Below are 287,758 nucleotides of genomic sequence, written 5' to 3'. Positions count from 1 at the left end.
TTTGAAATTGAAGGTAGAGAAGTGGGTCACAACACAAACAGTAAGCAGTGACGTTGCCTGTGGATAATCAAAACAGTTTACAGCTGTGGATAGCAATTGCTAACACCACAGTGACACATAATAATAATGTTCTCATCAGTAATGTTCAAGTTTGATATTTACAATGTATTTTTAACTTAAAGAGGGAATGAAGAAGGGTTTTTTGCATTAACTTATGTTTAATTAAATGTGAAACGCACACTGTTATGTGTCTAGAACAGTGTTGGTCTGTTAATGGTTTAGTAATGAAACACATTACTACAGTTGTCACATTACATTTGTTTGTAAGGCAGTGCTGTAATGCATTATTTTTCTTAAACTGAACAATCACAATGTGAACACTAAGCTCCAAGCATCACTTGAGTGATGCTTGAGCTAATGCTCTCCTAATGACAACCGCCATCATGTCAACCAGTGGTTAGTGGAGTCCTTATATTAAGCTGAACATTTTTGTCTCTCACAGTCTAACTAGGCCTAAACAGGGTCGGATCTGACTTAAAAGCCAAAGGATGTTGGATGTTCTAGTAACAAAATTGTTGATCACATGATAGAACCACCCTAAAACCGGCTGTTGTTTATTATGATTCTTGGCTTTAATACGGATTTAGTTTTTCAGTTCTATTTATATAGCTCAAATCACAACTCAAGGCCCCTCAAGATGCTTAATATTGTAATATTTAACATGTAATATTTACTGAGGAGAATGCATATGACTTCTGTACAGTGACTGTTTTTTGCAGCCATATAAATCCCCTGCTGCTGGAGATTAGAAAGAATGCAAGAAGGCACTTCAGGACTGGTTTCATTTTCAAAGTCTGTGTCTGAAATCAGTGACTAAGATGCATGTGAAATGATTCTGAGTATTTTTTCCCTATTTGTTAAATTTCTATTTGTAAGAAATTAATGAAGCCATAACTAGTTAAGATTAAAGGATTTTTGTCAGCCTGGTTACAGAACTGAGGAGAAGCATTTTCTTCAATCAGTGATGAAATGCAATACATGTTTAAGCTTTACAAAAGCTTTTTTTTATAGAGCAACAAGCTATTCTTCAAGGCTTAATGAAGGTCTTCTCTATTAGTGGGATGCCATTTCCTCTCTTACAAGTGTTCTGCGTGAAGATGTACGTTTGACAGTTAAGCCAGGGAGTCAAGTGCTTCTAAATATAGGCTTTCTTTTTCAGAGGAGTCCCAGTATCCAAAGCCAGGGTGAGTTATTTCAGGTAGCTCCTCTGAACTGCCTTGACACATGGAATTGAAGAAGATAACGGTGGAGGATATATCCTGAAACTTAGTTACAGTCCTTTCGAGAGACATCGACTGTAAATGGAAATGAGTGCGATTAAAGTTGTGAGTGGGTTCTTTTACATTTTAAGAGAAACCAATCGGTTCTAATAATTAATTAAATACCATATTGCGTCTGTATTTTCTGGTATCTACATGGATGTTAAAATCACCAACAATAATTGTTGTTGAGCACTAAGTCAGATAAAAAGTCTGAGAATTCAGAAAAAGCTTCTTAAACTAATATAATTATCATGCTGTAACCGGATTTCTGTAAGGCAGAGTAAATCAATGTGTTGATCAATAATGAATTCATGTACTAACAGGGTTTGAGAGGTGAGAGACTTAATGTTTAATAATGCACATGTCACTATTTTACTCTTCGGTGCAGTTGTGGATACCTTAATGTTCTTTCTTTGAGATTTTTTTTATATATTTAAATTATTTTTTGTTGATTTTAGGTTTGGTTTTTGGTGGTCTAAGGGGATGGTGTTTTGGGGGATAACACTGGGAGGGAAGCTGCAGAGAGGCGTGTAAGAGTGCAACTGCATTACCTTGGACTCCAATAACACTGTAAAGAATTTTGACCAGGATATGTCTTTCAAATGTGCATATTTCTAAAATTAGAAACATATTCTTTCAGAGTGATGCTGAAAAACTAGCTCATGCATTTGCATACTTCTGGGTTGGACTACTATAATTCATTGCTGTCAAGATATCTTAAAAACTCCCTGAAAGGCCTTCATTTGATCCAAAATAATGCAACAAGAGTGCTGACAGGTACTAGAAAGAGAGCATATTTCAAAAACTGGCTTCTCTTCATTGGCTCATTGGTAAAGCCGCAATCAAATTTAAAATTCTTCTCATCATATGTACAAGATCTTGAATAATCATGCTCCATCTTATCTTAAAGACCTCATAGTATCATATCACCCCAATAGACCACTTTGCACACTGGTTAGTGGTTAATTTGTGGTTCCTAGGGTAATCAAAAGTACAGGGTGGGCCATTTATATGGATACACTGTAATAAAATGGGAATGGTTGGTGATATTAAAGTCCTGTTTGTGGCACATTAGTATATGTGAGGGGGCAAACTCCTCAAGATGGGTGGTGACCATGGTGGCCATTTAGAAGTCGGCCATCTTGGATACAACTTTTGTTTTTTCAATAGGAAGAGGGCCATGTGACACATCAAACTTATTGGTAATGTCACAAGAAAAACAATAGTGTGCTTGGTTTCAGTGTAACTTTATTCTTTCATGAGTTATTTACAAGTTTCTGGCCACTTATAAAATGTGTTCAATGTGCTGCCCATTGTGTTGGATTGTCAATGCAACCCTCTTCTCCCACTCTTCACACACTGATAGCAACACCGCAGGAGAAATGCCAGCACAGGCATCCAGTATGTGTAGTTTCAGGTGCTGCACATCTCATATCTTCACACCATAGACAATTGCCTTCAGATGACCCCAAAGATAAAAGTCTAAGGGGGTCAGATCGGAAGACCTTGGGGGCCATTCAACTGGCCCACAATGACCAATCCACTTTCCAGGAAACTGTTCATCTAGGAATGTTCGGACCTGGCACCCATAATGTGGTGGTGCACCATCTTGCTGGAAAAACTCTGGGAACGTACCAGCTTCAGTACATAAAGAGGGAAACGCATCATCATGTAGCAATTTCAAATATCCAGTGGCTTTGAGGTTTCCATTGATGAAGAATGGACCCACTATCATTGTACCCCATATACCACACCAAACCATCACTTTTGTTGTTCCAACAGCCTTGGAGGGATCCATCCAATGTGGGTTAGTGTCAGACCAATAGTGGTGGTTTTGTTTGCTAACTTCACCATTCACATAAAAGTTTGCCTCATCACTGAACAAAATCGTCTGAGTGAACTGAGGGTCCTGTTCCAATTTTTGTTTTGCCCATTCTGCAAATTCTGTGCGCCAATCTGGGTCATCCTCGTTGAGATGCTGCAGTAGCTGGAGTTTGTAAGGGTGCCATTTGTGAGTGGCTAATATCCGCCGAAGGGATGTTCGACTAATGCCACTCTCCAGTGACATGCAGCAAGTGCTACACTGTGGGCTCTTTCTGAATGAAGCTAGGACAGCCACTGATGTTTCTTCATTAGTGACAGTTTTCTTGTGTCTACATTTTGGCAAATCCAACACTGAACCAGTTTCATGAAACTTAGCAAGCAGTTTGCTAACTGTAGCATGGGAGATGGGTGGTCTCGTAGGGTGTCTTGCATTGAAATCTGCTGCAATGACCCGGTTACTGCGTTCACCAGATGTCAACACAATTTCGATCCGCTCCTCACGTGTTAGCCTCTTCGACATGTCAATGGCTGTGAACGAAGAGAAACTTGTAAATAACTCATGAAAGAATAAAGTTACGTTGAAACCAAGCACACCATTGTTTTTCTTGTGACATTACCAATAAGTTTGATGTGTCACATGGCCCTCTTCTTATTATTGAAAAAACAAAAGTTGTATCCAAGATGGCCGACTTCTAAATGGCCACCATGGTCACCACCCATCTTGAGGAGTTTGCTCCCTCACATATACGAATGTGCCACAAACAGGACTTTAATATACCAACCGTTCCCATTTTATTATGGTGTATCTATATAAATGGCCCACCCTGTATAATGGGAGGCAGAGTCTTCAGTTTTATGGCGCCTCTTCTGTGGAAACAGCTCCCAGTTTGAATTTGGGAAACAGACCCCCCATAAATCTTTTCCCCAGAAATGAATATATTTTTTTTAATTTTTTTTTAATTAAAAAAACAAACAAAAAAAACCAACAAATCTGGGTCAGAGCAACTCAAAATGCTTTTATTTCAGTGACCAGCTGCAGCCCGTATAGAATTAGAATATTGTTACAAATTCATATGGAGCAGTTTATGCCTTTTACTGGTTATAAATTCTATACAAATGCTGTTTGTCTTATACGGTACAGAAGTGTGTGTAGGGCGCAGACTGCCATGGATTCTTGCACCAGTTATGGTATACCCATTATTTAATATTATGGATCTAGGTTGAGATCACAGGCTGTATAATAAAGATGTACATACCTGCTATCAGTCACTGGTTGTTAGACTACCACTTTAAAGCCTCACATTGGATGGTGAAATGTTGTTCTTTTGATACCAGATATAAATATATTCAGATGCAAATGCTACCTATCTTGGTTTAGTAACTGAGACCATAAACTCATTGAAAAATGCTCTCTAAGGTACTAAATTAGGATTGGGGTCATTGGACTTTGCAAGTGTAAGGCACGTCTCCTTGGGCTTCACCTTTCAGACTTAGAATGTATATAAAAAATGGAGCTAGCTTTTAAGGTTTAGCCCTCAGACATGGAAAGAGAAAATACAACTCTACCCTGCTTACCCTACCCTACCCAGCAATTTCCTAATGTTGTAAACCTGCTCAACATTTGGCAATAAACCCCATTCTGATTCTGATTCTGATTCTGATTCTTACACTGCTTTATTCCTGTCAGCATCTGTGAATGTGACATTTTTGTGTTCTGCTGTCATGGCAGAGGGCATCATATGCATGACATATAATTTAGTCTTTTTTTTTAACACCCAACTGCCTGAAGTTCCCCAACTTCAATATTTGTCTGCGTCGGTGTCAGCAATTACTCATGACATGACTCAAAGCATATGCTGGATGACAGTTATACAGGGTTTTTTTTGAGATGTCCGGAGTGATATGGTTCATTTTGATAGATTTTTTTAAAAATATTTTATTATGATGAAGTATGTTGAAACTTTAAAAAAAAAATAGAAGTGTTCTGTGGAATTTTCCTTCCTTCCTTTGGATGGTTCACAGTGGGTCAATCCATTATTTTCACTCCATCTATCAACCAATGGCCAACAAAAACATAGACACTGACAAACATATTACCTGAGGGATGACCAATACATACCAGCAAGTTTTGTGCCATCAGTATCACCAATCAATCTCCAGGCCTTCAAAAACCCAGCTTGATTGCTTATGTCCAGTCATTGCAATGGTGACAGTGTGCCAACAGCAGTTTGATAAAGAAGGGGAGACACGAGGCAGGGGAAACTAAAAGCACAACCAGCTATTGTGACAAGTCAAACCAAAACCCTGCAAAGACAATACTCATGACTTTTTTTTGGTCTGAATGTACAACATACAACATACCTGTTTAAGAATAAGAAAAAAATATCAAGTTGTTGCACAACTTTTGATTTTTTGCCCCCCAAGGATATGCATGATCAGAAATGTACAAACAAATACTGAAGGTCAATATGACACAAACAAGTGCAGGTGACCTTTTTACTCTTATTACGCTGCCATGCTTAAACTGGTATTGTAATTTATATTTTCTTATTACCTAAAGACATTTTAGTTTATTTCTATTTCTTTGGTTTGGGGGTGTGTTTTTAAAATCTTGTAAGCCATTTCAACTCTGTTGGTATTTTCTTTACTGGCATCTGTACAGCTATTCTCTTCACAGCTAGCTGAACAATCAGAAACTGATTAAATCACTGTTCAGAGTCAGGAGTTATGAGCAGAAAAGTAAAACCACGGTGCATTATTTATCGATATTTGCATAGCAAACCCTCAATGGAACCAGATATGCATTCCAGAACAATTTCCGGCATATCTTGGTGTTAAAAATAATTTTAGTATAATTTTTGGCAAGAAAACACATCAACAGTACAAATGCACCAGAATAGATTTGCTTATATCTTTCTAAATGTATTTTAACCCTCTCGAGGCAGGCGTTGCCGATTTGCAACAGTTAAAAACTAACAGCCTGATTACCCCACATACATACTTTATGAGTTTTTTTTTTAACTCAGAAGTACCACTGCAGGACTTGGTTGTGCATTAGCAACAAAAAGTTTAATTTGAGCCTGAGAGGGTTAACACACTACTAGTCTTGATAATCATAAGGAATTAAGCCTACAATCCAGGAAGACTACATGTCTTCCTTGATTCAACTATATCATATCTGTGAAGATTTTCCTCCTCATATTGATAAATACATGGATTTGTACAGTTAAGCTCATTCATGTCCCTTATGTCCTTTAACACAAGGTACAAGGGTTCATCAAAGGGAACAAAAACATTGCCATGCTGTCCTAGTGAATGTTTGAACAACATGCAGTTCTTTGGAGTGTGGATTCATTCACAGTCCAAGTGACTCAGCACTTGTGCATCAGCTGGCTTTGAGAAACACTGCCACCGATCCCTGGTGTGGAGGCAGAATATTGGACTCCTCCTCCGCCTGGACTTGTTTATTTGTCATCCCACAATGCACTGGGAAACAAGGGAAGGGAGGGGCGGTTGAGTTGTTTAAAAGAACAACAGCAGGGATCTTTCAGCCAAATGGACATGTATTTACTTTGGGATATTTCCTCATCACTCATCAGTCACTGTAATGAGAATGACAAAAAAAACAGTTTTCTTCAGAGGTCTCTGTACAGCAGAGAATCTGACACCATAACCCAGCAGATTTCCCAAATATTGTCTTTCATTCTGGTGAATGTGTGCAGCAGTGAATGTTGACTGGCAACATACTGTTCATTATTGCCTTTGCTCTCATTTATAGGATTTACAACATTACTTTTGGACACGAGTCTATAGCCAGCTGACAATAAATCTTTTTATTTAGCTAAAATGATTTTAGCTGATCAGTCTTCTAAAATAAATAGACTTAGATTTCCCAGTGATGCCACACATGTACCCCCAGCTGTCACTGAACAACCAAGCAACCAACCAGCAACCAAGGTACATGCAGGCAGCTTGTGAAAACCTCCCAGATCATTGCTGACTTCTGTTTTGACTGTGTGAGGCTGAGCCCCCAAAGGAAATGCATATATAATTTCTGTTCCCCAACCTGATAAAAACAAGAGCAGCAATGGCATCCTGAAAATATACCCTTCAGGAGGATTTATTCACACACTAAATTTAAAATGAGTCCAACAAACATGGAGACAAAGAAATGCTTTCTCATGGCTGTTGATTTGTTCAAGTCATACCATGAAAATGAAAAGATTCAGGAGGACTGTATATCAGCACTATACAACAGTCATTTATTATAATGGCCATTATTGTAATGAAACTGCAGGATGTAATATTTGGCAATATTTTTTAAATCAACAGTCAATAAATTGACTATAAAGTGTAAAATGCAAGGGGTCAAATGTGAAATTCTGAGTAAAAAAATTCTACAGGTCCATTAAATTGACTTATTTTTACTTCCAATTTTATTGTTGTACACTCTCATAACAAAAACAGCTTAAAAATTACAAAAAACAACTGTACTAATAGCAAGTGGTTAAGCACCGGGATAACTTAAAGGCGTTAGCCAGTGGTAATGACTGTGCTAAATCATATGCGAAAATGGTTTCTGAAAATCAGCAAATTGTTGATAATGTTGATTTTAAGGGGGAAAAAACAAATTTTAACAACTTTGAGTTTTCTTATTACTTTTATTGTCAGAGTACAGTTTACCTAGTTGTACCCATGACTGTTTACTACATTAGTTAGTGTACTGAAATGTGGTAATTAAAAGCTATACAGAAATATGACAGAAGTGTGCTTATAATTACAGAAATCTGATTGTGATTAAGGTGCTTAAGTTCCCTGGGACTATCAATGTCTGTATAAAGATTTTACAGCAATGCATTTAATAGATATCATCATAAGGATTCCCTCTGGGGTGCATGGCTATATACTATATATACTATACATACTATACATTGTAGTGATATTTCCTTAAACTATGGATAGTCCACTCTGTAAATTCAAATTCAAATTCAAATTTTATTTGTCACGTACACAGTCATACACAGTACGATATGTAGTGAAATGCTTGGACAACTGCTCGTGACCTAAAGAAAACAAAAAAAGGAAAAGGCTATGAATAAGATGGGAAATAAATATGAAAAATTAAAAAGGGTAAATTTAACTAGGAAGGAATAAAATATAAATTAAGGTTAAAAATGAAACAACTGTACAACACAAATTAGAATGAAGGGTAAATTTAACTGGGAAAGAATAAGATAAAATATATAAATTAAAGTTGAAAATAAAATAACTGTACAACAAAATACACAATATAGAACTATATAAGAATGTATGAATAAATATAAATAAATATATACACAATAACAGCAGCTGTACAAGTATTAACTGGAAATAAAGAAATATAATGTCCAGTGTTGTGCAATCCACATTTGTAAGTGTCTTGTGCAGTGCAAATATGCTTAAAGTGATTAAGTGATGAAGTGAAAACAATGTCCAGAAAGTCCAGTGTGTGTGTAAGAACCATATGTGTGGGTCAGTACTGTGTGGTGGTGTGATTGAGAGACCGTATCGCCTGAGGGAAAAAGCTCCTCCTCAGTCTCTCTGTGTTGGTCTTCAGGGAGCGGAATCGCTTTCCTGACCTCAAATGATGTATATTCCCAGAGTTCATTATGTATATGCTGTGTTATTACTCCTCAGGGTTGATTGTGCTCCACAATGAATATTTAACAAGCTGCCTATTTATGTTATGTTGGCCTGGTGAAATTAAATAGGACTTAAATCATTTGATTAGAAATGACATCAGTATCTCTTTTTCTTCACAGCTTGTAAGCATCACACTGCTCTTTTCTTACCTCATTATTGTGTTTAGTATTAAAGAATATACCTAGGGTGACCACATGTCCCACTTTAACTGAGACTTCACTGCATTTTTTCAGTGTTTTTCTGTGTCCTAGATTTTGAGACTATGTCCTGCATTTTGATCGGTTCTACAGTTCTTAAAAATCAGTTTTGAATGACAAACAGTTTTCCAGAGGCTGGCTCTTAGCCAGTGACTGCAAGAAAATGTAAGAGAGGCTGCCTCCCCAGAGGCTCCATTTGATGTCAATCACACCATGAACATCAGGGATTAAGCACATCTTTCCTTTGCCCGACTAAGAAAATTAGGAGTCAATACAAAGGTAAAACATTAAGCAAATTTCATCAAGACATGATGAAAATTCTCCCAAAGTAAATGTGAAAATATTTTTACCCAGATAAAAATGGAAGAAGGTAAGTCTCAATTTTTTTTCATTTTCTTTGACAGTTATTTTTACACTTCACATGAGGAGAATATGAGAGGCAACATATGAGTCTCCAAAAGAGTTAATATGGAAGCATTTCAGCTCCAAACCAAAACTGATAAATGGGCCGATAATGGAACAGCAGGTAAAATAACTACAGATCAAGAGAATTTGAGAATGTGGTCATAATAATGACTTTTAAGTATACTATTGTAGTTCAGTATATAGATCTACAAGAACAAATTGAATAGCTTAAAGATTATTGTCTGGAAGCTTGATTCTGACACTGGTTTCAAGATACTATCACATATATCATGCTATGATCTCAAAATTTTGAATTAAAAGATATTGAAATTTGATATTGAAAGTTTTACGAAATTTTGAGTTACTTCTAAAAGTAACTTGAAATTTTGAGATACAATATTGAAATTGTCACTTACAGTAGGGGAGACAAGCGGAGAAAAGCTTTCATATAATTGCGTCTTGAAGGCGATAGTGCAGCTGAAATTGTTGTCCCTGTATTTTTTTAATGTAGATTAACTGCTTTTAAAGAGAATTGCTGGATGTTTTCTTATTATGATAGAAAGACACAAGGGCAGACTGCCACATGTCACAACAGCAAAACTTAATACTTTGCTATGCTGATATTTTGCTATATCAAAATTTTTAACTACCACACTCTGAGACACAATAATACATCCCACGTTACCCAACACAAATAATCTTTTCATTCCACTTGTGATTTGTTGGAATCTGCTGCTCCTAATAAAACAGCTTGATTTAACCAATTTTGTCAAATGCACACTTGATACATTTCACATTAGTTTGTGCTGAATTCGTGACATTATCAAACCTCATGATGTGTAATAAACAAATTCTGGACAAAGGCCACTCATTCATGTGTTGCATCTGCTGATCAGCTCCAATCTTCTGTTTTTGATTCAGATTTTTTTTCACTTTTGTTTATAATTTTCCCCACAAGGGAACTTGTGGGGATAGGTTAATTGGATAATCCAAATTGCCACTAGGTGTGAATGTGCGAGTGAATGTGAGTGTGAATGGTTGTCTGTCCCTGTGTGTTGGCCCTGCGACAGACTGGCGACCTGTCCAGGGTGTACCCCGCCTCTCGCCCTATGACAGCTGGGATAGGCTCCAGCGCCCCCCGCAACCCTGAAAAGGATAAGCGGAAGCGAATGGATGGATGGATGTTTATAATTTTCAAAAAAGACAAAATGAAATAATGTAAAAGATAATGATTAAATTTTAATTCAATAGTAGTATTATAGTACTATAATACTATAGTAATATAGTTTATTGTAATTGTTTCTTTTTATTTAAAGCAACAATATATTTGTCAAATTGAACAACTGTCTTTTAGATGCATTTGTATATTTCTTTTGTACCATTTTTCTGTGCCAGTTGCAGCAAAGTCAAGTCAACTGAATACTGCAAATTTCCCACAGGTATAGCGAGAGGTATAGGTGAATAGGCAAGGTACTTTCCTACCTGTCACCCAAGGTATGCTGGGATTACCTCCTTGAAACCTAATCCTCTTTCCATTAACTTAAGTAGGAGAAGATGCATTTATTCACATTTAGATTTGAATAACTATCTGATCTAGTAAAAAGAATTTAAAAGCTTTGATAATCCAAGTAGGGGGACACAATAGCAAGGCTTGTATTTGCCACTATGATCTTATGTAAACAACGTGTGATCTCAAACTTGGAAGTGTTTCTCAATATTATAAATATTGATTATAATGTACAACTGTATAACCCATGGTCTCTGATCTTCATTACCAACAATAATAATTAGCAATGATATTAATCTGCTCTGAATATCTAAGGTTAATGAGTTATTTGTCTTCAAAACCAAACAACTTACCACCTCATTATGATTTGAACGCATAGACTGCCATGCTACGTGCCTTAGCTGTTGTGTTTGTGATAAACAGTCACAGCAATAAAAGTCAGTGGATTGAACTGTGAGTCAGGGAGCGTCTCAGGTCGCTTGGCACGTAGCACCATGCTGAAGCATGATCACTAGGGTGGGGGAGGGCAGGCACCACTCAAACTATTTCTGCTCGGCTGAAGCACTCAGTGAAAAAAAAAAAAAAAAAGAGGAAGCCAAGGGAACACAAACAAAGACACAGCCCAACGGCTCTCTCACCACACTGCCAGGAAACTGGGTTGGGTTTATATAGCATGGGGGAGGGGGGCAGAGGGGGAAGGGGAGAGGGAGGGGCGCAAAGAAGGAGTAAAGACGGGACTCGGAGTAGTATATGAAGGGATGAAGGACCAAAACCCAGCAGGTGTGCTCTAGCAGCATGTAATGTGTCAGCGTGGCTCAGTGCCAAACCCACTGTAGCCTCTGCAGCACAGAAGTATACACTGAATTTTCAACAAAGTTGCAGTGATGTTGATTTATCTTTCACCTTGCTGAACAGTGCTGTTAATTCGCTCATCTCTGAGCTTTGGCAGAGTTCCTGCATCTAATATCATTTGATTCCAAAATGTCTGCACCCATTCATATAAACGATCTCCTTTCTTAGGTGTGATAAATTATTAAACTACGATCACATGGCTATTAGTTTAGAAGGAAAATTGATCTAAAATATTTCTCTAATGTAATTTTCAACTGCACCTTGTTGATTATCTGTTAACACAGATGCTATTTGTAACATTAGTTGGTATGGATGTCAGAATTCCCCAAAGGATTGCACTCTTTGTGAAATCTTTGGACCAACCTGCTCCACAACAGACTTATACCAACAGCCTACAACTTGTAACTCAGATGAATACGATGGTTATGAAGCCAACAAACTTGTTGGCTATAACTTTAGCACTGTAAAAGAGGAGTTGTTCTCTTTGCTTTGCCTGGTTAAATAAGTGAAATACATATTAATAAATAATTCCAGTATATGTGTGGAAAAGTATAGACTACTGATAAAGCACTTGAACATTTTTTTTATTTATTTTTTTAATAGAACTGGGCATTTGGGTGTTTTTTGCATTATGTTAATTACAACATCAATAAAGTCTTAGCTGCTTATGCATTTCACATCAACCGTTCCCAAAAATTGGAATGATAAAACACCTTTTTATTACAAGAGATAGTTACTGTATACAAGTAATATGTCTAAAGTCCAAAGTTACTGTGTTGAACACCGCATTATAAAGTCCAGCCCCAGGCTCTCCAATCATAACATATGGCATATCTTATCATTCACCATGACAGTGAAATTATTTACAAACAACTGTGGTGCTGTCACATGGATCCAGCACTGTTGCTGTTACAGAGGTGCCTCTTTTTATCTCGGACAGCCTCCCTCTCTTCCCACATTCAAGTCGTCACTCTACTTCCCCCATCCCCCTCCCCCATCCACGTGTTCTCTCTCTCATCTGGATGGGTATGTGCAGGGCTACTTCAAACACGTGCTCTATGCCACCCTGCCCCCTCCCACAACCACCCCCACCACCTCTCTCCTCTCTCGCTATCAGCCTATTTTCCTTTGTTCAGCCCATCCTGCGCTGTGCTGTGTGATTTACTAAAGCCTGGAAGACATGTGATCACTCTGCTGGATACCAAGAACTCCAGGCAGCCAGTGTTTTCAGAGGAGAAGGAAGAGAACGAACAAGGAAAACAATCTGACACAAGCAGCCGACTACTAGGACATTCTGTATGATCTGAGAACATGTTGAATCTGCTAGAGGACACTCATTATGCCTAACAGGAATGAATGTCAAATGAAATGTTTGAGTACTATATGTGACACTTTTGAACATAATTCACTGCACCAATCCAAAACATTTTTTTTAATATCTGAATATCTAAACGCCTACTCAACCAACAAATTGGGTTGACTTTTATGATGAACACACAACATATATGATTTTAACACAATTTTAGGTTTTGGATTTGTTTTAGGTTTTTAATACCATGGAACAAGAGACGCATCAAAAGTAAGACTAAAAGGGAAGCCTGACCATCCGACTGGATCTGTAACTGACTTGGCTTATAATCAGAATTTCTGAGTATGTAACTGCAACTATCATAGCCATTAACATTGATAGACAACAAATGGCACTTTATTTATTGGTTTACCAATTTACCCATTTTACCTTCATATTAGGACGCTGTAAATACAGGGTTTTTAGAAAGTGCTTTGGAAAAAAACATTACTGGGTTGCTTTTCAGCGTTCCCCTGCTGTCTGTGCACTCCATCCTCTCTCCTTCCTCCCTCTCCAGGCCCCACCATGCTACTGAAAAATGGAGACACCATGGAAATGATGAGGCTCAGCTGGTGGTGACAACTGTAGGAAATGGAAGATATATTAATTTACCATCAGTTACCATTGCTCTGAAATTCCATTCAAGATCCTGCCTCATGGGGTAAGAATGCTCATGGTGGTTAATCCCAAACTACATCTGAGGAACTTGTTAATGTTCTCAAAGCTGTTGGGAACACAGTCACCAAAAACACCACTGGTAACACACCATACCATAATGGACTGAAATCTTGTAGGAGTCCCCTGTTCAAGAAGGCACAGGTACAGGTCTTAAGTTTGCCAACAAACATCTCAAATAATTTAGAGAAGGCTTAGGAGAAATTGTGGTCAAATAAAACCAAAATCAAGTTCTTTGATATCAATTCAACCTGCCATGTTTGGAAGACGAAAAATGCTGAGGGTACAGGACGACTTCACCTTATTGAGGGGCCAATGGACGGGGACATGTATTCTAAAATCTTGGACAAAAAACATCCTTTCCTTAACCACTGACCACTGTCCGAGTTCCTTTTGCTGAAAATAAGTGGCTGAGGGCAACTCCTCAGAAACAGCCACTTAGCCCAATGCAAACACAGACACCACTGCAACCAATGCTTTGCATTGCGCATGGTGATATGAGGCTTTATTCAACCATTAAAATCCCTTTCATAAAGTTTGTATGCACTCTTCTTTTGCTAATCTGAAAGACATTTTTTTCTATTTCTTCTGTCGTTAATGTTTTACGAGAAACAGCACTGTAATAACATTTAGATACTCGGAAAGACTAAGTAGTAGGAACTGTCTTAAATGATGATGCACTGCAAGGTTAAGTGCTGAACCCAAAACCACAGCTAAGGAACTTGTTAATGTTCTGAACGCAGTTGGGAGTCCATGTAAAGAATGTAACTCTCCTCCACACAAACCTTTTCTAAAAGACTGAATATTAAAATACACAATTACCCATTTGTATATTTCACCTTATTGCCTTGTGAACTGCAGAGCATGCTGTTATTGACTTCATATTTATAGTTGTTTACACACGTAAATCACAGACAAACTTTTACATTTGATGGGAAACATCAAATGTAAAAGTTATGGGATTAATACGTTTTAAAGATTATATATAGTATTTCCTTATTCTAGAGATGGCATTGTGCTAAACTCAAAGGAATTTGTTCATTCTTAAAGGAACAGCTTCTTTTGGGAACAAATATTTCAAGCTGAACAGAATTTATTAGTTCTTGTCTTTTTCATGATAGTGAACAGCTTGTTATTCATCTTATCGTCACAGGCCTCAAGGGCTGGTTGTTGTTGAAGAGCAGCCAGGCCAAAAGTTTCCTAACATGACTGAACTGAGAGAGAAAAACAGAGCAGAGATACAGCATTCCAAGAGTGCTAAGAATAGCGAAGTGGACCCTGTGCTCGCAGTGCTAAGTTCACAACTAGTCTTGGGCAACAGGCAGAGTGAGTCTGAGCACATTGCCAAAACTGTAGCAGGTCGATGTGTGCGTGCTCAGCTGAATGTTTGCCTTAAGTTCATTTAGGGTGACGTATAACTTCTGTTATTTACGTCTAAGTGATTTGATGCCATAATTTCCCATTAATGTGTCATTTATGACAGAAAATGGCATTTATTAACCCTTTTGGTAAATGTAACAAGTAGTTATAATAATTCACACAGTTTTCAGTTCTTATACTAGTAATTGTGTCACCATTCTGACATTTGCTTCAGAGATAAAATTGGTATCTTTTGTTAGCTACCCGCAAGGATTTATCTTCCAGATAGATGTTCAATGATGATGGAACGATGTTCAATCTGCAGAGGTTTATGTACTCCTTTTGTATAGCAGTGTTTCCATCAAAATGCAGCACAAACCTTAATTAAATTTTAACAAAATCATTTGTCTTTTGTAGTGATGGGATTTAGGATTGGTTCTTGTAGAGAACCTGTTCCCAGTAGATCAGTTCCTTGGAACTGTTAACTACCATCCATTCTGCTTATCAGTTCCACTTCCACTACAATCAGCTGGTTCAGTTCATGTGTAAAACACTAAGCTAGCCCAGCTACAACCCTGTGTATAGCCATCATTTTCCTGTATAAATCGTTGGTTGTTACAATAAAAAATGTCAGTTAAATATATCATATAGGAGACTCACACAGTGATACTTGAGAAGTGAAAAGAAGTTTACTGGATTTACAAAAAGTGTGCAATAATTATTTAAACAAAATCAAGTAGGTGCATAAATTTGGGCACCACAAAAAAAGAAATGGAATAAATATTTAGTGTATATCAATGTGTGTGTCTCCTATATGATATATGGGGTGCCTTTGTCTGGACGTGCTTCCCATCCAGAGCTGCACAGCAGAGAGGAAAGTTCCAGCGCTCCTGGAATCCCTCTGTGATGGACCGCCAGTCTCCAGGTGAAGGAACAGCCATGAAGTCGTCCACTAGACAGTCCCAGATGGCTGTCGCTGCCTGGGGGGTGATCTGGCACACAGTGGCGTGTCCAGCGGGGTGGCCTGGGGGGGCACAGGCCACCCCCCCAACCAGACTGGCCACCCCAGGTGCCACCCCAAAGGCAAAACAATAAAATTCAATCAAATATCAAATGTCCGATTATGTTTTCACGGTGAAGCTCAGATATCAGAGTGTAAGTGAATGCAGCATCGGCTTCTGCGCTATGTGCATCACGTTAGCAAAGGTAGGAGAGCCAAGCACGAAAGACGGCACTGCAGGAAACAATTTTTCGGTGAAAGAAAATGAGGACAGAATAAATGTCCCGGTAAGTAATATCAAGTTTGTTGAGTTTAGTAAACTTCGGTGAAATTAGAATACCAAGGAAAAAAATAACACTTAAAGAATTATTGCAGCCGTGGAATATTTCAGACAGTATGCTACTGAGGGCAGCTAACATAAGAGTTATGCGTTATAAGATATAATCTAAGTCGTAACATTGCTGTATGGAGCTGCAGATTTGGTTGCAGGTTAACATAGCTGGACTGGCCATCGGGCATACCGGGCATATGCCCAGTGACTTATTTTTTCTTTTTTTTTGTAATGGCATGAACAATGAGAGGTGGTGGATTGGCCAGATGCAGGTCGATGTGTAAAAATAACTCAGTTGTTTGGTGGTGGCTATGGCGGGGCTTCCACAGAGGCCAGCAGATGGATGAGGGAAGGGGAGGCAGGAGGAGAGCCCCGAGGCAGCCACCAGTCCGAGTGTCAGGTGAACTGAACTTCAGGTAAGAAGTTATGACCTGCAGTCTATCTGGGTCAGATATAAACCAAGTTTAGGTGGAGTTTATTTTCGTTGTGCTGACTTTTTACCCTCAGCTGCAATAACTCGTACTGCGTTCCAGCCAGCTTGACAGAGTTTTTATACAGCTGGGTGGGTGCTATGATGTTACTGATAGTGAACTTTATTTTATTCATAAGGTTAGTAGAGTTGCCAACGGCTCCTTAAAAAATGGAATGGTCCTTCATTCAGAGAAAATATTACGCGTTTCGTATTGAGCTGAGAAGAGACGCAGTTTGTCCCGGACTTTCGCTATAATGAAAAAGACACAAAGCTGGAGTTATTCTGTGTTTACGCTGCACAGCTGCCTCTTCTTTTCTCATTCTCCCCCCTCCCTCTCCTGTTGCTACTTCAATCATGAAACTGATCAATGATCAGCTGATCGGCTTTTCTCTCTTGTTTATTTATCGCCCACTTTGCTCCAGAAAGAGGAAACCAGCGGATGTCGCGCTAAACAACAGCAGCACGTTTGATCAGCTGTTGTTAGAATTTATTTAATATTAATTTCTAGTATCAGCTGATGTTTGCTGGAGCAACAGCTGTAAACCTGCTGGTCATGATATCGGTTTGGATGAGAGGGAAACATGAAGATGAAACCAGGAGATGTCCTTACTGAATCATCAGAGCTGAACAGGTGATGGAGAAACAGGTTTACCTTTTAGGTGACATGAGTGAGTTGAAGGGAAGTTATGAACTGTTTCTGAGAGAAAAATAACACCAGGATCCTTTTCTAAGTAGCTGACAGCTGGTAACTGTGCAGGGGTGGATCTAGGAAAGTTTTGCCAGGGGGGCCAGGTAGGACATTAACAGGGAAAGGTGGGGCACAAAGAAATACTTTTCTTTCTTATTCTCATTTCAAATATTTAGCTTTTATTAAATAATTATCTGAATCTTACAACCAAAGTTTTTATCTGACGTAAAATGTATAGAAATCATACATATACCAACAAGACTGTACATCACTGTCACAACAGCATTTGTTTTCATTCAAAGGCTTTATGGCTTTAATACCTGGTGGGCCGGTCTCTAGTCAAAATGCCTGATTTTCTGTCCCAGTCCAGCCCTGCAGGTTAATACTGGCAGTGTCACCATGCCAGCTGACTGTATTTCATCATCAGCCAGTGTTGTTCTTGATCAATATTACCAAAGTTTACCATAAGGCAGCATAGAAAGTATTTACTTGCTTTCAGGTTTTATTCAAATGTTAGTCTTTTCAGTTGTTTCCCCACTTTTTTCCTGTTTCAAAATCAAACACCAGTTTGTGAGAAGATTATCTTCTTTTTTTAACAGGCAGATAAAGTTTTGCATTGGCATTGGCTAATTTGTCAATTGTTTGTTACAAATGTTCGTATTTTAATATTCAAAAATGTTTTTGTCCAAAACATATGTACACTATATGTCAGTAAAAATACTATGCAAATATTGATGTCCTTGACTGCTGAATAAACACTGACTGATTGTATCTCTTGTACTTTATCAACACAGTATCTAAAAACTTTGCACCGTAGTGGTTAAAATCTCATTCTAATAAGAGTTAAAAGCGCATTCGGTTATTAGGTTTATAGGATTATTGAATTATGGTTAACGGTTGGTAGAATGTTTTTTTAAACATTATCTGCCAATTACATCTGCCACCCTTCTCCAAATCTGTGCCCCTACCTGGCCCCCCCAACAAAAATTTTCTAGACACGCCACTGCTGGCACACCATGGACACACTGACTCTGTAACTGAACTCTTGGTCCTGAAGGAGTCCCCGGTGGCAAGGAACCTGGACAGAATTGTTCAATATTAGTAGTATGTGTACTGCAGTTACAAAATACATTATTCAAATTCCAAAACACTTTTGTGATGTCAGATTTAAATTACAAAATCTTACATAAAACATTTTGTAATTATAAGGATAATATCTAAAACAGTTGTGTTTTGTTTTAACTTTAACATATCATAATTTGATTGGTAACAACTTTTACCACTACAGTGAGCCAATCACTCATAATTCCTAAACATGTCAATCAGGTAGGAATGAAGTAAGGAATTAATAGAAATAAAGAGTTGTATGTTGACATGTAGCCCTTTCCTTGCTTAAATCATTGTTAATATTTTTGACAAATTAACCTGTGATAAGACAGCATATCAAGATAGAATATGCTAGATAGAACCATATAACTAAGATGAATCAAACTGTTCAGTTTTATCTAACTCTCAGTTTAAAGAAAGGCTGGTGACCCCTGTTATAGAGTCTGACAGCTGCAGGGATTATATACAAATATTAATCTATACCAGAATTAAACCAGGTCTAAATAAAAAGGAGTTAGAATCACAACAAAGATTAACCCACAGTGGTCCTAATACCAGTTTGATATCAGCAAACACCGAGAGCATACATATGACACCACAGCCGTGCTATCAATGCAAACACTGATAACAGCATAAATCGAATTAAATCGGGACTTGATGAGACCTTTCGAGTATCACTAGAAATATTATAAACAGTCGTCTCCATACCACAGTTTGCGTTCAGTAAACACAGACGGCATTCATTGATAGCATAGCACATCCGTGTTAGCAGTGTATAAACGATAGTTTAGCATACATTAGCACAGGTATCAATAAAGGACTACCATATTAAACACTTTTACTAACCTCAGGCAGACGGACAGGCGCTCTGCAGGTGGGATTGAGCGCCTGTAGTTGGTGTCTAGGCGGGCGATGCTTGGACCAACGCGGAACAGCAGGTCCTCAAACTGGGCGAGGGAAAGACGGCGATATCACTGAAATCGAACGTCATCCAGGCGCAGCTCCTGGAGCAAGTGGTGAAACTCACCAAACTGCTCATGCGTCTGAAGGACCTGATGGACCCAGGTACAGCGAGGACATCCTTAACGCCGCTGCTCTGCTCTCCACAGTAAATAGAGAAGGGAGACTCTCTCTTCAAATAAGTTCTTTTTTTAAAATACTGACATTAGCCTACTGCAACTACCTTGTTTTAGTTGTGGTAGCTACCTGGGTTATGTGCCACTTCAGTATCTTTGATATACTGTTGCTGTGTAATTTATTACTATTACTGAAGGCTACTTGCTACCGAGCTAAGATTGTTAGCTGGCATTAGCTGAGGTTAGTTCATAGACTGCAGACTGTTAATTCAATTCAATTAAATTCAATTTTATTTTTTATAGCGCCAAATCACAACAACAGTTGCTTCAAGGCGCTTTATATTGTACAGTAGATCCTACAATAATACATACAGAGAAAACCCCAACAATCATATAGCCCCCTATGAGCAAGCACTCTGGCAACAGTGGAAAGGAAAAACTCCCTTTTAACAGGAAGAAACCTCCGGCAGAACCAGGCTCAGGGAGGGGCGGGGCCATCTGCTGCGACCGGTTGGGGTGAGATACAGGGAGACAGAATAAAAGACATGCTGTGGAAGAGAGACAGAGGTTAATAACAAGTACGATTCACACATAGTGAGTAAGAAAGGTGACTGGAAAGGAAAAACTCAGTGCATCATGGGAATCCCCGGCAGCCTACGTCTATTGCAGCATAACTAAGGGAGGATTCAGGGTCACCTGGTCCAGCCCTAACTATATGCTTTAGCAAAAAGGAAAGTTTTAGCCTAATCTTGAAAGTAGAGATAGTGTCTGTCTCCCGAATCCAAACTGGAAGCTGGTTCCACAGAAGAGGGGCCTGAAAACTGAAGGCTCTCCCTCCCATTCTACTTTTAAATACTCTAGGAACAACAAGTAGGCCTGCAGTGCGAGAGCGAAGTGCTCTAATAGGGTGATATGGTACTACAAGGTCATTAAGATAAGATGGGGCCTGATTATTTAAGACCTTGTATGTGAGGAGCAGGATTTTGAATTCAATTCTGGATTTAACAGGAAGCCAATGAAGGGAAGCCAAAACAGGAGAAATATGCTCTCTCTTTCTAGTCCCTGTCAGCACTCTTGCTGCAGCATTTTGGATTAGCTGAAGGCTTTTCAGTGAGTTTTTTGGACATCCTGATAATAATGAATTACAGTCGTCCAGCCTGGAAGTAATAAATGCATGAACTAGTTTTTCAGCGTCACTCTGAGACAGGATATTTCTAATTTTAGAGATGTTGCGCAAATGGAAGAAAGTGGTCTTACATATTTGTTTAATATGTGCATCGAAGGACATGTCTTGGTCAAAAATGACTCCAAGGTTCCTTACAGCGTTACTGGAGGCCAAGGTAATGCCATCCAGAGTAAGAATCTGGTTAGATACCATATTTCTAAGATTTTCAGGGCCGAATACAATAGCCTCAGTTTTATCTGAATTAAGAAGCAGTAAGTTAGCGGCCATCCAGGTCTTTATGTCCTTAAGACATTCCTGCAGTTTAACTAATTGGTGTGTGTTATCTGGCTTCATGGACAGATAGAGCTAGGTGTTATCTGCATAGCAGTGAAAATGTATGCTATGTCTTCTAATGATACTGCCTAAGGGAAGCATGTATAATGTAAACAGAATTGGTCCTAGCACTGAACCCTGTGGAACTCCATAATTGACCTTAGTGTGTGAAGAGGACTCTCCATTTACATGAATAAATCGTTAGACTTGATGGATAGCATTAACAACCTGCTAGCTCCAAATAATCATGTGCAGTTCTGAAAGCAGTCTATGGACTAACCTCAGTTACACGCCAGCTAACAATGTTAACTTGGCAGCGAGTAGCCGTCAGTAATAGTAATAAATCACACAGCAATAGTGCATCCAATATAGTTGTAAAAAGCATGGCAATATATTAAGTAATCCAAAGTATTCAGAATACATCAGTCACATTAACCCCTGGAGGGTCTTAGAAAAATGCATACACTATCGGACCTAGAGCCACAAATCGACCACGCCCAAAAAGTGCTATAAAAAATTTATATATTAATATTTTATTCCACTTTAAGTAACTTAACGGAATACGTTACACACTACATTTTGGGGCATGTATTCCGTTATCTGTAGTGGAATACAATTAAAAAGTAACTTCCCAACACTGAAGCCCTCCCATAGGGCTTAAAACCTGGGACTCTCCACCAATTGCTCTTAGAACTGAAGAAGCTGAAGATGAGAGGTGAAACATCTTCAAGGAAACTTGAAGAAGTCCAGACGATTTTCTTTCCAATCTCCGTTGCATTAGCTAGTTACACAGTTAAGATGAACTTATTACAGACTAAGCAACTTTTTCTGTATAAAAATAACTATGGTTTAACTGAACTAAAGGACTATCTAGTCATGTATTAATCGATATTGTTTGACCCTGCGTGACAAGTATTCTCCCATTTTGAAACAGGACTTCTGCTTAGACTTAGACAGCCTTACATTAATGCATATTATCTTTTTTGAGTCTTTGCAGTTGTATTTCCACATTGATACACTTCAGTTAGCTAAGTGTTTAATTTATTAAGTCCTGTTTGTGGTGTCGTTTTAAGCAGATTTCTTCTGAGATATTTGTGTTGGCTATAAATTGGTAAAATAAAATTAATACTCCACCAACTATTTCCCCAGACCTTTTCTATTTCCATTTCCAAGTGTAACCCTGGTAAGATTTACAGCAATCAGAAGTACAGGGTTCTTTGAATGCATCGTAGTCCTTGTCTGATAGTTTAATTTCCGGGCTTGCCCTGAAGGCACCGTCTGCGGCTCCGTGCGCGTGAAGGTGTGGTGTAGAGGAAAAAGGACGGCAAGGAAAAACTCCATGCTGCCGCGGAGCACGGTTTTTTCCAGTTGAAAGAGAGGAAAGAGGTTTAATTAACATTTGTGAGAGAGCTGTCGTTAGCGGTGAACCACAGACGGGTACCTACCTGAAAGGAGTCGGAGTATTTCTTCGAACTTTTTGAACTATTCTGGTGAGTTAGCCTAGCTCACTTAGCACCGCTATTGCAGTTCAATGCACTGGAAAAAATAACTAACCAGTCAGAATAGTAGTAAATGTGTTTAATGATGTTTAAGATGTGTTTTCATAGTATTGCAATGTTGTGACAGTTTTGTTTATTATGAGTGTCTAATGTTTTTACTTTCTTGGGTCTGCTAGTTCAGCCGCGGCCAGCTAAGTGGTTATGCGCAGTTCACGTGCAATAGCTGTGCTGTTACTGTAACTGCGGGTGATGCACAGTAATACCGGTGTATTTACTTTTAATGTGTCACAAGATGCAAATTTATTTTAATATTTCAAAAGAACCAAGGACATTAGGAACAAGGACATTTAAGGAATGTGGACATCTAACATTCTGCATATTTGTGTGCAGACTGGGTTTTTTTTTGAGGTACAGTTCCATGGGTGCCAAGTGAGGAGCTGGTATCGTGGGTCTAAGACACTGTTGCTGCTGTGGAGGCCTTCTCTGTGTCAGGACGCCAACACGTTGATGCCTGCCGTACCAGGAGGGCGGTAGGGAAAAAAACAAAAGGAAGCCCACCTGAGAGATACCTTATCATTTTCTTTGCTACTTTTTCTCCGCCTGAGATTCAGGTCGTTTTCAGTTCTTAACCCAGGTCAGTGGGTAACTGAATAAACTGACACCATAAGGAACTGGACACTCACATGCTATTTTCTTTTCTTTTTCCTTTTCTTTGGGGTGTTGAAATATTGTGTTTCTTGTCTTACATCTATTTTGATTGTTTCAATTATTTTTGTGATGCATTTGAGATGGTTACTGCATTTGAAGGTATCCCTACATTGAGGATGAGCAAAGGGAACTGATCCGAAAGGAAATATATAAAGCAAACTTTGTTTCACAAGCCTGTGGTCGTGCGTGTTATGTGGGTTGGAAGTCTCATTGCTCTTACAGAGTTGCTACCGCCAATCTCCTTCCCAAACCTAGATTCGGATATTGTAGACATTGCACTTGGGCGAGCAGTATAGATCATCTCTTTATAGATAGAGGGACACACGTCCAGGTTACATAAAAAGTGGCGAGCCAGCCAGGAGATTGGTTAATAGTAGCTTTCTGATCTTCCACCCCACACTACGCACGTTTGAGATTTTTGACATTTGTTCCACCGAGTCAGGTATGGATATTTGCAACCGTTTTGAGGTTAATGGTCAGAACTCCCTGTATGTAACAGGTATAGGACCAGAATACACAGATGAGGAAATAACTGCTGTGTTCAAAGTTAATGGAGATATTTCTAAATTAGTGAGGATCCCTGACGAATCAGGACAACCAGAGGGTAGAGCCCTGATCCAGTATGCATCTGACAGGTCTATCTCTAGAATCGACCCCATTACCTTGGGTACCGTACCAAGTCCAAAGGACCCCGCTGTGATGTGGTTTGCGAGGACCATTAGAAATGTTTGTCAGGAAGTGGTGGGGAGGGAGATAGCTTGCAGATACCTGGACCAAAGTCTGTCGCAGGCAGTGGCAGGAAAGGTTTCTTGAATGTGCTTCAGGAGGAACTGCATGGGAACCAGGGCACATCACATGACGTACACAGTAATGCTACACAGCCCTATGCAGCTCAAAATGCTAACACACCTAATAATGATCAAAATGAGCCTGCAGAGCCCACACATGTTTATAGTGCATCTGCTAGTTTACCAACGAGCCCAGTCCACATCAGTGAGGATGTTTTTAACCCCCCCCAGATCCAGAGAGTGATTGTGGAGCATGTCATCCGAAGTGAGTCCACCACTTCACCATCCCCACAAATAAGGTTGCGCACCTTCTCTGGGCGGATGCCAAGGCCAAACGGTGAGGTGGACTACGAAACATGGCACACCCAAGTTGATCTTCTCCTTAACGATCCTTCCTTGAATGATGCTCACAAGGTGAGAAGGATTCTTGAGAGCTTGCTGAGTCCAGCAGCTGATGTTGTGAAGCCTCTTGGCATCTCGTCACCACCAAATGTCTACATCACTCAACTTGACTCTGCTTTTGGTGTTGTGGAGGATGGAGAGGAGTTGTTTGCGGCATTTCTCGGCTCTAACCAAGATAGTGGAGAGAAGCCATCAGCATACTTGAACAGGCTCCATAGCCTCCTCACAAGAGCAATTTCTAGAGGGGGAGCCTCAGCTGGAAATTCCAATGATCATTTGCTCAGACAGTTTTGTAGGGGCTGTTGGGATCAGAGCATCATCATCGGCTTACAGTTAGAGTGCAAAAAGGGAAATCCACCAACATTTCCTGAATTCCTCCTCATGCTGAGAACTGAGGAAGACCGCCGTTCCACAAAGCTAGATAGGATGAAAAAGCATTTAGGTGCTTCGAAAGCTAACATGTATGCCCACCATGTTTTTGATATGCCCTCTTATGACTGTGAGCCTGTCCCACTGCCTAACTCAAAGCCGAATGAGACATCAAAGCTTGAAAAGAAAGTAAATGAGCTAACTAAACAGTTGGAAAAGCTAAACAAAAAGCCACCGAGCCTCACTCATGATAGTAATCCTCCCCTAGTGGTAAAAGCAAAGCGAGATGAAACCTCTGATATTGAGAACAAGATAGCTGAACTGACAAAGCAAGTTGAAAAACTAGCACAAAATCAGAGAGAGAGTACTAAAAAGACCGACTGCTTTGCAATCAGTAGTAGTAACATGAAGAGGGGCCTTAAGGTGCCTGGAATGCCGAGGCCGTGGTTTTGTTTTAAGTGTGGGGAAGACAACCACATTGCTGCTCATTGCTCCAATGAACCCAACCCCGCACTGGTTCGCAAGAAAAATGCAGAACTCCGGGAGAGGCAGGATAAGTTTTTAGCTCAGCAGGCTGCTTCCCCATTCACTTTAAACTAGTAGCAGCTCCTGTTGTGGGACGTCCAGGAGCTGCAGTTGATGATAACCCCTGTCCCAACAGATCAGTTGATGGTGCTGGAACACAAAAGAAAGTCATAACCCACACAATGACTGAAACCTACCATTGCACAGAGCGATCTATACCTGCAGGGCTTGTAGGTCCTCGTTGTGCGGCTTCTGTCTTTCTTGAGGGTGTACAGTGTGAGTCCATAATGGACACCGGCTCACAAGTTACAACAGTGTCCGAGTGTTTCCATAAGAACCATCTGTCTCACTTACCTATACATCCAATTCATGCCCTTCTTGAAATCGAAGGAGCAGGTGGACAGCAGGTCCCCTATCTTGGTTACATAGAAGCGCGTGTCACTTTCCCGCTGTCCGTTCCTGGCAGGAAAGAGGAGCTAGTCGTGTTAGCACTTGTGGTGCCAGAGTGTCAGTTCAACAGCAGGACCCCCCTGTTGATTGGTACCAATGTGTTATTACGACTTTATGAACAAGTACTTGAACAGGATGGTCCAGAGGTTGTTTGCAAACTCTTCTCTAGAGATTTTGCAGTGATCTTCCAGCATATTGCCCAGATCCATGACCTCAACAACCATGCTCATCCTGTCAGGTTACATGGTGGAAACCCCATCACCATCCCTGCAAAACAAAAGTGCTGCATCACAGGTGATGTCAGGTTGAAAAGGAACAGTCAGACCACATTTGTGCTTGAACCCAATGAACATCACAGGTTGCCAGGTGGCGTGCTCCTTGAAGCTGCTCTGATGGACATTCCATTTAAGTCTAGCTGCAAGGTCCCGGTCGTCCTGCGCAATCTTAGTGACCATGATGTTACGCTGCAGCCAAAATGCATCATTGCTCAAATATGTGCAGCTCAGCAGGTCACGTCACTTGGACCAGTGAAAGGTGACTCTCATCACAATAAGCCTGACAGTGACAACCTCGAGTTCAATCTTGATGATTCACCAATATCTGAACAATGGAAAGATCGTATCACCACCAAGCTTAGATCTATTCCAGAAGTCTTTGCTGTGGATGACCTGTCATATGGTCACACCACTGCAGTGAAACATCACATTAGGCTACATGACGAGACTCCTTTTAAGGAGAGGCCAAGGCCTATTCATCCCAGTGACATGGAGGCAGTCAAGGAGCATCTTAAAGAACTGCTTGATGCAGGAATCATTAAAGAGTCACAGAGCCCTTTTGCATCCCCAGTGGTCTTGGTCCGGAAGAAGAATGGTTCTATCAGGTTATGCATCGACTACAGGAAGCTAAATGCTCGAACCATCAGAGATGCATACGCTCTTCCAAACATTGAGGAGACCTTTGCTGCCCTTAGCGGTGCTAAATGGTTCTCCGTCATGGACCTTAAATCTGGTTATTACCAGGTTGAGATGGCCGAAGAAGACAAGCCTAAAACCGCTTTCACGTGTCCCCTCGGCTTCTTTGAATTCAATCGCATGCCTCAGGGTGTCACGAACGCACCAAGCACTTTTCAGCGCCTTATGGAAAGGTGTGTCGGTGACTTGCATCTCAATGAGGTATTGGTGTTTCTGGACGACTTGATTGTCTTTTCAGACACATTGGAAGAACATGAAGCACGACTCATGAAGGTGCTGAACCGTCTTAAAGATTTTGGTCTAAAGCTTTCTCCGGAGAAATGTCACTTCTTTAAGGCGTCAGTGAAGTATCTTGGTCATGTTGTGGATGCACGAGGAGTCCATACTGACCCTGACAAGATATCCGCCTTGAGAGACTGGCCTCGTCCTTCAAATAGGAAAGAGCTTAAATGTTTCTTAGGCTTCGCTGGGTGTTATCGGCGGTTTGTCGAAGGATATTCCCAGATAGCCAAACCTCTTAATAGCCTGACAGCAGGCTACTATCCACCAAAGAAAAGGGGCAAAGTGTACAAGAGGGAACGCTTCACGACTCTTGTGAGCCCTAATGCACCGCTCGGTGAGGAGTGGACTTCGGAGTGTGAGAGTGCATTCAGAACTCTGATTAAGAAATTGACGTCTGCGCCCATCCTTGCTTTTGCGAATCCACAACTACCATATGTTGTACATACTGACGCTTGTCGCGATGGATTGGGGGCAGCGCTCTATCAAGAGCAGGAGGGGAAGCTCAGAGTTGTCGCGTATGCCAGTCGAGGTCTTTCCAAGAGCGAGAGAAACTACCCTACGCACAAACTCGAATTCTTGGCCTTAAAATGGGCCGTTTGTGAAAAGTTCAGTGATTTCCTTTATGGGTCAAGTTTCACTGTGCTTACCGACAACAACCCCCTCACATACGTCTTGAGATCTGCGAAGTTAGATGCTGCTGGTCATCGCTGGTTAGCCGCTCTTTCCACTTACCAGTTTACCATCAAGTACAGAGCAGGGCAGGCCAACCGCGATGCAGATGGGTTATCCCGGCGGCCTCAAGGTCCGCCTCTTGAGGATGAAGCTTTCACTAAAGAAAGAGAGAGAATAGAGGACATGAAAAAACGGTTCATGGAAGCAGGAGATGACATGGATCATGAGGTGTTCTCTGCATTATGTCAACGTCATCTTGTGATGGTTAAAGATGAACGTCAACCTCATTCAGAGCAGCCTGTCATTGCGGAGTCTCTTGTTGTCGACCCTTCTGTAGTGCCTGATGTTTTCGGTGAGGACACTTTACCATCCATGGCTAACTCTGACTGGTGTAATGCTCAAAATAATGATCCGTTTCTCTCACGTGTCATCACCTTTGTGAGGAGAGCTGTAAAACCCAGTTTCAGAGAGACAAACCTTGAACATCCCGATGTCAAACTTCTTCTCAGGGAGTGGAAAAAACTTGAACTCAGGGATGGTGTCCTGTACAGGAAGTGGTCTGAGCGAGGCGAACTGGTGTATCAGTTGGTCTTACCCGAACAGTTCAGAGAGAGGGCACTGCAAGGAGTGCATGATGATGTTGGCCATCTCGGTTCTGAGCGTGCACTTCAGCTTGCTCGTGCCAGGTTCTACTGGCCGAGAATGGCCAGAGACATCGAGGAGAAGTGCAAAAAGTGCGAACGCTGTTTCAGGCGGAAGGCTGTGCCTCAGAGGGCCGCGCCTTTGGAAAACATTTCTGCTACTTATCCACTTGAACTTCTTTGTATGGATTATCTATCCCTTGAGCCGGATGATAGAGACACGAGAAACATTTTAGTCATCACCGACCACTTTACAAAATTTGCTGTGGCGGTGCCGACTAGGGATCAGAAAGCCAGAACTGTTGCGAAGGCTTTATGGGAGAACTTTATTGTTCACTACGGGTTCCCCAGTCGTTTGCTCAGCGACCAGGGCAGGGACTTTGAGTCTAAGACGATCAGAGAACTCTGCACACTGATTGGAGCAGACAAAGTTCGTACCACCCCGTACCATCCCCGGGGAAACCCAGTGGAACGATTTAACCGGACCCTCCTTGGTATGCTAGGGACCCTGGAAGAGAGAGACAAATATCATTGGAGAGATTTTGTCAAACCTCTGGTCCACGCATACAATTGCACGAGAAACAGTACAACAGGCTATTCGCCTTACGAACTAATGTTTGGTAGGCAGCCCAGACTGCCAATTGATCTTGTCCTGGGAATCCAACCTGATATGGCAAGTCACAAGACCCACTCAGAGTATGTCAAGGGCCTTCGCCAACGCCTACAGGAGAGCTACTCAGCTGCTAAAAATGCCAAGAAGATGGGAGAGAAGAACAAGGCTAGGTTTGACAGGGAGGTCAGGGCAGCTGAACTTTTAGAAGGGGATAGGGTCTTAGTGAGAAACGTGAATATCAGGGGGAAACACAAACTGGCAGATCGGTGGGAACAGAAAATCCATGTTGTTGTCAGACGGATTAGCGACAGTCCTGTTTATGTAGTCAAACCTGAGACAGGGGAGGGGCCACACCGTACGTTGCATAGAGACCTTCTTTTGCCGTGCGGGTTCCTACCTGTAACTGAGATCAGAGAGCAAAGTTCTTCCACTGACGCATCGAGAAAAATGAGACTTGAGGGGCAAAACAACAAAAGGCGTGCAAGGGGACACTGATTGTCAGGAGGATGAGTCGTACAGTGATGAAGATGAACTGTATCCTAATACATGGATGCCAGAAATCATCACGAAGGGTCCTTTCCTGCAGAGGGAAGGAGGCTTCAATGAGCCTCAGCCAGTTTCCAGGGTATTAAACCCAGACACCCCTTCTTTTGTGCCCCAAAGTTCCGCACACTTACCTGAAAGACCTACTCACGAGCTTCAACCAGGAACTCCTTATGTTAGCTCTGAGAATAGTGGTTCAGTTACACATCCTACTTCACACTGTAGGACTCCGGACCATATTGTCATTGATATTCCTGAACCTGATGTGACACAAATCTCACCTGATGAAGAGAACACAGATCTCATCACCACAGACCCTGTAGTTGCAGACACTGACAATGTAGTATCTGAGAGTCAAGAGTCCGAGAACGCAAGTGTCCGGCGTTCTACTAGGGAGAGACGTCCGCCTCGGAAACTCACCTACGATGAGCTGGGGGAGCCTTTAACCTTGGCCATTAGTTCATTCTTTCAGGCTTTAGGGGCTGCTATTTCACATGTGTCTGTACCGGTAGGGGCAGGTATGCATGCTGGGACTCATGCAGTCTAGAGGGGGAGAATGTAACCCTGGTAAGATTTACAGCAATCAGAAGTACAGGGTTCTTTGAATGCATCGTAGTCCTTGTCTGATAGTTTAATTTCCGGGCTTCCCCTGAAGGCACCGTCTGCGGCTCCGTGCGCGTGAAGGTGTGGTGTAGAGGAAAAAGGACGGCAAGGAAAAACTCCATGCTGCCGCGGAGCACGGTTTTTTCCAGTTGAAAGAGAGGAAAGAGGTTTAATTAACATTTGTGAGAGAGCTGTCGTTAGCGGTGAACCACAGACGGGTACCTACCTGAAAGGAGTCGGAGTATTTCTTCGAACTTTTTGAACTATTCTGGTGAGTTAGCCTAGCTCACTTAGCACCGCTATTGCAGTTCAATGCACTGGAAAAAATAACTAACCAGTCAGAATAGTAGTAAATGTGTTTAATGATGTTTAAGATGTGTTTTCATAGTATTGCAATGTTGTGACAGTTTTGTTTATTATGAGTGTCTAATGTTTTTACTTTCTTGGGTCTGCTAGTTCAGCCGCGGCCAGCTAAGTGGTTATGCGCAGTTCACGTGCAATAGCTGTGCTGTTACTGTAACTGCGGGTGATGCACAGTAATACCGGTGTATTTACTTTTAATGTGTCACAAGATGCAAATTTATTTTAATATTTCAAAAGAACCAAGGACATTAGGAACAAGGACATTTAAGGAATGTGGACATCTAACATTCTGCATATTTGTGTGCAGACTGGGTTTTTTTTTGAGGTACAGTTCCATGGGTGCCAAGTGAGGAGCTGGTATCGTGGGTCTAAGACACTGTTGCTGCTGTGGAGGCCTTCTCTGTGTCAGGACGCCGACACGTTGATGCCTGCCGTACCAGGAGGGCGGTAGGGAAAAAAACAAAAGGAAGCCCACCTGAGAGATACCTTATCATTTTCTTTGCTACTTTTTCTCCGCCTGAGATTCAGGTCGTTTTCAGTTCTTAACCCAGGACAGTGGGTAACTGAATAAACTGACACCATAATGAACTGGACACTCACATGCTATTTTCTTTTCTTTTTCCTTTTCTTTGGGGTGTTGAAATATTGTGTTTCTTGTCTTACATCTATTTTGATTGTTTCAATTATTTTTGTGATGCATTTGAGATGGTTACTGCATTTGAAGGTATCCCTACATTGAGGATGAGCAAAGGGAACTGATCCGAAAGGAAATATATAAAGCAAACTTTGTTTCACAAGCCTGTGGTCGTGCGTGTTATGTGGGTTGGAAGTCTCATTGCTCTTACAGAGTTGCTACCGCCAATCTCCTTCCCAAACCTAGATTCGGATATTGTAGACATTGCACTTGGGCGAGCAGTATAGATCATCTCTTTATAGATAGAGGGACACACGTCCAGGTTACACAAGTTACAGACACTGTTGGAGAGTCATTCACACTTTTTCCATCACGTGCTGGACAGTCACAGATATACATTTAGCAAAAAGCTCAGTCCACCATGATTTGCCACAGCCCCATTTCTACATTTCTACTTAAGGTCACCAGACTTGATGGATGTACTTTTTATTACATAATGTGGTAATACTGAGGTAATAAGGTGGACATCATCATGCATTGTATATACATTGGTACATGTCTTTTGGAAATGCATATTTCAACAGAGATCATGCAGCAGTGACTCATATGGCAATATCACAAGTCAATATGAAAAGACAGTTTTGATGACTATGTACGAACAGCCACATTATGCCACTATTAGTCATTACACTGTAAAAAATGTCCATCTAAACAAACTATTCAAGCTGTATTTATATGCAAAATTATACAGTTTACAAATTATATACAGTGGGGCAAAAAAGTATTTAGTCAGCCACCGATTGTGCAAGTTCCCCCACTTAAAATGATGACAGAGGTCAGTAATTTGCACCAGAGGTACACTTCAACTGTGAGAGACAGAATGTGAAAAAAAAATCCATGAATCCATGATTTGTAAAGAATTTATTCGTAAATCAGGGTGGAAAATAAGTATTTGGTCAATAACAAAAATACAACTCAATACTTTGTAACATAACCTTTGTTGGCAATAACAGAGGTCAAAGGTTTACTATAGGTCTTTACCAGGTTTGCACACACAGTAGCTGGTATTTTGGCCCATTCCTCCATGCAGATCTTCTCGAGAGCAGTGATGTTTTGGGGCTGTCGCCGAGCAACACGGACTTTCAACTCCCGCCACAGATTTTCTATGGGGTTGAGGTCTGGAGACTGGCTAGGCCACTCCAGGACTTTCAAATGCTTCTTACGGAGCCACTCCTTTGTTGCCCGGGCGGTGTGTTTTGGATCATTGTCATGTTGGAAGACCCAGCCTCGTTTCATCTTCAAAGTTCTCACTGATGGAAGGAGGTTTTGGCTCAAAATCTCACGATACATGGCCCCATTCATTCTGTCCTTAACACGGATCAGTCGTCCTGTCCCCTTGGCAGAAAAACAGCCCCAGGTGTTCTTGGGATGCAACTCAGTATTCTTCTTCCTCCAAACACGACGAGTTGAGTTTATACCAAAAAGTTCTACTTTGGTTTCATCTGACCACATGACATTCTCCCAATCCTCTGCTGTATCATCCATGTGCTCTCTGGCAAACTTCAGACGGGCCTGGACATGCACTGGCTTCAGCAGCGGAACACGTCTGGCACTGCGGGATTTGATTCCCTGCCGTTGTAGTGTGTTACTGATGGTGACCTTTGTTACTTTGGTCCCAGCTCTCTGCAGGTCATTCACCAGGTCCCCCCGTGTGGTTCTGGGATCTTTGCTCACCGTTCTCATGATCATTTTGACCCCACGGGATGAGATCTTGCATGGAGCCCCAGATCGAGGGAGATTATCAGTGGTCTTGTATGTCTTCCATTTTCTGATGATTGCTCCCACAGTTGATTTTTTCACACCAAGCTGCTTGCCTATTGTAGATTCACTCTTCCCAGTCTGGTGCAGGTCTACAATACTTTTCCTGGTGTCCTTCGAAAGCTCTTTGGTCTTGGCCATGGCGGAGTTTGGAGTCTGACTGTTTGCGGCTGTGGACAGGTGTCTTTTATACAGATGATGAGTTCAAACAGGTGCCATTCATACAGGTAACAAGTGGGGGACAGAAAAGTTTCTTACAGAAGACGTTACAGGTCTGTGAGAGCCAGAGATTTTCCTTGTTTGAGGTGACCAAATACTTATTTTCCACCCTGATTTACGAATAAATTCTTTACAAATCCTACCATGTGGATTCATGGATTTTTTTTTCACATTCTGTCTCTCACAGTTGAAGTGTACCTCTGGTGCAAATTACTGACCTCTGTCATCATTTTAAGTGGGGGAACTTGCACAATCGGTGGCTGACTAAATACTTTTTTGCCCCACTGTACTTCCATTCAAATTGTAGTGAAAAATACATCTAAAAAACATAAATTAATAATTGAATAAATAAACAAATAAATATGCTCATTGTTATTTAGCTTCTTTTTCTTTTTAAGATGCCAGGAAGCAAGGCTCTTGTCACACACCTGTTTTCACTTTAATGGAGGAGAAGGGTGCAGCATAAAAGATGAATCTACGATTGCCACATCAGACAATAGAAAAATGTATACATTTGAAATAGAGAAACTTTCATCCTCTGTCAGAGTAAGAGCATTTGTGTGCTGACAGCTCTAAGACTGGTGTACAAATATTTTTTTCAAAAGATCTCCAAGATATACTGTAAACTGTGAAGATATTTATTTAACAAAGTAAAACAAAAGTGGTAAATACTGCTAAATAAAATGCCCATAAATAGAAAATAAATCCCCATGATTGCTATTACCAATGCATAGATAGAAAATACAATGCTTAGTTACAATCAGTTTAAATTCCTATCTCATACAAATGGTTGTATAATTTGAATTTGGAATTTGTCAACACTGCCATGACAAGAAAGAAATCCTTATTCATTTGACAGCTTGGCTGATGCAGCATCAGCGTGGAGCACAACCAAACCCACCGAGCCAAGAATCCAAAGATCCAAAGAAAGTCAAACAACTAAGGCTGGTATGTGGGATGATCTCAAATCATTCAAAACTTGTAGTTTCTTTTAAACAAATGTTTTTTGTTTTGAATGTGTACAGGAGAAGCTTAGTATAGGTACGAAAAAAAAGATGTGACATCTTTTATTCTTACTCTGATGCTACCAGCAAGGTCTGCTCAACCTTGCTGTCAGCTCACATTGGTATCAGATACAGGCTGTGTCCTAGAATAGATATGAATAGTCATCCAAAAGAATCACTAAGCAGTAAAGGTCTGTCTTGTCAAAAATTTATTTTTCTAAATGCAAGTAAAAAAATACTGTCAAGAGAAATGTGATCATTCTCAATAAGTCCTTCAACACCAAAATGACAAAATAGGTCATTTTCCAAAAAGTCCTGCTAGACCATTTGAAAAATAACTCTGTTATAAAGCTGTGTTTATGTGATTAAGCTTAGGCTACATGTGACACTTTCTGTTTGGGGAAACCTTTAAGTAATAATTATACATTTTGGGAAATACCTTATCTGCTTTTGCTTCGTCTGAGTATTGTTGGATTAATTTCTCTTAGATCCAGATGTCTTTCTCTGGTGTTGCAGTCACATCTAATAAAATTCATTCCTGGATTTTGTTGGTGGAATTTCACATTTCCATTTGATGGCTGTCATACATGATAGCAAAAGTAGGCTAATCAGAAAAAGACACAAAAAAGCAAACAAAAAACAGTCTGTACGGAGTTCACGTGTCCTTCCCATGCTCACACAAGTTCTCTCTAAATACTCTGGCTTCCACCCACAAACCCAAGAAATTCATGGGTTAAGTTTACTGCTGCTTCTCAATTGGCTGTGGGTGTAAATGTGAGTGTGATTGGTTGTATGTCTCTGGATTGGACCAGTCTAGACTAGTGACCTGTCCAGGGTGTATCCTACCTTTGAAATGTGGGATAGAGCCCATCACCCCATGATCCTACGTTGGATAAGTGTAAGAAAATGGATGGATGGATGAATGGAAATCCAGGGGTAACCAGGATATGGTTAAAGTGAGAGTACAAGAAAAGGCTGCAGTGGTAGCTAGACACCTCTACAAAACGAAAAGCACATTTTTAGTAGCAAAATGTTTTGTTTTTTTTTACATGGGAGAGCACTAGAGATACACAGTCCATTCCCCATAAAAATTAGAATTACGTAACTCTTTCTGATAAACATAGCTTGAGATTTGTCAGTGTGTTTCACTCTGAAAAGGAAGGTCTTACAAAACACTATAAATAAACAAACAGTATTACACTAGTTCCTGTAGCAGCTTTTGTTATTGCTTTTCATATACAGAGCATATTAGTAACAACCTCGTCATGTTAATCTGCAGGTGAGAGTGTCAGTAGGCAATAAGCAATGACTTAACAGGACCAGATCTGATCCAGGCAATCAAGACTTGCAAGGATTGCCTAATGGGGGCCGGATGGGGTGGTGAGACAGGGTGATGCTGGCCAAATGGAACTGCTGAAGCACAACACAGCTCACATCAAGAGACCTAGGAATTTGAGAGCAAGACCCCCTTCCCCCCATGCTAACACAGACATTAGTAGAGAAACAGCAACTTGAGCACAGATGCATGAAAGGATGTGGTAGCACACGCTCAAACATAGGGTTATAAAACAACATATGCCCTTGTTTCTACTACATGGAGCAGCAGGTGTAGTAGCAGGTCGGTCTAGTATAAGAGAAAGGAAAGACAAAAAAGAGCACTCTGCTATTCACAACAAGGAAGTAAATACTGTGCATACAGTATATATATTTCCTTGTTGTAAATCAAACAGTATAATGTATAAATAATTACATTCAAATTCTCTAAGGATCCTTAAAATTGCAAAAAGTTCAGTTTAAAAAAAACATTCAATGAGTAGAAGCAGTAGCCTATTATACTGTAGTTTTCCTTGCTGTACTGTCGACTGAAACACATTTTACTGTACCTAAGAGGCAATTTATTTCAGTGACCTTTTTACAAATCTGTTTGATGGTGCCTTCTCTCCCTCTCTCCCTGGATGAGGCCAATTGGCAGAGAGGGACAGCAGCTGGAGCAGTGGTCTTTTATACTCTATGTGATTACCCTGTGTGCGGCTCTGTCCTAATGCTGACAAAAGTTGCATTTTTTAAAATGCATTAATTAATTAATTAAAGCATTTTAAAAATGCATTAATCATGTTGTGGCAATACATGAAGACCTTATTGGAATAAACATGCAACAGAGTGATATTCAGTGTGAATGAACCAGGTTGAGTAGCGCTGTGGGTGGTTGGAAAGAAAGGGGTAACAAGAAGCACTCGGTAATATGAAACCTGTACATATACAGCTTGAGGGACTAATAGATAGAAAGAAAGAGTGCTAAACAGTCAGAAATAATTGGTCAAGGGATGGTTTTGTCTTTTATCTGCTCAGATACATATAAACAATTTACATCCAATCCAGAAGTTGCAGAGAAGCTATGGTCATTACATAATGTTGCACAACAGTAATAACATGTAGATACAAAGCTGCAAAAGCATAGTATGGTATAGATGGAATGCAGTCTACACGAGTAAAGATCAATACCAAAGTGCAGCTGTGTCATTGGCTAACTGTCAGAACACATTTCCTGTCTCACTAAGATCAGCAAGTAATTCTCAGACAAGGTCAAATAAGCAGGATAGTCTGAAGAGTGTTCCCATTATTACATGCAGTAAAATGTTGCAGTTTTCCACAGAATTCCATAAACAAATGAGTTACACGTTGTCCTGGAGTATAAAGGCTCATATTCTTATCATGAAACAAGCAAGTTGTCTTTTATCATCACACCTACCTGAACTTAAAACTGATGAAGATGTATTCAGTCGATTTGGTTAAGTCATGTGCACATGTGTTATTTGTCTCCCATGTGTGGAACCTCATACTGGAAGCATGGATTTTTTCAGCCTATGTGTCACTCTGCAGCTCATAATGTCAACCTTTTATATAAGTCTGTAAATACTGAAGCCTGAATTCAGTCCCAAATATACTGTGTATACAGTGTTGGGGAGTAACGGAATACATGTACAGGCATTACGTATTTAAAATACAAAATATGAGTAACTGTATTCCGTTACAGTTACCGTTTAAAAAGGTGGTATTCAGAATACAGTTACTTTGCTGAAATAAATGGATTACACGGCAGTCTTTTCTTTTTTCATATGTTAGGCTGTCCCCTCTCTATTTTTGGTAATTCCACGCCATTAAGAGGCTCTAATGCCTATGTCTCAATCTCGCGGTCCATGTCACCCCCACTTGCGGCCCGCATAATGACGTGAAGAAATATTTTTTTTAATTATTGTTCAAAAAATTATTTAATATGAAGGCAACAGGCAGAGCCCTAAAGAATGTAGTCTCATGGGCAGTGTAGCCCAGTTGTAAGTAAGCTATTAAGACTCAACTCTATACTGTGTTCGTGTTTTCCTCCGAAACAATAAGTTCCGTTATCGCAGCCTTTCAACACCTCTCTCTGTCTCTTGCTGGCAAAGTTGACCCAGACAACAAAATAAAGCTAGTTTTCAGCTACGAGCCCGAAACAGAACCCGGCGTATTAGCCAGAGGTCCCTTTACTACGGTTCAGAGCCGCGGACCTGTTATATATATGCGCGGAATGGTTTTCTATACGAGATCTAATGACCTAATGTCCACCCTACTGTTACTCATTTTATATTACGATTTAAAAATCCAGTTTGTATTGCTATGGCGAGTAACCTTCAGTAATAGTAATAAATCACACAGCAATAGTACATTCATGTAGTTGTAAAAAGCATGATGATATATTAAGTAATCCAGTATTCAGAATACGTTACTCTCATTGAGTAACGTAACGGAATACGAAGTAACCTTCTCAACACTGTGTGTCTACAACCGAGAAGAATGCTTCGGCAAAACTGTTCACTGAATGGACAGATAGCATAGTAATCAGGCATGTTCAAATGTTTGTGTTTAACTCTATTACTGGTAACACAAAATCTGTAGTTTAATATACTACTGAGATGACAGCAGCTGAAACTTGGTCGAACCTGCGTTATTTAAAAGGACAGTGAAGCCACGCACACCAGCAAATCTACAACAGAATAACTAAACAGAAAAGAATCAAGCTGTTACAATGGCCCCAGTCAAAGTCCAAATCTTCAGACTGACTAAAATTATGAGGAATTATTTAATAGAGCTGTCCAAAAATAAATAATTGCAAACCTCAATGAACTGTGCCAAAACAATGATATGTGAGACTGATAAAGTCAGATAACTTCAAGTTAAAGGTGGCTCTCCAAGCTATTGTAGAACGTACTTTTTCACTGGACTACATTGAGTCCTGTGAAAACTTTCCTTTTCACATCAGTATAGTTATGCATTGGCTTGGGAGGCAGAGTAGGTGCTCAGAGGTTGTTTTTTAAGATTCCTTAGGAACCATGAAGTTTGGCTTAGCAACACTAACATGAGGACACGGCTAATCTGCCTCCATACAAATGTAACAAAGCTGCCAGCATTTGTAAATCCCACTCATTCACTTAATTTTCCATTTTTAAAAAATCTTAAAATTAACACTTGCTATTTTGCACAGGTATTGGATAATTTATTGACTAAATAGAGTGATTCTCCCCAGTTTAGTAGCCACATAATGAGCAAGAATTCACTCTTCCTAGCTGAGAAAGTTGTAATAAGTGTGATTTAGAAGTGACTTTGGGTGGATTTATTTTTCTTTATTAAAGGCTGAATAAAAGAGGAAAAAGCCAGCTTGGCTATGTCTAAAGATAAAATAATCTAATCTATATAGCTATCTATTCTATCTCTCTATCAAGATAGATGTGTAAAAGTTACAAAATATAACTTTATATCAGCTGTCTATATATGTGAATTATACAGTCTTGGCTTATATTCTTCTCTCTCTAAAAGTCTGTTCTTATACAGCACACAACATTTAATTTTGAAGAAAATATATTTCGTCTGAGACTATGTTTGTGCTGTTTCAAAAACACTTCGCAATGAACATATCTCTATTATTTAGTTTCTTTCTTTCAGGTTATTATTCGGATAATAATTATATACTGGATGGATTGGGACTGCTGGCCAAATAATATGAAATTAATTTAAAATAATGGTTTGATATAAGTGTTGAAGACTCTTTTCCTTGGCTGAACTCTTGAGAGGTTTCCAGAATGCACTCATCTTTTGAATTCTAGATTATGTGACTACAGTAAAACACGTTTCCTTCAAAATATAACAGAAAAGGAATTTTAGCTATACGGGAACTACATATATCAATCAGTCAATCAATCAATACTTTATTTGTATAGCACATTTAAAAGACCAGAGGTACTCCAAAGTGCTTCTCAATAGTAAAATATGAAATAAAATGAATTACATATGGGTACAGATACATAGAGTGCAAATACATTTCCAGACAAAACATCTATCTATTATTGTAAATTATTAACTCGTTACATTTATGCATTTATGCATAATGCTATTTTAATTAACTTACTTATTTAAAAGTAAGTTATAACAGAATTAAATAAAGGGCAATAATTCAAGTGAGAGAGGCACAAAGTACTGACAAAAGAAAAGTATTCAGTAATTGAATCTCTGGAAGTCTGCACCCTAAAGAACCACAGTTGTAGTTGTATTCATCAAAATAACCAGTTGTACTCACTGAAATCAACATCTCCTAAATAAAGTGAAGAGCCTGTGGCTGCAGACCAAATCATACAGTGTTCTCCCAGACAATAAACACAATGGTCAAGTGAAAAGAGGATTACAAAGAGGCTGGGAGTCTGGATGACTTTAGGGGCCCAAAAATAGGACACATTCCTCTACTGCAAAGGGTGTGTGTGTATGTCAACAGGAATACATACCAAGCTCCTGCTGAGGGGGCCTAACTTTCCCCACACAGGAAGACAGCCCAAAAACAAAAGAACTAGGTGGTGTGAGCTGGCTTTGGAACAGGATGGAGGTGGATTGATTTCAGAACACAAAGGATTTTCTGAATTTTACTTTGAAGTTTTGATATAAGTACCTAGATATTTCACTGTGAAGTTAATGCGTAATTTTTTTGTCTTTGTCTGTTAGTAGTTTAGTGCAACACTGTCTCCTAAAAATAAAATGTATTTATCTTATATTATGTATAAGGCAAATTATATTATAATGTCTGTGAGGGGTATACAGTTTGAACGGTGTACAATTTCCTCATGGATACGGTCCAGTGATTTTATTTCATAGTTATTATTGTACATGTACCCTTACATTATTCTCATACCTATATGCTCAGGACAAAAATGCACTGATTATGACTTTAGGTAATATTATTTCCTGAAGCTAATAAGTCTAGGAACAGCAAAACTGGGAAAATTTGCAGTTGCAGGAACTGGTGCTGTATTTGCAATAACAGTAACAATAATAAAAAGTGCTCCATGTCCCAACTGTTTTAATGATGCCTAAATTCTACTTGCTAACCTTTAATTTTGTAGTGAAAAATCTCTCTATATAGAACATGAGTATAAATGTGTGCGTGAAAGATTTCAGTGTGGTTTTAGAGCTCAACACAGTTCTAAAATTGCCTGTTAAGGTGGCACATTAGGGTCTTTTAACAGCTTATGCTGGTTACCAGTCCATTTCAGCGCTCTGTACAAACCTCTGCACAGCTACCACAAAGACATTTCTTCTGCTGGCTGTGGCAAGTGCAGGTATTATTATTAAAAGGTGCTATGTGGAGGTTCTTGTGGTTGTATGAGTGTTGCCATTTTTACCTTCGCTGTTACCCGACAGCTTCATAGAAAAAAGGATCGTTTCAGGGCATACATCCATACATTCCATTTTTTGTAGATATCTTTAAATAGCGTCAGTAGTCATTTACTTTAAAAAGAATGTAAAAGGTGCTAAAAACAAAAACATATTGCAACTTTTCAAACATCTCTGCACTTTTGATGCTTTATTTATAAAGTCCACAAGGGGGTTGGCCCAAGGCATTAAAACTTTTAACCCTAGGCGTAGTAGCCTGTTCCATGTAGTTCATAAATGTAGCTCTTCTGACTATTCCTAATGCTATGTTTAGACTCCACAATAACAACATGGAAACAGGAAAATGAAATGTAAAATCAAAAAAGAAATCACCAACTGTATCATTGCATTATCAGTGCAATTTGTATCGGTGTAAAGTAACTACATCCTTATTTTAGAACGCTTCTCAACAGCCAGCTAAATAGACTTATGTGGTTGCTTTAGCTTTCTTTAATTTACACACACACGACAGCCAGTATCATCCCAGCCATTGTTTGTTTACATTCCTGTTTTAGGTAGTCTTTAATGACACGTCATTAAAGATGACATCACATAGGTTGCCAATGACAACTGGCAGGCAAGCTACAACTGGTTGGTGACTAAAGTCAAGTCTTCCTTTAAGCTTGGCCAGGTCCATGAAAGAACGTGCCAGGGTGACCTTCTTGTGCAGTGCAGTGTGAACTTGTCATATGCCTACACTTAAAAACAAAGGAAGCAGAACCTTCACAGTCCTAGCTGAAAAGCCTACATGAAGTTTAGACTGACTTAGAGGAGTATTATACTTGGTTGTGCACAGGAAATCAGATAACTGCATAGACACCGCAGATAAGTAGTTAGTCCTTTTTTTGAAGTGTGCCTAAATGGCATACATAGTTAGTGTAGTCACAAGAAACTGGAAAGCATAGAGGACCCTCGCTAGTATGGTGGATCTGTTTTTGTTTTGTTTTTTAAAAACTGTCTAGATTAAGATGTTAGCGGTTTCAGAGCCTGGGTTTGGTTTATGCTACTGTGTCCATTAACGTATATCATATTGGCCATTGTTGTAGACTGGCAGTGTGACCAGGAAGCAGAGGGTTGGTTGCTTATGGAAAATACTACAGAATGTAAAGTGGCCATGGTAATGAAAAAACCAGAAGCATCATCAAAGGTTGCAAGAGAAAGCCACACAATGGGAAAGCAGCCCTAGCACCAGAGAGATGAAATGACTAAAGGTCTGTAAGCTTATCTACAAGCTACAAGTTACACAATGAAATTTAATAGTAATTTGTTGGAATTTACTCTAAATCCCCGTCCCTTTTGTAATAGCCCGTTTTAACATTTCCTTCTAGCATTTTGCTCTTTGTCTGTTTTGTAATTGTAATTTTCAGCAGGTTAGTTTTTTTTCTGTTCTCCTATTCTATGAACAGCGCATTTATTTACTGTTTCTTTCCCCTGTAAACACTTTTTAAAAAGTGCTCTATAATGAAACTTTATAGTGGACTTTACAGTACAGAACTATTCCGGGGTAATGCTGTAAAACACCTTGCTCAAATGATTTCCTCTACAGCTGTGGGGCTTTGCTTTGCCTACAGTTTTTACCGATGCGCTTTGCACAGAACTCTTCCAGTTAAGAGAGTATGGATCATTGCTAATAAAAGTATAAGTGTAATGAAAGCAGGCGGTAGTGAAATCACCCCGGGATCACAGCGGGGCTGAGCGGGTCTCTTCTGCTCTGGTGTATCCGTGGAAGTAGTTAGCGAACGTTTCTTTGCACAGTGATTAAGGGGGCGGACCAATAGCAACAAAGGAGACGGAGAGGAAGGTGGCTCCTCCTCTCCCTATCTCTCTCTCGCTCTCTCTGTGCTTTATAGATGTACATAATCCCTGAGATGACCCAGAAAACAAACTCCTCTGACTGCCGAGACATTGCAGAGTTCGCCGCAGGGCTGCATGTAGCCGGAGCATCAGCTGAAGGAACTACGCCGGCACTGATCCAACTTCTCAGCCGATTCCACAATAAAATATCGGGTAGGTGTCATCTTCGGGTGCTATTTAAAACGGGTTGAAAGGCACCTCTTCGCCTTTGTCCTGTGGAGTATTTTCGTATTTCGCTACATAATTACACATAGAGAGACTGGTTGGATTCGGACGGAATCAATCATATTTCACCTTGCCACTTACTTTAACGGCATTATAGGTTTTCTGTTGCGGTCTTATCGCACCAAATGATAAAAAGAATCCGTAACGATGTGGATAAAAAAGAGGTTTCGTGCTTCTGTAATAATGACTATTACCCTCCCTCAGACTATCAAAGTGCCATTTGAATTACAATAACGATCAGTACATAAGCTCCACAGAGGGGATATAATTAGATATCACAAGAGCAGAATATTATAAGGATGGTTTAGGCTATTGAGGAAAGTCTCTTGTTTTATCAGCACTAAAAGGGTTGAATTGATACAAGCAGCCAGGGGCAAAGGCTGAGTTCATTCTAGGATGGTGGCATTTTAAAAACCTGAAACCTCTTTGTTTTTCCACACTCAAGCATTCTTTTCATGGTTTGCTCTAGACCTGTTTTCACAACCATCCCATTTAGAGGCAGCTCATGGAATAATGTCATCATTTTAACAAGCTAATTATGTTCACTGAGTCGGATCTGTTTGCCATGTAGGAAATCTTAATGTGCGATGTTTAGTAAGGACAGAGGTGTTGTGTGTTGAGGTTGAGGGGGGTGGTCTTGAAAAGCATTTCTCTGTGTCCTTTGGGCTGCAAGGGTATTGCTGCCCTCCCTTGTTAGTGTGAGACTGAGGGGTAATTCACTGATGGTGTAATTTTGGAGGCTTTGACTTTTCTCTTTTTTTTCCACACAGGAAATTAAAGTGTTCAAATAGAGAAGCAGAAATCATAGAAGCTGAGGAAAAATAAGTTTTGAAACAATTATGTTTGGTTTTTTGTTTTGTTGTTTCAAGGGACTTGAATTAAGTGATGCAGTGTCACACCTTTGTTAAATCATAAGCCCATGAAAAGAGGCATGACAGTAAAATGGTCTCACCTGATCAGCTAAGATCAAGATATCCCAACTTGGTCACTGAATCGTAGTTTTTACATCATCTGCAGTCAGTTTTTGTGTGTTTCTGTGCCTCTAACTGGTAACTGAGATTTCAGCTGTCTTAATTTATACATGCTAACATATAGATGTGTTTATAGGTGTTATTTGAAAAAAACTGTAGGGACCTACTTTTTAGGATCACGTTGGATATAGCTGCAGGCTTAAATTGTTATTTTGCTCTAAAAATATTTTTATAAACATGGGAATCATATGTGAATAGCTGGAGCTCCAGGAACATTTCATGTCTCTAAATTATTACATGCAATGGTGATACTACATGAGATAAAATAACATGGAAAATGCAAAAATGGAGGTTTAGATAAGATGCACAATTACTTAGATAAGCTGGTATAATACATACAGCATTCCAGATCTTCCACACAACTTTTGTTTGTAATGCAGGTTTTTAAAGTTTTTATGTCCAGCCCAAAATAAACCTGTTGGCAACACTTTTTGGTGAATTGTACCAAATACAATTGATTTTTTTTTCCTTTGCCAAATATTAGATCATTGGAAGATGTTCAAACTGTTAAATTTAATTGAAAAGTGGCATTGATGAAAGTTAACAACTTTAGCATTAGCTATCTTGGCAATCAAAAAAAACCTGCTTGAGTTCTCCTTGGGTTATTTCTTATTTTGTTATTCTAGAAAGCCCTTAAAAAGCTGGTTTCTGACTTGTCGTTATGAATAAATAGGACTTTTGCAATATGTAAAGTGGGTTCTTGCCAGTTTAAACTGTACATATATTAAACTTGTCTACTTTATGCAATGGGTTCTATTTCAAATCTAATGGTATATTGTGCTGGTTGTTATTGGTTTTGTAGGGCGACATGGCTGAACACATGATGATGCCCATGAACCATGGCTTCAGGATGGGCATGAATGGGCCACCACAGCACAACTGCCAGCGCAGTCTGCCCAATGGCCAGGTAATGCACTATGGCAGGAACCCTCAGAGCAATATGGAAGCTGCCATGAGACAGAGACCGGGTATGGTGGGACCTGGAGGGATGGTCCCTGTGAATGGAGCTCCCATGGCCAACCACCACCACCACCAAATGATGTCTGGTAACATGATGTACAATGGCCAGTGTCCACAGCAACAGCAACAGCACCACCACTTGCACTCTCAGCAGCAGCAGCAGCAGCAGCAGCAGCAGGGAGGACACCCACAGCAGTACCTCCCTGGGAATCTCACTTCGCAGCAGCTCATGGCCAGCATGCACCTGCAAAAACTCAACACTCAGTATCACGGACACCCGCTGAGCTCAACTAATGGTCACCATCTGCCGAATGGTCCACAGTACCGGATGGGCCCGGCCCAGCTTTCCAGCATGCAACACATTAGTGGGCCTTTGGGGCTGAATGGTATGGACATGGATCTGATCGATGAGGAGGTTCTGACTTCACTGGTACTGGAATTTGGTTTAGATCGCATTCAGGAGCTTCCTGAGCTCTTCCTGGGACAGAATGAGTTTGACTTCATATCAGACTTTGTGTGCAAACAGCAGCCGAGCACAGTGAGCTGTTGAGGAATTTAGTTGAAAAGTGTTTGGTTTGTTTAGATTCAACAGCCCAAAGAATGACTGAATGGCCACAGTAGCACAGCGAGAGGAGACAATCCCCCTGTTCTGTTTGGGTATTTCTGTATCTGTGTATATGACAATGTCTGGTACAACTTCACCATGACATGCCTGTGAGTTGTTGAAGAACTGTAATGGGCAAAAACGCAGAAAAAACACCAGGTTTCTCTGCTTTGAGACGGTGCCAGCAAGATCCGCTGCCTTTGGCCAAAATGGGGCATCCTGATGCAGCGGGCTCCGTCTGTACCCATCTGGCCCACAGCACATGTGCCTACAGTGCCAAGGCTTTTGGACAATTGTAAATTTAACAAACACAATGAGAAAAGCTGACCTAAAAGACTGTCATTCTGGGTCCACCAGATTTGGTTTAATCTTTTAAAGTGTTTTATCTCTGATGACAATTTTAACTAGTAGCAGACTATAGATCATACAAATTTATAAAAAAGTAGTTCTCTGAATTTGCTTATATGAGGAAGTAAGGATTTTTGTGTGCATATTGAAGGCTGGCTCTTCAAAACTGACTTTCTTCAAAAGATGACATTTCCTTGAAGAGCAGGGAAATGAAGTTGTGCATCATTCCAGAGTGGCACATTTTAGTTTCTTTTGTGGGTAAAATGTGCTACATTGATTATTTCATTATTTCAGTCATTTAACTGACTGACTAGGTGAAATCTGCATTGCATCTGTTTCCTGCTAAGTAACTATGATTGAAACATTGGCAAAGTAGCACATTTCCTTGAGTCTTGGCTTTAACAAAGCTTTTATTTGTGCATCAAAGTCTCACCACTCCATGTCTGACATTCATATATGTGTTACAAGACAGGTTACTGCTGTATGGAACTGCAAGAACAGATGCACGGTGAATGCCCTCTTAGCATCTCAAAAACTGCATAATTATGGCCTATTTAAAATGTTAAGGAAAGTTAGGCCCACAACAAAATCAGTTACTGGTGGCATAGCTAATGCTTACATTTGTTTTCCAAAACAGGATTTTTAAAAAATGCATTTGATTGCAGTCTTTGTGTGCTTAGTGTGTACGTTTGTGGAATAAGGTATTTAAATCCCACCGAAGGGCATCCTCATCCCAAAAGTCATCGGTTGGTAAACCGATCAGGAGACTGCGCAGAGAGAGGGAATGATAGAGAGAGAGATTTTGGCCTGTGGACACAATGCGTGGACACAGCACTCTGTGCAGCACTTAGTTTAATCATTATTTAAATCTGTCACTACCTGTGGCATTGATTTCATTAGACTGGAAGAGCAAACAAGTAGCAAAGCTGATGTTTTTTGCCATAAATGAGCTTGTTCTGCTGTGTTTCTACTGACAGGATTTGAATTACATGTTCTCACATGCTTGTCTTTACTGAGATCAGCTTGTGCATTCTCTAGTGACTCAGTAATTATAAAATGGACATATATGATGACTTTTTCTAAAAGTAATTAGGTTTTTGGTCAAGGGTGAAGCCTTTCCACAGCAGGTTGGATGCGTGATAACTTTCTGTGCTCTTTGTGGAACTGTCAGAAGAGCCAGGGCGACACTGTGTTAATCTGTTCCAACACACCTGTGCTGCGATTCCTGCGTCTCACTGGAGATCTGCCATCTTGAAGCTCTTGAGTCCAACAATGGGCATTGAAATGCTGTTGTAAAGACAGAATAAGTGCCAGCACTCTGCTTCACTTTCTCCCTGCCAGAATTGCAGACACACTCACAACCTCATAGTTAAGGTGGAAATTCTTCTGGCCTTAGCAAGACAGTGGCCTCTGATTACCGCTGTATCAACAAGCGCAGCCTTTTTGTGTATTGTATCTTTGTACTGTAGACTAGAGCTGAAGCTGATCTAGATACATTTAAGGTACTTTCAAAAAATGTTTAAAAAAGCATTGTCAGAAATAAATGTAAGTCAGTGGTTGATTTTGATGTATTGACAAGAGATTATATCCTACTTTTTTTGTTTATTTGTTTTGTTTAGCGAAAAAGTGTGTAGATGTTTTTGGGTGCAGGGCCTGAAGCTTTAAGACCAAGTGGACTGCATGTGTTGAAGGATGCAAGAGGAATGCCACTGCTTTCTTACAAAGCAGCTGAGAATGTACAGCACAGTACTTTGTGGGAGCTTGTCTTACAATGGTAGATAAACATGTGAGATTGTAATCCTTATTCCAAATTACACACCATTAATTTGGGTGACAACCCACCCGCCTACCCTCCCCCACACATTCTCCTCATCCTCCTCCTTTCCCACTTCCACAAAGCTTTTGTAATGTTATTGATTATATTTGAAGAAAATGTATTTATTTTCAAATAAAATATTTATTTAAAGTGCTGTTTTTAATTGTATGTCAGTGATTTCTTAAACCACTCTTAAAAGGAGCCAAACATGTAACTTGTCATAAAGATACAGCACTGTTGATATATACCGAGAGCCTTGAGAGATGCTCTTTATTTGCCTGATCTTTTTTTATTGGTTCTCAAGACTTCCACACCCACAATAAGCAATGAGCAAACAGAAGAGCAAAGTACAAGTTACATATCCTAAATAGTAGTGAGTCAGCACTCTGTCAACACAGAGAATGTTTTTGTTGATTCGTTGTGTTATATAATTTAAAAAAAAAAGTTTAGCAACCTGCAAAGTAACAGCATACCAGAGTAAAGATTTATAAATACATACATACTAAATGGCTGAAATGGCTCACAGAGACATCCTCCCACACTGACACATTTAAATGACAAGTCTTGTTTTCTCCTAAGGCCTTTATTTCTCTGTTAGATCTGAATAAAGAGCTCACTGCACATTTCCAGCTAGAAGTTTTGCTCTACCATTTTTCTAAAAGAACAGCTCTGTGGGGACTTACGATTAAAAAAAAGTCTAATTGAAATTCTAATTAGCTGTGCAGTAAAGTCATACTACTAGACCTCAAATACACGTGCTGTTTTACATGGTGTTCGTCAAGGCAGGATTTTGTCCTTGAGCTTTTTTTAATAGGTTGCTGAAAACAGTGAGAACTGGTGCAGGCTTGCAGGAACCCAAATCTGTAGAAGGACAGACACTAGTAGCATCTAAGATTTGTGCCACTAGCCATGGGTTGCAGACAGTCAAGTGCTAAGTAACCCAAACCAAAATGTTGTCCATCCTCTAGACATTTAATCCATGATGTTTTATTAAGTAAAATCTAAGAAAGAAGCCTGCATTACATTGCCTACACAATTAAAGTTATTTTAAAATGACTAGAGTAAACGAATTAAAACACATAGGCTTTATACTGGAATATAATGAATTGTAAATAAACACTATGTAGCAGGTTCAGAAATGTGCTGGACTTAGGAAACATTTTTGTCTTCATGACAAACGAGAGAAACCCAAATAAAGATAAATAAGGTGTAAAAACAAAGACTATATAAAAGAATTTAAATAATGAAAAGGTAATGCTATGCAGCAATGTGCAAAAGTTTTAAAGCCCTTGTAAGGATGCTTTCAAAATTGCAGTGGGTCAATCAGCTATTTCATAAAATTGAACTCAAATCACTTCTCATTGACTAATCTGCATATAGTTGTTAACCCTGAGACCAAAGTCATCATAGGTACACTATGATGCAGTCTCCCCCAATAGACTGCTGAGACCACTAAGAGTCAAATCCACTGCCTTTCAGTTTCATCTTGAAATTCTCTCCAGGAAATTTCTAAACAAAATCAGGGACAAAGTCTGAGTCCAAAGCTCACAGGGAACAGTGCTGACCAAGCTGTCAGTAAAGGTGGAAAGGACTACAGACTAAGCAGATTTCAAAGACGTATACCAGGAATGATTACTTGGCCATCATATCTGTCTGTGTATCTATCTATAACTGTCTCAATGTCTGCAACAGAAGGATATAATCAAGGCTTCAAACCTCAGACTGTTAAGGTTGTTCCAATCACGTTGGACAACTTGGAAGGTTCTGCGGTAACAAAAGCATTTCGTGCTGAACATTCCCTCTCTTCTTGTATTTGCAGCTACATCTTCATGACTCTAGCTAAATTCTTTGCTAATCTATTAAAATGTAAGCCTTGCAAGCTGAATTAAAGTACCACTATGGTGCCTTACACCTGTTTCCTGTTCTGAATTAGGTTCACCTTTTTCTACACCAACACTTGCCAGCAAATAGTTGAATAGATATTACACATTTAAGAAAAAATAACAGTCTCTAATTATAACAGACAGAATATCAACCAAATAAAAAAACAGATTATATAACAGTTATAAATTGATTTACAAGTCATTGAGTGAAATTAGTATTTGATCATTAAGCAAAACATGGCTTAGTATTTGGTGGAGAAACCCTTGTTAGCAAGCACATCTGTGAAACATTTCTTGTTACCAGGTTTGCATACATATCAGGATACATAGCAGTAAGATTGAGACTAGCTAGGCCATTCCATGACCTCAGTTTTTCATTAGCCACTCGTTGTATTGAAGGCCGATTTAAGATCCATCGTCAGTGTTCTGGCTAAAGGAAATAGGTTTTCTTAATCTGTTACTACCAAAAGGGCTTTCTGAGCTCCATGCTCGAACATGACATGCCCAAAATGAATGGAGTATTTCTCTGCAAAAACAAACACTGTGTAAACAATCTCGGTATTAAAATAAACTAACACTTGTGAGATTTCATCAGAGGTGTAAATATTGCAGCAGATGTGTGTCAAAGTGAATAAGCTGGAACACAGAAAAAGTAAGTCAATTTTTTCCTCCAATTGTTTTTATTTTTTAGCATATAACCCCTTTAAAAATATGCTTTAGTTCAGATTTTAATTCAGAAAATCAGTAATCAACATATAAACATCCTCCGTGCAAAGATTTATGCTTCTAATGTGAAACAGTGAAAAATGACTGTACAGGGATAGCTCAGTAGGTAAAGTGGTCGCCCCATGATCGGAAGGTCGGCGGTTCGAATCCACTTAACGGCTACCCTGAGGTACCCCTGAGCAAGGTACCGTCCCTACACACTGCTCCCCGGGCGCCTGCTTAGTGGGCTGCCCACTGCTTCACAGAGTGAATGGGTCAAATGCAGAGAAAAACAAGTAATTTCCCCATGGGGATCAATAAAGTATCCATTATTATTATTATTATTATTATTATTATTATTATTACATTTAATAGAATAGAATAGAATGCCTTTATTGTCACTATACAGTTGTACAATGAGATACAGAGCATCTCCTACTCAGTGTAAACATGCTGGGGGGGGGAGGGGGTACAGTTCTGCAGCGCTATATACATATGGACAGTATTAACATAGGGAAAAAGAAATATATATATAAAATGTACAGATATACAAGCCGGTTTAAAAAAAAAGTAATATGTAATAAATAGTGTTGTGTATATACAGTTGAGTTATTGCACATAGATAATAATAATAATAATTAATAAATATTCAGGCGTTGTGCAGTTTGTCCAATTTTGGCACACTCTAGAGACCATGTGTCAGCTGAATTATTAGGAAGTAAACAGAAGAAAATATTTAATTTCGTTTGAATGCCCAAAATAATGAATCAATGAATTGGCTTCTATTGGCCGATTTGCAAGATTGACACCGCTTTTTAATCATTTGAGCCAATAGAATCACGATAATGATGCCGCGTTCACGTCAGTTCCACCAATCACAAGTTGCAAAGCGAAAACCCCACATGGCCCTAAATTTACGACAGGTGGCGTAACTGGGCTGAAAATGGCAATTGTGGCTCAGATGCATGGTGTTAGTGAGGCAATTATCAGAAGCTACATCTACTATCTACTAGAGATGGCACGATACCACTTTTTTATGTCCAATACCGATACCGATATCATAAATTTGGATATCTGCCGATACCGATATGAATCTGATATCCGTAATCCCTGCACCCGGCCAGAGGGGCCGATGGCGCGATATGGCAGCCTCGCTTCTGTCAGTCTGCCCCAGGGCAGCTGTGGCTACAACTGTAGCTGCCTCCACCAGTGTGTGAATGCGAGAGTGAATGAATAGTGGCATTGTAAAGCGCTTTGGGTGCCTTGAAAAGCGCTATATAAATCCAATCCATTATTATTATTATTATTATTGGGCAAGACACTTCACCCATTGCCTACTGGTGGTGGTCAGTGCGCCCCAGGGTGGCTGTGGCTACAATGTAGCTTGCCATCACCAGTGTGTGAATGTGTGTGTGAATGGGTGGATGACTGGCTATGTAAAGCGCTTTGGGGTCCTTAGGGACTAGTAAAGCGCTATATAAATACAGGCCATTTACCATTTTACCATTTTACTTTGTTTAACCAGTTACATGAAGGCGGTAGAGTTCGTAGCTCGGTTGTGTGTGTTTAGCGGACTTTTGCGCAATTACATAACTGCTCTTTTAATCATCACTTGTTTTCACTGTGTTTAGTTGTTATCGAAATGGTTTAGCATTTTAGCTGGGATTCTAAAGTTTCTGTGGATACCACACATGTCGATATTTGTATAAAAAACTTGAAGTCATGGAGGGTTGCATACCTCTTAAGAGGTTAAATGTTTTTTGGTACATGGCCCTTTGTACATTTGCCCTTCAGTGTAATTGTCCTGCAGCCTTAGCAACAACAACAACAACAAAACAGCCAGAAAGCATAATATTTCCACCTCTATGCTTGACTGTGGGGATGGTGTGTTTGGGGTCATACTCAGCGTTCCTCTTCTTCCAAACATGATGAGACAAGTTGATGCCAAAGAGATCAATTTTGGTTTCATCTGACAAGAGCACTACCCCAAGTTGCCTCTGAGTTATTTAAATGTTCATTGGTAAACCTAAGATGGTTCTATACATGTGCCTCCCTGTATAGGGTAACCTTGAGCTGAAAGATTTCAATACATTACGGTGTAGTGTATTACCAATGGTGTTCTTGATGAGGCATGGAGCTCCAGATGAAGGGCAATTGACGGTGAGTTTATATTTTGTCAGTTTTCACCTTCTGAGCAAGTTTGTCAGTCAATGTTCTTGCCCCTGATGTCCTTTGTTGAACAGGTTGGAATGGAAGTAATTCTGACTTTATATTCAGTGAAGTGACTTTAGGAAGTTCAGAACAATTGGACAACGGGACAAGAGAATTCTGCATCTTCAAAAAACCAAAAAAAACTTTTGAAAGGCCAGCTGAATCCCAGACTGCATGAATGGGTCCTGTCCAATCCAAGCCAGAGCCCCTAGGTCCTGAGCTGCCTGACCCTGAACCATAACCCTATCGATCCCGAGCTACTTGAGCTTCCCAAATGTGTGGACCTAGATCCCAACCAGTCCTGTCACCCTTCATTTTGACCCTTGAGAGTCTCTTCATCCACCTTCCACCTCCTTTTCAACCAGATGGCTTCTTTCTCCACCAATGCTGGCCAATGGTTCGGGTTTACTGGCTTCCCATGTTCCCCCTGAACTGTTTTGCCTGCTCTACTGGCTTCTTGCTAAGATTTTAGAAAAGGTATTCGCTAAACACCTTACAGCTTATAGTATTTGACTTGGACAAACTACAGTACACTTGACAAATTTCAATCTGGCTTTAATAGAGCTTATACTACTAAAGCTGCGCTTCTTAGAGTGTCTAGTGACATTTTGATACAAAAACATGTAGGAAAATGTTCTGTTTTGCAGATGTTGGACCTTATCTGTGCTTTTGATACTGTTGACCACCACATTTTGCTTGATAGATTGAAATATTGGATGTATCTGCTTTGAAGTGGCTCACATCATGTCTGTTTGAACTGTGTTTTTCTGTAGTTGTTTCTAAGTACAGGTCCCCAGCCTCTTCTCTTAGCCAAGGTTTTGTATTGGGGCTTCATCGTTTCTATTATATCTCCTCCCTCCTCAGGCCACTATGATGATATTTAAGGACATTTGCTAACACTGCTATGCAGATGACATTCAATTAGGTATGTCTTTTAACCCCTAGGATAATTCTAAGCTGCAGATCTTGAATGGGTGCTTAGACTCTATTAAAGGCTGGATGACTGACAACTTTCTCAAACTTAATGAAGAAAAAAACTGAATTTGTTGTTTGAGCCCCTGATAGATTTGTGCCTGGGGTAATGAAAGCTTCTGGTCCTCTTGCGACATTTGCTAAATTGTCCATCAGGAGCCTTGGGGAAACTGCACTCTCACTTTTGATGCTCATGTCAAATCTCTGGTAGATATTGAAATATTGCCAACTTAAGTTCCATTGTGTTAGGCTCTGAACTGATTGGTTGTTTTTCATACATTTATTTTATCATGTTTGGGTTACTGTAATTCACTGTTAATTTGTCTAAAGGAAAAAACCCCTGGAATGTCTGCAGGTTGTTCAGAATGGAGCTGTGAGGATTCTAATTAAATTACTCTAAGTACTAAATACTAAGTACTCTCATTTAGAAATATCCTGTAGAAATATCCTCTGCAGGCCTACTTGTTGTTCCTAGAGTATTTAAAAGTAGAATATGAGGGAGAGCCTTTGGTTTTCAGGCCCCTCTTCTGTGGAACCAGCTTCCAGTTTGGATTCGGGAGACAGACACTATCTCTACTTTCAAGATTAGGCTTAAAACTTTCCTTTTTGCAAAAGCATATAGTTAGGGCTGGACCAGGTGACCCTGAATCCTCCCTTAGTTATGCTGCAATAGACGTAGGCTGCCGGGGATTCCCATGATGCATTGAGTTTTTCCTTTCCAGTCACCTTTCTCACTCACTATGTATTAATATACCTCTCTGCATTGAATCACATCTGTTATTAACCTCTGTCTCTCTTCCACAGCATGTATTTTATCCTGTCTTCCTTCTCTCACCCCAACCAGTCGCAGCAGATGGCCGCCCCTCCCTGAGCCTGGTTCTGCCGGAGGTTTCTTCCTGTTAAAAGGGAGTTTTTCCTTCCCACTGTTGCCAAAGTGCTTGCTCATAGGTCATATGATTGTTGGATTTTTCTCTGTATCTATGAAGCGCCTTGAGGCGACTTTTGTTGTGATTTGGTGCTATATAAATAAAATTGAATTGAATTGAATGTCACACCATTGGTGTTCCAGCTGCACTGACTCGACATTGAATTTAAAGTCTATTTCAAGATTGTGGTTCTGACGTTTAGAGCTCTACATGGATCAGTGAACTTTTTTTTTCTTGTTAATGCTCTGCTATTTTGTTGTGAAGCACTTTGTGATCTTTCAAGAGGTGTAATAAAAATAAAATTGTACTTATTTACCTCCTTGAACTGTTTTGTCCCTGTGGGCAACCCGGTCAGCCTCCCAAACTCTTTCTTCCCTGCCATGGGCTACTGCCAGTCCCCAGAACTGCTCTGGGACTTGTTTACCTTGTGAAGGTATGGTACAGACGACACAGGAGCTGTATCTTTCCATTCCGACGTTATTCATCTCCAAACTACAACTGGACACATTGCGCCAAAAATCAGCAGAACCCCTCCTCCCGACCTGGGTGTGAGTGTAGCCCTCTGGTGGGCCACCACACATGCCTCCCCCGAACACCCAGTAGAACCGTCCACTAGTCCAAAGCCCGGGGTTTAAGCAAACGGCCAGAACAGCTGAACCGAGGAGGTGGAGAACTGGCTGTGGGCCCACTAGCTCTGGCCGAACCTGCCATAGGTTCCTGGATCACCGGCGGGCGCAGGGCGCTCTCATCCTGCAGAACGTGCACAGGTTTAAGCCAGTCAACTGAAACTACCTCCTGCCGACCACCGAAGTCCAAAACAAAGTGCTTGTGGCCCGGCTTAATAACTCTATATGGGCCATTGTAAAGCGTACGCAAGGGGGGTTGATGAGCATCGTGCCTGACAAAAACAAACTGAGAGGAGTCCAACGATTTTGGAACAAAAGCGTCAGGCAGGCAGTGGTGCACGGGGCCCGGAACAGAATCGCCTCCTCCTCCAGCCACCTGGTTGTGCGATCCACCACAGTCAAAAGGTGTGTGAAACCCTGCGACTGCGGAAGAGGGCCAACCAGATTGACATGCACATGGTCGAAACGCCGACCAAGGACGCGGAAGGGTTCGAGGGGCGCCTGCGTGTGTCTGTGGAATCTTTGAACGTTGGCATGGAACACACAGTCCTTCATCAATTTCCGGAGGCCCGGCCAAACGAACCTGGCGCTGACCAGCTTGACTGAAGTACGTACGCTCGGATGAGAGAGGGAGTGGACAGAGTCGAAAACGCGAAAGGGGAATGACCGGTCGCGGGCAACCCGTAGAAACGTCGCACAGCAAACGCAGACCACCCTCACACACCGGTATGTCCTCCGACACGAGGCCTGTCTGCGCGGAACAAAGTGCGAGGACGTCCAGGTCAACCAACACGTGGGACAGACAGTCAGCAACCCAGTTGGACTTACCAGCCATGTGCTGAATGTCCGTCGTAAACTCCGAAATAGCCGCTAACTGGCACTGCTGGAGCACGCTCCAAGGGTCGGAAATCTTGGACATAGCGAAGGTCAAAGGCTTGTGGTCGACATACGTGGTGAAACCGCGATCCTCAAGAAAAAAAATGAAAATGCGCGAGGTTTAGAGCCAACAACTCTCTATTGAAAACGCTGTACTTGCGTTCGGGGTCACAGAGCGTGCGACTGAAAAAGGCAAGAGGCTGCCAGATGCCGGAGGCAAGCTGTTCCAACACGGCGCCCACCGCGGCATCCGAGTCAGTGTCAATCAGAATCAGAATCAGAATACTTTATTCATCCCGAGGGAAATTAGGGGTTACAGCAGGCAGCACGCTAATGGCGCATGCGCACTCACAAAGGAACAGAGTCCATCAGGCGCTGAAAAGTCTCAGTTCAAGAGCAGTGCCCCCACCCAGGCCCGAGAGGGAGAGAAGCTTCTCTGCTCGCTCTGGGACTTGTTTACCTTGTGGAAGTATGGTACAGACAACACAGGAGCTGTAACTTTCCATTCTGACTTTATTCATCTCCAAAATTACAACTGGAAAAACTGCGCCAAAAACCAGCAGAACCCCTTCTGGGTGTGAGTGGAGCCCTCTGGTGGGCCACCACAACCTCCCTACTTTCGGTTTTGGTTCTGGTTCACAGGTTCACTCATTCATAAAGACCTCATTATACCATAATATGAGAATGATGATGTATGATATTATATTATGTTATTTTGAAGTGTTTAATAAGTATTAAAAAAAAAAGCTTTTCAAACAAAAAAGATCAATGGCACCATCTGTTAGAGGAACCCATATTTTTCCTGATTTCTGATAATTCTATGGCAGTTTGCAGGGTTTTTGTAATAAAACTTTCAAGTTAAGAATGCAAAGCAATCAGAAAAAAATATAAAATCTTTTATTTTGGAAAAAAAATTTCTGCCAGGGGGACTCTAAATTGGCCATAGGTGTGACTGTAACCATGAATGATTGTCTGTGTCTCTGTGTTCTCACAGAGTGTGACTGAAGATGTGTTCAGGGTGTACTTCACCTTTTGACAGCTCCCTGCATGGCCCTAATTGAGTAAGTGATTAATAAAATGCATAGAAAAATTTAGGTACAAACAATTCTCTGTCATCATTCAAAACATATGAAGAAGACATATCTCTGTTAATGTACAGTATTCTGAAAATACAGACATAAAAACAAGACTTTCTGTTTTTTGTTTTAATTAGAGCACACTGGCATATTTACATATTTTGAAGTAAATAAACAAATATAAGAGGAGCACCATTAATTATATTTAAGCATTACAACAAAAAAATAACTGTACAGTATACCTGTGGCTGGCTAACTTAATAACAGCCACTCAACCATGCAGTTGTTGGAGCAGTCACATTAATAGGAATAGGAAAATAAATTGCACCAGGGTTATCTTTAAGTTTCCTGTACTACAAGGTGTCTGCTCTGACAAGAGTTTCATAGAAAATGATGCTGTATCTTGACTGCACAGGGTGACTTGACAAAATAGGTGTATATTTGAATAAAAATAATGTCTTCTGTAGCTCCAAAATTGCACTGCATGTATTATTATAAAAATCTATGACTAAATCAATTTTTACATTAGCAGTTACTAGATCAATCTATTTGAATGATTATACACGGTTTTCTAGCCAGCAGGGTGAAGCGGTAGTGTAATAAGGAAAGAAGAATAGGGTTTTGTTTAACCAGTAGTTTCCGATGTATGGAATTTTAATGCAGCAATTATAAGGTTACCAAGACAAAACTATCCACCAGGTTGACCTAAGCAGAGAAGTCTCACACATAACTCTGTAAACCTCCAATCACATTGGCCAACAGACCAGTCAGCAACTCCCTGGCAGCCCCAAATCCTTTGCTTTCTCCTATCTCCAGCACACTATGTGAGTGGGGTTTTAAATGTACACATGAATATAATAAATGTTGAATTCCATTATTGGTGGTTGTGGCTCTAGATGTAGAGCATGTCATCCACTAATCGTAAGATTGGTGGTTTAATCAATCAATCAATTTTGAGTGCTCAAGCAGAATAGAAAAGCACAATCACTTTCCACAGAAAAGTTCTGGTTTTAAAATTATTCTGTTTTAGAACTGTTGGCCGAGAAAACAGCTCTTGTTATCAACATTGTAGCGTCACTTTAACAGTACTTTTTTCCCTCATTTCAAACAAGCTCTCTGATGTTGAACTTCTACAACTGTGCCATCAGCAGCGTTCTGACGTATGGATTTCTAGTGTGGTTCCCCAGCTGCACCAAGGCCGATCAGCAAGCACTCCAGCGGGTGGTGAAAGAAGCTGGCAGAATTATTGGAACAAGTCTGCCAGAGATCAGTAATATCTTCCCCACTCGCTGTCTGAGGAGGGTGCACAGTATCCTGCGGGACCAACATCACCCTGCGCGCCACCTTTTCCATCTGCTGCCCTCAGGGAGAAGGTACAGGTCTATACAGGCCAGAACATCCAGACTGGCCAACAGCCTGTATCCACAGGCTGTGAGGCTCCTGAACTCTCTGCCCCCCTCTCACGGACAATAACCATATCCAACTTCTTAATAGCAATGAACTGGTCTGCATTGGTGCATCATATCTTTATTCTCTTCCCCCTCCTGCCCCCCCCCCCCCTCTTTCTTAAATAGATAACTATCATATCTGATATCATATCTCACAGTACAATAATATTGAATGGGTTGCATTGTTGTATTTTGTCATGTTTCTCAGGTCTTTGTCTGAATTTCTACGAACATTATTGCTAAGGATTGTCTTATTGCATTGGAGTCACACTGGGTTAAATATGTACACTTGGGTTTTAAGGGGTATTTATTATTTTCTTCTTTTTTTTGGGGTTGTATGGAAGCCCCAAACGCAATTTCATTGTTCTTGACAATGACAATAAATAAATAAATACTAAATACTAAGCTGCAAGCTTTTACTGACTTTTGCAAGTTGTTATATAAGTCCAAACAAAGTGGCAACATCACAGTTTTAAGGTTCTCATTGTGAATGCATTTCTCAGATCCCTCCTTTCTCCTATTCCCTTTCTTTTGTGTCTTTGTGTATGTGCATGTGTAATACTCTGAAACAATCCTGACATCAGGATTTAAAAAGTCATAATACATAAAGTTAATAATGGCCAGGTACAATGTCTGATTTTCTGAATACTTTATTATCTGTGATGTTTGGTGATTCATTCTACAGAAGAAGACAGCAGACAGTCTCGCCTTTGCCCCAGTGAAAAGATACATGCTCAGGCGTGTCCAACATTACCTTAACTTATTTGAATGTGGATTTGAAGTGGTATTAATGCTTAGCATTCATATCTTAAAAGCACTTAAGCACTTAAGGTTTCATTTACCTGGTAGTTTTGGATATCTGAAATGGGGATGATACAAGCTTTTACCATGAAACTGGCAACTTGACCACAAAACAAAAGATAAAAATGCCACACATTTAGCACATGTTCTCATGGAAATGAAAGAAACACACACTTGGGGAAAAAAATTGAAAATAACATTTTTTCCTTTGGTATTTATGTGTGTAAGGTTACAAGTTTTGTATGTTTGGAAAGAGTATGACTAGCTGTTTACCAATGGTTACCATGGACTATAAATAAAAAATGCATTAAGCTTCCAGCTTTGAAAAATTAAGATATTGTGGAATTGCTTTAAATCTGGTATTGATTATGTAGCTGAAAAGAAAGAAAATGATCTTGCTGTACCAAAACACAGAGAAAATTCATTTAATATGTATGATTGATGTTTTGGATATTAATAATAAAATATAATAAAAGGATGAGGCACAAATAGAAAGCACAATGGGTCGCCAACTGCTGCACCCACAAGAAAAAAAACAAACAAACACACCCTCAAAGAGATAAATATGAAACAAACAGATGTGTGTGTGTGTGTGTGTGTGTGTGTGTGTGTGTGTGTGTGTGTGTGTGTGTGTGTGTGTGTCTTTTTTTACAAAACATACTTGATAATAAGGGTGAGAAGCTGCAATAACATCCCCTACAAGCCAGAGGCAGACAAGAGACCTGGGAGATCCGTGCCATCCCAACACACACACACAAACACCTCCTTTCTAAGTAGCAGCAAACTTAGGATGCAGTCAGCCTAGCCCCCAAACCTCCAACAGACTCCTGCCAGGCAGGGTGTATGAAAGAGGGGGCTCGGAAGACCCTCCCCACTTACCACCCATTCAGTATTAAAAGTAGACTTGTAGTCAAGACCACCTAAACCAAGACCAAGACAATACCAAGACCAGAGGGTATCGAGACCAAGACAAGACAAAGACAAAGACAAAGTCGAGACAAGATCGAGGCCGAGACAAAAAAGTCTTTAAACTGCAGCCAGATGCTGCTTCATTTACAGGTGTCAGGCATATTTATGTGTTTTTGCGATGCACTCGCACAGTCCTCCTCACCGCTGTCTACTGTCTCACTCATTTACTGAGAGGACAGCCGCACGCTCCACTGTCGCGTCTCTCGCCCTCTCTGTTTTTCACATAATGATATTATCCTATATCCTCGCATTTGATTGGCCACAATATGGAGGGATTGGAGCATAGCTGAGCCACTGTGTGAGAGCTGAGCTGCTAAAGGAAATTAAGTGAGGAGCCGGCTTTCGCTCAATAGGAGTAGACTCTTCTGATTCACTACAAAGCACTCTCTAAGCACGGCTCATAGAGCTGATGCTTTTGCGCATGACACATTATCGAACATTACGTTGTGTGTCATGGATACTGTTGACTCCAAATCTCCCTCCCGCTATGTCGATCTTAGACAGCAAGACCGAGGGATCCGAGACCAAGACAAGACCAAGACCACATAAAAGTGGTCTTGAGACCGGTCTCGAGACATCCAACTCTAATTAAAAGTAATATGCTGGGGTGCGTGATTATATGACGTGTAAAGCATGTGGAGAATTCTGTTAAAACTGAGGGTACAGACGTGTATGAGTACCTGACTCCTGGTCAACAGTGCTCATCCACACTTGGCCCCCAAGAGCCTCAATTTCTGAGCTTCAGATAAAACTGAGGGGCAGATAGCAATGAAGAGGTAAGCTGGGCCACTTCAGCAGACCCACCAACCAACCTCTGGGCTGGTTGGTGGGACAACACACCTGCCCCTCAAGACCCCAGATGTATATGATATGTTATGAGCCATAATGACTACTATATAATTAAAAATGAGGGCCGGATCAGCACACAGCAGCCAGCAAAACCAAACAAATGGCCCTACCTACTGTGACAAATGTGGCACACATCCAATGCAAGACTCTACATGTGTGAGTGATGTGCTGTTTGAGGGAGTTGGGGGAAATGAAGGATCAGGACATATAAGAACAAGAGGCAGAGAATTACCCTTTATGTGCCATTTTAAAGGAAGAGATCCAGGTCCGACCAAGTTTATTAACTCTTATTCACAGTTTTCTGTGAATTGATGATAGTTCTGCGTTGCCTCTTCCAGTGCTTTGAGCAGTAATAGTAAACTGTTAAAAGTACACATTAAAAGTAAAATCTATGAGTTGAGTGGTTACTAGGGACAATATGATTCAAGAATGCCAAAGAGTGAGCCCTACCCTTTCCCATGCTCTGATGTCATTAGCTCCAAGCTACTCTATGAACAGTTTTGACAGTCAAGTACATTCAGTTAACTCACATTGCCCTGAAGCAACAGTGATAAATATCATGGCTAATTTCAGCAGTTGCTAACATCTGTTGTCTGAGAAAAAGCCAGTCATGGCATCATTACCTCGTGCTCTTGCTTACTACATGACTCATTCCAGTACTCTAATGAAGTAGCTGCTTCAGGGTTAAAGGCAAAGAAAAGTGATGATGCACAAGTATTCAAGGCATGTTCAACAAAAAAACAGAATTTATTGTTAAACTACATGAGGTGGAGTAATTTTGATTTCCGTAACTCGTTATTACTGCTTTTATCACATCAAGATTTTATTATTCACTCAGTTACTCGGTTAGTTAATTTATCAACTAAAGAAAAAGAGTTCTAAAACAACCACTGGTTGGATTATTGACATCATTTTGGATATTTGGATTTTCTGCTTTAATTCACATAATCTTAAGAAATGGAAGTAACATTTGTTTTCATTTTCATGTGGATGTGCCCACATTAGTTCAATCAAACTCTTGAGACTTTGGAGACTATTCTAGAAGTAACTATGTAAGATTGTATGCATGCATGTAAACATATTCACAATGCAAACACACACGGTTTTGCAAACGTGAGCATAAACAGAATGCAGTAATTTTCTTTTTCTTTTTTTAAAGCCAGCACAGATGCATGTGTATCACCTTCTGGTTACTACTTCTTTTAACAACACCATATCGATTAGGAATGTAAAAACCCTGCTGCAATTTTGAATGCTTAATGGTATATTTGAATTATATCTGCTAAAAGGGTTCAAAGTTTTATAATACAATGAATGGTTTGATTTTAACAAGTGCCTTCTTGTGTCTTCTTTTTAGTCATTACTTCAGCACACAGACAATTTCACTACAGAGCCACATTGGTAAAGTGCATGTAGAATGTAGTTTGTTGGTGAAAGTAAAGGGTTTGTATGTTGCTCCATTGATATTAACAGTACTTTAACAGGTGTGTAGGTTACCTGATTAGTGCAATAGTTCCTCTCATCGTAGGCTCAGAGGAAGAAGGTTACAAATGATCTTCTTATGGCCTCTGACAGTGGACTCATCTCTGTGCTTGTCCTGCTAGACCTCAGTGCAGCATTCGATACTGTTGACCATAATATCCTATTAGAGCGATTAGAACATGCTGTAGGTATTACAGGTACTGCGCTGCAGTGGTTTGTATCATATCTATCTAATAGACTCCAATTTGTGCATGTAAATGGAGAGTCCTCTTCCACAAGGTTCAGTGCTAGGACCAATTCTGTTTACATTATACATGCTTCCTCTAGGCAGTATCATTAGAAGACAAAGTATACATTTTCACTGCTATGCAGATGACACCCAGCTCTATCTGTCCATGAAGCCAGATAACACACACCAATTAGTTAAACTGCAGGAATGTCTTAAAGATATAAAGACCTGGATGGCCGCTAACTTTCTGCTTCTTAATTCAGATAAAACTGAGGTTATTGTATTCGGCCCTGAAAATCTTAGAAATATGGTATCTAACCAGATTCTTACCCTATATATATATATAAAAATAAATCCCAGCACGCCCCTGCGGGCGGTTTATCCTTCAAGCTCGGGTCCTCTACCAGAGGCCTGGGAGCTTGAGGGTCCTGCGCAGTATCTTAGCTGTTCCCAGGACTGCGCTCTTCTGGACAGAGATCTCCGATGTTATTCCCGGGATCTGCTGGAGCCACTCGCCTAGCTTGGGAGTCACCGCACCTAGTGCTCCGATTACCACGGGGACCACCGTTACCTTCACCCTCCACATCCTCTCGAGCTCTTCTCTGAGCCCTTAGTATTTCTCCAGCTTCTCGTGTTCCTTCTTCCTGATATTGCTGTCATTCGGAACCGCTACATCGATCACTACGGCCGTCTTCTTCTGTTTGTCTACCACCACTATGTCCGGTTGGTTAGCCACCACCATTTTGTCCGTCTGTATTTGTGCTATATGTGCTGTCTTTCAGTCCAGCTTTGTCCAGTCACTGGTAGGATTTCTGGATATCAGCCACCTCCTCTATCTGCCGATGGTACATACCGTGCAGGGGCCTGTCCTTCCATGATGGTTCCTCGTCTCCCTCCTCTTTCTTGGGTTTCTGCTGCCTGAGGTATTCACTGAGCACTCGGTCAGTTGGGGCCATCTTCCCAATGTATTCTTGGATGTTCCTTGTCTCATCCTGGACTGTGGTGCTGACACTCACCAGTCCCCGGCCCCCTTCCTTCCGCTTAGCATACAGCCTCAGGGTGCTGGACTTGGGGTGAAACCCTCCATGCATGGTAAGGAGCTTTCTTGTCTTTATGTCAGTGGCTTCTATCTCCTCCTTTGGCCAGCCTATTACCCCAGCAGGGTACCTGATCACGGGCAGGGCGTACGTGTTGATGGCCCGGATCTTGTTCTTACCATTCAGCTGACTCCTCAGGACTTGCCTGACCCTCTGCAGGTACTTGGTGGTTGCAGCCTTTCTAGCGGCCTCTTCATGGTTCCCATTTGCCTGCGGGATCCCCAGGTACTTGTAACTGTCTCTATGTCTGCAATGTTGCCTTCTGGTAGTTCAATCCCCTCAGTTCTGACCAGTGTTGGGTAAGTTACTTTAAAATAGTAACTTAGTTACATTACTAGTTACTTCTCTCAAAAGTAACTCAGTTACTTCAAGTTACTCGTTACTTTCAAAGTAACTAGTTACTAGGGAAAGTAACTTTGGTTTTACTCAGAATTCTCTTGTTAATGTGTTTCTTCCATAACTTTGCCAGTCTTCTAGCTTGCTTACTTGCCACAAGTGCACTGTGCCACCTACCAATAGAAAGGATATGATAACGTGCATATTTCCACGAGAGAAATCCCACGCCTGGACCGTCATTGACTGCTGCCATGATTCTAGCCTACGTCACAGAGTCATGTGCGCCTTTTACATCCAACACAAAAACTGCAGTCGTGGTGCTTTCGATTGTACTCAGAACTCAGAAATTCTGCCTTCTGAATAGGAAGATGTAGGTAACACCAGACTGCAGATGAGCTGCATACAGGGCTGGACTGGGACAGAAAATTGTCCCGGGCATTTTGACTAGAAACTGGCCCACCATTATAGGAAAAATCATAAAGCCTTTGAATGAAAACAAACACTGTTGTGACAGTGATGTTCACTGTTTTGATGGTATATATGCATCAATCTATCAATCGTTTGTTGTAAGATTCAGATAATTATTTTTTAAAAGCTAGACATTTTAAATGAGAATAAGAAAGTAAAGTATTTCTTTGTGCCCCCCATTCCCTGTTAATGCCCTACATGCCCCCTTGGCCACACTTTGCTAGATCCGCACCTGCACAGTTACCAGCTGTCAGCTACCTAAAAAAGGATCCTGGGGTTATTTGTCTCTCAGAAACAGTTCATAACTTCCCTTCAACTCATTCATGTCATCTAAAAGGTAAACCTGTTTCTCCATCACCTGCTCAGCTCTGATGATCCAGTAAGGACATCTCCTGGTTTCATCTTCATGTTTCCCTCTCACCAGATAACCAAACCATATCATGACCAGCAGCTTTTTTTTTTACAGCTGTGGCTCCAGCAAACATCAGCTGATACTAGAAATTAATATTAAATAAATTCTAACAACAGCTGATCAAGCTTAAACGTGCTGCTGTTGTTTAGCGCGACATCCGCTGGTTTCCTCTTTCGGCGCAAAGTGGGCGATAAACAAACAAGAGAGAAAAGCCGATCAGCTGATCATTGATCAGTTTTCATGATTGAAGTAGAAACGGGAGAGGGAGGGGGGAGAATGAGAGAAGAAGAGGCAGCTGTGCAGCGTAAAGACACAGAATAACTCCAGCTTTGTGCCTTTTTCATTGTAGCTGAATTACGGGACAAACTGTTCCTTTTCACCTCAATAAGAAACGCGTAATATTTTCTCTGAATACCAGACGGGACGGCTGGCAACTCTAATAACTTATGAACAAAATAAGGTTCAACATCATTAACTTCATAGCACCACCCAGCTGTGTAGAAACTCCGTCATGCTAGCTAGCACGCAGTACGGAAAAAGTCAGAATAACGAAAATAAACTCCACCTAAACTTGGTTTATATCTGACCCAGAGAGACTGCAGGTCATAACTTCTTACCTGAAGTTCAGTTCACACTTGGACCGGCGGCCGCCTCGGGTCTCTTTTCCTTCTGCGTCCCTTTTCCTTCATCCACCTGCTGCCTCCACCACTTGCTAATGTTACTGAATCTGTGGAAACTCCGCGATGCCACCACACGAAGTAACGAGTAACGACCCTATCTAAATCCCAGTAACGAGTAACGCGTTCCTGATTTTGGCATAATAACTAGTTACCGTGCTCGTTACCACAATAATAACGTAGTTACTGTAACGCGTTACTTAATAACGCGTTAGTCCCAACACTGGTTCTGACTACCTTCCCTCTCTTTGATACCATCCAACTACACTTCTCCAGTCCGAACGACATTCCAATGTCATTGCTGTATAGCCTGGTAGTGTGGATCAGTGAATCGATGTCTCGTTCCCTCTTGGCATACAGCTTGATGTCATCCATGTACAGGAGGTGGCTGACAACTGCTCCGTTCCGTAGTCGGTATCCGTAGCCGGTATCCGTAGCCAGTCTTGTTAATGATCTCACTGAGGGGGTTCAGGCCTATGCAGAACAGCAGTGGGGACAGAGCATCTCCTTGGTAGATCCCGCACTTGATGGTGACTTGTGCTATGGAATATATATGGAATATATATATATATATATATACATATATATATATATATATATATTAGGGGTGCAACGATATTCGTATCGATATTGAACCGTTCGATACAGTGCTTTCGGTTCGGTACGCATATGTATCGAACAATACAACATTTGTAATTTATTTTATCAATTTTCCTTCTGACGATGCTGTCTGTGTTGAGCGCTCAGTGAATCTGTGTTCGACTACTCCGCCTAGGCTGCACTGTCCAGCGCAGATCCACTGAGCGCTCAACACAGACAGCATAGTCAGAAGGAAGAGCGCAGGGCAAGCTAGCTAGACAGAAGTTAAGCTCTCCTTTTAACATGGACCTCCCCCACTCTCATTCAGATCTGGCGTTTGGAATTATTTTGGTTTTCATGTGACGTATGACCCTGAAGGTAAGCGAGTCATGGACTAAAGTAAAACAGTATGTTGGATGTGCCATGCAATGCTCAATTACATTGGTGTGAACTAGTGTGTTAGCGCAGTTAGCTCGTTAACGTGTTGGCCGTCTAGCCCCATGCACGGAGCGATCGGCGGTAGCTCGTTAACGGAGATTTGCCGTGTTGTGGCGCTAAGGTCATTTCAACGAGATTAACCTGAAAGCACTAGTGGGAACACAACGAATATGACTGCACATTTACGCCGACATCATCCTAGTGCAAAGACAAGTGGAAGCAGACAAAAAACAACAAGCATGCTACTAACTTTAGCCGAGTCATTTAGACAGCTGTTAGCACATGATTCTCCTTATGCTGCTGAGAATATAGCCCAGAAGAAGCGGATAGTATAGCTTTTATTTTGGAAAGAGCCATTTCTCTGTAATAAACTCTCTTTTCCAAAGATGAGTGATTCCTCAATCAGATACAGGGCTTGCAATATCGCTAGCCCGACGTCCCGGAGCTAGCGATTTTTTTCAGTCGGGCTACCAAAATTCTATCTCTTCCCTGCCCGTCGGGCTATTGTAGGAAAAATATATGTCAATGCTTTTGCATTCTTTCAGAAATGTAGCTGGGTAATTATGTCATTGGCATCGGTGAGCCACTGTCAATATGTGACATATTGAAGTCGCGTTTGAATTTGCGCTTGTTTTTTTGCTTTCACTTTGCAATCACGTGAACTGTGTATAGAGAGCGACAGCACTGATCTGTGAGTGATGATAATTTGTGCACCAATTCCTCTGACATCGTCTTATTAATCGTTAGCTTACTATGCAAACATGACAAGTGAAATCTCCCGCAGCAAGCTTAAACATGTGAGAGGTTGATCGCGCAGAGAATAGCTGAAATAATGTGAGTGCATGTGTAAAAGCATTTCAGTTCTGCTGAGCCAAATAAGACAGGTCAGGGTGAAGAAGTGACAGCCAAAGAAAAGCTTACCACAAAACGGAGAAGTTATGACAAATCAGACTATAAGGCAAAAAGAAAGTGCAGCTTTATGGTTTCATGGACAAAAGAATTTCTGTGGCTGCAATATGACGAGCTAAATAACCAGGGCTGCACATAAGTGGTCCGCAGGTGCGCATTCGCTGTCAAAATAAAAAACACGCACAAGGGTTAGGGTTAAATTTAAAAACTGTACTTTTGAGTTAAAATATATATTTATAATTTTAATAAATGACAAATTAAAAATGCTTGAACATTTTTTTGTATCGAAAAAATATCGAACCGTGACACCAAAGTATCGAACCGAACCGAACCGTGAATTTTGTGTATCGTTGCACCCCTAATATATATATATATATATATATATATATATATATATGCACTTCTAATTTACTATTTGTCTCATTTAGTAAATTTGCCCCAGTGTTGCTCACCAGTCACACCTTTCTACATGCTGGTATTTGACCAATGAATACACAGCAGAGTTACATCAGCACTAACTTTGGTTTTGCATTTGTAAGCTGCTGTGTTGGCAAAATCTGTTACAACAGAAAAGCTCTATTTGTGCTATGAACCTTGACCTTGTGAAGCACTTTCACACACATAGTTGAACAAGTGAACATCTGACATGGCACAGCTTCTTTGAAATTTAAACTTAAAATTTGAGTTGTGTGGAGCTGTAGCGGTTACTCAGCAGATAATTCTATCTATATCGAGTCTTATGGATGTTGCTTCATTAGGACATCACAACCTGGAGTATTACCACTTTAAGATGACAATCAAATCTGCTGCATATGAGTCAGGGTGAAAAGCTTAATTTGTCTGACTATTTGACCATTTTCCAGGATGCTCTCCACTTCTAAAGAAATGATTCTCTCTTAACCCTAAACAAAGATGAAAGTAGAGACTTGTGCACATGTGTGCACATATGCAAAGAGCAAATGTGCATTTGTGCAATGTGTGCACTATATTTAAGCCAGGTGCAGGGACAAGACAATGTTTGCAAGCTGAATTACACCTTCCAAACCTGTATTTACTTGTTGAAAAGTAAAACGACCTCAATACTTTTTCATAAGCTCCCACATTTTGCTATTTTTCTTGCCAGTTTATACATTAAGGAATGAAAAAGATGACGAAACTCTACAATAGTACAAGACACATGGAGAGTTCTACACCTTTTTGCTCCTCAAAAACACCTGGTTGCTGCAACTAAACTGCTGAATTAAAAGTCATTTTACCACTTCAGAAAAAAAGAAAAGAAAAAAAAAGAAAGACACCCAACAATGGGTGTCTTTCTTTTTTTTTCTTTTTTGGTCCAAAGAGTTGTCCTTCTTTTAAAGATCTCCTTTAGTAGTTTCTTTGTGACAGAATCAATATGACTTGAACATTTTTTATGTTGAGATGAATCTACTACTTGAAATACAGGAAAAAAAACTTTTTACATTTATTTCTTTGGTGTTTTTGTAGTTATTGCTACAATAAATGAATAGAGCCATTTCCTATATATGAGCACTACCTCAGCATAATACATCTGATGGCATTAAACACGTTTAGATGGCAACAAATTCCACCAGTTAACCCTTGATATAGCTCAACTGTCATTTGAAACGCATTCTAGTTGACAATCTTAGTGTAACCTAGAATTGGTGACACTAAAGAAAGGATCAGTTGGAGACTACAGCACAAGATTATTGCCAGTGTTTGCAATATACTTTAGATCTTTTTGCCTTTGTTGTTTCAAAGGTTGTTTCAAAGACTGGAACCAGGTTGCAGTCAGAAAAAGTGACTTTGTTTACCAAGACGAGTGCGTGTGTTATCAGCATGCTCTCAGTTTGGACCTGAATGCAGTCAAGTTGCAACTGTGATAAATCTGTAAAAACTGCAAATCTGGTGGTGTCTGTTACAAATCTCCAGCCGTCTACATATCTGTAACTGTGTTTAATTCACGTTGAACAGAAATTCACGCTTCTCAAGAGGTTTTAAGATAGAACCTAATATTAAACTGCAGTTTTTAATGAAAAATGAAAAAGAACTGACAATGGTCAGGTACGCGACTGGCTCGTTTTTGATGAGAGCAGCCAGTCAATGCCTTGTTCCAACTGTTGGTTGCACATGCCTTCTAGCAGCAAGACGAATAGCTTCAATGACCACAAATTGTCTAAAGGCCTTACGGAGGTGAAATGCATCATTCGATGAATTGCAGCTCTGGAGAAAATAGTCTGTGTTGTATTACATCAGTCTATATAAGTACACATGTATGATAAATTGTTACATTTATTTGCACTAATTTTTTTCTTACAGAGTTTGATTGTTCTGGTGGCAGCGGTAAAATAGTGGCTGGTTAAATGTTTGAGTAGCTAAAAATTTCCACCCCTGGACACAAACCAAAGAAAAACTGTTTAAGCTCATTTGCAATCCATCATGACAAACAATATCATGTTTTTCATAAATCTTTTTTGAAAAGAGAATGCAAACTGTACAACCCATTTTTCATACCACGAGACATGCTCTGCTATCTGTCTCCAAAACTCCCTTGGTAAGAAGGTGCTCTTCACTTAAGTGGATCACTCTGTAAAACAGAGGCAAGTGCTACCAAACAGCCAAACAAAGAAATCCAAACTTGCCGTTTGAGCCTCCCTGGTGCTTCATTTCATCTTTTGTCTGGAATCACCATGGTTCACTGGGCACACTTTGGAGTAGGGCCATCTCCTTGGTTTCCAAGATTTGCATGGCTGTCCACACGTCAGCAGCCCCCCTTTCCTCACCCCTCCACCAGCTCCTAAATGCGTCAGCACTCCTTCCTCCCACCCCTCCTCTTATCCGCACTTGCTTCCCTGCAACACCTCAGCCAGGCTCCCACATCACACTGTGTCCTTGAGTATTCACTATAGGCTCCCCTCCACCAACTCATGTTCTCTCTTTCATTTTATCCATTGTTTTTACATCTGTGCTACTAATAAATACTAATTATTGTTATTTAAATACAACTGACATGAGAATTAATTAACCTACAACAACTATATGAAATTTCTGTCATTCATGTCATTTCTACAATTTTACAGAGATCTAGCTTAGGTTAATCTACCTGCATAACACAGTAATGCATAATGTAAACAGTAATGTACAGTCATGAGTTTTATCTTTTGTATTTGCCACCATTATCGCAACACCAGATCATCACCGTTATCCTAGAAAACTGGACAATTACAGGAAAGGTAACTACAGGAATGGTTCTTAACAGATTTTTAAATACTTTTAACATATATAATCAATTTGTCTAGTCATTGCAGTTGCATAAAAATGTTTTTTTGTATTGCTTCCAACCTTTATTGATTCTGAAAGTGAGGTGTTAAAACAGATGTTAAAATGCACCAGGAGATTGTGAAAAAGGTGTTATAGTGTCTGCATCTGCAAGTCCACTTCGGTCTGCTTTTGTCTAAGAAGATGAGTGTACGGATTTGCATAGATGCCTGCATGACTGCCAATATTTTTTTCTTGGGACTGACTAAAATTACATGAAAAACTACTGTATAAAGCATGTTCGCCCTATGTATTACACTGCTTTTTGCTAGATCACACTCATGCAAGCACAAGATACATGGAAATGCATTAAGGACTAAACTTAATTTCATGACAATGGCAATGATGTCATCAGTGGACAAACAATGGTTTTCTAAGGTTTCATGTAGTTTTTTAAACAATACAGTGTGTGTAGTGTTTGTGGCAGTTCAGACATTGCACTGTCAGCACGCCTGATACCTATTGCAATTTTGCCAATAGGCAACATAGCTATTGGCAAAATGTTTGAACCTTCACATTGAGCTTAAGATCTCATTTATAGTTTCTACACTATAACCCCAAATGCAACTACAGCATAACCTCACACGTTGCTACCTAGAAATGTTTTATATATATATATATATATATATATATATATATATATATATATATATATATATATACTTTTTTACACCCAGCACGCCCCTGCGGGCGGTTTATCCTACAAGCCAAGCTCGGGTCCTCTACCAGAGGCCTGGGAGCTTGAGGGTCCTGCGCAGTATCTTAGCTGTTCCCAGGACTGCGCTCTTCTGGACAGAGATCTCCGATGTTATTCCCGGGATCTGCTGGAGCCACTCGCCTAGCTTGGGAGTCACCGCACCTAGTGCTCCGATTACCACGGGGACCACCGTTACCTTCACCCTCCACATCCTCTCGAGCTCTTCTCTGAGCCCTTGGTATTTCTCCAGCTTCTCGTGTTCCTTCTTCCTGATATTGCTGTCATTCGGAACCGCTACATCGATCACTACGGCCGTCTTCTTCTGTTTGTCTACCACCACTATGTCCGGTTGGTTAGCCACCACCATTTTGTCCGTCTGTATCTGGAAGTCCCACAGGATCTTAGCTCGGTCATTCTCCACCACCCTTGGGGGCATCTCCCATTTTGACCTCGGGACTTCCAGGTTATACTCGGCACAGATGTTCCTGTACACTATGCCGGCCACTTGGTTATGGCGTTCCATGTATGCCTTGCCTGCTAGCATCTTGCACCCTGCTGTTATGTGCTGGATTGTCTCTGGGGCATCTTGACACAGCCTGCACCTGGGGTCTTGCCTGGTGTGATAGACCCCAGCCTCTATGGATCTTGTACTCAGAGCTTGTTCTTGTGCTGCCATGATTAGTGCCTCTGTGCTGTCTTTCAGTCCAGCTTTGTCCAGCCACTGGTAGGATTTCTGGATATCAGCCACCTCCTCTATCTGCCGGTGGTACATACCGTGCAGGGGCCTGTCCTTCCATGATGGTTCCTCGTTTCCCTCCTCTTTCTTGGGTTTCTGCTGCCTGAGGTATTCACTGAGCACTCGGTCAGTTGGGGCCATCTTCCCAATGTATTCTTGGATGTTCGTTGTCTCATCCTGGACTGTGGTGCTGACACTCACCAGTCCCCGGCCCCCTTCCTTCCGCTTAGCGTACAGCCTCAGGGTGCTGGACTTGGGGTGAAACCCTCCATGCATGGTAAGGAGCTTTCTTGTCTTTATGTCAGTGGCTTCTATCTCCTCCTTTGGCCAGCCTATTACCCCAGCAGGGTACCTGATCACGAGCAGGGCGTACGTGTTGATGGCCCAGATCTTGTTCTTACCATTCAGCTGACTCCTCAAGACTTGCCTGACCCTCTGCAGGTACTTGGTGGTTGCAGCCTTTCTAGCGGCCTCTTCATGGTTCCCAGGTACTTGTAACTGTCCTCTATGTCTGCAATGTTGCCTTCTGGTAGTTCAATCCCCTCAGTTCTGACTACCTTCCCTCTCTTTGATACCATCCGACTACACTTCTCCAGTCCGAACGACATTCCAATGTCATTGCTGTATAGCCTGGTAGTGTGGATCAGTGAATCGATGTCTCGTTCACTCTTGGCATACAGCTTGATGTCATCCATGTACAGGAGGTGGCTGACAACTGCTCCGTTCCGTAGTCGGTATCCATAGCCGGTATCCGTAGCCAGTCTTGTTAATGATCTCACTGAGGGGGTTCAGGCCTATGCAGAACAGCAGTGGGGACAGAGCATCTCCTTGGTAGATCCCGCACTTGATGGTGACTTGTGCTATGGGCTTGGAGTTGGCCTCTAGTGTTGTACGCCACATCCCCATTGAGTTCCTGATGAAGGCTCTTAGGGTCCCATTGATCTTGTACAATTCTAGGCATTCCAGTATCCAGCTGTGGGGCATTGAGTCATAGGCCTTCTTGTAATCAATCCAGGCAGTGCACAGGTTGGTCAGTCTGGTCTTGCAGTCTCGGCTGATTGTTCTGTCTACCAGTAGCTGGTGTTTTGCGCCTCTGGTATTCTTGCCAATTCCTTTCTGTGTCCCGCTCATGTATTGACCCATGTGCCTGTTCATCTTAGCCGATATGATGCCTGACAGGAGCTTCCATGTAGTACTGAGGCAGGTTATTGGTCGGTAGTTGGAGGGGACCGGTCCCTTCTTGGGGTCCTTGGGGATCAGGACCATCCGGCCTTCAGTTAGCCATTCCGGGTGTCTCTCGTTAACTAGCAGCTGGTTCATTTGTGCTGCCAGACGCTCGTGGAGTGCAGTCAGCTTCTTCAGCCAGTAGGCATGAACCATGTCGGGCCCTGGTGCTGTCCAACTCTTCATACTGGAGACCCTTTCTTGGATATCTGCCACTGTGATGGTTACTGGACCCTGTTCAGGGAGGTCGCTGTGGTCTGCCCTCAGATCCTCTAGCCACTGAGCATTGCCGTTATGGGTTGCATCCTTCTCCCATATGCTCTTCCAGTATTGCTCCGTCTCCAGCCTTGGTGGTGCTGTTCTCTTATTGTTCCCTTGCCACTGAGAGTACACCTTTGCTGGTTCTGTGGAGAACAGCTGGTTTATTCTCCTGCCTTCTATCTCTCTGGTGTACCTCCTCAAGCGGCTGGCCAAGGCTGTGAGTCTTTGCTTGGCAGTTTCCAAGGCCTCAGGTATGGACAGCTTGCTGTATTTCTTAGGCACCTTATTTGGCGCACCTTTCTGCAACTCCGTTAGTTGGCTAACCTCCCTCTGTGCTACTTTGATCTTGCCCTCTAGCCTCCTTCTCCATGGAGGGTACTGCCCCTTGTCGCTGTTCAACTTGTAGCCAAGCATCTCACTGATCACTGCTGCCGTATTGTAGATCAGCTTGTTAGTGTTGGTAATCGTGGTTGTAGGTATTGCCCGTAGTGCTGCATTAACATCATCTAGCAGACCTTCTGAGGGTACTTCACGTAATCTTGGTAACCGGCTACGGGGGATCCAGGTTTCAAGCTTGGCCATGATCCTATTTTTCAGGTCAGTTCCTCTCGCACTCAACGATCCTTCTCCTATCTCACTTGGGGCTATGTACCCAATCTCGGGTGGGGGTGATGATGTCGCCCCCCTGACCTGGCGTCCTGACTCCTCCTTGCCGTAGCATTTGTGTTGTATCTCGTCAATCTCTAGCTGTGAGAGCAGTCCCTTCTTTCGAATGTTGGAACACTGAGCTACTAGTTGTTTCGCCGTCATTGTGGATGTTGGGTATCGAAGAATCCATAGGTCCCTCATCCTATTCATGTAGCCCCTTCCGCCGGGGTTACTTGCGTAGTAGCATTCCAACAACGCCCTGTTTTTGTCTCTTGCCCACCGATGCCTTCTTGTTCCAGTAGCCCACTTTTCGTCAGGGTGCCCTGGTTCCTCAAGACCTGACGCGGACCTTGTTGATCCGGGCGACGTCCGAGCCGGCATGCCTTCATATTTATTTGTCTCGCTCATGTCTGCGGTAGGCTCACTATATATATATATATATATATATATATATATATATATATATATATATATATATATATATATATATATATATATATATATATATATATCTCATACCAGCTGGATAGCGTAGTGGTTAGACTACACGCCTTTGGAATATACCTATATATATATATATATATATATATATATATATATATATATATATATATATATATATATATATCATAGCAGCTGGATAGCGTAGTGGTTAGACTACACGCCTTTGGAACAGAGTTCGATTCCTGCCTTGGGGCGTCTGTATCCAGTAAGGGTCTTAAGGCTAGACCCCCTATGCTAAGCAAGCCTACCGCAGACATGAGCGAGAAGTGGGCTACTGGAACAAGACGGCATCGGTGGGCAAGAGACGAAAAACAGGGCGTTGTTGGAATGCTACAACGCAAGTAACCCCGGCGGAAGGGGCTACATGAATAGGATGAGGGACCTATGGATTCTTCGATACCCAACATCCACAATGACGGCGAAACAACTAGTAGCTCAGTGTTCCAACATTCGAAAGAAGGGACTGCTCTCACAGCTAGAGATTGACGAGGTACAACACAAATGCTACGGCAAGGAGGAGTCAGGACGCCAGGTCAGGGGGGAGATATCATCACCCCCACCCGAGATTGGGTACATAGCCCCAAGTGCGATAGGAGAAGGATCGTTGAGTGCGAGAGGAACTGACCTGAAAAATAGGATCATGGCCAAGCTTGAAACCTGGATCCCCCGTAGCCGGTTACCAAGATTACGTGAAGTACCCTCAGAAGGTCTGCTAGATGATGTTAATGCAGCACTACGGACGATACCTACAACCACGATTACCGACACTAACAAGCTGATCTACAATACGGCAGCAGTGATCAGTGAGATGCTTGGCTACAAGTTGAACAGCCACAAGGGGCAGTACCCTCCATGGAGAAGGAGGCTAGATGGCAAGATCAAAGTAGCACGGAGGGAGGTTAGCCAACTAACGGAGTGGCAGAAAGGTGCGACAAAGAAGGTGCATAAGAAATACAGCAAGCTGTCCATACCTGAGGCCTTGGAAACTGCCAAGCAAAGACTCATAGCCTTGGCCAGCCGCTTGAGGAGGTACACCAGAGAGATAGAAGGCAGGAGAATAAACCAGCTGTTCTCCACAGAACCAGCAAAGGTGTACTCTCAGTGGCAAGGGAACAATAATAATAAGAGAACAGCACCACCAAGGCTGGAGACGGAGCAATACTGGAAGAGCATATGGGAGAAGGACACAACCCATAACGGCAATGCTTAGTGGCTAGTGGATCTGAGGGCAGACCACAGCGACCTCCCTGAACAGGGTCCAGTAACCATCACAGTGGCAGATATCCAAGAAAGGGTCTCCAGTATGAAGAGTTGGACAGCACCAGGGCCCGACATGGTTCACGCCTACTGGCTAAAGAAGCTGACTGCACTCCACGAGCGTCTGGCAGCACAAATGAACCAGCTGCTAGTTAACGAGAGACACCCGGAATGGCTAACTGAAGGCCGGACGGTCCTGATCCCCAAGGACCCCAAGAAGGGACCGGTCCCCTCCAACTACCGACCAATAACCTGCCTCAGTACTACATGGAAGCTCCTGTCAGGCATCATATGGGTCAATACATGAGCGGGACACAGAAAGGGATTGGCAAGAATACCAGAGGCGCAAAACACCAGCTACTGGTAGACAGAACAGTCAGCCGAGACTGCAAGACCAGACTGACCAACCTGTGCACTGCCTGGATTGATTACAAGAAGGCCTATGACTCAATGCCCCACAGCTGGATACTGGAATGCTTAGAATTGTACAAGATCAATGGGACCCTAAGAGCCTTCATCAGGAACTCAATGGGGATGTGGCGTACAACACTAGAGGCCAACTCCAAGCCCATAGCACAAGTCACCATCAAGTGCGGGATCTACCAAGGAGATGCTCTGTCCCCACTGCTGTTCTGCATAGGCCTGAACCCCCTCAGTGAGATCATTAACAAGACTGGCTACGGATACCGACTACGGAACGGAGCAGTTGTCAGCCACCTCCTGTACATGGATGACATCAAGCTGTATGCCAAGAGTGAATGAGACATCGATTCACTGATCCACACTACCAGGCTATACAGCAATGACATTGGAATGTCATTCGGACTGGAGAAGTGTAGTCGGATGGTAACAAAGAGAGGGAAGGTAGTCAGAACTGAGGGGATTGAACCACCAGAAGGCAACATTGCAGACATAGAGGACAGTTACAAGTACCTGGGGATCCCGCAGGCAAATGGGAACCATGAAGAGGCCGCTAGAAAGGCTGCAACCACCAAGTACCTGCAGAGGGTCAGGCAAGTCTTGAGGAGTCAGCTGAATGGTAAGAACAAGATCCGGGCCATCAACACGTACGCCCTGCCCGTGATCAGGTACCCTGCTGGGGTAATAGGCTGGCCAAAGGAGGAGATAGAAGCCACTGACATAAAGACAAGAAAGCTCCTTACCATGCATGGAGGGTTTCACCCCAAGTCCAGCACCCTGAGGCTGTACGCTAAGCGGAAGGAAGGGGGCCGGGGACTGGTGAGTGTCAGCACCACAGTCCAGGATGAGACAACGAACATCCAAGAATACATTGGGAAGATGGCCCCAACTGACCGAGTGCTCAGTGAATACCTCAGGCAGCAGAAACCCAAGAAAGAGGAGGGAGACGAGGAACCATCATGGAAGGACAGGCCCCTGCACGGTATGTACCACCGGCAGATAGAGAAGGTGGCTGATATCCAGAAATCCTACCAGTGGCTGGACAAAGCTGGACTGAAAGACAGCACAGAGGCACTAATCATGGCAGCACAAGAACAAGCTCTGAGCACAAGATCCATAGAGGCTGGGGTCTATCACGCCAGGCAAGACCCCAGGTGCAGGCTGTGTAAAGATGCCCCAGAGACAACCCAGCACATAACAGCAGGGTGCAAGATGCTAGCAGGCAAGGCATACATGGAACGCCATAACCAAGTGGCCGGCATAGTGTACAGGAACATCTGTGCCGAGTATAATCTGGAAGTCCCGAGGTCAAAATGGGAGATGCCCCCAAGGGTGGTGGAGAATGACCGAGCTAAGATCCTGTGGGACTTCCAGATACAGACGGACAAAATGGTGGTGGCTAACCAACCGGACATAGTGGTGGTAGACAAACAGAAGAAGACGGCCGTAGTGATCGATGTAGCGGTTCCGAATGACAGCAACATCAGGAAGAAGGAACACGAGAAGCTGGAGAAATACCAAGGGCTCAGAGAAGAGCTCGAGAGGATGTGGAGGGTGAAGGTAACGGTGGTCCCCGTGGTAATCGGAGCACTAGGTGCGGTGACTCCCAAGCTAGGCGAGTGGCTCCAGCAGATCCCGGGAATAACATCGGAGATCTCTGTCCAGAAGAGCGCAGTCCTGGGAACAGCTAAGATACTTCGCAGGACCCTCAAGCTCCCAGGCCTCTGGTAGAGGACCCGAGCTTGAAGGATAAACCGCCCGCAGGGGCGTGCTGGGTGTTGTGTATATATATATATATATATATATATATATATATATATATAAAGCACAATGGGTCGCCAACTGCTGCACCCACAAGAAAAAAAAAAAACAAACACACCCTCAAAGAGATAAATATGAAACAAACAGATGTGTGTGTGTGTGTGTGTGTGTGTGTGTGTATACTGTTAGATATATAGTATATAATCTGCATCTCGGTTTAAGGAACATCCGTAAAAAAATATAAGAAATTAGAAATACTTTCTGTTGAGCTTGAAGAGTTTTCTTCTTCTTCGGCCATGTTCTCTTAATAATACACTCACTTGGTTGATTACTTTGCCCGTTTCTTTTATTGTTAGCAACACAGGAAGGGAATGAGATACAGCATTGCTGCAGTTCGCGCCAACTGAACACACACACGGAACAGGAAGAGGAAATGAAAAAACAATCACCAAAGTAAAATCTCTTTCAAAATAAAATGATAATCAGAAAACGACAATCAGAAAAAACGTCTCTCCCAACATAAAATAAATCAATATATTTACTCATGAGAACACAAATCTAACACTTTCCAAAGCAACTTCCTGGCGGGAGATTGCTGAAAGTATTGGAATGGATGTGAGGGACTGTACAAAAAGTGGAAAATGTGTTTGAACCAAAAAATAAACAGTGTGCAGCCAGGGGAAACAAAGCATTTTATTTCCCAGCATTTTATTTTAAAACAAATAAAATGCTTCCAAATCAATTGGAACCACAACACTAAGAGCTGACTACAAGGTAATTAACATGTAGTGGGCAAGAATATGCATAAATGCTGAACTTATGTGTAATTTAAGATATTACAAATGTGCCAGCTTGTGTATGAATTTCCATACAGACAGAGACAGGTTTTCACACACTACAAACTCCAACCAGGGTTTAAATACCTAGGACTTGCCACCATTTGGTTTTAGAACTGAAGGCACTTCTTTGATGAGAGGTGAAATGTCTTAGAGACTCCAGTCGCATTCCTTCCAAGCTCCTTAGACTACCAGGATCTGGATGACTGAGAACCTACACAGACATATGACATCTCATCACTGGCCTGTGGGTGTAAATAGACTGCAGTGTCCTGACAGACGAGGTAGCTCTTCTGTTTTGTGCAATCTGCTTAGGCAGAAGTTGTTTGGTTTCCTTGATGCATAATTCAATCTTCTTAGCACTCAACCTCATATGCTATATTATCCTGTGTATGCAGGCAGACCTGATCCTTGGTATGGACCACACTTTGGCAGAACTTATATTAAGGTTCAAAAGCCTTGAAAACACAGTATTTCGCCAAAATGAGTCTCAGCTGTTCTGAAATTCCCATATCACCAAATCATCTGTTTCCCTAGCGACTATGTCTGGGGGGTTAGTGTTTGTTCTGTGTTGACACCCAGTTTGTGTTGGAGTGGATAATAAGAGTCAAACCTTAAATGCTGATCTATATGCATTGGTTTATGGTACACATTCAAATCTCCTACATTACTGATGGCAATTTTATAGTCTAAGAAAGGGAGAAACGCTAAAAAAACAAAACAACATATGACATAATAATAAATTCAATTCAATTTTATTTATATAGTGCTAAATAACAACAATATTTGCCTCAAGGCACTTTATATTGTAAGGTAGAGCCTACAATAATACATACAGAGAAAAACCCAACAATCATATGACCCCATATGAGCAAGCACTTTGGTGACAGTGGGAAGGAAAAACTCCCTTTTAACAGGAAGAAACCTCCGGCAGAACCAGGCTCAGGGAGGGGCGGGGCCATCTGCAGCGACCAGTTGGGGTGAGAGAAGGAAGACAGGACAAAAGACATGCTGTGGAAGAGAGTCAAAGATTTATAGCAAGTATGCTTCAATGCAGAGAGGTCTATTAACACATGATTATTTAGACCTTACATGTGAGGAGCTGGATTTTGAATTCATTTCTGGATTTAACAGGGAGCCAATGAAGGGAAGCCAATATAGGAGAAATATCCCCGTCAGTACTCTTGCTGCAGCATTTTGGATTAACTGAAGGCTTTTCAGGGAGTTTTTAGGACATCCTGATAATAATGAATTACAGTAGCCGAGCATGGAAGTAATAAATGCATGAATTAGTTTTTCAGCATCACTTTGAGCGAGCAGGATATTTCTAATTTTAGAGATGTTGCGCAAATGGAAGAAAGCAGTCCTACATATTTGTTTAATATGTGCATTGAAGGACAAATCCTGGTCAAAATGACTCCAAGGTTCCTCACAGTGTTACTGGAGGCCGAGGTAATACCATCCAGAGCAAGAATCTGGTTAGAGATAGATATACTATATGAAAAGTACTGACAGTGGCTGCAGTGGACAGATGTTTTTAACACCTCTTGGTTTCGCTTCAGCTCTTTGTATGTTATAAACTTTGCTCCTCCCCAAGCTGGTTGGTGGAACAACAACAGCACAAGCGAGAGTGCCCCACAGACCAGTTGTACCACATATTTGATACACTGCCTCTATCAGCAATGGGCACTGATTCAGTGGGGGCTAGCATGAGGGCATTCCTTGACTGCCCATAGACTGCCTTTACACTTCCCCTGCTGAAGCATAACTTTACTTCGTTTATGGTTCCTAGAGTTTCTAAAAAAGATTGGAGGTATAGTCCTTAGCTGTAATGCTTTATTCATGTGGAACCAGTTTGGGTTCAGAAGACAAAAAACGTTAGTTGCTTTAAGATTAAATTTAACACTTTTGTTTTTGATCAAGCTCATATTTAGGCTTACAGCAGGTCAGGCTTATTTATATAGCACATTTCCAAACAGTCCATGTTGCACAAAGTGCTTAACAATGTAAAATGCCACTAAAATAAATAAAATGTACAACAATGATGAAGTAAAATATAAAAAAACAAACAAATAAATAAATAAAATAAGTCAATAAAAACAGCAAAAACAACAACTAAGGCTGTTAAAACCAAAATGTTTTGATCAATTTGTGTTAAAAGCCAGACCATAAAAATGTGTCTTTAGTAACAATTTAAAATGTTTAAGCGTTTGTGCAGATCAAATATTAAGAGGAAGGATTTTCCAGAGTCTGGGACCTGCCACAGAGAAGGCTCTGTCACCATGAGATTTAAGTTTAGTCTGTGGAATAGTCAAGGTTAGTTTTGATCTGGACCTGGACAGGTAAGAAGGGCCTCGGCCGTTAAGCGATTTAAAAAAAAAAGGGAAGATTTGAAATTGGATCCTGTACGGAACAGGGAGCCAGTGTAGAGAGGCCAAAAACTGGTAATATGCTCCTTCCATTTAGTGCAGTTAGCAGGCGAGCAGCTGCATTTTGGACCAACTGGAGACGATGAAGAGAGGTCTGGTCCAAATCAAAGTACAGAGAATTGCACTTGTCCAGTCTGCAAGTAATGAACAGATGAATAACACGTTCAAAGACACCAGCTGCAAGATATAGCTTTACCTTGGCTAGCTGTCGTAAATGAAAAGGTGACCCTGCATATCCCTTAATTATGTTCCTCTAGGCTCAGACTGCTGGGGTACTGACCATGTTACGCTCACATTTTTTCTTCTCTCTTTCAAGTCATTAAACTCATTTATTAAATGTATTCTCTTAGTTGGTGTTGTGTCCTCGTCTCTCTCTGCTCCTCTTTTCTATCTTCTCTTCCTCTTCATGACCAGCCAGTTGCAGTTGTCCGTCTCTGCTGCTTATATTGAAGAATGTTGCAGGGGTTGACCTTCCTATAAAAAGTGCATTGAAATTGTCTTTGTGAACTGTGAGTTGGCATTATGTAAATAAAATTGAAGTGATGAAATCAATCAAACATTACCAAAGTGTGAGACCACAGAAAGCAAAGTTTCTGCTGAGCTAAATTGTGACATTGTGACACATCTATCTGGGGACAGTACTATATCGGGTAGAAGGAGTTTCTATTTAAAAAGAAAAGAGGGTAGCAACTTATTTAGAAAAAAACGGACAAATAAACATAAAATAGTTTGTTTGTCTAAAAATGTTTACCCCAAAAAAGATATGCTGTTCTTGATTAGAGCTGTGGTTAGCAGGGAGATTGCAGAATGATACCAAACTTGCCTACATATCAAATGTGCCCACATAACAAGCTCTTAGCATATTGAGCTGCGTCTCCCAGGGTAGCATCAGTTACAGCGTCTTTGGGGAAATTACCCTACCCTACTTCCTTGAGGCCATATATGACACTATTCAGAGTGTGTAATATCAAAGTCTATTTTAATAAATAAATAAACAACCCCCCCCCCAAAAAAAAAAAAAAAAACATTTTAGAGAAACTCAAAGTTGAAATTTAACTGAGCAAATTCTTTTATATAAAGTAGGTCACAACATGAACACGTCTTTGTTATCAGCATTAATTTTATTTATTTTTTTTCAATGCACTCAATGCCACCATTATGGAAGGATATGAATAAAAATTAATATATACAACATTTGAAACACGATGTTTGACTGACCAAGCCTACTTCATGATCCTCTTGATATCTGTAAAAATGTGTACATTAAACTTGTTTGTATATATAATAATCAAACCAATTAGGTATTTATTCAGGAGTGTAGATACATTCCTGCAGCATGGAAAATAGCTAGCTGAGATTGTTTGGGAATCAGATAAAAGCTTATCGGGACTCCTCTGGAGGAGCTGGAAAAAGTTACTGTCACAGTCTGGCGAGGGCAGACTGTATGAATTGAAAAAGGACCCAAAATGCAGACTCCAAGGAACAGGGAACAAAACTTGAATGTTAACAAAAAGCGAGCCGTTTAATATGGCTGGTAAAAAAGGTACAAACAAAGGGCAAGGCAAACTGAAGCAAAATTAACACAAACCTAAACTGGGAAATCTAAACAAACAATAAGAAAAACCTAGACAAGAAACTTGGAAGCATGGCATAGGAAACATGGCGTGGACAACAGACGACCTGACAATCACACACTGAAAACAGAGGACTTAAATACACAGGAGGTGATTAGGGGAAGTGGAGACACATGAGGAAACAGCTGGCACACATGAACATAATGACGTCACAGTGGGAGAGTAAAACTGAACATGATGAACACAGAACACCAGACCTCTTCACAATAAAACAGGAAACATAATGAGACATAGACATGACAACCCGAACTTGACAACGTAAGACACAGACATGAAACGCATGAAGAGCAGGGGAGATTTAACATGGTTGGAAACACGAGGGGAAAATAATAACTAGAAACACTTAGGCATAATAATACAAACTTGATAACATAAGACACGCAGCATGAAACACGAAGGGTGAGGGGAAGCTTAAATACAGGGGAAGAAAACACAAGGAGTCTAATAACCAAATGAACTTAGATAACCTAATGAACAAAATAAACTCAAACTTAAAACGCTGGGTCAAAAGACCCAGGACCATGACAGTTACTGGGCAAAGATGTCTGGACTAACCCTTTTAGCATGTGAATGAGCTCTGGATAAGAGTTAAGTGTTGATGGGTGAATGATTGGTTGGTGAACTAACTAAATAAAATTGGACTAATTTCAACAATTTCACTTGAATGAGAGTGCCATCTATGTTCACGATTGCCTGTTGCTGTTGTTTTAAAGACAACTAGCATTACCTGTTTAGCAAGCAACAGAACTATTTCTTCTTCACCTGGTGGTGTGTAACAGACAGTACCTTGGGGACTTAATTTCAATATACAAGTCGAGCTCTCTTCCTGACACCCAGCGTGTAAACAACAGCCTTTTATTGACAGAGCATGAAAAACAACTAGTCAAAAAGACGAGTGATGTGATGCAGTCCCCTCTCTACTCCCTCAGCTGAGAGGCAGCGGGGGGGTTGTAAGAATGACTGGCTAAAAATACAACCTCCCTGTGCCTTTCCAAGGTCACTCTGTCATTTTGATTTGATTGGACCACAGCAGTCACAGCTATCCTCCTTTTGAGCTCCACTAACAAGCATGACATTCTCTGCCAGTGATTGCTCAAGCATCTCCCATATCTGAAGCATGTATTATGTTCTTAGATTAATTTTGCTTCCTTTTCAGAACCATGATAAATATCATTTGTTTACCAGTTAAATTAGACAATCAAGGTCTTAGATTATCAGCGGAGCACTGTAGACTCTATTCCACATTTTAGTATTATGTCAACTCATTCAGAGATTTTTTTTCTCTCTGTTTAGATTTTCTACAGTTTGAAACAAAACACAGAACATAAAACATAGGATGAAATAAACATTAAGGACTTTTCATTAGGGGACAGCATCTTCATGGGTGTCAAATATTCATTGGTGGATTTTGTTCCCTTTTTAGGAGTTTGATTCTGGACGCGTTTTCTTATCATACACATGAAATATTAAAAAATGGAATATATACACATTAAGGCATGGACTCCACTAGACCCCTGAAGGTGTGTTGTAAAATCTGGTACCAAGAGGTTAGTGTTACGTTCCCCTAAAAGGGTCCAGGCGATGAGGGAAAGTAACAAAAAGTGTCCGGGTCGGGAAAAGGAGACAGAGAAGCAAAATGGTTAAATTAAAGAGTTAAAGGTCAACTGAAAGAGACGGACAAGCCGTGATCACCATTTAAAGAAACAAAACAAAACTCAAGCGTCGGTCAGTAAACTGAAAAGTAAGTCAGAAAAGGGTTAGTAACCGAGCACACTCCTCTCCACCAAGCAGGAGCAAACAATCACAAAATACAGCTCACTAGCTACTAGCTACTAGCTGCAACCACCAAACACTCACACAGCTCACTAGCTACAAACACACAGCTCACTAGCTGCATGGCACTCTGGCACCAGAGGTCACCTTTCTCTGCCCTTAAATACTTTTAATTGCTGATCGGAGTCAGCTGTACAAAAGAAAAAGGTGGCACCTAAGGTAAGACAGATGGTAGGGCATGCCCACACAAGCAACTTCAGGAAGAGGCCCTGCTGGGGCCGTAACAACAGATCCTTTAAGTTGAGAGGTGAAGACTCCATGGATCAAAGTAAGGCTCGCTTGAACTGAGATCTGAGGAGTTGGGAGGCCTAGTCAAACACGTCAAGCTCATGGTTGTGTTCCTTAAACCATTCCTGAACCGTTTTTGATTTGTGGTAGGGTGTATTATCCGGCTGAAAGAGGCCACAGCCATCATGGAATACCTTTTCCATGAAAGGATGGACGTGGTGCGCAACAATGCTTACGTTAGGTGCTATGTGTCAAAGTAACATCCACATGGATGGCAGGGCCCAAAGTTTCCCTACAGAAAGAACAATAACACTGCCTCCACTGACTTGCTTTCTTCCCATAGTGTATCTAGGTGTTCCCCAGGTAAACAACGAACATGCACCCAACCATCCACATGTGCACATTGTGGGTTCTTTTGGCAATGGATAGGGCTCAGTTTGGCACCCTGACTGTGTCTATGCAGTCCCATACAGACAACAAATTATGATGCACTGTATATTCTGACACCTTTTTATATTCTGACACCAGCACAACATTTTTGGGCAATTTTGAGCTCATCTATCGGATGGGACCACATGGGCCAGCCTTCACTCCCCACATGCATCAGTTAGCTTTGCCGCTCATAACCCTGCTGCTAGTTTAGTGATGTTGCCTTGCTTGTGCCACTTTTGATAGATACTGACCACTGAAGTTTACCCCACAAGATCTGTAGTTTTAGAGCTGCTCTGACCCAGCCGTCTAGCCGTCACAATTTAGCCCTTGTCAAATTCCCTCAAAACCTTATGTTTGCCCATTTTTCCTGCTTCTAACACATCAACTGTGATGACAAAATGTTCACTTGTTCCCTAATATATTGAAACCACTAACAGGTGCCATGATGAAGAGATAATCAGTGTTATTCAGTTAACCAGTTTCATGCACTAAAAGCTAAAAACAGACTAAGCTTGAATCTGTTCTTTCTTATCCTTCTCTCATTGTTCGGAACCTCTTATATGATGGCTTTTTCCCTGTGCCTCTGAGATTATTACTTGATTGTTGGAATCAATAGCAACAAGAATTTAGAGTTGTACTGTGATATCCATATTGCAGTTGTGTCTGATTACTGGCAACCATGGTTACTGCTATGTACCATGAATGTAGACAGGATGTTTTAGTGAGTGAAAATGTGAAAATGTGTTTAGAGTTCTGGAGAATGCAGAAAGGTTTACATTTTGCCTGAATAGGTGCATGTTATTATTAGGAAATATATTAGTGTCCATGCTTAGTTACACAAAGATATAACGTTTTGTGACTTCGACAACTCTGGCTTTAGTCTCAAGATGCCCCACTATTCCATTGATCTTGCGTTGTGTTACATCCGTTAGTTTTATTGTGCTGAAGTAATGCTGGCAACCAGACATAAGGCGTTTTCATCTACTTTTTTAGTCCATATTATGACGACAGCCACTCTGCACTAAAGTCAAATTATGGTCTATCACCACTTTCGAATATTAGATCAGTCCAGATCAGTCAAACTGGAAAATTTAAAGAACGTTGAAAGTTTTGCAAAGATAGCTGTAATTTTTTTTAATGTTGTTTGAGTAAAGTGCTGTTTGGCATGATGGGAAAAAATTTGCGTCTAGACAGTTGCAATATTTTAGAGGCCTTAGGGGGCTTAGGATTGCCTATGTCCGTGCCTGATAATAAGCTTGTGTAAAAGTCTTTCCCAATTTAATTGTACTATGTTCTAAAGAAAGTACAAGCTGCTGAACACCAGATTGTTAAAACATGTCAGTAATATCACTATAATATAGACTTGCAGAGGCCTTGGGCAACATGTTGATGCAGTGTTCAGCAAACAAACAAGGTTCTTCATTAAAACCTCATCTGAACCATTGAAGCTGTGTGACATGAGGACAGATTTCTTTTAAGGAGCCTAATAAATGCTCTTCTAGAGATATCCTGGATGTTTGTGCACACTGGTAGTTGTTTACCTTCCAGTGCTCACTAGCTTGAGGTCATAGTCTGCCTTTTTGAACACATCATCCTTTAAATATATGACAGGTTTACTTCCCTGACTCACCGTTGCCATAAGAAGATGACTCTATTATCTCAAAGCTGTAACATTTGTAAGTTGATACAGTGGGATGAAAAAAGAAAAAAAAACTAACAGGGAATTGAAATACAGCTTCTGCTGAGGGCTCTCACTGTGAGTCAGAAGCTTCGACTTATGGAAGATGGGGGTTGCTCAGATAGTCCTCAGGGGCATGATGCACATGTTCATTCAGGCATGTAAATTTACACCATTGGTGCAAGGGGACAAATTTGCAGGTTTCAAGAAAAAGCTGCTGTTTATGCTTTCTTTTTAAAGACTGGCCAAAGATGACAAAACCAGATATGATTTGAAAGGGTATAAACTAAAGACAAGAGGAATATATATTGCTGTTTTATGCACGTGGCATAACTCATACTTGTGTACATACACATAAACTGTCACTGCTGGCACAAAGAAACTGTTTCTCATCTCATAAAATGAGGATAAACAGCTCTAGGCACATCTTTTACAACTGCAGCATTTACAAAGACAAAACAGAAAGTAGTAATTTACTTTTGTCTTCTATGTTTCAATTTAAAAAGCTCCATTCACTGTGTCCACAGACTGTACACGTGCATTTACGATTGCTCCTCTGTGATGACACCTGAGCCACGAGAACAAAACACAACGTGACACTTCATATGTGGGTGGGCTGGGAGGAGGGAGGCAAAGTTTCTGCATGGTAAGAAGACTTAGTCAGCCACCCCCATGCAGCTTAGCTGGCTCATAGACACTAACTCACAGCTGCTGTTGGTACTGCGTGTGGTTATGCTTGAGCTAAGTCAACCGCACAAATAAAACGTGTGAGATAACAAGAAGAAAAACAACATCCACAGATGTTTGTTGTAGGGCTAAAAGAAGAATAGAACCGGAAATGTGACATGAAACTCAAAGGGGAAGCATGCTGTGAAATATGTTAAATAGGTTGAAAAAATGAAACTTCATCTAAAATAATTGCAAAAGAAGTCCTGGATGAATTTGAATAGTACCAAGCAGGTGCCTAAATGTCTAATTCTGTTACCCCAAATATAGAAAAATAAAGCCGGAGAATTTGTGTTTTGATTGAGGCAAAGACTATTAAATTGCCACATAATATTCATTGCAGGATGTTTGTTGATTTGACCTTTGACCTGAATGGAGATTAAGATTTGAGACTGTGCCTGTTCTGAATGAACATGTGCTGCAGATAAATGGATAAGTGGGACCCTGGCAGAAGAGCACAGAGTAGGCAGATTCATGGTCAGACGACAGAAATATGTCAGCCTCCTGGCAATGTGAGGGGACACCTGGAAGTAATGTAAGCAGGCCTCCCCAGCCCACCTTCCTAACTCTGCTCTCCAATTTCTCTTTATCTCTGTGTCTCATCCTATCTCCCACCCTCTCCTTGTGACTCATCACTAGAACCTTAATCACCAATGAGTGGGCACTGCCTCCACCTTCCATGAAGCAGGAGGCTAAAATCAGGGCCAGTATTCTGTTGCCCCCTGCTGTTTATTTTGTGGCATTGCATCAACAAACACTATGCTATGAGATTTCATGTGTTCCAGTTTTCAGAGGAACAAACGAAATAATCTGAGCTTCCTGTGTGCAGTTATGTACTTAAAAGGGGCATTCAGTGGTGTACCATTGCCCAAGAATATAGTTTTATAATCGATGTGCCCTAAATCCGGCTTGGTGGTTTCTCAGTCTTCAACAGTAAACCATCTCAGTAACTGAAGATGGTTTGTCCCCTGACGCTCTTGAGTTATGCAGAAGGACAATAATCAATACACAACAGCAAAAAAAAGAAAAGTCTGATGGCAGAGCAATATTTGGGTATTACAGTTGGATCCAGAAGTATATGGACAATATAAAAAATTTTGTTATTTTGCCAATGAACGTCATCACAGTAAATTTTAAATTAATTTTAAATAAAATAATCAAGATGTGATTGACGTGCAGATTTCATCTCTAATTCAAGGGACAAAATACCACAAAAAATATATAACTGTCTAGAAATTACACCATTTATTATATATAGTTCCTCATTTTCAGAGGCTAAAATGTTATTGGACAAACTAATAAAGCTATACTTGGAACATGGCAAGAGTTTTAACGCCCCAAATCCCACCAATCTGACTTTGTCTGGGGTATTAGGCTCCTGGGAAGTTCTAACAAGCCTATCTCTAATATTTTTTCCTCTCCTATAGGTTATCATTGGTGGCTCTTTAAAGGTCCCCAATAAGTTTGAGTCATTTTGAAGGATATATCAATGTTTTCAAATTATTTCTTTAATGTTCCTGGTTTTTGGTGTGAAGGTTGTACAAAAGACAAGGTTAGGTTTAAGTTTTGGAGATTTCTTAGTTTCTAAATAGAAACCTGTTACTGAATTCACCTTCTGTTCAGCAGATTTTAAGCAGTCCTCTTTGTAATCTCTTTCTTTAAATTTGTTCATCTCTTCTTTGCTCTCATTGTATTTCTCAGAAGTTTCACAGATATGTTTGACTCTATTCAATTGGCTTACAGGTAGGCTTTTTTTGAGGTGGCTCGGACGGAAACTTGCAGCATGAAGTAATGTATTCCGATCAGTGGGTTTAGAATACAAGGAGGTGGACAGAGATTTGTCTTTTTCTGTTACTTTTATGTCCAGAAAGTTCATTTCTTCAGTGTTGTAATTGAGGGTGAAACGTAAGCCTACAAAATGTCCATTTAGGAATTCTACAAACTAGTAATATAGAGACTTGTCCTTTCCAGAGTAAAAACACATCATCTATATACCGTTTCCAAGACATAATAAATGGTAAATAAGGGTTATTTTAGTGATTATATAGAATTTGTTCTTCCAGGCGACCAACAAAAAGGCAAGTAAAAAGTGGGAGCTATATTTTATGTAATAATTTAAGGATGGTAAAAAGTTCTTAATGTGGAAGTCTACAAAGCTTGATATTGATATTCTCTGTTAGACTACCAATTCCAGAAACAACAGGTCTGCCAGGTGGTTCCTCTAGGTTTTTATGAATATGGGGTAATATGTATAAGAAAGCCCTTAAGAGATGTTCATTAAGTAAAAATGTTTTCTCCTTCAGAGAAATCTCCCCTCTTCAAGTAACAGTTATAGTTCTTTAAAGTATTCTTTTGTAGGGTGAGATTTAAGTTTTTTTATAGAAAGTTTGATTTGTTAATTGTCCATCCATCCACTCGCTTATCCTTTTCAGGGTCGCAGGAGCCTAGCTGTCATAGGGCGAGAGGCGGGGTACACCCTGGACAGGTCGCCAGTCTGTTGCAGGGCTAACACACAAAGACAGATAACCATTCGCACACACATTCACACCTATGGGCAATTTGGATTGATCAATTAACCTATCCCCACTAACTGCATGTCTTTGGACTGTGGGAGGAAGCCGGAGAGCCCGGGGAGAACATGCAAACTCACACAGAAAGACCCCGGCCTGATGGTGGAATTGAACGCAGGACCTTCTCGCTGTGCAGCAACAGCGCTAACCACCATGCCACCATGCTGCCCTCTATGAAAAATGCCATTATATATAAGGTAAGATGAAGAGTTGTGGTGAATTGACTGACTGCATTCCCAAGACTTGTTACTCCACAGTAATATCACATTAATCTGCAATAATGTTTTTTTATACAAACATTGGGTTGAATTGAAACCATCCTAAATAGAGTCAAATATTAAGGTTGAAAGTATTAGAGTAAAAATAGTAGCATTGTACCACCGTGCTGCCTTTGTTAAACGTCTTAAATTTTAATTTTCATATTGAATTTTGTCCATTATGACTATGGCACCTCCTTTGTCGGCAGGTTTGATGACAATGATGACAATGGATTTATTCTGTTCAAGTTCTGTCAGTGCTTGTTGTTAGTCATCTGTTAGATTGTGTGAAGTAAAGGTTTTCTGTTAAATATATTTTTCAAGTTCTATGAGTCTACAGTGTGTATCTATCAAGTGGTTTATGTTCTTAGGACAAAAGCTGTTTTTAATGTAAAAGGTACTTTTGTGTACATTATTGTGGGAAGGTTCATTGTTCATAAAAAAAATTGCATCTAACATTTCTAAAAACATTATGTAAATCTCAAAAGAGTTCAAATTGACCTACAGAAGGAGTTGGTACAAAAGAAAGACCAAGTTCAAGCACTGACAGCTGAGCAGGGGTCAAAGCAGTGTTACTCAAGTTAACAACAGCTAACTTCTTCCCAGGAATCGGGATCGGGTCCATGGACGGTTCTGTGAGTCTTTTCATTTTTCCCCACCGTGTGCATTTGGATTTGGGCCTCTTCTGGACAGTGGTTCCAGGTGGGGAAACTCCGTTTGGTCCAAGAAAGGATATATGAAGTGGTTGGGTAATTTGTGCTGTGACCTTTTCTTATTTGTGGTAGTTAAAGGAAGCCTTGGATGTGTTTTCTTAAAACAAACTTTCTGTTGCGTTTGGTGTGGTTCAGTGATCGTGGCAGCATTCATAGTTGAATTGAGTATCTTTGGACCATGGGTGTGTGAATCCCTTTTTGCATAATCTCATCTCTTAGGAATTTGGCTCTTTTGAGGTCCTTTGTTTTATTTTCATATTCCATTAGTCTTAAATCAATTTAAGAAAGAAGGTGAAGTTGTGCCAGAAATTTTTGTTGCTATCTGGAGTTATGGAAAGACTGCACTTACCTCAAACAGTGCCTGAATACAGGATAACGCACTTTGAATTGCCGATTTATTTATTTTTATTACATTTAACATCCATGATTTTGAAAGGGGAAAAAACTCTTTCAAACAACCTGGAACTTCAAAATGAAGGAATGAAGCATAGCTTTGTTAAGCATTCCATATTTGTTAAAGTGCTTGTGGTTTTGTACACTTTCATGAAAACTTCAATGCAAGGATTTACAGAATTCACAAGGTGATGTCATAATTTTGATTAAAATTGCTTTAACAAGTGGAGAAAAGCTTGTTTAATAGCCTCTAGCCTCTATGGTAGGGCTGGGCAATATGAGGAAAATCTAATATTGCAATATTTTTTGGCTACATCAAAATACACAATATATATTTTCACAATATGTCTTGACCCCAGCTCCCCCGGTACCAGGAGCTGCAGTTTAACCCTCCATGAATTCAAGTTTTATATGTAAATACCAGCATATACTGGAAACACTCTCCAAAGTGCAGCTAAACCCATTTTCGGTTAGTATGTTATTTTATTTTAGTTATTTTAAAATATATATTAAAACCATTGTTGGTTTTAATCTAGTTTAAACCAAACCACTCCACTGGATTTAGCTACACTTTGGACAGTGTTTCTGGAATGCAGAAGCTAGCGAGCTGATTGGAGACCAAAAGTCAATCAGAATTTTTGCATCAAAGTCTGTGATTGATTGGTTTTGTGGCACATTTATAACGGTGTACAGAAAGAGCTGAGTGCAGGGTGCAGAGATGTTGAGGACAGGAGCGACACACTGAGAGCAGGTCCGCAGATGTCTGTGAGCACACAGAGCACAGATCTGACCACAGAATCTTTTAACGGACTTGACATGGCGGACATTTAAGACACTCCTCCTTTTCTTCCTCTTTTTTTTATCTTTAAATGGTTTGGAATATTATGCTTTTTTCGTTTTCTGTGAATTGGAATGGCACTTTGAGAATACATGATTTGAGAAGCTTGAAAAATCTGTTGTTTGTAAGTTAAGTGTGTCTGATACAGCATAAGATACAGTGTGCGATGATAATAAGGGGGTGTTAGGATACTAAAATGAACATGAGGCTTGATAAATCATAAAGTCAAGACTGATCAAAACAATGAAGCTATAAAGAGGAGCAGTGCACATACAGTGGTGAAGAGAGCATATATTTTATTCTGCTACCCTCATAAAAGTCAGCCTGTGTGTATCTGTCTAAATGTATTTACTGCGTACTTTCACACTAAGGAACTCTCATTATGACATCATTGCAAATTATGATGCATTGCAATGTTGAAACTGTATTTCCTGCTTGTCTCCAAGTGTTCAGTCAATACTGGCTAGACAAACCAGATCAGGTGTAATAAATCACTCCAATCGAAATGATGCAAGACTGAGCTCGATATATAATTCGATTATAAACAACTTTGTGTAACTAATACATTTGCTCTTAATAATAAAGTACTATAGAGTAAAATAGTGTTTTTATTTAAAATTAAATTATTCAATAATAAATTACTTTAGTAATGTTATAAATAAATCAATGAATAAATAAATATAAATGAATAAATAAAATGATATTTTTTTTAAAATGCAGAATTTATTCTACAACATTATTTAAGCACAGAATTCTTTATTTCAATGTATGTGGCTCTTGTGGTCCTCCATTGACCTTTGACTGAGCTCTGACCAGAAATCTCCCACTGATTTGATTCTCAGCTCAGTCCACAGCTCAGTCAGTGATACAGTAAAGGAAAACTCAGCAGGAATTATCATTTAACTATTTTTAATTTTCTGTTAAAGGTTTTCACATACGATTTTTTATGGTGGCACATCATATTAAATTAATATATATATGAATTTAACTGTAAAAAAAACAAATGAAAACTGCTGCAAATCTTTGTCTGGCAAAGTAATTTAAGAAAACCAGGTTAGTGTTTCTTAGAGACACATGGGTGTTTTATCATTTTTACAAAGTGCGCAGCTCCTCGCAGGTTCATTGAAAATAAACAGGTAGTTATTCTGTAAGAGATCACTGATGGGATAATAAAGCTGAATCCATTTGTTTCTCAGTGAAATCAGCTCTAAACATTGATTTATACAGCTGTGGATATAAAAATGAGCTGGAGACCTGATTCTTCCAGAATCCTTTTCAAACCCAGACTCATGTTTCCATAAATCTGACAGAAAGTCAGTCTGAGTCTCAGAGACAGTAAATACGATTATCGTTAGATCTTCATCTTATAATATAAAGCACCTTGAGGCGACTGCTGTTGTGTTTTGGTGTTGTGGGTCCACAGAGGTTGAAACACATATATTTAATTTTTCCGATTTTAATGGATAAAAAAAGTTGGATATCATCTGCATAGCAGTGAACATATGTGCTATCACAGGGGCAGTATCATAATTAATGAGGAACTCCTATTTACAGTCTATTAGATAGATATGATTCAAACCGCTGCAGCGCCGTACCTACCTACAGCATGCTCTGACTATAATATTCTAATAATAATAGAATATTATAGTCAACAGTATCAAACGCTGCACTGAGGTCTACCAGGACAAGCACAGAGATGAGTCCACTGTCAGAGGACATGAGAAGATAATGTATAACCTTCACTAAAGCGGTTTCTGTAGCAGGACAGCAGAGTGAAGACTTTTTTAAAGTACATGATATGTCATTTATATCACCAAGTAGAACTTGAGTCATGACTCGACTGATGATTCCTACCAAACTCTTCATTAAGTGGTTTGCAGGACGTTCTTCAGTACAAACTCAACTGATAATTTTGCGACTAAATGTTAAAACCACGAATTTTCTCTTTGGACTTCAGCCTCAATTTCAAACAATATCGCAACATTCATTTGGACAGCAGCAGATTTGTTGAGTTTAATTTTAATTAAATAATCGCAATTTCACAACAACAGTCAACCAAAGGCGCTTTGACCCGACAATAATAAATCTGATTGTTGCACACACTACAAGTCCTGCAGTAACACTTGTGCATGCAGACATTTTTCTTGAACATTTAAAGCTGAATGTGAGAGTTTGCCGGTGAATACATTTATATGATCCACATAAATGTCCTTCCTGGTGGTTTATTAAAAGGAGCACTGCATCTGGAAAAAAGTGGATATGAGGATGTACTTTTTTGTTCACACCTGTCAGATTCATGTGAAACATATTTCCACCTGCACTTTTTAATAAATAGGACATCAAGCTTTGTAGGAGATGCATTCACAGCTCCTGGTAAAAAGACAAACTGTTACGCTCCTATCAAAACTCGCCACTTTTTATAAGCCTGTTTTGATTTGGTTGTAGAACAAAGAAACATTCTTGCTCATTGTATCCTCTTCATTGTAAATGATTGTATGTTTTATCAGTTCCATCTCCAGCAACAGCTGATCAGTCTGAGAAGGCCATTGTGCGTCACAATGTGTTTGCTGACTCATCATTTTCTACTTTTGCCTGAATGTGACTCTGCAGACCCAGGCGGATGACTCTCTGCTGTGTGCAGCTTCATGTGTCTCTTTAGATGTCCCGTAACAGTGAAACGTTTCTCACAAACAGAGCAGCTGAATGGTTTTTCTCCTGTGTGAATCCTCATGTGGATCTTCAGGCTCCCCTTTTGGGCACAGCTTTTCCCACAAATATTACAGCTGAATGGTTTCTCTCCTGTGTGGACTCTCATGTGTTTGGTTAGGTCTCCTTTTTCTGCGCAGCACTTTCCACAGAAAGGACAGCTGAAGGGTTTCTCTCCTGTGTGAACTCTCATGTGCTTCTTTAGGTCTGTTTTCTGAGCACAGCCTTTCCCACAGACAGAGCAGCTGAAAGGTTTCTCCCCTGTATGGTACTTCATGTGTCTGTTGAGATGTTCTTTAACATGAAAACTTTTATTGCACACTGAGCAGGTGAACGGTTTCTCTCCTGTGTGGATCCTCATGTGTCTGGTCATGTTTCCCCTCCCACTGAAATTTTTCCCACAGAACAAGCAGCTGTATGGTTGCTCCCCAGTGTGACATCGCATGTGTGCCGTTAAGGAGCCACTGTCTTTAAATGACTTATCACAGTCTGTGCAGGGAAATGGTCTCTCTCCTGTGTGGTCTCTTATGTGTCTGTTCAAATTTCCCTTAAGGCTAAATCTTTTCCCACAATATGAGCAGGGAAATGGTCTCTCCTTGACTACAGTGCCAACATCAATGTCAGGATTTTTAACATCTCTACCTGACTGGGCTTCCTTTGTTTGTGTCCAGTCACAGTCACTGTCATCAGTTTCAGTCGAGTCCAGAGAGTTGTCTTCACTAACAGGCTGTAACAGTGGATCTGGATCTGAGTTCCTGTCTGCTTCTGGTCCTCCCTCCGAGCCTCTGCTCTCCTCAGTCCAGCAGTGATGAAGTTGTGAGGACTCAGGCTTCTCCTCATCATCTTCACTCTTCACGTGCACAGGGCTGAATGTGAACGTGGTGATTTCAGCTACCTGCAGGTCCTGAAGCTGTTCTCCTGTCTGACTGGCCCAGGCTTCTTCCTCTTCCTCTTTAATCTGTGGGGGCACTGGGTCTTCCCCCGGGTCCAGGCTGGAGCTCTTCTCCTGGTGTTCACGGGAAACTTCATCTTTGCTCCCCAACGGCTGCTGAACATCTGAAGGAAACACTGAAACAGACACAAAATGTGATCTCAGTTCTCTTTCAATCCTAGCAGAAATATGTTGTACCATCATATATGTTATAATGTCCACTACAGATTACAGATTGTTATGCAGAAGAAGCAGCTCGGGGTCAATTTGTGACACCATCATAGGCACATGACTAATTGGGATGCCAAGAGCCAGAAGCACACTTTCTTAACCCTGTACACTTAAACCTATCTCTGTTTTGGAGAAAGTAAGAGAGCAGAGGGAACAGAATGAGAATATATTTGATCTGTGTGATTATTTAACTTTACAATGTGGTGCCAAATCACATAAAGTTGACTCAGAGTGCTTTATTTTACAAAAGGTAAAGATCCTACACTGTTAAAGAGGAAATCAGGGGCTCAGGGAGGGGCGGACATCTACCATGAACAGCTGGGTGTGAGGAGAAATCAGAATCAGAAAGACTTTATTTATCCCCAGGAGGCAATTACGATACAACAGAGCAGCATGACGTTGAAGATAAAACAAGAAAGAGAAAAGATGTGAGCACAGCCAGTGAGGACCTCGACCTTTCTGGGGCAAATAACTAAATATGTAATTTGTGGCATATGTGAAATTGGATTAATAATCAGCTGCCTTTCTCAGAGTCTTTCCTTCGTGTTGTTCTGGTCAGTGCTCAGTGCAGCAGCTTATGAACCAGGTCCTCGCCTGCTGCAGACTGGTCTAATGGAACTATCACCAGATGTGGTCCATCACAGAGAAGATTATCTAACTAGCTGATAGCAGGACCACAAACACTCTGTGGAAGTGCCTAGTTTATGCTCATGAACAGAGGTGTGCACCAAAAGTCAGCACTGCTTCTGAAGAAAAAATTTTAATATATTTTTTTGGCTTTATTAGATAGGTGCACAGTGAAAACTGACATAAAAGCGAAGGGAAAGACATGCGGCAAAGTGCCGCAGGTCGGACTCAAACCCGGGCCGGCCACACTCAGCCATGCGGCATAAGGTCGCCTGCTCATCCAACTGAGCTAAACTGGCACCACCTTCTGAAGGAAGTTGAAGAAAAAAATTGCAAAGAGCCAGTATAAACATAGGGCTTTGCAGATGTCACAGTTGGAGTGTAACAAAATAAGTGTTGACTGTACACACGACTGGACCAGAATTATAGATAATTAAATGTTGCTGGGTTTAACATTTGGTGCATCTATTTATCCCTGTTCTGTCTACTCTGTATGTTAATTTTCCAACTCTGGGAATAATAAAGGCTCTCTGATCTTATCTCATTTTATCTTGCCTCCTTTTTTTTCTCCTGAAATGAAAACATTATGAACTAAAAACTTTCCATGCTCGATCAGTTTATTGCTAATAACAGCTCAGAAAGACAAGAGACGCTGTCTGTTGCAGTTTGAGTGATGTACAGTCAGGTCTGTGATTTGTGGCACTCTGACACAGTTTCACCTCTGTGTACGACCAAAGTGGATGTTAAATTAGTGAAGATGTGAATAAAAGTGTAAACCTTCTGCTTGAGTTCAGGATTTTACCTGACCTGGTGCATTATCTGTGGACTAACCGAATTACAGCCATTGTCAGAAGCTCAAAATTAAATGGACAAGCATTTTCATGGCAAAGTTAGGTATGTTCTTGGGCCAGTAACAATAAGAAGTCTCACAATTTATCTTTATCGTTCATGTGGTTGGATGTGGAGTTGGAGTCACATTAGGTGGCTCTAGAGGATTTACAACAAGGTGCAAACCATTGGTTACACTCGAGACCAGGAAGGTCAGATTAGACTTTACCAGAAAACATCAATCAAAGACGGCAGTTCATATAAGACAGTAGTGAATGTTTTATATTTCATATCTTGTCAGAGTCGGATTCACAGTGACTTTCCTGTTAATGCACTACAGTGTTTACTCTCTGAAAACTGGAAAATCTCACATTTGCTGATTGTCATTAGAGCACAACACTAAAGTGTGACAAAATACTCATCATAGAGTACCAAAATTTTGCAGAACATGAGAAAAAAAATAAGATCGAGAGAAAAAGTGATCATTTCTTTTTCTCATCAATAATTTTACTTTGTATCTGCTGGGATGCACGCAATCTCAACTCTTGCGCGCGGACATCAGCTGACAACGCGAGCTCGGTTCGGCTGCTCTCGGCTGTTTCCGGACACTGACCTGCCGCGCGCAGCCGGACTTCGGGCTTGAGCACGGCATCGAGCAGCCTCCTCTGGCGGCAGATCTCCCGCTCTGAGCGCTCCACTCTGTCCTGGTACTCCGCCACGGTCTCCTCCAACAGTGCGACGATCTCCTCCGCGGCCGCCGTCAGCCGCTCGGTCAGCAGCGCTCTCAGCGCCGGGAGCTCGGCTGCTTCTTCTCCCTTCTCCAGCCGCAGCAGGAAGTCTTCGGCGGCGGCGCTGATCCGCTCGTGGACCGACACCCGCAGCAGCTGCACGGCGCACATTCTGCGGCTTCTCCCCACCGGGAGCCTCCGGGACAAAGAGAGCCAGTGGAAAGGTAAACACGCTGCGAGTTCCGCGTCGAGGAGCGCGGTGCGGAGAGAGCGAACAGCGCCCCTGCTGAAGCGGAGGCTGTCGGAGTCAGAGGAGAGTTGTGAGCGTGCGCCGGCGTCTCCTTGCTACTTTCTGGTTGTGCGGGACATTTTTAGCCAGAAGTAAACCGCCTGTGAGTCAGCAGATCAACTGATCAGAAAGCCATGAGAAAAAGGTTGCGCATTCAATGATGAGCAGGTGAGGCTGAGGAGCATCACATGTGGTAGAATTTATTTATTTTTAAACTACCTCATAATTTTGATCACATGTTTAGGTATTGTAGAATAGAGCATTGAAAGTAGACTGGTACACTCTGATACTAACAGACACAAACAAACAGAAGACACCGCCCCACGGATTGTGTACGGGTTGTGATAGGATGCTGTTCTATATGGCACAGCAAAGCACAGAAACTATAAGATATAAATTCTGGCAGAGCTCTCCCTCTCCTCATCTTTCTTGCTCTCTACAGGCCTGGCCAGAGAACAAGAGACAGTTGCCATGGTGAAGTGGGGAGAGTTTTCTTCCTATCACAGGGAGAAGCTCGCTGCATAAAGTGCAAGATGACCTAAGGGATGGACCCACACCAGGGGGACCAAGTTTAAACTGCAGTCTTCACCCAAACTCTCAACCAGTGATATGAATATTCTCTTTCTGTGTCTCCTAACAAAAGTGTGTTCTGCTTGGGTTCGGAGCGCTTTGTCTGTTTTGGCATATGGACCAGAGGAAGAGGCATGGCACAGTTAGTTACCTGAAATTTAAACTGCTTAATAATAAATTTTAAAAAATTATACTTGGATTATATACTTTGACTTTATACTGATTGTCATTTTTGTTTGTTGAATAATTGCAACTTTATTAATAAAGTTTAAAGAAATAGGAATCTGGTTCAGATTGAGTCCACAGTAATCCATAGTCCTCATGTGGTCCAGCAGCTGCCTTGTTGGCTCCGTTATGAGCAGCAGCCAGATGGAGCAAGATTCTGTCCTCCTAGTTTACTGTCAGAGGACTAGGTCATCACTGAGCTGCTGTTTGTCACTCACCTTGGACTTACCTGACACAGGTGCCGCTGTTAGCTAGAGCTCATTGGATGCAGTCAGGTTGTTAATAAAGTTTGTCAGTAATATAAATTCTTGTTATTTTTAGTTTTCTTTTCTCCTTTTTCTAGTTCTGCAGCAAGTCTTTTGATGAATCACCTGTTTTCTTCTCTGGTGAGACATGACAATCCCTATAAATAAGACAAGTACCCCATTAAAAAAAAAAGCAAGATCTTAATCAAATGAAAGGATAATTATTCATAAAGACACTGGTGACACACACAGTAGCTCCAAATTTCCTGAACATCTCTACACGACAAGCAGCAGGTGAAGTGAGGACCCGGTCATGGACTAGCAGTTTCTAATAACTTACTGTGCGTTTATGGTGACTGAGCATGGGAACGTATCTTTATCCTGTATAAAACTGCTGATCTTGTCAGTTGCTTGCTGTATAAGCTTCCATTTGGCCTTAAAGTGACCAAGCTATTTAAATTACAGACAGAAATTTCATTTTATTTCATTCCTGCTGCTGGTATCCTCAACCCACGTAGTCATATCTGAGGATAAAACTCACTTCTGTCTACACCACATCCCTGCAGACCTTTCTCCAATCCACCTGTCAGATTCCCACTCCACTCTCTCCAAGGTGGGGCTTCAGGGGGTACATCCATGGGCTGATATGACTCTTTCAAGCTCATTATGATGCTAATGCATCCTTGTATGAAACTGCAAAATAGCACAAAAAAAAAAAAAAATCACAAGACTCAGTGCCTCCCACTGGCTTCATCCTAGGGAGAAGCAGTTTGTCAGCTTGTGTTGTTGGTTCAGTTTCTTCTTTCTTTTGGGTAGTTTCCATCATATTCATACCAATTCTTTGTAGCGACTTACAAGACATTCTAGCCTCTAAGTTAGCATGAGGAAAGCATTGCCATGTCCAAACCTGTGAGATACAAAAAAAATGAAAATGCAGGAAAATCAAAATGTGGAACACTGGCTGAATGTGTGGGATGTAGAAAGGGACACCTGGCCAGGTATGAATCCAGTCACTGGGCTACAAACATTTTATAAATAGCAGCGAGTTTGCCCAATGCCTGCCTGCCTGTTCAAACCTCTGGACTTCACAACACACTCTGAAGCTGCTCAGCTCAGCTAGCTACAGTTCACTGCAAAATAACACAATCTGCTGATTATGTTCACGAACATGCACATATTTCCCACAACCTTCGATTATATTCACTCCACCAATGGAATAATTCCTGTAAAAATCTAAAAATAAATAGTTACAGAAGCAGATTCAAATTAATGGTAGGAAATATTTGTATGAAAAGGTCACAACAGTACATGAATACATACTTGTAATAATCGTGTTAGGGCTGCCACAACGATTATTTTGATAGTCGACTAGTCACCGATTATTTTTGCGATTAGTCGACTAATCAGATCATGCATCCATTGGACGTAAAACGTACAGCTGATTGCACCAGCAGCATCTGCTCTTATATAACTATCATTAGCTTACAGCTTTAAGTGTTTAAGGTATGTGCTAACTAAAAATAAAGACAAGATGATAGTTTATTAAATTTTAATGACATTTGCTGATTGTTTCGGTGGAGTTTGATAAACTCAGCCGTGTGCTCCTTGCTATCTAAAATATAACAGCACACCGGAGTATATTCTCGAGCGTCACACTTCTGATAATCAGTTGTCTGCTTGACGTTTATTCAGCTGTGTAAAAATTATAACTTTAATCTCAGCCAAACCGATTTACTCAGGAACAAATAAAACACTGAAAAAAGCCAAACAATAACATTTTTAAGTTATCTAAATGACTATGTATCATGTTTAACCTGAGTAGCGAAAGACAGCAGTGGGTTTGAAAACGATTTCCCCACCGGCTCTAGTGAGCCTTGAACCCCAGCTAGCTATCGAGCTGGTGGGTAACAGACGTCTCCGAAAACCTCGGAGCTCTTTTGAAAATATGTGGTGTCTTGATAAACTGAGCAGATATTTGAGGTTTACACAGCTACATTCTCGCCTGAAAATATGTTAAACGTTTATTTTGTGACCCAGAAAGAATAATAAGAGTAATATTAAAACTAACTAGCTGCCGCCATTGTTGGAAACTGAGCAGGGCCACGCTAAGAATTCTGGGATAGGTAGGGCCACGAAGTATACACCCGACCCATCCTTCAAATCTGGGGAAACGAAGGGCGCATTTGTCGGCCGCATTTGTCGGAGTCTTCAAACTTGGACAGTCTTCGTCATGTCGCTGTAACGTAATCGGCCTACAAATGCAGGCACAGGAGGATGCGGTTCCTGAATTTGGACACAGCTACGATACCGGACACTGCTTCTTCTTCTTCGGGGTTTAACGGCAGCTGGCATCCTTGTACATGCAGTGCTGCCATCTTCTGTTTCAGTCCGTTATTACACGCTTAAATCCTACTACTTATTCCTGTGTCTTTTGGGATCTTACAAAGCTTCAAACGACGTGTCGACTATTAAATTAGTCGTCGACAATTTTGATAGTCGACGTAATCGTGACTAGTCAACTAATCGTGGCAGCCCTAATTTATGTACTGTATTCACTTGAAACTTAAACACAACCTAAAATCCAAAATAGACTTTTTTTATTTCATTTTTAAGATTTGTAGCTGTGGACGATCAACCTGTTTACCAGCATCCTTATATGTTTAATATGTTGCTCCATAAACACCAAGAAATAATATGAGAAAAACTCAGTTGTTAAAAACACTGAAAACTAGAAACTATTTCTATCTGTGGAGCTCCCAGAATACGTCATTTGTAAAAATTACCGATTGTTAACTAATTTCTTAATGCATGTTTCAAAGTTTTAGCTCGAAGGTTTTGAGCCTCCACCCTTGCTGTTCCTAGACTATCAGAAAGTGCCGCCCCCTGAAGGATACTTCTTTTAGGCGGGCTGTCTCTTGTGAAGCTTCCTTGTCCTGAGTTTTACACATTTCATTCAGCTGATTTAAAAGTGATAGACTGGAATCTTGACTGTTGTAGTTTTAATTTAAAAAAAACTCAAATATTTCTGCATAAAAGCAGCCACACTGTCTGGCAGGAAGCTCAGATCTTTATGGTAATTTCAATTCTGTCCAGCTGACACTCTGTCTATATCATCTCTGAAGATATGGGAACATAAATATACTTCAACATGTTCATGAAGCAACAGCTTCTCAAACTGAGGACTTAACAGGAGCTGTGTCTGCAGCTCACAGCTGGATGAAGTCAGGCTGAACTTCCTGTCTTTGACAGTCTTTGACAGGCTGCTCTCCCCTGTGGACCTTCATGTGTGACTCCACTGAGCGTTTCTCCTGGTACCTCTTCCCACACTCCTGGCAGCTGTAGGGTTTTTCCCCTGTGTGAGTTAGCATGTGTCTCTTCAGGTCGATCTTCTGTACGAAGCCCTTATTGCAGAGCTGGCAGCTGTAGGGTTTCTCCTTCTTGTGGAACCTCTCGTGTGTCTCGAGTGAGATTTTCTGGCGAAACCTCTTCCCACAGAGGCTACAGATAAATGGCTTCTCACCCGTGTGGATCCTCATGTGAGAGTCCAGGTTTCCGATCTGCCTGAAGTTCTTCCCGCACACCCTACAGGTGTATGGCTTCTCCCCAGTGTGGATCCTCTTGTGAACATCCAGGTGTTGGCTCATGGTGAACTTCTTGCCGCAGACCTCACAGGAGTATATTCGTGGTTTCCCTCCCATGTGGCTCTTGATGTGCCTCTTTAGGACTGTGTTTTCTATGAAAGTCTTCCCACAGAACTCGCAGATGAACGGCCGCTCACCAGCATGCAGCTTCATGTGCCTCTCCAGCGATCCCTTTCTGGGGAAGTCCTTCCCACAGTCTTTGCACCTGAATGGTTTCTGGCCCGTGTGTGTCCTCATGTGGATCTCCATGTCTCTGAAGCTTATGCCACAAATGTCGCAGATCCGGCTTGTTTCTCTGTGACTCTGGATGTGCAGCTGCAAACTCTCAGAGGACTCTGCACGCTCTCCACAGATGCCACAGAGACAATCAGGGTGGTTTAGATGTGTCTCTGCATGCCTCACAAAGTTTCCTTTGTTGTGAAACGCATTGCTGCAGACCTTGCAGCAGTGAGAAGGGGTCAGGCTGGGTTTTCTGTGCCGGCTACTGATGGTCGTTTGCTCATCTGATCCATGGCACCGGATATGTCGCCTCAGCTCAGCACTCTTTGCAAATTCTTTTCCGCAAAAGCTGCAGCTGAGCGGTGTCTGTCCGTCGTGAGCTTTCATGTGTCGTTCAAGCGAGCTGCCTTGACTGAACTCTTTGTGGCAGATGTTGCAGGTGAATGGCTTCTCTGCCGTGTGGATTCTCATGTGGGTTACCATGTTGCCCTTCTGATTGAAGCCTTTCCCGCAGACAACGCAGCTAAAAGGTTTCTCTCCAGTGTGCATCCTCATGTGCATCTCCTGAGCTCGGATTGAGGGAAACTTCTTGCCGCAGACATCACATGTCTTGGTGCTGTCACGGTGCATCTGGAGATGCAGCATTAGGCCATCACTGGACTCAAAACGCTCACCACACAGACCACACAGACAGTCGGCCTCTTTCAAGTGCTTCTCCACGTGCTTCATCAGAAAGCCTTTCCTGTCAAAGGACTTCCCACACACTCTGCAAAGGTGAGACACCAACTGCTTGTCGTTCTCACATTGTTCTTCGTCTCCTGTTGGATCATCTGGAGAGGCCAGCTGGCGATCCAGTTCAGAGATGGTCTGTGGTCTGGAGGATGTGCCAGGCAGAGTCTCCTTCAGTTGGTTGTCTATCGAGTTGCTTGGCTTCAGACGTTTCTTGTCAGAGAGACTCGTGACGCCAACTGACAAACACAACTCTGGAGAGAAAATACATGACATGTGATTATTTAAATCATGTGACTCTATCACTTTTTTTTAAAGGTTTATGTGTTACCTAAACACTAGCCCCGCCCATACTTTCCCTCTGATGCCCTTTCTGCATGGTCCACGCCAGAAGCCTGATTTGTTTTGCACACACTTTTGCTTCTTTTGTTTCCTGTCATTGCTGTAGTTTAAAATTAATCATTTTCTTGCTGTCGTGGGATTAAATTTACTGAACTACTGATACCTGAACTTTGTATATTACATTAATGTTTATACCAGAGTTTGCTTCAGTAATGTTGAGGCGCGGGATTTGGAGAGACCAGTTACTGATAGTGTTCCAGTACATGTTTTTCCATCCAAGTATGTTTTTACTGCATTGGTGGTGTTTTTTGAGATCACTGTCATGCTGAAAATAAAACTCTGCAGTAATGCTTAAACTTCCATCTGTTAATACATTCAGTTGCTTTTTTACCAAAGGAACAATAGTGCAGGAACCACAAGTAAAGCCACACATTAATTTGATCATTTCTATCCTGCAGACAAAGCTTTTACCACCACTCACATTTAATTATTAGTTATTATTAATCTGTGGCTCTCTTCCAGTGGGTCTTTGTCCTGTCTTCCTCACCTCACCCCCCACCAGTCGTAGCAGGTGGCTACCCCTCGATGAGCCTGATCCTGCCACAGGTTTCTTTCTGTTAAAAGGGTGTTTTTCCTTTTCACTGTGGCCAAGTGCTTACTCATGGGGGGGGGGGGCATCTGATTGAGTCAAAGTCAGCTTTATTGTCAAACACCATATGTACAGTCATACACAGGAATTTAAAACTGAAATGCTCCCATGGCCCTCATTGTGCACTAAAACAATATAGAGATAAAAATAAAATAACAGTCTTATATACAACACAATACAATACAATCTTTTATAAACAACAGTGTCCAACACAATCCAAGTGTTCGTGGGCAAGAGTTTGTGTGCAAGTGGGGTGGAGGAATCAGTGAAAAGGTGGCGATGCTACATGACAGGTTTGCCCTTGCTGTTCTTAGGCTCACCTCATCCCCGGCTCTGAAGGCCACATTACATGTTTCCCCGTATAGGAATTTTCACGTGTTTCTCCAGTTTGGGCAGTCTTTTGGTCTGCATGATTCAAATCGCCCACCAGGATGAGAAAAGCATCTGGGTGGGCCTTCTGCTGCTCACTGACATGCTGATACATTTCATTCAGTGCCTCACTCCAATTGTTGTTAATGGAGCAGGGAGGGATATAAACAGCAACAAACAGTATGGCTGAAAATTCTCTCAGTAGGTAGAATGGTCTGCAATTGATGATCATAGTAGCAGAGGTGAACAGTGTTTGCAAGCCACAACAGGGTCGCAGCACCAGGCATCATCGATGTAAACACAGAGTTCCCCTCCATGAGCCTTACCCCCTACCCCATTCCAAAAGTGCATGAATGGCGCTTTTGGGAATGTTAACATGTGGAAACATGTTAAGCCATGTTTCCACAAACACGAAGACCCAACACTCCCTCATTGACTTCGAAGTGGACCAAAGTAAGCGAGCCTGATCCAGCTTGCTGTCCAGGGGAGTGCACATTGGGACAGTTCAATGGTGGGAATAGCGGGTTTGTGTGGATTAGCCGCTAACCTACTCCGGATGCCTCCGCGCTTACCCCTCTTCTGTTTCCTCTCACACCGCCTGAGACATTTCCACTGTGGGCGAGATCTAGTAGCAAGGGTCGGTGATAAATGCCTCCGAAGCAGTCCGCAGTGCTCTAGTGTAATTTGTAGTTCTTCCGTGTATCGTGAATTTGCTTCTGTTGATTTTGAGCACCGGGAGGAGGCCCCGGGGCAGACCCAGGACACGCTGGAGAGATTATATCTCTCGGCTGGCCTGGGAACGCCTTGGTATTCCCCCGGATAAGCTGGAGGAGGTGGCTGGGGAGAGGGAGGTCTGGGCCTCTTTGCTTAGGCTGCTGCCCCCGCGACCCGGCCCCGGACAAAGCGGATGAAAATGGATGGATGGATGGATGATTTTGAGCATGCACTCACGACTGTACCTTACAACAATATAAAGCACCCTGAGGTGACTGCTGTTGTGATTCAGTTCTTTATAAATACAACTGAATTGAATTGAACTGAATTAAATGTTTTTTAAAGCCCTTACGAATAAGAACTATTTTGCTCTAGAAGTACAGAAAGGACCACATAACATCTCTTTGTCTCGGACCATCTCCAGCATCTTTTTCCATCTTCATGCATCTGGTCTCCTTCTGTCATTGCACAGTTTCTTATGTCTGCTCCTTTATTCCAGCATCATCACATCAACACTGTTTCAGCTCGGTCTGTATTTTAATCCTAAATTTGAAACGAAGTCTCAAGCATTCTTGAGCCTCGTGTTAGTTTAGTACTTACTTATGTGAAACTAATAAACGTGATGTGTTTACTGGCTAAACTCCCACACTGACAGGTAATGTTTCCTGATAGCACTGTGTGCAAATACTTCAATAAATCCATGTAGTATTCGGAGTATTTAAATGCAGAAAGGAGATAAAGTTATCATTGAAAATCAGTTTATACATATACATTCAGATCTGTCGTATATAAACAGAAGAATGAGCACTAAAAGATCTGGGGGAGGACCGTGAGCGCGCCAGTAAATGGGACTAATTGAGGCTGCAGTGTGGTGCTGAATGTGGACACTGACCTTTGCGCTCCCCACCGGGATCTTCCGCGCCTCTCTCGGCCGCTCTGCTCGCTTCGAACGCGTTGAGGATGAGCTCGATGGCCGCCGACAGCCGCTCCACCAGCAGCTCCCGTAGCTCCGGCAGCTCGGCTCGGCTGCGTTCATGCAGCAGCCGGAAGATCTCCTGAGCGGCCGCCGCCATCCGCTGCTCGATGGTGGCCTTCAGCCTGCGGCTCTCGGACCGCTTTTTCGACATTTTGCAGCGAACAAAGAGCAGAATGTAAACAGGACGAGACACTTCCGGGATCGCCGGGCAAGCGTCACTGGAGGCGGACGCTCATTTCCTGCGTGAACCGGAATGTGACTCTACAGCTGCTGTTATGCTACCAGCTAAAATCCGACAGAAACGTCCGACAGAGAAATAAGGTGTAAAATTATTCAGGTTTCACTTTAAAGTGTCCAGCTTTCACTTTTCTTCCAGTGTCGTGTAAACGCCTCAAATGTCAATGCATCACGTGACACGAAATTTGTCAAAAACACCTCAATTTAAAATGTCTTCACTAATTCACAGAGATCTACAGCTTCAATAATAAAGCTTTAGGTAAATTGTCAATTAACAACGTCTCCTGTTAATTTCTGCATGTACCAGAACCATTAACAAGCAGATACTGAGTTTAAATATAGAGGTTAGTGAAGACACCATCCAACTTGTCACATAGTGTTAACGTCTGTCGAACTGACCGTTACTCTTTAATACAATAAAATAAAATAAATCTTTAAAAAAGATTATTAAAGAATCTTTAATAAAATAATTCTGACGTTTCACAGGCACATCATGACCAGATTTCAAAAATCAGAAGAGTCTGGAGCTGGATTTCTAATAATAAAAACTGCAATATCGTATTGGTAGGAAGTATATGGGAACAGAAACCTCTGGACTCGTTTTTTATGCTTGGAGAGCTGACCATTATTTGCGAAGGACATTATGGGCTGGTGGAGTGGATATTATGCTACTGTCCTTAGCACTGCTTTTTCGGGTTTACCTCTGACATGAGACAGAAAGCAAGTGATCTGAGAGGTCTGGATTTCTTATAATGTTCCCAATGATGCTGCATGATTCTCACACTATATGAATGTTAAAACTGCACCTTCATTCAAAGCAGTGTTGAGGGGGGGGGGGTATTTAATTTTATTTAGGGCAGCTAATGAGACAGATTTCAGGTCTAAAAGCTTCAGATGGGAGTATAAACGTCATAGCTGTGCAGATGTCCCATCTGAAAAAGAAGAAGGATGTGCCAGACCAGTGGCTGGTCAGAGGATCCCTGGGACTTGATTCAATGCCTTCAAAGTGCCTTTTAAACAGTCTGTGACCTGGAGAGTCAGGACCTTCATGACTAGGTACTACAAACTGATCGACATCCTGCAGTCCTACTTTTACATCAAGATCTTCATCAAAGACCACCATGTTCCCTCTGATGCCTCCATCCTGAGCTTCAAATGGGAAGCGAGGCACTTCCTGAATGAGAGCCAGGACAATGACAAGCTGATTTAAGTCCACTGCACCTATGGCGTGAACCACATTGGGTACCTGGTCTGTAGGTACCTAATTGACGTGGATGGGCTGGATCCACCAGCAGAGCTGGAGCTCTTTAACTCCTCCGGCAGAGGTCATTGCTTCAAGAGGCAGAACTGCCTGAATGACCTGCAGAGCTCCACCAAGAGGAGCAAATAAGGCATGGAGGACCCTAAAGAGTTCAAAAGCAGTGGGCTCCAACAGGTGTCTGCTCACCTTTCAGTTATTTATGATGATGAGTGAATGAACAGCGTTCCTCCGAGGTCCTGCTGAAAATCTCCAGTCGCGAATCTTATCCAATTCTTTCTCTTTTCCCAGCCTGCCTCAAGCAGCAAAATAATTCATGCTCTCGAGTTAGAAAGCCACAGTCTGCAGTAGTTTGCTGTAACCAACTTTTGGAAGAGAGATGTCTTTTAATTTTTGGACTCTCTAGAGGAGCTTTAAAAGGAGGCTCTCATCTGAAACAAGAATTTTCTTCTTTGCTGCCCCTCTCAAAGGCTTGTGTTTATTATCCATTTTACATCCTCTGATCCAAGAGTAGGAGAAACTGTGGTAAACTAAACTGTTCAGGGCAGACTGAAAATTTGGCTCACACACTGACCTCGTTATTGGGACTGTGCTCATGTTTGATATCAACATCCCTTATTTGCCCTCACCCAGAGGTGGGTAATGGCAAATAAGGAGAACCAGAACTGGTCCACTTTAATACGTCTATCATCAAGGTCATGTGATGTGACCAAAAGCTCCAGAACAGCAGCAGTTTTTTGACTACTGAAAACAAACCCTTGCTGACTTTCTGACACCTACAGGAGAAACTAATGCACAATGATCAAAAGCAGCATGAATAAAATAGAGTTCAGCTTAACAAAATGGAAAACATCAAAAAAATCCCTACCCCTTACTGGAGTTAAAGCCATCACAGCCATTTTTAATCTATCTGGTTAAAATAATGATATAGTATTCCTCCAACACTGTTTTTTCTAGTCACAGAATTTACGATTACCTTTGACAGTAAATGTTTTGTAACTGGTAGTCTGGGATTTTATTACTCTTCCTGTTAAAAGAAAAATTGTACTTTGAGAAAAGAGAAGGTGTGGAAACTATCAAAGTTCAAACCAGATCTGTCCCTTCCTTTATTACCTCCAAATGAAAGAAGTTTAAATTTAAGCCAACAATATTTATCTGTGTGCTGATTTTTTGACGTTGAAGCTGAACAGTTAAGTCTGCACTTTTAACGAAGGGCTTCTTTACATACTTCAGGGCTTGTTAGAGGCTTAGAGAGCCTTATTGTCATTTATTGTCATTGTGCAGTTTCTTGCACAGCGAAATTGGGTAGCTGAACCACAAAGGTGCTAAAGTAAGAAGAAGAGAAACCAATATACAACGAAGGCGGAAAATAAATAAATAATTAAATAAATAGAATAAAATAAAAAACAGTGTATATGCATACATATGTGAGTGGAACTATATACATGGTGTATGTGTAGGAAACATTGAAACAGACTGGGACCAAAATAATTGCACATGAGCCAAAAATATTGCACAGAACATAGAAAGACTGAGATATTGCACATAGATGATCAGCAGCAGTGTCAGGGTGGATGTGTTGGGGAAGTCTTTACACACTCTTAGTTTGCATTAAGAGTTCTGACAGCCCACAGGAAGAAGCTGTTCTTTAGTCTGTTGGTTTTGCACCTGATGGCAGGATGTTGAAGAGGTGGTGGTTAGGATGGAGGTGGTCCTTTATAATTGCCCTGGCTCTGGAGAGACATCTTGAGCTGGCAATTAAGTCCAGGGAGGGGAGCGGACAGCTGATCACCTTCTCTGCAGTTCTGATGACCCTCTGTAGTCTCTTCTTGTCAGCTGTTGTGCAACCAGCGTACCACACAGGGATGGCGTGCACCAGCACACTCTCGGTAGTGGCACGGTAGAAGGACTTTAGGAGTTCAGTCTGCAGCCTGTTCAATCTCAGAACCCTCAAGAAATGGAGGCGCTGCTGGGCTTTCTTTACTAGGGCTGATGTGTTTGTGGACCAGGATAGGTCCTCGGATATGTGGGTGCCGAGGAACTTAGAGGACACCCTCTCCACATTGTTCAGGGCCCTATTTCAGGAAGCCGGTTTAGTGCAAACTCTGAGTAAGTATACCCTGAGTTAACGAAAACTCTGGGTTTTCGGTTTCACAAAGCGAGTTCTGATGAAGCCTGAGTGAGTTACTATGACGACACACTCCGTGAAGCTAACCTGCCCCCTAGCAGGTTTACTACAACTAACCCTGACTGTCTCCGCCTCTTTGTCGGAAACCTGACAGTAGGAAGTGTCGGACATGGCGTGCCCCTACCTCGAAGAGCCAGTAGATCTTGAAGCCCAAATTCTCCGCAGAGCTCTCCGCCGGGAGAGAGTGATCAGAGCGCGTTTGGACATTTTATCATTCCCTGATGATTTTCTGTGCGAACGTTACCGTTTCTCAGCACAATCTATAATTTATTTGAATAACATCCTCAGGCCTAATATTGCGCATGTGACACATCGCGGACATGCTCTCAGTCCATTACATATTCTTTGTACTGCACTCCGTTTCTTTGCAAACGGGAGCTTTCTGTACAATATTGGTGACGCTGAGCACGTTTCCAAGGCTACCGTCTGTCGGGCAGTCAGGAATGTTACAGTTGCACTGAAACGTCTCCTGCACTCGTTTGTGGTGTTCCCCGGTCATAGACCCACAAGATTTATCAAAGAGGGATGCCACAAAATTGCAGGTATCAGGATGAACAAAACCCAATGCATGATGTGGTGATACTTGAACTACTACTTAAATGGTACATTAATTTCCAGGGTTCCCAGGCGTGATTGGCTGTATAGATGGCACTCACATTCCAATCATTGCTCCTTCAGTAAATGAAGGAGACTATGTGAACAGGAAGTCTTTCCACAGCATCAATGTACAGGTACATAGTTCCCTGTAGCATTTCACACTAACAAGTGATGGCATCATAGTAATGGATGCTAATTTGTGTTCTCTGCACTGTGTAGATCATATGTGATGCTGCCAACATCATCACAAATGTGGAAGCCAAGTGGCCAGGCTCTGTACATGACTCACGAATCTTCCGGGAATGTACACTGAGCACCAAATTTGGACATGGTGGGTCGAAGTTACTGTGAAATATACAGAGACCAATTGCCACAGGGACGTTTGCACTGACATGTATTCTTCTGTCCTAGGAGAGTTCACTGGCCACTTGCTTGGTGATAGGGGTTACCCATGTTTACCCTATTTGCTCACCCCTTACCCTGACCCTGAACCGGGCCCACAGCAGCGTTATAATCTGGCCCATTGCAGGACACGGGCCAGAGTTGAAATGACTATCGGAATGCTCAAGGCCCGGTTCCAGTGCCTGCAAAGACTCCGGGTCGCCCCAGAAAGGGCATGTGACATTATTGTGGCATGTGTGATTCTTCACAACATTGCCACGATTAGAGGTGAACACTGTCCAGCTGAACCAGACATCAGCAGTGATCCACACGATGAACATCCTGACCCTCCCACGAACGTACAGGATGGAAGAGCAGTCAGAGACACCATATGCCACAACCATTTCCTGTGACCCGTCACCTCAACATGTTACAAGACAAATACACAGATTCTGTGGTCAACTGGCTTTATTGGTCGCCCTGTATGTCCTGTACACAAAGTATAAATGCGTATATTAGTATGTTGTACAAACACTGACATGATCCGTCCATCTCTGATCACTCCACCCACCCTTAACTGTTGTTCCAGCAGTACAATCTCCAACTTGGACTTCTGGATCTGCAGCTTGAGGTGCACCATTTCCATGTCGCACTTCTATATTTTCCTGACCAGATATGTCTTGTACAGCTGCTTCACAGGGAGCTATTGCAACACAGGACATAGCATTGGCATCCATAGTACATGCCTACTTAGGTTGGTTGTAAATCAGTGCTGAACATCCTACTGTGGACAGGTTTGTTGTAGGAGTGGCTGGACCCTCTTCCTCTTCATTTCCAGCATCACTCTGCCAGGGACATAGTAAGTCCATGGTGTCATCATAGTACCACATTGTAGTCAGTTGTTATATTTTCCACTGTACGCTGTAAACCTCATGGTGTGTCTCTGTTGCGTCCTCCTCTGTAACAGCTGTCACTGTTTCGTCATCATATGCCTGTGGTGGAGACATTTAACAACATTGCTGTTCTACTGTTGACACATGTAGTCTGTGGAGTATTACGAGTACTCACAACTGCATGTTGGTCTGGCTCAACAGGGGGCTGCACCAGATGCAGTACACCATCACCATCAACTGGAAGAATATGGGGTTCATACAGGTCACTCATGACTTATGTGGGCGCAACTGGCAATTACCAGACATACCAATCACCATACACCTCATTGTCAGTATGCTCTCAGAGACAACCGACACTGAGGGAAGGCAAAATCAGTAGGTGTTAAGGTGGAAACGCTTTTATGAGTTTTATGTTGCATTACAGTATATGTTCATATGTTACTCTTAATAGGAAAAGAACAAAATGTACTACTCGCTCAGGAAGTTCACCCTGTGAGAGATTAACACACACACACACACACGCAAAATTAAAGGACACTGCTATGCTATAAATAAAGACGAACTACTGCAGCTCGGTGTGAGTGAGTGTCTCCCTGAGCCCTCACCCGTGCAGCACGTTAACAGTCTCCAAGTGTCTCAGTGTTGTTTATTCACCTGACTGTTTGATAACTGTAAATCTCTGACAGTAGGACAATGACTTCACTACGACATAGTTCATTTTGGTCAAGGTGACTGTGAAGAATGGATGTATACACATCATGTATTGTTTTGGATTTACCTCTTATGTAGGCACTTGTGTCTTGCGGGGTTATTGCCACAGAGGATGTCCCCGCAGAGATGCCTTCAGCCACAGGGCGCCCACTGTTTTGGCTGAGGGCCAACTGCTCAGCCTCTGTGAGTGGTGGTGGTGGAGGACCCCCACCTGTTTTTCGGGCCTCCGCTTTTTTTCTGTTGGCTATAATGGGCCACATTTGAGCATACAGAGTAAGCAAATGTGTACTTGTAATGTGCTCAGATAATTTCAATGAGTGCTTACAGGCAGTAAGTTAATGTAGCCTCTAACTGCAATTGATTTACATCGGACAAACAGACCAAGCACTATGGCTCATAATACAATTACACCTTACCTGTTTGGACTATGTTTTTATATTTCATTTTTACTTGCTGCCAGGAACGTTTGGGGCCTGTTGGGTTGCACCTGCGCTCAAATCACATCACAAAATAACATGTATGACATAAAAAATGGAATAACATATACTAAGATAACGTGTTAAATGGGTGGAGATCCCTAGATCAATGTTTAAATTAACACTCACGCATTGACTCTGTCGGCTATGTTTTGCCATGCATGCTCCCTTTCTTTTGCAGCTGCGGCTGTGTTACTTTTTTTCTGCAAGATGTGCATGCTGTCGGCATATGCTGCCATCAGGGTTTCGGCCTCAAGCGCTGTGAAATACGTCGACCGCACCTTCTTTCCCTCTGTCTCCATGGTGACTCGCGTAATCTGTGCTCCACTAATCAGGGCTTTATGTATCCTCGTGCGCGCGTTTAACTTGGGGTTAAAGCAACTCCGCATTGACTGAACTAATTGTTATCAGCCTTTCTGAAACCGAATATTCCGAGTTGGACAGTTCGGGGTTACTCAACCCCGTGTATCATTTTTAACTCTGAGTTTTCTAAACCGGCTTCCTGAAATAGGGCCCAGGTGTTTGTTCTATGTTTGCAGAAATATCAAAGAGACCACCTATAACAACATTTTGGAAGGAAAGCACCATGTCGGTCTTTAAGCCTAGATCTTTGCAGACTCTGGTTCTAACCAGATTTAAAGGAATTTGTTAGAATATGATGATATGGATGTTTGGGTTTTCATACTGAACAAATTAGGAGTGTTTGTAGAAACATTTTGATTATTGTTCAATTCTGGTTGTTGAATTAGAGGAAAAGGAAATGTTTATTTTTTTTCATAAGTACCAGCAGTCCATTTGGAATGAGCCCCAGTAATGTCATTTAGATTCAATTTAGACACTTTTTGGTGGGTTTTTGTAATTTATCATTATCCTTTGCTGCTTGGATCATTTCATGTACACATTCGCCAAATAAGGCTTGTGTACTCCAAGACTATTAAATTCCTCCACAGGAAGGGGAAATATTTCTCCCTGCTGAGAATTGTCACAATAAAAGCATAGAACAGTCTTTAGTAATCTTGTTCAGACACACAGGAAACTAAAGTGTAATTCAAACATTTTATTAAAACAGCTTAAAACCAGCAGCAGTTTCAGATCTGCTCCACCTATCAGATGAGTGTGGTTGTATGTGACATCACTTGGGGGTAGTCCTTTGGATTGCAGGACTTAGAGCTTTTAGAGTAGCTGCAGGTCTCTGGAGTGCCTTAATGACCTGCAGACCCAGAGTCCTCATTGGATGCAGGGATGCAGTCCTAGCACGCCTGCTAGGACTGGGACCAGGACCAAGGTCTGCTGGGTCAGATACAGTGTGGGGGTCTCCTCTGTTCCGATGAAACAGGGACTCCCGTCGCCGTGTGCAGGGGCTCACAGCCAACACATTGCGGAAACCGTAGGGCGTGGTCACCTTCGGCACGTGACACAGCGACATAGCTGCACGTGTGGTCAGGTCCATGTCTACGTCCGCAGATACTGCAGCGGCATTGTGAGGGTGAATGACTGGTAGGGGTGTGTGGAATCTGGGAGAGGATGCAGGGCTAGGTGGGTTCTCAGGGGGGCGCTCACTATCACCACCATGATGAGAAAGTAGTCTGGTCCGCTCCGGGGACACCGGATAAGGCCGCGGCGTGCAGGGTAGGAGAAAGAAACTCGGGATCTTCTCCGGGGTTAGAACCAGAGTCTGCAAAGATCTAGGCTTAAAGGCCGACATGGTGCTTTCCTTCCAAAATGTTGTTTATAGGTGGTCTCTTTGATATTTCTGCAAACATAACAAACACCTGAACATGATTGTGATTATCACATGTCCTTCCTGAGGCTGTGGGACAGGAAACATTAAACTGGATGCATGCATACATTAAAGTTTCAGCTCTAATGTGCAGCCATCACCTTAGAAACAAATGGCAGCCCTGAACATGCTTAGATAAAATCATTCACAGCAATTCAGGTATTCCATTTTACCACTCTGGGGCATTTCCACTAAAATACATATATACACACACACACACACACACACACACACACACACACACTATTTTGAAGTACAATTTAATCTCTATTTTGCATAACAGTGGTGACATCACATATTAAATGACTGGCTTTTAACACTTCATGGTTTGGGAAAATAACCATTTAATAATTTTCTCCCTTCAAGCTCATCCCATCATCCATTCACACCATTTGAGAAAATTCTAATCCTGTGAGAGGTTTAAAAGTTTCAACCCTATTAAATAAAATCACTATCAATTTTAGAAAAATGCATACTCAGAGCTGCAAACATTAATTTCTTGCAGCAATTTTTAAGTGTTCATTCACATGGACGTCTTGCTGACCTTACATGTTTGGTGTACAAAATATTGATTTATGCATGCAGTGGAAAAAAGATTCACGCTTCATGCGATTCACATGAAGACCAGAAAATAATTTAACATGTTTATCAGCCATATGATCAATTTTATGATACAAAGCAGAAAAGTAGAGCCCAGCTTAACAGAGTTGATAACTGCTTTCACAATACTGTTATTTTCACCTGTGGTTTGGGTTTGTTTAAGCTGCCAGCGCAAAGCAAAGCTGGCTGTGTTAAACTTTGTAGTCACAACCTTCTGATGAACATGTTACTGGGAAAAATCTTAATTCTTGGTCAGAACCATTTCATCTACAGCAGTTGTGTCCAACTCGAGTCCTTGAGAGCTACTGTTCTGCAGCTTTTAGATGCATCCCTACTCTAACACAGCTGAATCAAATGGTTGGATTACCTCCTCAGCATGTCATCAAGTTTGGCAAAGGCCTGATGCCATTCATTTGATTCAGGTGTGTCAGAACAGGGATTGTCTAAAAGTTGCAGGACAGTAGTTCTCGAGGACTTGAGTTGGACACCCCGATCTACAGCAATTCTGAAGCTGCAGGGACGCTGAGAGAAAAAAAAAAAAAAAAAAAAAAAAAAGGGCAGATGTCTTGGCAAGCATCTCTCAATCTTTGGAACCACTGAACTGGACCTGACTGGGTTCACTCACCAAGGACTAAGCACACAAAGTTCATGAAAGCAATTAAACTTTGATTACAAATCATGTACATTTCCTAGAGTGACTGAGAAGGTTTTAGAGGCACTGAAGGACTAGAATTTAGTTAGCTTTGTGCACCAAGTGTCTCAAACCGTTTATTTGTGTGATAAGTTAAACCTGTGTGATAAGTTGAGCGTGTGCTCAACTTATCAGGAACAGGAACTATTTAGAGGCTGTACTTCACAAAACGTGGGTGTGGAAGTCCTGCAGTCAAACATTTGAAAGCCTTGTAAACACTAAAGAGGTTTGAAGACTCTATATACACATAATGTAGCTGAAGTCAAAGTTGTCACTTAGCAGAAACAGTCACATCAGAAGATCTCTGTATTACTCTGCCTGTTGCTGCTCACCTCATGGACAATATAACATTCAGGTGGGGGCAGCACGTCCTCACATCCACACCTTCAGGCTTCCAGAACAACCTGATAGTTTGTCTGCACACGCTCAACTTATCACACAGGGTTCACTCTCAGGTGTATTTGAGCAGCAGCCAATGACACCACACACCTGTTAAAGGTGTAGTCCACCTTAATTACAGTGGAATCATCTGATTTACGTGGCTCTCAATTTATTTTATTTCTACTTTGTTTTCTTTTGGATGTCTGATGCTTTTAAAAAGACATTTTATTTTGTATCTTTTCTTTCTCACATTTTAGGAACCTTTACATGTTCATAATCTGTTTTCTCCTTCACTGATCTAAGAATTTGATTTTAGGAACAATCTTTTTCACTTTTTTTGTATCAATGAATCTGTTAATATATCACAGACCGTTCTAACCCTGTGACTTTTTGTTGGATTAAGGAGCTTTTTCCAACATTGATCCCATGCTTATGTTTCATTATTTAGGTTTCTTTCTGATAACACAGGATTTATGTTACATGGTAAACAACTGCTTAGTTATCACAAAGAGGGTGGGGCCATGCTGACTTAACCACACTACATTCATATTCTTCAGGTTTCCAGATGAAGACCACCTCCATATTCCTCCTGCTTCATTTCATGTTTTTAAAGACATCTGGACATTTTCACTGACTTTTTTTTTTAATACAGGGTATATCAGAGATTTACAATGTTCATAAGTGCTAAATGTGTCCCCTCCAGACACACAGCGTATGTCAATATGACAGTCAAACTCAGCCCATATGGTGAGCAGGGCCCTATTTCAGGAAGCCGGTTTAGTGGAAAATCTGAGTAAGTATACCCTGAGTTAACGAAAACTCTGGGTTTTCGGTTTCACAAAGCGAGTTCAGCTGCAGCCTGAGTGAGTCACTATGACGACACACGCCGTGAAGCTAACCTGCCCCCTAGCAGGTTTACCACAACTAACCCTGACTGTCTCCGCCCCTTTGTCGGAAACCTGACAGTAGGAAGTCTCAGACATGGCGTGTCCCTTCCTTGAAGAGCCGGTAGATATCGAAGCCCAAATTCTCCGCAGAGCTCTCCGCCGGGAGAGAGTGATTCGAGCGCGTCTGGACATCTTATCATTACCTGATGATTTCCTGTGTGAACGTTACCGTTTCTCAGCACAATCTATAATTTATTTGGATAACATCCTCAGGCCATATATTACGCATGTGACACATCGCGGACATGCTCTCAGTTCTGTACATATTATTTGTATTGCACTTCGGTTTTTTGCAAACGGGAGCTTTCTGTATAATATTGGTGACGCTGAGCACGTTTCCAAGGCTACCGTCTGTCGGGCAGTCAGGAATGTTACAGTTGCACTGAAACGTCTCCTGTACTCGTTTGTGGTGTTCCCCGGTCATAGACCCACAAGATTCATCAAAGAGGGATGCCACAAAATTGCAGGTATCAGGATGAACAAAACTTAATTTATGATGTGGTGATACTTGGACTACTACTTAAATTTTACATTTATTTTCACGGTTCCCAGGCGTGATTGGCTGTACAGATGGCACTCACATTCCAATCATTGCTCCTTCAGTAAATGAAGGAGACTATGTGAACAGGAAGTCTTTCCACAGCATTAATGTACAGGTACATAGTTCCCTGTAGCATTTCAAACTAACAAATTATTTCATTATAGTAATGGATGCTAATTTGTGTTCTCTGCACTGTGAAGATCATATGTGATGCTGCCAACATTATCACAAATGTGGAAGCCAAGTGGCCAGGCTCTGTCCATGACTCACAAATATTCCGTGAATGTACACTGAGCACAAAATTTGGACATGGTGAGTTGAGAATACTTTAAAATATATAAAGACCAATTGCTTCAGGGACATTTGAACTGAAGTGTATCCTTCTGTCTCAGGAGAGTTCACTGGCTACTTGCTTGGTGATAGGGGGTATCCATGTTTACCCTATTTGCTTACCCCTTACCCTGACCCTGAACCGGGCCCACAGCAGCGATATAATCTGGCTAATTGCAGGACAAGAGCCAGAGTTGAAATGACTATCGGAATGCTTAAGGCCCGGTTCCAGTGCCTGCAAAGACTCAGGGTCACCCCAGAAAGGGCATGTGACATTATTGTGGCATGTGTGATTCTTCACAACATTGCCACAATTAGAGGAGAACACTGTCCTTCTGAACCAAACATCAGCAGTGATCCAAACCATGAACATCCTGACCCTCCCACGGACATACAAGATGGAAGCGCAGTCAGAGACACCATATGTCACAATCATTTCTTTTGACCCATCACCTCAACATGTTGAAAGAAGAATAAACAGATTTTTTGTTCAACTGGCTTTATTGGTCGCCTGTGTTTCCTGTACACAAAGTATTAAAAGATGTAAACCTCATAGAGTGTCTCTGTTGCTTCCTCCTCTGTAACAGCTGTCAATGTTTCTTCATTATTTTCCTGTAGTAAAGAAATAAACAACATTGCTGTTCTACTGTAAACTCATATAATCTGTGGAGTATTACTCACAACTGCATGTTGGTCTGGCTCAACAGGAGGCTGCACCAGATGCAGTACACCATCACCATCAACTGATAGAATATGAGGTTTATACAGGTCACTTATAACTTACAAGGGACCAAATGGCAATTAACAAACATACCAAGCACCTTACACTTCATTGTCATTATGCTCTCAAAGACAACCAAGACTGAGGGAAGGCAAAATCAGTAGGAAAATAACTTCACTACAAAATAATTCATTATGGTAAAGAGTTTATCAAATGAATGTGTCGCACTGCAAAGGTGACTGTGAAGAAAGGATGTATGCACATCATGTATTATTTTGAATTTACCCCTTATGTAGGCACTTGTGCCCTGTGGGGTTATTGACTCAGAGGATGTCCCCGCAGAGATGCCTTCGGCCACAGGGCGCCCACTGTTTTGGCTGAGGGCCAACTGCTCAGCCTCTGTGAGTGGTGGTGGTGGAGGACCCCCACCTGTTTTTCGGGCCTCCGCTTTTTTTCTGTTGGCTATAACGGGCCACATTTGAGCATACAGAGTAAGCAAATATGTACTTGTAATGTGCTCAGATAATTTCAATAAGTGCTTACAGAGGGGAAATTAATGTAGCCTCTAACTGCAATTGATTTACATCGGACAAACAGACCAAGCACTATGGCTCATAATACAATTACACCTCACCTGTTTGGACTATATTTTTATATTTCATTTTTACTTGCTGCCAGGCACGTTTGGGGCCTGTTGGGTTGCACCTGCGCTCACATCACATCACAAAATAAAATGTATAAAATAACAAATAAAATAACATATGATAAAATAACGTGTTAAATGGGTGGAAATCCCTAGATCAATGTTTATATTAACACTCACGCATTGACTCTGTCGGCTATGTTTTGCCATGCATGCTTTTGCAGCTGAGGCTGTGTTACTTTTTTCCGCGGAATTTGCATGTTATCGGCATATACTGCCATCAGAATTTCGGCCTCAAGCGCTGTAAGATGCATTGACCGCGCCTTCTTTCCCTCCGTCTCCATGGTGACTCGCTTAATCTGTGCTCCGCTTATCAGGGCTTTATGTATCCTCGTCCGCGCGCTTCACTTGGGGTTAAAGCAACTCCGCGTTGACTGAACTAATTGTTATCAGCCTTTCTGAAACGGAATATTCCGAGTTGGACAGTTCGGGGTTACTCAACCGTGAGTGTCGTTTTTCACTCTGAGTTTTCTAAACCGGCTTCCTGAAATAGGGCCCAGGTCTGCAGGTTTTTTGGTAAATAAGAAATCACTTTTTAGCGCAACACCAGGAACCATGTGAAACTCCATAATATGTTCTTTCAAGCTGTATGTGTTTTAATGGTTACCGTGAACAGTTGCAGAATTCAAGTACTTTGAAATCTGATGATTCTTTCTGATACACCCTGTATTTTTTCTTTATTTCAGAGGTCACATAACTTAAAAACTTTGAACACTGGAGAATTCATGAAATGTAATGATCAGCCGACCACACCAGGCTTCATATTAAACCTACTCAGGGCAGTTTGTGATATGATGTTTAATCGTCATAATGTCCTCTCGATTTCCATGTACCTGTGGTCCTCAGGGGAAAAAAGGTCCCCATTTCATTTGAGTGTTTTTTAAAGTATAAAGTATAAATTTTCAATCAATTCAGTGTTACACTTTAGTTTTACTTAAGACCAACACATTAACACAAAATTTACCCTACATTTTACATTTTAGGGCCACCCGACCTTGTTTACATGAAGTATACTCTGTTTTTGAGCGAAAACAAAATGAGACAATAAAGTATTTAAATGTTTATATTATTATGACTATCTGAATAACCACAGAGTGTTGTATGTTGATTTTTAGTGAGAATGTTTTTTTTAATCATTTACAAATTTTAAATGGCAGCACATAATCACACCTGTGGTCCTCAGGGGTCAAAAATGTCCCCATCTGGTTTGATTGATACTTAATTAATATAAAGTGGATTTTCCCCCACTTTTAATTAAAACTTAATTCAAACACTTTGACACTATTTCTTTATTCCATATGTCTGATAAAACCTCATTTATACGAAATGTTTCAGGTGTTTTCAGGTAACAAAATAAATAAAATCATCAGTTATTGTGATTATCCTTTCACAACCAAAATTGGTTGCTTTAACAGATGATCACAGACGGGTATATGTCGAAGTTAATTTGGGAAGCTGTTTTTAAACTACTTCAAGTTTTTTACTGGCAGCAAATAATCACATCTGTTGTCCTTTGGGCTCAAAAATGACCTCAACTGGTTTGACTATTTATAAAGCAGTAAGTATAAAATATCATTCATCTCTGTGTTTCAAGGTCTTATTCAACTTTATTCTGACTCATTACATGATATTTTTCTGTTTTGGCATGGTAGGAACACCAGGGCATGGGTCTGAGTGAAGGCAAACTTTCATGAGAACAAAGGCGTGTCCATATTTGACACAAGTGCAGGAGGAAGCTCAGGTTTATTCCTCTGTACTGGTCCCATCATGGACAGCTCTTTTTCTGCAGTTGCAGGCCAAGGGCATATGAAGTAAACAAGGTGTTACTGGTGATTGTTTTCTTTTGGAAACCTTCTGCAATGTTAGGGACAACTCGCGGCCAGACGGTTTGCCATCATACACTCCATGTACAGCTGTACCTGGCATCACATACTGCCCATGTTTTTATCTTATTCAATCTCTGTGTGCTCTAGTCTGGAGTTATTACCTAGGTGTCCTTGGGCAAGTTACTGAACCCCAACTTGGTCTCTGATGCATCCATTGGCATTTGAAAATTAAAAAGCATAATACAAGCAGAATACATTGTATATAATGCTTTCAGTACTCGAGTAGAAAAGCCACTGAAGGAGTATGGGACCTGGCATATGTGCTTGGACTGTGGTAGATTGTCTTTCTCTTTGACGCACGAGAGAGTCATGCATCGTCTGTCACTGGGAAGGATAGAAGACCAGATCAGTGTTTCCTCACATTACTGCAAATATTCCTCTGTCTCAGCTGACTTCTCTTTCTTGCTTGATCTTCATCATAATTGAAATGGATGATGTGTAGTCCTCTGACACATCTTCTATTTCAGTTTCACATTCTGAAAATTCAAGAAACTTCAAGAAGCCCAGTCACTTTCTTTCCAAGCTCCTCAGACTACCATGTCCTGGATTGATGAGAACCTACTTGAACATAGTTCAGATTCTTCATCACTTCCTTCACTTCATAGCCTTCTTCCACTTCTGCAGGAGGGTGATGTGCTTTTTCAGAGAAAGGGTAGCATGTAATCTAAATATTGGCAATATTTTCTTTATCTTCTAACCCTGGATCTTCCTGAAAGTTGATTCGTCCTTCTCATTATACTAGAGGACAATATATGCTTTGCTCTACTGGTCATTCCTTTCCTCAACATGGTAAAAAAAAAAAAAAAAGTATGCTCACAAGCCTCCAGTGCAATGGAGGCTTGTGAGCATACTTTGTGTATGTATTATTGTAGGGTCTACCTTACAATATGAAGCACCTTGATGCATCTGTTGTTGTGATTTGGCGCTGTAAAAATACAATTGAATTGAATGTAGAGCACCTGCCTCCTCATTGGGCTGCCTGTTGTTGTTGTTGTGGTTGTTATGACCTTTAAGCAAGACCATTGACCCCACACATCAGTGATTCAAGATCAAAGATGTTTGAAAGCAGTATGGTGTGAAAATACGGCTCTTTGCAACACTTTGTACTTTGGGCACATTTTCATCCCCGAGGACAATAAAAACCCCATAAATAAAACAAATTACTTAAAACTTATTCCAATCATGCATAGCATAGTACTGAATAACTGTTATTTTCAGACCATTTGATGAATAAAAAACACATTTTTGATAGCAAAAGATTTCTGCAGAGGACAAAAATGTCCCAAGGACAACACATGGGTTAATTCTGAAACTGTCCTGCTATTGGCTCAGTCCAGCTATAACAGAAATGCAATGACATCACTGCTCCTCACTGGCTGCTCCGTGCTCTCACCGTTTTATTACCCAGTCAGTTCACTTCTGAGCTGCTTCGTCTGTTCTGTTTTTTACCCTCCTGCATCTGATGAACGCCACGAAAAGGTGTTAAAAGGACCTTTGCGGCACACCCCATTCCCCTCCACCCTCTCCACCCCCATCAAACTCCCAATAACAGACAGCTGAGTCTGAAACCAACCATCAGTTTTTATACAAAGAACTCATTGACATGACGGAGCTTTTACTGCAGGGAGCCAAACAGGAAGGAGGCGCTAAAAACAGCAAGAAGTGAGGATTTTCCAAAAAAAAAGTACAACCCATCCCCCCAAAAAAGGAACAAAAATCATCATCATCATGTCTGCTGTTAAAATCAGTCTGAGTTCCTCCTTCCCCCAGTGCATTGTGGGAGATCAGCCACACACAGTGACCTTCGACTGCTGGTCTCCATGGAAACAGCACATTAAAAGTCAGTTCATCACATGGAGTTAAAGTTGGCAGCATCTCAGAGCTCCACCTCCCAGCAGCAGTCAGTGCATGTCATCAGGAAGAGACATGGTCTCTCCCAGTACATGGAGCAGCTGGCATGTGATCTTGTTTGGAGGTTCCTTCAGTCACTGTCAGAGCCAACAGCTGATGATCCTTTCCGTTTCCTCTTTGGAGCTTTGGGCTTTGAGTCCTCCTCCTCCTGCAACAACATAACAAGATCAGAAACAGACCTGAACCAAAACAAGACTTGAACGTGTATAGAGGGGGTACATACAGAGCCGCTGCTGGATGCACTTTCTTCCTCATTGTTGGTGGGTGGAGCGACTCCCTTCCTGGAACGAGGTGACGAGGCTGGAGCTTTACGGCGCGACTTTGGCGGCTTCGTCTGAGAGTCCTCGTATTCCTCCGCCAGGGCGAACAGATCGCTGAACCTGACAGGGAAGATGAGACGTAAACAGCAGTGTTGTGATGTAATCGTTTGTGTGTGTCTGTGGGAGTAAATGTACCTCATCTTGTGGGCCTCATCACAGCTTGCTTGGACGTGCTGCAGAGCCTGAAGTATCGGAGTCTGAGTGAAGACTGACAGAGACATACAGACATTAGCACATTCAGGTCATCAGTAATTGGTTGACAATCGAGAACTGTGTGTGAGGGTACTGACAGTTGTTCTTGGTGTTGCTCAGACTCAGTCTGAGGTTGTCCATGTGCTCCAAGATCTGTTCCAGGGTCAGCTGAGCCAGTTTACTGCTCGAACTGCGCAGACTGAAGACAGAATAACGTTAACAGAACTGACACTACAGACAAAGAAATGAACCTGAGAAGTACAGATGAACAGAGGAGGGGCATGTCCCAGTTCAGGAGCTACATCCTTTAAAGGCTGCATCTGAAGGCGTACAAGGCTGCCCCAATTCAAAGGTTTCAACAAATGTGTTCTCCTTTTACCTGAATTTGAAAACAAGTGGGGGGGGAGGTGCGCGGTATGAAAAGGGAAGAAAAACCAACAAGAACATTTTTCAAAGGGGGGCCTAGCAAAAACAGTTTGGGAACCACTGACTTAATGCAGCTCAGGTTCCAATTGCTTACAGATATAAAGTATGTACATTTTTTATTTTAATTTGTGTTTTAATCCTGCGACTTACCGCACATTTGATTTCCTTTGTCTGAAAACGTTTTATATATTTTGGGGTAAGTTCATCAACAGCTGGTTTGTCCAACTACAGGGCTCAAGGCCCGGTGTCCTGCAGGTTTTAGATATCACCCTGGGTCAACACACCTGAATCAAATGATCAGTTCATTACCAGGCCTCTGGAGAACTTCAAGACATGTTGAGGAGGTAATTCAGCCATTTAAATCAGCTGTGTTGGATCAAGGACACATCTGAAACCTGCAGGACACCGGCCTTCGAGGCCTGGAATTGGACACCCCTGATCTACAGCGTTACATCATATTTTATAAGGATGTTGTGTTTTTGTATCATATAGCCACTTACTTGTGGCCTTGTGGTCTTTGAAGAACCCACTCTGCATGGGCCGAGTCCTGCAAGTGTGAAGCCCCTGATATGGGACACAGCTGAGGAGAGCCCCAAGAAGTACAGATGCAAAGAGGGGAGAGCCCCAGGCAGAACTCACAGTCCTCACCTGTTTTTTTTTTACATCCTTATGTCATCGCCTTCAAATTGTCCTTTTTATTGTAATTTCTGTTTTTACGTTATCCTAACCTCTTCTGTCTTTTTTCTCTTTCATCTATTTGTGCCCTCATCTGTTTTTCTTTTCTTACCTGTCTTTTTAGAGTTTTTCCCTCAACTCAGTCTCCTTCTACGTTAGTCACTTTTTGTGGTTAACTCTCTGTGCTTACCTCTGTCTCTTGCGGGGTTGGTTGTTGTTCTTGATCAGCTGGGCCTTTATGTTTTCTGCCAGTGTGTCGTCGTATTTGGTAGCCCAGTGTCTCAGGATGCTAGTGGCGAACTGGTCTTCTGGGTGACAGGGACGACTCAGGACCATTTTCACCATCTCTTCGCTGGGCCTGTCACAAAAACATGAAGGGATGTTAACAGGGACACAGAAACACAGCTCAAATGCGGAACAGAAACACATGTGAAATGGGGTGTCTGCTATGTGTCATACTTTTCTCTGCGAAGCTGCAGCAGCAGGCAGGACAAGGCCTCAGGGTGCTCTGAACCATAAACAGAAAGGAGGGTTACAATCTTTCCTTTGCTTTGTGTCCCTGTCTATTGAGGATTTATTCACCTTTGTATTTGAGGTGCTGCAAGATGGGGATGATGGTTTCCAGGGGAATGCTGTGGGCCAGAAACAGCTGCCAGGTGCTATATTGCTCGAAGGTCTCCCACTCGAGTGACTGAACTGTGGAGATCGAGGATAAACAAGCAAATGAAGATGGACCATGGCCCGAAAAACTGAAGAGTCAAACTTTTAATCCGAGTTTCTCACTGAGGATGTTGAGCACAGAATCTTTCCGGAACATCACCAGGTTCCCCATCATCACGTGACACATCAGCTCCTGTAACTGCACACACACACAAACACACACAGATGAGACATGGTTTCCCAGCCAGAGCAGCGGGGACGCACCGATCAGGTTTATTACCTGTGTGGAGTCGATAACGGCGACGATCATGTTGAGAAGCTCGCCACTCCGCAGCGTCTCATCTGGAAACTGAACAAGAGCAGGGACCTTAATCAGAGTACTACATTTTCAGTGCTCACACACACAAACTACACCCTTTTTGGCTCCTACCTCAAAGCACACTGTGCGCTGTCGATCTTACGTGCTGCACAATAATGTTTAACATTTAGTATTTACTGTTATATTCCCATCGATCATCATGATGTTGTTTATTCTATTGCTCTCAACAGGTGATCCAGGTGATTGATATATGTATTTTTTGTCTGCTTATTTTGTTGGTTTTTGTTTTTTGCCCTTTATCCCCGTCCCTCTTCTCCGCTGTTTTTTCCCCCCCTCTTTCTTTCTCCCTTTTCTTTTCCTCATTCAAGTCTGTCCCGTATCTAACAAGTGAAAATAAAAAAATAAAATAAACAATAAAAGGTGAATCAAATAGACCATTACGGCAAGGCTGGGATGGTTTATTTGGTAAAGTAAATCCGTTGGGCATCTTTCTTCGCCTTTAGACAATAATTCTGATGGCAAAAGAGCCAAACGGGACAGGCAAAAAAAAAGAGTACTACATTTTCACGTCACATAAAAATGTCATATTGTGATACCATTTCTATAGCGATGCCATACTTTTATGTTCCCTTGTCCCGAGACAAGCCCGGGCATGTCTGAGAACGAGTGACCCAAGACATGATGTTCCAGTTTGATGATGTTTAAGAGTTCAGTTAGTTTAATTATTGTTAAGCTGTTATGTTGTACTTTTACTGGTTAGGCTACTCTTGTACTTGTGTTTGTCTTATGCTGGGTCACTACTACCGCACTCCTCTGTTTCAGTACAGTCAAACATTAAATCATACAGTGTGTCCCCAACAGTGATGGTCAAGTTACTTGAAAAAAGTAATCAGTAACTAATTACTGATTACTTCCCCAAAAAAGTAATCCAGTTACTTTACTGATTACTTATTTTCAAAAGTAATTAATTACTTAGTTACTTTTTAAAAACACGATTTACAACCTGAATAGGTAATAAAGCGATAGATCTTTCAGCCCAATTCTACTTTTTCTGCATAATCCATCATACAAAATGTAATCAAATGGAAAAGTCTCTTTTTAAAACTTGTTTTATTAGTTTTAATCTTAACTTTATGCATCAAGCAAAAATGTAATTATATGCACCATTCTCTGACTTGAATTAGTTTAACATTTAAACCTATTTTCTGCACATTCCAGCACATAAAATAAAATATTTTTTGTGTTTACACTCAGTCTTTCAAATAGATGCAAGTAAAACACAGCAGAAAATAAATAAAGTCAAAGACTCAGCGGTCCTGTTGCTCTATTTTCACCTGTAAAGCAGGCGGAGGTTTACCCTGGTGCAGGTGTGCCGCGGTCAGTTGAAGAATCCGCGAGTTTCTCTGTGAGTTTCCCATTACGTCGTTGCGCACTCGGTGCTTGTTTGGAAGTTTAGGGGTTTTTTTCGCTGTAAAAAGAAGTTTTCTTCCCACGCACGATGGACGCTAATGTTTTTGTCACTTTTTATGGAATCAAACTCAAAGTAAGGTCAGTACTTCCACGCTTTAAACGCTGCACGCTCATACTCTCTCCCACAATCGATATGTGATCCACTGTTGATCTGCACACAGCTGTTGTCACGAATGTCGTGCTTGCTTACGTCACTGTCATGAGACATTCTTGCAAAAAATCACGGTTTTAGTAACGCAGTAACGCAGCGTTCCTACGGGAAAGTAACGGTAATCTAATTACTGTTTTTGCAATAGTAATCCCTTACTTTACTCGTTACTTGAAAAAAGTAATCAGATTACAGTAACGCGTTACTGCCCATCTCTGGTCCCCAATGACAGCAGCTCATTGGAAAAGAAGGATGGAAGTTTCAGGAGCATTTTAAAGGACATGAAGGGAAAAAATAAGTTCCTGGAAGGATGCTCTTAAATCAGTACTTCTACTGTGTGAAGATTTTCTGGCTGGTCTCTTTTTTAGAGACTTTTTGTGGTGCATGTAAGACTTGGGTAAGCCTACCTCAGAGTAAATTGAGGGTGTGAGGTAGCAGAGTAGCCGGACGTCGTCCTCCTGACAAGCCTTCATGTCCATCATCAGACAAGTGTGGAGGTCACCAAGGGCCGTCGCCTGAGCAAATGACTCGTACAACATCATCTTCCCATTTGCTGCTTTACTGTTGACAGACACAGACATGGAGTTTAACCACGTTTCTCCTATCAACATCTGTGACAGCAGCTTTTTTGTCACACCTGCTCACCTAGCCTTCAGGTAGTACAGCAGGTGATAACCGATCTTTGGCTGCTTCTGGTAAAGTTCAGCAAGCATGTCTAGCAGAACTGAGAAACCGCTGTTGTCCTCTTGCATGGTGACAAGGTTCCTGAAGATCAGACAAACGGGTTTACAAACCGACTCCTCCAGGGACCTACAGAGAAATATAGACGGGTCATCAGAGAGAGCCAGACATGAGTCAATAAGGAGAGAGAGAAGGGGACAGAGTCAGTCTGATCTTACTCCTCCGTGATCTCCTCCGGCAAGACTTCTCCTCTGAAATGATCTTTGAACAGTTCGGCCAAACAGGAAGCCAGAGCTGACATCTGCTCTGTGTCAAAGTCCTCCTGTAGGACAGAACACAACATTGTACCAACATCTCTTAACACTGAAGCCCTGCAGCTGGACGCACTCTTTTCTGATAAGCCACGAATTACTCATTTAACTCAACAAGATAGCTCACCTCCAGGATGAGATCCACAATCTCCTGCATCACCTCACACTGAGTCTCTGTGTCACTGCAGAGGAAGTGTTGCTGTCAGTTAACAGGAAATGACCTTGATGTAACATCTAACCTGAGGACCTGAAAAAAGACTGGACTTTCACCTGGTCTTCTGAATCTGCTGCACCTTCTCCTTCATTGTGTCATCTAATTGGTCAAGCCAGGGTGTGATATCAGCAGGCTCCTCAATCACAGCCTCTTTGATTGGATGAAATCTGAACTCCCTCTTTTTTCCTGAACAGTGATGGGAGGACAGGTGGTCAAATACTCTACTTCCTGTTTGGGGTGAATTGTTAGAAATTTATAGTAAAACTTCCAAATTATGAATTGGAAATTGAATTTATATTTATAAACTCACAGCTCATATTTCTTCCCCAAACTGGAATACCACACCAGTTAAATCCAGGATAAAACAGGTTATTCTGGTTTAAAGTAGTTTCTAAACCATTTTAAACTGTTTTATTCCAGGATACAATTTATTTCAATTAAACTTGTTTCATTGGTCCAACTTGTATTGTTTTGTTTACTCCACTTTAAAATAAATTCATTCAGTTTTGTTCAGTCATTTTGACTTATTTGCATAGAAAAATATAACTGTTAAATTTAAACCCCATCATCTCTATTTCATGACTTAGTGTAGTTAGGTGGGGCTGCAATGGTAGTCCCAATCACCCCTTCACTGCAAACCGCCTCTCAATTTTACATACATCTTAGACACTGAGGGTTTTGCATGGTGCAAACATTGATGGAAACTGCTGACAGTCTCTTGTTTGTGTTGCATTTCTCTTATTGCTTCACTTTAATAGTGACAAACATCTTCATCAGAATTCTAGGGCACGTTTTGAAACACTCCCATCCAAACATGTATGTGCAGTTACACATTCGCTGTAGACTGAGCAACTTCTTGTTGGCAGTTTTCAATGTCTGTATTTTGGCCAAAGTTATAATTACCAGATTCGGATCCACATTTACTTTCCTGATTCTCGTTATGAGTTTTTTAAATTACTTAAATCATAGAAGGTATGCAATACTGTACAACAGATTAATGGGACAGCAGTGGAGAGCCTTCAGGACTTGCCTTAGAATCCTCTGGTTTAAAATATGTCTTCAACATTAAAGTAATCCAGTGACAGTTGTCAGTATTTCTGCTGCACAACAAACAATAACTTAATAATTAATTCAGCAAATGTTATTTTTCAAATTGTAAACAAACACAGTTTAAAACAGCATTTCTGTCATTGCCAGTGTAACTCAGTTTAACGCAATAACCTGAACAACAAAGTGACCAATCCCATTAGGACCCCGTCCTCATTTGAGCTCCGCCTACAAACTGTCAAAAGTAAATTTACTCGCATGAGAAGGATTTCTCCCTGAACGCAGGGAGCTACCAGCGAGAGCGTGGAACTGTAACAGCGCATGCAATCAAGTCATCTGAAGTTGTTTCTCCAGGTGTTACCTTTGTTGTTGACTTCCTCCTCATCGTCACTGAAAGTTGCTTCTGTGTTGTCGTAGCAACTCTCCTCCTTGTCCAACACATGATTGTCCATCTCCATGGAAACAGACTCCTCCATCTTCACTGCATAATTGAAAAAAATAAAGTGAAAGAGAGGGAAGAGGTTAATGTTTGTGTCTACTCACCTGTGTGTGTGTGTGTGTGTGTGTGTGTGTGTGTGTTACCTTCAGTAGGAGGTGATGGTGGGCTGCAGAACTCGGGGAATCTTTCTCTGAGCATTGACCGGAGCTCTCGGTCCAGCTTTGGGTTATCAAACAGTGGAGCGAGGTGACTGAAAGAGAGATCAATAACCAATAATCAAAAATGATCCCTGTGATAGAGTGGTCAATGATCAATAAATATTGATGCTTCTTACGCCAGGACCCTCTTTTCCATAATGAAGTTTAGCGAGTTGAAGACACCCTGACGGACCTGAGACTCCAAAGGAGGGAAGAAATGAGGGATGATCTGAAGAGGGGAGAAAGCAGACCAACAATAAGAGGAGAGAAATTAAAACCTGGTAAAGTGTGTGTGTGTGTGTGTGTGTGTGTGTGTGTGTGTGTGTGTGTTACCCTGCACATGAAGTCCAACAGCGTTGCAGTGATGGCAGGATGAGGTTTCATGGAGTGATGCATCACCAGAATGGCTGGCTCTGAAACACATCATCACAGGTGAGTGCTGTTTTACCTGTCTACCTAATAACATGATGACATCATCTCTGACCAACACCACTCTGGTGTAGCCTAAATTGTGTTACCTATGTTCATGATGCTGTCCTTCTCAGGGTTGAAGAACAGCCAATCATAAAAGAGAGCCAGCTTAGCATTGGAGGCCGCCACGTTTGACTGCAGTCACACAAATCAATTGATTATTAGTTATTGACCTATAACAATTCCTGCAGATTGACAGCCTGAAACCAGATCCCCTTACCGTGCAAGTGGTTAGCAGCCAGCCAATAATAGCCCAGCGTGGCAGGATATCAGAGCTCAGGACCTCATTGGATGGATGTACTACCCCGCAGATGTAGCGAATCAGATCACAGCGTAGTGATTGGCTCTCTGCTGTGGACAGGTACTGTCTCTGAAACCAGTCCTGGTACCGTTTCTGCTGCCCAAAACGCACCTGAGCAGAGATGGAGAAAGAGTCAAAATCAACTGAGTCACAGGTGGAGAAACACCCAAATCACAGCATTTAATAACGTGGTTGAGGTGAGAGTGCGAATGGCACCTTTGTCTGACCTGTTTACCTGCTGTATTTGTTTTGTTGGAGGCTTTTGCACTGGTGAGTATGACTGTCAGGCTCTACTACACATCTGAGCTTTTAAGAAATATCACAGCTCTTCTTTTGTGTAACCTGGTGAGCCACTCTCTCAGGGCCCTATATATACCCTTTAGCTGACCTCCTGTGAACGCAGAAGAAGGAAGGGGGAAAAAGGCTGGAGTCCAGGCGATATTGGTGATGATGATTTGTTGCAATTGCCAGTGCTATTTGATCAGCATGGTGTTCCCTGATTCATCAGGATACTACATGTTTTCCTCCCTGGATGCTTTTGCAGGACCTGCTGTCTCTGTCAGGTGCTGACAGCCACCGTGCTGGAGGTGAAACGATCCTCCAGCTCCTCGCAGGACAGCACTGATAAATGCATGGTCCATCTCATCTTAAATGATCCTAATCAGACCAGAAACTTGGTTTTCTTGTCTCTGACAGAAACAGATGCTACAGATAAACCTGCAGCTAAACGGACTGTAATGGACTCTTAACTTAACTCGGCATGTGTTCAGGTCCCACTCACAGCAAGGGGCTAACACTGTTGGATCTTTCAGCTGCCTTTGACACAGTAGATTGTGGTATCCTGAGTGACAGCCTGCAATTGTGGGTGGACATCTCTGAGTCAGTTCTGGGCTTGTTCTCTTTCTGTCTCTCTCACAGGAGTTTATTTTCCCACTTTACCTTGTGATGTGTCCCAAAGTTTGATCTTAGGGCCCATGTTGCTTTTCCTGTATATGCTTACACAGGGACACATCTGAATGATTTTGAAGGCATCTTAAAGCATTGTTACGCAGATGACATCCAGATGACATGCGGTTCCAGAACCCAGAATTTAGCCAAGGTCTGTCTCCTTAAAAGCTCTCTTGTGTCTGTGAACTACTACATCATTACATAACTATTACACCTCTGAGGTCACCTGATCAGTGCTTGTCCAGTTTAAAGCCAAAACGAGACTGAGCTTTTCAGATTTTGAATTCCATATTGTGGTACTAAAAGATCTGGTGGTGATAGTTTCAGTCATTATGTACTACTTATAAGGTTGGGGAATCCTGCAGTCAGGTGAGACTTGAGAATGAGTGAAGAAGCAGATGAACAGAATCAACTTCTGGAAATTAGTTATGTGGAGAACCACTCTAACATAATTAAATACAGAGTGGTACCCTCTTCTTAAAGATCATTACATTTATGAGGTAAAAGAGGCTTTACCCTGGAGGTCATGAACAGTAGTTTGGTCTCCATGTCTGGTGTGAGTCGACAGGCCAGAAACTTCCTGGAGGTCCGAGCCGTCAGTAGTTGGAGGACACCCGTGAACTGAGGGCTCAGGACTTGAGGATTGTGCAGCAGGTCTCTCCACAGCAGCTCCATCTCTGGGATCCGAGCAACATTTTGCAGCAGACGAACCAGATCTCTGCCGATGATTAGACAATCCATGAACTACAGACAGAGAGAGGTCATCAGTGTAAAGAGAAGGCGTTAAATACATAACAGACCACACCATACTTCCTTCCTCTCCTTATTACCTTCTCCCTCAGCATGCTGATGCAGAAGTCCACTTCTTTCTGGCGCAGAGGCAGCAAGTTCGGAGCTCCGTGGTCCACAATCAGGCGAAGGTAAGTGTAGACTGACATCGCTATGAGCATCCCACTCTTCAATACCCACTCTCTGGAGAGACACAAATAATCAGCTGCTGCACTATAAAAACCCACTCTGGGCTCTAACAGAGACAGAAAAAAGCAGCTGATACTACAGTCTGAAAAAAACAGTGAATCATACTTCTGCTCGAGCAGGATATCCAGGACACTCTCAGCCAGCCACAGGTTTTTGGTGGAGATGTCTCCGCCTGTGCAGAGAGAACAGTGACATTACAGTCAGAGCGAGTGGTGACAGGATTCGTGGTTTCAGCTCAGGTAAAAATCCAAGTGTCTCACCTGCAATCTGTTTCAGCAGTGTCATGATGACGCCATCAGCTCCCATCACGCCACTCTTCACCAGCTCTCTGACCAGCCACACTAGCTGCACACACACCAGCACTTCATTAGTAACCACCACAGTCAGGTTCAGGTGAGATCCCACATTTAAGACCAGGACCTGAGGAGGGACGCTGCTGTCCTGTCCTCTCAGGACCTAACCTGGTCTGCCTCTGTTCCTTCACAATGGTAAACACGGGTCCCTGCTACCCAAAACACTTGTATATAACTGTGTGCAGTTATCTTTGTGTGTGTGTGTGTGTGTGTGTGTGTGTGTGTGTGTGTGTGTGTGTGTGTGTGTGTGTGTGTGTGTGTCTCCACCTGTATTGGTTTACCTGTGTTCGGGGGACGTCTTGCAGTTTCAGGAACTTCTCCATCAAGATCTGGTTGATTTTAACCAGGACAACGTTCATCCCATCTCTGTTGACCAGTGCCAGGTCTCTGTAACACTATCACCACACATAGTGATGTTATTGTAATGTCAGAGTCGCATCAGACATTACCCACAATGCTGCAGAAACTCACCCTCTGGGCCTGAGCCGGCTCTGTGAGGACCAGTGTGAAGAGACCCAAACACACCTCCTCATGCTGTTGCTGACCTTTACATGCCTACAGAACAGGTAAAACAGGAAGTTAGACACAAATTACAAAAATATAGTCTTTTCATTTTCAGGTCTCAGAAAATCAGGAAGGTGTCTGGTTCCAGCTGTTAAACACAGAGTAGACTGAATGAAGTGATTCAGAATTGGAGCACATTAGAGAGACTAGAGATTAGATGTTTCCAGCTCTGACATCCAGAAGTATTTGGACAAGGACACATTTTTGTCGTTTAGTCTCTGCACACTACCACACTGAATTTCAAATCAAACTCTCTGCTTTAGTTAAAGGAGTATAATAAAAATATTGCAATAAGGAATTCCAGGAATTTTTTATTCACAGTTCCCTATTTTCAATTTCATGGAGAGACCTGTTCTTTTGTTATTTCATTAAGTTAATATAGATCTGGAGTCGATTCCAAGGATTGTATTTGTATTTTATAGTCACTGAAATTTTCTATATGAGGGTCAAAGAGATGTCAGTGTAAGTGAAGGAGGTCATTGTTAGGCTGAAATACCCAAATGAACCAGTCAGAGAGTAGGGCTGTGCGATATGACCAAAATCTCATATCCTGATATTAAGACATCTATCGTCCGATAACGATATAAATCACAAAAATGTAACATTTTCTGTAAATTCTGTGAATCTCGGGCAGCTCAACTTGCGTGAAGTGTTTCCAGCTGCGCGTCATGTACCTGGAGTCGAGTGTTTTAACCGATGCATGAAACGATACATTTTCAGACATAAGTTGTAACAGCCGCCGTTTTCTTTGTGAGTATTTATTACACAGCCGTAAATATTGCCGTAAACAGTTTATTTTGCGACACCACGAAACAAACGATAGCGTAAAATGAAACGATAGACGTTTTTATATAGTCATCCGATATATATCGTTATATCGAACAGCCCTATCAGAGAGAGCTAAATCTTTAGACGTATCCAACAATCTGGTTCATTCTTGAAAAGACTGAATGCACCAAGCAGCAACAACAAACCAAGACCACAGATACATTAAAGAGCATGGTGACAGAATTATTTCCACAGTTCAGAAAAACCACCATCTAACTAAGTCAGGAATAGTGTTAAGAAGGCAGGAGCATCATCAAGCATCACATTCAAGAGACAATCAAGAAACACTTTAATAACAGGAAACAAGGTTTGCACCTTGTTGAAAACCAAGAAGGTGTAAACCACTGGTGGTCATCTGATTAGACTTTGCCAGATAGCATCAAACACAGCCAGCACAGTTCTGGAAAAAAAAAATGAAACCAAGATGAACCTGTACCAAAACAATGGAAGAGAAAAGTTTGAAGAAGGAGAGGAACAGTTGATCTGAAGCATCCACACAATCTTTGTGGACTGCTGATAGAAGCAGCAGGATAATGTGTGGAGTGTGCAGCGTTGTACTCCCTCACATTCTCACTGATGCTGCAGAACTGATCACACTTAGCTTCACAGAGGAGCTACAACTTACAATACAACTTTATTTATATAGCAAATTTTAAAAACCTGCGGACACCAAAGTGCTTTACAATAGAAATAGGGAAATTAAGACATGATTAAATAAAAGACCATTAACAAATTACCACATATGTCAGCAGGTTGAAGGCACTAATTATACAGGAATAAAAGGGAATATAAGAACAAACTTACTAAGAACAGATAACTAAAAGATAAAGTACATAGATAAAAATGGAGCCAAATGTAAAATAGGGACACTAACTAGATGGAAAAGCTAGGTTAAATAAGTGAGTTTTTAAATGAGATTTAAAAGATAGAATGGAGTCTGACGCACGGATAGCGATGGGAAGGTTGTTCCACAGGTTAGGTGCAACAAGGGCAAAAGCACGGTCACCCCTAGATTTAAGTCTAGATCTAGGCTGAACCAAGAGTAAGTGGGCTGAAGACCTGAGGGCTCGCCCAGGGACATATGGACTAAGGAGATCGACAAGATAGCTAGGGGCTAAATTATTTATAATTTTAAAAGGTGAGCAACAATATTTTAAATTTGATACGATATGATGATGAGCCAAAGAAAACTCGAAAAACAAGCCATGAATCGGTTTCAAAAATGACACTTTCGATTATTGAGAAATCTCTCTCTTGACGAGGGATGGTAAAAATGGTAAAAGGCCTTCATTTGTATAGCGCTTTTCTAGTCCCTAAGGACCCCAAAGCGCTTCACACTACATTCAGTCATCCACCCATTCACACACACAGTCACACACTGGCAATGGCAAGCTACATTGTAGCCACAGCTGTCCTGGGGCGCACTGACAGAGGCAAGGCTGCCGGACACTGGCGCCACCGGGCCCTCTGACCTCCACCAGTAGGCAAACATGGGGTTAGTATCTTGCCCAAGGATATTTGGCAGCCAGGAGGGAGCCTGGGATCGAACCACCGACCTTCTGATTAGTGGCTGACCTGCTCTGCCACCTGAGCTACAGCCACCCAAAACTTAAATGGGTATCGTTTAAGTTTTATCTGATACCGGTGCCAACCCGGTACTTTTGAAACAGTGCCGGTGCCGGTAACTACAACGGTGTTTGCTAGTTTACCTTACATGCATTAATTTAATAACGTGGTTAGCCTACTCAAGGTGCAGAGAAGAACGGCTGCTGTTGCCATCATCATTCATCATCATTTATGCTACATTGGCAGGGCTAGGGGCCAGGACTCTCCTCTTTGGGTTCTTGGGGGATGTTGATAACTCCGGGTCGATAACAGGCACCACACACGCAGTAGATGCGCTCGGTGTGAGGTCTTGCAGCAAGCTATCAAATACGGTGCATTTCTCGGCTTTTAAAAAACGCTATGCGTCGCCAGGTGTTTCATCAAATTCGAGGTGTTACCTCCTTTGCACAGTATCACCTTAAAGCTCTTGTTGCAGGCTGCTGAGTTTGCATCTTTTGATGTGAAGCACAGCCAGACTTTTGACCGCTTCGCCTTGGGCATTTTTAATCTGTAGCTCTGCTCTAAAAGAACGTACCTACCTGGGCCCGCCTACTATCCTTGCAAAGGTAAAATGATTGGCTAGAATCCAAAGTGTATGACATCTCAGGGAAAAAAAGCACCGAAATGTGCGCTGCTTTTCGGTCTGGTTACTACCGTTTATGTCAGAACCGGTGCCATTATGGCACCAGATACCGGTACCCATCCCTACTCTTGACTCACTGATTGACACCACTGACTGGCCAGTTGTTGACATGCAATCTGTAGACGTCATATTTTCGGATCACAGCCCACATCAGCGGCACATCATAACAAACTAATCCACAGATTACATATCCTGCACATAACCCTAATAAGAGTCTTCAGTCGTTCTTTAGTACAAACTCTGGGTTTTCAGATACTGCAGTATTGTTAGGTTTCGCCTACAAGCACATCATGCCTAAATACAAGCATAGTCGTTTAATTTGGTGATTGCAGTACTATGTGTGAGTATTAAATGTAATAGTACTGAGAGGTGTGCTACGAATTGTGAAGATAAAGGCATTAGTGAGCTGTGAGGCTAAAGTCAGAGTTTTCTGTGTCATGAAGGACTAAATCACCATGGTAACTGATGCTCAACACATCACCTGCTGGAGATCAGGTTATGTTCAGAGTCTGAGTTAAAAATGAGGTGGATGTGCCATGTTTTCACTGATTCTTTTATTTAGCTCTCGTTTATTTGGCTTTAAAGCGTGATTTAGATTCTTTCCTGGAAAGTAAGTTTATAAATGAGTTGCTGCTGAGTTGTACCTTACAAACCCGCCAAATGCAGCCTGCATGTAAAGCTCCTGCAGCTCAGACTGTGCCCCAGGAAGGCTGAATGCACAAAATGTGTTTATGTTAGCTCCAAATGCTACTCCGTTTCTTCACATGGGTGGAAGTCATTAGTAGTATCAGCAGTAGTAGTACTGATGTTTCTTACGTTGGCCGTGAGTGCGTCATTGGCCTCCCTCTCTGACAGTCCATTGGTCAGTGCCTGGACGATTCCAACACAGCGCTCCAATCTCTGCAAGCAAACACAGCAATCAGTGTAAACAAGACAACAAACACTAAACACACCGACAACACAAGCACAACAAGAATCAATGCAAATACGAGAAACACAAACAGAAAATAGTAAAGATTAAAAAAAATAGCATCAACTAGTCGATCAGCTGACGGCGCCCCACAGAAAAACTGAACTTTATCAAACAGCACTCACAGTTAGCGTCTGACAAGTGAGACACTGCGCATGTCACTTTTCTTATGTTCGTATGTTTACGTAGAGTTAGCATGCTAAGCTAACTGATTTGGTTTTAATGAGCCCCGCGGTTCGGTCCGCAGTCCCTCACACCGTGAACGACCACGACAGCAGAGACACAAATTCCACACCTCCGGTAGCAGTTCCGAGTCCCGCAACGTACCCTTCTGCTGAGCTAACGCTATGAGCCTGCTGCTAGCCGTGCTAACCGTCTAATAAAATGGTACCGCGGAGTCTTTATACCAAGGCTGCGCTGTCTGCCCATAAGCCCGCTCTGTCCTGGTTTAGTCCGGGTTTAGTCTGCCTTGAGATCAGCTAAACAGCGTCAACCTACCTCCTCCAGCTCGTCTTTGGCGTCCAGTGGGGTGGATACCAGGAGCCGGCCCTGCGGCTTCGCTTTCGCCGGTGCAGGCTCCATCTGCTCCCACTGCGCCTCGCCGGGCCCCGCGGAGTTGAGACGGACTGGGACTACCTGTGCTGGGGGACGTGATGGGTGTCTGTGTCAGTATAACGGAGGATTTAGGGTCGGTGCCTTGCGGTGAGCCGCTTCGGACCTTTAATGTGTGTTTTCAGAACTTTTTCGGGGTCAGTTCGGACCGTGAGTCCCACTCTGTCCGACACTGTAACATAACGGACGTCCGCACTGAGCCAGCAGGGGGAAGAGGCGGGACCGCACACGCCGCCGACCAATCATTTCACTTACACCACAGACTGAAGTGAGCGTGGACCAATAACAGGAGCGAGAACCTGGAGCCAATCCTCGATCGCCTATACTGAAGGCCAACAGCATGGAAAGGGCTTCAGCGTGTTTATAGTGTTGTAGAGCAAATATTGAAGAACTGTAAAGTACGCAGTACTTGTCTGCTTACTGCACTTAGACTGCTGTTATACCACCTTTTGAGATACTTTTGAAGTATGTACAAAATAATAATTTAAAAAAACTGGTTTTCTTCATCCCAAATGTCAACATCTAACAAGTAAAAACCAGTAACAACATAAACTCAAAAAGAGGAATGTGAAATGGAATGTTTAAAAGATGGTAGTGAGACCTCCTGTGATGGAAGGTTTGGAGACATTGGCACTGACAAAAAGACAGCCAAACAAATGAGCTGCATGGATGACATTAATTCCTAAATGTCTCAAAACCTTTTAGAACCAGGCAGAGAAAAGATAGAAATAGTTGTTGTTGGTCCAAAAAGTCAGAGACAGAAAATTTGTTCATATTTATCATGCATTGTTGTCTGTTGGTACAACTGAGGAGGATAGTGGTATAGGAGGAAATGGAGATGATGATTCACTGTGGAGACCAGCAAAGAGAACAGTGGGAAGAAGAATAATCCAGATTTTTAACCACATTTGACTACTCTGCAGTGGGCTATTTTGGAACTAACATAACGGACGTCCGCACTGCTGGCTCAGTGCGGACGTCCATTTCCTCATATCTATTAGTTTTATTATGGACAAAACAGGACAATATAAAGTAAAGTAAAAACAAAAATCAATCTGCACACTCTAGGAGAAAGAACTGGACCACCTGCACATTCCACTTCCAGGGTCTACTTAGCTATGAAGCTCCTGGTGCCTTTTTTGAGCAGATGTTAATAACAGAGGAGATTTGGAGCACTGCAGAGTCGGCAGAGTGTTGGTGACTTAAACTTGGTCACTTAAACCTCACCACCCAGTGACCAACTATGTAACTTTACATGGTCTGACACTTCATGGCTGAGTTGCTGTGGTTCCTAAATGCTTCCATTTTGTAATAACAGCACTTACAGCTGATCCCAGAACATCTAGGAAGGAAGAAAGTGTATAAACTGATTTGTTACAACAGTGGTCGATTTCAAAATACTTTAGGTTTAGAAAAACTGCTGGATTGTCTAAAGTGGACTGTATTGTTTTCATAGACAAATTCATGTTAATTGATGTGGACTTGAATACATGTTACTGACATGAAAAATGATAGAACTATCTGTGTTAATAGGTATACTCTAAAACACTTCTTCAGTAGGGAATCAGAGAAGAGAAACACACAGAACTTCTTGCTAGCAAGGGCAGCCTCCCGAACTGAGACTCGCGCTGAGAAACTGCCCCGGTCTTTATTTATACTTCAGTGGGTGCTTGTGTGTGTGTGTGTGTGTGTGTGTGTGTGGTGTCAGAGTGTGACCCCATAAATGACTTCCCGAAACCTGCTGGCCTCGAAGTCCAGCAGTTCATCAAACCAAAAGGCACTTAGACTAAGACAGATATAGCTACGTTAATCCTACCGTAAAACAATAAGACAAGGTACGACCTCTCCCATACTCCTAGGATGTGGGGGTGAACGCCAGAACACCCTGGAATGTTACAGACCTCCTAGGATGAGACATTCTTTCAATATGCCACCAATTATATACTTCTAAACACAAATGATTACATGCAGTATTCTACCATATGCAAACTTATATCATTAAAAGATTAGAATAGAATAGAATAGAATTCAACTTTATTGTCATTGCACATGCACAGGTATAGGGCAACGAAATGCAGTTTGCAGCCATCCAGAAGTGCTTTAGTGATATAGATATATTACAATATGTATTAGCAATAATATAGATATGTAAGTATATTACAGAAATGGGTCTATTATGATATGTTATAATGTACACGGTATGAAGTATGTTGTGAATATTCTATAACTATAAGTATGTACAGGCTGTAGTGAGTACAAGCTATGTACAGGATATGAACAGGATATAAATATGAAAAACTATACAGAATATGTTTCTCATTTTACCTCTAGTGATGCACAGTGGTGGGTGGATCCGTATGTGTTTGCCAACTCCTGCATTTATTTATTGTCTTGCATATTTATCACACTTATATGTTTAGATCATTAAACACATTATTATATTAGACAAAGATAACCTAAGTAAATACAAAATAAAGTTAATAACTGATGATTTCATTTAGAAAGGGAAAAAATATTTCACTGTCTGACAAAGTGAAAGGCTAAAAGATCTCAAAAAACAAGTCATCATGCCACAATCAGGCACATGCCACAAACAGCTGAGAAACAAAGTCACTGACATCTATGAATCTGGAAAGGTTTACAGAGCCATATCTAAGGCTTTATAACTCGAGTGAAAAACGGTGAGAGCCATTATCCAGCTTGGAACAGTGGAAACCTTCACAGGAGTGCCTGGCTTACCAAATTTACTCCAAGAGTGGATTGACAACTCATCCAAGAGGTCACAGAAGAACCCCTAACAACACCTAAAGAACTGCAGTCTTCAGTTGTCTTGTTAAGGTCAGAGTTCATGATTCAACAATCTGTCACATCTGACATCAAACTAGCATCATAGTAACTTTAACATATGGTGATGTGATGGTCTGGGACTGCTTTGCTGCTTCAGGATGTGGACTACATGCTGTAATTGATAAAATCATGAATTCTGTAAATACAGAAAGAAAAAAAGTGCTTGCATGTATGTGTGTGAGATGTAGTATAAAGAACTTTGAGTGCTCAATTTGAGTAGAAAAGAGCTATATTAAAAACCAGTCCTTCTACCAAGTATCGAGCAAAACACCATCTTTCACAACAGCAGCTTAAAGTTACAATTCACCCTTATGGCTTGTTATATTTCACACGAGTGACCATTCATAACCACTGGCAATGGCAGCAAACCTAGAAGCTGTAGTACTGAGAAATATTTTTGTGCTGAAATCACAGTGAACATAAAGTTTTGACACGGTACAATTAAATCCTGAAAAACTGAAATAAATCACACATTTTTAGGGATTTTGCAACCTGAGTAACCCTCATCATTCAGGCCACTCACACATGGACTCTATTCTCAGACCAAGTCCTTTGCACTCTGTCCAAGCACTCGATCCTCTAATGTGTGCCTTTGTTTTGTTTTGTATATATCCCTCTCGATAATATATATTTCTCCTGTTTGTTATTTATTCCTGCTGTCTACTATTTATATTTAATCTGGCACAGTTGGTGTGGAGAACCCATAATTTCATTGTACATGTGCAATGACAATAAAAGACTATTCTATGAACTTAAAACATGCAAAAAAAAAAATCACCTGATGTGGCAAATATGACAATGGATTTATTGACAATAAAGGCACACAGGTAGCAAACACAGTTTATTGTTGTATTTACACATTTTCTTCCTCGTGATTAATTTATCTTACAGTAAAACATTTGCCTATCTTTGTTTTTCTCTACAGTCTTTGGTGAAAGTTCACTTAGTCTTTTATCTGTCATCTTAAACAATGTTCTGTCCAATTAGATGGGAAGATGAGGAGGCGGGTTCTTGATGTCCTCCTGATCTTTTAGTTAGTGGCGTTCTCTCCCACCAACCAGTACGTCCTCATGCGTCCTTTCCCTTTCACTTCAATCTCTCCTCTGAGCTGCAGCTGGAAACAGCTGAACTCCTGCAGAACCTGACGAGTCGCCTCCGACACGTGAATCTTCAGAGCTGCAAAGACACAACAACGCATTACGTCACACCTGGCCGAGCAGGGGATAAAGTGCTCACGTACAACCACAGCATGACAAATATGTAAGGTCCCAAAACCTGCAGTTCCTCTAATGTTCACCAAAGGCTCCAACAGCAAATCAGTCAGCATAGACACCCATGTTAAAACTTTAGCAGAAATAAACATGTTTACAGCCTGACACACAAACTGGTTTGGCCTGTGTAAATAATTTCTCCCTTCATAACAACTGTAAGAGGGGAGGCTGAAAGTCACCTCTGGCTTTATAAAAATAAAATAGGCAGCAGGTGCAACAAACCAGTATGTGGCTACATCCATCTTTTAGATTCACTTTATTCCTAGAACATACACTAAATGATGTTTTTGTCTTTCGCCATCAGAGTTGATTAGACTAAAGAACCAATCAAGTTAGACCTGTCCTGGTGGACACAGACATGTGATTACTTAGCAGGAAGCAGGCCCTACCCTCCCCAGTTGACTCCATGCGTGACGCTGTATTGACCGTGTCTCCGAACAGACAGTACCTCGGCATCTTCAACCCAACCACGCCAGCACATACCGGACCTGGTGACACACACACCAACACTAAGTCTGCACTGTTCTTTTACTGTAGTGTAATGATAGTAGTGATAGTAATGCCGTGTATTGTAGTATTTCTGGCTGCAGTGTATGTAGTACCGCTATGGATGCCAATGCGGAGCCGTAGCTGCTGATTGGGTCGGTGTCGGATCTGGAAGCTCTTGACAGCTTCCAGCAGGGCGAGGGACATGCGGGCGACCTCTCGACCGTGAAGTTTACCGTTCCTGGCAGGTAGTCCTGAGACCACCATGTAGGCATCACCGATTGTTTCTACCTGAAAGGTGAAGATGTACACGGTAAACTGATCTGACTCACAGGTGGGATGTAGCTTAGATTAGCTCAGTTTAGCAAATTGTACCTTGTATACATCAAAGTTGTCTATAATGGCATCAAAACAGGTGTACAAGTCGTTTAATAACGTCACAACCTGCAGGAGGAAAACGCAGACACAGAAGGTGAGTGAGATTTCACACCAAAACAATCAGAAATGTACTGCAATAATAGCTCAAACCAGCAGATGGCAGCCTTATGTTTGCACGTTGTGATCTGAATGTATAGATCAGGCGTCTCCAACTCCAGTCCTCACGAGCTACTGTCCTGCAGCTTCTTCAGCATGCCATCAATTTTGGCAAAGGCCTGGTCACAAGCCACTCATTTGATTTAGGTGTGTTGGAACAAGGATGCATCTAAAAGCTGCAGGACAGTACCTCTCTCCAGGACCTGAGTTGGAGAACCCTCATGTGGATGGTTTCCCTGTAGCTTCCTCCGGGTTAACAACCTGCAGTGGCGTGCTCTCTGCAGACAGAGTGGTGAAGCCAACGATGTCGCTGAAGTAGATGGTGACAGAGTCAAACGCTTCAGCCTGAACTGTCTCTCCTCGTTTTAACTGCTCTGCTACAGAACTGACACATAAATAGGATGTTATAGTACTGCAGTATCCAGTATTTAGTGTAGTATTCAGGGCAGTAGTACTGAAGTATAGTTACTGTGGGAGTATCTGGTACAGCAGGGCCTCCGCCTTCCTCTTTTCCTCATGATAGGCCTGCGTTCGCTCCTCCACCAGCTCCTCCAGGTTATTAGCATACTGCTCCATCCGGGAGAGCAGATTGTCCAGGATGTTAGAGCCATATCCTCTGAAGAGACACATGATTGGACAGAGACAGACAGGGTGACAGGTGTTTGGCTTTCTGTTTTGTGAGTGACCGTTTTTCTACATATTTCTCTCATTTCTCAGCCTCTATTTTAGTGAAAGAACAACATGAATATTTATATTTCAATATTTCTTTACTGGCTGATTTTACAGAGTTACCGGGGACGCTCTCTGCCAGCTCTGTTTAGTGTCCAAACAGAGAGCTGAATAAAAGCTTTGTACAGCTGAGAGCATACTCTGAGATGTTTTGCATGTCTCCTGCTTCAGCATTAATCAGAGCATCATAAAAACCTGTCTCAGAATAAATGTGGGTCCGTCGCCTCTCCCTCACCTGTGCTGCTTCCTGAGCAGGATCTTGATGGTGTTGAAGTCGGGACGCTCGCTCGGCTCTTCACTCCAGCAGCGCTGCATCAGGACACCGAGCTCCTCACTGTGACTGTGGAAGCAGAGGGAGGGGCGGAGGGGTGGGGTGCCACCATGAATCACTGCCTGCACAATCTCTGTTGGAGGGAGGGATGGGGGGGGGGGGCATTGGTTGCAAAAGCACACACGTTCAGCAGTAAGAGGTAAGTAGAAACACAAACACTTAAAAACGCTGATGCTCTAATTCTAGAAGACTCAATCCTGTGAATCCTCCTTTGTCTGATCATTTCTTAACATATACATTTACAATAATGGATTACACAGCATTAATACATTATTGGATGTATTATTGGGAATACATTTAATTACAGCAGATGTCTTTCTAAAAGGGTTGTAACTAAGTTTAAGGATATAATTCCTCCACTGTTATCTTCTTCAATACCATGTGCCAACAGAGTGCAGAGTAGCTACGTGAACTCTACCCCCACAATGGTCGATTATCTTTGAACTTGAAGATGTAAAATTATTACATTTGACAGCTGTGGCTGTCAAATGTGAGGGGGACATCCATCCATCACCATACACAAACCTCATGTCATTGAAGTCTGAAAGAAATCAGCTGATAAACAATTCTACAGAAGCTCCAAACACAGGCTCAGATCTCTTTCATCCTCACGAGGCTGGTTCAGGGTGCTCAGAAAGTCCTGGATGGATTTCCATGAAACAGGATGAACTTTTGGAGTCAATCCTAATGTGGATCCAGGACATTTTGGAGTGATAATTTACCATTGTGAGATAGGTAGGCCTGAGTGCACAAGCAGTGTTCACCTGGAAGTGCTGAAGTATCAAAACAAAGAAATGGTCTGTCTGCTAATTAGACTGGTTCTTATACTTGAGTATGCAAAGCACTTTATACAATATACCCTATTCCCACCTGCTTTCAAACATTCACACTCCGATAAAAACATCACAGAGCAACTCGGGGGGTTGTATCTTGCTCAAGGGCAAGTTGTCACGCAGATCAAGCAGTTAGGGATCAAATCACCAATGTTCCAATTAGCAGATGACCTGCTCTACAGCCACTCCAAAAGTGAGCACAAGTAAGAAACTGATGTTTTTAGAAGTTCAGCTGTCAGAACAGAGCTCAGGTGAAGCTGAAAAACGGGGGGGGATCAGAAGTGTATTTCATTAGCAGCAACAGGAGGGAATATAGCAGTTAAAATGATTATGACCACCTGACTCCAGACAAAAACTTTAATTTTTGTTTCCACACGTTGAAGTGAAATAACACAACTCTTCTGTCCTTCAGTTGTTCTTACAGTGAAAAAACTGCTAATTGGTTTGGGACTTGAGAGAGGTCATTGCCGATGGCACCAATTTAGAGATGATAACTCCATTAGGATTGTAGTTGAACTCGAGCAGAAATATCCATGTGAGTAAAGAAACTGGCTGTGGTGCCTGAAGCTGATGCTATTATGAGGTTGCTGCTCGATTCATGCCTCAAATTAAAGTGGAAGATGCTGTAAAACGGTTTTTGGTGCTGTGACATCGCTACAAAAGAAAGCTGCCAAGCATCTAAAAATGGAGCTTTGTCTATCACCTTCTCCCTTATATATTAGAAGCTCAGCATGCGGACAATTGGTGTGAATGTCAAGTCTCGTTTATTTGTCCTACAGCAGCGACTCAGGTCAGACACACATTAATCTATTGACCTATTATTGTAGGGTCTTTATCTTACAATATAAAGCACCTTGAGGTGACTGCTGTATAAATAAGGTTGAACTGAATTAATTTAACCCTGAGAAACACACATTCACCTTTAGGGGAGAGAGAGTGTGAGTCGAGGTAGAAAACTCCTCTGAGCAGAGCCACTTCCTGCAGGATCACTCCAAAACTGTACACATCCCCCTTTTGTGTCCCACAGTTCGGAGGACAATCTATCCTCACCAGCTCTGGAGCTGTCCACAGCTTCCCTGCCAAGTGATCAATAACTGATATCAGTGAAAACAACATCCTCATAGACAGTCTTTAATGTAGAGCGTCAGCTTCAATACATACGTGCATAGTAAGCATGTGTGTCCTCGGGGCAGTTTCTGGTCCTAAGACTCTGCAGGCCATAGTCAGTGATTTTCAGGACAAAGCGGCTGTCCACCACACAGTTGGACGATTTAAGGTTACCATGGGAGATGATGACGCTGTTGTGGAGAAATGCCATTCCCTGGAGGCAAACAGACAGACAGCTGATTCAGGTGAAAAGTCTGAAGCTCTCTAGAATCGAAACATGAGTCCAACATTGATGTCAGAGACCTCGTTCATACTTTTTCATTTACATGTGTTTTCTGTAACCCCACCCCCCAAGCCAAAGAGACAAGTTTTTACCTTGACAATGTCATTAATGAGAGAGTATCTGAACATCCAGTCCAGTGTGATGCTGTCACTCTCCATCAGGTCCTGAGGGACAGACACACACGCATGTTGGCCATTCAGTCCAAGTGAGGTCCTCAGCAGAGATGGGCAGTAACGCGTTACTGTAATCCGATTACTTTTTTCAAGTAACGAGTAAAGTAAGGGATTACTATTGCAAAAACGGTAATGAGATTACCGAGCACCGAGTGCGCAACGACGTAATGGGAAACTCACAGAGAAACTCGCGGATTCTTCAACTGACCACGGCACACCTGCACCAGGGTAAACCTCCGCCTGCCCTACTCCTGCTTTACAGGTGAAAATAGAGCAACAGGACCGCTTAGTCTTTGACTTTATTTATTTTCTGCTCTGCTTTACTTGCATCTATTTGAAAGAGTGAGTGTAAACACACACAAAAAAATTATTTTATGTGCTGGAATGTGCAGAAAATAGGTTTAAATATTAAACAAATTTCTTCCAGTCAGAGAATGTTGCATATAATTAAATTTTTGCTTGATGCATAAAGTTAAAAGATTAAAACTAATAAAACAAGTTTTAAAAAGAAACTTTTCCATTTGATTACATTTTGTATGATGGATTATGCAGAAAAAGAAGAATTGGGCTGAAAGATCTATCACTTTATCACCTATTCAGGTTGTAAATCGTGTTTTTAAAAAGTAACTAAGTAACTAAGTAATTAATTACTTTTGAAAATAAGTAATCAGTAAAGTAACTGGATTACTTTTTTGGGGAAGTAATCAGTAATTAGTTACTGATTACTCTTTTCAAGTAACTTGACCAACACTGGTCCTCAGTGACAGACACTGAGGACACTTCTGCTCTGTGAGGACATTTCTGTGCATGGTTAAAATTGTGTACTGAATACTGAATCACTCAGCAGAGTAATGGTGTCTTTGCTTGTGACTATCTGTAAGCAGCAGCTTCAGCTGATATTTGATATTCATTCTTCCTCCCCACACTAAAAGCATCATCCTCATCTCAGAGCACAAACTCAAAATAACTCAAACCGCCTGAGTTGCTCTGTGTTAGGATGACAGCCCTGACATCCAGCGGTCATCTGACAACAACCCAAACCCCCACACGGCCCACATCAACCTTTGCATGTTGCTAGGTTACTGTGCTGGGAGGTTGCTATGCTACAGTGCTGACAGATAACTGTAGCTGAGAGGAGAGAGAACATCTGAAACACAAAAAACATCTCATATGAAAAAATGTAAGGAATGAACGAGCAGAGGATGGCTGCAGTGCTACCTCCTGACTGTAGAAACCACTGCATCATTTAGGTATCTTAATGCCTAACCAGCTTTCAACTGCTCCCGTATTAACACGAGCTCCACACAGCAGCCATCTCCATGTTTGATGTCAGAGTTTGCATCCAAAGAGCTGTCGCGATCTAACCAAAGTAAACTGAGGATGTGGACAAGGTGTGCAGTTATATTATTTGGAAATATTGTTCTGACTTTTTGCAATATTTCTAATCTGTATAAAGTAAAACTGGACCAGGGTTTTGACATGCAAGCTGAAAGTGTCGATGAAAAATAATGCACAGATTTCTAGCAAAACATTAGCTGGGTGTGACGTACCTGAAGGCTGCCTCTTGGACAGTACTCTGTGATGATGCACATGTTCGGCGGGTCAATACAGGCGCCAATGAAGCGGGTCAGGTGTTCATTTTGGACATCTCGCATCTACAAAAACACAGAGGCTGCTACTTTAAATCCTATCATGCTCTACAAACAAAATGGGTAGATTGGTAGGTTGAGATCATTTAGGAGGTTAGATCGGATAGGTGTATACACACACACACACACACACACACACATATATATATATATATGCATGCAGGTAGGTAAGGTTTTCAGTCTATAGCAAGTCGCTAGGCTATTATTTCATTTGCTACAAATACAAAAGCTCAACATCCTGCAAGAAGACCTATAAGCTAGGTCAGTCAGGTACAGTGTTAGCTGGTAGGTTAGTGGGCAGATAGTTCTTACATGCTTCAGTTCAAACAGAACCTTCCGGGTCAGTTCGATGCGTTTCTTGTTGATGTATTTGATAGCTGCCAAGTTTCCCTGCAGGAGACACAGTGAACCAGATTACCACTTGACACCATCTTGTTAGAGGAACATGTGATGGGACTGTCAGCGTCTGTCAGACCTTGTAGTATCCGGTTTTAGTGTAGATCTGAAAGTTTCCCTCCATGGTCATCAGAGAACCATAGTTGGATCCTTTCTGCAGACACAAGCACAAACAATCGAGACACTCGGCTTTTTTTCAATGAAGAGTGTAGGTCCTGGATAACATGCAGCACTACCATACGGAGGAAACTTTTTTCCTCATGTTTTGCATGGGTGGTCCAGCCCAGTAGTTACTAATTAATAGAGTAATCAGCATCACAGTGAATAATTATATAATATATAACATAATATATATTATATAAAGAAAAGAAAACCAGGTTTATGGTTTGAAGGAGACTTCAATTATCTTTTTTTTGCACAACTCTACTATACAATGAAGAATTTAGGAAAATGATTTAATTCAATGTGAACAAATCAGTCAGTCAGCTGATCCAGGCCCAGAGAGCTTCCGGTGTAGCCGGGAATTCCAGAAAGGGAAAAATAGAAATCCAGTTGAAGGCTTCCTGTTCCATCTGTTAGTCATTGTTTACAAATGCAAACACATTTCAGACTATAAACTGAAACTGGAAAATTTCAGGAAGTAAAGACAGGCACTGTATTAGGTATAATATGTTTCCAGTGAGTACGGATGATTTATTTATAGTATAATAACAGCTGTGTTACCAGAGACATGGTGAGCCTGCTGCACGCTCTCCTCAGGACTTTATCCAGGTTGCTCATCTGGACGTCATCCCAGGAAACTCTCCACAGCTGAGCTGCAAGCTCGCTCTCCAGCTTCAGCTTCCTGTTCAGCAGACAGGAAGAGAGTGTGTATATGTGCATATGTGCGAGTGTGTGTGTTGAAATTTGAGGGGAAGGAAAATGGAGAGAAAGCTGATGGAAAGGATAAACAGGCTGAATGAGTTACACAGAGATCTGGTGGGGCGGCTGTGGCTCTGGTGTTAGAACCACTGGAGCACTGGCGTGTGAGCGTGTGTGAAAGTATTAGGTATGGATAAAAGCATTGGATGAATGTCTGCGATTGGGCGGATGAAATTTGTAGTAGAAAGTGCTTTGAGTGTGCTTTGAGGATCTCAGTCAGAGATGCTTGGCTTTACACTAGCGTTTGTTCCAGTTAGGATTATGCTCTATAAGTGGAAAAGCAGCCAGACCAGAGCAAGGGAATGACTTCAGCTTATGAACTGATGATAACAAACCTCCGTAACAGTAGAGTCTCACCTGCCTGTATGGAGTCAGTTTTTGAATTTGAGTGCATGAGTGAGCTTCTTGTCAGTTTTATGCTTTGTTCATTTTCACTTTCAATGACTCAAAATCAAATCAGGGTTTTCTTTGTTGAAGTCAGATGAGGATTTCTCCTTCGAGCCTTCCTTTCTTTCTGGGCCTGATGTGCAGCATGAGTGTAATGATTTAAACTGAGATCTGCCGGGGTCGCAATGGGGTCATACGTCCAGTTTTCATACTCAGTACAGAGATACAAACATGTTTGGCTCACCTGTAGATGAAGATGGTGACAGTAACGATGATGACAAAGACAAAGCAGATCACCATTGCAACCATCTGATGCATAGCAACTGTACCTAAAAGATGAGACAGGAAGAAAATCCATTACTGTTTGCAGGAGTGAGGACCAGTTTGAGCTCATTTGCTCTGGGTGAAGCGGTTTTCAGTCCATGGGGCTTAACATGTGTTATAAGCAAAGATGGGCAGTAAGGCATACTTTTTTAAAGTAACAAGTAAAGTAAGGGATTACTATTGCAAAAAAGTAATTAGATTACTCTTACTTCTTTCCCATAAGCATGCTGCATTACTAAACAGTGATTTTGTTTGTGAGAGTGTCTCATGACAATGACGTACAAGTGTGTGACGTCTGTGGCAGCCACAGACGTGTGTAGATCAACAATGGATAATATGGAGTGTGGGAGAGAGTATGTGCAGCGTTTAAAGCTTGGAAGTACTGACATTACTTTGAGTTTGATTCCATAAAAAGTGACCAAAACATTAGTGTCTGCGTGGGAATAAAACTTCCTTCTACAGTGAAAAATTACATTTCAAAATTTCAGCAAGCACCTAGCACGCTGCCATGGGAACGTAAAATTCACAGAGAAACCCCCCGGATCCCCCCACTGACATGACCGCTGTGGCACCAGGCAAACCTCCACCGGCCCTGCTTCTGCTAATCAGCTGAAAATAGAATTAGTGCTGCTGAATCTTAGATTTCATTTATTTTTTGCTGTGTTTTACTTGCATCTATTTGAAAGAGCAAGTGTAATATGCTGGAATACGCAGAAAACAGGTTTAACTGTTAAACAAATTTCTTCAAGTCAAAGACTGTTCCATATAATTTCATTTTAAACTTTATGCACATTGCATCAAGCAAAAGATAAATACTAATAAAAACAAGTTTCAAAAAGAGACTTTTTCATTTGATTCAATTGTATATGATGGATTATGCAGAAAAAAATGCTGATGTTTAGGCTTCAAAATGTGACGTTTTTGTGACGTAGCCTGTGATCTGCAGTTTAGCAATGTCACAATACCAGAAATGTAGGTACGAATCATTAAAATTATATGATTATCAATAGGAAAAAAAATTATCATCCCATGTACTTAAAGATAAACTACTTTAATAAATCAATGGCATCCTGGCAGCAAGCTGTTTCTTTAAAGTGTTAACTATATTTTTTGACAGCACAGAGGCTGAAATGACTGAGTATACTGTTAGTGTTACTTTAAAGTTAGTTCCATTAAGTTACCTTAAGGATGTATAACGTTAGCCATTGCAAAGACCCTTTTGAACATATCAAACTTCACTATAAGCACTATATACAAATGCACTATATAAGAACCAGTCCATGCATTGGTTCTCGTGACATCCTTTGTGCAGTTTGGTCTGTAGTCTGTAGTTGTGCGTTCGTACTTGTGAGACATGCTGGGTTGTTGTTCTTGAAGCCACACTTGGGGATGTCTGGTGGCGGAGAACCTTTGGGCCAGTGGAAGTTTAGACCATTTTGCAGGATGAGCTGCTTTATGCTGCTGTTATACACGCACACCACCTGGGAACATACACACACCACAACTGGTTTCTTCACTTTGTTCAAAGCCTGCAATCTCACTTACTCCCTAACAGTATCGAATAGGGCAGGAGTGGCCAACTCCAGGCCTCGAGGGCTGGTGTCTTGCAGGTTTCAGATGTGTCCTTGATCCATCACAGCTGATTTAAATGGCTAAATTACCTCCTCAACATTTCTTGAAGTTCTCCAGAGGCCTGGTAATGAACTAATCATTTGATTCAGTTGTGATGACCCAGAGTGATATCTAAAACCTGCAGGACACTGGCTCTCGAGGCCTGGAGTTGGCCACCCCTGGAATAGGGTTTATTGGTGTGTCAGGGCCCTGGGTTGGGGACGCAGGGTTTAGAATTTGAACTCTGGTTTGGGGTTAAAGGATGTTCTAAGTTTAATTCTCTGGTGCTGCTACACCAGGCTTGGAGAGTTTTCCTGCCTTGGAGCCAGTGACATCTGGAGTAATTACACTCACCTGCTGCTGATCAGCCTCGTCAAGTGAGTACTACTAACTGGGCGACAGTCAGCACAGGATCGTTGTACAATCAGTTCTCCTGCTAGTGAGGTGAAAGTGTTTCTGTTGGCCAGTTGTTTGGAATATACTTACAGCAGTGTCTCTTGTTTCCAGGTGGATTGAGGAAATGGGTGGAGGGTGCTGGGCACAAGTGTACATAGACACCGAAGAGGGAGCTGGGAACTGACACACGAAGAGAACACGCACTGGGGATTATTGGCACTTTTATTTTTACTTTATTTTTTGTAGGGCTGTCCTGGTTGACACGCCTCTACAATGTTGCGTGGAGATCAGGGGCAGTACCCCTGGACTGGCAGACTGGGGTGGTGGTCCCCATCTTTAAGAAGGGGGACCGGAGGGTGTGTTCCAACTACAGGGGGATCACACTCCTCAGCCTCCCTGGGAAAGTCTACGCCAGGGTGCTGGAAAAGAGAGTCCGCTAGTCGAACCTCGGATACAGGAGGAACAATGCGGTTTTCGTCCTGGTCGCGGAACACTGGACCAGCTCTTTATCCTCTCAAGGATACTTGAGGGTGCATGGGAGTTTGCCCAACCAGTCTACATGTGTTTTGTGGACTTGGAGAAGGCATTCGACCGTGTTCCTCGGGGTGTCCTGTGGGAGCTGTTGGGGGAGTATGGGGTGTCTGGCCCGTTACTACGGGCCATTCGATCCTTATACAACCATTGCAAGAGCTTGGTTCGCTCGTCGGGGTCTCCCCTGACACACTGAACTTTACTCCAGTCGGTTTTACGGTAGCTCTGCAGCCTTTATCGTACCTCTAAGGTGTTACATGACAATGATGACATCAATAGTCTTACCTGGAATTCTCCAGACTCAACATCGGTCATGTCCCACACAGCGAAGTCCATCTCTCTGTCCCCGAACTCGTCCATCTCCACAGGGCCCATCACGCCTGCAGAGACGCCACAGAGCAGATGTTATCTGTTTGTGATCTTGGAGAACACTAACTCTTTTCTCTGTTATTTCTGAGTGTTTGCTTTGCAGCGATGGGGAAATATTTTCACTCAGCTCGGGCACAGTTTGAACTGACGTGAGGTCACGTTAATATTTTTTTACCATGTTCTGAGAAATGTTTACTTTCACAATCAAATTTATTTATTTGACATATTTTATTGGCACCCTGAATGATGGAAGTCTTTATCTCGCATACCCAAAAGGTCAAAGATCTAGCTTAGACAAACACAAATGTGAACTGAAGCCTGACAGGTTGGTGATGTAATTCTCACATTTCTGCTCCAACATGGAAAAATACTGCAACCACTCTGCAGTCTTCTCAGATCCCTTGACAAACACCAACAACAATAAAAAAAAAAAGGTGGAATGATCACTGACAGAGCGGCTTGTTTACAGGAATAATTCTCCACACTGATTTTGGCTCCTCAGTCAGTCAAACATCTGTCGCTTTTTATTATGCCTGTAGTAATATGTATAAATGCACACAATTGTGTGGAAATCAATCTGCACATTGAAGCATGGCCTCCTCGGGCTCGTGGCTAGTGAAGCAGCTTGTGGCTAGTGAAGTCTCTGAGCCAATTAAACTGCATACAGCTCAACAGCCTGCAGGATTTAAACTCGGGTTCACCTTCAATTTAAGGAATCAGTGAAACAGGAGCTTGTTTTCTTCCTGACCATTATCAGGAATGGAGACACTGTGTCACAGCAAACAACAGCAATATACAAGCTCGAGGGGGGAGGGACCTCAAAGAATCAGCCGACCGACCAACCTTTATCAAATAAAAGCTGTCAGATTTTCTGGTTTTACAGTGGTATGGTCATGGTTACTGCAGCCTGCCCCACCCCACTGTTCTGTATGGACATGGAGGGACAAATGAGGGTTTTTAAGCTGAAATGGTTCCTCATTTAAAGCCCTGTGGTTCTCCACCCTGTTTGTAATACCACCAAGCAGAGAGAAGAGATTATTGTAAATAAAATGTCATTGTCAACTTTTTTTTTTCTTTTACTCAACAGTTTTGTAATAACTGAATATTTTCTGATTAGCTAGAAACAACAATGCTTCTAGTGAAGCACAACAAAGTTAAACACAGTGAAGCTAGACTCCAGCACAGCCTCATTTAATGAGTAACTGAGACACAACAAATGTCCATCAGAATTCCCTCATACTCGCTGCATTTTGGCAAAGCTCAGTTACCTGAGACTGTCCTTTAGTGGGCGCGTTATGGTGAAATGCTCTGAAATTTAAAGAAATGTGAATAAACTCACTGAGATGTAATCGTGAGCACCTTTGAGTGCTTTTATGTCTTTCTGTCTGCAAACATGATGAAGGTTAATTTAATGTTTTCTTGGTTCACAATTAACAAAAAGCCTTAGAACATAAACTGCACAATGGAAACTCCAAACAGAAAATCCAACTAAATACAACACATGAGACAAGAGACTAACAAAATAAAACAGGAAGTAACTAAAAGGGGCTATCTCATGCAGCAAAGAGGACTTAACAAGATGCAAGGGACACAGCAGGCAGGATAGAATAGCCCTTTGTTGTCATTGAAAATGTACAATGAAATTGTGGGTGCTCCACATCAACCATGCTGGAGTAAAATATGAATAGTAGACAGCAGGAATAAATAGCAAACAGCTTAAATACATACAATCATGAGGGGTATACACAAAAGGCACACATTACAGAAGAAATTGCAAAAGGCAGTGCAAGGATGCAAATTACTCGGTCTGAAAAGAGTCCACGTGCGAGTGGTCTGAGTGGTGATGGTTACTCAGATGAAGGCTCCGATTGGTGAGGTGAGTGGGCAGGGGTGTGATGTGGGGGATAGTGTTTGTTGACAGTCCGAACAGCCCAGGGGAATATGCTGTTTTTAAGTCTGGAGGTGTGGGACCTGATTGACCTGAAGCACCAACCATAGGGCAGCAGGTCAAACATGTGGTGGGTGGGATGCAAGGCAAGTCATCATGGCCCTGGTTTTTCTGAGACAGGAGGATCTGGCAATGACCTCCAGGGGTGGCAGAAGGCAGCCAATGATTTTTTTGAGCGGTGTTCATTACCTTCTGTGCAACCTTACTGTTCTCAGTAGTGGCCCAAGCATACCAAACACCCAGGCATCAGGCGAGCACGCTCTCCAGTGAGGCATGCTAGGCTAGCAGCAGTTTCTGGTCCAGCTTTTTCTTCCTCAGGACACAGATGAAGTGCAGTTGCTGTTAGGCCTTCTTTACCAGGGTGTTGGTGTTGTGAGTCCAGGTGAAATTGACGGAGATGTGGGTGCCCAGAAACCTGAAGGTGGAGAAAGATTCCACCCGTTCTTCATTTATAATGGGAGGGGAGTAGACCTGTCTGAGCCTCCTGGAGTCCATTATGACTTCTTTGGGATATTCAGCTCAAGGTATTTTCTGAGCACCAGCGCAAAAGAAGGACAGGGGGATATTGAGGTGGTCCAGTTTGTTGGTAAGGATGTCTGGGTTCATGGTGAGCTGTAGTCCATGAAAAGTCCTCATGTAGTCCTCGGGTAGTTCTTACTATTCCTAGATGTTTCAGTGCTCTTTGAAAAGTGATGGTTAACGATAACTGATAACTATTAGGGTTGTGCGCAACTAGTCAACTAATAGTTGTTCCTGTTACTAGTCGGTACCAGACATACTAGTCGTTTAATCTAATTGTTTACATTTTCTTTGATGCTTAATGCCAGTAAATTGTTGTATCTTAATGTTATGCAGCCATCTGCCACCAGATGGAAATTTGTTGGTGAGAAACACCAAAACTCCGTTAATCTCGGCCTGATGTTTTCTTAACATTATCATTAGAATGAGATCACGGATCAAAACGGCAGAAATTAGCTTTCTTGCCCAAGGAGTCAACGACTGAGACTGTCCGAGCTGGGGCTCGAACCGGCAACCTTCCGATTACAAGGCGAACGCCCAACACTTTGAGCCATGATCGCCCCTATATAGTACATGTAACATTCATTTTATCATTTAATAAAATTCATCCAAACGTTTAGTAAAAAATATCAAGTTGAAAAGAGGTTTTTGATCTCAAATTTGTTTTCCAGAAACTGATACTTTTAATAATAATGGATTGGATTTATATAGCGCTTTTCAAGGCACCCAAAGCGCTTTACAATGCCATTATTCACTCACACACACTGGTGGACGGAGTAGGGTAAAGTGTCTTGCCCAAGGACACAACGACCAGAACAGAGAGCCCAGGGATCGAACCGGCGACCTTCCGGTTACAGATGCGCTTCCCAAACCCCTGAGCCACGGTCACCCCTTTTGTACAGTGTACCTTGAGTTTAGCCTTTACGTTAGGGCAGCAGGGAAGCCCAGACCTCTTCATCACCACCCCTTCTTCCTGGGAAACATTGAGCCTTTCTCAGGCCAGCCTAGGTGTAATCTCTCCAGCGTGTCCCAGTTCTATGCTGGTATGCTATCCTTATGGCAGGACATTTCTGCCTATAACACCTTGTCCTGGAGATGCCTGCCTCAGCTGGCTCCTTTCAATGTGGATGATCAGCACCTGTAGTCCCTCCTTAATGACTGAATTCTTCACTCTATACCGAGAGAGAACCCTTCCACCCCACAGACACTTCACCTACTGCCTACTGGTGTTGGCCAGAAGGGCCGATGACGCGATATGGCAGCCTCGCCTCTGTCAGTCTGCCGCAGGGCAGCTGTGGCTACAACTGTAGCTTGCCTCCACCAGTGTGTGAATGGGTGGATGACTGGGTGTGTAAAGCGCTTTGGGGTCCCTAGGTGGGACTAGCAAAAGCGCTATACAAATACAGGCCATTTACCACTTGTATGCGCATAAATAAAAAATAATAAAATTATATCTGTAGTCAAAATGATGTCAGTTAAATTAAAATGAATTTCAGCCAGGCAAGTATCAAAAGACTGCACTTAGCACTTTGTTTTTACTGCACTACAAACCTCTTAACGTGTGTTTCAAGAGAAATAAAATTAATAGAATATATAGAGAATACAATATTATTCTTTAATGGCAAATACTACATAGGCTTGGTGAAGGTTTGCTTGTTGTTAAAGGTTTATATTCATTTCTACTGTTGTCCTCCTTTCATCTATTAGGATTGTTTACTACCACCCCCTCATTTCCCCTCCCCTTCTCCTGTACCCCCATCCACCATCTCACACACCTCTGACGCAAATGCCCACTGATTGATGGCCGCTGACGGTGTTTCGGTGTATGTTGTGGATAAAAGCTGTTCAATCTAATAAAGAGCACACAGAGCAGCCTGTTTATCAGCACCATCAACACACTCGCATACACACTGAAGAAACACACACCGAAATCACAGTGGGACCTGGGCGTCCCGCTCCTGAGTCTGACTCTGGTTTTGATTATATTAGTGCTGGTTGACATATACGTGATAAATATAAGGACATATCTGTTTCTAAGGTACAGCCCTGTTTCCAAAAAATGCTCATTCCAAATATTAATAAAGTAGATGGTGATCCTTACACATTATTTATAGTCCACACAAAGCACGAGATTAACAGGCCCAGAAAAATAAAACACTGCACAGATTTGGCTGCTTAGTTCCTTAAAAATGTTTTATTGTGGTTACAGATGCATGTGTTGGATTCCATTGGGGTTTTTTTTTGTTTGTTTGTTTGTTTGTTTGTTTTTTGGGGGGGGATAAGTGTTTTTATTTTGATTTATTTATTTACTTACTCTGAACAATCTTTTTAATGTTTTTATTATTCTATGTATATATGTATCATTTTTGTGATTGTGTGGAGGGGTCTGTGTGGTGTAACTGAAAAAAATATCTCCCAAGGGAGACAAATAGTACGGAGCCCCTCTGATGACGTGGTCCAAAAAATAAATAAATTGTGGCCACAAAATACTAATTCGTGCCGTCGAAATAGTATAACGTGCCCACGAAATACTTAATTGTGGCCACGAAATACTATTTCGAGGGCACGAAATAGGTATAACGTGCGCACGAAATGCTAATTTGTGGGCACGAATTGGGTATAACGTGGCAATGAATTACGCATTTGTGGCAACAAAATAGATAACGTGCGCACATCATATTGATACAATTCCTGGACAGCTGCGTAGAGACATAAGCATAAGAGTAGGCTAAACCTATACACCATGGACAGAGACAGTATGATTGAGGTTTTTTTTAGGCTGGGAATGAGCTACAAATGCATTTTGAAAAGCCTGGCAATGCAAGGAACCATTATTACGGAGAGACATTTAAACGGGATATTATGAGCCCAGCTGCTTTACAGACGTAAGTACGACCTGGATGCCGGGATAGATTTTATTGTCAACCAACTGCAAGGGCCTGGGAAGGATCACGGTTATCGGTCAAGTGTTTCGTGCCCACAAATGAGCATTTCTTGCGCACGTTATACCTATTTCGTGCCCTCGAAATAGTATTTTGTGGCCACAATTTATTTATTTTTTGGACCATGTCATCAGAGGGGCTCCGTAAAATAGAGAGACTTTGACTTGTAACAGAAAACAGCACATGGCCGAAGTTTAGCTTGTTTTCCTCTGAGCTGTATCACCTCATCTTTACCTCTCTGAAGAGACAGACTGTTGCAGAGTAAAGCAAGGGGTTTTTATTGTCTTTTCTTTTTGATAAAGCATATTGTTATGATTGGATCACGGGACCCATTAGTTATGCAGCTGGTGCCTTCCTCTGTGTTTCTACGTCAGTCACCTTTTTCACTCACTGTGTTTTTATACACCTCTCTGCATTTAATCATTAGTTATTAATCAGTCTCTGGCTGTCTTCCACAGCATGTCTTGTCCTGTCTTCTGGTTTATGCCTGTTAAAAGGGAATTTTAAAACTTTCTGTCTTTCATTGAAATTCAACATGATAAGTCTTTGGACTTGTTTCAATTAAATTTGAGACCTGACAGAGTGTAAATGATTACATTGTTTTTAGCAGTCGGCCAAGTCTTTTGGAAACAGGGTTACAAAAATACTACAACAGAAATAGCACTGCGAGGAAACCAGGCTCGAGCTGTTCCAGTTTGAGAATGCAGTTGTAATTTATCCCAGTTTAGACTAGTTTTCAGGACTGACCTAACTGGTTCTTCATGGCAATTAGGAAATGCATAGAAAAACATTTAATTCCACTCCCTCCAACAGACGCTCTGACAGCCGAGTCATTATGGGACATGAAAGCTTGATCCTAAACTGACTGGACCATCGATGGACGTCCTTCCCTGATCCACACCAATCGGCAGCACAGGATGGTAACCCAGTCCCCTCTGGAGAGTTTACGCTGCACGTGGACCAACGTGTGTGTGTGTGGTTGTGGGTCAGAGTGTACCAGTGACATGGAAAGAGAACACTGGAGATCAGTGTGTTCACACGGTATATTAAAATAGGATCTAACCATGTTAGCTGATGAAGTGCTAATCTGCTGTGTTCTGTTCCTTTAAGCAGTTTTATTGTTTTTATGTAATTAAAAAAAAATCAATGTCATGTTCAGTGTGTGCTGTAAATGAATGATAAACCAGGAGGAGATTTTTCCTGCCACCATGTTTGCTTGCTTAAAAAAGTCACCCTGAGAGATTCACGTGTAGCGTTGTCTGCACCAGTCAGCAGGCTCACACTGTGCTTCACATCTGACTCACAGCTGCAGACAGTGTTGGGGAGTAACGGAATACATGTACCGCCGTTACGTATTTAAAATACAAAATATGAGTAACTGTATTCCATTGCAGTTACCATTTAAAAAGGTGGTATTCAGAATAGTTACTTTGCTGAAATAAATGGATTACACTGCGGTACTTTCCTGTTTCATATGTTAGGCTGTCCCCTCTCTATTTTTGGTAATTCCACGCCGGTGGAAACCTAAACAAAACACAGAGGCTCTAATGTCTGTGTCTCAATCTAGCGTCTCATAATGACGTGAGGAAATATTTTAAAAAATGATTTAATATGTAGGCAATAAGAGAGTGTTACAGGCATCGCCCTAAAGAATGTAGCCTCTCATGAGCAGTGTAGTCTGGGCTGCAGGGAGAATGGACTGCCATACCCGTTATGTTTCTGTGAGCGCGAGGGAGGGAGAAAAAGGAAAAGTACGAGCTGTCACCGAGCAGAAACGGGAGCTGGAAGCATGTAAATATAATAATAACCACTGCAGCCAAAAAGAGTCCCTGACGAGCCCAGTTGTAAGTAAGCTATTAAGACTCGACTGTACGCTATGTTCGTGTTTTCTCTGAAACAGCAAGTTCTGTTGGAGCAGCCTTTCAATGCCTCTCTCTGTCTCTCGCAAGCACTCGACCCAGACAACAAAGTAAAGCTAGTTTTCAGCTACGAGCCCGACACGAACCCGACGTATTAGCCAGAGGCCCCTTTACTACGGTTCGGAGCCGCGGACCTGTTTTATATACGTACGGAATAGTTTTCTATACGAGATCGCTGCAAAAAGTGCAGCCTCACCTAATGTCCACCCTACTATTACTCATTTTATATTAAGACTTAAAAATCTAGTTGTATTCGTATGGCGAGTAACCTTCAGTAATAGTAATAAATCACACAGCAATAGTACATTCATGTAGTTGTAAAAAAGCATGATAATATATGAAGTAATCCAAAGTATTCAGAATACGTTACTCTCATTGAGTAACGTAACGGAATACGTTACAAAATACATTTTGGGGCATGTATTCTGTAATCTGTAGTGGGATACATTTTAAAAGTAACCTTCACAACACTGACTGCAGATGAACAGGTTGGCCAGGTCTGTGAAGCCTTTCGTCCTCATTTCTTATGCATTATGAAACTTTATTATACATGACCAAATACACTCTCTCTTATACACACAAATATACACACACAGATCGGATTAGCGCTCATCTCCAGCTGAGTCCTGCTGTTATATCCTGTGGTGGACATTCGTTTTCTACACCTGGACCCCCCCCCCCCAATCATGTTTGTAATCTTCTCCTCTCCTTCCTGTCTGCCCTGCTATCTTTTGCCCAGTCTGTTCTTCTGTTTGAATAGAATAGAATAGAATAGAATAGAAAAGCCCTTTATTGTCACTGTACATGGTACAACGAAATTGTAAGTGCTTCAAATCAACTATGCCGGAATAAAATATAAATCGAAGACAGCAGGAATGAACAGCGAATAGGCGAAATATATACAATCAAGAGCAAAATATACAAAAATAAGAAAGACATTGCAGACTGTTAAAAACACTGGTGGCTTCCTCCCAGTAGGTGCATCTGTGGTATCACTTTAAAAATCCTAAAATCTTCAGGAAAGTTGATCTTTGGCCTTCAGGTGACCAGAATTTGACCTCCTCTGAGATTTTTAATAGATGCACCTATGGTACCAATTTCAAAATTATTTTGTCACTTTGTTCTCGAGTCATTGCATTCACAAAATCTTTAGTGTCCTCGCCGCCTGTCCTGCATGATGTCAATAATACCCCCATCAAAATGCTGCATTTCTTAAAATGAGCTCTCAACTAAGATCTTTCAGATGTTAGAGAATAATATGAAAATCTTTTTTTTTTTTATTGTTTTTGCGCACAAAAGAACAACAGGACATTAACATGCTTTACCCCCTGCAAATTCTTAGATTAATCATAAGCTGGAAAGCTGTTCATTTTCCAGCTTATGATTAATGTCATATTATGGTTCAGGATGACACTGAAGAGACCCTGTCCCTGACCTGTGCACTCAAAGGCCCCGCTTTCTCTATACCTAAATCTGCGAGCACCAAGTTACATCTGGAGCATGATAACTGTGTTATCTGTGTGTATTATGAACTGCCAGTGAACACTTTTTAACTAAAAACTTTTACAAACTTTAGACTTTAGATCAATGAATACCATACAGCTTGTTAGAACAAGAGGTGATTCTAGATCAACTGCAGGTGTGAATGTCTCTGTGTGTCAGCCCTGTGACGGACCGGTTATCTGTCCAGGTGCAACCTGTCTCTCGCATTGTGACAGCAGTGTTTTAACTTGAACTACCACTGGAGCCTCAGGCTGGACTTCAGTGACCTGAATCAACTTCTGTTGTCATTGTCGACATTAGCAACATGCATCCACCAACCACAGCTCATAAGGCATTGACAGGGTGATGAGGTGTGTGAAAGTTGTGCAGTTGCGTTTAGCCAGTGGGTGAGCAGGTGACCATATAGCAAGGAGAGCAGCCGACCAGGTTTGAGTCCAATCCTCTCTGTGTCTCCCCACTTTCCTGCCTATCTCCACTGCCACTATCCAATAAAGGCAAATCTAAAACCCAAAGCTTTAGTGTCGGTGTTTCTTTTCACTTGCATTTGATCTGATGTGTTCCTATGTTTCTTCGGCTTTTTCATACAGGATTGATTGGATTCCTATTCATGTCCAATCTTCAGTCTAAATGAATCCTAATTAAAACTCCAAAATGAGATTTTACTGGGACCCAGTACTGGGTGTCCATGACCTCTACTCTGAGTCCAACAGCATCACACACAGGCAGCCAATCAGAGAGCCACGTGTGGTTTTCCAGTTAGTTAGAGAAGTCTACACCTGTGCTACTTTACTCAGTTACTTGTAGTGCACATGCGATTTTCAGCCCAGTGCTGTGCTCTGATTAGTCACCCGCTGACAAATATCTGTGCTCACCTTTGATTGTCCTGTTCCACATCCTCCGGGTCACCTCATCTCCTCTGGGCCTCTGGACTGGTCCCAGTATTGGTCCCAGTCCTGGTCCTTGCAAATTCAGGGTCTCGTTCAGAGCATGAGCGTACAGTATCACCCCGTCGTAGAACCCTCCGGCAATCAGGTTGTACTGAGGGGACAAAGCATGTGATTGTTATAGATGAATATCAGTCTCTCACATATTTGAATAAAAATTTGAAATATCAGATTCAGTTAATCAATAAGGATTGTTATTTGTACCATAGAGTCTCTGATGGTGAAGTTGAACATCGCCTTTGCATCTTTTTTCAGAGTTTTAACAAACTGAAGATATTCGGGATTCTGGGGCTGCAGATACGTCAGCACTTTCACACTCTGACGAAATCAATAACAAGCTAATCAATTGACCAGATCACTTTACATCAGTGAGCATCCTTTAAAATTTAACAATGAAAGAGCATCTTGTCTCACCCTGAAAGCATTGCGAGCCGCATAGTCCTCCTGGTCTCCTCTGAACCAGGGCCTGATGGGAGCGCTCCCGTCCAGACCCTCAGCAAAAAGATCAATGAAGAAGAAGACATAGTCCTCCAGCTCCACCCCTTCCTTCCAGAATTGGACCATCAACGTCCTGAAGATGTCCCAGGAGCAGCACATGTACACAACTGAAGACAAAGAAGCAGCAATGTTATTCCATAAAGGAAAGGAACAGAGACAGCTGCCAACGCTTGATGGTAAATCTTTATTACACACACCATGTGTGCTTCATGGTGTGACCTGCGTGGAAGCCTGGATAACAAAAGCCCCATTCCAGCTCATCAACAAGACTTCTCAATTTCCATGACCAATACTTTTCATCAATGACCATTTTTCTGATGAAAAAAAATAAATGTAATGGCAACCACCAGTGCTACCCCTCAGTCTCATAGTACACACACCTGTGCTGTAAGTTTGATACTCCAGAAGAGTCCTTCTCGAGGGTTGGGAATCAAGAACTGGTTCTTGTAGGAAACTGGTTCCCAGTAGTCCAATTCTTTGGAACTGTTAGTTTGCCTGCCTATCGATCCTACGTATCTGTTCTTGCACTCACACTACAATCAGCTGATTTCAGTTAAGGTGTCAGAGAGGGAAAATAATGACGTAGTCACATTTATTTTTTTTTGCACTAAAGGATGGAATAAATGGTAAAGTGGATCTCTGCATGCATGACAGAAACAACCGCATTATGCTGCTAACATAACATTGGTTATTTGTAAGCATCTGCCCAGACAGCATGCTAATGCTAAGCCCGCCAACAACCCAGGGTGAATGCCAACCCCAGCAGCCAGACCCTTAACTTCAACATGTAAAAAAAAAAAAAAAAGATGAGCTGCAGCCTCCCTTTCTACCTGTTCACATTTCATGTTTTTGTGCTGGTTCGGTGTGAGATTGTAGCCTCTCAAGTTTATATTGTTAAATTGTGATTATGAGTGTTTCAGCTATTTTACAGAGTAATATGAAAGTAATGTAACGAGCAGTATAACAAATTACTTTCTCCTGGGAGTAATTAGCGTTCGATACTGTAGACCATAATATCCTATTAGAGCGATTAGAACATGCTGTAGGTATTACAGGTACTGCACTGCAGTGGTTTGTATCATATCTATCTAATAGACTCCAATTTGTTCATGTAAATGGAGAGTCCTCTTCACACACTGAGGTTAATTATGGAGTTCCACAGGGTTCAGTGCTAGGACCAATTCTGTTTACATTATACATGCTTCCCTTAGGCAGTATCATTAGAAGACATAGCATACATTTTCACTGCTATGCAGATGACACCCAGCTCTATCTGTCCATGAAGCCAGATAACACACACCAATTAGTTAAACTGCAGGAATGTCTTAAAGACATAAAGACCTGGATGGCCACTAACTTTCTGCTTCTTAATTCAGATAAAACTGAGGTTATTGTACTCGGCCCTGAAAATCTTAGAATTATGGTATCTAACCAGATTCTTACTCTGGATGGCATTACCTTGGCCACCAGTAACGCTGTGAGGAACCTTGGAGTCATTTTTGACCAGGACATGTCCTTCAATGCACATATTAAACAAATATGTAAGAATGCGTTCTTCCATTTGCGCAACATCTGTAAAATTAGAAATATCCTGTCTCAGAGTGACGCTGAAAAACTAGTTCATGCATTTATTACTTCCAGGCTGGACTACTGTAATTCATTATTATCAGGATGTCCAAAAAACTCACTGAAAAGCCTTCAGCTAATCCAAAATGCTGCAGCAAGAGTACTGACAGGGACTAGAAAGAGAGAGCATATTTCTCCTGCTTTGGCTTCCCTTCATTGGCTTCCTGTTAAATCCAGAATTGAATTCAAAATCCTGCTCCTCACATACAAGGTCTTAAATAATCAGGCCCCATCTTATCTTAATGACCTTGTAGTACCATATCACCCTATTAGAGCACTTCGCTCTCGCTCTGCAGGCCTACTTGTTGTTCCTAGAGTATTTAAAAGTAGAATGGGAGGGAGAGCCTTCAGTTTTCAGGCCCCTCTTCTGTGGAACCAGCTTCCAGTTTGGATTCAGGAGACAGACACTATCTCTACTTTCAAGATTAGGCTTAAAACTTTCCTTTTTGCTAAAGCATATAGTTAGGGCTGGACCAGGTGACCCTGAATCCTCTCTTAGTTATGCTGCAATAGATGTAGGCTGCCGGGGATTCCCATGATTAGGGATGGGTACCGGTGTCCGGTGCCATGATGGCACCGGTTCTGACATAAACGGTAGTAACCAGACCGAAAAGCAGCGCACATTTCGGTGCTTTATTTCGGTGCTTTTTTTTCCTGAGCTGTGATACACTTTAGATTCTAGCCAATCATTTTACGTTTCCGAGGATAGTAGGCGGGGCCAGGTACGTAGTTCTGTTAGAGCAGAGCTACAGATTAAAAATGTCCAAGGCGAAGCGGTCAGAAGTCTGGCTGTACTTCACAGCAAAAGATGCAAACTCAGCAGCCTGCAACAAGTGCTTGAAGCTGATACTGTGATACTGTCAAAGGAGGTAACACCTCAAATCCGATGAAACACCTGGCGACGCATAGCATTTTTTTTTAAAAGCCCAGAAATGCGCCGTATTTGATAGCTTGCTGCGAGACCTCACACCGAGCACATCTACTGCGGGTGGGTTGCCTGTTATGCAACATCCCCCAAAAACACGAAGAGGAGAGTCCTGGCCCCTAGTCCTGCCAGTGTAGCAGAAATGATGACGGATGATGGTGGCAGCAGCCGTTCTTCTCTGCGTGAGTAGCTAATTTACGTTGAGTAGGCTAACCACGTTATTACATTAATGCATGTAAGGTGAACTAGCAAACATCATCATAGCTACATGCGGCTGTCCTCTTGTTTGATGGCAGATACTCCCTTCACCCTGGCTAAAAAGGCTAAAATGACCAAAGAAAACAGTTAAACATGAGAGGTTTTTGGACAAAGTTTGTGTTTTTTCCATTGTTTAAGCACTGCTTCCAGCCAAGAGTGATACCATATATGCCCCATAGCTGCAGAAAAGGCTAACATTGTTATATTTTTACAAAAAACAGCTGAACATGAGAGGTTTTTGGACCAATTTTGTGTTCTCCATTCTTTAAGCACCGGTTTGAGCACCGTTTGAGCACCGGCACCGTTTCAAAAGTACCGATTTGGCACCGGTATCGGATAAAACCTAAACGATACCCATCCCTACCCATGATGCATTGAGTTTTTCCTTTCCAATCACCTTTCTCACTCACTATGTGTTAATAGACCTCTCTGCATTGAATAATATCTGTTATTAACCTCTGTCTCTCTTCCACAGCATGTCTTTTATCCTGTCTTCCTTCTCTCACCCCAACCGGTCGCAGCAGATGGCCCCGCCCCTCCCTGAGTCTGGTTCTGCCGGAGGTTTCTTCCTGTTAAAAGGGAGTTTTTCCTTCCCACTGTCGCCAAAGTGCTTGCTCATAGGGGGTCATATGATTGTTGGGTTTTTCTCTGTATCTATGAAGCGCCTTGAGGCGACTTATGTTGTGATTTGGCGCTATATAAATAAAATTGAATTGAATTGAATTAAGTAACATACTGCATTAGTTTTAAGAAAGGTGTTCTGTGTAATATGAGTAATAATGGCCTTTTTAAGTAACAACACTGCTCATATCAAAGAGGGGAAAAACCTCAACAAACATGCACAAACATTTGATCGACAGCATGCTATTAATTTGCATGAGCCTAATTTCTTTATTGCTGGTGGTGACTCTCAAAATGGAGCCAATGAGATAAGATGAGATAAGATGATTGATAAAAGAATCGATAATGGAATCTGAATCGATAAATTCTTATCAATTCCCATCCCAATTCTCGAGTTATCACATTCACAAGATTTTCAGAAAACTTGACCTCTGACCCTTGACCTTTAGGTTGAGGTCACTGAGATGTGAACTCATCCGAGATTTAATTCTCAAGGTATCGCATTCACAAACTTAGTCCACACCTCCTGCGCACCCTGTGGGGTGATTCTAGAGATGGAAGATCCAATCAGAGCTAATTAAGTTGCGTAGAAAGGCGGGACGAGTTTGAATGCAATCCAATCAGAAAAAGAATCTCCTTGTACAGTAAGGTTAGGTGCAGTCATTTGATGAAAATCTCAATTCTTGAGAGGAAGAGAAGAGCAGACATATGGACAAATTTCAAATATTATATCAATTTGTAAACCATGTGGAGCAACTCTCACTGCTAAAAACAACTCCTCAAACTTTAGATTTTAGTCACTGAATCAGATTTAGATATAGTCTGCTATAATCTTATGATATATAGTCAACCAGAATTACCTTAAATCTAAGAAAAAACTGAGATGCCTAAATTAAGACTAAAATTAAATTGAAGTTTGGAGCCAAAGTCCAAGACTACAGCACCTGTCATGTCTCAAATCCTGCTGCTCATGTGCGAAATCTGACCTGTGGTGACTGATTTAAGCATGCAGATGTTAGGGACAGCCCAGAGCTGGTAACGTCCTCCTCTTCTTAGCAGACCCACATGTGTCCTTTCATGGGACAGATTTGGGCAGGAATAGAAATAAAGACAGATTCAATAAACTCTTCAAAGTTCATTTTCCTCAGAAAGGCTTTGCGCAACCTTTTTGTTGCAAACGTCTCAAAAAACCTAATTTGTTATAAAAAAAATTAAATTAAAAAATAACACCCACACAACTTTCTGTAGCTCTTTCACCTTTCATAACCAGTCTTGGATTCATCTTCTAAAATCTGAAATCACATCTCATCATACCAAAGCAGCAGTCCATGACCCAGGCAGCACCTTTGAGAAGCAGAAAGGACAGAGCAAGCACCTCTCTGAAGTCAAAAAACTGAGATGTGTAAACATTACCCCATTATTTTGGGGTAATATTATTTGGGTGCGTGGCCTCTTTGACTGACAGGTGGATAGTGACACAGGCAGCTGGAGCTGCTAGCTGTCTGTTAGGATTCACCAGAACTGGACCTCTGGACCATTTTTGTGCTTAAGAGACATTTTAACTTTCAACTTACTTTAACTTTAACTTACTTACTAACTTACTTAATTTTGTATTTGCTGTTTGGTCAAGTGTGTAAGACGGATAAACACTGGAACAGCCTGTCAACACGTAGAAAAAAGAAGCCAGTTTCCTTTTGTTTCCCTCCCCACCATTGTTGGGTTTGAATCGCTACATTTGGGCGCACACTGAGGAGGGTTCATTTGCTCGCAGCTGGAAGACGCTGCCGTTAAAACAGCCCTATTATTTTTTCCGTTGGCTGCTTCTTTTAGCTTCAACCAACATTAGTAGCTAACTTACTCATGGGCAAATAAATAAATAAATAAATAAATAAATAGCTCTAGTAAAAACGATCAGTGAAAAACTCAGCCTATTGTTGATGGTCGATATTCGTCCAATCGCCCAACCTTACCATCCATCCATACATTTTCTTCCGCAATTGCGCAGTGACAGGGCTAACACACAGACAGCCAATCATTCACACTCACATTCACGCCTATGTGCAATTTAGAATCACCAATTAACCTGACCTCACTGAATCCCACTGAACTGAAAGTTTTTTTAATGAAAAAATATTGTGATGTCAATTCTTTATAGCCCATACCACATTTAAACAACAGAAGCTGACCCAAAGTCCTTTAAAGACAGGCATATTTACATTCCAGGTCTCTAAAAAAATCCCAAATCAACATATAAAAAACTGTGTTAACTAATTATTGTGGATAGCTAAAATCATGGTGTTCATTAAAATGTGTTCAGAATTTGGCAAATGTACAATGATTCAGTTCATAAATGACTATCAGCTAGCACTGGCTGATAACTTAGCATGCCACTCTCTCCTGGTCATTTCCTGAAATAATAAACCAACATGGATGGTGCTTAGTGAAATCTTGGTTGGCTATCCGTCGTTTATATACTTCTTTCTCACCACTCCCACACTGTTGTGGGGTATTGTTGGGGTTCCTGATAAAAAACTGATGAGAACTTCATGGTCTGAATTTATTTTTTTCTCCAGAGAAATCAAGAATAAATGTGGGATGAGAAAAACAAAAACACCCCCCATCCCCCACCTTGCTATAACAGAGCCTGAAAATAATCAACTGTTAGAGAAAAAAGACAAATACCACCACCACCCAACCCCCTTCTGTCCACACAGTCCCCAAGGTGGACAAAAAAATGTGAATACTGAGAATTTCACATGCGAAAGGCAGAAAGTCACATGTTGGTTTGTCTGCAGCCAAAAGTGCTTTTAATGGAAGCAGAAAAGAAAACAGGACTGACTGATTAATGCTCACACACACACACACACACACACACACACACACACACACACACACACACAAACATTATGAACACAAGCGTGCTCATAATGTTTCTCCATGTAGTGTCCAATGGTGGGTGTGGGTTCAGAGGTAATTACTAGGACGTCCATGTTGCTGGGTGCAGCAGCTGGCGTTGGTTAAAGGACGATAGTGTGTCTGTGATGATGTCATCATGTCACACAGCTCTGATCTCGTGATCTAATTCACACTGTGACATCAGCGGGCGATGCAGGTCACTGCAAACATTTTCACGCCATCAGAGCAGCGTTTCAGTGATGCTTACAATAAAAACGTGCTGACGGCGAGGAGCAGAAACACAGCAAACAGGCTCACTTCTGCTTCTTCTTCTGTACTAAATTACAGACTGATTGTTTACATGTGTGTTCAGCAAACACACACACAGACACACATTTGTTTTCTGTACTTGTAGACCCTCACTCACATCATTACCCACAAACTGAACCTGATATCATGCAAAGCATTTCCAGCTCCAGCTGTGTTTCAGTCACCTTCAGCAGCCAATGCTGCCCAAACACCATGAACACGCTTGTCATTGATTGAAGACTAAGCTAAATGACTGACACTTCCAGTCTGACCACCGCTGACTGCAAATCAAAGTCCAAAGCAGCGATCTGCATGTATCGCTCATGAACTAATTTCCATTAATAAGTTAGAGACTGAAAATATAATTTTCCTCTAAAATGACGTTTGAACTGTCACGCGGAGGTCCCCACAGGACTGTCCCCACTCCAAGGTCTTAAAATGAAATTACTCCTCACAAACATGTAGGAGCACCCAAACACACAGAGGTGAAGTCAGTCATTAACCAGTGAGGATAAAAATCTCAGAATAATTAACCATCATTTAACAAGGAGAACAACAATAAGGCAGGGAGGAAAGGAAAGGAGGAAGGAGGAGTGTCATGAAGGAAAAACAATCAGTGACACGAGAGCAAATGAAGCATCTGACCACAGCTTTTCATCTGATGAAAGAATGAAAGAACAAAGAATGAAAAGAAAAAAACTCAGTTAAGGAAGGAAGCAAAAAGGAAAACTGGAAAATAAAAGAACAAAATGAATGAAGAAAATAATGCTAAATCAGTTGAAGTGTCTGAAGAAGAAATGAAAAAGAAGCAAGGCTGGAGGAGTTGAAACTGGGCAACAAAAGCAGCTGAAAAGCCATCTTCCCCAAGATCATGGATCACCTCGGCTAAAAGGAATGGCATGAAGGAGAGAACGTAAAAGAATAAGTAACCTTGAGATGTCTGCTCTTAAAGAGTGAGCAGAAACAGCGTAGCTTTTACGCAGTTAATTTTAGAGAAAAGGACGAACAGAAAGCAGTGGGATGAGGACAACAACAACTGTTAAAACATGAGGAATGAAAGCAGCAGAAGAAGAATATGACCTCGGCCATTGTCACGGATATCCTGGACCATCGACTTGTAGTTGACGTCGCCCTGGATGACGTGGTCGTGGACAGTGATGTTACGTTTGCCCAGCAGCTCATACAGCCCCTCCACAGCGAAGTAGCACAGCGGATCATCATTGGCGTCCCTGTTGTCACTGAAGATGACCGTGGCGTGCCGCTGCCAGCCAAACATCTCCTGGATCCTGACACCAAACTCACCCAGCTTTTTGTGAGTGGGGCCCGTGTTGGTGACCGCAGCGTACAAATTGAAGCCGATTGCTCGGGCACCAGCTGTCACCATGGGAACATCCCAGTGGGTGGTAAAGCGGGCAACAGGTGAGGATGAGTAGTCGCAGCCGGGTCCAATGAAGGCCCAGGGGTCGTGGGACAGCTTGAGGTCGACGGCTACAAGCGGCGCTATGGAGTCTGAGCAAAAGCCGTCGCGGCTCTCTGAGCTGCCATAAACTAGCCGCAGCTTCAGACCTGGTAGCAACCAGGGGTCAGAGTTCACCTGCTGTAATGCCTGGTAGATGGCGGGCGCAACCCGAGGCCATGCCCATGCATAGTTAGTGTTAGTCAGAGGCAAGATGGCTGCCAGGGTGACCTCCTGAAGGTCCTCCGTTCTGTTGTCAGCAGTTAGAGAGGTTGCAGCTGATTGGGCAGGAAGAAGGACCAGGAAGAGCAAGGGACAGGCCCAGGGCAGCATGATGAAGAGGCGTTAATAGCCTGTCAGACGAGCTGTGGGGAAAATATAACACAGTGTTAATCAGCGTGTCCTGTAGAGAAAATTCAAAACAAACCTTTATTCATCAGAACAGCTACTGAAACTTGAAGCTGCTGGGAATTCTGGAAAGTCTGTGCGAGTTTCCGTGTGGGATCATTGAGTGGGATCTATCCATCCTTCACGTGGCCATGTGTTTGCAGACATGAAGCTGAAGTCCTCCACTGGGCCGGTCCAAGATAATTGCTTGTTAAACAGCAGCCTGACCATGTTTACCGTTTGATTAATGAGTAATGTGAGTGACAATTAGATCTAATCTGCTGCTGTGAGAGTCAGTGAAGCAGTCACACTCTTACAGTCCATCTGTTCCTGGTAACACAGAGCCGTAAAACCGAACAGAGGTGAATGATAAGAGTAAGGTGTGAGGGAAAGGCCAACTAAAGAGTGAAGAGAGAACACATCAGAGTTCAGGGTCCTCTGAATAAAATGAGTTGTTCTCTTTAAAAGCTAAACGAACGCATGGGAGAAGTCTGACTGCATGTTAGGGTTAAGGTTTCATCAAACTCCAAATCCTCCCCAGCTTCCTAGTCCCTTTTGATCAGAGCTGCAGAGCTATGTGACTCCTTTCAACAGACCACAGAGTTAATCTGAACATCTTCATCAGCTTCTTCCTCACATTTTTCTGCTCTACCTGGGTTTCCTTTGTCATCTTTCTCTGTACCTCATTTATACAGTCCTGTGATAGGGTAACACCTGCGTGAGGAAGCAGATGTGCACGGTTTATCCATTAGTTTCCATAATAAAAGCCTCACTGACATATGGACATACAGTTTCTGTACTGCAAAGCTAACAGGGCTTTTAATTTGAAATAAATGCAGAAAATGTTGAGTTGAGTCACTTTAACAAGGTAGGAGAGAATTAAAAATACTAAAACAGGTCTAATTCATCCCATAAAATACAAGGAATGAGGTAAGCAGAGGTCAAAGACAACACAATGTTAATGGTGACAGCATTAGTTCATCAGCTGTTCCAAACAACGAAGGATCCTTTTCTCGTCTTCTCATCTTTAACAGTTAGCGAACAAAGAAGAGAGAAACAAAACTGAGGTCACGGTGAAGTTTGAAGCCAGGTGGTGTGGCTCCATGACTGGAATCAGTCCACTCGCATTATAGCAACTTGACAGCTCGGATCATTTCATTTGACTTAATTGGCTCTCTTTCATCAAATGCACTCCAGGGATGACTGAATTTCAAGGAGAATGAATAAATAAGCTCCAAAATATGTACCTGATGTTTTATTCAGTAAGAATTGAAACCAGGTCTGCCAGTCCAGGGTGAAAGAAAATGGATGGATGGACGGATGGATTTAAAACTAGGGACTGAGATCATGAACTCATCAGGAAAGTGTGTACTGAGCTCGGCGATCAAGTGAGGAGTGGGCTCATTTTCCCCTAGACTTCTGTATAATCAGACCAAAGCAGTTGCACCCTGCTGGACATTAGAGTGCTTCTGCATTGGCGTCAAGCTTCAGATGCAGTACCAGTATCTGCACCAGGGATGTCAAACCCTTCATTCCTGAGCCACTTACCATTCAAATTCATCAGCTGTGCTGGTTGAGTAAAACCACTCCCTAATAACTCTTGATGCATGCTCAATCATCTGGACATAGTTTTATTAGTGGGAGAAACGTTTCATCACTCATCCAAGTGACTTCTTCAGTCTCAGCTGTAGGTTTCCCCAATCTTTTAAACAGTACATTTGCATAATGACTCAAACTAACTCCACTGGTGAACAATGGGCTGTAAGGTCAGTTTCTTGACGAGCTGAACAAGAGTGACAAAATGTTTCTCCCACTGAAAATGCTACGCCCAGATCAACAGAATTGGGCTCTCCCTAATAACTTTGAAATCTCCTTTATTTCATTTTCTTTAAGTAAAGGGTTATGGTTGTTATGGTGATGTTAATTTGCCTATGATTCCACACATTTAGAGTACAGATGATCTGGTCTCTTCGGCTTTCAGCCTACATGACTCACACCTGTTGTTGAGCTGTTGACCAAAATGTAGGTCCCACTTTAAACTCAAGAATCCATCAAAACGCCCTCACATCCCAGTTTTGAAATGCAGCGTGTGTTTCTGGGTCTGTCCAAATGGTGGGAGGTAGCGCAAAGTAATATGATGTGTGGTCTTGAAATGCGTGCATAGCTTCTCTGTATGTGGAAACAAAATCAGACTTTAATCACCACATTTCTCCACACATATGAGCGCATGAATAAATCTCTGACAGCAGGCTGCTGTGAAAAAAGGCAGCAGGAAATCTGACAGGAAGAAGAAGTATAGGCCAACTTCAGTCAGGCTGAAGTGTCTTTAACACATCAGGATTTTTGATGCTGATTAAAACTTTACTGTCCAGAGATGGAGGTAAAACACACTCAGCCACCCGGTCTGTGTGTGTGTGCCATTGTTGTATATAAGTGTTGTTGCAACATCAGTGAGACTCAAACACATCACTCACGGAACAAAAAGCTGTCAGCACTCAGGTCTGTTTCTAAACTTTCAGCTTCTTTAGGATCAGGATCTGTGCACACATCAAACCTCATACAAAAAAATACACTTTCTCACTTTCATTCTGAGGTGACTGTCCATCTGACCATTGAGTGTCTGTGTGTCCGTCTGTGTGCTTCACATATCATTTTTATTATTATTAATAATACTATTGTTATGTAAAACAGTCAATGATATCGTGGATGTCAAATGCATCATTCTCGCGATCGATTATGAATATTTTGTCCCCTCATGCCCATCCAGTCTCTCAGATGATCGCCCTTCCCTCAGCCTGGTTCTACCGGGGGTTTCTTTCTGTTCAAAGGGAGTTTTTCCTTTCCAGTGTCGCCAAGTGCTTAATGGTTGCTAGCTTTCACTGTTTTGTTGCTGTTGTGATTTGGCGATGTATAAATCAAGTTGAACTGAATGTATTCTTAATGTGGGCTGTTTTGTCTGAAGGCAGATAGACTTCGGTTAAAATGAAGAAGGAAAATCAGAGTCTTCGTTCATTTGAAAGCGTAACCAGGACAGAGACTAAGAAAAGAACTAAAAATAACTTTCTGCTAACTGCTTATTAACTCGCGGCGCCTTTCTCCTGTGTAAGTTCATCAATAGAGGAGCGGCTGACGTTGTTTTACCTGTTCGGCGCTCAGCGCATCTCCGTGTGTCCGCAGAACGACATCCAGCTGTTTTCAGCGGCAGCTCGTGCGGAGGAGGAAGCCTCGTGAACACTCGGTGGGAACTCTGTCTCACCGGAGGCTCACCGGAGGCTCGCGCCCCGCTGCTGCCGGCGCGTTTCCGCTTCTCCGCGCTCACAAACCATCCCGGTGATAATCCAGCCTCCCGCCGTGCGCGCACACTGAGGGGGTGTGGAGGGTAAGAGGGCAGTCCTGAAAACGCGAACTGAAGCGCGTGCTTGAACCTACGTGTATTCAGTTACCAAAGTGACACAGGCTATATATGTGTGCTCGCAGTACTCCCTCCTCGCCGTGCTCTGCGCATAGGTAGGCCTGATAGGCTGAAATATTACTTTTAATCAAAAACTTTATATAAATAAGCTGCTCTGCGACGTGAGCATGTGGATATGGAGCCCCCTGGTGGCTGTCTGCAGCTATGACAAAACGTCCGTCAGTTGGTTTTATTGATTGGATACCGGCACTAGTCAGTTGATTAGTTAGATTGAACCCCGAGTAAAATGACTGAGGTTGAGGGTGATTATGGATTATAGACAGATGATTGTGATTCTGCCTTCCGCTCAGTAAAAGTTCAACTTTCATAGAATTATCTAACATCAGTTAAGTTAAATGATTGATCAGTTTCTCATCAAACTTCCAGCATCTCTGAACTCACTGCTGACCTTTGACCTCTTTGCAAGGAGAGATTTTAGATTAAAGTTCATTAACAGCCACACATGACGTCACACTGCAAGTCTGTTATTGTCCATAAAGTTCACGCACAACACATATATAGAGAACCAAAGAATGTGTGTGTGTGTGTGTGTGTGTGTGTGTGTGTGTGTGTGTGTGTGTGTGTGTGTGTGTTTTAACAGGATACACCCGGTATACCAGGAAGTCACTTGGAAACACACAAACTCTCCCTCTCTGTACCTCTTCCTGGAAATGATCACCACCCACCCTCATACTCAGACTCTCTTGCTCTCTTTCTCACATGTGTCCTGCCTTCCTCCCACTCTCTCCTGTTAATGAAAACACACATTAATGTTTCTCTTATTTGACTGTAAAGGTCACACTTGAATACAGCAAGTCGACTCCAAAGGAAGTCAGTAAATACAGTTAAGGTGAGCTGTTTCCTCCTTTTATTCTTCTGATTCTGTTAGAGAAGCTTTGCATGATTCCGTATTCAGAATAATCCTTCTGTGTCTGATTCTGGGTTATAGTGCGGCCTCTTCCTCTCTTTTGATTGGTTGTTCTCTGCCAACAGAACCTTGTAAGTATTATATTGTGCTGTGTCTACTGGAGAAAAAAAGACAACATGAAGCTACTGAAAACATGACTTGTGGTTGTTGGTTTGGACTGAACTGGTACAGCTGAAGGCTCAGCTTCATACTGGGATCTTGTGATTCCTGTATGAAGTGAACGCTGATCTGAAAATAGAAACTTTATCTTTTTTTTTCTTCCTTCATACAGGTAAACAAACTATGATGAGATGACTGTGAGGATATCCTCTCTGTGTGATATCATACAGCCAGGGTCGCCACAAGGAGGGGCCGGGGAGGGGGGGGGCACTGGTCCACCCTAGCAAGGCTGTTATATGTTGGTATTATTTTAATAAACATGAGGTTAGAGAGAGAGGAAGACACCCTACAGTGAGTTGAAACATTAACCGTTATTTATTCCTGCATACTATTTTGCCATTCGTATTGTGTCACTTTGTACAGGGAGTGCAGAATTATTAGGCAAGTTGTATTTTTGAGGAATAATTTTATTATTGAACAACAACCATGTTCTCAATGAACCCAAAAAACTCATTAATATCAAAGCTGAATGTTTTTGGAAGTAGTTTTTAGTTTGTTTTTAGTTTGAGCTATTTTAGGGGGATATCTGTGTGTGCAGGTGACTATTACTGTGCATGATTATTAGGCAACTTAACAAAAAACAAATATATACCCATTTCATTTATTTATTTTTACCAGTGAAACCAATATAACATCTCCACATTCACAAATATACATTTCTGACATTCAAAAACAAAACAAAAACAAATCAGCGACCAATATAGCCACCTTTCTTTGCAAGGACACTCAAAAGCCTGCCATCCATGGATTCTGTCAGTGTTTTGATCTGTTCACCATCAACATTGCGTGCAGCAGCAACCACAGCCTCCCAGACACTGTTCAGAGAGGTGTACTGTTTTCCCTCCTTGTAAATCTCACATTTGATGATGGACCACAGGTTCTCAATGGGGTTCAGATCAGGTGAACAAGGTGGCCATGTCATTAGTTTTTCTTCGTTTATACCCTTTCTTGCCAGCCACGCTGTGGAGTACTTGGACGCGTGTGATGGAGCATTGTCCTGCATGAAAATCATGTTTTTCTTGAAGGATGCAGACTTCTTCCTGTACCAGTGCTTGAAGAAGGTGTCTTCCAGAAACTGGCAGTAGGACTGGGAGTTGAGCTTGACTCCATCCTCAACCCGAAAAGGCCCCACAAGCTCATCTTTGATGATACCAGCCCAAACCAGTACTCCACCTCCACCTTGCTGGCGTCTGAGTCGGCCTGGAGCTCTCTGCCCTTTACCAATCCAGCCACGGGCCCATCCATCTGGCCCATCAAGACTCACTCTCATTTCATCAGTCCATAAAACCTTAGAAAAACCAGTATTGAGATATTTCTTGGCCCAGTCTTGACGTTTGTGCTTGTGTGTCTTGTTCAGTGGTGGTCGTCTTTCAGCCTTTCTTACCTTGGCCATGTCTCTGAGTATTGCACACCTTGTGCTTTTGGGCACTCCAGTCATGTTGCAGCTCTGAAATATGGCCAAACTGGTGGCAAGTGGCATCTTGGCAGCTGCACGCTTGACTTTTCTCAGTTCATGGGCAGTTATTTGGCGCCTTGGTTTTTCCACATGCTTCTTGCGACCCTGTTGACTATTTTGAATGAAACGCTTGATTGTTCGATGATCACGCTTCAGAAGCTTTGCAATTTTGAGACTGCTGCATCCCTCTGCAAGATATCTCACTATTTTTGACTTTTCTGAGCCTGTCAAGTCCTTCTTTTGACCCATTTTGCCAAAGGAAAGGACGTTGCCTAATAATTATGCACACCTGATATAGGGTGTTGATGTCATTAGACCACACCCCTTCTCATTACAGAGATGCACATCACCTAATATGCTATATTGGTAGTAGGCTTTCGAGCCTATACATCTTGGAGTAAGACAACATGCATGAAGAGGATGATGTGGACAAAATACTCATTTGCCTAATAATTCTGCACTCCCTGTATGACCCTCACGGTTTCCTGCTACACCCCTGTGCTGTTTCGAATTGGTGTGCTACCCCAATATTTTTAGTGGCGCCATATGGCCATACATTGAAAAAATTCAGGAGGTGGCCCTGCACAGAGCTTGCTGAATGTAAGATGCTGGCAGTGGTTGGAGGAGCATGAAGTAGAAACATGTTTAATATGAACATCCAAACTTGGAACAGGAGACAGCAGACAGCAAGTCGAGAGGAGCACTCAATCACCGTTAACGGTTCTTTAGTGTCATAAACGAGTCAGAGTGGCTGGTAAAACTTGAGGGTAAATTTGATATGAGCAGCCATGTCTTGTGAAGCCATCTGCGGGAGGATCCAGTCGGTACACAAAGTTGTGCCAAGGCTCAGGTCTGACTCTGCTGTGAGGATGAACGAGGAGATCTGAAAACCAAACTGAGCATAAACAGATGAATGAATTCGAACAACTAACTCTTTTTCCAGGCTAAATGAAGATCTTCTAAATTAGTGACACACCATTTCCTCTCCAGCTTATGGGCTATCTGATTTGTTCAGCAGGTGATGGTTTTGTACCTCTGCAGACTATTTTATCATTTGTTTATTTTTAAGGGATTAGTGTTTTTTTAAACCCTGTAAATAGTGCCTGAAATAAAAGCCATTATTATTTATAGAAATTGTGGAAATTCTTTGTCTGCTGAGATATAATCACACAGAATTAATCTCACAGGGAACACTTGTCACAGGAAACTGATTACACCTCCACAACAACAAAGCCCACAATGCGGGAACAGTGTGACGTCTGGACGTTCGCATACTGTGTGCAGTCATTTCACTGCTTCTGTGCAAAACCAATCCTAAGCACATCAAGCACTCAAACGATAGCAGAAAATGCAAAAGGCACTAAAGCAAAAACTGCTTTAAAAGGTGAGACACTACAAAGAAAAATATGAGTGGCATCTGAAGAGCTTCTTTGACAGCCAGAGGAGTCCACATCTTTTTCACACAGAGCTGCTACCAGCCCAATGTTGTTTGTTAATGAAGTTTTTCAGCTGAAAGGTTTTGTGGAATCTTTTGTTCGTGGAGTCCAGAAAAAATGAAGTCAGATGCTGACCGTGGCTTGGAGCCGAAGAAGGACACAGTTGAGTTATATAACGGCACAAAGCTTCTGGAATTATTGAAGAAGAGTCAGTTTGTGACTGAACGGTGTGGACAAGAGGATTTTTGCAGCCTTATGTCATATGGATTTGGAAAATATTTGTAATTCACAATTGCGTGATCTAAAGTCTGTGGTACACAATTTACTGGAAACTGCATGAAATCTAACGCAGAAAAAAATCTTCTTCTGCCTGTTGTGGTTGTGATAGCTGCTACTAGAAAGGTTTATGAGGGGGACATGTCTTGAGAACAAGTGCATAATTGGCTCAAAGCTGTGAGCTCGTTACCAAAACTCTGTCACAAACGTCTTCACTCAGTTTTCATGCTGTGTTAGAGGCAAATACACTTATTTCTGCTCCCCAGTAATACTGTATTTTACTGAAACAGGCAGAAATGAACTGAACTCTGAGGGGCACTTTTCTCTACTGAATCTGTAACAGATAAATGCAGAAAATCCATCTTTTAATGAATTGTGTCAATGTGTTAGATTATTGTCTGAATGTTGCAGTGTGCTATAAAAAAAAAAAACAAACTAAAAACGTGGTGTGGCAAAGTAACATTAACTGTGACAGCTCGTGAGCTGACAGTAAATAATTTTTTTTTTTATACATTGTGGAGGCCAGCTGTTCACACAGATTTCAGGTTTATGGTGAAACAGTTTACAACATTTAATTTTTTTTACAGTTTTTCTCGATTGCTAAAACACATTTCTTGAAACTACGCCTCATATCCTCACAACAGTAAACACAAATCCATAACATCTCACTCAATTTCCCAAACATCCTATTTCCAGGTCAAAATGAAGCTCTACACCCAAAACTATTCACTCCTGCTGAAAAACCAAACTTTGCCCTCAGACATCAAACACAAGCCCTCAAAAACACACACACGCTACAACAGAGTTTTGCACACTGGTACAATTAATTCAAAACAATAGTTCCAAAACAAATAGGTTGCTTATGGTTCTCCCCTTCAAAACCCTTGTCACATGATAAACACAAAAGACGCAACCAATGTATGTACAGTAGCACATTGTCATTCATGTACTATACAGTACAACACACACCAGAAACATTATCCCACCTCAGCATCTTGTCTTTGGTCTGGGTCAGGCCAGAGAATCTCATCCACATCACAGGCTATATTGGCCCCAGCCAGGCAGCGGGGGTAAAATCCTGTTGCATGCCTGATCCACCCCTGGCATGCATCTACTGATATGTCTAGGCAGGCCTCTTCCATGGCCTGAAGGAGGTGAACACGGACATAAGGTTCTCGGTCATACACTTGCTGAAAATAACTCCTCTATCGGGTTTAGAAAGGGAGAGTATGCAGGCAGAAAGATATTAGAAAACCTTGGGTTATTGGTAAACCAGTCACGAACCAGAGCAGCGCAATGGAAGCTGACATTATCCCACACAACAACGTAGTGAGGCTGCTCTGGCTGTGCTGGGTTCCCTGTAGTCCAGCTGGAACATATGTTGTCTTAAACCATCAAGAAAAGCAAGGAGAAGCATAGTGTTATAGGGTCCTAGTACGGCATGGCGGTGGAGTACCCCTCGTTGGCTGATGGCTGCGCACATAGTGACATTCCCCCCACGCTGACCAGGGACATTTACAATAGCCCGATGGCCAATTATGTTCCTCCCCCTTTTCCTTCTTTTGGTCAGGTTAAAACCTGCCTCATCCACAAAGATTATTTCATGGGGAACAGGCCGTCCTTCAATCTCAAAGATTCTCTGCAAAACACATAACACAGTAGAGTCAATCGGTACCCTGAACCACAGTTCAAGAGTGCTGAAATGGCAGCATAAACTGCCATGCTGTGATGGTACACAATACTTTATACAGTATGAAAACTCATACCTGAACATATTCCACACGTTGGTTTTTCACTCTGTCAGAGTTTCGTTCGAAAGGGACTCGGTATGCCTGTTTCATCCGGAATTGATTCTTTCGGAGGATGCGGTCAATTGTGGAGAGGCTGATGGCATTTATGCCTCGAAAAAGATGATCATCCTCAATCACTCTCCTTTGAATCTCTTGCAGGCGGATTACATTATTTGCAATTACCATGTTTACAAGTTCCCTCTCTTGCTCCTCCGACAAAAGCCTTAACCTGCCTCCACCAGGTGGTCGTCTCTGTGTCCTACAAAAATAGAAGCACTCATTACTGTAACTGTCACACATTCATTTTACAGGCAAATAATGGAAACATACTGAAACTCAAGACACATAAGTTCAGTAACTTAAATGTTACTGTACAAAGCAGTCTTACTGCAAGTACACCTACCTGTTTTCCTCCCTGAAGGTTCTGATGATGGAGGCAACAGTGAAGCGACTCAAATTTGGTTGTACTCGTTGCCCAGCCTCCCTCATAGTCATCCCATGGACAAGGACATGGTCAACTAAAGTGGCTCGAATTTCATCCGAGACTGACTGTCTTCTTGCCCTTGCTCTTCCCCTTCCTTGTCGCCGTCGTTCTCCACCTCCACCTCCTTCACCACGTCCTCCTCCTCCTCCACCTCTCCCTCCTCCTCCACCACCTTCCTGTTGTCCTAGACCACCTCCTCCTCCTCTTCCACCACATCCTCCTCTTTCACCATGTCCTCTTCCTCCACCATGTCCTCCTCCTTCACCACGTCCTCCTCCTCCTCCACCTCCTCCTCCTCTTCCACCACGTCCTCCTCTTCCACCACGTCCTCCTCTTTCACCAAGTCCTCTTCCTCCACCACGTCCTCCTCCTCCTCCACCTCCTCCTCCTCTTCCACCACGTCCTCCTCTTCCACCACGTCCTCCTCTTTCACCAAGTCCTCTTCCTCCACCACGTCCTCCTCCTTCACCACGTCCTCCTCCTCCTCCACCTCTCCCTCCTCCTCCACCACCTTCCTGTTGTCCTAGACCACCTCCTCCTCCACCACGTCCTCCTCTTTCACCATGTCCTCTTCCTTCACCACGTCCTCCTCCTCCTCCACCTCTCCCTCCTCCTCCACCACCTTCCTGTTGTCCTAGACCACCTCCTCCTCCTCTTCCACCACGTCCTCCTCTTTCACCATGTCCTCTTCCTCCACCACGTCCTCCTCCTTCACCACGTCCTCTTCCTTTGCATCTCTTTGGATCCATTGTTTCAAACCTGAATGAGCTGGCTTTGGCCCTTTTATCTATCCATCGCAGGTTCTGATTGGTGTGTGCTAAATTTTGACTCCTAGTGTTTCCACCTGGTTAATTGTGTGCTAATTGAGCTCAAGCTATGCTGACTTAAGTTAACATTATTGCATGCTAGTGCTTTCTAAATGACTACAAGCACTGTAAAATGTAGGGATTTGTGTGTAGAGTTTTGCAGTAACAGTTCACCAAATTTGAGTCATGTGTCAAAGCAGGGAATAGTGTTTATAGTTCAGGGAAATGGGTGAGCTTTTTGAACAATAGCGTTACGGTTTTGAAATTTTAGTTTAGAGGCCTGGTTATAGTGTTTAAGCAATCGAGAAAAACTGTAACAACTAATATAGAGACTAGTGTTCTGCTCTTGGTAGATTGCAGTTATTATTACTGAAGTGAATTGGCTCTGTCTTTGTAAATAAATTACAGCACATTATAAGTACATCATGCTGTGACTGAACACATCACAGTAATTTGTCTCACTTAGTTATTCTGTCTGTTAGCCTATAAAATTTAATCCATCTTATTTTCTTATATTCACCTGCTGTGTTCTGCTCTGCTTGGAATTTCTATGACTGCAGTAAAATTGCATCACCCATCTCAGCTCCTCCCTCTTCACAAAGGATGCTCCAGTGTGGCCTTTGCTAAAGGAAACAATAAAGGAACTCCTTTCCTTAGTGTTTGGAAACTGGAACTGCTCTGATTATGGCTCCCACACAGATACACAGACAGGGTCATGTCTCTCAGTGAGGAAACTTCATCAGAAACATGGACTACTCAAACGCACTTTCACACAATGAACAGTAGCAGCCAGACTGGAGTCCACAGCTATATAAGAGCAGAAAGCTCTAAAGGTGAGCAGAAGCAAAGAAATGTAAGTAAGCACCCTCCTCACCCTCCTTCATTTTGAAGGTCACCACCAGGTTTCTCATTGCTGATGTTCTACAGATACTATGATCAGACCGAAGGCAGGGTATCTGATATGGGTCCGTGTTTCTACAGTCATTGGTCCGTACCTGTGTTTCTCTGAGCTAAACTCAAATCACCAGCAGATTCTGGTCCAAGTCCCTGAGGAGCTCTGGAGACCCAGGATGAACCTGATATTTGGTGATGGTGGCAGTCATCCCCAAAAAACAGTAACTCCAGTGCAGTAAAAGTCGAGGTCAGGGGTACTTTTACAGCAGTAACTGAGTGAGTATTAACAGAAAAGCACTGGACAAGTTTTAATGATGTTGTTTTACTTCCTTTTGTTGGTCTTCAAATTTCCAATTTAAAAAAAAAACAGACACGAGAAAGCGTTTCTGGTTTACTCGTGTTTGCAGTTTTTAACGGACAGTAAAACCATTTGTCATGTACACACTCATTCTGCTGCTCTTCTCTGAGGTCACTACATTACATCAATCAAAGTAGTCAGACTGAGCCATGAAAACAACAAAACATGGCAGCAGTTTGATATAAAAGTTTTAAATTCACCCCACTGCTACAATAATGAACAGCACTGGCTACTGTTAATGTAATAACTGAAGAACTTTGTACTCAGTAGCTTCATTAGGAGGAAAACTGGAAAATGAAATTAAAAAATATAATTTTGTTTTATGAACTAAATTTTTATTTTTCATTTAAATTGTGCACCTTTAAATTTCTGTAGTTTTTAATTTTCTTATGAGAACATTTTATCAAACCAAATTATTTATTTCTGAATGTTTAAATGTTTTGGGAAGAGTAAAATGCTGGAAAAAAACAGAAATGTGTCCTGTGGTCTCAAACATGTTTTGAGCTCATTAGCTAAAAACTCTTAATGAAAGTAGTTGACTCATTCACCCCAGGATTATTTTTAGCACATTACCAGGAACCCAGGATTCAGTGGAACTCAGAATAAACAATCCTGGGTTAAAGAACTGGATCCTTTCAGGGCCCTCTGTTTTTGAAGCCCTGCAGGAGCTTTTTTTTTTTTATTGCAAACACCAAAAAACATACATATTCAGGAAGATTTTATTTGGTCTTGTGAAAATATTTTCTGTCTCCGATCAGTTAGTAAAACCAGTACAAACTGGTCTGGACTGGTCTCTACAGCTGCAGCAGCTGTGGCTGCAAAGTGTCCTGCTCCGTGATTGGGTCGTCACTGGCGTCTGCGTGGACCTTCATGTGCACGTCCCGGGAGCGCTTTTCCTGGTAGCTCTTGCCGCAGAGCCGGCAGCTGTATGGCTTCTCCCCACTGTGCGTCAGCAGGTGCTTTTTCAGGTCATTCTTGGTGACGAAGGCCTTCCAGCACAGGTGGCAGCTAAACGCGCATTCCTTCCTGTGGAAGCGGAGGTGTGTCTCCAGGTAACCTTTGGTGCTGAAGCTCTTAGTGCACAGGCTGCAGCTGAATGGCTTCTCACCTGTGTGTGTCAGCTTGTGGGCATTCAGCCCTCCCACCTGCCTGAAGGCTTTCCCGCAGATGCAGCACTGGAAGGGTTTCTCGCCTGTGTGGATCCTCCTGTGAACCTCGAGGACGTGGATGGAGGCGAGGCTCTTCCCACATGTCTCGCAAGAGATGCGGTTGGATGGTTTGTCTCTGGTGTGGTTCCTGATGTGCAAGGTGAGAGCGCCGTTATCGATGAACGTCTTGCCACAGAACTCGCAGATATATGGTCGCTCCCCACTGTGGATTCTCTTGTGGCGCCGCAGAGCACCAGACCGCGGAAAGGACTTCCCGCAGACACTGCAGTGGTACGGTTTGATGCCGGTGTGACTCCTCATGTGAGTCTCAATGTTCTGGTAGGTTTTCCCGCATACATGACAGATTTTGCCGGTGTCTCTGTGACTCTGCAGATGCTCTGTGAGCGTTTTTGATGGCGGCATACTTTCACCGCAGACCCCACAGACAGACTCTGCCGAGTGATTTTTGGCATGTTTTCTCAAACTTACTTTACTGTGAAAAGACTCACCGCAAACTTTACAGCGTGGCGGCATTCTGGCATTCTCTATGTCAGATGTCCTGGTGTGAGAGTGCGCCGGTGACTCGCCATCTTGACCCTCTAATGAGTGACTCTTTCTGTGAGTTTTCAAAGCGCTGCTCTCTATGAAGGTCTTGCCACAGCAGTTGCAAACATGCGGGCGCTCACCACTGTGGATCTTATTGTGGCGCCTAAGCGCACCTGGCCGGGGGAAGTGTTTGCCACAGACCAAGCAGTGGTACGGTTTGAGGCCTGTGTGGCTCCTCATGTGCGTCTCCATGTTCTGGAAAGTCTTTCCGCAGACACCACAGGTCCCACCAGTCTCTCTGTGTGACTGCAAATGTGTTAGAAGAACATCTGGCGAGTCGAGCTGCTGTCCGCAGATGCCACACATGCTCTTTGACTCCCTGCAGTGCATTTGGGCATGTTTCCTAAGGAAGCCTTGACTGTGGAACGAATCACCACAGACTCTGCAGTAGAGCACTGCTGACTTCAGATCTGGCATTGGTCCCTCACGCTTTGGCTTCAGTGAGTCCGGCTGACTGTCCTCACTCCCGCTGTCTTTCTCATTTTGGTCTCCACCGTGCTCGTGGATCTTCAGGTGCTCTTGGAGAAGTTCACTCTGAGCAAAGCTGAGTCCACAGATGGGGCAAGGGTCAGTGCTTCTTCTGCTGTGAATCTTTTTGTGGCGCCTCAATGCTCCGGATCGGGGAAAGCTCTTCTGGCAGAGGACGCAGCTGAAAGGTTTAACTCCAGTGTGGCTCCTCATGTGTGTCTCCATGTTCTGAAACATTTTCCCGCAGACCCTGCAGGTCCCGCCTCCACCACTCACGGTTTCCATGTGAGATCTCAGATGGTCTGACAAACTGTCTGATGACTCAAAGCGCTGCTTGCAGACCCCGCAGAGATGCTCGGGGGAGTCTGAGTGCAATTTCACATGTTTCAACAGATTCCCTCGATGGCGGAAAATCTTTCCACAGAGGACACAAGGCTGATTTGTCGGGCGCGCCAACAATGCTGTCCGCTGTCTCTGCCCACTGGACTTCCTGTCTGTGGTTCTCCTATCTGTCCCTTTAATGCAGAGTGAGTTTTGGCTGCCTCTCCAGTGGTCATCACTTTTAGCTGCACAGGTGATGTCTGAGGAGGCAGGGCTGGGCAGAGGTGAAGGCATGTGGATGGAGTTTGCCTGTGGGCAGAGACTTTCATTAGCAGCAACCTTACAAAGAGCAGATGTGTCTGAAAGAAAAAAAAAGAAAAAACCGTCAACAGTTCATAAAAGCAATTGCGGCATGAAAGACACAGAAAGTAACAGTGAAACAACATGAAATACAGATGTTCAGTGTTTCCACTAGCACCTGAATGCAGCACACATCTGTAGCTCCATTCATAATTTATTTATATAGCACTTTAAAAACAACACATAGCCGATCAAAGTGCTGCACAGCAGAAATATTTTTAGATTTTTATTTTTAGATGCATTTTTTGGAGCCATCCATGACTTCAAATCGCTAAGACAAACAAGCAGGAGTCCAATTGAGGAGATATCAGAGTGATTGAAAGGTAGATAAAGCTGGCAAACGTCAGCATATAGATGAAATTAAATATCGTGTTTTCTGAAAAATCATACCCAGTGGCAGGAGAAACAATGAAAACAGTACTGCCCTGCGGTACCCCCCATTGTAAAGGGGCCACAGATGATGAAGCAGAACCCAACTTAAAACAAAAGTTCCTGTTAGAAAGATATGATTTTATCCACAAAAGTGCCAAGCCGGAAATTCCCACACAGTGTTGTAGTCCAGAGAATAAGGTTGGGCGATATGTAAAAATTTTCCAACCGACAATCGTCAGTCCAATAACCGACGATAGACGATATATTCATGGATGCACAGACTTTTCGATGGGCAGAGTGATGTAACAATGCACGGACTGATTTGCCCGTTTACAACACAGAAGAAGTCCAAACATGGACGAACTAATTGCCAACTTGCACACTGCAGGAGAAGGCGCAGATAGAAATGGACTGTTACCTCACCGAGGAGGTCGTAGACAGAGAAGACGATCCACTGGTTTGGTGGAAAATTCATGAAAAACATTTCCTATTGATGTCACACATGGCACGGAAATATCTGTGTATACCAGCCACAAGCACACCTTCAGAACGCATCATAATATTGTTAACCACCTGCGCACACTACTAAAACCGGATAAAGTAAAAATGCTTGTTTTCCTGTCAAAGAATTTATAAGTTTTGTTTGGAGGGAATATTTTACCTTCTTTTCTTCTTTGTTTCAGCATTAATATAGCTACTTTGTTGGATTATTCATTCATTTATTTATTTATTTGAGATGCGCCGAATCGCACAAAAGACTAAACTTTACATTGGGGATTTTTTTTTATGTTCGCTGGAAGAGACATTTTGATTTTTAACTTATCTGTTGTTTGGTCGAGTGTGTAAGACAGATAAACACTGGAACGGCCTGTAAACACAGTTATAATGGAAAAAAAGAGGCCAGTTTCTCTTTGTTTCCTTCCCGACCATTGTGTTTTTTTAATTAAATAAAATGCTTTTCTTTCCTGAACATAGGCTACTGCGGTTCTTTCTTTCTGTTATGAGTTTGAATAAATGAATCGCTGCTGCATTTGGGTGCACTCTGAGGAGGGTGCATTTGTTCGCAGTTAAAGGAGGGTGCTGTTAAAACAACGCTATTATTTATTTCTGTTGACTGCCTGTTAGCTTTAACAGACACTATTAGCAAACTTACTCTTGTCATAGACTACTGTTGTCAGTAGTCTATATATTTGTCCAATCGCCCAACCTTACCAGAGATCAGCACAATCATGATCCATCGTGTCAAATGCAGCAGTCAGATTCAACTAAACAAGCAATGCATATTTACCACAGTCGATCGCCAACAAAATGTCATCACAGAAAGCAGATATTAGTTTTTTTGTCTCATATTAAACACATCTGTTTAAACTGCAGCACGTGTTAACAGGCCAATCACAGCTCTCACTGGCTCTCTCTAATTTTCATGTTGCTGTTGCTGAACAAAGCGAAATTCATACTAGTACTACAGTGTGCCAGGACCACAGAAGTTAAAGACAGTAACGAAAAAGGTGGATGAGGTGAAGTGAAAGCCTTAAATTTATGAGAAAAGAAAAATTATTATTATTATTATTTAGCAGATAGACTTATGGTATCAGTTTGAAAGTTCTAGGTGACCTTGTTCTCAGGTTATCACATTTACAAACTTGGGTGTTCATGCTGCCCGCCACCTGAATGATTTTCACATCATGTTATGCACATGTGCTAAAGACTTGTCCACCATATAGGACACATAGCAACCAACAGTTGCTGTGCAATTGACAGTGTTTACACGCAAATCCATCACTTCCATTCAAACTATGAAGCAGCAATGTTTTAGCAAACAAAGAAATCACAGGGAAGTAACCAGCAACCTTTCACATCCTGTGGTTGCTAGACGGTCTCAGACCAGTCTGTAGATCTGTGAGATTGAGACGTTTTTATCCTGATCCTAACCACGTGTCAGGTTAACCTGACGTGGTTATTGACTACCTGTCTATAAGACCTCAGAAGAAGCCTTTGTAAAACAACGTGGTTTTTGTACATTTGCGCCATGGCATTTCTAAGACTTGGTTATTAGCCAATGAGAAAATAGTTTCAGTCAGACTTGCCTCTCCATTTCACATATGGTTTCTTGAGTACAGAGACCTGATCTGAAGGCTTGAGAGCAGGTTGTGCCAAACCAGCAGCCGCCATCATGGTACCTACTGTCTCTGCTCTGCAGTGTGCCTGTATAAAGCTATGATGTTCCTCTGAGTATGTGCAGTAGGAGAATAGCCAGCAAGGAAAAAAAGCTTTCAAACTTTCTGTTTTGTTTTGTTTTAATAAAGTTGGTGTTTTAAAGTAGCTGCCCAGTGGCATTACAAGGATTGGTTCCTGAGCAGTCAGACTTTGAGGTTTTCTACGAGATAATGACTCTTTCAAACAGTGTCTTTGTTTGTCTCTCTGCCATGTGTGAGGCTGATAAGCCGCCCTTTTCCTTTTACTCTCCGGTGCTGTTCCTGAACTACAGTAATGCTCTTGTGATGTCACCTCTTCCCGATCAATATCGATTTCTGATTGAACAGCTCCGGTCCTGTTTGCCCGGAGAGCCACGGCAGCAGACACGGAGCTCACCTGTCCGGTTCAGCAGGACCACCGGGCTCAGCAGCGCCTCCAGCCGCCGCAGCTGTCGTCGGGACTCCTCCACCTCCCGCTCCAGCAGCCCGACGATCTGCTGCGCTGCCGCTTCGAGCCGCTCGGCGAGCAGCGGCCGCAGCAGACGGCCGGGTCCTCTGGAGGACCCAGAACCGCCGCTCTGCGTCTCCAACGCGCCCAGAACCTCCTCCGCAACCCGTGCCAGCAGCTCTGACACAGACTCCGCCAAAGCCCGGTGTCTGCAGCAGCTTGGCGGGGATTCTGTCAGAGACATCCCGGTTCAGAGCTCTGCGGCCACAGGAAGGTAAACAGCCCGAAAACCCGCTATGCTCAGTATCGACGAGCCAGAGCACGACCCTGCTGGAGTGGAGGACGCATCGCTTCCCGAGAGAGACCGTAGCGCAGGAACTATTTTTTGTGGAAAAAGTGTGCTAGTGTTTTTATATTAAGGCGGATAAATGTACCAGCTGAGCTGCTTTAAGTGTGAACCCTGTGTTTAACTGTCTAGACCTCTGCTGCCAATCAGAATTTGGGTAAAAGTACCAAAGCAAGAAACAAACGCACAGGAAATGAGAAGTTAGATCCGAAATATCAGCCTGTATTTGGTTTCTTATACTTGTTTTTCTACTATATCTGTTGTATTTATTTTTCTGTTTTCTTTCCGATTTGTTTAAAAATAAAATTTTATACACACACACACACACACACACACACACACACACACACACACACACACACACACACACACACACACACACACACCAGTTTAGAGGTATAGAAAAATGAATTTTCAGCTGTGGTGACTTGTTTCCTCTTCTGGTTATAAAATCTGCAGCTCATCATCAAAGCCACTTCTTTACGTGAAGGTCCGTTTTGTGTGTTAAACGTGAACAGAAAGCATAATCAAGTCTTCCTTTCCTGTCACAATGATGGATTTAAAGCCAAACCAAAGAGGAAAACTTTATCCCTGCGGGGGGATAACTCGGGTTATGAGGTCAGAGTAATAGTAACAGTAATGTGATTACTCTGAGACACTCACAGTTATGTTCTCGCATTAATATGTTCCTCAGAACAGAAGATGAAGGTCGTCTGAGTGAAGGAAGCAACTGTACAGACAGGAAGTACTCTGAGCTAGTATTTTGGAAACTCCAATATTTAAACCACACTAAAGAACAGAGATCAGGATGTCACGTGCTATCATCATTGTGTGGTGGACCACTGGAGGGCTCCACTCACACCCAGTTCTCAGGAAGTGTTGTTGCTGTGTTTTGGAGGGAAAAGTATTGAGTTGTGTGGTGATGAGTTATAAACGAGGAGTGTTAATCAAGAGCTCTCGTGTCGTCTGTGTTTACCTCCACAATTGGAATAATTTCATCTTTAAATACTCTGAGGCCATCACCTTGGTTGAAACATTAACACACCACACATCAGCTCACTCTCAGTCTCAGACACACACACATACACACAGAGCTTGATGTGAAACAGCATCTGTGTTTAAACAGATGCACACAGACTCAGTGTGACACTTAGTTTCAGCTTTGAGCTGCATGTTTTTCAGTCTCTCTCCTTTTTATCAGACTGAAGAGTCAAGCGTCACCTGCTCACAGAGAGAAGCTGCACATGCTCTCTCTCAGTGGCCTGTAAACAGTTTGCTGACCGAGGCCAGGCCTCCTCTTTGCGAACCTCAACCAGAACCAATCCACAGAAGAAAGGTCAGCACTGTACACTGACTCTTCACACACATTTATTTGACAATAAAAGTCTTGAAACTTATTAAATCCTTCTGATTACTCATCACTCCAACATAAAAAAAAAAAAAAAATTTAAATCAGCTAAAAAAAAAAACTTGAAGCCACAAAGACTGTGGATCAGTTTGAACAAACTCAGGCCACCTGTGGTGTTCTTCAAACATCATGTTTTTCCTTCTTCAAATGACTTCAGAGCGACAGCACTGGGTTCCCTTCAGACTCTCCTGACCTGCTGGAGGCATGAACGTGCTGCAAAGATTTTACTGATGCAACAGAGTCAATGTCAAATGTCAAATCAATGTTACCACATCAGTGCTCTGCTCAGCTCCACAGGTAACTGAAAGGAAACGGCACTGTTTACATACTCCCTGTTCTCTTTTTTAAATCACAACCTTTAAAAATAGAAACCATCAATATCATACGCATAAATGGATCTTTTCAGCTTTCAGTTTCACATATCCCTAAATTTCATTTACAGGACTTTTTGGAAATAAGGTTGTATAAAAACATACAAAATTTAAAATGCTCAGTTCTCTCCAAAGTTAAAGCAGATTGTCGCGAGTTTAGGGCAATGGTTAAATATTGAAGGTTAAACCAAAAATCATAACTAGAATTGATCCCACTCCGGGCTGTGGGGCTGGAGCCTATCCCAGCTGCCACAGGGTGAGAAGAAGGGCACACCTGAACAGGTAACCAGGCTGACGCAAGGCTAACGCAGAGAGACAGACAACCTTCACACTCATGTCAGCGGACTCTCCACCAGCTGCTGAAGCAAAAACCAATTGTGGCACCTTGAGGGAAAATACATGTCACTTAAAGGAGGAGGAGTGCTCAGAGCTGAGAAGATTCAAATGGAAGATATCTGACATTTTATTTGAATCAACTAATCTTTAAACTGACTGTTACAGATTTCATGGAGGAAAAAAAGCGGGGGGAAAAGAAGGTGAAAACACAAATTGGGAAAAATATAGCTACAACATTTGTGTATACGGAATTCCTGAAGACACTGTAAGAGACAAACTATGGGAGTTTTTTTAGAAACGTTTATTAAATTGGAGTTGTCCCTAAGTGATACGGAGCTGTGAATGCAAAGAAGTCACAGAGAGAGACCCAAACCACAGAATCCAGAGAAATTCAGTTTCTCTGTCGATTTGACTTTCCCTGGGTAAGGCTTGACACTTTAGTTTAACAACACTAAATATAATTTAGTGTAACCATTTCAGTTTAATTTTACACTGGAAGTTACAAATGTCTGCCTTAGAGAACTTGGAGAATAAGCCACTGTTCTGGAAGCTTGTTTTCCTGTTTATTTTGACTACTAACTACTTTGTAATACTTTGATTATTCATAACCTTACCGAGGAGAGGCCCCTCGTAATGCAAGAGCTTTCCTCTCCAAAAGGTTTTTGGGAAATTCTGATTTTGAGTAGAAACCACCATTCTCTCATTTGTTCTGTTTCAGTTAAAGTTCCAAGTTTTGTCAGATGTGTGTTGTGTTTTTTGTCACCCAAGGTTTACAATGTAAATGCTGTTTCTTATACAAGGCATGTCCTTTCAGCAGTATAGTTTACTAACACTTAATGTCAATGAGTTACAAAACCCAGTTAAAAGATGTAAACTTATTGCTGGAATGAAAGAGGAAAACCATCATATAATTCTTTGGCAGGAGACCCGCTTTACCAAAAAAGGGCACAAAAACCTAAACACCCCAGATTGAAATACATATTTTATTTATCAAACACAAAGGGACCCAATAGGGGAGTTGCAATTCTAATTTTAAAACAAATTCCTTCCAGCTGAGGAAGGACTATATATTTTGGTAAAAGGAATTCTAGACTCTAAAGTAGTGATGCTACTTAACATCTACAGACCTCCTGGACAACACAAATCATTATTAAGGACCATGTTTGATTTAGTTGCTACAGAGACATCAGGTGTTCTGATATGTGGTGGAGACTGAAATGTACAATTACACCCTACCTTGGACTCCTCAAACTTATCAAAAAATCAAAATCCTGAATCTCTTAGTACTAAAACAATTTGAATTCAAAGAACAGATCATACGTTGTTTGAAATTGCTGTACAGTCGTCCAACTGCCCAGATAAAAAATAATGGAAATCTGTCTAGGATTATTACGCTTGAGAGAGGATGTCTTCAGGGGAGTCCCCTAAACTTTACTTTGTCTGTACTCTTTATAGAGCCCTGGTTCAATAGATTAGAGAAGACAAGGAAATCGAGGAGTGGAGTATAAAATATGCTTATATGCAGATGATGTACTTTTGACCTTGTCCAATCCGGACTCTAGCCTCCCTAAATTGATGACTCGTCTTAAACAATTTAGCCAATACTCAGGTTGCAAATTAAATATACAAAAAACCCAAACTCTAACTTGCATCTATGTACCAAAAGAAAACATACGTAAAATGCATAATTTCAAATGGAATACTAACAAACTGACGTATCTTGGAGTCACCATAACAAAGGATTTGACAGAAATTTATAACTTAAATTATAACGCTATCACACAAAATATAAAAGTGGACTCAGGAAGATGGGCACCTTTGACAGTTTGTCTGTATGGCAGAATAGAAATTGTGACCATTTTTTTCTTCACAATTTTACCCCGTGTGTTGTTTCTTTTTCAGTCCCTGCCAATTGAAATTCCCCCGAAACAACTTAATGAGTGGAAAAGAATGATCTCACAACTTATTTGGCGAGATAAAAACCAGGGTACAACTTGAGACTCTACAGTTACCAAAAGACCAAGGTAGATTGTCTTTACCTAACCTGGAGGACAATTACGATTACAGCTTGAGTACTTGGTTAGACTTTGTGATACTAGATACGAAGCAAAATGAAAAGATTTTGAACTTACCCAATTAGACAGGTTTTACAGTCTTTATTGGGTGATATAAGCCTACAGGAAAAACACGTGTACACTAAAGTAGCTTTAAACATAGGGATTAAAGAAGGTAAAAACTAATAATTTAGAAAGGAAAGTGTGAATACTAAGATGGGCAGGATATGATACAGACTTTACACTACCACAAAGGACTTGGAAGGGTATTACAGCATACTGTAAAATCTCAGCCAAAACAGATATGGGCAGATTCTTACCACTCAGTGAAACTTACAGGTTAAATAAAACTGCTTTTTATAGACAATTGAGACACCACTTTAATAAAAATAATAAAGTTGTAAGGGAGTGGGTGCCTCATTGACATATTTGTGAACACCTAGAAAGGTAAAGTACATAAAAGGCTGATCTCTAAACTATTCATATTTACAATCATTCAGGAAGCACTACACCCAATATGTTAAGACCAAATGGGAGAAAGAAGACAAACAATAGCACGTCAAGGTCCCCTCTTTGGAGGGAATATTCCTGGAAGAATAACATTAGATTTTTCATTAACCCTAAAAATAAACCACTTCAGAATAGCAAACCTGAATCTAGTAACTGCTGGAGACAATGTGGCAACACCATGGCTGATCACTATCACATATTCTGGACCTGTCCTGCTATTAAATCTTATTGGAGAGAGAAAACAACGATTAAAAAGGTAAAAGATATTTTTGAAATGGAAAACATTTACCTTTTCTCTAAGACTCTGTAAAGAAAAATTTCAAAGATATGGTCATACAAAATGATTTTCCCATCTCAATCTCTTTTCATTTAACTTTATTTCCGGGACCTTGTTTAGTGCTCAACTGGACTTTTCTCCATTTTGTGCTGAATGGGCACTTGTGTAGACACATACAACAATATGCAAAGTTTGTATGTATGTAGGTATTTGAAGGTGTGTGTATATGTATGTAGGTGTGGGTGTATGTGTACAGTATGTGTGTATATATGCGCATGTATAAAGGAGCAAGATGCACTGTGTATTTCTAAAGAAAAAAAATAAAGTTTGAAAAAAAAAGCAGTGGAATTGAGCAAAGGTAGAGGCAAAGATTAAATGGTGGAAGTTGTAGAAAAATAAATGTTGTACAGAGTTCATGGAGGAGGTGAAACAAGCTTTCGGTGGCAGGTAGAGTTAACAGAGGACTGAGTAGTGAGAGGAAAGAGGACAAGGAGACTTAGTGGAGGAATGAGGAACTACAGGAGAGGTTAGCAAAGAAAAAGTGGGTTGATTGAAAAAAGTAGACAGAAGTACACAGGGTCAGTGGACAGCAATGGTAGAAAAAGCTTATTGTGACCTGTATGTGAGACTGGACACCAAGGAAGGAGACTGGTTAGACATAGAGACCAAGCTGTTTCAAGGACTGAAATGTAATAACAAGTGAAGAGGGTGTGATGTGATGTAAGCAGTACATGGAGGAGATGATGAATGAAGAAAATGAGAAAGGATGACAGTTAGTGAATGTGATGTTTGCCTTGAGAGTGTTGATGAGGAAGTTTAAAGAAGGTCAAAAGGAGCTTCACTGTGTCTTTGTGGGTCAGAGGGATCAGATGATTAGCAGTTCAGAGAGGAACTGCGGTAAGTAAGGAGTGGCAGAGAAGTCTGTGATGGTGGTGCAGGACATGTATGAGGACAGAGACAGTGGTGAATTGAGTGGTAGGAGTGACAGGGCGGTTAAAGGTGGAGGTGGGATTACATCAGGTATGCTCTGAGCCCCTCTTGTTTACTGTGGTGAAGGACCGACTGAGAGATAAGGTCTGTGGACTGCGATGTTTACAGATGACGCCGTGATCTGTAGTGAGTAGGTGGAGGAGAGCATGGAGAGGTGGAGGTATGCTCTGGAGAAAAGAGGAGCCAGTAAGAGGAAAACAAAATGCATGTGTGTGAATGAGAGGGAGACAGATGGACACGACAGGAGTACAGTCAGTGAAGGTGGTACCACTACCATTATGAAAACATGACCAACTTTATAGAGATTCCATTTTGTCAGAAACTTCCTGTCAACTGTAGTGTTCTGTGCTATTATGAATAATGGGGAGGTGCTGTGGTACTACAACTGCGTGAATCCTGAGTAGAAGCTGTCCTCTGCTGTCCTCTGCGGCTCTGGCCTCGAGTCCTCCTGGCCAGCTAAATGCACTTTAAGGTGCCCATTAAGCGAGCGTTTGGCCTGGAAACTTTTCCCACAGACCCTACAGGCGTATGGTTTCTCCCCGGTATGGATCAGCATATGTCTCTTAAGGTCCACATCCTGCATGAAGCCCTTCCCGCATACCTGGCACAGGAAGCGGCGCTCCTTGTTGTGAAAGCGGACATGTGTGTCCAGGGTCTGTTTTTGGGTGAAGCCTTTCCCACACAGGCTGCAGGAGAACGCCCGCTCACCCGTGTGGATTTTCAGGTGTGTCTTCAGGTTGCCACTCTGGTTGAAAGCCTTCCCACAGAAGCTGCAGCTGTAGGGTTTCTCCCCAGTGTGGATCCTCAGGTGCATCTGCAGCGCCGATTGGCCCGGGAAGCACTTCCCGCAGATGCTGCAGGTGCCGCCAGCCTCGCGGTGAGAGCGCAGGTGGGCAGCAAGGCTGTCAGAGGACTCATAATGGTGTCCGCAGAGTCCACAGCGGCAGTCCGTGTCTTGCAGGTGAGTCGCCACGTGTTTCACTAACAGGGTCTTCCTATCAAAGGTGTCACTGCAAACTTTGCAGCGGAAGGACGGTATTGAAGTGCGGTTCGTCTTAATTCTGAGGCTGTCGTTCTTCTGATGAGTTGCCATGTGTTGCCGCAGACTGTTCCGTTTACTGAACTCCTCACCGCAGACACTGCAGGTGTGCACTGCTGAGCTCCTGTGCTCCTCCATGTGGCGCTCCAAAGAGCTCATGTGACAGAAGGCACGGCTGCACTCTTTACATTTGAAGGCTTTCTCTTCTGCGTGGACACGCAGGTGTGATGTCAGGTTGCCCTTCTGACTGAACTTCTTGCCGCAGAAGTTGCAGCTGTACGGTTTCTCTCCTGTGTGCAACCGCACATGCATTTCCTGGGCCAGGATGGAATGGAAGGTTTTCCCGCAGAAGGAGCATGTTTTGCTTTTGTCCTGGTGCATCTGCAGATGAGCCTTCAGGCCATCGGCAGAGTCCAGGCATTCCCCACAGTAACCGCAGCGAAAGTCTGGGTTGCTGGCACAGGTGTGCAGGACGTGTTTGAGTAGGAAGCCTTTCCCTTGCAGTGCCCGGTCACACACGTGGCAGCTGAAGCTCTGAGCCAGACTCGAGCGCCTCCGGTTGCTTGTGACACTGAGCGCCGGACGGCTACGCTTCTTCCTCCTCAGAGGTCTGAGAGTCCGCCTATGTTCAATCCAGTCACTGTCCGGGTCTCCATCGCTGCTCTCAGAGAGGGGTGGGTGGTAGGATGGCGAGGGCGAAGGAGGTGATGATGGACAGGAAACGTTGCTGCCATCGTGCTCCTCTGGATCGGAGGGATCCTGGTCTGTGGGGTCGTTTGGGTCATACAGCGTCACTGACTGCAGAGGATCTGAGGAGGAAAACAACAGTTGTCAGCATCAATCAGATCAGAACACCTGAGATGCACCTAGTGATGGCTGAGTTATTGCAGCTAGGGCTGGGCAATATGAGGAAAATCTGATATCACGTTTTTCGGGGGGGGGGGGCTACATCACGATACACAATATATATCATGATATGTTAAATAACCTCCAAAAACAAATGCTATTTTCATATAGTGCCCAAAATTGCACTGGTATACTCATTCAAATCGACAATTAAATTTTTTTATTTTTTTTATTTTTTTTACTTAAACACAAAAAAAATGTGAATAAATTGAAATATTTTATTTTAACCAGTCAAAGGTTTTTCACAAGTGACTATACATTACAGTATAGGTATGTCCCAATTCATAGGCCGCATAGGACCTGGCCTTCGCGGTCTATGTGGGCCAGGTCCTTTGAAAGCCAAGTAAGCCAGAAGTGCGAGGCTGTTGAATGGGACGGTCTAGCTTTCAGATTTGCGTCACCAGCTGTCGCGGTGGAGTTTAATAAACTCAGCCGTCTGCTCCTTGCTCGCTAATATATAACATGACATTGGAGTAAATTCTCGACCATCTCACATTTCTGTTTAACCATTTCCTGTTTGACGTTTATTCAGCTGTGTGAAAACTATAACTTTAATCTCAGCTAAACCGATTTACTCAGAAACAAATAAAACACTGAAAAAAGGACCCGACCCATCCTTAAAATCTGGGGAAATGAAGAACACAGTTGTTGGCCGCATTTGGAGCAGCCTTCAAATTATGACAGCCTTCGTCGCCTGGCCGTGAGGTAATTGGCCTTCAAATGCGGCCTCTGAAGGATGCGGCCTACGAATTGGGACATACCTTATGTCTCTTTCTGTGGTCAACAATAGACCTTTAACAAGCAAAAGATCATAGAAACAAAAAGTACATCAAGCAATAAATTCACGAGACAATAAAACAATTGAGATGAAAAAGGTGCTCTTTTGTGCTTATAACATATAAAAACTGTAAAATAAAAAATGTGATGACCTCAAATTACAGAAATAAAAGTCTAGAGAGCGACCAAGAACCTTTATAGGTAATTGCAGCTGGTTTATTTAACATTTTCTTTAGTGTGTGGGGAGACGCTGATATGTGGAGTTTAAAACATTCTTAATTTTGTAGTGGAAGACGTTTCAGCTGGTAGAATAAATTTGTGGTACTGCTACCTTTTGCGGCAATATTTCACTCTAATATTTCCATGGCAATTTATACCCGATGATTGCGATGAAGTCATTTTTAACCATCATACGTGGAAAAACTTGCGATACATTGAGTATATTTGATATATCACCCACCCCTCATTACAGCATGGAGCATTTTGAGATATGTTTTGATCCATTTCCTCAGAGGCCGCTTTCGAAAATCAAAACATGTACTGAATGAGTGAGCTTGTTAGATGAAAGTTAGACTGACTCAATGCTCCACCCTGTGGTGGAAACCGGTATTACAGTAACTACAGTAACTGACCCCAATGGTTCTTTCTTCATATTCTGTTTTAGTACATTTACACGGTTTTCAACTCCTTTTAAAAACTGGAATTTTAATTCCTTTACTCTGATTTTATTTATGATAGGTCCTGACATCAGCTGGATGAATGCTTTCAGATGTAATGCAGATCGAAGCACCTTTATTTCCAGGTGTTACTCAGTCCAATCCAACAGGTATGATAATGCCGAAATGCCAAGTGTTTGGTCTACAGAGGGTCTTTGATTTTGAAAAAAATAAACGGGATTTTCTGTGCTCTTCCTGCCCTCCTCATCTACTTGGTGCAGATCAATGCAATTTACATTAACATATGGACCATTTTCACCCCAGAGCACCGAGAATCACCAGCTTTGGTCTGAGCATATGTGATCAGATTCCTTTATTTGGAAAAAATGAACACAGAATCAGGCTGTGTGGTTTGTGTTAACCTGATGCGGAAGCATCTTTAATTTCTGACTTAACCTGCTAAGATTTCTGGGCTGCTTGGAGCATCAAACATACATCATACCATAGCAGTGAACAGTTTAATGTATATTTAATGTATATTTTTAAGATTAATATTGTCATGGTGATGATTCTGAAATACTTTAATGCACATACCTGCACACTGCACAGTCACCTTAATCTCAGCTGTCCTCTGACTGGCTGTTTGCACAATGGAGGTATTTCCTGTGTGTAGAAGAACCTTGGAGTTAAACCAGAGGAGAAACAACACACAACAATACACTGGATAATAATATAACAATATGTACATGCAAATCCTAAAATCTGTCCCACCAGCAAAACAAACACATTTTAATTCCCATCTATAAGATGACTGACTCATGAGTGACCATAAAAATCCACATAGGAAAGCTTAAAATAATCTATAGAATGTTTTTCCATGAAAAGCAAAGACATGAAAACATGTTTTAACCTGATGGAGACCTCCTGTTCTTTAAGGTGGGCCCCTTTTAAAGAATTTCAAACTCCCCACGCAGCTCAAAGCTGCTCTGCTCACAACAAAGCTGTTGGACCTTTTTAAAAGTGACGCAGCAGCATTGAAAAAATCCAAGTATGCAAATATCGCTGAATCGTCATTGTCACGCTCACGATTTCCACATAGATTTGTGCGTGTGCACTGTTGGTAAATGAGGACCACAGCCTGTGAACACACCTCACCGTGCTATCAGCTCTGTTACACAAAGCGGAAGAAGCATGAACATGCTCCAGAAACAGCGCCGTCTCTTCAGAACCAAAAAAGCGTTTAAAGTGGACTGAAAAGTGGAGGGAACAGCTGATGACCCTCAAAGCCTTTTTTTTTCAAACACATGTGCAGGTGGTTACATATGGTTAAAATAATTCAAATGCAGTAAGTATACACATTTTTCATATAAATACAGTCTATAACTTGATTATTGTCTGTAGCCCACATAATTACACACTTTAGTTACATAAAACATGTGAGTTTCTGTATAGCCTGTATAATAAATAAATATGTAGCCCAATAAGTATAAAACCCAGAAAGCTACACAACATGGGGCGGTTCATTTACAAACACAAGTCTAACTTACATTTCACACTGTTTTTTGTTAGAAAACAATCACATTGTTACAGCTTAAATTACACAAAATGTCAGAAATCTGCACTGTTATGAACAAAAATTTAAATCTAATTTTTCACGATTTGTTGGATGAACCCTCTGAGGTCTGAAATACAACCGGCCATTTTTGACTCCTTTTGAGTTTACGTTTGTATTTCACCCTCAAATTGTTTCATTTTATTTTTTCCCCTTGCCTCGTTTGGTATCTTTCTTTTCAGCTCAACTGAATTGAACTGTTTTTTTTCACTGACATACTGCATTAGTATTACTGATCTGAAATCACACAAAGAACTTAAAATCCTAGTAGTATTTCTTTACTGTAAAAAAAACCACAGACATGTGGAGTAAATTTTTATAACTTGAAATGCAAATATAAAATGTACATTTTGGAAACATAAACAACAATTTATCTAAAAATGCGGCCAATAGACCTGCCGTTTTTTTATTTTGTACAACCATTTAAAAATATTACTAAAACTAAAATGAGAGAACAATCAGGTGTTGCAACAAGATGCCCCACAAATGTTGTGTGCCAGTAAAAACAGGAGAACAGCACAGGGATAAACCTGCAGGCCTGACAACAGGAGGTGTATCACTCCGCTGGTTTTCTACTTAGTGACAGTGTTTACGTTGCAAATGTGCCTTAATGACATTCATTAGTGCCCTCACTGACACACAAAACAAAACGACTACACAACAGAACAACTACACAAGACAACACAACACACTTATACACTCCACACTAAACGTCACAAATCTCCCACATCTAAAAACTCTCTCGCTCGCTCTCTCTCTCACTCGCTCGCTCTGTCTTGCTGCCGTTGCCGTCACTCCCAAAACTCTCCCCTCTTCCTAAACAACCAAATCCCACGTGTTGACTTTTTTTTTTAATTGGTCGACATGGTACATTTTTCCACCGATAGGAAACATGTGGCTTTATTTCTTTCTTTACCGTTTTTGCGCTGTCCTTAGAAAACGCTTAAAACACACACACACAAACGTGACGACAGTATTTAGAAAAAAGCATGGCTTATATATATATTATCATAACTCTGGATTTACTGGCCTGTAATTAAAATGTAAAAACTTTGAAGTCCGAACTTTCAATGTGGGCTGAAATAGAGACTCAGCGTGGCTGCAGCTTGTTGCTATGTCAGCTTACATCAGTCATGTGATTTGGAGGTGCAGCGTGTCCGTGGACCACAGAGGGTTAATAACACTCACCTTCCTTCCATTTCCACAGTGTAACATCCAACCATCTGTGTAAAAAGCGAAATTCCCATGGTGTTGTTCAAAATGTGCTCTGGCACAATCATAACCATCACTTGCTACCAAAAAAAAGCCGGTCCTGCTATGGACTGAACCATTTGTTAATGGTGGAGGGGGGAACACTATGCAATATATTCAGTTTTAGCATTTATATTCACTGTTGACTGTAACTACGCTCAAACTGTTAATGCTATCTTATTTTAATAAACAACACTGTCATATGCAAAACTGGGGTGGCAAGGGATCATTTTAGGGTGGCACTTGCCACCCCATGCCACCCTTCTAGATCCGCCCCTGGTGTTACACGTGCTGGAAAGCAGTGTGAGTAAAAGCATCGGCCCCAACAGACTGAAATAGTGCCAACCGCCAGTAAACCCTATGCAGAAGAAGAAGACTGAAACAGTATTTCTGCGGTGGCGCTTACACTGAACCTTTATGACCGATGAGACTGCAAAAGCTTATTAATTCGAAGATCAAATATTTCAGATTTCTGCTGACTGGAAAAAGAGAACGATCAGCTATGTCTCCGTGGAGCCAGTAACTCATTAATCGGTGACAATAACCAGCTGGTTAGCCCATACCGAGGGTCCTGTTTGTGTTCTGCGTGGGTCCTGCTTGCGTTTAGCGCGACACTGACCTGCCGCTTGCAGCCGGACTTCGGGCTTGAGCACGGCATCGAGCAGCCTCCTCTGACGGCAGATCTCCCGCTCCGAGCGCTCTACTCTGTCCTGGTACTCCGCCACGGTCTCCTCCAACAGAGCGACGATCTCCTCCGCGGCCACCGTCAGCCGCTCGGTCAGCAGCGCTCTCATCGTCGGGAGCTCGGCTGCTTCTTCTCCCTTCTCCAGCCGCAGCAACAAGTCTTCGGCGGCGGCGCTGATCCGCTCGTGGACCGACACTCGCAGCAGCTGCACGGTGCACATTCTGCGGCTTCTCCCTGCCGGGAGCCTCCGGGACAAAGAGAGCCAGCAGGAATGTAAACACGCTGCGAGTTCCGAGTCGAGGAGCGCGGTGCGGAGAGAGCGAACAGCGCCCCTGCTGAAGCGGAGGCTGTCGGAGTCAGAGGAGAGTTCCGGAGTCTCCTTGCTACTTTCTGGTTGTGCGGGACATTTTTAGCCAGAAGTTAACGGCATGTGAGTCAGCAGCTGAAGCTGGAACAGATCAGAAAGCCCTGAGAAAAAGGTTTCACATTCAGTGATAGCATGGTTTACTCCAAATCTCAGCAGGGTCATTCTGGTGATCCACTGACAGGTGCCCCTTCACCTGTCAGTGGATCACCAGCTTCCTGACTGACAGGCAGCAGCTGCTGAGGCTGAGGAGCATCACAATGCCACACACAGACCATCAGCACCAGCCTGCCCCAGGGGTGTGTTCTCTCCCCACTGCACTTCTTCCTCTACTCTGATGACTGCACCTCAGGAGAACCATCTGTGAAACTCCTGATACAGAACAATGACAAGTACACATGCAGACAGGAGGTGATGCAGTCAGAACCTGGAGCTGAAGCCTGTGAAGATGACAGTAGACCTTTTGGAGAGAGTCTATAAACTACAAACTATTTTTAGTTTTCTTTGCTCTTTTTTTTCCATTTTCTGTGTCCTCCTGCAAGTCTTTTGATCTTTTTTTCAATCAGCCATTTCCTCCTCTCGTCAGACTCCAGCTCTGTCTCTGTGGGGCTGCCTTCTTCCTACAGCCTTGTGAAGAACAGGTTCAAAGTATTTGAACTTCGGACTGATGTACTGCAGTTGAATGGCCTGCATTTGTATAGCGCTTTTCTAGTCCATAGGACCCCAAAGCGCTTTACACTACATTCAGTCATTCACCCATTCACACACACATTCACACACTGGCGATAGCAAGCTACATTGTAGCCACAGCTGCCCTGGGGCGCACTGCAGTTGAGTAGAACTACTTACTTACATTTCTCCGCTGTTAGAGACTCTCAGCAAATCCACCAGAACAATGGATTAAAATGTTCTTATACACAATAGAAAATTCAAGCAAAATATTAATGGAATAATGCAACATGATACCAGCTTTAGAGTTAAAAAAACAAACAAAAAACACACACACACACTGGGCTGAACATAAGACCCTCCACAGAATGTCACATCACCCTCAACTCTTTGTTTCTAGTATATTTTTGTTTGTTTTTCAAAGAGAAACTTCATTTATAAACTTTAGCTAATGGATCATGGTTTTTAAGTTAATGAATAATAATGACTGAAGGCAGCTCAGGTCTGAAACCAGTACATCAGCTGCCCTTCTGTGGGTCCACCAGCTTTAGGAGTTTGGTGCTCTGTGGATAGATACTATGGAATCAGAACGATGCCACCTTGAAACGAAACCGAAAAAAAATATTGTAACTGAAATAAATGTACTGAAAAATCTTGTATTGAAACCGAAAAAAAAATTGATAGTGAAAAACAATTAATTGAAACTGTAATTTTTTTGTTTTCGCTTACAATTTTTTTTTTTCGGTTTCAATCCATTTTTCGGTTTCAATCCACTTTTCGGTTTCAAACCATTTTTCAGTTTCACTCTGCTGGCACTGTTTTGGCGTACGGGGGCGCGCTGGGGGGCGGGGATTCCGACCCGCATGTATTTGCATATATTATAATGATGACCAATGACTGGAGAAAACACTGACGACGCGGCTGCGGTCACGGACAAACTCGCACGTGTCTGTTCGGGAATGGCAGATGCCGAGAGGTCCAGCGTTTACATTACCGACTATTTCAAAGTGACAGCCTGAGGTGTTCTTCAGTAAATTGGACTACCGGACAGGAGGATCTGAGGCCCCACCGCATTATTTTTGGTAAGTTAAATGTGTTTGTAAGCTAATCCGTAATTTAGGTCCTTAGCTAGCTACCTGAGGACCTAGCTAGCTAAGATGAGCACTCGGCTGTCGGGGAAACATGTTTTGTAAAGTTCGTTTAGCTACCCCGTGCAGGTGAATGGATTTACCCTGACTAAAGAAATCAAGAGAAACGCACCGGGCTGCTCAGTGACTAACCACGGTTACTGTACTTTTATTATGAGTATTATACTGTAAGAGCAACGGGCTGGACTCTGCTTCTGCTCCTGTGCAGAGCTGATTATTAAATATGTGCAAACAGCAGCATGTTTTCTGTCGCTTTCCACATGTGGAAGGACATTAAAGCCAACTTTTAAATTCCCCTCATTAGTCAATAGCTACGGATTAAATAGCAAAGCCCGATACTTATGTACTGAAACCAACTACTTCCGCTTGTCAGCTTAACTTAAAATGTTACATTTTTCCCCTGATGATTTTTTTTAGCTTTTTTTTTTTTTTTTTTTTACTGAGTTTGTTACAAATATTCAGGTTAAAAAACTGTCCAAATTATTTTTAATGAATTATGTTCACAAAGTCACATGTGCAGTACTCTGTACAGCTTGCATCCTTTAGGACAAATAATTTGAAACGTTAATATTTCTTGTTCAATACTGAGCTGATAACACCTCTGTATGTTGTGACCAGGATGCAGCAGCAGACTGAACCTCGACTGAAACCTGCTCCATCATCTCATCTTTGCAGATGTCCATTTATAAAGCATCAACAACTCAAAGGTAAACATGATATTAGAAAAAGTGTTAGTAAGGCCTTTAAAACAAATAAAAAAATAAACAGCTGTCGGCAGAACTGTAGGACTGAACAACTTCAGATCCCGAGTGTGTGAGGCCAGAGAAGGATCAGCTGTATTTCAGATTTGAGAGATAAACTTTATATTTCAGTTTGTGATGATTCTGTTCTGTTTGTGATTACAGGAGCCGTCCTCAGATTCAGACCTCAGCACCACCCAGTGACAGCAGACAGATCATCCTATATCTTCAATCTTTGTAGTAACTCCAAAATTAACTGAAGAAAACAGTACAAAGGTTAAAGTACCACATGTGCTGTCAGTGAAAGCTGCAGCTGTTTTATTGATAAATTTAAAGACAAAAAGTCAAAAGGATTAATCACCCCTGTAACTGTGTCACTATACATCAGCATTAACAGTACCTCAGTTTGGTGTTTCAGAAAACTGCTGATCTCAGACCTGCACAACTTCTGTTTTAAACACTGAATGTACTCAGCTACATGAAGAGCACGTGATGTTTTCTCTGACACAATTAAATAAAACCTGATTAAAAGTCAAAGGTTGTTACTTGTATTTGAACTAAAAACTTGTGATCTGGAATTCTTTCACTGTTTTTTGACAATAGTGTGTTATTTATCATAAAGTAATTCAGAGTCATTCATACCAGAGTAACCAGTGAGCACAACATATATTTAACTTTCTACAGGACTTAAAGCTATTACTATAGCTATAGCTATTACTTAACTGCACTACTGTATAGTTCTGTGTAAATAATCATTCTGTACATATGATGATTTTTAATCCTACAACTGTTTATAACCTGCATAGTTCACATTTCTGTATAACTGTATATCTCAGATTTCTGTAGTTTTTCATATTTATATCCTGTTCATAGCCTGTACATAGTTTGTACTCACTACAGCCTGTACATACTTATAGTTATAGAATATTCACAACATACTTCATACCGTGTACATTATAACATACCATAATAGACCCATTTCTGTAATATACTTACATATCTATATTATTGCTAATATATATTGTAATATATCTATATCATGGCTAAAGCACTTCTGAATGGCTGCAAACTGCATTTCGTTGCCCTGTACCTGTGCATGTGCAATGACAACAAAGTTGAATTCTATTCTATTAAAAGTCCAGACCCTCTGAGGATTATCTGAGTACTTCTAACATTACACAAAGCAAAGGTCTCCATCAGTGTTCATGAAATGCTGGGTTTATCCTTCTTGTGAGGGAGCTGCTGGTGAAGATCACGAGCCCTGCTTGATCCCGGCGATGAGTTTCAGTCTTCCTGGTGTTTCTGAAATGATTCCTCTCACTGTGGGTCAACAGAACTTCTGGCACAGGACAGCTGTAATGAAAGAAATTGAAGTTTTGGAAATGCCCTATATGTGAGAAGCAGATTTTGTATTTACTTTTCTTTTGCCAATCAAGATAAAGTATAATTTTCACCATACAATTACTAACCTTGTCATCTCCTGCACTGTCTGTTTTGGGCTCTGGGCTCCTCCTTCCCAGCGCTCATGAGACTGCTTTGATGCACTGTGGTATGAGGTGCTAACCTGTTGACAGTGTTGGGAAGGTTAATTTTAAAATGTATTCCACCAAAGATTATAGAAGTAATGTATTCTGAATACTTTACAACTACATGAATGTACTATTGCTGTGTGATTTATTACTATTACTGAAGGCTACTCGCCATACCAACACCAACTAGATGTTAAAATCTTAATATAAATGAGTAACAGTAGGTGGACATTAGGTAAGGCTGCAGCGATCTCGTGTAGAAAACTATTCAGCGCGTATATAAAACAGGTCAGCGGCTCCGAACCGTAGTAAAGGGACCTCTGGCTAATACGTCCGGTTCGTGTCGGGCTCATAGCTGAAAACTAGCTTTACTTTGTTGTCTGGGTCAAGTTTGCTAGCGAGAGACAGAGAGAGGCGTTGAAAGGCTGCTTATTGTTTCGGAGGAAAACAAGAACACGGTGTACAGTCGAGTCTTAACAGCTTACTTGCAGCTGGGCTCGTCAGGCACTCTTTTTGGCTTTAGTGGTTATTATTATATTTACATGCTTCCAGCTCCCGTTTCTGCTCCGTGACAGCTGTACTTCTCCTTTCTCTCCCTCCCTCGCTCACAGACACATAACGGGTATGGCAGTCCATTCTCCCTGCAGCACGGACTACACTGCCCATGAGGCTACATTGTTTAGGGCGATGCCTGTAACACTCTGCTATTGCCTTCATATTAAATAATTTTTGTATAATAATTTTTAGAGGCTCTTATTGCGTGTTTTGTTTGGGTTTCCACCAGCGTGGAATTACCAAAAAGTAGAGAGACCATAGCCTAACATATGAAACAGGTAAATACCGCCATGTAATCCATTTATTTCAACAAACTAACTGTATTCTCAATATCACCTATTGAACAGTAATTGTAACGGATACATTTACTCATATTTTGTATTTTAAATACGTAACGCCGGTGCATGTATTATGTTACTGCCCAACACTGCCTGTTGAGATCCTGAGATCCGCTCCTAGAACACCGGCCTCCAACTCCTGAAGAGACACGGGTGTCCCTAAATTTAGCAAATATTAGCTTCAGGCTAGCTTGCTACGACGAATAGGCTAATACCAGCATTTTACCACAACTTCACCAGATGTAGCTAAAAAAACTAAACTAATGTCCAGCCCAGTGGGACAGCAAGAAAAGATGACAAAAAATGATTACTTACTTGCGGTTTGGAGGTTCAAGCTGAAATTGAAGCAGCCATTGAAAGACGGGAAGAGAGAAAGATGGCAGCTTGGTCAGCACTAGTGGCCTCTATAATATATGCAAATACATACATACCATCACTGACTAGCTTTACTCTGTCTGCCTGTACTTTACAAAGCCATCTAACCACGACTAACCCTGACTTTGGCAGAAGTCGCCTCTCTTTATGCAGCACCCCCGGTGATGAATAAACAAAGAGGATTGGCTTTCATGCGTTGCTTTTTAGGCTCAAATCCGTTTGATGCTTGGAGGCTCACAGTGACATGAATTAATAACTCCTCCGAAATGCATTAGACCAGGGGTGTGCAACTCGGATGATCTGATATCGTCACAACAATGTGGTTGATCCTGTTGTTCCAGGATCAACCACATTGTTGTGACGTTATTCTTTGGCACGCCAAGCCATTCGTGCATTTATGAAATTCCAATGTTGCAAGGACAATATCAATTCTGCTTAGCGTTTTTTGTTTTACGGTAGTTTTTCCCGAAGTCGCAAAAGTATGACGTTGCAACATTCTGATTGGTCACTTGCAATGTTGATCAACATTTGGAACAACATTTACTATTTTGATCTGGGAACAACACCAACACGACGATATCAGATCGTGCGTCCAACTCCAGGCCTCAAGGGCCGGTTTCGTGCAGGTTTTAGACGTGTCCTGGATCCAACACAGCTGAATTACTGGCTACATTGCCTCCTCAACATGTCTTGAAGTTCTCCAGAGGCCTGTAATGAACTAATCATTTGATTCAGGTGTGTTGACCTACAGGACACTGGCCTGGAGTTGGACACCCCTGCGTTAGAACAAAAGAGGCTTTATTGAAAACGTAAGGAGCAGAAAGTACAGATATTTGCTTAAAAATATATGGAGTAAAAGTATTCAGAAAAAAACCCTCAATACTCAATTAAATTACAGATATTTTTAAAATTCTACTTAAGTACAGTAACGAATTATTTGCACTTCTGTATACTGTATATTTCCCACCCCTGTCCTTGTTGCTAGGATGCTGTCTTTTTCACAGCGTTGCTAGGAAACAACAAACTGAACCGAGTTTGTTTCCGGTTTACAGACCCAAGTTGAGGTTACTGTAACGGACGATTGGAGCTGGCTCTTCGGTGAGTTCTCGGTGTTTTAGCGGCAGTATGGAGATCGTTCATGTTTACTCGAAGCTCCGCAGCGAGTTCGGCCGTCAGTGTCTGTTTTCTGATCGGCCTGCTGAGCTGCTGCTGGATCTCCCCCCGGACCCGAGCCTGACCCTCAGCTTCATCCAGAAGAGCCCCCGGGACCAGGCGGTGCAGGCATGTTGGGAGACGTCAGAGCACCAGGTGAGCCTCATCCCAGCGACACATGACCTGCAGCCACACGCGTGCAAACCAGCTTTAGCTCATTTTTACCTACTGTCTCAAGTGTGCGTTTGATTTCCAAGCGAAGCCGTAACACTTAAAGTTTAATACATATAGTTTAATAATAAAAAGTTGATTTCAGAGGGAGCTGTGCTTTTGACTACTGGTGCTGTACAGCAGGTGAGAGCTTTGAACTCCTCCAGTACTTTATTATCCATGTTAAGTGGACTGGCATTCCTTCTACTCAGTTTGAACATTCAGAGCGCTTCCTGCTACAAGTGTCTGCCTCGCAGTCACGCATTCATGCAGCATGTTCATCTAAGCCTAAGCACTACTTTATAGCTATTCATGCACATTAAATAAAGGGCATGATCAATTCACTTACACACTCACTCTCGAGCGATGCATCGACTCAGGGTTCAGAATCTTGCCCAAGGGTACTTTGACAGGAGTAGGACTGGAGGAGTGACATAGAAAAATCACTATAATATTAGTGAAGATATGTTTTTCTTCACTTTTATCAAGTGCATTTGAGGGGGGGTTGGAGCTATTTGTTAAAATGTTGCTTAATTTTTTGTTTTGTTTTTGTTGTTTGTCTTTGTAAGACAGCCAGGACGAACTGTAGGGTTGTTTTCTATAAGCAACAAGCATGCACTGAGGTGGGCCTTTGGGTTGTTTTGGGGGTTTTTTTTTTTTTACCAGCGCACGAGCAGCAGCAGGAGACAAAACTTTAAAGAAGTCACTTATTACTTCATTCCAAAAAGTTTGAATAGAGGTACAAGACCACAATATGTTACCGTGATCTGCCAGAACTTCCCAGTCCCAGTTTGTTATGTGGCCCCTTGGGAGAATTAATTTCCTGCCCCATCATAGACTGTGAGCACAATGCTGATGGTTTTCTCTCATTTTCTACTGCAGTGTTTCTTTGTAGGTTGTAAAAATGGAGATGTTCTATTTTTCTGAAAACATCTCAGGCTATTGATGAGTTTTAGAAATTATTTATTAATTGTGGACACTGTCAGATTATCCTTCTTTACACAGAGAAATGTGAATAGTCTAGAGTTATCTTGTTAGTATTGGGCTATTATGGAACAGTTGGAGTGCTCCAACCACTCTTGAGAATAACTAAAATGAGTGTTACGAGTGTGAGTCTGCAGTAACTGATCACATACACACATCTTGAACTGGATTGCCAGATGGGTTGAAATTATATACACAGTAAATGGACTGGTTCTTATATATGCAATATGTCTCATTCACAGATTCATAAAAGCACCTTTTATTTTATTTTTTTTAATCTAACATCTAAAGATGTTCACATGCAATGAACACATCAGAAAGCAATTCAGGGTTAAGTATCTTGCCCAAGAGATGCAGCCTGGAGTAGCCTGGGATTGAACAACCAATCTTCTGATTAGTGACCTGCTTTACCTACTGGGCAACAGTACACCATGTGAATTACCTGTCTGTGTGAAGCTCAGGTGTTACTTGTTGTTTTCAGGTGAACACAGAGCGCTTTGAGACCACAAGCTGTGGAATAAACCACATGGAGGGGGGATGGCCCAAAGACATCAATCCTGCTGAGATGGAACAAACGATCCGTGTAAGAAAGAAGGTGGAAAAGGACGAGAGCTTCATCAACAGTGTTCTGCAGCTGGGCAGCGTAAGTTTCAAATGAATCACAGCAGTCTACCGCAGTCTTACTATTATGCACGTTGGTTGGATGGATGTTTGGGTTGATGCATGTTGGTTGGGTAAATGAATGTTAGCGGGCCAGTTGCTGGCTTTATGGATGTTTAGGTTAATGCATGTTGGTTGGCTGGATCGATATTGAATGGATGCATGTTGTTTATGGATGTTGTGTAGCCCACTGTAACAAACAGATAAAAGTAGAAACCTTTTGTTGGAATTATTACTCAAGTGGTAAATGCATTTCGATGAAAAACCTTTAAACTCTAAAGCAAAACTCAAATTAAATAATTGTATAAAATTAAGTTATTGTTGTGTTTAAAACACTTTATTGTTGTTTATTCATTTTTGTTTAACAATTTTTATATTCTAATAATGTAATAGTGCCTAATAATGTAATTTAATTTTTAATCAATGAGACTTGTTGTCCCGCCTTTAACTTTTTCCTGTTCAGTTACACAGGTTGGGCGATATGTAGAAATTTTCCAACTATCATCAGTCCAGTAACTGATGATAGGCGATATATTCGCATAGGCACAGACTTTTTGTTAGGCAGAGCAAAGAAATCATGCACGGACTGATCTGCGCTTACCAACAAACTCCTCAACATACACTCAAATCAGTTGTCGGTTGAAAAACTTTTCCCACCGGATTGTTCAAATTTTCTTCTCCTTCTAAACATTGCTGGAAATTCCTATTTGGCTTATGAGCGCCACTGGTGTTTGGACTTGGATTTATATCCACCTGTAATGTGATTGTCGTTTTTGTCCAAAGGACAGATTAGTGACAGGAAAGGGGCACTTCAGGGGACCAATCACATTTCAGCTTGGGCCAGTGCCTCTGTGGCCCTACCCCTAGAACCGTCCCTGGGTCTAGAACATATTGAATTTAATTTTTTCCTGGGCATGGACCTTCTTCCCAGTTTTCTTTAATTGGGTCCAACACTTCCTGAGACTTCCTGTCAAACAGCAACTCAAAGGGAGAAAATCCTGTGGAGCCCTGGGGCAGTCTGTACAATCTGAACAACAGATGGTCTAACCTGGGATCCCAATTGCTTTCATCCTTGTGATTAAGCTTTCAAATAAGTCTTTTTCGTAAACTAATTCGTACAGGAATTTTTTTTTTTTTTTATTGTGCGAGACATGGACAAAGTGCCCTTGTATGTCTTTCGGGATGCTGTCTCAGGAGATGAGTCTGAAACAGCGCTTGCGCCACACTCTGGCAGAAATGGTCAGTGCTTTGGGATATTGCATTGCATAATCCACCAGAACTAGTACAAAGCAATACCCACATGAACTCTACTGAAATGGTTTGACGGGGTCCATGCCAATGTGCTCAAATGAAACCTTCATTAATAGTAAGGTGCAAAGATGCTCTCAGAATGGCTGGCTGGTTTACCAGCAGATATTCCGGGCAGGAAGTTTTTTTTTCATATCCCATGTAACCAGTCATTGGTTTGTAATGAGTAGAGTTGGATGTCTAGAGACCACTTTTACGTGGTCTTGGTCTTGTCTTGGTCTCGGATCCCTCGGTCTTGTCTTGGTCTCGCTGTCTCGGTCTTGCTGTCTCAGATCGACATAGTGGTCGGGAGACTTGGAGTCAACAGTATCCATGACACACAACGTAACGTTCGATAATGTGTCATGCGCAAAAGCATCAGCTCTAAGAGCTGTGCTTAGAGAGTGCTTTGCAGAGAGGGTGAGAGACGCGACAGTCAAGTGGAGCGTGCGTCTGTCCTCTCAGTAAGTGAGTGAGACAGTAGACAGCGGTGAGGAGGACTGTGCGAGTGCATCGCAAAAACACATAAATATGCCTGACACCCGTAAACGAAGCAGCATCTATTATGGTATGTTATAATGTACATGGTATGAAGTATGTTATGAATATTCTATAACTATAAGTATGTACAGGCTGTAGTGAGTACAAGCTATGTACAGGATATGAACAGGATATAAATATGAAAAAAACTATACAGAATATGAAATAAAAAAAACTCTACAGAAATCTGAGATATACAGCTATACAGAAATGTGAACTATGCAGGTTATAAACAGTTGTAGGATTAAAAATTATTGTATATACAGAATGATTATTTACACAGAACTATACAGTAGTGGGAAAATAATTTCCCACCAGCTTTTTGGCACCATCAACTGGGAGTGTGCTTGCTCTGTGCAAGCCTTACAATTCAGTTGGTATAATCTATCCCTGATAATCACAAAATGTTAGTGCTTTGTCAGGACGCACCATTAATTTTTATCACTTGGTCAAAATCTGAGCGTAGAGTATCGTCATGGGACTTCTCTGGTGAAAATTCTTCTATGGAGCAAATTACAGGAACCGGCAAAATCAGTAAAGGCCCAGTTGTTTCCTCCTTCCAATGGTCAGTGTTGGATGACCTCATGTCACCACTGAGCGCAGCACAGACATCATGCACCAATCTGTTCCCAAAATCAAGGTGTGCCTTACGCAGAAACCTTTCGCAGCCTTTAGTGTATATATTTTGCCCCTTTTTTTTAATTTCCACTGGTCTTTGGCCAGTGTTATAGAAAGTTTGAGGCCCACGTACCGATATCAGTGGACCCACTCCGCTGTTCCTGCCGGGAGCCCCTTCACAAATTGTTGCAGTACAAGGAGGTTCGCAGCTCTCGTCTCCTGGCCCCAGCTTGCTACTGAAGTAGGTGGGGCATGATTAGAAAATGACTACCAGCCATGCTGGCCAGTCTTCCCCAGAACTGTCCCTTGAACCCACAGCCTCACCCCTGGATTTTGCCTTGCACAGCAGAAGAGTACATAACAGACTGTGACATTTGGGATTTGATTAGTTGAATGTCTGTGTATGATGATAGTGACAAACCAATAAACCGATCAGTGAGTGTTTCTGGCTCATTCTATGATCTCATTCTAATGGTATGATGTTGTCCAGGTCATGGAGCACTGCATCAGACAGAACAATGCTGTGGACATCTATCAAGAGTGTTTCGAGGATGAGGAGGTGGTGGAGGAAATTCAGGAGCCACCATCAGCCAAGACCGTCAATATCTTCAGGTATGGCTGACACAAGGGTTACATTTTCACTCTAGTGACTGATTCCAATAAGAGAAGTAATAAAAATGAATGACAGTCATATTTTTTTATGAAAATCATAAAATTATAATATTTCATAACTCAGTAACAAGCAATAATCACATGCCCAAAACTCGTGAAAATATGGTGATGGAATAGGCTGGTGTATAGGATGTTTGAAATAGAAATTAAAATGATGGAATAATAATCCATAATGGTGGGCCACCTGTTCAGGTGTGTGTGTGTGTGTGTGTGTGTGTGTGTGTGTGTGTGTGTGTGTGTGTGTGTGTGTGTGTGTGTGTCCTTATTTTCAACGTCATGCTGCTCTGTTGTATGTTAATTGCCCCTTGGGGATAAATAAAGTCTCACTGATTCTGATTTATTTGTGTTTGTTTAATTCAAAAAAGGAAAATCATAATCAAAGTCATTGGTAAAGGGTTGGGCCACCTCTATTTTAAATGGCTTTATTGGTGGAGCAGGGAAGAGCCCCAGCTCGGGGTTGGCACCGTGAGTCAGAGAGAATTTAATCTTTGCCCACACTGGCTGATGTGTGAAGACACACCTGACTCTCTTGGGGGGTCCTTGATCCGATACAATCACCTCGTGTTGTGGTGGAGCGTGTGTAAGTCTGACTTTGATTCTGATTTTCCAAACACAAATAAAACAATGCTTTCAGCGGTGCATGCAGCCTCCAGCTCCCCCCTTCCTCAGAGCTCTCTATTGTTCCAAAAATGCCCTTTTTATTGTGATATAACACACACACACACACACACACACACACACACACACACACACACACACACACACAGCCCCCCAATAAACTGTTGTCTAAATAGGTGGCCCTGTTTTGTCAAAAGCTAAACCTTTTTGTTTAAAATGACAACAGCCCACCATTATGAAATATTATTCCGTAACTTTAATTTCTATCTCAAACATCCTATTCATCAGCCTTTTCCATCGCCATATTTTCATGATCAGATTTTTGGGCATATCATAATTGATTATTCCTGAGTGATCAGATGTCATAATTATGATTTTCATAAAAATTATGACTGTCATTAACTTTGCTACTTCTCTTATTATGTCCTCAGTTATAAATCACTGGGTTGACATAAGGTACATAATATCCCTCCTGATGTGCCATCTTGCAGTGTCCGGGGTATCTGGGGAAGTAGCTGAAAACTAAATGAATCTTAACTAAAAGAGAAAAAAGACAAAACCTAGAAGATAATTGCTAAACAAATGTCAAAAATGTGAAAGGAAATACACTCCTCTCCACAGAGCATGAGTAAATCATCAAAACATATACAGCCACCACACTGCAAAGGGACGCTAACACTGGAGCTTTCGTAAACACAAAGTTTCATTTCATCTATATGCTGATGATTGCCAGCTTTATTTTCCTTTCAGTCATTCTGATAGCTCCCCAATTAGACTCCTGCTTGATTGCCTTCGTGATGTTAAGTTATGGATGGCTCAAAACTTTTTAAATTTTAATGAACGTAAAACGAAAGCAATTCTGTTTGGCCCGAATCGTTCCTCTGATATCCCTGATGTTGACCTTGCTGCTCTGACCCCTCACCTGAAAAGCTCAATTACCAATCTTGGGTTAAAAATCGACTCTTCACTTACCTTTGATGGTCACGTGAATGGGGTGGTAAAATCGTCATTCTATCAACTCAGGCGTCTGTCGAAGGTTAAACCTTTTCTTTCAAGGCGTGACTTGGAGACTGTTATCCATGCTTTTATAACCTCACACTTGGATTATTGCAACTCCCTTTTAATAGGGGCTGGACTGGGCACTCTGACACATCTGCAACTAGTACAGAATGCTGCGGCACGGTTTTTATCTGGTAAAAGGAAATTTGAGCACATTACTCTGGTTCTGGCCTCCCTGCACTGGCTTCCAATTGAATTTAGGATTCATTTTAAAGTTCTTTTATTGGTTTTTAAATCTTTAAATGGTCTGGCACCTGCATATATGTCTGATTTGCTGAAGCCCTATGTCCCCACTCGTTCGCTCCGGTCAGCTGAGCAGCTGTTGCTCTCAGTCCCCAAATCACGGCTGAAACTGTGAGGAGACCGAGCGTTCTCTGTCGTGGCTGCTAAGCTTTGGAATAATCTTCCTCTTCACATTAGACAATCGACATCAGTGCTGGTTTTTAAATCCAGATTGAAAATGCATTTTTATTCACTGGCTTTTGACTCAGTGGTTGACTGACTTGTATTTACTTATATTTTATTGTTTTCGCTATGTTTATTATTTTATCGTATTTATTATTCTTATGGTATCTATTATGTTTCTATTGTTCAGCCTTGGGTGTTTTTAAAGTGCTATATAAATAAACGATGATGATGATGAGCTCTGCTGTCGCAGCCTGTCACAGCATGTCATGCTAGGCCTATAACCCACACACATCTTGTCTGATCCTTGGCCAATCAGCAGTCTGGTTGGTAATTGTTGTACTTTCTGTGTCCTCAGAGATCCTAATGAGATCAAACGTACTGTCACCAGCCTGTCCTGGCAACCTGATGGGGGCAGGAAGCTGGCGGTCGCCTACTCATGCCTTGAGTTCCAGAAATCATCCAAAGACATAAGCCTAGACTCCTACATCTGGGACATTGGTGGGTCAGAGAGGCCACAGATTGACTTAACACCACATCAGGATCAATATGTTCACTGCACAATGTTTTCTGTTTCAGAAAACCCGAACAGACCAGAGATGATGCTGAAGCCAACGTCTCCACTTGTCTGTCTGGACTACAACCCCAAAGACTCCCACACGCTGGTGGGGGGAAGCTATAACGGACAGATTGGTGGGTTCAGGTCTACACATAGTCAGAGAGGTGAGCTTCTCTCTGTTACCAGGTTTATTTACCTACACGTGTGTTTTGTTTAGCGTTCTGGGATACCCGGAAAGGGAATCAGCCAGTGGAGTTTTCTTCTTTGGAGCACAGCCACAGAGACCCAGTGTACAAGATCATATGGCTGCAGTCCAAGACTGGAACCGATGCCTTCTCTGCCTCCACCGATGGACAGGTAGACTGATAGATGGTTTGGCAAACCCTTTGAAACCCTTTAAAATAACCCTTTATCTGTCTGTCTGTCAGGTTTTGTGGTGGGATGTCCGCAAGCTAGCTGAGCCCACAGAGTGTCTAGTCCTGGACCCAAGCCGGGAGGGGAACCTGGACCAAGCTTTAGGGGCTACATCTCTGGAGTTTGAGCCCACCATGGTGAGAGCTGTTTCCGTTTTAAGTATTTAACAGTTCTCTACTAATGTGGCTAAACTTCATCATTCTTACTGAATGCATTTGGTTCTGTTTGGTAAGCTCCAACAGTGGACTTGTGAGTATCCCCACTGCTGCCTGCTGCCTTTCACACTGGATATCTTCATTCTGGTAGTTTGGTTTCAGTGATGGAGCTATGTGTAGGGTGATCCTAGTTACATCCAGTCCAGATCACTCCACTTCCTGCACCATGATAACATTTAAAATGATGTGAGGAATCCTATTATCATTTAAACAAAGCGGAAGATCTGTTCGCTGATTATAGAAAATGTTCTGATACATAGATAGTTGCATCCATTCAGGGTTGGACAGTGGGATGTGTTCACTCTGTAGATAGTTACCAATTCAAAGTTGAACTTCGAAGCAGACTAAAGTCATGAGTAAAAACAGCTGAAGCCAGAATGGCTGTACAGCAGACAGTTTACAGCAGTGAGGTGGATCAAGTTTACCTGAACACTCACTCCTTTTGTATAGTCAGTTTCACTTTCTTATTCTGGACAAAATCCCAGAGTACAGAAGAACAGGCAGTAGAAACAGCTTGGGTTCAGCAGCATCACTCTGTAGAACAAACCACAACTTTGATAGCCTACATGATGCTGTGTGGAGCTTCAGTGTGGTGTGTTATGTTCATCTGCTGTCTGTGTTTGTTTGGAAACTATACATGTGAGGATTGGTACCTAATCTACTACAGACCAAATCTACAGGTCTGCAGTAGATGGGTTTCTTTCAGGATTTTCTTTGTTCAGTCATGAACTGCCAATATAGATAAACTTGCAATTCAGTTTCAATTATATAGAGCCGAATCACAACAACTGTTGCCTTAAGGCGCTTTCCTTGAAGATTGTGGGCCAACGTGGTTTAATTTTTCTTCAACTCAGACTCAGAGATATTCCAAATCATTCTTTTTAATTGCTCAGTTAAGAAATCTTTAGTAGAATCTGCTACTGTAGGAAAATGTTTTGTAGCACTGTGCTGTCATACTTTTATTAGCTCAGTTCAATTCAGCTTTATTTCTATGGAGCTAATTCACAACATTTGATTTTAACCAACCTGCTGTATAGTGTTGGATACATTATGGCACAGAGACACTCCAGGAAATCTACGTGGCATTTCTGCTGCAGGAAACATGGTGGTGGAAGTATAACTCCCGATACTAAAACCTCTTTAAATAATTACTTTGAGAAAGTAGATGATAAGCTCCTGAAAGAGGAACTGTGATGGACAGCTCAGCGTCAGATAGGCTGGTTTGAACATGTGCAGAGGAGGGAGAGTGAAAAATCTGGACAAAGGATGAAGAAGATGGAGCTGCCAGGCAGGAGGAAAATAGAAAGACCTCAGAGGAGGTTCATGGATGTAGTGATTGAGAACATGCACAGGGTTGGTGTGACAGACAAGGACGCTGGGATAGGAGGAGATGGAGGCAGGTGACCTGCCGTGGAGACCCCTAAAGGGTGTAGCTGGAAGAAGAATAGTAGGCAAACTTTTCAGAATTTTTAAAACCATATTTGCCTGGTGACTTCAAACATGCAGGATTTATGTCCTGGTGACCATTTAAATAAAAGTTCATTTCAATAATGCCCAAATAGTTGCCCAGAGCAATAAAGAGTTGTCTGTGGAGTTGCGAGAGCTGCTTCTTTAAGACAGTGTATAGCATGAGGCTCATTGTTGTCTCACAATGTTTTGTCCTAAAGTGAGCCTCCCAGGATCATGACTTCACCAGCTTTAGGTGTTTCAGTCTCTGTCATTGATGTCTCTGCAGCCAACTAAGTTCATGGTGGGGACGGAGCAGGGCCTGGTCATCTCCTGTAACAGGAAGGCGAAGACCCCAGCTGAGAAGATTGTCTGTACATACGACAGCCACCACGGACCCATCTACGCCCTGCAGAGAAACCCTTTCTTCCCCAAAAACTTCCTCACTGTCGGGGACTGGACTGCTCGCATTTGGTCTGAGGACATCAAAGAGTCATCCATCATGTGTACCAAGTAGGAATCAGTGATTGCAAACCTCTGATAATAATTCAAAACAAACTTCCCCAAAAGTTGATTCTGTTCATCTGGACGTAGAGTTTTCAGTGGGAGAAATGTTTCGTCACTTGGCTGTCACAATGATGCCGTAAAGTTTCACAAAATAATATGCAACAAAGCATTAATGCAACATTGATGCATTGTTGCTCTTTGATCTTTTCTTATGACCTCCAGGTCTTCCTTCCAGATGGTCATCCTGCTCAGACTCAGCTATATCTTTCTCTTTGTCTCTTTGATACACAGGTATCAGATGTCGTACCTGACAGATGCCTGCTGGAGTCCAGTCAGACCCTCTGTCTTCTTCACAGTGAAGATGGATGGCGTGCTGGATGTGTGGGACATCCTGTTCAAACAGAGCGACCCCACGCTGAGTCTGAAGGTGCTCCGACGTGTCCTACAGCTGGCTGATGTTGCCGTTTCTTGCTGTTTCTGATGTTAATGTGTGTTTTGGGCTCCAGGTGTGTGACAACTCTCTGTACAGCCTCAGTGTTCAGGACAACGGGCGCTTGGTGGCCTGTGGCTCTCAGCTGGGTGAGGCTACGCTGCTGGAGATCTGCTCTGGGCTGTCGAACCTGCAGAAGAATGAAAAGAGTCTGCTGGCTGCTGTAAGGAGACACAATGACAAACTGAGCTGAGGTCTTCTGACTGCATGATGAGCAGCTGTGTTTCTCAACACTTCTGCAGATGTTTGAGCGGGAGTCTAAACGCGAGAAGATCCTGGAGGCACGGCAGAGGGAGGTGCGTCTAAAGGAGAGGAGTCGCTCGGAGCAGAGCAGAGAAGAGGAGGCGGGCCGTGAGGAGGGAGAGGAGGACCCCAAGCAACTGATTGTCAGAGCTGAAAGTGATTTCTACAGCCTGGTGGAGGCAGAGGTGAAGAGGAGGGAGAAGAAGGACGAGGTGATGAAGGTTAGGAGGAAGAAGAAGAGTTTTTCATTTGGTTCCTTTAACTCTGTTCTGACTGCTTTTTGGTCATTTATTTTCCAGGAAAAAGATATATGTGAAGAGAAAGATGTGAAAGATGAAGAACAAAAAGGAACATCAGAATGAAGGAAAACGGGAGACCACTAGGGGGACGTAAGGAAGATGGCAGCATAAGCTTGCAGCTCCCGGTCAAAAGTCGAAAGAGAACCAGAATTCGAATATTTCCACCGCTAAACCGTGTAATAAATGCCATGGAAGGTGGAAGAAGGTCAAAAAGACAAAGAATGAAGGAAAACACGTTTCTTTTTTAAAGTTAGCAGCTGTTTTCAAGCAGATTCTGTCACCGTTTTACATTTAGTTCAGTAAATGGTGATCTGTTTAATGAGCACTTTGTGTGTGTTGGACTGTTTTATACCAGTATTGATAATATTTTGTCTGTCTTCTGTGTTAATGGGTTGTCTAAATTTCCATGAAATGAAGTCTCAGATTTTAAATAATTAACTTAGTGGTGCTGTTGAAGCTTATCAGAGTGAGAACAGTCCACATGTAGTCATGAAAACCATCTCATACCCAGTGCTGTGGACACCCTGAGACTTGGATATGTCTCAGCTTTGGCAGGTGGAGAATCATCTTGTTATGTTTACAAGTTCTGATCCTATACGCAACTTCCTGCAGATCATTATCACATTCAGTCTTTTTATATCTGACTGCACTTCGTTTCTTTTTTTTTTTTCAACTTTTATTTAACTCCCCCCCCCAACAAATACAAGACTGGTTCACATCCAAAATAATAACACTACACAGCACTAGAATATTACAACATTATGTCCATAATTGTTGTCCACTAGGATCCAGTTTACAGGTTACTCCCAGTGCTTCCAGTGGTTTCTTCCATTTGTCCACAAAAATTCGGGAGCTCCCATCAATATAGTGTCCCAGCCTGATCAGAGTCATAACTTCAATGATGAGCGACCTCCATAGAGAAATGGAGGGAGGCTCAGCCCCCACCCATCTCAACATAATGCTTTTCCTGGCCAACATTGACAGTGACTGAATTACATGCTCATGTTGTACCAGTGAGACAGGATGGGGTATTTTCATCATCCTGCAGGGCAGCCGGCTGGCCGGCAAGGTCACCATGTTTGTGAATATGATAACCTGAGACTGAAGTGGTTTCCATCCCTCCACCCATCCATCCATCAGTTGTCTTCTGCTTTTCCTGGACCAGCTATCACAGGGCAAGGAAGGGTTAACCCTGGGTAGATCGCCAATCTGACACAGAACCAAGTGGCGTAGGAGCTTCAAATTGATACCGTAGGTGTATGGTATCAAATGGCATGGTCTGGTGTCCTCTTGGACAAGTTCAAATCTCAATGACCACGACCTCAAGGTCAAGTTTTCTGACAGTCTTGTGACTGTGATAACTTGGGAACGAGGTGACATGTGCTCTGATAAATAATAGGGCAGTAAGCCAGAAATGGATTTATAGATAAAGTGATACCAATGAACCATCATTCGTAAGGCCAGTGAGGACCAGCCAGAGAATATAAAGTACAGTGGTGATTAGAGCCAGTTATAAATCTTAATGCCCCTTGATAGACAGACTCCAACAGATGAAGAGACTGAGCAGAGGCATTCATTTAATTATGTCACCGTAATCCAGGAGAGGCAAAAAAACAAAAAAACAAAAAAACAAAACAGTGGCAGCAACGGTAAAAGAGAAACATGATCTGTTTCTGAAAAAGAGCACGAACTTCGGCCTCAGTTTCTTTAATATATGGTCAATGTGTGACTTAAAGAAAAGATTGGAATCAAAAGTCAAAAGCTTTTTATAGATCAATAAAAAGAGCTGGCTTCATAGACGTCATTGAAAAGTTTTAGGGAAGCAGTTACAGTACTGTGGAGGAGATAAAATACTATTTTCATCCAGATAACTTTTAAGTTAATTATTTACCAGCCTGTCAAGAACCTTAGCTAAGATAGGGAGTTTGAAATTTTACCTGTAATTATTAACTATGTTCTGATACAAAACAGCTGAAGCCAGAATGGCTGTACAGCAGACAGTTTACAGCAGTGAGGTGGATCAAGTTTACCTGAACACTCACTCCTTTTGTATAGTCAGTTTCACTTTCTTATTCTTCACAAAATCCCAGAGTACCGGGAGGAGCCCCCCGAGTAGACCTGGGACACGCTGGAGAAATGAAACCTATTGGCTGGCGTAGGAACAACTCAACATTTCCGTAGATAAGTTGGAGGAGGCAGTGACAAAGAGGTCACGTCCTTCCTGCTGCTGCCCCTGTGACCCGAATTCAGATAAGCAGAAGAAAATAGCCCGATGTTTTATTGTTTTGTTATTTTAAATTTGAACTTTTATTGACCTTGTTGTCATGAATTTTACAAACAGCATGCATCATTCACAATGCATGGCACAATAATGGATTGCATTTATACAGCGCTTTTCTAGGCACCCAAAGCGCTTTACAATGCCACTATTCATTCACTCTCACATTCACACACTGGTGGAGGCAGCTACAGTTGTAGCCACAGCTGCCCTGGGGCAGACTGACAGAAGCGAGGCTGCCATATCGCACCATCGGCCCCTCTGGCCAACACCAGGAGGCGGTAGGTGAAGTGTCTTGCTCATCTGTAATGAGCATCCCAACTCCCTGAACCACGGTCGCCCTAGCACCACACCTTTCAGCCACAGTTTATTTGTTTTTCGGTTATTAATTTGGCTTATTTTAATAATATGCCCACATCTTGTGTAGTAACATGTTTTCGTATTATATTGGTTTATTTTCAGTATATTTCTTTGTTGTTGACTATTTGGAATATAACCTGTAATGTTGACAATGGATCATGTGAGGTAATGCACAGCATCATGATTCATTATTGAAGAATGTGATAAATAAATGCTTTGGTTTAGCGTTTTTGAGATTAAACAGTTCTCAGATTTAATTTATCTGAGTGTTTCTTAATTTTAGACTAGTCAGCTAGCATGTTTCCTGTTTATTTTTTATTTCTTTATTTTTAAACTAAAATTCTAATAAGCACGGTTATATAAGATAAAATCGACACACCTATGCATTTCCATGAAGTGGAGTTAACAACCTTTTCCTGTGAGGTCTTTAATCTGTCAGACCTATGATGAACTCACAGAAATGGACAACTCTCCAAATGGAGGATCTGGAACATGGAGAGTGGAATACGGAAACAAAAAAATGTACCATGTCGACCAATTTAAAAAAAAAAGTCAACACGTGGGATTTGGTTGTTTAGGAAGAGGGGAGAGTTTCGGGAGTGACGGTAACGGCAGCGAGACTGAGAGCGAGCGAGCTTTTAGATGTGGGAGATTTGTGACGTTTAGTGTGGAGTGTATACTTAGTGTGTTGTGTTGTCTTGTGTAGTTGTTCTGTTGTGTAGTCGTTGTTTTGTTTTGTGTGTCAGTGAGGGCACTAATGAATGTCACAGAGGCACATTTGCAACGTAAACACTGTCACTAAGTAGAAAACCAGCGGAATGATACACCTCCTGTTGTCAGGCCTGCAGGTTTATCCCTGTGCTGTTCTCCTCTGTCTTTTTTTTTTTTAACACTGGCACACAACATTTGTGGGGCATCTTATTGCAACACCTGATTGTTCTCTCATTTGAGTTTTAGTAACATTTTTAAATGGTTGTACAAAATAAAAAAAGGTCTATTGGCTGCATTTTTAGATAAATTGTTGTTTATGTTTCCAAAATGTGCATTTTATATTTGCATTTCAAGTTATAAAAATTTACTCAAGGTGGCTGTGGTTTTTTTGGGGGTTTTTTTTTTGTTTTTTTAACAGTAAAGAAATACTACTAGGATTTTAAGTTCTTTATGTGATTTCAGATCAGTAATACTAATGCAGTATGTCAGTGAAAAAAACAACTAAATTCAGTTGAGCTGAAAAGAAAGATACCAAACAAGGCAAGGGGAAAAAATAAAATGAAACAATTTGAGGGTGAAATACAAACGTAAACTCAAAAGGAGTCAAAAATGGCCGGTTGTATTTCAGACCTCAGAGGGTTAATCCAACAAATCGTGAAAAATTAGGTTTAAATTTTTGTTCATGACAGTGCAGATTTCTGACATTTTGTGTAATTTAAGCTGTAACAATGTGATTGTTTTCTAACAAAAAACTGTGTGAAATGTAAGTTAGACTTGTGTTTGTAAATGAACCGCCCCATGTTGTGTAGCTTTCTGGATTTTATACTTATTGGGCTACATATTTATTTATTATACAGGCTATACAGTACATAAGATCCAAACTCACATGTTTTATGTAACTAAAGTGTGTAATTATGTGGGCTACAGACAATAATCAAGTTATAGACTGTATTTATATGAAAAATGTGTATACTTACTGCATTTGAATTATTTTAACCATATGTAACCACCTGCACATGTGTTTGAAAAAAAAAAAAAAAAAGGCTTTGATTTTGCCACCCCATTTGATTTCTTTGCCACCCTCATGCCACCCTAAGAAAATTTCTCTAGATCCGCCCCTGCTGCTACCGTCACACCCCGTTTACAGACACTGCAGTTAATCTACCCGTGGGCACGCACTGCACATAATTCGGGTCTCAGCACAGCTGGGAATCAGCGCTATGCATGACCTGCAATCTGGGACATAAAGGGAAGTGGCACAAACAAAAAAAACTAAAACAAGAAAGGTTATTCCGCCCTTACACAACTCACTCTCAGTCATTAACCGCCTTTACGGCTGGACGTACTAACCAAAACAAAATTACAAATCAATCAAGAGAATAAAAAAAATAAAAAATAAAAAAAAGGACAGCAGAGACAGCACAACAACAGCTGAAAAACACAAACAACATTATCGATTAAAATGTTACCCAATAAAATATGAGTTTTATTAAACCATTCAAAAATCACAAAACTTAAAACAAACACTCAACATACCTACAATATTGATCGGTTTCCCTGCGCGCAGTCGATCTAGACCTTGATCAATTCCTCCATTAAAACTCGAAACTAAAAAAAGTCCAACAACACGCATTAAAAATGGGCACCTACAATAATAATTGATCCAAACAAAATGGTAAAAGTTTCTTACCGAACTATATACCCACTCGCACCCGAGTGAGTTAATCACCTCTGGAATTTCCCACAGAAGAGCGCTAACCTCACCCCTCACACCCACTACCTTTTCAAAGCTCCTCTGCTAATCACCTGGCAGAGAGCAGCAAACTGCCAGGTGACACTTGTTACATTCATAAGAACAAGAATAATTTAAGGAGAAGGGAATTATTTCAAAGAGACTCGGGGAGCATAGTTTTTTGCTGATATTTTTACATTTTTGAAAGAGACAGGAATTTTAATAAGAAAATAACGGTGGTACTGTAGGTTTTGATAAAAATTACAATCTAGTACGTGGCGCTAATGCACCTAGAATTTGTTTGCCAACCGCCATGAAACTGAAGAAGAAGAAGGAAAATTACGCCGCTCCATACGTCACAGTGAGGGCGCCGGAAATGTAGTTTTTGGAGGCAGACTCGTCTGACGTTGTGGCGGTAAGTTAGTCTGTGCTGCACCAGACCATGCCCGTTATCGTGTGGGTACCGAGAACGGACAAGAAGGCCTGCTGCCCCGTGCACTCTTGAGCTGGATCACCCTCGCGGCCCACGGACCTCTGGGGCTAACGTTAGCAGCTAGCCGGCGGGAGGCGGGACGAAGAGCCGAAGCGGCTAAAACAGGTAAACGCAGGTGAATTCAGGTAGTTTACCACGGTGGCTACTGGTTCCTTGTCTGCCCATTCCTCTGCTGGTTCAGGTCTCATGTCTCTCGGTCTTTAACAGCATGTTCACACCGACAGGAGCTGCGAACAGAAGCAGCTAACCTTTTAGATTTGCTAAAGGAGGTCCACCCTGCTTGCCTGCACCAGGGTCTCCTTCTGAGGCTCAGTTCAAAAAGAACTGTTATTAATCTTCTGATCTTGTTTGCTGTGATTGGTCAACTCTTGGAAGCCTGCTGAGGGGCGGGAGTTACAGCTTGGGTGTCCCTTCAATACTTTTTATTCTCATCTGTATAAGTTGTTTGAGTCTGATGTCACTGTTTCAGAGGTCATGTTTCTGCACGATGAACTCGGGCCGAAAGTGTCTTAAACTCAGCCTGTCCGGCCCAGCTCCTGCCGTCACTGCTACTACACTGCTGCAGTTCGCCTCCCATGATGCTTTGCTACAGGAGAAGGAGGAGGAGCAGCGTTACCAGCTGGCGGAGGAAGACACCACTGACTCCAGACTCGTCATCACCATGGGTAATGCACACACATGCACATACGCTGGTGGCTTTGTGAGGACCCGTGTCTCTGATGGACCGATCTCTCCATCAGAGGACAGCCAGGAGGAGATGAAGGCTGCCAAGAAGAAGGCCGCCAGAAGGAGGAAGAGGAAACTGGCTGAGGAGGAGGAGCCAAGGGATGGGGCCTCAGAGAGTGAGGAGGAGGCAGGAGTGGAGGTGGAGATTGACAGACAGCTGGATCAGTCACTGGAGACAAAGTCCAAACAGCACAACCTGACCACAGTGAACGTGAAAAACATCATCCACGTGAGTGCCTCCACCCACATGCCTGGAGAGGGTGTGATCACGATTTTTGATTGAATTCAGGTTTTTAAGCCTACTGTCTTTGAAGCAGTTTAATTTGAAGTATTTGTCCATGAAGTGTCATGTGACTTACCCTTTAATGACTTGGAGTAGGATGCCTGTTAGATGGTAACGGCTTATTAAAGAATACTGTCAGTCTTTGACAGTCTTTAGTACATTCAGTTCTCTGAGGTTACTCTGAGCTCTTTTAAAGATATGAAGTGTAACAAACTCAAAGGCTTTCAACAAGAATATGGGAAACTTACAGTTTAAACGTTGGCCTTTGACCCACAGGAAGTGATCACCAATGAGCATGTGGTGGCCATGATGAAAGCTGCCATTAATGAGACTGAGGCTGTCCCTCCATTTGTGAGTCTATCATCCAATCAAAATCAATCATTCACTGCCATCACGTGAGTCCTGACCCTGCTTACAGACTTTCTTTCTTTTCTGCAGGAGCCCAAAATGACTCGATCTAAGCTGAAGGAGGTGGTGGAGAAAGGCGTAGTGAGTCCACTTACAGCAGCCCACACACACACACACACACACACACACACACACACACACACACACACAGAGCACTCTGAACTTTTTGTTTTCTGTCAGGTGATTCCAACCTGGACCATCTCGCCCATCAAGAAAACCAGTGACATCGTCAAGGTAAAGGTCAAAGGTCAAACCTGAAATCCTGACTGCAATCTTTATAAAGTCTTCAGTTAAGTGTAACTTTTTAAAATCATCTGAAAAACATTTGAATCCCTGCATTTTTTCGAAATGTTTTAAAATGACGTAAAAGCTTTTAATGGCATTTTGTCAGCATTTGACTTGAATTCAATTTTTAACACCGTAAAGTGTTTTTTAATCATTTTAAAATTTTCATTGGCATTTTTCATTTATTTAATTTGGAGAAATAGCCATCAAATTAATTCAATTACACATTAATTCAGTTCTTAAATGTTAAACAATTCAGATTTAAAATTCTTATTTTATTTTAGTTACATCTCTAGATATTAAAAACATTTGAAACTAACATAAAATTTAAAAAATGAGTTTGTAATTTTTTCTTTTTTTTAAGTAGATTATGTAATTGTTTTAATTTTTAATGTTAGTATTTTTAAAAATATATATTTTTAACTGTGTTCTTGACGATTTGTAAAAATATACAAACTGCTTTTATACCTTTCTTCATTTTCTCTTGATGAGCCTCATGAGGTAGTCATCTGAAATGGTTTTCCAACAGTCTTGAAGGAGTTCCCAGAGATATTGAGCACTTATTGGCCGTTTTGCCTTCACTCTGTGATCTATCTTGTCCCAAACTATCTCGATTGGGCTTAAGTCGGGTGACTGCGGAGGTCAGGCCATGGCGCAGCAGTCCATCACTCTCCATCTTGGTCAAATAGCCCCAACACAGCCTGGAGGTGTGTTTGGTGTCATTGTCCTGTTGAAAAATAAATGGTAGTCCAACTAAACATAAACTGGATCGGGTGGCATGTCGCTGCAGGATGCCGTGGTAGCCATGTGTGCCTTCAATTTTGAATAAATCTCCAACAGTGTCACCAGCAAAGCACCCCCACCTCACACACATCACTCCTCTTCCTCCATGTTTTACGATTGGAACAATGCATGTAGAGACCATTCGTTCACCTTTTCTGTGTCGGATGAGAAAGACACGGCGGGTGGAACCAAAGATCTCAAATTTAGACTCATCAGACCAAAGCACAGATTTCCACTGGTCTGATGTCCATTCCTTGTATTTCTTGGCCCAAACAAATCTCTTCTGCTTGTTGCTTTTTCTTAGTAGTAGTTTCTTAGCAGCTATTTGACCATAAAGGCCTGATTCACGTAGTCTCCTCTGACCAGCTGATGTACAGATGTGTCTGCTACTGGAACTCTATGTGGCATTTATCCTGGACTCTAATCTGAGGTGCTGTTAACTTGCGATTTCTAAGGCTGGTGACTCGGATGAATTTATCCTCAGCAGCGGTCGTTGTGTGTGCCAGTTTCATCGTAGGGTTTCGTGGTTTTTGCCACTGCACTTGGGGACACATTCAAAATGTTAGCAATTTTCCAGAGTGACTGACCTTCAACTCTTAAAGTAATGATGGACTGTCGTTTCTCTTTACTTAGCTGATCGGTTCTTGCCCTTATATGAATTCTAATAGTTGTCAAATAGTTATGTCCGCTGAGTACCAACCTGACTTGTGCACAATAACACAGTTGGGGACCATCGGTTGTAAGAAGACAATAAATGTCACAAATGAACCCTGAAAAGGCTCACCTGTGGTGAAAACTATTTCAGGTGACTACTCGTGAAGCTCATTGAGAGAATGCCAAGGGTTTGCAGCTCTGTCAACAAAGTTTGTGTCTAACTTTCTGGAATCTAAACTATAAGGCATATTTAGAGTTATTTATTTTGTTTTGCTACATTTCTATATATCCTGCTTTATATATTTGATATCTTCAGTTTGCAGTTATAATGTAGAAAGTAGTTCAAATAAGCAAAACCATTAAATGACAAGGTGTGTCCAAACTTTTAACTGGTAGTGTATATCTGACCTGACTTTTAGTCAGAGTATGAACAGTTTTAAAGCAGGTTAGCAATTTAAAAATAATTAAAAGTAAAAAGAGGCATTTTTAAAGTCCTTTTTTCTCCAACTCTAGTGTTTTTGTAGTAGTCATAAAATGTGATTCTTATTTCTCTGCTGAACGCTGAGACTAACGCTGTAGGATGTGTGTGACCTCCTTTGTTTTCTGTGTGGAATTACAGTGTCAATGAAGTTTCAGCTACATGTGTCTGTCTTCAGGCTCCGCAGTTTGTCGACATCCCTCTGGCTGAGGAAGACTCCTCTGATGACGAGTACCATCCCGAGGAGGAGGAGGAGGACGAGACGGCTGAAGACGTGAGGCTCCAAGCGTCTGCAGCGTGCTGTGATGTTGATGATGACTGGCTACTGATTTTTCATTGGTTGTGTGTCTGTGTAGACGTTCCAGGAGAGTGACATGGAGAGCACAGCTTCGTCTCCTCGAGGGACTCGGCTGCCCCGAGCTGAGGAGGACAGCTCCAGCCCATGGCAGGTCCTCAGAGTGTGATCATCGCTGTCAGTCTGCTGATCAGTCAGAGCTTTAGAAGTGAAAATGTGTGAAACAATCAGTGTTGTCTGGTCCCTCAAACGTCAGATTGTTAGAAATGAACAAATTCAAAAACTTTATTGATGACCAAATGGCAAAACTACTGATCAAATTATTTCTGTTGATCTAATGGTAAAACATGGAGATTTGAGTGAAAACAGGAATATTCCGCAGTTTTAAACACACCGGTTTATGAAACCTGAGTATAAAACATTGTTTTTATTTGCTGATTTCCCTAAAAGCTCTGAGTTTACTTTTTTCTGAACCTGTGAATGGGACACTGTCTACCTCAGGGGTCTCAAACTCCAGTCCTTGAGAGCTTCTGTCCTGCAAATGTTAGATGCATTCTTGGTCCAACACACCTGAATCAAATTAAGGGCTTTGCCAAACTTGATGGCATGCTGAAGAAGTAGCTCAACCATTTGATTCAACTGTGTTGGAGTAGGGATGCATCTAAAAGCTGCAGCACAGTAGCTCTCGAGGACTGGAGCTGGAGAGCCCTGGCCTACCTAAACTTTAAAGCCTGCTTCCTGTCTTCCATCCTATCAGAAGTCGCGGAGTCGGTCCAGACTTGTGAGGGCAAGGTCTGTTTCCATGGGGCCGCCCCCTCCCCCCAAAGCTCCACTTCCTAAACCTGTGACTGACAGGACCTTCCTGGAGAAGCTTCATGCTGTGGAGGAGGAGCTGGCTGTTTGTATGGAGCCCTATCAGGTAACCATGGAGACAATCTGGTCATGTGATGCATCAATATACGATAACGATATAGATCAAAGCGACAGATCATTATGGATCATCTGTGTCGTCAGCCTCTGTCTGAGTCGGAGGATGAGGCCGGTCTCATGGCGTCTCGGACTCGGTCCAAACGTCCTCTCAGGGATGTCCCGCTGGGCCGGCTGGAGGCAGAACTCCAAGCTCCTGACATCACACCTGATATGTACGACTCTAGCTCCACCCACGAGGACAGGGAGTGGACCGATTGGCTGAGAGGGCTGATGAGCTCAGACATGGACAATGAAGGTGAGGGTTCATAACAGAGCAGGGATTAGAGTTCTGACTGGACTCAAACTGATCAAGAATCTTTTTCTGACAGAGGAGTGTGATGACGAGGATGATCCAGAGTACAACTTCCTGGCTGACATTGACGAGCCCGATGTAGAGGATTACCGTGATGACAAGGCTGTCCGCATCACCAGTAAGTACACAAACACACATGTGTTCAGATTTTCCCTGCATTTACAAAGGAGCTGCTCAGTCATCTGTTTAAACTCAGTGCACACGTTCGGGAGGGTGCCTCAGGTGATCAGCCGTAATATCTGAGAAATCAGTAATCAGTGGGCGGCTAACAATCAAAGGTCCATGGATTTTAAATTTTTTTTATTGTATTTTTTTTCCTCTCCTCTCCTCCGGTCTACCCTCACACACACACACACACACACACACACACACACACACTCTGATGGATGCATCAAGGGTGCATCCATAACATGGCCAATATTAAATGTATCATAAGCGAGCAATAAATGTGATTAATACCTGCTGAAGATGATAATTTGTGTTTATGTCCTCAGAAAAGGAGGTGAACGAGCTGATGGAGGAGCTGTTTGAGACGGTATAAAACACCTTCAGGTTACCTGTCTCTTCACCTGTCTCCTCAGTGTCTCTTCACCTGTCTCCTCAGTGTCTCTTCAACTGTCTCTTCACCTGTCTCCTCAGTGTCTCCTCACCTGTCTCCTCACCTTTCTGTGTGTCTCAGCTGAAAGAGGACCTGGCTGGACAGGAAGTGGATGATGAAGGCCATGAGGAAGAGGAAGAGCCACAGGAGGAAGCACAAACATTTCAGATCCACACACCTGAGGAGCAGCAGGACAGGTGCGTAACTAACACACGCACACAGTCGGGTATTCATATATTGTGGGGACATCTAATTGACATGCTTTCACTAGCAACGAACCCTGACCATCAAAAATGAATGCCTAAACCTAACCTAACCTAACCATAACACAGTTGTAACCGTGACATTCCCTAAAAGGCCTTCAAACTTGTGGGTACTGGGATTTTGGTCCGCATGAGGGCTGTTGGTCCCCACAAGTATAGTAAACTTCCAATTTTTTGGTCCCCACAAAGACATGAATACATGCTCACACACACAGATACATCACTGTCTGTGTGTTTTCACATCAGAGAGTGTCCTGATGATGAGGCTGAGGATGGACCAATCGCAGAGCTGCGCACGGTGAAGCAGCAGCTGGCATTGATAAGAAGGAAACAGCTGACTGGAGTGCCACATGACACGCACACAGAGCTGATCGTGTACAAGTTGAACGCTGAGCAGAGGAAATGCCTGCAGCAGCAGCTCCAACAGGTAAACTCTACTCTTTCAGCATGGCGGCTGAGAGCTCTTACCATGCTTTTACCATGATAACAGCAACTGAACTCACCTGTCGTCTTTCTTTCAGCATGTCCAGCTACTTACTCAGGTTTACCTGCTGACCTCACTTGTGCCCAGACTGCACAGCGAAGCGGAGACCTGCCGGCAGTTCCTGGTAACTCACCTGGATGTGTTGTGATGTACTTCCTGTTGTTAATGCACCCATTGAAGCTCACTTCCTGTCTTTCAGTGTGAGGTAGACCTGCTGGCGCAGCGGGCCGAGCTGATTGGTTTGTTGGCTCTTCCTGGTTTCTGTAGTGTCTTCAGAGCATCCAACCTGCAGATGGCGCTGCAGCTGCTGGATGAGCTGCGTCAGGCTCCCATCAGCTACCGGCCACAGCTTCGCCCCCGTGATGCCCGGGGACGGAGTGAGTACAAGTGGGGGCGGGGCTTCCTGATTGATTGACTTGAAACTTTGATTGAAACTTGTTTTTACATGCTAACAGTGCGCTGCTTCCCCGTCATGCCGGCTGAGCTTGCCTGGCTCTTTGCCACACGGCCCGTCTTCATGTACCCGGAGCTGCTGCCTTGTGCTAGCCTAGATCCCGCGCTGTACTGCCCCCGGAGGACAGCAGCCTTCACTCCGGCTGAGGACTGGTGAGCACACACTCACTGTAACACAAAGAGGCCTGAGAAAAACCTTCACCATGCCCTTAGTGTGTGTGTGTGCGTGTGTGTGTGTGTTTCAGTCTGTTGGTGCTCGGCCTCAGGAATATGGAAGGGTCATGTGACCCACCCAAACTGGTGTCCCAGTTCCTGCTGAGGAAATCTCTGGTTCAGGTTCGACGAAGGATCCTGCAGTGCTGCCGGCCAGGTTTTCCTGACAACGTTGTCAAGGTAACGCAGACATACATACACATACATGGTGCGTCCCAATTCATGGGTTGCATCCTTCCAAGCACCTGGCCTTTTGAAAGCGAAAATTATGTATGTTTTTTAATTAGATTTTTTTGGTTTGTGAAGTATCTGAGGCTAAGACCACAGGACTGTAAATACAATATTGTTGGGCTTAATTTCTGTACCCAACAGTAATTTTAACATTAACTAGTTAGCTAATGTTGTTAATGAGACTAGTGTCATTTCAGTTTGGTCATGTAAATATAACATGGCCAATATTAAATGTATTGCATTTAATTAAAAATGTACAGCAGTGAACTTTAACTCTGTTTCAAATAAGAGAGACAAATATTGTTCTTTTAATATATTGGCAATACCAAATTTGTCTGAAAGCTTATTTATATGGGTAAAAAGACAATTTACGAGTTGTGATAACTATGTGTTTGTTAGATAAAATGAAGAGTAGATTGATTTATCGATTTGTCAATTTTGTGAAAAATTTATTTTGATTTTGAGAAAATCATCCCATAACTGTTTTAAGTCATATTGAATAGATATCAGAGCCTTAAACAGACTGACCTGGCAAAAATGATTAAAAAAAACATAACATCCTTATAAATTATAGCACTATACATCAACTTATCCCAAAATACATAAAGCATATAAACATCTACAGCAATATAATTCAACAAACAGCAGTACTACTAATCCAAAACACTCCATGTTTCATATTACTGAAAGAAACACAGACTTTTATTTTCAGGTGCATTCTGCTGCTGATATTTGCGTACTTTAAGTTTCTGAATATAGAACTTTTTACTGCCTTTCATAGTTTTTACTTGAGCGCCCTGAGTATTTTCTTCCACACTGAAAACACTTTGATAGATTTAATGATGACTTTATCTAATAAGAGTGATTTAGGACAGATAATTAGTTATTTTAAGCTTTTTTTTTTTTAAGTAGTCCCTCTCATAGAGAGAACAGTCTGTCTGTTCTCTTCATCTCTCAGCTGGTGCTGGCCCTTCCTCACACACTGCTGAATTTGTCCTGTATCATCAAGGGTGGAAAGCCTCGGTCTCAATCAGCTGTCCCTCAGAGATGATCGCAGATGATCTGAACACTTGCAGTTCTCAAACATGGAAATCAAATGTGTGCAAAGCTACAGGATTAAAACACAAATTTAACATAGCAGCTCATTTAAAAAAAACACAGACACCACCAAACGGAGCCAGCAAAATAACCAAACTAACATTAACAGTGCTGTGAATCCTGCTAGTACTGTGATATTCAGGTTTGAATATCACAATTTCTGTAAAATTAAAGTCAATTTTTGAACAATATGCCTTTTAGAGTAAAGGCTTTAAAAGCAAGTGGAACCTCACTAGTACTAACATCAATTCAATTCAATTCAATTTTATTTATATAGCGCCAAATCACAACAAAAGTCGCCTCAAGGCGCTTCATAGATAAAGACATGCTGTGGAAGAGAGACAGAGGTTAATAACAGATATGATTCAATGCAGAGAGGTCTATTAATACATAGTGAGTGAGAAAGGTGACTGGAAAGGAAAAACTCAATGCATCATGGGAATCCCCCGGCAGCCTACATCTATTGCAGCATAACAAAGGGAGGATTCAGGGTCACCTGGTCCAGCCCTAACTATATGCTTTAGAAAAAAGGAAAGTTTTAAGCCTAATCTTAAAAGTAGAGATAGTGTCTGTCTCCCGAATCCAAACTGGAAGCTGGTTCCACAGAAGAGGGGCCTGAAAACTGAAGGCTCTCCCTCCCATTCTACTTTTAAATACTCTAGGAACAACAAGTAGGCCTGCAGAGCGAGAGAGAGGTGCTCTAATAGGGTGATATGGTACTACAAGGTCATTAAGATAAGATGGGGCCTGATTATTTAAGACCTTGTATGTGAGGAGCAGGATTTTGAATTCAATTCTGGATTTAACAGGAAGCCAATGAAGGGAAGCCAAAACAGGAGAAATATGCTCTCTCTTTCTAGTCCCTGTCAGGACTCTTGCTGCAGCATTTTGGATTAGCTGAAGGCTTTTCAGTGAGTTTTTTGGACATCCTGATAATAATGAATTACAGTAGTCCAGCCTGGAAGTAATAAATGCATGAACTAGTTTTTCAGCGTCACTCTGAGACAGGATATTTCTAATTTTAGAGATGTTGCGCAAATGGAAGAAAGCAGTCTTACATATTTGTTTAATATGTGCGTTGAAGGACATGTCCTGGTCAAAAATGACTCCAAGGTTCCTCACAGCATTACTGGAGGCCAAGGTAATGCCATCCAGAGTAAGAATCTGGTTAGATACCATATTTCTAAGATTTTCAGGGCCGAGTACAATAACCTCAGTTTTATCTGAATTAAGAAGCAGAAAGTTAGCGGCCATCCAGGTCTTTATGTCTTTAAGACATTCCTGCAGTTTAACTAATTGGTGTGTGTTATCTGGCTTCATGGACAGATAGAGCTGGGTGTCATCTGCATAGCAGTGAAAATGTATGCTATGTCTTCTAATGATACTGCCTAAGGGAAGCATGTATAATGTAAACAGAATTGGTCCTAGCACTGAACCCTGTGGAACTCCATAATTAACCTCAGTGTGTGAAGAGGACTCTCCATTTACATGCACGAATTGGAGTCTATTAGATAGATATGATCACTAATGTCACATAACTTTGCCGACATGTAGCTAAAAGTAATGTTTTCATGTTCTTCAGTATTAGAACATTTGTGTCGCTGCATAAATGAGTACTTATTTAAAAAGTTTATTCTTCGACCGCTCCACTTGAGCTGTCCATTATTTTTTCGAAAAATGATCTGCTTTATCACACCTCTGTACATAAAAACACACAGTCCATCTGTCTGTCTTCTGCAGACCTTCAGGTACCAGCGGCGGGTTCTCCCAATGCCAGTGGCATGTCGTCCCGTGAATTTAGCAGACTGGCGACCTCCTGTGGAGAGAGAGGAGAGCGTCATGCCTCTGTGGCTGCTGGTAGGAAGGCTGCTTGTGTTTCCTTTGTTCCTCTCTGCATTTTTCCTGCCCGTCTTCTCTTCATGGAAAACTAGTTCCAGAATAAGCACTGATGACATGGTGTCAAACAGTTGACCGAGGAGACCCAGGTGACACTGGAGAGATGAAGCAGGTGCCCAGGGGAGGTCTGGGAGTCTCTGCTTAGACTGCTGCTCCATGGAATGGATTATAAGAGAAGAGGGAAATAGCAAACGTAGTTAACTGGTCAGTAATCAGCCTTGTGGTCCTCCCACTGTCTCCTCGGTGTTATCGTGCAGCTCAGGAACCAGTTCCCCATCAGCTGCAGGTTTTCCCGCTGTTGCAGTGTCTCCCTCTGTGTAATCTGAGAAGCACTAGTTCTGATAGGTATGAGGTTCACTTAGAGGTCATAAAAACGAACGGTATTTTAGATTCTGAAGAAAGGATGTGATGAGGATTAGCTGATGCTGCTGACACAGACCGTTTGTGATGGAAACAAAACCAACTGTGACCTTTGAACTTTTAGCAAACCAAACAGAGAAGTTCCACACTTTATTTCACACTAGATCCTCCTGCAAAAATAGAATATTTTCTTTGAACTACCAAAAAATCTGTTTTGTAATTGGAGCGTTTCTGTGACTTATTGCAGCAACTTTTCCTTTTCTAATGTGGAATCTTGACACACTTTGTTGAAACTGCAATTGTGTTTGTTGGGATGCCTCAGCGATTAAGAATGTGCTTAGGCTGATTTTACAGTGAATCAGAAGAGAACACTGCTTTCATGTGTGTAGTTTGAAGTCTGAGTATGTATGTGTGTATGTGCATATATAAAACCATCTCTTTTCTGTCTTCAGCGCTCTCTCCCCGTCATCTACCCAATCATTAGGCACTATAATAGCTCCGCCTCAAACATCCCAACCCCCTCCAGCTCCTACAGCGTCCCCCCTGGGACCCGATACCCACCCCGCCTCCCTCAGAACCTGGACTTCAGACGGATCGGCTTTGTATTGCTGAATCAAAACCACAACCCCCCTCATCCCCCTGACTCTGCCCCCTCCGCTCCCACTCCTCCTCGAGTCCTCCTTCACCGCCTGCTCCTGACCAGGACCGATTCCCCCACTGACATTTGCACTGCCACTGTGTCCATGGCAACCAGAGATCAAATTAGACGATACAGTCAGAAACTTGCAGCCCTGAGGAGGGGGAGGGAACACAAATTCTTTACACCTCCTTCCTGCGATGACCCCACCTCCCATCAGGTGACAGGGGATGATGTCATCAGAACTGATGAAGAGGAGGAGGAAGAGGGCGACATCATCCTGGTTCTGTCTGAATCTTCACCCAGTGCTGCAGGAAGTGTTGCTGTCAGTGACGATGTGCAGGAGGTGGGGTCAGAGAGTAAACAGGACGGAATCTTGACACCACCTAGAGGAGCAGAAGAAGACAGTGGTGATCCTGATGAAGATGGAGACAGAAAAACTCAGCAGGTGAAACCTTTAGTGGCCAAAGTCAGCTCTCAGTCAATCAACCAATTAATATCTGCAGATATCTGACTTCCTGTTTGGTTTCAGCCACTGTCAGAAGAAAGTGATGAAGATGATCAGAGAGAGTCAGAAGACGTGCTGTTCGCTCATGATTATCTCTACAGGGTGAGGCTTTAATTCTGGAATTGAATTGTATTTAGCAAGATTGTGTAACCGCAGTTGTTTGTATTTCCTGTTACCTGGTCAGGTTTATGAGGCGGTGCAGATGTATCCGGGCTTGTGGGAGGAACTGATGTGTGTGTTGGACGAGTTCTCAACTGCTGCAGTTGATGTCCTGTATGACAGAATAAGCAGCGTTCTGCGGCCGTGGCCTCAGCTGCTCAGAGACTTTGCCGCCTTCCTGAACCGCAGACAAGCTCGCCGCTGTGGCCTGGTGGGTGACATCACTGTGACCTCGCAGAGGTGTGCTGTGACTTAGGTGCAACTCATCAGCTCTCTTCATCTCCGCAGCTTCTGGAGCAGCAGCTATTTGAACGCAGTCGAGTGTTTCTATGGAAACTGAGATGGAGCCTGGGAGAAAGCTCCTCACTCTACCAACAGGTGGTGTCAGTACTGCAAGGAAGCTCTGCCCCTTTACCTGAGGACATAAACAAGGTAAGGTAGATGACATTTGACCCCTCAGCTGATCTGACCTGAGGAAATCTGTCAATTAAATCTGTCTTCTACTGATAAAATAATTAAACACTGATTATTTTCCTCCGGAATGATGGGTTTATCAAGTTATTGATAAAAAATGGAACAGAGAGAGACCGAAGTCTGATCCTCTCTTTGTTTTGTCAGCTCTCTTCTTTGCTCTGCCATCATCCTGACCTGCAGCAGGAACTCCGCCAGTTCTACCAAGAGTTCCACACCACAAACTCTGCTGCCCAGAGTTCCCCTGACGGGAACCAAGGCACCGACAGAGAGGAACAGGATGAGGGGCAGCGGCAAGCGGTTTGTGCCAAAAACATCACTTTGACAGCCACTGGGGAGAAAGTCGTCATGTGGACACGGTCAGAGAAAACACTAAAGAAACATTATAACGATGAAACATCATTTCAAGGTTCTGAAACTACTAGAGACAAAAAACTCCAGTGTCCTGAAAAAGTGTTGGCAGGCATTATTCAGATGTTGTAGAAAATATCAGAAAGTCATCAATAGGTGTTGCACCAGCCACAATCACACATTCAAAATCTGTGTTGCATAAAACATTACACACCCTGCAAATGTTCACGTGCTCTGGAAACGTGTTCTAAAAACAATATTCATTAAATGCTCCATAAAAAATCCTTAAGGAATAAAAATGAGACGGAACATCTGTAAACCCAAAAAATAAAACTTCTGTAGCATACATCTTCTAGTAGCAAAGACATTTGTATTGTATAAAACTGTAAATGTTGTAGAAATGTTTCATTTGAAATGTTCTACAAACATAAACGCTGATCTTGAAACATTATGAAAATAAAATGAATTTAAGCATCGAAGCTTTCAGAGCCAGATGTTTTAAGATGATTCTAAAAGTAGCATAAGAAAAGAGGAAAAACTAACTCTGATTGTTCCTGTTCCAGCGAGGTGGACCGAGCTATCCTGACTGCCTGTCAGGAGAGGGGAGCCACCTGGAAAACGTTTAGACAGGTGTCTACCCACCTGGGAAACAAGACTGCCCAACAGGTGAGATGAGGCAACGCCTCAGCATGCAAGTGTAGAGCTCTGAGCTCTGTGTTTTTCTTCTAAGTATTAAATCCGATGTTTTCTACAGGTACGCCTTCGGTTCCTCGACCTGATGAAGCTTTTCCACTCTGCAAAGTCCACTTCCTGTTCCTTTGAGGCACAGCCAATGAGCAGGCAAGATGCTCCAGACTGAGTCCTTGACCAGTTAGAGACCTGCAAATAGACTACAGAGTCCAAAATGATGCGAATCCACCGCTGTCCGACTTTGAGAATCCAGAGGAGTTTATTTAGATGAAAGAATGGAGTCTTGCAGGAGGCGCTCTGCTCACCTCTGCCAGACTGTTTAGAGAACGTGTCTAGAATGTGTTGAGACGAGAGGATCAAAGAGTTCCATTCTAGATCAGAGATGATGAATGATTCAGGATACATGTGAACCTCCTTGGCCGGCCTTTGGTTCTGGACTTTAGGTTTAGAGACTTAGCTGTGGATTTAAAATCTAGAACCAGTTAAAAGTTCTACAGCCTCAGGATAACACCCCCCTTCTACAATCTGGGTGATGATGGATTCTTCAGACCTTTTTTCTCTGGAGCAGATTTGAGGCTGATCAAAGAGTTCATTTACAGGACTGTAGCTTACTGTGAAAGAGTTCAGAGACACTTGCTGTTTATACTTCAACTCCGATTTGTTGACCAATCAGAGCAGAGCTTTATTTAAAAAATATTTATCATTAATTTATCTCCTCTAGAGAGGGAGGGGCCTCTGTGGTCACATAATACAAAGAAGGAAAGTAGAAACCAGCTCCTGTTGGCTTAAACTGGGTCATGTGACCTTGGTGAGGGGCCCGTCTTCTGGTTTCCCATTATGCTCTGCGTTGAGGACACCTCATCACTCCCATGATTCCATGCTCTCATGTTGGTGAAGGAGACATTGTGTGAAGGTTTTGTACAAATGTTTATTCACATTGAATGAAAATAACTCATTAAAATTTTTTTACTCCTTAAAAGTGTTTGTAAACAAAGTGTTTGTTTGTGAAGGCTAAAGAAAGAAATCTTTAAGCTTTAGGGAGGAAAGAGAGTACTGATATAATGAATTGCCCCCTCTATTGGAGAAATGAAAAGAGCTCTGGGTAGCACCAGGATAGTGCTCCAGGGAACGATGAGGTATGTTATATTATATTGAAACATTTAAGTAATGTAGCGTTAAATAAATTGTTAATGTTATTTAATAAGATATGACAAGTAGGGCTCTTGCCATATAGATGCAAAAAGGCAATAATTATGCCAATAAAGAAACCTGGAAAAGGCCATAGTAATCCTGGGAAATATAGAACCATTGCTTTGACTTTCAATATGTGTAAATTGATGCAAAGGATGGTGAATGAGTGGTCGGCGCAATTTTTAATCAAGAAATATAACAGCGCCTTATCAGAGTAGTTTTCGTAGCAATGGATCCTCTTTTATGTCTGGAAGATGATATTAAGAAAGCTCAGAATAATAAAGAAATTGTAGTTGCTATGTTTGTGGATGTAGAAAAAGCATATGATATGCCTTGGAGAAAGGGTTTACTGATTAAATTACATCAGTTAGGAATAGGAGAAAATATGTTTAGTTGGTTAAGGGATTTTTTTATGTGACAGAACTATTCAAGTTAAAATAGGATCACGTTTCAGAGCCAAGAAAAATAGAAAATGGAACTCCTCAAGGAAGTGTAGTAAGCCCAATGTTATTTTCAGTTATGATCAATGGTATTTTTAAAGATATGTCTGTAAATTACTTTTTGCTCATGATAGAGCATTATAGGTAAGGGCGGGAAATGTAGACCATCTCATTAAGAAATTCCAGGAGGGGATAAGTAAAGTGGAAAAGTGAGGTGTAGAATGGGATTTTTACATTTTCAGTTGAGAAAACTAAAGTCATGTTTTTCACAAATAAAAAAAAAAATAGGAGAAAATAAACAGTTTTACTAGTATGGGAAGGGGCTAGAAAGGTTTGATTGGTTTTGGTTTTTGGGTCTAGTTTTTGATAAGAAATTAACTTGGAAAAATCACAGAGCACATTATGGGTAAAAGTAAAAAGGTACTTAATATTATAAGGGGTTTAGCAGGGTTGACATGGGGTGCAAATTTTGATGCCACATTAATTCACTCAAGAATAGATTATAGGTGTATGGTATATTGGTCAGTGGCTAAAACTTGGATATTATCCAAGCTCAACCACTGAGACTTTAAGCAACACCGGTATGTGTCCTACAAGTAGAATCGGGTGGAGTGCCACTATATTTTAGAAGACAAAAGTCAATGGTAAATTATTGGATACATTTGAAAGGTCATAATAAAAGTCATCGTGTTAAGAAAGTGTTACAAACTGTTGGAAAGAGGAAAAGATTTTAAAAATAGTTTTGGGTGGATTGGGGATAATATGACAAAGAATTTAATCAGACAGTATTGTGGCCTTTAAGGTCTGCATGGAAATACATTAATGTAGATAGATCATTATCAGATATTAAGAAGACATGAATTACAACAGATATTTGTCAAGAATTGTATAATAGTGTGGAGAATAAGTACAGTGACTATTTGCAGATTTATAAAGATCCCAAAACTGAAACAGCTAGTGTGGCAGTTGTCATTCCTGAATAAAATATATAAACTTCAAGAAGAACATAATTTTTTTTAGTATGAATGCGGAGTAGAGTTATATGCCATATTATTTTCCTTGTTTCTTATTTTTCTTGTATTTTAGCACACCACTGTTGCTTGTGAAGCTTGCACACAAGAATCTCGGTCACATGTGCTGTACCAATGTACCAGTAATGTGACGTGACAATAAAAGTGATTTGATTTCATTAAAAAGGTGCTCACAAGGAGATGGCTCAAGCCTGAGCCACCAACAACTGAAGACTGGATATCTTCTGTACAAGAGATGTATACAATGGAAAAACTGTCCTTCTCAGAACAGTTGCAGAGGGATACCTACTGCAGAATATGGTCTAAGTGGACAGAGTGAGGTGTGATTTTCTATGAACTTTGGCGCTTTTTATGCTGTTGCACTGATTTAAATACTCACACTGATATGGTGATGGTAACTCAGTTTTAAAAAATACCTGTGGATGTAACCCTAGGCATTTTCTTAATAGCAGTTAACCAGGTGTAATAACTCCACGGCAGAACGGTCCACATTTTAAATGCTTTTCAGCATACTCTTAATTTACCACTTTCAAACACACTTTTATTCCGGTTGCTGTACACTCACAGGTGGCTGCAGGTCTGCAGCTGCCAGCCACACACACTAACAACAAATGGTAAATGGCCTGTATTTATATAGCGCTTTACTAGTCCCTAAGGACCCCAAAGCGCTTTACATATCCAGTCATCCACCCATTCACACACTGGTGATGGCAAGCTACATTGTAGCCACAGCCACCCTGGGGCGCACTGACAGAGGCGAGGCTGCCGGACACTGGCGCCACCGGGCCCTCTGACCACCACCAGCAGGCAACGGGTGAAGTGTCTTGCCCATGGACACAACGACCGAGACTGTCCAAGCCGGGGCTCGAACCAGCAACCTTCCAATTACAAGGCGAACTCCCAACTCTTGAGCCACAATCGCCCCTTACAACAACGACAGTCAGGAACAACTTTTAATGCAGGCGAGGCGTGATTGCCAATGTTGTGCAGGTGTGTCCATCGTCCCTGCAGCGGCACCGCAGCCCCGCCGCACCAGCATTTCCTGATCCAAGTCTGGGTGTGTTCACATTGGAAGAATCTAACCAAACACAGTGTACTGTAATAGTGTACTGGCAGCTGTGCAGCTAATTTTTTTTTTTTTTTTTTTTTTTTTTTTTTACAAGTGGCACACTATCTTTTGCTTGTCTGTACAAAGAATGTATTATCATATATAATAAAATATAAAGAGCTTCCACACATAATAGAGAATGAAATTAACACAACTGCTACAGATAACTCAGCATTGTGAGAGAAAAGGCACTCTATAGTTTAGTGTTAAAAGTGCTGTAAAAATGTGTGTAAACTCGTTGGTTAGTAAGACTGGAAAAGAGCTGCCATATTAATCAGGTTTAGACTATTTGAAGGAAGAAGAAAAATTGTGAGACTGTTTGCAGTATAAAGGTTAAAAAATAGAAATAAATGGATGGATGTTTTCCAGAAACTTGTCTAACTTAACTAACAGCTAAGTCTATTAGCAGCAACCAACCCGGTGACGTCCTATTCTGTATTGGCACAAGATGGTAGTAGACATGTTCTAAAAATGACAAATTATACTTGCACTATTCCAACATGTTATTAATTATTGACATGACATAACACGTTATTAATTAATTTAATAATTAATTAAACTAAATTAATTGAAAGATTTTCTTTCATTAAAAAACTGTTATACTTAAAATTATGACTATTTCTTGCATTACTTTTGAGTATAAAAGTATAAAAATGGCTTTTAATCCTAAACAGTTAGTACTTTTGTTAAAACTGATGAATTAAAGTTGAAAGTCTACGTGTCTTGTTTGATTTACACTCTATTGTGGCACTCATTATTACATTTAACCTACAACGACAAAACCAACACTTAGATTAAATTTACTACAAACCATTATACCTATTTAATTTTAACAACTCAAATGTTCTGACAAACACACATTTGTTTCATTTTCTGATATGAAAGTTTTATTTTCAAATTAAGAAGAAAATTATGTAAGATATTTAGAGTGTCCAATCAAAGTGCACGTCTTTGCACTCTGAGAGGCCCCACAGAGCTGCCATGCTGCTGTTACAATCCTCCCTACAAAAAGAGTCATTCAAAATCACTATATGGTGGACAGAGTCAGGTTTTAAAACCTGTCCTGTGGTCTGATTATCTAATCAATAGTACAAGGCAAAGACCCTGCGGTTTGGGGGGAAAAAAAAACCCTGACAATCAGACCACCCCTATGAGCAAGCACTTGGCAAGGAAAAACTCCCTTTTAACAGGGAGAAACCTCCGGCAGAACCAGGCTCAGTGAGGGGAGGTCTCCTGCCACAACCTGTGTTAAATGACAAATAGTTGAAAGTGTAGCAAATTTTTTGAAAGGAGGTTTGTAAATTATGGAACATTATGAAGCTACCCCAAAAGGTGGAGTCTGTTCATCTGGACATAGCGTTTTCAGTGGGAGGCGTTTTCAGTGGGAGAAAACGCCTCCCACTGAAAACGCTACGTCCAGATGAACAGACTCCACATTTCGGGACTGACTTACCTGGATGATTGTGCATGCATTAAGTAATTGTGAAGATAATTATTCTGTTTCTGATTCACTGCTTATGCAGCAAAAGAACCTCCTCAAACTACTAAAAAAAGAAGAGAAGGCCCTAATGATACGGTTACTTGGCCTGTCTTCCTTCAAAACACGTACGAACTCCAAAACAAAAGACAACAGAAGTGCTCCAGAATGCTAGATGCAGTGTTGAGCTTTTGTTACCTAGAGTCTACACAAGCCAGGAAATACCAACGACCGGATTTGGTGTGTGGTAGTAACAGGTAAATGAACATTTTTTTTAAAAATTAATTATAATTTTATATTATTGTTAATAATAAATCAATTAAAGTAACAAAACAACCTGAAGAGCTGGTTCGGAGCCGAAAGAGCCGGCTCTTTTTAGTGAGCCGGTTCTCTAAAAAGAGCCAGAAATCTCATCACTACAGTCACGACTGACGACTGCTGGGCAGGGATCTTTTAAAAACAGCCACCTGATGAGGGGACCAATCAGCTGCCGCCAGCTCTCTAATCAGGGAGGACCTGTACATTATTTGGTGTTCTGGCCTCTAGTTTAAATCACTGTCTTCTCCGTTTTATGTGTTATATTCTTTATGTCTGTCTCTCAGTGTGAAGTTTGCGTTTTTGTGATTTGTTTCTTATTTCCTGTTTTATATTGATAGTCCCAGTCCTATGTCAGTGTATCCAATTTTACCTCCCCCTGTCTCATTAGCCCTAATCTCTCCCAGCTGTCTCCCTCCTGTTTCCTGTTCCCTGATTACTCCCTGTGTATATAAGCCCTGTGTTTGCCTTTGCTCTCTGTCGTGTTGTACCCTCAACGTGCTGTGTGTTTTGGTTCAGTCTCCTGTTTAGGGGTTCCTCTTCTAGTGTTTCAGTTCCTCTGTTCAGAGTTTTGTTTTTTGGTGAGTTTAATTTACTAAGAGGTTTTTTCCAGCAATAAAGCTGCGCTTTGAGTTTTACCTCTGTGTTTGAGTCCTGCTCTTGGGTCCACCTTTCCTGTCTGCCTGCCACACAGCCCTCCATGACAGAACGACTCGACCAGTACATGGACCCAGCAGAACTCACCCTGTCTGATGAGCTTAAGGAGGATATAATTTATTCAGTGAATAGATTATGTGACCTGTGGCTGAATCATCCAGAGGAGTTTCAGCGTGCTGTACCCAACCAGCTACAATGACTAGTTTCTGGTCTCCCCTGGCTTTTGGACTCGCTTCACCCACTCATACAGGAATTTTTCCTTAATGAGCTTCATCTGCATCCCCCTGCCGCTACAGCTTACCCACCCAGCTCGGAGAAGGATGTGCTGCCCGGCCTGCCGGACTTGGAGTTGCCCGGCTCACTGGAGCCACCACCGAAGTTGAAGCGACGGCGATGTTTTTTGTGAAATTCCAGACTCATCAAGAGGATTTAACCCTGTAAGACCCAACCCATCAAAAAAAAAATGGCCAGAAAATTCCGATTTTTTTTTAATTTATTTTTTTTGGAACTGAGATGGTTATTATGTATATATTGTGTTATTCTTACTTAGTGTATTGTCTTTCTTTGTTACTGTTTGTTTATACTGGAGCACTTTAACCAAAAATAATTTCCCCTAGAGATCAATAAAGTATTCTGATTAACCATTCTAACAAAATCCACAAAAATGTTTTTGCTGTATGTATATTTTTGTTTATCTTTTATTTTTGTATTGCACTTGATACATTGGGCATTTTTGGCACGTTTTGTTAACAATAATGTTAATTCTAGACAAAAAAGGAGTTTTTGAAATTATGGCAAGTATTTATCATGTTGATGAGATAGCGGTCTCAGAAACTCATGCATCAAAAATAGGATACAAAGGGCATTGTAGGGTTAAGGAAATAGAAGCGATGTAGCAGTATAAGCCAAGAGAAGGCAGTAGTACAACTGTATTGAATGCAAGCTGCCATTAAAAACGAAAGAAGAAGACGACACCGGAAACTACCCAATCTGCAGTAACCAGACCTTCATGTGTTGCTAGGTTTTTCCTCTGGATTAAAATGGCGTGGATTGGTGTCTGTAAAGGCTCTCGTTTTACACATATTTAATTTCCCAATAAAGATGTTTGATTTTAGTTATTACACATTTTAAATCCTATTTGTTACGGTGAAGCGTTTTAATTTGAAGGAGGTCACCGGAACACCGCCTCATTGTAAGAAGTCTCCAGTAACGATCACCGGTTTCATCCTTCGTTCTCTCAGCTCTTCTTCTACTTCCGTCATGGCGCCCACTTTGGGCTTTTTTCCTGTTGTCACGTTGGTGGTGCTGTCTGGTTTTCCCGCCGCTGTGTCCTCGCGAAGGGACGTGCTCGAGCTCGGGGACGCGGACTTCGATTACCTGGCAACAGAGCACGAGACCATGCTGGTGAAATTCTACGCTCCTTGGTAAAGAATCGGCGTTAGTTTAGCGCGGCCGGCGGCGGGAGATTTTTCCTGAGTTTTTTTTTTTTTAAATGAAATCATTCCATCTTTATTGGTTTTCTGCTGTTTTTAAATCGTGTCTCTGCTGTTAGGGAGGCACTAACAACCTGCTTGTCCTCTTCCATCTCTCGTTCCATTCCTCCACCTCTTTCCTACGTCATTTCCCTTGATTTAATTATTTTGTATTTATTATACTGTGGCTCTTATTTCCTTCATTCCTTGCCTTCCCTCCCCTTCCGTCTTTTCCGCATTACTTCTTTGCGTTCCAACTTCCTTCCTTCCTTCCCTGTTTCTTTACACCCTTCCTTTGTTTATTTCTCCTTCCTTTCCTTCATCCCTTTATTTTTCCCTTCCTTCAGGTGTGGTCATTGTAAGAAATTGGCCCCAGAGTTTGAGAAAGCTGCTAGTCGACTGAAAGGAAGTGTTCAATTAGCAAAGGTAATGTGTCCATCTTGTTCATTACTGTTGTGAACACCTGTTTCACAACAGTCTTATCTGTTTGTCTCACCTGTGCGGCAGGTGGACTGTACGACAAACTCTGAGACGTGCAGTCGTTTTGGGGTCTCAGGTTATCCCACCTTGAGAATTTTTAGGTACGGCAAAGATTCCGCCCCCTATGATGGTCCTCGCACTGCAGGTAGGAAACACTATGAGCATCCCAATCCTGCTCTGTTACTTGACTCTGTGATGTAACCTCTGTCTGTGTGTGTGTTTGTGTTCAGAGGGGATCTACGAGACTATGAGGAGGCAGACTGGTCCAGACTCGATGCACCTGAAGACCAAAGACGATCTGAAGGCCTTTGTCAATAACCATGACGCCAGCATTGTAGGTACGAGGTCACGTGTTGCCAGTGGCGGTCCTAGCCTATTTGGCGCCCTGGGCGAACACTCCCTCTGCACCCCCCCCCCCCCCCCACACACACACACACACACAAAACATATTAAGGATTGTACATTAACATGAAACTGTTGTACACACACACACACACACACACACACACACACACACAGAGTATGCATTGTATGCAAACAGCTACCAAACAGCCATCATAATTCGTCATACAATGAGAACAGGACAAATCAACAATTGACGATGACTAATTAATATTAAAATCTGTAACATAATGTATTGTTTGGAGTTTAGTCTGTTACTGATACTATTTTTACCATTTCTTCTTGGAGCAACTGTAACACACATAATTTCCTTAGGGATTAATAAAGTATTCTGATTGTTTCAGGATGACCTGCCATTATCCAATGACACATCTGCTTACCTGTATCTTTTGCTCGTTTCTCCTCCTCTTTTCTCTTTTTTCTAAACTGAGGAGCTGATGGCTTTGAACTTTTCTTGTCCATCTTCCATTGGTTTTAATTTTGCACTCCAGTATGAACACAAATCCTCGAGGACTCAAGGATCACCACAACATAACCTAACAGACCTACACCTTAGTTCACAGATTCACTTTGTCTAAGGTTTATTTCTGAGATTTCACACAACCCAGGATTCAAATCATGAATACATAAGGGGCTTGGATTTACAACATTCTAAATGAAATGTGCTCTATTTGGAAGCAGCAGGCCCCCCTCCCCTTTCGATGGCTTGTGTGTGAGACTTTAAATCATCAAACTAAATTTTGCTCCAGCCGGTCAGAAAACCTGCCGCCCCCCCGCCCTCTCCTCTCTGCGCCGCAAGCAGCAGGCGCACCTCACAAACGAAGGGCGCCCTTACTCCCAGCAAATGAGCGATAGAAAACCGATCGGTGCTTATGCCATTCCCAATATGCGCTGGCTGATGTCGGGGCAGCACGAGTACGAGCTTCTTTTTTTTTTTTTTTGCCGATGCCCGTGATGCCGCCCCGAGCAACTGCCCGTGTCGCCTGTATCTAAAACCTCTACTGCGTGTTGCTGTATGCTGCATCATGCTTTAGGCTGAGTGCTTCTTATTTGTCAAAGTCAAGTTATACAGACATTAAAGAATAAAATCAGTATAAACAAAACAGCAGAAGACGAAACAAACGATGAGGAAATGTAGCTGTTGCTTGGTCACAGGTGAAAGTTCCAGGCTCTTGTTGCCTAGGTAACCCTCAGTTCAGCTTAATTCAGTTTTATTTATATATTGCTAAATCACAACAACAGTTGCTTCAAGGTGTTCAAGTTGCTTTATATTGTAAAGATCCTACAATAATACAAAGAAAACAGAAAACCCCAACAATCCGATGACCCCTATGAGCAAGTGCTTTAGCGACAGTAGGAAGGACAACCTCCCTTTTAACAGATAGAAACCTCCAGCTGAACCAGGCTCCTGGAGGGGTGGCTAGAAAAAAGAGGGATGTAGTCTTAATCTAATCTTTAAGTATTTATTCACCTTAAACAGTTCAAACAAAACATGTACTCCTTCAATCAGAAAACCATAGTCTGCAAGCAGCTAGCTGTAGCCAATTTCCTGAAACAGAATAAGCCTAACTTAGCATTACACAGGATTATATATTGAGTTGTGCTTCTATCTGTTTGGTTAAAACTGTGGAGGAGAGGCCGTGGTTTAGACTTGGCATTCCCTCGTTGGTGGACAGGATGATCACAACCTCTTGGCAGTCCTCTTCCCCTCCGGAGGCCATAGCACTCGTCTTTCCACTGTACAGACGAGGTCACATCTAGGTTAGCAACCTGCCTCTCCTATTTTTTATGTAATGACTTTTACCCTGGTTACGTGTCTCTGTGCTGGCTTACGCTCTGGTTTGCACAGACGACTTCTAAATGTACTCGGGCATAGTGCAGCCTTTACACTCCTAACCTAGACAGAATCATAAGATGCATGATCCTCAGTTAGATTTCACACATAGGTACATCTGCAGGTACATCTCTATGTGTACCTGCAGAATTAAACTGAGAGCAATGGTAACAATGGCCTGCACGCCCACTCCGGGCTTCATCACTGCTCACCAAGCTGCATGCAAAATCTGAAGGATGTGCATAAAACAAAATGTATAAAAATGCTCGACCTCACATACCAGGACATATCCTGGTTAAAGACTCCACGATTCCTCAGTGTTACTGGAGGCCAAGGTAATGCTATCCAGAGTAAGCATCTGGTTAGATGCAGTGTTTCTAAGAATTTTAGGGCCAAGTACAATTACCTCAGTTTTATCTTTATGTCTCTTTAGGTCTTTGTCTTTAAAACATTCACGCAGTTCAAATAGTTGTTGTGTGTTATCTGGCTTGATGGATAGGTAAAGTTGGGTGTCATCTGCTATGCCTTTTAAGGGAAGCAGGTATAATGCAAACAGAATTGGTCCTTCCACAAAATCCCGTGGTACTCCATAATTAACCTTAGTGTATGAATTTTTTGTATTTTTTTTTTTTGTATTTGTAACCTTCACTAAAGCCATTTCTGTATTGTGATGAGCTCTGAAACCTAACTGAAACTCTTCAAATAAACCATTTTTGTTGAATTTGTTCGCACTGTTGCAGTCTGGATACCTGTACACCTTTGAGGTTTTATTGCTTGCATGGCATGATCACCTTATAGTAACCTTAAAGTAAACATGGCCATGCTAACTTCAGGGTCAGGCAAACACTTGGTGTCTGTGGTCCTCTGACTCCCCTTTAGCTCCCTTACCAGTGCATGTGTCTGCATCAGGTGTGTTCTCAGGTACGGACAGCCCCCGTCTGGCTGAGTTCCTGAAGGCAGCCACTCTACTCAGAGAACAGTTCCGTTTCGCTCACAGCACCAACCTGCAGCTCGCCGAAGAGCATGGGGCCAACTCAGAGTGAGTTCACACCTAAGTGATATCACCGTAGTGATGTCACAGTTTAAAGGTGTTATTCTCACTTCTGTGCGTGTGTGTGTGTCTCTCTCTCCAGATGTGTGCTGCTGTTCAGACCTCCCAGACTCGCCAATGCTTTTGAGGACAGCATTGTCATCTTCAGAGACTACCTGACCATCGGCTCACTGCGGCGCTTCATCAGAGATCACATGTGAGTCTTTAAGAGATAACTCTTTATTGTCATTGCACAGTCATATATAGTACAATGAAATTGGAAAACTGTCCTACGTCATTAGAGGAACCGCAGCCTCATTCTGTGTGTCCATCTATGTGCAGCTACGGTCTGTGTCCTCACATGACAATAGAGAATAGAGACCGCCTGAGAGTCCGGGACCTGCTGACGGCGTACTACGATCTTGACTACCATCACAACATCCCCGGCTCCAACTACTGGAGGAACAGGTAACGCGAGCACACAGAGGGGATGTGTTCCAGATGTACAGCTTGATTGACTAAAGTGTTTGTGTGTAATCCTCTCCCCTGTGTGTTTTCTTCTCAGGGTAATGAAGGTGGCGTCTAAGTATGTCGGGCGGGGTCTAACCTTCTCTATAGCCAATAAGAAGGACTTCCTGTTGGAGCTGGAGGAAGACTTTGGAATGGGGACGTCAGATGGAGGGGAGCTGCCCTTTATCACCATCCGGACCCGACTGGGTCACAAGTACACCATGAGGGAGGAGTTCACGTGCGTAGCCAAGTCATACCACTATGTCACCTGTTCTGCAGGTGAGGGGGTGGGGTCACAATAAACCAGAACTATCTGATCCAAGTCTGTTTCAAACTTTTGGGGGGGCTGACCCGCATTTCTCAGCTTTCTGACCTCATTCACAATGAAAGCACCAACAAGTAACTGTGTGTGTTTGTTTGTTTGTCTTAGGAGGGATGGTGCGTCTCTGCAGAGGTTCCTGGAAGATTACTTTGCAGGTCGACTCAAACGTTACATCAAATCAGAACCGATACCTGAAAAGAACTCTGGGGCTGTCAAAGTGAGTAAAACAAACACGCCAAAGCCTCTTGTGTGAGTATCAATGACGTTGTAGACCTCTTTGTAACCTCTGACCTGTGTGCATCAGGTGGTGGTAGCAGAGTCCTTTGATCAGGTGGTGAATGACCCGGATAAAAATGTTCTGATCCAGTTTTTTTCTCCGTTGTGTCCTCACTGTAAGAAGTTGGAGCCGGTCTATGGAGAGCTTGCTGAAACGGTACGCTCACTCATATACTGAGAATATAATGTCCACTCTCACACTCTGTCGCTTTAGCAGTAACTGGGTGTTCGCTGTTTGGCTAGCTTCACTCAAACAGGAAAATCCAACTGTAGCCGTAATGTGCGGATTTGTAAAGCACTTTATAAATAAGCACTGTGTGGTGAAGACCCTGTTTTAGTCACCAGACCAACAAGCTTGAGTCCACACTCTAACTTCTCTGCACCAGGTGTACCATCCTGTGCAATCAGCTGGCAAAGCAGATGTTTGCAAGGTGTGATCAATGCTATTTTACACAATAAAATATTCTTTCGCCAAACACAACCAAACATTACTACAACACAGGTTACTTACTGCATGCGTATCACACCAAAAACATAACTGTTTCCTATCGAAGATAATTGCAAATCCCATCATCCATCAGCATTTCTGCAGGAAAAAAAACCTAATCTCCACGTTACAGTCTCCTTCACTCACATTTGGGCTCATTCCTCACTTCTAATATGAAATAATCCGGTCAGTGAGATGATGTAAGGAAAAAAGAAAACATCTCCAAAAAGTATGACATCTCTTTCTCAGAGCGTCTGCTTTTTTTTCTTTTCTTTTTTTCCTTTGTACACTTGAACCTACTTGCCCTGCAGACTTGCCGATGGTATTCCCAATTGTGCTTCAGTAAGAAACTGCATTCTGTTTGTGGTGTGGTGTGCATTAGGGCTGCCACGATTAGTCGAATAGTCATGATTACGTCGACTATCAAAATTGTCGACAACTAATTTAATAGTCGACGCATCGTTTGAAGCTTTGTAAGATCCCAAAAGACGCAGGAATAAGTAGCAGGATTTAAGAGTGTAATAACAGACTGAAACAGAACATGGCAGCACTGCATGTACAAGGATGCCAGCTGCCGTTAATAGTTTTTACACAGCAGAATAAACGTCAATCAGACAACTGATTATCAGAAGTGTGAGATGCTCGATAATATACTCCGGTGTCCTGTTATATTTTAGATAGCAAGGAGCAGACGGCTGAGTTTATTAAATTTAAATGAAATTTGCAGATTGTTTCAGTGGAGTTTAATAAACTATCATCTTGTCTTTATTTTTAGCTAGCACATACCTTAAACACTTAAAGCTCTAAGCTAATGATAGTTATATAAGAGCAGATGCTGCTGGCGCAATAAGCTGTACGTTTTATGTCCAATGGATACATAATCTGATTAGTCGACTAATCGCAAAAATAATCGGTGACTAGTAAAATAATCGTTTGTGGCAGCCCTAGTGTGCATGTACTGGGCTGTTATGTTCTAAATTATTAAATTAAATAATAATAATTAAAATGCTAACTAATTGAAAAAGAAGTGTACCGTAATTGTCGGGCTATAAGCCGCTACTTTTTGCACAAGCTTTGAACCCTGCGGCTTTTAGTCAGGTGCGGCTTTTCTATGGATTGTCCATGATTTTTGTCATATCGTAAGACGATTTGTTTTGTTTGTTCCGCTGTTGTACGGCACTACGTTGCCTGGCGGAAGGATCGGGGTTCAAGAGTGGTATGTTGGTCACATGTCCATCCGCCAGGCAACATAGTGCCTTACAAGTAGCGTGAAAAGCGGCTTGAAGACGTTTCGCCTCTCATCCGAGAAGCTTCTTCAGTTTTAGGGTAAAGTGGTGGAGTGTCCCAGATTTTTCTTTTCAAGCTCCTTAGAAATCTGAGATGATGGTGTTTTAGATTTATCAGAATCAGAATATTTGAATAATCCCTGAGGAAATTATGTAAATTATTTAACAGAGTTACAGTTGACATTTAAAATGAACCCCTTGGCGGTTTTACTATTAACTATACATTTAATTTTCAGTATAAGAAAAGTGCAGTTTGAACAGTTTCTCTACACAATAAGGAAATGGTGCTAGAATAAGAATAGGCTGGGTCTTATATATTTGTGTGACATGGCCTTCCTGCTCTCAACAACAGCTGAGCACCGCAAATAAGCAGGTGCACAACAAACCACACAAAGCTGCCAGCTCATGCTTCTGTAGCATCGTGTGTGCTATTATGAACTACTCTCACACTGCAGCTGCACTTAGGCTCTGCCCCTTCCTGAGTGTGTAAAACATCTGCAAAAGGTCACATGACATCTTAGAAACTCTGAAACATCTTCCGTCTTCCTCAAATGGGGACTTGTCTCAGACCTGGTGCTGGTTCCTGTTTGCCTATGAGGTCTTGTGTGCTGTAGCTCCACCCACTAAAATGACCTGTTGTACTGAAGGAGATATTACTGGTTTATTTCTGTGTGAAATCATTGTCAAACCTTTGTGTTCTTCAGCTGCGCTCTGACCCCAAAATCGTCATTGCCAAGATGAATGCCCTGGCCAATGACGTCCCTCTGGGTTACGATGTCCAAGGGTGAGATTCAGGTTTCCCGTGACATGCTTCAGTCATTGCCAGGTGTGAGTCTGATGTCGCTGTGTCTGCCTGCAGGTTTCCCACCATCTACTTTGCTCCAGTAGGCAGGAAGGACGAACCCGTCAGATACCAGGTAAGACACCTGAGTGCATACCCAAGACCTGAGGCTAGATGGACCTCAGCTACAGTTTTAGACGAAGTTGCTTCCTCTCAGTTTATCTAAGGTCAATGTTATCTGCAGCAGCCCACTCGCCTGTGCTGTAGTTTTCCCTCACAGCTGTTTGAGCTGCCTTGTCTCAGGGTTTTATGGGTAGTTAATTATGCTCTGTGCTCACCTATGTGCACCAGCTCAGGTCCACACCTGCAGTCTGCGGCTTCTCTCAGCATATGTCAGTGGGATTTAAAAATTCCATTTTCTCATTTACATACATCCTGTTTGTCAACACAGAGTCTGCCCATTCATACTTCACATTTAAATAATTTTCTAACCCCCCGGGTCAGTGTGAGCACTGCAAAGTACAGACACTCATTTTTCTCCACAGCCACTCATGGTCAGCTCAGAAGAAACACAGGACATAATTTGGTCCATTAAACTGCACCTGCTTCCACTTGTACAGGCTCTTGACTGATATGGTACAGGTACAACCACATCTGTGCACAGATCAGAAGAGGCGTTTTCTCAAAGTGCAGAAGTGAGTCATTCAACGATTCAGTGCAGAGAGGTCTATTAACACATAGTGAGTGAGAAAGGTGAAGAAGACTCAGTGCATCATGGGAATCCCCCAGCAGCCTACACTTATTGCAGCATAACTAAGGGAGGATTCAGGGTCACCTGATCCAGCCTAATGATATGCTTTAGCAAAAAGGAAAGTTTTAAGCCTAATCTTAAAAGTTGAGCAGCCAATAACACCAGTGTGCTTTTTACTGCTCTCATTTATCATCCACAGGGCATACGGACGCAGTACCCTCAGGGTCTGCCGACTGCTGCTAAAGTCCTGATTTTATACTAATTAATTAAATCCTCGTCTTATTCCTCAGCTGGTCTATATAAATAAAAGTGTGTGTGTATATATAATAATAACTAATGTGAGCCTGTAAAGGGCTGGATGTTAAAAATCCTTCCTGGTGACAAATATTTGCTTTGATTACACTGTAACTTCAGGCTGTGGTCTTTCCTGGAAAACCCAACGTGTTTATACTGTTTGACTCAACATTTATTGTTCAGAAACAGCACTACAGCTGTTTCTGAACAATAGGCTCATACACCACCAAAGAAGAGCCTACAGGGATTATAAATGAAGAATTTTACTTTGAAAGTCTGTTGTCATTTACGTACACACACAGCCACATTTCCTGCTCGGACCAGTCTGTTTTTTTTAATACACCCTCATTCATCCAGAGCTGCAAGTGGAGGAAGTGAAGCTAAAGTTCAGTGTTTAATAGTTGGTAGTTTGCTGAAGCTTACACAGACACTGTGGACACTGTGCAGTTTGTGAAGGCAAGGCTTCACAGTAAGGGTGGAGCTTGAGCCACTGACAGGTTTTCAAGATAAAGTCTTTATGTTAACTTCCTTCTGGGGTCACATGACATCTCCCATGTGCTTTCAGGGCACCCGCGAGCTCAAAGACTTCCTCCGGTTCCTCAAGCGAGAGGCGAGTCACCACTTGGTGTTGAGTGGCTTCAAAGATGAACTCTGACACCCCCAACAGCAAGGAGGAGAGCCTGAATCTGGAGCGCCAATACCGGACATTACATCAGGACACTCGTTGCATCAAATCAAATCGCTCACTCATCCCTGAAACACACCGCTATTAATCATGCCATTGTCAGCCTCATTATTTATTTATTTATTTGTTTGTTTGTTTGTTAACTTCAGTAGACCTCCTTCCGTGCACAAACAGGTTGCAGGTGTTTTTCTTCTGTTTTTTGGGACAATAAAGTTTTGTATGAATTTCAGAGACTTGGACAGGTTTGTGCTCGTTCAGGCCCACAGCTGCTTATCGACCTGTCGTCCCAATATGCTTTAGGCACATGTGATGTCACTGGACACAGGTAAACACACTCATGGGAATATCCACGTGTGTTTTCAGAATGCAAATCAGTCAAAATTGATTCTCAGCTTGGTGTACAAATAAGTCACAAGAAATGCAGAAAGTGCTACATGAGCACCAGCCCTGAGTCTCCTCAATGAAGGAGACATTCACAATCAGCCTGTTAGATATAAGCATAATTAAATTCACATATGACTGCTCACATTATTTGCCACATTTTCATGACGGTAATCCCACTTTTATTGTATTTATGGCTGGTTGGTTCTTGGAACCAACTCTCTGATGCATTCATGAGTCTAAATGTTACATAGAGTAGAAAAGCACTGTAGTCCATTTTCTGCTTTGAGAAGTACTTAATAAAAATGTTTTGGGAGCCCTGGTCAAAAACACCCCCTCCTCCCATGCAGTTTCAATAAATGAAACTATTTATTCACCTCATGCTTGCCATGGATCCTAAACTAAGGTATCACACAATATCAAAGGTGGTGGGGCATTCTGTCAGTCATTTTAAAGAAGAAAGGCTTCATTGGTTCATGAATCACCTGATCCAGTCTAGAAATTACCAGAACACTGGAGATGTTACTGCATTAACCTGAGACAGCTGGGTCGGTTCCTGGTCATGAAAGGGAGACGTGATGCTGCTACAACCCTGCTGGGAGTGAGGAAGACTTCTGATGTGACTGCCCACTGCCCAGTGGGAAAACGAGCTGGAAAAAAGTGTAACCTTTGCTCCTTAACAGACAGGAAGGGAGAAAGTGGTAGCGCCTGATGCTTTTGCTTGTTTCCGGTCCTGTAGAAAGATTGGTTTGCATTACCAGGAGTAAGTCTATTTAATAATAATGAATTTTATTTATTTTATTTATAAAGATCCTCAAAATTACATTAGTACAACAAAATAAATGATAAAAATAAGAAGACCAAGTGATATTATTTCTATGTGCCGTGAAGGAAAGAGTGCTGTCAATGATGACACCAACACTGTTAACCTGAGGGGAAGGTATGACAATAGTTATCAATGAATAATGAAAGATTTATGGTCCCAACTTTAGTCAGTATAGATTTGGTGCATATTTGAATAAATTCTGTTTTATTACCATTAAGTTTAAGAAAGTTCTGAAACCTTGATTTCACTTTAACGATAAGAAATGTGGGTATGAGAGTAACTATAGGTTTGGAAGTAGATTTGGGTGTCATCTGCGTAGCAGTGGAATTGAATGTTATATTTCTTGAAAATATTACCTAGATGTAGGAGATAATAAAAAGCAAAGATCCCAGGACAGAGCCTTGGGGTACACAGGACTTAACTGGAGTAGATGGTGATCTGTGAATAAGTAATTGAAAAAAACTGTGCACGGCCAGAAAGATATGTGGTAAACCAGGCGAGTGCTATATTTTTGATGCCAATAGATGTTAATCTATGAAGAAGGATGCCGTGGGAGATTGTATCAAAAGTTGCCATAAGGTCAAGGAGAATGAGGATAGTGATGAGTCCAGAATTCGCTGCAAACAAAAGATCATTTGTGATTTTTCCTAGAGCTGTTTCTGTACTATGGAATGAACGGAAGCCAGATTAAAATGGTTCAGTTTTTTCAGTTTTATTTATACAGCACCAAATCACAACAACAGTCAATTTTAAGGTAGACCCTACAATAATACATACAGGAAAAACAACAATTAAATGAACCCCTATGAGCAAGTACTTTGGCAACAGTGGGAACACGTGAACACGTAAACATTTGGCCCATTTCTCATGGGGCGCTGCTAGCTTGAGTGACACACATGTCTAAGATGGACTTTATACAGTTTATTCCTCTGCACGACAGACTGCTCTATACAGGTTACAGGGCACGCCTCTGAGCGCATCTATCATTAATGCTACTGTGCATAAAGCTCCGACAATGGTACAGACCAGCGGTTCATTACACTCCCACCAATCATGCTATGATTTACAAACTAGCTAAATCATACATGATTCTGAACAACAACAAAAATGAAACCACTTCAGCCAATATAAAGGTGTACAGACCATGATAGAGCAGTTGCCACTTGGAATGGTACATTGTTTATGTCAATATGTCAGTTCATCTCAGACAATAACATGTTTGTTATTATTCTCTTTCAACAAGAACCACCAATTTTTGGATAGGCTGCTCGATAATGGGGGGCTTGAAAGCACGGTCCTGTTTTTTGGTCCGACTTTGGTCTCCTACTTGAACCTTGACCCGACGGACTAAACCATCATCCCCTTCAATAGTTTCAACTATACGTCCCAGTTGCCACTGACACCTTGGTAACATACCTTCTTTGATGATAACAATGTCATTCACTTTTAGATTGCGGAGGGTTTTGTGCCACTTCTGTCTTGTGGAGGCATTCATGAGGTATTCTCTTTTCTGCTCAGTTAAGTATTCTACTCTATGCCACCTCTTCACTGCATACATTTCAATTCAATTCAATTTTATTTATATAGCGCCAAATCACAACAAAAGTCGCCTCAAGGCGCTTCATAGATACAGAGAAAAACCCAACAATCATATGAACCCCTATGAGCAAGCACTTTGGCGACAGTGGGAAGGAAAAACTCCCTTTTAACAGGAAGAAACCTCCGGCAGAACCAGACTCAGGGAGGGGCGGGGCCATCTGCTGCGACCGGTTGGGGTGAGAGAAGGAAGACAGGATAAAAGACATGCTGTGGAAGAGAGACAGAGGTTAATAACAGATATGATTCAATGCAGAGAGGTCTGTTAACACATAGTGAGTGAGAAAGGTGACTGGAAAGGAAAAACTCAATGCATCATGGGAATCCCCCGGCAGCCTACGTCTATTGCAGCATAACTAAGGGAGGATTCAGGGTCACCTGCTCCAGCCCTAACTATATGCTTTAGCAAAAAGGAAAGTTTTAAGCCTAATCTTGAAAGTAGAGATAGTGTCTGTCTCCCGAATCCAAACTGGAAGCTGGTTCCACAGAAGAGGGGCCTGAAAACTGAAGGCTCTCCCTCCCATTCTACTTTTAAATACTCTAGGAACAACAAGTAGGCCTGCAGAGTGAGAGCGAAGTGCTCTAATAGGGTGATATGGTACTACAAGGTCATTAAGATAAGATGGGGCCTGATTATTTAAGACCTTGTATGTGAGGAGCAGGATTTTGAATTCAATTCTGGATTTAACAGGAAGCCAATGAAGGGAAGCCAAAACAGGAGAAATATGCTCTCTCTTTCTAGTCCCTGTCAGTACTCTTGCTGCAGCATTTTGGATTAGCTGAAGGCTTTTCAGTGAGTTTTTTGGACATCCTGATAATAATGAATTACAGTCGTCCAGCCTGGAAGTAATAAATGCGTGAACTAGTTTTTCAGCATCACTCTGAGACAGGATATTTCTAATTTTAGAGATGTTGCGCAAATGGAAGAACGCAGTCTTACATATTTTTTAATATGTGCGTTGAAGGACATGTCCTGGCCAAAAATGACTCCAAGGTTCCTCACAGTGTTACTGGAGGCCAAGGTAATGCCATCCAGAGTAAGAATCTGGTTAGATACCATATTTCTAAGATTTTCAGGGCCGAGTACAATAACCTCAGTTTTATCTGAATTAAGAAGCATGTCTTCTTTCACAAATTTTCCAGGTGGTGGTAGGGCAACCTTGGACTTCATCAGTATAAGATGGTTTGGAGTAAGAGGTTCAGGTGCTTTTGGGTCGCTGATACTGTCCACAGTCAATGGGTGGCTATTTACAATAGCCATGGCTTCATAAAACAAAGTTCTAAGAGAGGCATCGTCTAGTCTTCCTGCACACTGAGCAGTAGTGGCATTTAGCACATTACGAATGCTCCTAATGGCCACCTGCATGACTTGCAGAAGGAGCACTGAAAACAAACTCACACTGTTTGTCTGCCAGGAAAGCTTCCAGTGCCTGCATGTCACACGCCTCTGCCTTTCTAAATGGAGGGACAGTAACTGCGTGTGTATATGTAAGCGTGTAAAACCTGAAGATAGTCAGATTAACAGTATTTTGTCTCTATCTGCCATTCTGCAATTCATCTCATGTAAAAAATAACATGCGCACAGCGTGACGTGAAAAAGGCACATACCTTTGACGTTGCGTGACGAACTCTGTATTCCTCGTCCACACGTAAACGCAAAAAAGGAGTTTTAAAAAATCTCAGTTTTCGGTGATTTGAAACACCGTTTATGTGTGGATGAAGCAGCTGTGTTTTCAAAAATACCCATTTAGGTGTGGACGTAGCGTAAAAGAGTTAGTAGTTTACTTTCTTACTACCTGTAATTTATTGCAGATTACTTGTATTTGCTTAATTGCTTACTAAATGTTTGAGGTGTGAAATGGATTGGAATGGATTGCATTTATACAGCGCTTTTCTAGGCACCCAAAGCGCTTTACAATTCCACTATTCATTCACTCTCACATTTACAATGTGAAATAAACCACAATGGAGCAAAATATGGGTGTGTGCCCCCCCCCCCACGAACATTTTTCTTGTAAAACAAAGGGGGGCCCAGCAAAAAAAGTTTGGGAACCACTCCTGGAGAGTGTTGTTACACTTGGTTGACTGTTGTGATGGGTTCTCTCTTCACCATTGAAATGATTCTGCAATCATCCACCACTGTTGTCTTCCTTGGACACCCAGGTCTTTCGGGGTTGCTGAGTTCACCTGTCCTTTTTTTCCTTTCTCAGGATTTACCAAACTGTAAATTTTGCCACTTCTAATATTGTAGCAATTTCTCGGATGGGTTTTTCTGTTCTCTTTGACCGCGTGGTGTCTGTTCATAATAAAATTTTCCAAATGCAAGCACAACACCTCAAATCCACCCTCTTTTTGAAGGGACCAAACGTAAATGGACAAGTGACTCAACAGCTATTCATAGGCAGGTATGGATAATTTCTTCGCCATGTCATTATCAACTAATTAATTGATAATGACATGGCGAAGAAATTATCCATACCTGCCTATGAATAGCTGTTGAGTCACTTGTCCATTAACGTTTGGTCCCTTCAAAAAGAGGGTGCCACATATTAAGAAGAAGAAACTCCTAAACACTTCATCCACATTGAATATGGATACCCTAAATTAAATGTCATTTCTATAATATGACTATAATTAGAATATATTTCAGTAAACAGGTAACAAAACAAAAGTTGTCAGTGTCCAAATAGATATGGACCTAACTGAAGGCTACTCTGAGTGCTCAAAGCACTTTATACAGCAGATCACATTAGGTCTGTTGCATTTTCTAAGTCTAGGATACCAAGCGATTCCACTTAATAAATAGATGCATAAATCCAGCTGCGGTTGTTGTTTAAGTCTCGGTTGAAAAGCTCAATCCTCTGGTTGTGCACAGAACTTCCCATTAAGCCAGAGCCTTCACCCCTGCTTGTTCTCATGTCCTCCCAAATGTGAGACTTCTCACGTAACCCCAGATATGCAGGGGTCTGCCAAATTGTCTAACAGCTGCAGTAAAGAGCGCTTTTACAGTCTCAGCTCTGATATCAAACATCAACACCCCGCTCCATGAAAAACAAACTTCCAACGAATCAGCTTGTGATTTGCATCTATATGTCATATGAAATTTGGATGAGGCACGGCATATACTCGCCAAGCAATTGCAGCTCTTCTGGACAGAACACCAGCCGAGTCCACTCCCCCTAGTGACTCTCTTAGACGCCATCTTTGAACCACTATATTTTTGGAATGCAGGTGTCCCATCAGCATCATTTCTCCAACAGTTGGATGTTCCGTTTTTATCTGAGAAACTATCTGATGATTTAAATATAATATTTAGATGTAAAATTTGTATTTTATATAGTATTTAGATTAAATATATTTTGAAATACAAAAAGTTTGAAATATAAAACGTTACAAATATTTTCGTAAATGTTGTAAAAAGTGACTCGAAAAATGTTTTCATAAGGTTTGGAGCTAAATGTGTAAAACTGTTGCCGCTAATTACAGCATTTTCAGTTTACAAACGGCGCACCATAGGTAGGTAGGATGAGGGTAAGAAAAAGCTCTGAGACGCCCATGCTCCTGAGCATAAATTGTTTCTTTAAAAAAAGCAAAAAATGTCATTTTAGAAGTTCAGTCCAAAACTCTGAATTCTGATGGTGCTTATTGTAGAAGCTGCTCTATTTTTAGCGGAAACAGTTTTTAATACACGGAAATAATATGAAACTAAAGGCTGATTTTAGTCTCCATATGAAAGGGCGACCCTTTTCCCTCATTCAGTTTATTGGTGGATCTGCCTATCTGTCACGTAATGTTCTCTCTGATTAGTCGGACCCGGGCTGTTTGCCCGCCCCTGTAGGTGGAGCCTTCCTCTCTCCTCGTGCCACCCAGAAGCTTCCAGGCTGTTGTCCGGCACGCGCTGTGAAAATGATCGGCCAGCAGGTTTTAGTGCTCAGTGAGTATTCTTATTTTCCTCCAAAGCTTTTACAAAACCACCGACAACCGTACGCAGGCCGTTCGGAACTGCCTTCGATCCGCTAACAACCCAGAGACGCACAAAGCGGGGCGCGGCCGGCGTTAGCATGTTAGCCCGGTTAGCAGATGGATGATAGGCTAACTTAAGCTAACCCGTTACTCAGCATGAACACGGAGCTAGCAGGCTAACGGTTCCTTTGAGGCTAAAATCAGGCGTTCATGTGATGGAGTGAAGGTGGAATCCTCCACCTGTGTTAGTGTGAACTCACTTATTGATTATGTCATTAGGAACATGTCATTGTGTTTCTGATCATTGTGATTGATCCAGAGAGAAGAGTCATCATCAGTACTGATCGTTTTCTTTTTCAGGCGGAACCTCTGCCTATTGAAAACGGATCATCACTGTACGAATAAGAATAAAGAGTAACAGCACTGCGTGTATGCGGGCAGTAACTTCTGTGTGTGTTTGTGTCTCTGCAGACCAGAACGTGAAGAGGGAGTCTGGACGTAAAGTCCAGACCGGGAACATCAATGCAGCAAAGGTGCGTTTGTTCTACAAGGCTCTGCTCACTTCCTTCTGTGCCCTTTAGGTCACAAACTGAATAACCTGCTTTGTGATCCAGACGATGTGTTGGTGCTGTGCACAGCGGTCCCCGCACCACTGCTGACATATATCTTGCCTATCAAATTTGTTACCGTGGTAACTGACATGTCCAATCTGGCAGGTGCTCCAGCTGTTGGTTGTAGTCAGTCTTGGCCTGCTCCTCTTCTTGTAGGAGCTGGGCTGGGTAAAAAAAATAGAATCATGACCGGATTGGTCTCATAGCACAATGAGCTTCTTGATGAGCTTCACACTGTCCTTAAAGTTATTGGTTAGTTACTTAATAAGCAGCTGTGTCCAAGTGCACTCACAGAAGGCAAACAAACATTATGTTCTGTGTCTGAGCAAAAAACCTCAGGTCTGGCTAATTGAGGAAATCCACCAGTGACAGTAGCCTGGGTTAGCCAGGGCCTCCTCTGCTCCTCTACTCATGCTTTTAGCTTGGTTCTATGTAGAACCCATAGTACCTATGCAGTGTGTCCCCATCCTTTCACCCTGTCATAGCTTGGATAGAGTTTTTTGTTGTTTTTTTTTAACTAAAATAAAAGCATTGTGTTTGGACAGCTGTTTAAACTGATTGTATACATTTCTAAGATTTAATCTCCTGAATATTTAATATTAGTAATTAATAGGATGAACGTGTTTATTTGTTACTGAGCAATTAATAGAATACTCAGTTACTAAAATAATGAATAGCTTTACCCAAGTGTTTATGATTATTTAGTCATTGAATTTATACATATATTTGCTCATAAATGAAGAAGAGTAAAATTTGAAGAAGATAAAAAAGGTGTTTAAATTTGTGTGCTTTGTTAGCTTTCTGTTTAGAAGCTGCAGAAAACATCTGCCAAAGGATGTGTAGTGCATTCACATGCGGTATTAAATTGTTTTTATATAAAACATTGTCCTAAATGCAAAAACAAATTGGTTAAAAATGCACTTATCAGTAAGGTAAATGTTACTGTCTGATGAAGATTTCTGACAGTCCTACACTATATCGTGGGGCGATCGTGGCTCAAGAGTTGGGAGTTCGCCTTGTAATCGGAAGGTTGCCGGTTCGAGCCCCGGCTTGGACAGCCTTGGTTGTTGTGTCCTTGGGCAAGACACTTCACTCGTTGCCTACTGGTGGTGGTCAGAGGGCCCGGTGGCGCCAGTGTCCGGCAGCCTCGCCTCTGTCAGTGCGCCCCAGGGTGGCTGTGGCTACAATGTAGCTTGCCATCACCTGTGTGTGAATGGGTGGATGACTGGATATGTAAAGCGCTTTGGGGTCCTTAGGGACTAGTAAAGCGCTATATAAATACAGGCCATTTACCATATATGAATGTGTTAGTTGTGTGCGTGTGTGCGTACATAACAACCCTACAGACCAGCAGATAGGGCTGCTCAATTAATCGAATTTTAATCACGATTACAGCTTTCAGCCATGCCAAGCTCCTTCTGAAATGACTTGGGCTGTTTCAGGACCAGACACCAGATGCAAAGTGAGAGGAGGGCATTAGAATAATAAAATACAGTGGGGCAAAAAAGTATTTAGTCAGCCACCGATTGTGCAAGTTCCCCCACTTAAAATGATGACAGAGGTCAGTAATTTGCACCAGAGGTACACTTCAACTGTGAGAGACAGAATGTGAAAAAAAAATCCATGAATCCACATGGTAGGATTTGTAAAGAATTTATTCGTAAATTAGGGTGGAAAATAAGTATTTGGTCACCTCAAACATGGAAAATCTCTGGCTCTCACAGACCTGTAACGTCTTCTGTAAGACGCTTTTCTGTCCCCCACTCGTTACCTGTATGAATGGCACCTGTTTGAACTCATCATCTGTATAAAAGACACCTGTCCACAGCCTCAAACAGTCAGACTGCAAACTCCGCCATGGCCAAGACCAAAGAGCTTTCGAAGGACACCAGGAAAAGTATTGTAGACCTGCACCAGACTGGGAAGAGTGAATCTACAATAGGCAAGCAGCTTGGTGTGAAAAAATCAACTGTGGGAGCAATCATCAGAAAATGGAAGACATACAAGACCACTGATAATCTCCCACGATCTGGGGCTCCACGCAAGATCTCATCCCGTGGGGTCAAAATGATCATGAGAACGGTGAGCAAAGATCCCAGAACCACACGGGGGGACCTGGTGAATGACCTGCAGAGAGCTGGGACCAAAGTAACAAAGGTCACCATCAGTAACACACTACAACGGCAGGGAATCAAATCCCGCAGTGCCAGACGTGTTCTGCTGCTGAAGCCAGTGCATGTCCAGGCCCGTCTGAAGTTTGCCAGAGAGCACATGGATGATACAGCAGAGGATTGGGAGAATGTCATGTGGTCAGATGAAACCAAAGTAGAACTTTTTGGTATAAACTCAACTCGTCGTGTTTGGAGGAAGAAGAATACTGAGTTGCATCCCAAGAACACCATACCTACTGTGAAGCATGGGGGTGGAAACATCATGCTATGGGGCTGTTTTTCTGCCAAGGGGACAGGACGACTGATCCGTGTTAAGGACAGAATGAATGGGGCCATGTATCGTGAGATTTTGAGCCAAAACCTCCTTCCATCAGTGAGAACTTTGAAGATGAAACGAGGCTGGGTCTTCCAACATGACAATGATCCAAAACACACCGCCCGGGCAACAAAGGAGTGGCTCCGTAAGAAGCATTTGAAAGTCCTGGAGTGGCCTAGCCAGTCTCCAGACCTCAACCCCATAGAAAATCTGTGGCGGGAGTTGAAAGTCCGTGTTGCTCGGCGACAGCCCCAAAACATCACTGCTCTCGAGAAGATCTGCATGGAGGAATGGGCCAAAATACCAGCTACTGTGTGTGCAAACCTGGTAAAGACCTATAGTAAATGTTTGACCTCTGTTATTGCCAACAAAGGTTATGTTACAAAGTATTGAGTTGTATTTTTGTTATTGACCAAATACTTATTTTCCACCCTGATTTACGAATAAATTCTTTACAAATCCTACCATGTGAATTCATAGATTTTTTTTTCACATTCTGTCTCTCACAGTTGAAGTGTACCTCTGGTGCAAATTACTGACCTCTGTCATCATTTTAGGTGGGGGAACTTGCACAATCGGTGGCTGACTAAATACTTTTTTGCCCCACTGTATATCCCCGCCATGTCTGAAATATCTTTCAACGATCATTAAAAATGACTGAGCCGATTATTAGCCCCTCCCTCGTTTATCCGCGACACCTTAAAGGCCGGTCCGTGAAAATATTGTCGGGCATAAACCGTCCGTGGCGCAAAAAAGGTTGGAGACCGCTGATCGAAAGCTCGGAAAGCTAAGCAGAAGTTATTTGGAGAGGAGAGTGACTGCCGTTGGCTGAAAAGAGAGGTAAAAAAAACTTCAGTGGTGTTGCACACTATTTTATATTATTTTTTAAAGTCATTGGTAACCTTTTAAAGCCGGTCAGAGCAGCACGCTCCGTTTTGTGTAACTATTTTTAAATCCCTGTAGAACCGGAACCGTGTAAGCTAGCGCAATAAACCGGAGGAGTTGTACTTACATCTGATGCCATCAGCTTGTCCTCGGTCACGGTTTCCTTCCACATAAAGCTTTGCAAAAATTGCATAAAAAGCACTTGCAGCAACAAAAACATAATATTCCAGAAACACGCTTTGCCGATCCGATCAGCTGTTCGTAACACTTCCCACAGTGAAACAGATGTCAGCGGAACTGTCGCATGTCCGCTATTTCCTGCTCGAAACCGGAAGTGATGTCATTTTCGCGGAAATTGTAGTTTTTTACTTGTAGGCCTTAAAAGCCTATACTGGTCATGTTTGACTTTTCTGAATCGTTTCTGTGATGCTTAGAACTCGAATTGCACTGCTGGAAATAGTTTATTTTGATGCACCTGCTGTTTTCTTTTCAAATTTGCATCATAGGATTGTTTTTTTCGTTTTTCCTGCAGTGTATATAAAAATTGGTGTATCTCCAAAATAAAACTATGAAGACACTCAAAATAAATTTCCTGTTGTTGTAAACTATTTTTTGCAACTTTTTTGTATTTAAAGTTTTGAGGGATAAACCTCTTAAATTTCTCCAAGTAGAAATATATGTAAACAAAACAAAAGCGATTTTCAATTTTTTTTTGTAGTTTATTGCACTTTTTTGCAATTAATGTAGTTACTATGGACTTAATGCATACATATTATTAAAATATGGGCTATAACAGTTGCATAGCAAATTAAAATGCTCCCACAAATGGCACTACAACATGTAAAAAAATAATATGAGCTCTGGCGGATTTGGTTCTATAGTAGGTCTTAAAGGGTTAAATAAATATCGTCAAATAATCGAGATCTCAATTTCAGTGAAAATAATCGTGATTATCATTTTTGCCATAATCGAGCAGCCCTACCAGCAGAGAGTTTGTGCAGAACGGGTCAAACTCAGATTTAGATTTTAGTGTGTTACACACAGCCTGTGCACACTGATGGCTTACCTAAGAAACACCTGCAGAGAGCAGTTTACAGTGCTGACAGTGACATAATCATGTTCACTGATTGGCTGATAGTTCAGTCTGAAACAATGTGTACACGGGTTTCATTCTGCTAACAGCGTCAGACACTAACGGGGAGCTGTGTGTTTCCTCTGAATGCCGGACTGGCTGTGGCACAGAAAGCAAAAAGGTGATGCTCAGAGACTGAGTCGGCACATAACTAGACCGGTTCAGGCTGGTCCAGGTGCTGCTCAAGGACCAGGAGTACCATCACAAACATCTCAGCAAAGAGCCAGCTCCTGTGTGCTCCATTATTGACCATTGTCACACACACACACAACCTGCTGAAGCTCCAGCTTTTATTGACTTTTAGTTATCCTGGCAGAATATTGGCATTCTGGTCTCTCAGTGCTCTACATAGATTCACTGCAGGAGGATAAATGAACTCAAATTGTGTGTGACAGATAAAATCTGATCATATTAACACAGACCAGTGTGATCAGCATGACTAAATAATAATCAATAAGCAGTTGTACACCTGGCTCTTTGAAACATGTTACAGATGACATGCTAACTCTGAGATCCCCAGTGGGTCGTGAGCACAGACTCACCATAACCTTACAGGTGATAGGAACTATTGATCTGACCCGCTGGGATTGATTGAGTGATCGATTGACCCCTTGATCTCTTTGTGCGTTTCAGACCATTGCTGATGTCATCAGGACCTGCCTTGGCCCAAGGGCCATGATGAAGGTCAGACCCTCTGCACATGCACAGCAAGAGAAGTGTTGTCGGCATGCTAATATGCTAACATGTGCCCCTGTGTGTGTGTATATGTAGATGCTGCTTGATCCCACTGGAGGAATCGTGATGACCAATGATGGAAATGCCATCCTCAGAGAGGTCAGTCACTCACACGCTCACACTCATTCAACATCTAATCAGGCGTGTGATTCCTCACCTGCTGCATTTCCTTGGCAACAGATCCAGGTACAGCACCCAGCAGCGAAGTCGATGATTGAAATCAGCCGTACACAGGATGAGGAGGTGGGAGATGGAACCACCTCGGTCATCATACTGGGTGAGGAAGAGGACGAGAAACGTGGCACACAATCACACGATCTCTCAGTTGATCTAAAACCTGTCTTTGTCTCTCTCTCCCCCCCTCTCTCACTCTCTCTCTCTCCCTGTCACCTGTGTGACCTTCAGCCGGTGAGATGCTGGCAGTGGCTGAGCAGTTTCTGGAGCAGCAGATGCATCCGACTGTGATCATCAGTGCTTACCGCCGGGCGCTGGAGGACATGTTGGACACCCTGAAGGAGATCAGGTAACAGCTGTTCCAGCTGCGATGAAGTTGCCATGTCCTATGCTATGTGTAACTTTGCCCCCTCCCCTCCTAGCACCCCTGTGGACACGTCAGACCGCTCCATGATGCTGAAGATTGTCCACTCAGCCATTAACACCAAAGCTCTGAGCCGCTGGTCTGAGCTGGCCTGTAACATTGCGCTGGACGCCGTGCGCACTGTGGAACTGGAGGAGAGCGGTCGCAAAGAGATTGACATCAAGAAGTACGCCAAGGTGGAGAAGGTACGAATCACTGTGGGCCAGTCGCTTTAAACTAGGGTTGGCTCGCCTGCCTTCAGGTTGTTTGTTAATAAAGTTTTATCTGTCCCGTTTCCAATGATGGTGTGCTGCATACAGGTTCCTGGTGGAATCATCGAGGACTCATGCGTGCTGAGAGGAGTCATGATCAACAAAGATGTGACGCACCCAAGGATGAAGAGGATGATCAAGAACCCACGAATTGTCTTGCTCGATTGCTCGCTTGAGTACAAGAAAGGAGAGAGTCAGGTGATACATACACACACACACACACACACACACACACACACACACACACACAGACAGACAGAGGTAGTTACACTTGTTTGCGTGTGTGTGTTACTTGTGTTAATGTTTGTCTGTGGCTCCGCCCCCTGCAGACAGATATCGAGATCAGTAAGGAGGAAGACTTTGCCCGGATCCTGCAGATGGAGGAAGAGTACATCCAGCAACTCTGTGAGGACATCATCCGCCTCAAACCAGACTTGCTCTTCACCGAGAAGGGGATCTCAGGTACATGTCAGCTGCAGCTCAGCAGAGAGAGTGGAGCTGGTGCAGAGCACCAAGATGGTGAACAAACGTGAAGGGAAAGTCCTCTGAGGTCAATGCCTGAAACAAAATAACAGCGTAGCATTTACTTCCCGTTTCCTGTCAGATCTCGCTCAACATTACCTGGTGAAAGCTAACATCACCGCCATCCGTCGCGTCAGGAAGACTGACAATAACCGCATTGCGAGGTACGCAGCAGCCAATCAGCGTTCTGCTCCTCAGACAGGAAGTTTTAGCGAGCTGTAAATAACTGTTTCTCTCTCAGGGCGTGCGGCGCCCGGATTGTGAGTCGGACGGACGAGCTGCGTGAGGAGGACATGGGCGTTGGAGCTGGGCTGTTTGAGGTGAAGAAGATCGGAGATGAGTACTTTACCTTCATCACTGAGTGCAAAGACCCCAAAGCCTGCACCATCTTGCTGAGGGGGGCAAGCAAGGAGATCTTGGCGGTGAGCGGTGGTCGATCAATCAATCAGTCAGTGAGGTGATTGGTAAATCCAAGGATTGGTTAACACTGTCTCTGTCCACAGGAAGTGGAGAGGAACCTGCAGGACGCCATGCAGGTGTGCCGTAATGTGTTGCTCGACCCCTTCCTGTTGCCAGGCGGTGGCGCAGTGGAGATGGCGGTGTCGAAGCACCTGACGGAGCGTTCCCGTGCTCTCACCGGTGTCGAACAGTGGCCATACCGTGCTGTAGCTCAGGCGCTCGAGGTTATCCCCCGAACATTGATCCAGAACTGTGGTGCCTCCACCATCCGCGTTCTGACATCACTGAGGGTAAGCAAATGAGGTAACAGCAATAAAACTTTATTTAACGTGTGTGTTGTTGAGAAGTCAGTTGTTTGTATTTGTGTGTGTGTGTTCAGGCCAAACACACTCAGGATAACAGTGTGTGTTGGGGTGTGGACGGTGAGAGTGGCTGTCTGTCCGACATGTCAGCTCTTGGGATCTGGGAGCCATTCGCTGTCAAAGCTCAGACCTACAAGACCGCCGTCGAGGTCAGAACTTCCCACACAGCAGTACATCCTGATGTGTGATTGATATCAATGATTACTGATCAGTAGTGTGATTGATACTGATGATACTGCTGTGTTTGTAGACGGCCATCTTGTTGCTGCGTATTGATGACATCGTCTCTGGTCACAAGAAGAAGAACAAAGAGGAGCAGATGGGAGGACAGGGAGCTGAGTAGACCCACATCTGTCCGCATCACTCTAGATCCACGTCAGTCTCTCTTCCTCTGTGTGTGTGCGTGTGTGTGTTTGTGTGTATGGATGGGGACTAGTTGACTCAGTGAACTGTAACAACAGTTAATAAAGTTACCTTTGAAACCTGCGTGATGTACTTTTATGTTTTTTATGAGATTGTAAACCTGGTTTAGGTTTATTTTTCATTCTGCCAACAAAGAAGCTTACAATTATCTCTGTCTTTACATGCTTAGCTGTAAAAGAATTTTCCTCATACTCAGGGGCTTGGGTTTTCACACTTTAACACCATCCCCACCTGATGTTTCGATAAACAGTTGAACCTAGGTGCAACATCTTTAGCTTGCTACTGAAAAGCTGAAGGTAATGTTTTTATTTGAATCAGCTTTTTAAGAAGTGTCCATTTAAAAAAAAAAAAAAAAAAAGATTGTGAGCTTTAAATTTTAATATTTAATAATTTCATTATCACTTGCCTGAGTTTATAAACTTTGTAACGTTTAAGTTTTTTATGCCATTTTGTTCCTACCTATTGTTTAGAGTGGGATTGTTTATGGTGTGTAACATGCTCTGTGCCATGTGTGTTGAGGAATCGAAAAAATGAAAAGTTGACTGCACACTGTCGAATCGGTATTTATTATACAAGAGAACTTTTAACATAAGCTAGCCTGCCATACATCCAGGGACTGAGAAACACAAAAAGGCACCGTGGCTGAGATTTGACGAGGCTAGGAAGGAAAGCTTAATTACATGGAAGGCAATAAGGAATAGGAATGAATAAAGTTAATTCAGATATGGGCTGATAGTTGAAGTTGAAACAAACACACAAGACTTCTGCATCAAACTTTTTTACTCCCATCTCCATTAACTTTTTCAAAGACTGTTTTGTAATGCGTTCTGTCTTTCAGTTAAAAACTTATATTTCATTTATTTCTTTTAAAACAAGAGGACGTAAGGACTCCATTAAGTGGAAGGCTGTTTTTCTGTTTGTTAAGGACCAACAAAAAAAGCTTGTGTGTGACAAGGCAGATAAAGATGGACATTTGGTTCCCTGTGTTTTGAATATTTTTAACATCCATTCTAATTAACATTTATTTATGGGTACAACAATGAACAAAAACAGATTTTTTTGCATCAGACATCAATTGTAATAAGGGAACTGTAGACAGAATTCACCACTGACTATGCGATGATACGAGGTGATTTTTAATTAGCTTGTGATGAGATTTTATTAACAACAAACATATCTAAAAGGTGCAGAATGGGGTTTAAATGGTTTGCCTGGCATAAATCTAAACCTAGTTGGATGAATCTACTCTCTGTGTTCTCAAATCTATAGTTCTTGGATAGGTGACTAAGGTGCTGCCACGTCCATTTCTAAATTGACTGAAGTTGTCGCCGCACTCTGAGTGAAATGCCTTCATCCAACATCAATCTCGTGGTCACATCAACTCCTTCAATGCATGGCATGCATTTCTCCAGCTGTGTTGTCTTTCAGAGCTGAAATCCAAGCTGAAGCTCCTCCTGTCAAAGGTGGGAGTTTGGCAATTAGTCCTTTCGTGTTGCAGTGGCTAAAAGGATTATACACAAGCTGGCCAGTGGGTGCAGTTCCCAATGGCATCTGTATTTTGGGAAGAAAGCTCCAAGCTTGTTGTTCAATCTGTGTCTGAGATCTTGTATAATATTTTCATGGTAAGGCAGCTCCCTCCTCTTCATCCTCTTCTGATGATAGAGATTCAGAATAACAGTACTCTCTTTCAGAGTCCTCTCTCAATCAGCAGTTTTGTCCTCGTTTAGAAGTTTTCCTTTCAAGGTTCCAGGAAATCTCCCTTTCACTTACATTCCCACAGACCTAAGGTGATTCTTCTTCTTGCTTCTTCTATCTTTTCTGGTTTGTTTTGAAATCTCATGTTGCTTTAGCCAGTTGTACATTTTTTTCTTTTTCTGGGATTCTTTGTTGCCTCAATGTAGTTGCTCAAAAGTTGTACCTTGATATGGTGGAGGTGAGTTTGCCGACAAAGATGGATATAAAAGTGGAGTCATAGGTGCAGCCTCTGCAGCTGCTGGTCTAGTCTCAGTTGCTTTGAGATTCTGGCTTTGTGTTGCAAAATTCTGCCTCTTCCCTTTAATGTTTCCATTGTCTGTACACAGTTTGATTCTTAAACAAAATAAAGAATAAAGAAAGCACTCTGCACCCAGATTGGACTTTTTTATGTATGATTGTGCTCTATGTTCAAATAAAGAAAGTTTGAAAAGAGGGGGGGGGGGTTAGCAAACATGTTCATTAAATTATGAAACAGCAAAATGGCGTAAGTTACAATGATCTGATGCAGAAGTATAATTCATATATAAAAAGTGAACCACGGTCGTAGTGCAGAAAACCCGGGGTTAACTCTGCAGTATAAGCCTTTGGTCAGTTTCACAGAGCTGAAACTCTGACTGAAACAAAAAAGCCGGAGTTTCGACTCAGGATCGACAAACTTAAAGCTGTGAGATAAACCTGCTGCCTGCGCAGTTCAGCCCATGACTGGGTTAGTCTGAGCTCAGCTCTGGTTGGCTGATCTCTTTCTGACACTACGAGCAGCCAGGTCAGCTGACTTCAGGGAACCAGCGGATCATGTGATCAAAGACCGAGCAGAGACGATGGCAGCGGGGAGCGCGTGGAGTGGCGGACTGTACGTGGTTCTCGTGCTGTGGATCGTCACTGTAACGTGCTCCGCGGAGCCCGGACGCAGACAGGTGAGTTCACAGGTGAAGCCGGAACCGGCTCCGAACCGGCTGAGAGCGTGAGGGCCAGAAGGGGAAGCCGGAAGTGACGGAGGCTTGTTTGGTAGCTGCTCAGCTCAGCTGAGGGCTATAGACCCGGGATTAAGGTTGTATCGTGTGATCAATTAGCTGTTTCCCGATTGTTTTGAATAGAGTCGTAAAGAGGCGCAGCGGGTAGAACCGCATGTGGTCCTCCAATCAGAGAGCAGTTGGAATCCTTTCAGTAACTGAGACATCTATCAGTCTTGATGCATGCTCAATCATCAAGGTAAATAAATCTCAGAAAGTTTGATTTTGTTCATCTGGACGTTTTCAGTGGGAGAAACGTTTCGTCACTCATCCAAGTGACTTCTTCAGTCTCAGCTGTCTGCAGGTTTCCCCAACCTTAAACAGTACATTTGCATAATGACTGAAACTAGCACCAGTGGCAAGTCATGGGCTGTGAGGTCAGTTCCTTGGTTTTTAATCTCATGACCATTGATCAACAACAACTGCTCAAAGCCCACTGATCAAAAGCCATTGATAAATGGGATCAAGCTAGGAAGGCACCTAAAGAAAGCTCCAGCGGATCCAGTAGAGAAGGACAACCATTGCCTAAGTGAAATCCCATAGTGATCCTGTATGTGTCAGGAGTATTAAACAGTTGAGGCGCACTTGTTTCTTAAGGCTGTGTCTTTGTGTAGTTTATGTGAAAAGGGAAAGGCCATCTCTGAATCCAAGAGGGGGGCTAAGGGTACATCTTTTGCCATCTTACAATGCAGTGATTGCAGCCATTCCCCAACTCTTTGTGAGTGGTACTCATGGTCCCTTTGATAAGTGTCCACTGATCAGTGGTTGCTGATTAATGGTCATGAGAATTTACATATTAATGATCAGGGAACTGACCTCCCAGCCCATTGTTCTTTCAGTGGGCTAGTTTCAGTCATTATGCAAATGTACTGTTTGTAAGATTGGCGAAACCTGCAGACAGCTGAGACTGAAGAAGTCACTTGGATGAGTGACGAAACGTTTCTCCCACTGAAATGCCACGTCCAGATAAACAGAATCAACTTTTGGGGAGACACCTATCAGGTTTTTCTTTTCTTAATGAAACTTCCTTAACTGCTTGTCCTACAGTTAAAATAATTTTAAATGTACTCATAATCATCTCACGGACGTAACACGTACAGCTACTTTCACTGCCACTGATATTTATTCTTTTTTTCCTTTTTCTGAGTTAACTTCAGTAATTACTTTTTCCAAACCACCAACATGTCTTTTAGACCCCATTCCTACATGATTGCTTCTATCATTAATTAATGTTTCAATTTTAAATATAATCAGCAAACCACAGGCCTTCAAGCTGGCAGTAGGTACACCATTACTTAAAAAGCCATCTTTCGACCCGCTGTGTTAGCTAATTACAGGCCATTTTCCAACCTTCCTTTTATCTCCAAAATGTTTTAAACAGTAGTTGTAGTTTCAGTCAGATTTCAGGGCTTATCACAGTAAAGAAGTGGCAAAGGTTACAATCTTTGTGTCTTATTGCCTCTGACAGTGGACTCATTCTGTGCCTTTCCTGCTAGGCCTCAGTCCTTTATTCAATATTGTTGACAATAATATTTTATTACAGTGATTAGCGCATGCTGTAGGTGTTAATATACATTTTTAACATTATGCAGATGACACCCAACTTTATCTATCCATGAAGGCAGATAACCAATTAATTATACTGCAGGAATATCTAAAAGACATAGAGACCTGGATGATCTCTAATTTACGTTACTGTACAGTAACGCCACTGTTTTGCACATGTCTCACTCTGTATATTTTATTTTATATATTTTATTTATTGTTTACTCTATTTAATTTGTAAAATATGTACACACACACACACACACGTAGAAAAATATTTAGTATACACATCCAGAAATGCATATACTATTATATATTGTACATATATTTACTAGTTTCAGATGTAGCCATTCTTGTATTTTGCTTGTTTACATTATTGTATTTTGCACAACTCTGTTGCTTGTGAAGCTCGCACACAAGAATTTCACTCACATGTGCTGTACCAATGTACCTGCACATGTGATGTGACAATAAAAGTGATTTGATTTGATTTGATTTTCTGCTTGTAAATTCAGATAAAACTGAGGTTATTGCACTTGGCCCTGAAAATCTGAAAACATGGTATCTAACCAGATGACTACTCTGGATGCCATTACCTTGGCCTCCAGTAACGCTGTGAGGAACCTTGGAGTCATTTTTGGCCAGGACATGTTCTTTAATGCACATATTAAACAAATATGTATAAATACTTTCTGATTTGTGCAATATCTCTAAAATCAGAAATACCATGTCTCAGAGATGCTGAAAAACTTGTTCATGCATTTATTACTTCTGGGCTAGACTACTGTAATTCGTTATTCTCAAGATGTCCTAAAAACTCCCAGAAAAACCTTCAGTTGATCCAAAATGCTGCAGTAAGAGTGCTGACCGAGACTAGAAAGAGAGCATATTTCTTCTATATTGGCTTCCCTTCACTGGCTCCCTGTTAAATCCAGAATTGAATTGAAAATCCTGCTCCTCACATGCTACACGGTCTTGAATAATAAGGACTCTTCTTAATGACCTTATAGTACCATGTCATCCTACAGACTGTGGCTTACTTGTGCTTCCTAGATTATTTACAAGTAGAATGGGAGGCGGAGCTTTCAGCCATTAATGCGTGGATCTACCTACTATTAACATTGAATATAAATTCTAAAACTGAATATATTGCATAGTGTAACCCCCCTCCACCATTAAAAAATGGTTCAGTCCATAGCGCGGACTGGCTTTATTTCTTGTTTTCAGTAGCAACCGATGGCCATAATTGTGCTAGATCACATTTTGAATCAACACCATGGGCATTTTTAGATTTTAACACAGGTGGTTTGACTGTTACACTCTGGAAATGGAACGAAGGTGAGTGGTATTAACCCTCTGGGGTCAACGGACATGCAAATCCAAATCACATGACCGATTTCAGATGACATGGCAGCAAAGAATGATGAGTATCCATTTCAACTTGTGTTGAAACTTCGGACTTCAAACTATATAGCAGTAATAAACCAGAGTTATGATAAAAGAATATATTCTGTGTATATATACACAATGCTCTTTACTGAATACTATCATCATGTTCAGTGTGCGAATAAAACGGTAAAAAAATGTCTAAGCACAGTGCAAAAAAGAAAACCCTTTCCTATTGGTCGAAAAATGTACCACGTCGACCATAAAAAAAATTATATGGCACCACGTGGGGTTTAGTTGTTTAGGAAGAGGGGAGTGACGGAGGTGAGAGAGCGAGCGAAAGAGAAATAATAATAATAATAATAATAATAATAATAATGGATTGGATTGATATAGCGCTTTTCAAGGCACCCAAAGCGCGTTACAATTCCACTATTCATTCACTCTCACATTCACACACTGGTGGAGGCAGCTACCGTTGTAGCCACAGCTGCCCTGGGGCGGACTGACAGAAGCCAGGCTGCCATATCGCGCCATCGGATACTGAATTTGAGATGTGAGAGATTTCTAAGATGTGGCATATTTGGAGTGTGTAGTTAATGTGTTGTGTTGACTAGTGTAGTTGGTTGTTTTGTTTTGTGTGTTAAAACAATGAAGGCACTAACAAACAATTTTTTGGAGCGGCACAAATAAAACAGTGATGCGGACGCTGAGGATCCTGTACAGTATCTTAGCTGTTCCTAGGACTGCGCTCTTCTGGACAGATATCTCGGATGTCGTTCCTGGGATCTGCTGGATCCCCTAGTCTAGCTTGGGAGTCAATGCACCTAGTTCTCCGATTACCACCGGGATGACTGTTAACTTCACCGTCCACATCTTCTCGAGCTCTTCTCTGAGCCCTTGGTACTCCTGCAGCTTCTCATGTTCCTTCTCCCTTATGTTGCTTTCATTCGGTATCGCTACATGTATCACTATGGCCGTTTTCTTCAGTTTGTCTACCACCACTATGTCTGGTTGGGGAGCCACCACCATTTTGTCCGTCTGTATCTGGAAGTGCCACAGGATCTTACCTCGGCCTTTCTCCAGCACCCCAGGGGGTGTCTCCCATTTTGAGCTCGGAACTTCCAGGCCATAATCGGCACAGATGTTTATCTCATCAAAATTACAATTTCTTTTTTACACTTAAATGAAATAATCAAAAACAAAATAAATTGGGCCTTCCATGGTTTTATCCCATAGTGATTATTTTTTTTTATATCTTTTGCTGTTTGCATAATTTAATGAACATTTTTGCTAAAAAAAAATGCCCTTTTTTGTACTCAGTACTATTCAATAAAGGGAAAAAAATATTCAGCAAGATGAGACCAATGGCTGTAGAAAAGATGAAATGCTCTGAGTAGGTTTGCTTCTTCTGTCTTGCAGATTTCAATGCAGTTATACCCCAGCTCACATTCAACCCCTCAAGCTGGTGACCTGCTGCATGTGAGAGCCGTGGGAGACGATGACACGCTGCATTTCCTGTTCTGTAGCCAGGGGGCGCCAACGCTGCTGCTCATCCACACCAACTCAACTTCTTCTGAAGTGCAGGTATGGACAGGAAGTCGGTAAACTCAGTGTGATGTCATCGGACAGAGAAAAGTTTCAGAAAGGGCGTAAACAATCAAGTGAAACCGAGTGCGAACGGCCAGCTTTGTGAGAATAAAAAATATACTTCTGATAAAATGAAAAAATGGATGAAAAGCCTCAGCCTACTGAGAGGGTGATTTTTATTTATTTATTTTATTTATTTATTTTAATCTTAAGAGCTGCATTGATTTTAATAAATCTGTCCCTGACAAACACTGTTCACTTAATAATAATGATTAAAAGATGATGGAAGATCTGCTCTACCTCCTGAGCTAGAGGATCTACTGATTGGAAGGTTGGTTGTTCGATCCCTGGCTGCTCCAGTCTAATTGCTAAATATCCTTGGGAAAGACCCCAAGTTGGTTCTGATGTGTTTATTGGAGTGTGAATAATAGGTAGAAAGCACTTACGCATAGGGCTGCTCGATTATGGCAAAAATGATAATCACGATTATTTTCACTGAAATTGAGATCACGATTATTTGACGATATTTATTTAACCCTTTAAGACCTACTATAGAACCAAGTCCACCAGAGCTTATATTATTTTTTTTACATGCTGTAGTGCCATTTGTGGGAGCATTTCAAGTTGCTATACATCAATACAACTGTTATAGCCCATATTTTAATAATATGTATGCATTAAGTCCATAGTAATTACATAAATTGCAAAAAAGTGCAATAAACTACAAAAAAAATAGAAAATCGCTTTTGTTTTGTTTACATATATTTCTACTTGGAGAAATTTAAGAGGCTTATCCCTCAAAACTTTAAATACAATAAAGTTGCAAAAAATAGTTTACAACAACAGGAAATTTATTTTGAGTGTCTTCATAGTTTTATTTTGGAGATACAGCAATTTTTATATACTGCAGGAAAAACAAAAAACAATCCTATGATGCAAATTTGCAAAGAAAACAGCATGTGCATCATTTCAATGTGGGAAGTGTTACGAACAGCTGATAGGAACGGCGAAGCATGTTTCTGGAATATTATGCTTTTGTTCCTGCAAGCGCTTTTTATGCAATTTTTGCAAAGCTATATGTGGAACGAAACCGTGACCGAGGACAAGCTGATGGCATAAGATGTAAGTACAACTCCTCCGGTTTCATATGCAAAACAAATTATTGTGCTAGCTTACACGGTTCAGGTTCTACAGGGATTTAACAATAGTTACACAAAACGGAGCGTGCTGCTCTGACCGGCTTTAAAGGGTTAACAATGACTTTAAAAAATAATATAAAATAGTGTGCAACACCACTGAAGTTTTTTTTTACCTCTCTTTTCAACCAACGGCAGTCACTCTCCAAATAACTTCTGCTTAGCTTTCCGAGCTTCCCTCGGGTCCTCTTAATCAGCGGTCTCCAACCTTTTTTGCGCCACGGACCGGTTTATGCCCGACAATATTTTCACGGACCGGCCTTTAAGGTGTCGCGGATAAATGAGGGAGGGGCTAATAATCGGCTCAGTCATTTTTAATGATCGTTGAAAGCCCAGATCGTAATCGTGATTAAAATTCGATTAATTGAGCAGCCCTACTTACGCATGTATGAATAGGTATTTACCAAATAATAATTAGGCCCAAATTCCAAATTATAGACGAACTGAGATCCACATCGTGGGTGGGGCTCATAGTCAGAGCATACAAACTGTACAGGTAATCAGTTCTGAACCTGGGAACATGAGCCTGTCCTGCATTATCCAGTGTGCTTCAGACTCAGTGTCCTTTTTGGTCCTGCTGCCCACACACTGAGCCACAGTTAACAAGCCGATAACATCAGTGTGCCTTTTATTCCTCTCACTTATCAGGCATTTGTACGTTTCATTAGCAGACCCTAGGATTTCCTTTTTACTGAGACTTTTTACTTTTTAATGTGAAAGTATATCAGGAGAACTCAGCTGAGAGGGCACAGAGACTTCTTGGGAACCCCAGGGTCTGTCCATAAGCCTGTCATTGGCGGGGCTGTGGGGCTATGGGCTCACAGCTGGAGGATAAATGTTGCCGAAAGAAGGGGCTAAACACTTGAGCCCAACCTTTTAAAATAAAATAAAAGTAATTAAATTAAAAATTAAAATAAATAAATAGTTTAAGTAATTTCTGTTGTTTGTAACATTCTTGACACCCTAATGTTGATATATGTGTGACAGTCACATGACTGTTCATAATATTCTGACCTTGGGTGTGCTTTGTGTCCCAGGTGAACTGGCCTGAGTTTGTGGCTCGCAACACCAGCGGCAGCCTGAAAGTGGAGCCAGAGAGCAGCTTGATGTACAGCAGTGCTGTCGTCTTCAGCCGGGTCAGAACAAGCTCAGTCCACCTTAAATCTTTAGGGTATGTCTGGATACATCTAACCTTAAACTTTTTTTTTCTCTCAGCTGTTGGAGTATGACGATGTGAACGACACGGCTGAGCCGACCTCTGACCTCTTCCCTCCATACGACCTGCAGAACTTCACCTGGAACCCCATCAACCTGTCCGAACCCATGGCGCTTCTCTGTGGCACCGATGCCTCCTTCACCAATGGCTCGCTCTGCCTTCAGGTCTGTTGCCGAGCACAGTGAAATCAGTATTCAAAAATGATCGATACGCTGACAGTCATTATTTTTATTTCAGCTGTCGGTTTTTGACTCTGAGGGGCGGGGAGAGGCATGGCCACACCTCCTGCACTCTGTTAACTCTTCCCAGTTGGAGGTGTGGTTGGATGGCATACCGGCCCGAGCCACTCAGTCCAGGTTCCTGTTGGAGATGCATGCAGTAGGGGAAGCTTATCCTTTAAGCACAGTCGACGTTTACCAATCAATCGACGATGAGTATACGCCATCGATATTCAAGGTAGCTTTGTGCTGTGCGTTATGTTCTTCTTCTTGTTCTGACATCATTTTATTTTCTTCTTGGAGGAAATCATCCTCATCAAAAGACTTATCCCTAAACCAATGAATGATAAGGACCCTTTAAATATCATGTTAAATTCAATAAATGTACCACCCAAAATGAGAAATCTGGCCCATCATTAACTACATTTATTTTTTATTATGAATTAATGTGGTCTGAATTGAGTATGGTGTGCTGTTTGACGACAGACCCAGTCAGTGATTAGACATAAACTCAGCGGGACATCCAGTGTGACGACCTACTCGACCAATAAGCTGCCACAACCCTGGATGTGTGCACACAACCCTGCGCACACATCCAGGGTTGTGTGCGCAGATGGACTCCTTTAGTCTCGGGGGCTGGTTTGGAGGTTTGCTCCACCTTGTTTTAAGCTTCCCTGCAGAAGAAAAGAGTGCTCTATCCTGCTGAAATGCTGCTGAAAATGGGTTTTCTCTTGTTGGCCAAACACAGATTGGATCTTTGAATATTTTCTCACATCAAATGAGGTTTTGATGTTGAGTCACAGAAATATATTTCGATAGATTTTTTTTACTGTAGACAGTGGCCCTGTTGGTGTGGGCGGGAGTATGACTTTGATTTTTCTTCCATATGTTTCTGGTCCTGCTCATTCTGTCTACAATGTAGTTTGAGTAAAGTTTGACTGAATGTCCTGTATTGACCTCTGACCCCTCAGGTTTCTCAATGGGTGTCATCAGTGAATGGCAGTTCTGATGTTCTGGGTTATGCACTGTGGAAGCCAGTGGCGTACCGTCAGGCACGGCCGGCTCTGGAAGATGCCACGCCATGCCGTCACTCGGTGCCGCGGGCTCAGAGTGGGTCGATGGTGACGGCTTCGTCCGGTCTGATCCGAGGCTTCTTCTCAGATCCAAAGAGCATGGCACTGAATGTGAGCTTTGGCCTGGCGGGGGAACCATTCTACAACGTCACACGCTTCCTCAGCTGGTAGGCTTGTTGTTATTTCTTTGTTGTTTTATCTCTTACTCTCAGCCGATCAGCTCTCATCTCCTCCTTACTCCTCCAGGACACTGCTGGTGGGTGTTGGGTCACCGCCTGTTGACTCCTTCTCTCCTCTGGTTGTTGCCATCATGGCAGTTGGTCTGGGAATTCCCATGATCATCCTGCTGGTTGGTGGAATCTGGCTCTGCATCCGTAAAAGCAAGGGAGCATCCTCAGCCTCCTACGAGCCAATCAACTAATCATTTCACTGCGTTGCCAGAGACAGTTTTAATGTTTTAGAAACAGATGACGTCACAGTGACATTCCAGCCAGTCAGCACACAGCAGAATCCGTGTACCCATTTGTGTTTTTAAAGACAGTCAATGTGTTTGATTGGTGATTGGATAAGATCTTACTCTGTCCTCATCGATTTCTTCCTGAATCAAACCTCCAGGCTCACCACTTGGCAGCCATCTTGAAAAACCTGTGGGCTCTTATGCTCATGGTTATTCTGAAGCTTTCTTTTACTTTTTCAGTAGGTCATATAAAATACAATGTTTATAAATAAAATATATCCTTTTTCTGAACCCTCAGTCATTGTTACTGAACCCTGACAGGTTCGTGTTCCTTTCTGATGATGTCATATTCTTACTCTAAAGGGTTCATTTAAAGCAGCTGCTCACAGATGAAGAGTCTGCCACCTTGGGGCCAGTCTTTGACTTTCAGATTAAAAGATGTACGATTAAAATTTTTACTTTGAAACTAAGAAGCAAAGTTAAGTTGATTGTTAATAAAATATATCAGAATTGCCTGATTCAGTTTCTTTCTTCATCAGATGTCAGCTGACATGTCACTGGTGTTTTTTAATAATTTAAAAAAAAAAACTTTCATATTACAGGATGTCTCACCTGGATTTGTTTGACACCTAGTTGTAATAAGAAGTAAGTTTTTTTTTCAGATGGTTTCTCTAATCTAACATCATCAGTCAGGACAGGAGGTCACATGAAATTGGTTATCAGCTTAATAAATCAACCCAGGATTTATTAGTCTGGCTACAGCACATTCATATGAATGGGCTGGTGTTGGCAGCACGTTGTAGAGACATGCACAGGTGTGCTGAGAACAGAGCAGCTGATTTTACTCAGAAACATAATTATAACAGTCCCCT

General features: G+C 42.0%; 13 protein-coding genes and 5 long non-coding RNA genes across 26 annotated transcripts; 9 read left to right on the top strand and 9 right to left on the bottom strand.

Moving 5' to 3' along the window:
- Window positions 1-43,014: 43,014 nt before the first annotated feature.
- LOC146683551 (cbp/p300-interacting transactivator 3-like) lies at window positions 43,015-48,171 on the top strand. 2 transcript variants are annotated; one of them, XM_085446356.1, is made up of 3 exons: window positions 43,015-43,190; window positions 44,142-44,148; window positions 45,092-48,171. In XM_085446356.1, the coding sequence occupies exons 1-3, from the start codon at window positions 43,030-43,032 to the stop codon at window positions 45,797-45,799; spliced, it is 876 nt and encodes a 291-aa protein (XP_085302482.1). In that variant the 5' UTR covers window positions 43,015-43,029; the 3' UTR covers window positions 45,800-48,171. The 2 variants fall into 2 exon arrangements, with proteins under 2 accessions (XP_085302482.1, XP_085302481.1); XM_085446355.1 differs by lacking the exon at window positions 44,142-44,148 and having other exon boundaries at window positions 43,121-43,186.
- Window positions 48,172-94,126: 45,955 nt separating this feature from the next.
- LOC146683550 (uncharacterized) lies at window positions 94,127-99,601 on the bottom strand. The gene is made up of 2 exons (XM_085445261.1): window positions 99,316-99,601; window positions 94,127-97,153 (listed from the first exon to the last, which is right to left on the bottom strand). Exons 1-2 carry the CDS (start codon window positions 99,599-99,601, stop codon window positions 95,955-95,957), a joined length of 1,485 nt encoding a protein of 494 aa, XP_085301387.1. The 3' UTR covers window positions 94,127-95,954.
- Window positions 99,602-103,334: 3,733 nt separating this feature from the next.
- On the bottom strand, window positions 103,335-108,679 carry LOC146683549 (uncharacterized). Its single transcript, XM_085445258.1, has 2 exons — window positions 108,315-108,679; window positions 103,335-105,602 (listed from the first exon to the last, which is right to left on the bottom strand). The coding sequence occupies exons 1-2, from the start codon at window positions 108,547-108,549 to the stop codon at window positions 103,966-103,968; spliced, it is 1,872 nt and encodes a 623-aa protein (XP_085301384.1). The 5' UTR covers window positions 108,550-108,679; the 3' UTR covers window positions 103,335-103,965.
- Window positions 108,680-112,714: 4,035 nt separating this feature from the next.
- LOC146683548 (uncharacterized) lies at window positions 112,715-113,431 on the top strand. Its single transcript, XR_014917379.1, has 3 exons — window positions 112,715-112,812; window positions 112,898-113,009; window positions 113,090-113,431. It is a non-coding gene; the product is annotated as an uncharacterized LOC146683548 (long non-coding RNA).
- Window positions 113,432-116,271: 2,840 nt separating this feature from the next.
- LOC146683547 (C2 calcium-dependent domain-containing protein 4A-like) lies at window positions 116,272-116,864 on the bottom strand. Its single transcript, XM_085445558.1, has one exon. It carries the CDS (start codon window positions 116,842-116,844, stop codon window positions 116,272-116,274), a length of 573 nt encoding a protein of 190 aa, XP_085301684.1. The 5' UTR covers window positions 116,845-116,864.
- A 2,516-nt stretch (window positions 116,865-119,380) lies between these two features.
- On the top strand, window positions 119,381-120,908 carry LOC146683546 (uncharacterized). The gene is made up of 2 exons (XR_014917378.1): window positions 119,381-120,391; window positions 120,472-120,908. It is a non-coding gene; the product is annotated as an uncharacterized LOC146683546 (long non-coding RNA).
- A 4,372-nt stretch (window positions 120,909-125,280) lies between these two features.
- Window positions 125,281-141,217, bottom strand: ints3 (integrator complex subunit 3). The gene is made up of 28 exons (XM_085445255.1): window positions 140,889-141,217; window positions 140,237-140,320; window positions 136,252-136,335; window positions 136,062-136,175; window positions 135,688-135,772; window positions 135,533-135,599; window positions 135,280-135,421; window positions 134,966-135,193; window positions 133,421-133,612; window positions 133,248-133,335; window positions 133,063-133,142; window positions 132,867-132,958; window positions 132,676-132,782; window positions 132,455-132,574; window positions 131,103-131,232; window positions 130,960-131,014; window positions 130,740-130,843; window positions 130,486-130,650; window positions 130,248-130,401; window positions 128,184-128,252; window positions 128,027-128,102; window positions 127,826-127,939; window positions 127,703-127,751; window positions 127,434-127,601; window positions 126,241-126,341; window positions 126,086-126,158; window positions 125,854-126,010; window positions 125,281-125,778 (listed from the first exon to the last, which is right to left on the bottom strand). The coding sequence occupies exons 1-28, from the start codon at window positions 140,970-140,972 to the stop codon at window positions 125,701-125,703; spliced, it is 3,060 nt and encodes a 1,019-aa protein (XP_085301381.1). The 5' UTR covers window positions 140,973-141,217; the 3' UTR covers window positions 125,281-125,700.
- Window positions 141,218-144,633: 3,416 nt separating this feature from the next.
- Window positions 144,634-178,442, bottom strand: npr1a (natriuretic peptide receptor 1a). Of its 2 annotated transcripts, XM_085445253.1 has the most exons (22): window positions 178,072-178,442; window positions 174,168-174,908; window positions 166,370-166,560; window positions 166,160-166,273; window positions 165,884-166,049; window positions 156,097-156,191; window positions 154,619-154,754; window positions 153,194-153,278; window positions 152,365-152,485; window positions 151,721-151,795; window positions 151,558-151,635; window positions 151,147-151,251; window positions 149,516-149,587; window positions 149,195-149,354; window positions 148,954-149,109; window positions 147,105-147,273; window positions 146,610-146,756; window positions 146,402-146,525; window positions 145,982-146,050; window positions 145,723-145,897; window positions 145,510-145,608; window positions 144,634-145,025 (listed from the first exon to the last, which is right to left on the bottom strand). In XM_085445253.1, exons 2-22 carry the CDS (start codon window positions 174,874-174,876, stop codon window positions 144,880-144,882), a joined length of 3,192 nt encoding a protein of 1,063 aa, XP_085301379.1. In that variant the 5' UTR covers window positions 174,877-174,908; window positions 178,072-178,442; the 3' UTR covers window positions 144,634-144,879. The 2 variants fall into 2 exon arrangements, with proteins under 2 accessions (XP_085301379.1, XP_085301380.1); XM_085445254.1 differs by lacking the exon at window positions 166,160-166,273.
- Window positions 178,443-183,157: 4,715 nt separating this feature from the next.
- LOC146683543 (uncharacterized) lies at window positions 183,158-185,031 on the bottom strand. Its single transcript, XR_014917377.1, has 3 exons — window positions 184,830-185,031; window positions 184,403-184,685; window positions 183,158-184,275 (listed from the first exon to the last, which is right to left on the bottom strand). It is a non-coding gene; the product is annotated as an uncharacterized LOC146683543 (long non-coding RNA).
- Window positions 185,032-186,996: 1,965 nt separating this feature from the next.
- LOC146683542 (uncharacterized) lies at window positions 186,997-193,158 on the bottom strand. 2 transcript variants are annotated; one of them, XM_085445256.1, is made up of 2 exons: window positions 192,836-193,158; window positions 186,997-189,870 (listed from the first exon to the last, which is right to left on the bottom strand). In XM_085445256.1, exons 1-2 carry the CDS (start codon window positions 193,128-193,130, stop codon window positions 187,763-187,765), a joined length of 2,403 nt encoding a protein of 800 aa, XP_085301382.1. In that variant the 5' UTR covers window positions 193,131-193,158; the 3' UTR covers window positions 186,997-187,762. The 2 variants fall into 2 exon arrangements, with proteins under 2 accessions (XP_085301382.1, XP_085301383.1); XM_085445257.1 differs by having other exon boundaries at window positions 186,997-189,820; window positions 192,836-192,899.
- A 3,153-nt stretch (window positions 193,159-196,311) lies between these two features.
- Window positions 196,312-206,377, bottom strand: LOC146683541 (uncharacterized). The gene is made up of 3 exons (XM_085445259.1): window positions 206,039-206,377; window positions 203,151-203,219; window positions 196,312-201,026 (listed from the first exon to the last, which is right to left on the bottom strand). Exons 1-3 carry the CDS (start codon window positions 206,322-206,324, stop codon window positions 199,558-199,560), a joined length of 1,824 nt encoding a protein of 607 aa, XP_085301385.1. The 5' UTR covers window positions 206,325-206,377; the 3' UTR covers window positions 196,312-199,557.
- Window positions 206,378-207,924: 1,547 nt separating this feature from the next.
- On the top strand, window positions 207,925-209,252 carry LOC146683540 (uncharacterized). Its single transcript, XR_014917655.1, has 3 exons — window positions 207,925-208,219; window positions 208,904-208,992; window positions 209,191-209,252. It is a non-coding gene; the product is annotated as an uncharacterized LOC146683540 (long non-coding RNA).
- A 50-nt stretch (window positions 209,253-209,302) lies between these two features.
- On the bottom strand, window positions 209,303-212,092 carry LOC146683539 (uncharacterized). Its single transcript, XR_014917654.1, has 3 exons — window positions 211,763-212,092; window positions 210,495-210,589; window positions 209,303-210,378 (listed from the first exon to the last, which is right to left on the bottom strand). It is a non-coding gene; the product is annotated as an uncharacterized LOC146683539 (long non-coding RNA).
- A 237-nt stretch (window positions 212,093-212,329) lies between these two features.
- On the top strand, window positions 212,330-224,523 carry LOC146683538 (dynein axonemal intermediate chain 2-like). 3 transcript variants are annotated; one of them, XM_085446454.1, is made up of 13 exons: window positions 212,330-212,631; window positions 212,875-213,130; window positions 214,650-214,811; window positions 217,764-217,885; window positions 220,386-220,528; window positions 220,607-220,720; window positions 220,804-220,943; window positions 221,015-221,137; window positions 222,951-223,174; window positions 223,460-223,595; window positions 223,675-223,821; window positions 223,901-224,122; window positions 224,201-224,523. In XM_085446454.1, the coding sequence occupies exons 2-13, from the start codon at window positions 212,948-212,950 to the stop codon at window positions 224,261-224,263; spliced, it is 1,779 nt and encodes a 592-aa protein (XP_085302580.1). In that variant the 5' UTR covers window positions 212,330-212,631; window positions 212,875-212,947; the 3' UTR covers window positions 224,264-224,523. The 3 variants fall into 3 exon arrangements, with proteins under 3 accessions (XP_085302580.1, XP_085302581.1, XP_085302579.1); XM_085446455.1 differs by lacking the exon at window positions 212,330-212,631 and having other exon boundaries at window positions 212,849-213,130; window positions 223,901-224,113; XM_085446453.1 differs by lacking the exon at window positions 212,330-212,631 and having other exon boundaries at window positions 212,849-213,130.
- A 4,842-nt stretch (window positions 224,524-229,365) lies between these two features.
- Window positions 229,366-244,359, top strand: gon4la (gon-4 like a). 3 transcript variants are annotated; one of them, XM_085445721.1, is made up of 26 exons: window positions 229,366-229,879; window positions 230,244-230,439; window positions 230,515-230,729; window positions 231,060-231,134; window positions 231,222-231,272; window positions 231,372-231,425; window positions 233,570-233,665; window positions 233,748-233,840; window positions 234,444-234,605; window positions 234,701-234,911; window positions 234,985-235,086; window positions 235,463-235,503; window positions 235,648-235,763; window positions 236,076-236,256; window positions 236,351-236,437; window positions 236,513-236,690; window positions 236,769-236,919; window positions 237,012-237,159; window positions 240,049-240,165; window positions 241,017-241,649; window positions 241,734-241,811; window positions 241,894-242,079; window positions 242,157-242,300; window positions 242,487-242,698; window positions 243,254-243,356; window positions 243,445-244,359. In XM_085445721.1, exons 2-26 carry the CDS (start codon window positions 230,262-230,264, stop codon window positions 243,547-243,549), a joined length of 3,717 nt encoding a protein of 1,238 aa, XP_085301847.1. In that variant the 5' UTR covers window positions 229,366-229,879; window positions 230,244-230,261; the 3' UTR covers window positions 243,550-244,359. The 3 variants fall into 3 exon arrangements, with proteins under 3 accessions (XP_085301847.1, XP_085301846.1, XP_085301848.1); XM_085445720.1 differs by lacking the exon at window positions 229,366-229,879 and having other exon boundaries at window positions 229,886-230,439; XM_085445722.1 differs by lacking the exons at window positions 229,366-229,879; window positions 230,244-230,439; window positions 230,515-230,729; ... (2 more) ...; window positions 231,372-231,425; window positions 233,570-233,665 and having other exon boundaries at window positions 233,790-233,863.
- A 6,201-nt stretch (window positions 244,360-250,560) lies between these two features.
- LOC146683536 (protein disulfide-isomerase A3-like) lies at window positions 250,561-260,438 on the top strand. The gene is made up of 13 exons (XM_085445124.1): window positions 250,561-251,023; window positions 251,419-251,497; window positions 251,579-251,696; window positions 251,782-251,889; window positions 254,697-254,826; window positions 254,921-255,034; window positions 255,160-255,285; window positions 255,383-255,565; window positions 255,758-255,866; window positions 255,954-256,082; window positions 258,403-258,482; window positions 258,558-258,615; window positions 260,090-260,438. The coding sequence occupies exons 1-13, from the start codon at window positions 250,860-250,862 to the stop codon at window positions 260,177-260,179; spliced, it is 1,488 nt and encodes a 495-aa protein (XP_085301250.1). The 5' UTR covers window positions 250,561-250,859; the 3' UTR covers window positions 260,180-260,438.
- Window positions 260,439-266,853: 6,415 nt separating this feature from the next.
- Window positions 266,854-275,503, top strand: cct3 (chaperonin containing TCP1, subunit 3 (gamma)). The gene is made up of 14 exons (XM_085445125.1): window positions 266,854-266,946; window positions 267,447-267,508; window positions 272,724-272,774; window positions 272,862-272,924; window positions 273,006-273,102; window positions 273,231-273,348; window positions 273,422-273,608; window positions 273,723-273,872; window positions 274,004-274,136; window positions 274,279-274,360; window positions 274,438-274,618; window positions 274,700-274,945; window positions 275,035-275,166; window positions 275,268-275,503. Exons 1-14 carry the CDS (start codon window positions 266,919-266,921, stop codon window positions 275,358-275,360), a joined length of 1,623 nt encoding a protein of 540 aa, XP_085301251.1. The 5' UTR covers window positions 266,854-266,918; the 3' UTR covers window positions 275,361-275,503.
- A 2,453-nt stretch (window positions 275,504-277,956) lies between these two features.
- glmp (glycosylated lysosomal membrane protein) lies at window positions 277,957-287,404 on the top strand. 2 transcript variants are annotated; one of them, XM_085446594.1, is made up of 7 exons: window positions 277,957-278,109; window positions 282,559-282,723; window positions 284,960-285,058; window positions 285,138-285,302; window positions 285,376-285,594; window positions 286,328-286,596; window positions 286,676-287,404. In XM_085446594.1, the coding sequence occupies exons 1-7, from the start codon at window positions 278,014-278,016 to the stop codon at window positions 286,848-286,850; spliced, it is 1,188 nt and encodes a 395-aa protein (XP_085302720.1). In that variant the 5' UTR covers window positions 277,957-278,013; the 3' UTR covers window positions 286,851-287,404. The 2 variants fall into 2 exon arrangements, with proteins under 2 accessions (XP_085302720.1, XP_085302721.1); XM_085446595.1 differs by lacking the exon at window positions 277,957-278,109 and adding an exon at window positions 278,226-278,404.
- Window positions 287,405-287,758: the final 354 nt, after the last annotated feature.

The sequence above is a fragment of the Copadichromis virginalis genome, linkage group LG22 (genome assembly GCF_057382275.1).
Source record: "Copadichromis virginalis isolate Kocher_CV1m ecotype Utaka linkage group LG22, C_Virginalis_male_GT1.1, whole genome shotgun sequence".
Lineage (NCBI taxonomy): Eukaryota > Metazoa > Chordata > Actinopteri > Cichliformes > Cichlidae > Copadichromis > Copadichromis virginalis.
The sequence above is the reverse complement of the archived record's forward strand: the minus strand, read 5'-3'. Positions and strand labels throughout refer to the sequence as shown.

Coding starts and splice junctions, on each gene's coding strand:
- LOC146683551 (XM_085446356.1), top strand. CDS start 43,030: ATGTACATAATCCCTGAGATGACCCAGAAAACAAACTCCTCTGACTGC.
- LOC146683550 (XM_085445261.1), bottom strand. CDS start 99,601: ATGTGCGCCGTGCAGCTGCTGCGGGTGTCGGTCCACGAGCGGATCAGC. Junction 97,154..99,315: donor AGTCCGGCTGCGCGCGGCAG/GTCAGTGTCCGG, acceptor TGTCTGTTTCAG/TGTTTCCTTCAGATGTTCAG.
- LOC146683549 (XM_085445258.1), bottom strand. CDS start 108,549: ATGTCGAAAAAGCGGTCCGAGAGCCGCAGGCTGAAGGCCACCATCGAG. Junction 105,603..108,314: donor TCCCGGTGGGGAGCGCAAAG/GTCAGTGTCCAC, acceptor TTTTCTCTCCAG/AGTTGTGTTTGTCAGTTGGC.
- LOC146683547 (XM_085445558.1), bottom strand. CDS start 116,844: ATGTCGGCCTTTAAGCCTAGATCTTTGCAGACTCTGGTTCTAACCCCG.
- ints3 (XM_085445255.1), bottom strand. CDS start 140,972: ATGGAGCCTGCACCGGCGAAAGCGAAGCCGCAGGGCCGGCTCCTGGTA. Junction 136,176..136,251: donor AGCCGGCTCAGGCCCAGAGG/GTGAGTTTCTGC, acceptor GTGTGGTGATAG/TGTTACAGAGACCTGGCACT. Junction 135,194..135,279: donor TCAGCATGCTGAGGGAGAAG/GTAATAAGGAGA, acceptor CTCTGTCTGTAG/TTCATGGATTGTCTAATCAT.
- npr1a (XM_085445253.1), bottom strand. CDS start 174,876: ATGCTGCCCTGGGCCTGTCCCTTGCTCTTCCTGGTCCTTCTTCCTGCC. Junction 149,110..149,194: donor CACACATGCTTACTATGCAC/GTATGTATTGAA, acceptor ATCACTTGGCAG/GGAAGCTGTGGACAGCTCCA. Junction 145,898..145,981: donor ACAACTTTGATGTATACAAG/GTACAATTTGCT, acceptor TTCACCTTTCAG/GTAGAAACAATCGGTGATGC.
- LOC146683542 (XM_085445256.1), bottom strand. CDS start 193,130: ATGTCTCTGACAGAATCCCCGCCAAGCTGCTGCAGACACCGGGCTTTG. Junction 189,871..192,835: donor GGTCCTGCTGAACCGGACAG/GTGAGCTCCGTG, acceptor TTTTTCTTTCAG/ACACATCTGCTCTTTGTAAG.
- LOC146683541 (XM_085445259.1), bottom strand. CDS start 206,324: ATGTGCACCGTGCAGCTGCTGCGAGTGTCGGTCCACGAGCGGATCAGC. Junction 203,220..206,038: donor AGTCCGGCTGCAAGCGGCAG/GTCAGTGTCGCG, acceptor TTCTACACACAG/GAAATACCTCCATTGTGCAA. Junction 201,027..203,150: donor GGTGACTGTGCAGTGTGCAG/GTATGTGCATTA, acceptor TTTCCTCCTCAG/ATCCTCTGCAGTCAGTGACG.
- LOC146683538 (XM_085446454.1), top strand. CDS start 212,948: ATGGAGATCGTTCATGTTTACTCGAAGCTCCGCAGCGAGTTCGGCCGT. Junction 220,944..221,014: donor CTGCCTCCACCGATGGACAG/GTAGACTGATAG, acceptor TCTGTCTGTCAG/GTTTTGTGGTGGGATGTCCG. Junction 221,138..222,950: donor TGGAGTTTGAGCCCACCATG/GTGAGAGCTGTT, acceptor ATGTCTCTGCAG/CCAACTAAGTTCATGGTGGG.
- gon4la (XM_085445720.1), top strand. CDS start 230,229: ATGTCACTGTTTCAGAGGTCATGTTTCTGCACGATGAACTCGGGCCGA. Junction 230,730..231,059: donor ACGTGAAAAACATCATCCAC/GTGAGTGCCTCC, acceptor TTTGACCCACAG/GAAGTGATCACCAATGAGCA. Junction 237,160..240,048: donor TTCCTGACAACGTTGTCAAG/GTAACGCAGACA, acceptor TGTCTTCTGCAG/ACCTTCAGGTACCAGCGGCG.
- LOC146683536 (XM_085445124.1), top strand. CDS start 250,860: ATGGCGCCCACTTTGGGCTTTTTTCCTGTTGTCACGTTGGTGGTGCTG. Junction 255,286..255,382: donor TCCAACTACTGGAGGAACAG/GTAACGCGAGCA, acceptor TTTTCTTCTCAG/GGTAATGAAGGTGGCGTCTA. Junction 258,616..260,089: donor ACGAACCCGTCAGATACCAG/GTAAGACACCTG, acceptor ATGTGCTTTCAG/GGCACCCGCGAGCTCAAAGA.
- cct3 (XM_085445125.1), top strand. CDS start 266,919: ATGATCGGCCAGCAGGTTTTAGTGCTCA. Junction 267,509..272,723: donor GGAACATCAATGCAGCAAAG/GTGCGTTTGTTC, acceptor TGTGCGTTTCAG/ACCATTGCTGATGTCATCAG. Junction 273,609..273,722: donor AGTACGCCAAGGTGGAGAAG/GTACGAATCACT, acceptor TGCTGCATACAG/GTTCCTGGTGGAATCATCGA.
- glmp (XM_085446594.1), top strand. CDS start 278,014: ATGGCAGCGGGGAGCGCGTGGAGTGGCGGACTGTACGTGGTTCTCGTG. Junction 282,724..284,959: donor CAACTTCTTCTGAAGTGCAG/GTATGGACAGGA, acceptor TTTGTGTCCCAG/GTGAACTGGCCTGAGTTTGT. Junction 285,303..285,375: donor ATGGCTCGCTCTGCCTTCAG/GTCTGTTGCCGA, acceptor TTTTTATTTCAG/CTGTCGGTTTTTGACTCTGA.